General features: G+C 36.3%; 9 protein-coding genes and 1 long non-coding RNA gene across 17 annotated transcripts; 1 reads left to right on the top strand and 9 right to left on the bottom strand.

Moving 5' to 3' along the window:
• Positions 1-6,660: 6,660 nt before the first annotated feature.
• LOC128239956 (coadhesin-like) lies at positions 6,661-16,217 on the bottom strand. Its single transcript, XM_052956420.1, has 10 exons — positions 16,209-16,217; positions 15,910-15,960; positions 11,701-11,780; positions 11,431-11,499; positions 10,357-10,489; positions 9,868-9,990; positions 9,361-9,531; positions 9,012-9,182; positions 8,244-8,384; positions 6,661-7,943 (listed from the first exon to the last, which is right to left on the bottom strand). Exons 1-10 carry the CDS (start codon positions 16,213-16,215, stop codon positions 7,540-7,542), a joined length of 1,350 nt encoding a protein of 449 aa, XP_052812380.1. The 5' UTR covers positions 16,216-16,217; the 3' UTR covers positions 6,661-7,539.
• A 5,098-nt stretch (positions 16,218-21,315) lies between these two features.
• LOC128239955 (thrombospondin-2-like) lies at positions 21,316-34,888 on the bottom strand. The gene is made up of 10 exons (XM_052956419.1): positions 34,842-34,888; positions 34,536-34,586; positions 32,803-32,882; positions 32,536-32,604; positions 31,946-32,078; positions 31,413-31,535; positions 30,901-31,071; positions 30,558-30,728; positions 22,769-22,909; positions 21,316-22,253 (listed from the first exon to the last, which is right to left on the bottom strand). Exons 1-10 carry the CDS (start codon positions 34,846-34,848, stop codon positions 21,850-21,852), a joined length of 1,350 nt encoding a protein of 449 aa, XP_052812379.1. The 5' UTR covers positions 34,849-34,888; the 3' UTR covers positions 21,316-21,849.
• Positions 34,889-43,022: 8,134 nt separating this feature from the next.
• On the bottom strand, positions 43,023-44,796 carry LOC128239957 (heavy metal-binding protein HIP-like). Its single transcript, XM_052956421.1, has 2 exons — positions 44,674-44,796; positions 43,023-43,829 (listed from the first exon to the last, which is right to left on the bottom strand). Exons 1-2 carry the CDS (start codon positions 44,693-44,695, stop codon positions 43,426-43,428), a joined length of 426 nt encoding a protein of 141 aa, XP_052812381.1. The 5' UTR covers positions 44,696-44,796; the 3' UTR covers positions 43,023-43,425.
• LOC128241258 (ectin-like) lies at positions 44,704-47,640 on the bottom strand. The gene is made up of 5 exons (XM_052958202.1): positions 47,481-47,640; positions 46,969-47,091; positions 46,514-46,684; positions 45,761-45,931; positions 44,704-44,714 (listed from the first exon to the last, which is right to left on the bottom strand). The coding sequence occupies exons 1-5, from the start codon at positions 47,638-47,640 to the stop codon at positions 44,704-44,706; spliced, it is 636 nt and encodes a 211-aa protein (XP_052814162.1).
• A 402-nt stretch (positions 47,641-48,042) lies between these two features.
• On the bottom strand, positions 48,043-49,603 carry LOC128240404 (uncharacterized). Its single transcript, XR_008262168.1, has 3 exons — positions 49,578-49,603; positions 48,229-48,308; positions 48,043-48,111 (listed from the first exon to the last, which is right to left on the bottom strand). It is a non-coding gene; the product is annotated as an uncharacterized LOC128240404 (long non-coding RNA).
• Positions 49,604-55,842: 6,239 nt separating this feature from the next.
• On the bottom strand, positions 55,843-97,195 carry LOC128240797 (uncharacterized). 2 transcript variants are annotated; one of them, XM_052957672.1, is made up of 4 exons: positions 97,057-97,195; positions 67,026-70,161; positions 65,253-65,350; positions 55,843-63,564 (listed from the first exon to the last, which is right to left on the bottom strand). In XM_052957672.1, exons 1-4 carry the CDS (start codon positions 97,084-97,086, stop codon positions 60,439-60,441), a joined length of 6,390 nt encoding a protein of 2,129 aa, XP_052813632.1. In that variant the 5' UTR covers positions 97,087-97,195; the 3' UTR covers positions 55,843-60,438. The 2 variants fall into 2 exon arrangements, with proteins under 2 accessions (XP_052813632.1, XP_052813630.1); XM_052957670.1 differs by lacking the exon at positions 97,057-97,195 and adding an exon at positions 86,655-86,782.
• A 10,019-nt stretch (positions 97,196-107,214) lies between these two features.
• LOC128239974 (low-density lipoprotein receptor 1-like) lies at positions 107,215-144,179 on the top strand. The gene is made up of 10 exons (XM_052956450.1): positions 107,215-107,720; positions 109,236-109,370; positions 110,822-110,984; positions 116,895-117,010; positions 117,258-117,366; positions 136,199-136,403; positions 136,756-136,941; positions 138,048-138,195; positions 139,566-139,665; positions 142,981-144,179. Exons 1-10 carry the CDS (start codon positions 107,445-107,447, stop codon positions 143,220-143,222), a joined length of 1,680 nt encoding a protein of 559 aa, XP_052812410.1. The 5' UTR covers positions 107,215-107,444; the 3' UTR covers positions 143,223-144,179.
• Positions 144,180-144,926: 747 nt separating this feature from the next.
• Positions 144,927-172,708, bottom strand: LOC128240823 (mitogen-activated protein kinase kinase kinase 12-like). 5 transcript variants are annotated; one of them, XM_052957731.1, is made up of 15 exons: positions 172,449-172,708; positions 163,811-164,097; positions 162,990-163,140; positions 162,004-162,097; positions 160,902-161,085; positions 158,544-158,735; positions 157,127-157,285; positions 155,543-155,701; positions 154,988-155,096; positions 154,647-154,756; positions 153,925-154,041; positions 153,127-153,255; positions 151,506-152,382; positions 150,261-150,557; positions 144,927-149,481 (listed from the first exon to the last, which is right to left on the bottom strand). In XM_052957731.1, the coding sequence occupies exons 2-15, from the start codon at positions 164,062-164,064 to the stop codon at positions 149,380-149,382; spliced, it is 2,934 nt and encodes a 977-aa protein (XP_052813691.1). In that variant the 5' UTR covers positions 164,065-164,097; positions 172,449-172,708; the 3' UTR covers positions 144,927-149,379. The 5 variants fall into 5 exon arrangements, with proteins under 5 accessions (XP_052813691.1, XP_052813690.1, XP_052813689.1 ...); XM_052957730.1 differs by lacking the exon at positions 172,449-172,708 and adding an exon at positions 170,925-171,013; XM_052957729.1 differs by lacking the exon at positions 172,449-172,708 and adding an exon at positions 170,338-170,470.
• Positions 172,709-237,722: 65,014 nt separating this feature from the next.
• On the bottom strand, positions 237,723-241,420 carry LOC128240351 (uncharacterized). 2 transcript variants are annotated; one of them, XM_052956965.1, is made up of 4 exons: positions 241,323-241,420; positions 240,028-240,085; positions 239,434-239,619; positions 237,723-238,441 (listed from the first exon to the last, which is right to left on the bottom strand). In XM_052956965.1, the coding sequence occupies exons 1-4, from the start codon at positions 241,332-241,334 to the stop codon at positions 238,272-238,274; spliced, it is 426 nt and encodes a 141-aa protein (XP_052812925.1). In that variant the 5' UTR covers positions 241,335-241,420; the 3' UTR covers positions 237,723-238,271. The 2 variants fall into 2 exon arrangements, with proteins under 2 accessions (XP_052812925.1, XP_052812926.1); XM_052956966.1 differs by lacking the exon at positions 241,323-241,420 and adding an exon at positions 240,318-240,344.
• Positions 241,421-246,718: 5,298 nt separating this feature from the next.
• LOC128240353 (uncharacterized) lies at positions 246,719-249,336 on the bottom strand. Of its 2 annotated transcripts, XM_052956968.1 has the most exons (4): positions 249,283-249,336; positions 248,985-249,042; positions 248,164-248,349; positions 246,719-247,204 (listed from the first exon to the last, which is right to left on the bottom strand). In XM_052956968.1, exons 1-4 carry the CDS (start codon positions 249,292-249,294, stop codon positions 247,035-247,037), a joined length of 426 nt encoding a protein of 141 aa, XP_052812928.1. In that variant the 5' UTR covers positions 249,295-249,336; the 3' UTR covers positions 246,719-247,034. The 2 variants fall into 2 exon arrangements, with proteins under 2 accessions (XP_052812928.1, XP_052812930.1); XM_052956970.1 differs by lacking the exon at positions 249,283-249,336 and having other exon boundaries at positions 248,164-248,339; positions 248,985-249,001.
• Between the last annotated feature and the right edge of the window lie 5,725 nt (positions 249,337-255,061).

The following is a 255,061-nucleotide window of genomic DNA, read 5'->3' as shown; positions in this document are numbered from 1 at the left end:
AAGACAGGTAGCAATCGACAGCCATAACAAAGGACCGAATCCTGAAAACAGCATATGGTCATAAAGTGTAAACAAAATATAGCAAAAGTCCATTAGCCAAGGAGGAGCTACATGTATTTATCAGTTCACACATGCGCTATCATCAGAAAGCTATGTTAGAGTTACTTTTATCAATTAGGTGTGCAGAAAAAGTTGTTTTCTAAATTAGTAAAAAATGCTAACAGTTTTTGTTTTATTAATATCTATACGAACCGGTCATGACTGTAGAGGTCTGTGATCCTGGTCTCATTACATAATAAATCAAGTTCCTGCGTTGCTAATACGCATTAGTTCAGACCGAAATTACATACTGTTCAAAAAAGGTCCGGTTTCACATGAAAAGTTAATTCGCATTTTCGTTCCGCCACTTCGTGTAAGTTTGTCCTTTCTTCGTCCGGTAGCCATGCTAAAACAGATTACAGACAAATCAAAGCCCCATGTGGAGGGAGGAAATGCGTAATTGCGAGGAGTGGCGGTGCAAACATGCGTACACACATACGCCGCATTGTAGTTTTAACCCTGCCACTTTTGCCTTATCACCTTTCGATGGACTTGGCAAATCGGTTTCACGATAAGTGTCGGAGTGAAAACACGAACATACGCAAATTCTTGGTCGAAATATATTTTTGCACCGCCTTGAAACGACAGAAATTAAACACAGTGACCCTACTTCATCATGTTTTAACGCACTGTTCTTAAGCTTAACACCACCGATATTGCTCTTAGTTATCACAAAATTCTCCGACAATTTATTTCATTTCATTTAAACGCCATGTTTTAACGCACTGTTCTTATTCTTGACATAATAGAAACTGCTCTGAGTTATCACAATTTTCTCCGGCATTTCATTTCGTTTCTACGTGAATTGAATTGTCTCGACATGGTTACTTTAGGAAATACAGTTACGTTCTCAATAAATATATATTATTGATTTATTACTTAATATTGTTATGTCAGTGTGTACAAGGCAATGCTAAACAAACGTTACTAAGTAAATAAGGGATGGGTGGGATATGGACGTTTCATTACGGCGTGAACTAATTATGTTCACAATTGGTTATTATAGGCATATAATGATATATATAATATAAATATTCATTACTGTTAAGCTATTGGGGGCTTAACGCAAGGAATCGATATTGAACAGTGAATATCATCTGTCAAGTTAAAACCAAAATATCGTTTACCTTATTAAGAATAGTGGTTGTTTTTATTTAAAGTTATAACAAGTGTTAAAAATAGTGTTATTTATGAAGTGCTGTATTACATATACTTCAGAATAGGTTTTTAGCGACCCTGTTTAAAGTTAGGAAGTATACTTGAATGATTGCTCCAATGTTCTATTACTCTTATGGGAATTTGAAAATTTTATAACGTCTGTCTAGACAAGAGGTTGTGATACAAAAGGGCCACTAACGTCTTAGCGGTAAACAATCTGCAAGGTTTGAGTCTTCGACTCAATTTCTCTACTGACACAAACGTATTTCAATTATAAGGCAAATGGATGCAGCAGCTAATTGTATAAAACTATAATAAGTTGTCAACGGGTTAGCATTCGGTTAGCTTGCACTTTAAACCTTTTCATTCTATAGAAGTTTATTTTTCAATCTGTGAACGATCTTAAAGAGTGCCACTTTTATTAACTTATTATAAAGCCTTCCTTAATATGATAGTGCCATTGCAGTTAGTACAAAGTAAGGAGTAGATGTCGATTAGGCGTGACATGTGGTCTGGAACTATTGCCAAAAGGGTCTAAAACCTTCGGTACTTTAACGTTACTTGGTACCGTGTAGCATTAACCCCATGGATTATTATCTGTTATGTACATCGACGTACATTGAAACAAAACCTTGACAATGTGTGAAGAGTGCAATGTGTAAGTGCACTGGCACACGTTATCACACGTTATCAATAATATGGCTAACATTCAGACAATCTCTCAATGGGATTGTCGCCGTGATGGATAAATTTAGCTAACTTGGCCACAGAATATATTGCATCATTTGGCTAGTAGCTTTATGGAACCACGCAAAACAAAGTTTTCAAAAAAGAAAAGTATTTCAAAATACTTGCATTAAAGTGAAGTTACTAGAATTAAAATAAGTTAAATCCCTATTCATCAACCATGCAAACATAACCGACCTAAGTAACTTAAGAACATGTATATGTTTAGTTCTACATTTTTGGATAGCTTTTCCGAGCGCCTTCTATATACCAATTAAAAAATGTTAATGATCGAGCTTGAGTTTTTTTCCACAACGGTTTTTGTCTTCTTTTTGTGAAATTAGAAATTGAAGCTTTTGATATGTCATATATATGTATGTTCAAGACCTTTCAATAATGATACAACAAGGTTGAGGTTAAACTACGGCACAAAGTGGTACGTGAATGTCAAACTTCCGATGTCCGAAACCCTAAATGATCAATTAACATGTTTTCTTAATTAGTAATGTCTCTCGTTGTGTGTTTGATAGGTTTTAATCATGCTGACTTTAAGCAAGACCTCGGTGAAACTCGCGTTACATGTTAGGCTTATGCTCGTTCAGTCTGTATTTTCCATTGTTCGTACTCCAGCAGGCTTATGAATTACGGTTTGTTGGTATGGCAGGCTGTGCGGGCAGTCTATTGTAAAACGTTTATGGAGCGAACTACTTCCATGCTTTTCTAAAGATTGTTCTTAATCTTGGTACACATGATCACCACGAGCCATAGAAGTGTCTAACACATTTGCTCAAGAGTTATAACCCTAAAAGGAAGTCTTTCTGTATAGTTATATTGTTAGTTCTCGAGTGAACTAATTCCAAAATGTACTACAGATTTGTTTGAAACTGCCACCATTCATTTCCACAAATGTATTAATGCTTATTAATGTTATGAGAAAATTGGAGGAGTCAACACTGTTGCTCAGACATGTCATTGGCAATTTATATCTGTATCAAATCGTTTAGTTTCTAGGGTTAATTCATCATTTGATATGATGTTTTACTATGAAAACATCATTGCCTTCAGGTTAATGCGTGTGTCAAAGATTTGAATACGTTTTCATTTGCATATCTGGATAAATGTTTTGTGTGGTAATCCAAGTTTGAGCGTTCGTTTGAAATATGTCTGAATGGACATGTTTTGCGTTAGAGTTGCATTGTACTGTATCTGTGTGTAACACGGTGTTGATAGAAGTTGGAGCAAAAGTGATTTGAGCGATCACAAACTCATTAACAACCTTAGTGAGTTTTGAATAGGTTTTCATTGAACGTCTGTTGGCGGTTACCTCAACATACCAATGACAACAATATTTCAATACGTGTGTTATGTGTTTTGACTTGTAGTGTTGAGTGTCTTGTTTGGTCTTTGTCGTGCCTTAACCATTAAGGCTTTCATGTGGAGCATTTTATGGTCTAGGGTACTGGGAATGTCTCAGTGGCTTCCACCGCTTAGTTCAGTTTCGGCAATGTATTTAAATCGATGTGTGTCCTTAAGGCAGGCGGTCTGTTGCAAATTATTTGTCCAGGTAACTCCTTCAACAGTTGTAAACGGAATGTTCAGAAACTTTGTGCACATGATCAACATGGGCCTGACAAAGAAGTGTCAAGTTTTTTGGGGTGACTGTGACGTAGCGTTTTGACCTACTTTCTTGCTGGTATATGTTGTGAGCAGAGACAATTGAAACAATGGGTTCAACTAATATACTAATTTATTAAAATATGATCGAGATAGTAAACAAGACATGACATGGCGTATCATATATGAGGTATGTATGTTGAATACAGTACACTTACTTCTGAAGCTACAGGTGTGACGTAATACCGTAATACGTTAATTAAAGTTATATTTAATATATAATTAAGATTTAATTAAATGTATATGTGTATACATACTGTTTGTTTAGTAATGTAGGGCATATTTGATTGGCATTTGAATATGGAGGTGGTTGACAGCCGACCTGGTACAAATGTACAAAATGGTCATGTTAATTACAAACACGTGTATTCCTGGGGTTGTAAAGCTGTCATATTTATACAACAAATTAGTATAAGAGAGATGATTTTGGATGTAAAAACAGAGGGGTTAGGGAAGGCAGGAAAAGCGGCCTTGGGTCCTTAATGGACGGCAGTTAGGATGCGGGATTACCTTAAATGTCATACTGTATTTAGAACTTATTATTATACTTAGAAAGAACGTGGAACAATAAAGAACTGACATTCGAACGGTTGTTGTTTAATAACTTAAAGACTTCCAACAAGTTAAGTGAACAGTAGCATTACGTGACACATGATTAAGTATATTGAAGAATAAAACATATCTCTCCCTGGATTTTCTTCTGTCGTTTACATATTCAAGTTTTCGGACAAACCGTGTTTGTAATCCGGGAATTCTTAGCGCAATTGCTTTCATTAGATGTTTTCGTAATTCGTCATAAGAGAGTGGTGTGTAGGGAAACCCGGGACAATAGGCAACGTCCAGTCTACTAATAAAGCGAAAATGAACTCTTTTTTTAAAAAAAGAACAGGCCCCAGAATATTATCAATACCACAAAATTACTCAACTGACAAACCAACTTTATATATTGAATGTTGTCCCTATTAATCGAGATTGCGACAGGAATGACAACAGCCAAAATTACTGCATCCACGTAAGACCCACTCCGTTACTGTCTCTTGAATGTACCTAACGGGCGGGTCATTTGTGGATAACCAACGATGTGAACAATATTTAAATATTTTATGCGAAACGCTACAGAAACAAGCTCAGTAGCACAAAGTTTAAACATAAACCCGGTTTAATGGCACAGGGCAAACGCCAAAGACATAGAACATAAAATCACAAACAAGAAACATGGAACAAGAACAGCACAAAACTCCACAAACAGCACAGTGTTATATATGTTAAAAACACTATAAGTTAGAGTTCAATTTTGGCGATTTACAGAAAAAAAGCTTGTGTAGAGGCCAAGGAGGCCCCTTTCTTTCTGAAGGTCTTCAAAATTGGGCTTTAGCTTATTTGGTGTTTGTTTGTGCGATCGTCAGAATAGATCTACCTAAAAGTAATGGACACAAAATTTGAGAAAATCTCGATTGTCATCGGTCTACACAAGCATGCTTACACCAACTCACCGTTAAGGTTTAAACGCATGCTCGTTTATAGTTTATGTGTTTCCGAGCTGGTCGAGCTGCTTCTTGGGAAAACAGGGCACGAAAAGAGTGCAAGAAGGAACTCGATGCTAGGGTTTGATAAATCAGACAAAGGCACTTTTGGTGAGAGGCTATGTACTGACTTTGTTACATGTCGGGTGAACAAAAACGTATTCGGTTTAAATTGGTATTGTCGTGGTTGTTAAAATAGCGTTCATCTATAACTATAAAACGTAAGGCACCATAATTGACAATATGTGGCAATGACCATGAACTACTCATGAACTACTCATGAATTACTCATTCACTACTCATGAACTACTCATTAACTACTCATTAACTACTCATGAACTACTCATGAACTACTCATGAACTACTCATGAATTACTCATTCACTACTCATTCACTACTCATTCACTACTCATTCACTACTCATTAACTACTCATTCACTACTCATTCACTACTCATGAACTACTCATGAACTACCCATTAACTACTCATTCACTACTCATGAACTACTCATTCACTACTCATTAACTACTCATGAACTACTGTGAACTACTAATTAACTACTCATGAACTACTGTGAACTACTCATTAACTACTCATTTCAATAACATAATCCTGAAAACAAGAACGCCTGCAAACGATTATAAACAGTCCTTGACAGCTAACAATTCAGGGCCCATTTTCCATAGAAGTACTAAGGTCAGAAATGAGTTAAAGACAAGTTTTGACACAAGAGCTTTACTGAAGGAATCGTTTACCCCATGCTGGTACAGAAAATAGAATTCTAATACAGTGTACACTATTAATTCATGACGAAGTTAGCTCTCTTAAATGTACAGTATCAACTGTAATTGCAAAACCATAGGGAAAACACACTTCTTTGCTAACACGTTCTGTGTAATGTGCAAATAAACTGGTTTAAACCAATACTTCTGATTGTACCCTTGAAGTATCCCGATACCCCTCCCGTAGTTAACTCTTGTTACAGTGTACTCGTGTTTTACTGCTTGCTGTATGTTTAAATTTAGGGCTTCTCCCTGAAGTTTACATTGTATTGTTGATTTAAGTTCTCCTACATAACAAGTCGACTTTTTTATGCCTGCAGTCAGCAATTCAAAAACACACCAAACATGCAGGCAACATTTTTGTTGTTTTATTCTTCCAAAGGATTGTACCTCAAACATTTATAACAATGACATGTGAAACATTTTTGAGATAAATTAAAGTAGTTCCAATTCTAAACAAATACGAACAACTAAAGCACTCAAACATACAAACACCTTGAACAGTCATATAGACAGCAGGGTTATTCAGTCACATTATAAATATCTTGGTGGAGTCGTTAACAAATATAAATATCCACAACAATGTTTCTTGTACATGTGACAATTATCATGTTTTCGAATTAAATGTATCTTTATGTAATAACATTTAGCATATGATATATTTAAAAATAATATAAAAATAGTACTATCACTGTTATTAATATTCAGGGAAAAAAATTTGCAGAGCATGTACTGTACAATATAGAGTTAATGAAAGATTGAAATACAAATGTAGTGTTTATTGTTAGTGTTGGCTGTAAAACATATTGACACTTCAAATGACTATATTGAAATATGTGTGCACTTATTCAATAAAATATCGTATTTGTTTGATACTTGCAAGCATTATCTTTTGTTATCCCCCAGTTTGTTGATATCTTAATTAAGCTAAAGAATTATGTAACAAACATCAGTATCATAAAACAAGTTGACGTATAAAAATCTTGAATTTCTTCGTAGGCGTTAAAGCAACTGTGCACCAGATGATCAATTTGCAAGAAAAAAAGAAAATTGTCGAAAACTGACAAAAATTGATATTAATGTGTACAATGCATTGAAACTTACTAACTAAAGTACCACATAGTTTACAATTTGATTAAGTTTAGCAGTTATTTGGTATTTTTCCATTAGAAAAAAGATTACTGGGTATGTCTACCTAGTAGAATTCATTCCTTATGCATGATTGGCTAGTCGATGTTATAACGTGATATAACCAAGTTAAGTATATAGCTTAAATATACCACTCGTTTGGAGTTAGCCTTCTTAGCACAGTGGATACTACACTGGACTTCAATTTTGGCGACACGGGTTCGAACCCGGTAACCGACACATTTTTTCCCACATTTTGGTACTTTTTTTACAATTATGATATCAAAGCGTAACACATTCTATTAAATAATTCTCCTAAGATTCGTTACAGAAAAACACTATTTTTTGTGCCAATCTAATGTACAGTCCCTTTTAAGGAAAATTAAATAACAGATTATTAACGATACACCTATGTACTAGGCATCAATTTAGTTCCTTAGTTATATATCTATTGAATTAAAACCCCATTGAATGATGTCCAGAACGTTGTCGGATCGTCGAATAGCGGGATTTTGTCTGCCGCTGACGTGTAGACTCTGACTTGGTCGCCGGTACGCAAGAGCACGGGAGCAGAAGCAGTAGCACAGTCGTAGTCCCCAGATCCATGTGCTATGTTGCCAGCTATCGCTAGTTCAGACCCAGACAACGGAACATGGCGCAGTTGGACATCTACGGTTTGTCCATTGCTTGTACATATCTGAGCAGAAAAGAAAAACTGTCCTTCGACCGGCGCGACAAAGGAGCCGTTGTTGCTATGATAACCGTGGCCGACATTGTCAACAACAATAGGGCATGTCAAATAATTTGTCTGATACAGACTATGGCCATGGGCATTGAAGTACACCAAACCACCTGAAAGTAATCAAATAGTAGCTTATGGGTGTGTATGTGTGTGCGCGCGCACGTTAAAACATTAAACTACTTCATATCAAAAGCGGTCTGTTTATTGCCCATGCATTTCCATAACATAATCGTTGATTTATATCCCCGTGAAAAAGAATGAGAGATCGTATCTTCAAAACGCCCTTGTTCTGCGTATGCTTCAATGCAAGTCTCTTATACAACAATTAAAACATTTTCAAAACGTAAGCCAACTTTTATATTTTCTATAATGTTGGAAAAGTCAAACAGATAAAGGTATAAATAATATACCTGAACATGGTTTAGTTTGCATATCTGTTCCTGCACACTGCTTGCCGAACATGGATGGTTCTGGGTTGTTGCAGCTGCGGTTTCGCACAAGTTGTCTCCCCTCACATACACCCCAAGGCGACCATTGTGACCAGCCACCGTCTTAACAGACAAATATGGTTATATCTAACATAAATAAGATAGAGGTGAAGAAGACTCATTTGTAAAATAATAATTTTTCATACATTCCTAAATGATACTTTATCGACAAAACAACAACCTTGAACAAGATTTCAGATCACTGTCGTTAAAACTGTGAAGTATAGAACAACAGCTGACTTCATCAGGTTTAAAATTGTCGTACGACACTGTCAAGAGGGTCAGTCACAGGTTCATCATTGTCCTACACCACTGTAAAGAGGGTCAGGCTTACTTCAACAGTAGTTGATTTAGCGTTTCATAATGCACAACCTTTTTATCTCAGAAAGTAAATCAGAATAGTAACTTTTTCCGTTTCATTAACGGTAATTATCCGGTCAGATCAACGTTTTTTGTTTTTAGTCTGTTCCCTTTGATTTGCAATGACCCTAATGAGCCTATTTATGTGACTGGCCTACGCAGGCATTCACCAATTTCCAATGAATGAAATCGACCCTGAGCTATCTTATACGAAGTAGTAAGTACATAGGTTGTCTTTGTGTGTTGTATTATAACATATTGATTGGTATGACGTTCCGATAATGTTTGCTTAAAACCTGTTACGAAAGTACTAGTAGTTGTTGCCCATACCAGCACACGGTCTTTGCATGCATATCCTTGATTCAATTGTATCCCCGAAGCAGTGGTCACCACATCTATCCGGCTTAGGATTATTGCAATTCCTCTGACGGGTAGCAAGTCCTGCATCGCAAGACACAGAACAAGGACTCCAATGATTCCAAACGCTCCATCCGCCATGAACTGGTAAACATATCGTCATATACGTGTGAAGAGCAAAACCAATGAACATTTGTTAAAAGGTTCGACTTTCTATATTGTTAATGTTAATTGTCCACTTCTTTATATGTGCTACTAGAACTATGTATGTCCTGATATGAATGTGATGAGAAATACCAATACGTAAAAAATTCAAACTCACCAGGGCATAGTTCCCTGACGCAGACTGTTGTCTCATTCCCTGAACCTACACACTCCGCACCGCCATCTCTCGGTTCTGGATTAGTGCAGGTGCGTGTACGCAATTGTGTCCCATTTTCGCATGTGACGTCACATTGACCCCAGCTAGACCAGTCAGCCCAGTTTCCATCAACTTGTGATATAAACAGAGGTGTTCACCACATTATTCTTTTTGAAGCAAACAGCAACGTTTTAATTTCATCGCTCTGTTTCCCATAGCAAGGCATACTAGTTTTCAAGACACAGTATATTTGATGAGTTATACACGTTTTCACTAGCGTTAAAGCCCGCATGATTGCGGTTTTACTGGAATGCGAAGCCAGAAGGCATGAACAGAGGCATGATTTCAAGGTTCAGAATCGGCATGTGCAGAAATTTCCTATTCCGCGATTCAGAATACTATTTTTTGTGACGTCATTAAAATAAATAAATGAATAAAATTAACTTCTAACGTAATATTTAACAATACCAAGGTTGCAAAGTCCACAATACTTTGGACATATCGTCTTTGCGTGGTCCACGTCAGCACATACGCTCAACAGTGAATTTAGAAGTGCGCAGTCCACGGTCTCCGAATCAATGCAAGCGGTCGCTGAAAACAGGTACAGCATCATTCATATTAGGACAGCAGAGACTATATGGAACACGGACCTTTATGGAAGTTCACATGTATGTTGGATGTCAGTATAAGTACCCGCGTAAGTAGCGTTTTAAGATTAAAATAATTAAGTTTATGGCATAAACATTTCAATGAATTGCTAATATTCGTTTAAAAGGTAAAATTAAAAATGTTAAAAATGAAAATACAGGAGTATGTTTAGGTCTTCAGTTTTCTGTCGTTTATGGATCATATGGATATCATACTTAGAGGCGTGTCCTGAAATTCAAATTGCCAGAAAATAATGCCTTGACAATTGAATTCCTTCTGGGGTTTTCCTTTGAGTTTGATTGTAATTACGTTTTTCGTGATCACAAAGTCTTCCATTGCATTCGTCAGTCAAGCAGCATTCGTGGCAACCGGTCACTTGGCGAGTGTTTATAGCCCGTCCGACAATCTCTGCTCCTCCATGTAGATTGCTGCTTGTGCACAACTGTATTAAATCGTGTTTAATATTTCTGTGTTTAATGTATCATTTCAGAATAAGTCATTTACTAGTATTACGTTAAACACTGAATGTGTGGAAAAGCAATCCATAGGAAAGTATCAGAGTTATGTCATGGATAAATCAATGGGTTAATTTTGAGTATTCTAAAACTATTAAAGGGTCTGTACTCCGTATGATGAAAACGCGAAAAAAAATGTAAATTGTCGAAAACATACTTAAACTTGCTATCGATGCGTACAATGCATTTAAACTAACTGAAGTACCACATAGTTTACAACTAATATTTTTTTCACAGTTTTTGGTTTTTTCCCATTTAAGAAGATTACTAGATGATTTCTACCTAGTAGAAATCATTCCTTATGCGCGATTGGCTAGTCGATGTTATCACGTGATATTACCAAGTTAGAGATATAGCTTAAATATTCCAACCGTTCATGAAAAACTTTCGTAGCACAGTGGATACAATACTGGACTGCAATTTTGGCGACAATGGGTCGAACTCGGTCTCCGACTCGTTTTTTTTTTTACATTTTGGTATTTTTTTACAATTATGATATCAAAGAGTAAAACATTTTATTAAATGATTGTCCTGAGATTCATTACAGAAAAAAACTGGTTTACAGTCCCTTTAATGCTTGCTGAGACCATGACATACTTAATTGTTTAATCGAAAACACGACTTATTCCAGGGCAAGGTCTTAATTTATCTTAAAAATTAAACCCTTTGAATGATCTGGGTTTTTTTTACAATATACAGTATTGATAATATGGTAGAATGAATGCAACACAATGTTTAATTATATTTACAATGATTACACATCAGTTTTTTAGATAACGTGTTCTTTTTTCAATTTGTTCTAGTTGTAACTTTATGTCTAATCGTTGAAAAGTATGGAAGCGTTTTTCTAATGCTGGTACGCTAATACCTGATTGTTTTGGCAGCCCATTTGATATCGCGTGACAGGTGATGTCTGTCTCGTTTGTACATAACAAGACTAAAAGGAAAGAATCCGTTGCTTTCATCAATAATACTTTCATATAATCACAAATATAAAATTTCAATCGCGTACATGTATGTATACTGATTGAATGAAAAATCCAATGTATTAATATTAACTACTTTTTAACATAAAATAAACAGACACATAGATCTCAAGATATAAAAGTGTTTAAAGGTACTTCATACTAATACCTACCTCACCAGAAGCACATACTAAAGTGTCATTGCACAAATTCGGTTCAGCGACATCAATGCATTCTAAACATTCCAATGCGCCTGTAATGTATTTATGTCTAGTTAGCAATCTAGAAGCTTAGCACATACAGTTAGTGTCCGTGTGTTCTAACAGTGTGCCTGCCACTTGACAGGAGTTATGAGCGGCCTGGTAACCAGCACACACAATTAGTGTCCGTGTGTTCTAGCAATGTGTTTGCCACATAATAAGAGTTATATGAGCGGCCTGGTAACCAGCAGACACAATTAGTGTCCGTGTGTTCTAGCAATGAGCCTGCCACATGACAGGAGTTATGAGCGGCCTGGTAACCAGGACACACAATTAGTGTCCGTGTGTTCTAGCAATGTGCCTGCCACATGACAGGAGTTATGAGCGGCCTGGTAACCAGCACACACAATTAGTGTCCGTGTGTTCTAGCAATTTGCCTGCCACATGACAGGAGTTATGAGCGGCCTGGTAACCAGCAGACACAATTAGTGTCCGTGTGTTCTAGCAATGAGCCTGCCACATGACAGGAGTTATGAGCGGCCTGGTAACCAGGACACACAATTAGTGTCCGTGTGTTCTAGCAATGTGCCTGCCACATGACAGTAGTTATGAGCAGCCTGGTAACCAGCACACACAATTAGTGTCCGTGTGTTCTAGCAATATGCCTGCCACATGACAGGAGTTATGAGCGGCCTGGTAACCAGCACACACAATTAGTGTCCGTGTGTTCTAGCAATGTGCCTGCCACTTGACAGGAGTTATGAGCGGCCTGGTAACCAGCACACACAATTAGTGTCCGTGTGTTCTAGCAATGTGTTTGCCACATGATAAGAGTTATATGAGCGGCCTGGTAACCAGCACATACACTTATTGACCTTGTGTTCATGCAGTGTGCCTGGCCCTTGATCAGAGTAATGATGCAGTTAGTCCCCTTGTGTTCTAACAGTGTGCCTGCCATTTGAAGAGTAATATTAGTGGCCTGGTATCCAAGCACATACAGTAAGTATCATTGTATTCGATCAGTATGCCTGCCAGTAAGTGCCCTTGTGTCCTAGCAATGTGCCTGGCACTCGATCAGAGGTATAATACAGTAAGTGCCCTTGTGTCCTAGCAGTGTGCCTGACACTCGATCAGAGTTATAATACAATAAGTGCCCTTGTGTCCTGGCAGTGTGCCTGGCACTCGATCAGAGTTATAATACAGTAAGTGCCCTTGTGTCCTAGCAGTGTGCCTGACACTCGATCAGAGTTATAATACAGTAAGTGCCCTTGTGTCCTAGCAATGTGCCTGGCACTCGATCAGAGGTATAATACAGTAAGTGCCCTTGTGTCCTAGCAGTGTGCCTGACACTCGATCAGAGTTATAATACAGTAAGTGCCCTTGTGTCCTAGCAATGTGCCTGGCACTCGATCAGAGGTATAATACAGTAAGTGCCCTTGTGTTCTAGCAATGTGCCTGGCACTCGATCAGAGGTATAATACAGTAAGTGCCCTTGTGTCCTAGCAGTGTGCCTGGCACTCGATCAGAGTTATAATACAATAAGTGCCCTTGTGTCCTGGCAGTGTGCCTGGCACTCGATCAGAGTTATAATACAGTAAGTGCCCTTGTGTCTTAGCATTGTGCCTGGCACTCGATCAGAGGTATAATACAGTAAGTGCCCTTGTGTCCTAGCAGTGTGCCTGGCACTCGATCAGAGGTATAATACAGTAAGTGCCCTTGTGTCCTAGCAGTGTGCCAGGCAATCAATCAGAGTTATGATACAGTAAATGCCCTTGTGTCCTAGCAGTGTGCCTGGCACTCGATCAGAGTTATAATACAGTAAATGCCCTTGTGTTTTAAAAGTGTTCTTGCAACTTGATTACGGTTATGATACAGTAAGTGCCCTTGTGTTCTAACAGTGTTCTTGCGACTTGATCAGAGTTATGATACAGTAAGTGCCCTTGTGTTCAAACAGTGTTCTTGCCACTTGATCAGAGTTATGATACAGTAACTGCCCTTGTGTCCTGGCAGTGTGCCTGGCACTCGATCAGAGTTATAATACAGTAAGTGCCCATGTGTTCTAACAATGTTCCGGCCACTTGATCAGAGTTAAAATACAGTAAGTGCCCTTGTGTTTGAACAGTGTTCCAGCCACTTGATCAGAGTTAAAATACAATGAGGGCCCAGGTGTTCTAACAGTGTTCCAGCCACTTGATCAGAGTTATTATACAGTAAGTGACCTTGTGTTCAAACAGTGTGCCTGGCACTGAATCAGAGTTATGATGCAGTAAGTGCCCTTGTGTTCTAACAGCGTTCTTGCGACTTGATTAGAGTTATTATACAGTAAGTGACCTTGTGTTCTAACAATGTGCCTGGCAATCGATCAGAGTTAAAATACAGTGAGTGCCCTTGTGTTCTTCAGTGTTTTTCGGACTTGATCAGAGTTTGATACAGTAAACGCCCTTGTGTTCTAACAGTGTTCTTGCGACTTGATAATAGTTATGATACAATAAGTGCCCTTGTGTCCTAGCAGTGTGCCTGGCACTCGATCAGAGTTATGTACAGTAAAAGCCCTTGTAGAACACAAGGATTATATGCATTAACGAACTAACAATGTAGCTGGGAGGAGAAAGCGATACATGGCAAAGGCAAAGTAAAGCGGACAAGCGACGTGTAATTCAGCCCATATCGTGACTTCATGAAAGCAGAGACATGGCACCATATCGGCGACAGTTAAGCAGCATGTTGCATATGTACCATGTTGTAAGTGCCCTGGACCAAACCGGAGTTAGATAAGGCCGTTTTGCACATGTGGCATGAAGGAGGCGGCCTGGCATATGACGGCATGGATGTCTAGTCACGAACATTCAGCACAAGAAGTGTGATTAGCGGCCCAGCAGCCTGATGCCCTTGTGGCGTTACTGAAGCGCCTAGCACAGTAAAAGTTGGGATTGCTCGAAGTTGCAGTCTCGCAAGGTGTAGTTAGAATGCAAACGTTTACGCGTTGTCGTTAGAAGTTAGCAGTCTGGCAGATAAACGTCGCGCACGTAGTGGTCTGGTACCCCGATGCATAAAGACACCTGATGCCCTACAGCAAGAAGTCAGCGGGTTGAAGTAACTTGGCTTAGGACTAGTCTATGGTAATATCAGGGTAGACGTAGCTGTCGGAAACCCTAACGGTAAGGAATGAATAGCCTCGCAGGATTAAACAGCGAACATGCGGTGTGCAGATTGTGCGACACACAGCGAGGATTACTTTCGCGGACTGTCCACTTAGCGGAATGACCGTAGTGACAAGACACACAAGCAGAATAGGCGGTCTAATGACATATTGTCTACCGGTGGCTTCTCAGATTTAACAAAGCGGTCATGTTTTTCTTTTGACAGAGTTAAGTTGGCTTGCGGCTTTGCTGATATGTAGTGTTAAAAAGACAACCGATGTAACGTTAGCGTCCTATCTGATTGCAGCTTGTATTTAGCCCACTGACCCACAACCGGTGTAACGTTAGCGTCTTAGCCTATTGGAGCTAATGTTAAACCCACTGACCCATAACCGGTATCGTTAACGTCCTATCTGATTGGAGCTTGTATTTAACCCACCGACGCACAAACGGCGTAACGTTAGCGTCCTAGCTGAATGGGGCTTGTATTTAACCCACTGACTCACAACCGGCGTAACGTTAGTGTCCTTGCTGATTGGAGCTTTTATTGAGCCCACTGACGCACTCCCGTTGCAAATTTAGCGGCTTAGCTGATAAGTAGCCTTTGACCCACTACCGGCGTAACGTTAGCGGCCTAGGTGTATGCCATGTTATACTTATATTTAGGACACAGTTCTTTATTAACATTATGATATACGGTCTATCGTTTTCGATACTGGAATTTAACACACTTTAAGTATGTAATTGACAAGCCTCTCTATTAATGCATTTGTTTGACAATCTCATTTGCATTACTTTACCATTGTAGCGGCGAGCAGGTTACGACCAGCAAATGCATTGTTTTCCTATTAATGTTCTACACTGATACGTTGGTCGGTGGTGTTTTCTCTAATCGTCTAAATCCTTAATATTAATAACTTTTTCTTTGACCAACTGAACTTTTTTCTTCTACTATATTTTCACCTAACAAACCTAGGCGGTTAAAAATGTTGGTGATTAAAAATAACTTTAAAATCCTTGTCAAAATGATTGAAAAACATACCTGCTTGTTGAAGACAAGCGGCAATCGACAGCCATAACAATGGACCGAATCCTGAAAACAGCATTTTAGCAATTTGGTCATAAAGTGTTAAAGAATATAGCAAAATTCCATTAATGAAAAACGAGTTTTTATCGATTCGCACATGCGCAATCGCCAGAAAGGCTGTTTTATGCGCTTTTATGTTAGTATTTACTTTATATTACTAAAGATTAAGTCTGCCAACGGCCTTCGCCAAAATAGTAGCAATCCAAATTATTAACATCAGTAAACAGTTTCATTATATTATTATTATTACGAACCGGTCATAATTGTACAGATCCCTTATCCACGTCACTTACAGTAGAATATATCAAATCCCTGCTCTTTTAATAAACGTTATCTCAGATCCAAAATATACTGTTCAAAATACGTCCAGTTTAACATGAAAAGTTATAGTGAGGTGCCATTGTAAAAAAGATATAGAACTAAGAATAACTATGAATTTAGTTTCCCTCGCCTTTTATTTTTTATTAGCGTTAATCTCTACTTAGACTAGACTAGTTACAAAGCTTTAGTGTAGAATTAGGTCATAACCACAGTTTAACAGAGTATTCATATTAACTTCTTGTATACACGATGACTTATGTACAATGTGCAAATTTTCGACGACAACCAGACTTAACCTAGACTTCACGACTTCAAAGTGTTATGAAAAACAAACTTAAATTCAACGGCGAAGTCAAGTTTGATTTATGATAAAGATGATCAACCCGATGTTCAAAGATATCTCTGTCTATCGTCAACACGGCCAAAATGAGGTCATGATCTTACATGCGTGTGTGAAGCTATGGTCCTATTGGGACGGAATGGTCCTTCTGTGAAGCTATGGTCCTACTGTGTATTTTTTTTTCTTTGGAACTGCAATAACTCACAGTCCATTTATTTTTTTACAAAACATACACAATCGTCCAGATATACATATATAATTATCCATAAAATTGACATAGATATATATTGCTAAACAATGTTGTTAATAAACTCATTCAGAAAACAAACATTCATATTTTTTTTAAGAACGTCTGTATAGTGAGCAAATCATAAAATAAATATTTCAAAATAACAATGTGTTTTGCTCTCCTTTCACTGATGAAGTATGTTTTATAAATACAGTAGCAAATTTTGTACAAAACTGTGCAGTGTTTTTTCAAAAGGTAATGCTCATCTGTCTATAATTACAGATCTTCTGCGCATATGAGTTTGGTTAGTGGTCACCAAGCCGGACAAGTTGGTTTTCTCCGGGTACTCCAACACAACACAAGACCACACTCTCGCCGCGCAACATCGTGCCAGTATAAGCTATCATAGCTTTCTTCACAATCGTTGTAAAATATATAATATTTAAACTATAATTACCAAATTTTACAAGGAACGGTTACTTATGTTGCTATCTTTAACATCACTTACAACCTTTCCGTGTTCGTCCCTAGATAAGTGCATATTACGTTATGAACGCTTATTTAAAATAGATGTGAAATCAGCAATCGAATCGTATTTACAACTACATATTTCACATTTAAAATATAAATGCGCCAACATTCAAACAAATAAAAGACATATACGTTAGATCTTCTTCTTCTATTATTTTCTCGCTACGCTCGCTCCATTTCTGGTACATCGCCAAAATGAACTCTAACATTTACGTAAAACCCTTTTGTTTTTGTCGTTTTTGCCGCTTGATATGTACATACACGTATAAATACTAAAGGTTCAAATGAGTCCGGAGCGAGTTCATGTTTCGTTCTTTTAAAGTTATTTAGTTCAATATGTTAACTATCTTAAAGAAAGCCCCCATAATTAACTATTATGAACAATGCCTTATCTTAGTGTCACCTTGCATACAATTGGAACAAAGACAGGAATAGATGAGAGGCGATAGGGCATATGTGCTCGTATCAATGCCATAATGTACCAAAAGCTTCTATATTGTTTTGTCACTAGGTGATTCTGGCATCAGACTCATGAATAATATCATGTTATGTACTTTTGTGTACATTGAAACAAACTTAACAATCTGTGTGGTATATTAGAGCACCAGTAACTGTTATAAAGAGATGACTATAACGACGGCTAACAACCATACAAACGCTCATTGAGTCTGATGGAGAGTGGCTGATATTTCCGGTGTCATTACACATACATTGAGCTCCTCTGGGTGCCTAATTGCTAGTATCTTTTTTTTTCAACAGGATCTTGATGTCGGTTAGGCTACTGGGCTTGTCTCGGTTGTTTCAATCGCTTTTGTCAATTTCGGCAATGTATTTTAAGTTACTTGTCCTTAAAGCAGGCAGTCAGTTAATTTGGGTTTATCTGAAACTTGGTACACGTGATCAACATGACAAATATCAATATAAATTTGCAAACAAATATCAAGGTTTAAGGGTGACTTAACCTTTTGACCAACTTTCTTACTGTTATATTTTGTAAGCAGAAACAACTTACACAATGGTTTCAACTAATAGAATAATTTATTAACATATGACATAGAAAGTAATCAGAAGCTGTCAAGGGTTATCTTTCATATAAAGTATTAATGTTTCAGTACACTTCCTTTCGAAGCTACCGACTACAGTATATTTAAGAATGAAGCATCTATCTCCTTGGAGTTTTCACTTTTGTTTAAATATTCTGTCGGACACATCGTGGATGTTGTAATGGTAGTTTAGTAGAAGATTACGTTTGTGTATTTCCTATTCTACTTATCAGCAATAACATGACTACATCCCTGTCACTCTTTGCCTTATTTCTAAATGTTTAGAAACTAAGGTTCAACGAATATCGTGTCATATCGTTTTCGCAAATAAACGTATTTTGTTATAGAATAACAAACTAAAAGCGTATACATGTACATCTAGATAACGTCTACACTGCAATAATTTTCGATTCAGATGACTTTTTGAAAACATTTTGGCAAAGCTAAATGGAAAACAGATTCTAAACATTAGAAATATATTCTCGTGTTAAAAGGGCAGTTATTAAATCCAAATCGTTCAAAACCATTCTCAATAAAATCATGGAATTATGGCAAACTTCTGACAACGTCGTCACCGACACGCTCAGTCTGTAGAACATATCCGATCGCGGTCAATCAGGAAATTATAGCGCAATGGCTTCCATTAGATGTCATGTAATTCGTCATCAGAGGCCCCAATCTCATATCAATATCGGATTTTTTTTAAAAAAATCCGTGTTTACCTTTATTATCCCCGTACATACGGTATGCGTGGTTCGGGGCACACCACAGGAACATACCTTACAAACAGTTTTATATGATATTATCTAATGAGTAATGACTATAATAACTTAATACAACTTACTCCTGCATAGACTTTTTGTAAATATCTATACCGTTTTAACCAAAGGCCATCCCATATGTTTGTAGATATTTATAAAAAGAGCTAGTTAACTTACTTTGGTAAATGAGTCAAGTAATATTTAACATAAAAAGTAGAAGTTCCAAAAATATTATCCTCCAATTGCTTTCTGTTGTGGCGTTTTTATTTTTTTTTAATGGAGCTTTATAACAAGTAAGAGATAAAAAGGTAACACACAGCTAATATAGAAAAAAATAGAATTAAAAACATAGCATAATTATATACTGCAATTTGTATTTATAATACACATATTATATATGCAGTATATTAAGTCTGTTTTACTTCATGTGGTCTAAGTAAACATTCTTACAGCTGACCAGTTAATATTTTCATTTTCTTTAATACATGTGTTCTTATAATTATCAATACCGGAATTTAACTAAACTGACAATACTTTGTATATTTAATGTTATACCCATTGGCCAATATTGCGACAGTAATACATGTTTAATGATAATTATACTACCACCTCGGGGATGGAATGTTCTCCTCGGTTAATTATGTTTTTATGAGGGCCTTGTGTGTCAGGTGATGGTGATCAGCAATTCGTGTGACGTGTATAGTTTCATATTCTGTTATAAATTAAATTCGTTCATTATGAAGACAGAAATCCCCTGAAAAACAGTTATCTTTATTTTATTAACACTTGATTTTAAATGTAAGAACAGCAGCCAAATTATTGCTGCATTGCATCCTCGGATATCCACGTAATACCCGCTGTGTTGCCCTCTCGAAAATGGAGACTAGCGGATGGGTCATTTGTGGGCAACCGACGATGTGAACAATAGTTTCATGACACTAAAATTGTACCGGTTAAAACACGTGCTCGTTAATCTGTCTTATGTTTTAGAGCTTGTCATATTACATGTTTTGAAACCGGGCATGGTAAAGTGCAACAGGGTACTCGCTGCTAGTGTTGGATACATCAGCCAGGGAACTTGCTGCTAGGGTTTGATAAATCTAACAGGGTACTCGCTGCTGGGGTTTGATAAATCTAACAGGGTACTCGCTGCTGGGGTTTGATAAATCTAACAGGGTACTCGCTGCTGGGGTTTGATAAATCTAACAGGGTACTCGCTGCTGGGGTTTGATAAATCTAACAGGGTACTCGCTGCTGGGGTTTGATAAATCTAACAGGGTACTCGCTGCTGGGTTTTGATAAATCTAACAGGGTACTCGCTGCTGGGGTTTGATAAATCTAACAGGGTACTCGCTGCTGGGGTTTGATAAATCTAACAGGGTACTCGCTGCTGGGTTTTGATCAGCAGCGAAGGCGCTTTTGATGAGAGACTAAGTCCCTACTCTGTTACATGTAGGGTGAACAGTAAGGTTTGTGGCTTAAGTTGGCATTGTCATGATGTTTAGTTAGTGTTTATTTATTTATCTCAATTGCATGCAAGGCACCCTATTCGTAAAGACATAGCAACTACTAAGACAATCACTCATATCATTTACACACAGTTTTAAAAAGTTGCTCTGTAAACAAATGTAAACACTCATTGACAGCAAATAATTAAAATATCACGATCCATTTTTCATAAAAAAAATCCTGAGGTCAGCAATCAGGTCTGGCATGTTTCTTTAGCTTTTTGCATAAATACTGGATAAAGACGAGTTGACACAAGAGCTGGAAACTTAGAAGATGACCTTCTAATACACTATATATTTATGACGGAAGTTGCTCTTTTAATGGTACAGTATCAACACTATGTGCAAAATCTCATGCAAACATAAACACCTCCTGCCAAACTCGTTTTTAAATGACAGTTGCAAGGCGGTAACCCAATCATTTATTGATACAGCTATTTTGATGTATGTGTGGTCTGTTTATAGAGTTCGTACGTCGTGTGTCTCTCATTCAGTGTATTTTAGACCCGTACCGTGTGCCTCTATAAATTATTTGTACTTGAATGATTACATAGTGGGCTTGTCCCTGTAGAAATCTTTGTTTTATTGATATTAATTCGCCTAAAATATAATACAAAATAAGTCGATATACATTAAACTTTATCTTTATCTAACTTTATTTATTATACCTGAAGTGAACAACTACGATAACACCAAAACATGTAGGAAATGTTTTTTTTTGTTTCACCCTGTTTATCTTATGTAGGTGCTCACTTCTAAACTTTGTTCCATGGATGTTATATACATATATTTCGTCATAAAGCATCGAAAGCGTCGTTTAAAAAAAGTGAAATAAAGAACTAGTCAAAGTAAACAAGCGAAATGTCTTGAATACCAATCATATCAATGTTTCGAAGGCCAAAATCTGCATGGATAAACAGACAATGACTTATGATAATGTTCGAAAAATGTTATTGTTAGTTTTAACTGTTTAGTTTCGTGTACTAGCAAGCAATATTCATCTTTATCCTTGTGTTTGTATATATATAAATCAACCGGAAGAAGAATGTTAAGATATATCAATTTCATACAACAAGTTGGTATATAAAAAAAACTTGAATTCATTCGCGAGCGTTACAGATATATATGCGCTCGGCATCAATTCAGTTGCTTAGTTATATGTCTATTGAATTAAAACCCCACTGAATGAAGTCCAGAACGATGTCGGATCATCGAATAACGGGATTCTGTCTGCCGCTGACGTGAACACTCTGACTTGGTCGCCTGTACGCAAGAGCACTGGAGCAGAAGCAGTAGCACAATCGTAGTCCCCAGAGCCATGCGCTCTGTTGCCAGCTATTGCTAGTTCAGACCCAGACAACGGAACATGTCTCAGTTGGACATTAACGGTTTGTCCATTGCTTGTACAAATCTGAGCAGAAAAGAAGAACTGTCCTTCGACAGGCGCGACAAAGGAGCCGTTGTTGCTTTGATAACCGTGGCCGAGATTGTCAACAACAGAAGGGTAGGTCAAGTAATTTGTCTGGAACAGACTGTGGCCATGGGCATTAAAGTAAACCAAACCACCTGAAAGTAATCGAAAAGGAGCTGACGGATTGTTTATATACATTATAATATACGAGGATCAATGAACAAAAACGCGTACTCTGCATATCACCCAGTTTATCGACATATTATTAATGTTAATTATTTAGCCATATCAGATATAGTTCTTGCCATAACTGAACTGTGAAAAAAACAAGGTTATAACAAAATAATCGTTTCAAATTTTCACTTTTTGATCAATTATCTGAAAAGTAGCTTGTTGCAGTTGAAGGTTTATTTTTGGAAATAAAAAAAACAGCAGAACTACTCTGAGAAACATTAAACAAATAAAAGTCACATCAGCACATGCGTTCGATACAATTTTGTGCCAGAAAAACAACACAAATTCCTGCTCCATATTTTGTTTAATGGAAGTCTCTAATTCAACACTTTCACTTTCAACACTAATTTAGCATTTCCAAAACGTAGCCTTGCGTTTATTTTTTTCTGTAGTGTTGGAAAAGTAAAACTGATAATGGTCCTGTATTTTGAAATACCTGAGCATGGTTTAGTTTGCATATCTGATCCTGCACACTGCTTGCCGAACATGGATGGTTCAGGGTTGTTGCAGCTGCGGTTTCGCGCAAGTTGCCTTCCCTCACATACACCCCAAGGCGACCATTGTGACCAGCCACCGTCTTAACAGGCATATATGGTTGACTTACATAAATAAGATAGGGGTGAAGATTACTCATTTACAAATTAGTAAAAGGATCTTGATTTTAATGGTGAATAAGAAACATTCTTAATAGATATTTTATCGACAAAACAACAACTACCAACAAATCCAAGATTTCAGATCCCTGTCGTTTAAACTGTGAAATGTAGCAGAACAATTGACTTCAGGAGGTTCAAAATTGTCCTACAACACGGTAAAGATCGTCAGACTTAGGTTTATCATTGTTCTACAACACTGTAAAGAGGGTCAGACTTAGGTTCATCATTGTTCTACAACACTGTAAAGAGGGTCAGACTCAGGTTTATCATTGTCCTACAACACGGTAAAGAGGGTCAGACTCAGGTTTATCATTGGCCTACAACATTGTAAAGAGGGTCAGACTCAGGTTTATCATTGTCCTACTACACTTTCAAGAGGGTCAGACTAAGGTCAATCATTGTCCAACAACACTTTCAAGAGAGTCAGACTCAGGTTTATCATTGTCCTACGACTCTGTAAAGAGGGTCAGACTCAGGTTTATCATTGTCGTACAACACTGTAAAGAGGATCAGACTAAGGTCAATCATTGTCCAACAACACTTTCAAGAGGGTCAGACTCAAGTTTATCATTGTCCTACAACACTGTCTAGAGGGTCAGAATCAGGTTTATCATTGTCCTACTACACTGTCAAGAGGGTCAGACTCAGGTTTATCATTGTCCTACTACACTGTAAAGAGGGTCAGACTAAGGTCAATCATTGTCCAACAACACTTTCAAGAGGGTCAGACTCAAGTTTATCATTGTCCTACAACACTGTCAAGAGGGTCAGACTCAGGTTCATCATTGTCGTACAACACTGTAAAGAGGGTCAGACTCAGGTTTATCATTGTCCTACAACATTGTCAAGAGGGTCAGACTCAGGTTTATCATTGTCCTACAACACTGTAAAGAGTGTCAGTCTGAGGTTCATCATTGTCCTACAACACTGTCAAGAGGGTCAGACTCAGGTTCATCATTGTCGTACAACACTGTAAAGAGGGTCAGACTCAGGTTTATCATTGTCCTACGACTCTGTAAAGAGGGTCAGACTCAAGTTTATCATTGTCCTAAAACACTGTCATGAGGGTCAGACTCAGGTTCATCATTGTCGTACAACACTGTAAAGAGGGTCAGACTCAGGTTTATCATTGTCCTACAACACTGTCAAGATCGTCAGACTCAGGTTTATCATTGTCCTACAACACTGTCAAGATCGTCAGATTCAGGTTCATCATTGTCCTACAACACGGTAAAGAGGGTCAGATTCAGGTTTATCATTGTCCTACAACACTGTAAAGAGGGTCAGACTCAGGTTTATCATTGTCCTACAACACGGTAAGGAGGGTCAGACTCGGGTTTATCATTGTCCTAAAACTCTGTCAAGAGGGTCAGACTCAGGTTCATCATTGTCCTTCATCCCTGTAAAGAGGGTCAGACTCAGATTCATCATTGTCCTACATCACTGTCAAGAGGGTCAGACTCAGGTTAATCATTGTCCTAAATCACTGTCAAAAGGGTCTTACTGAGGTTCATCATTGTCCTACATCCCTGTCAAGAGGGTCAGACTCAGGTTCATCATTGTCCTACATCACTGTCAAGTGGGTCAGACTTAGATTAATCATTGTCCTACATCAATGTCAAGAGGGTCAGAATCAGGTTCATAATTGTCCTACATCACTGTCAAGAGGGTCATACTCAGGTTTATCATTGTCCTACAACAAAGTCAAGATCGTCAGACTCAGGTTTATCATTGTTCTACAACACTGCAAAGAGGGTCAGACTCAGGTTCATCATTGTCCTACATCCCTGTAAAGAGAGTCAGACTCAGGTTTATCATTGTCCTACGACTCTGTAAAGAGCGTGAGACTCAGGTTTATCATTGTCCTACAACACTGTAAAGAGGTTCAGACTAAGGTTCATCATTGTCTTACTACACTGTAAAGAGGGTCAGACTCAGGTTTATCATTGTCCTACTACACTGTAAAGAGGGTCAGACCCAGGTTCATCATTGCCCTACATCCCTGTAAAGAGCGTCAGACTCAGGTTTATCATTGTCTTACGACTCTGTAAAGAGCGTCAGACTCAGGTTTATCATTGTCCTACATCCCTGTAAAGAGCGTCAGACTCAGGTTTATCATTGTCTTACGACTCTGTAAAGAGCGTCAGACTCAGGTTTATCATTGTCCTACAACACGGTAAAGAGGGTCAGACTCAGGTTGATCATTGTTCTACGACTCTGTAAAGAGCGTCAAACTCCGGTTAATCATTGTCCTACAACACGGTAAAGAGGGCCAGACTCAGGTTTATCATTGTTCTACGACTCTGTAAAGAGCGTCAAACTCCGGTTAATCATTGTCCTACAACACGGTAAAGTGGGCCAGACTCAGGTTTATCATTGTTCTACAACACTGTAAAGAACGTCAGACTCAGGTTTATCATTGTCCTACAACACGGTAAAGAGGGTCAGACTCAGGTTTATCATTGTCCTACAACACTGTAAAGAGGATCAGACTCAGGTTTGTCATTGTCCTAAAACACGGTAAAGAGGGTCAGACTCAGGTTCATCATTGTCCTAAAACTCTGTCAAGAGGGCCAGACTCAGGTTCATCATTATCCTACATCACCGTCAAGAGGGTTAGACTCAGGTCCATCATTGTCGTACAACACTATCAAGAGGGTCAGACTCAGGTCCATCATTGTCCTAAATCCCTGTAAAGAGCGTCAGACTCAGGTTTATTATTGTCCTACGACTCCGTAATGAGCGTCAGACTCAGGTTTATCAGTGTCCTACAACACAGTAAAGAGGGTCAGACTCAGGTTTATCATTGTCCTACGACTCTGTAAAGAGCGGCAGACTCCGGTTCATCATTGTCCTACAACACGGTAAAGAGGGTCAGACTCAGGTTTATCATTGTCTTAAAACACGGTAAAGAGGGTCAGATTCAGGTTTATCATTGTCCTACGACTCTGTAAAGAGCGGCGGACTCCGGTTTATCATTGTCCTACAACACGGTAAAGAGGGTCAGACTCAGGTTTATCATTGTCCTACAACACGGTAAAGAGGGTCAGACTCAGGTTTATCATTGTCCTACAACACGGCAAAGAGGGTCAGACTCAGGTTTATCATTGTCCTACAACACGGCAAAGAGGGTCAGACTCAGGTTTATCATTGTCCTACAACACTGTAAAGAGGGTCAGACTCAGGTTTATCATTGTCCGAAAACTCTGTCAAGAGAGTCAGACTCAGGTTCATCATTGTCCTACATCACTGTCAAGAGGGTCAGACTCAGGTTAACCATTGTCCTACATCACTGTAAAGAGGGTCAGACTCAGGTTTATCATTGTCCTACAACACGGTAAAGAGGGTCATACTTAGGTTTATCATTGTCCTAAAACTCTGTCAAGAAGGTCAGTCTCAGGTTCATCATTGTCCTTCATCCCTGTCAAAATGGTCAGACTCAGGTTCATCATTGTCCTACATCACTGTCAAGAGGGTCAGACTCAGGTTCACCATTGTCCTACATCACTGTCAAGAGGGTCAGACTTAGATTAATCATTGTCCTACATCACTGTCAAGAGGGTCAGAATCAGGTTCATAATTGTCCTACATCACTGTCAAGACGGTCATACTCAGGTTCATCATTGTCCTACATCCCTGTACAGAGCGTCGGACTCAGGTTTATCATTGTTCTACGACTCTGTAAAGAGCGTCAGACTCAGGTTTATCATTGTCCTACAACACGGTATAGAGGGTCAGACTCAGGTTTATCATTGTCCTACGACTCTGTAAAGAGGATCAGACTCAGGTTTATCATTGTCCTACAACACGATAAAGAGGGTCAGACTCAGGTTTATCATTGTCCTACAACACGGTAAAGAGGGTCAGACTCAGATTTATCATTGTCCTACAACACTGTAAAGAGGGTCAGACTAAGGTTCATCATTGTCCTACTACACTGTAAAGAGGGTCTCACTCAGGTTTATCATTGTCCTACTACACTGTAAAGAGGGTCAAACTCAGGTTCATCATTGTCCTACATCCCTGTAAAGAGCGTCAGACTCAGGTTTATCATTGTCCTACAACACGGTAAAGAGGGTCAGACTCAAGTTTATCATTGTCCTACAACACGGTAAAGAGCGTCAGACTCAGGTTTATCATTGTCCTACAACACGGTCAAGAGGGTCAGACTCAGATTTATCATTGTCCTACAACACTGTAAAGAGGGTCAGACTAAGGTTCATCATTGTCCTACTACACTGTAAAGAGGGTCTCACTCAGGTTTATCATTGTCCTACTACACTGTAAAGAGGGTCAAACTCAGGTTCATCATTGTCCTACATCCCTGTAAAGAGCGTCAGACTCAGGTTTATCATTGTCCTACAACACGGTAAAGAGGGTCAGACTCAAGTTTATCATTGTCCTACAACACGGTAAAGAGCGTCAGACTCAGGTTTATCATTGTCCTTCAACACGGTCAAGAGGGTCAGACTCAGGTTCATCATTGTCCTACATCATTGTCAAGAGGGTCCGACTCAGGTTAACCATTGTCCTACAACACTGTAAAGAGGGTCAGACTCAGGTTAATAATTGTCCTACATCACTGTCAAGAGGGTCAGACTCAGGTTAATCATTGTCCTACATCCCTGTCAAGAGAGTCAGACTCAGATTAATCATTGTCCTACATCACTGTCAAGAGGGTCAGACTCAAATTCATCATTGTCCTACATCACTGTCAAGAGAGTCAGACTCAGGTTAATCATTGTCCTACATCCCTGTCAAGAGAGTCATACTGAGGTTCATCATTGTCCTACATCACTGTCAAGAGAGTCAGACTCAGGTTAATCATTGTCCAACATCACTGTCAAGAGAGTTAGACTCAGGTTAATCATTGTCCTACATCCCTGTCAAGAGAGTCATACTGAGGTTCATCATTGTCCTACATCACTGTCAAGAGAGTCAGACTCAGGTTAATCATTGTCCAACATCACTGTCAAGAGGGTCAGACTCAGGTTAATCATTGTCCTACATCACTGTCAAGAGGGTCATACTGAGGTTCATCATTGTCCTACATCACTGTCAAGAGGGTCAGACTCAGGTTAATCATTGTCCTACATCACTGTCAAGAGTGTCAGACTCAGGTTAATCATTGTCCTACATCACTGTAAAGATGGTCAGACTCAGGTTAATCATTGTCCTACATCACTGTCAAGAGGGTCAGACTCAGGTTAATCATTGTCCTACTTCCCTGTCAAGAGAGTCAGACTCAGATTCATCATGGTCCTACATCACTGTAAAGAGAGTCAGGCTCAGATTCATCATGGTCCTACATCACTGTCAAGAGAGTCAGACTGAGATTCATCATTGTCCTACATCACTGTCAAGAGAGTCAGACTCAGGTTAACCATTGTCCTACAACACTGTAAAGAGGGTCAGATTCAAATTCATTATTGTCCTACATCCCTGTCAAGAGAGTCAGACTCAGATTCATTATTGTCCTACATCACTGTCAAGAGGGTCAGACTCAGATTCATCATTGTCCTACATCACTGTCAAGAGGGTCAGACTCAGGTTCATCATTGTCCTACATCACTGTCCTGAGGATCAGGCATACTTCAACAGCAGTTTATTTAACGTTACTTAATACACATCATTTGCCTTTTTATTTCAGAAAGTTAACCAAAACAGTATTTTTTTCCGTTTAGGCCACAACAAATTGATCATTTGTTCGTCGGATTTGAAGAACCAAAAATTCGAAAAACGAAAAAAAAATAAAAAAAACTTTTTTTTTGCGCCCGCACTTACTATTTGGCCGCGCATATTATTTATTTTTTTTACTTCTGAATTTCCTCTATTTTCTGAAGTTTTTTTACTTAAAATTTGAACCTGCAACGTCGACTTCGCCTTTTATTGAAGGTATTTCCATGCTTTACATTCTCCGCGAGCAAACTTTCCTCGTTCAGAACAAAATCAGGTCCGGGTAACCGCAAAACAGCCGATATTTGTTGACAGTCTTTTTTGTCGGGAATATTTTGCAGGACGCACCGTTGTTATCTATTTCCGGTATTTATTTGCAGGATACTTTCAGTTTTCGTTAATGTTAAATACACATTTTTAATTGAAAATCAGTGTCATAGTCAATGGATTATAGTCTTCAGTAAACAACAACAGTTTCACAGCGTCGAAGGCAATAATTATTTATGTGTGTTTTAAGTAATTCATTGTTTTGTACTCAAAATTTATTGTTAAATAATAATTAAATCAGATTTTGAGTGCAAAACTTATATTAAAATACACGGACACTCGACTTACAACAAATGAACATGTTTTCGTGAGTTATTTTTTAAATTCTAAAATGCATTTCTCAGTTTTATACTCGTAATTGATAAAAATAGAAGGACTTGTAAATGCTTAAGAAACAGTCTGTATTTATGCACCATTCAATTGTAACCATGCCCCCCCCCCCCCACCAGGACCGGGGGTATAACGGAGATAGCCGGTGAAATGGGCCGTGTTTTCACCTTCCAGGTGGCCCCGCAGTGCCGTTGGTTTTACCCGGGGTTGGCTGGACCGAAAGTCAAAGTCCCCGCTATTCCCCGGACCTTGGGGGTCGTGGTTACAATTGACTAGTGCATTACACATACATACACAGTATAAAAATAACATCAGTAAAATCAGAAAATAAAACCTTTTATAAGTAAAATGACTGTTTTAATTTTCTCAATTCTTTGTTCTTATCCACTTGTTTTCTTTGATCGATTTGTAGTAAAGTGGCCTGTTATTAAAGTGGCCTGTTTCTTACGGGCATTGAAGCTATGGAGGGTGTCATGATTTTTTGTTTCAAGGCACGGACCTATAAACCATTGGTTCGTGGTAAAGGCGAGGTCTTGAAAGGGAAACATCTTTATTCCACCACCTGCTCTAATATAATGACCGGTGCCACATTTGCAGATTTGTTTAATACTGCTTCAATTGTGTTGTCCCGCAATTTAATCGGCAGTGTCTTAAGTAATAGTAAAGCACTGGATCTTGTTGCCATTTGTTATATATTGAGACAGATTTACATGTGATACAATCAAAACCTTTTCATTTATATATAAACTAAGAACCTATGTTTGCAATTAAAAAGCATTTCTTGACATATTGCATGATAAATTTAGTAAGAAATAAACTTTTTAATTTTTATTTTATTTTTCGCCTTGCACTCGCCTCTGAGTTGCCTTAAATTTAAAAAAAAGTATCTTAATTTTTTTTTCGCTCGCTCGCTCCTACTTTTTTGGGGCAAAATCCGTAGAACAAATGATCAATTTGTTGTGGCCTTAGTTAAAGGTAATTATCCGATCAGATTGGCGTAATTTTTGTGTTCAGCCTGTTCTCTTTGTTTTGCAATGATAACAATTAGCCTATTCTTGTTACTGGTCGAAGCAGGCATTCACCGATTTGCAATGAATGACATCGAACCTGAGCTCTTTTATATGATGTAGTAAGGACAAAGGTTGTCTTTGGCTGTTGTATTATAGCATTTTGATAGGTATGACGTTCCGATAATATTTATTTAAAACCTGTTACGAAAGTAGTTGTTGCCCATACCAGCACACGGTCTTTGCATGCATATCCTTGCTTCAAATGGATCTCCGAAGCAGTGGTCACCACATCTATCCGGCTTAGGGTTATTGCAATTCCTCTGACGGGTAGCAAGTCCTGCATCACAGGACACAGAACAAGCACTCCAACGATTCCAAACGCTCCATCCGCCATCAACTGGTTAACATATCATCTTATACTGGTGAATAGCAAAACCAATGAACATTTGTTAAAAAGTTCGACTTTCTAGACGGTAAATTTTCCACTACTTTACATGTGCTAGATCAACTGTGTATGTCCTGATATTTATGTGGTGAAAAAATCCAATGCATAAAATATTCAAGCTCACCGGGGCATAGTTCCCTGACGCAGACCTTTTTCTCATTCTCTGAACCTACACAATCCGTACCGCCGTTTTTCGGTTCTGGATTAGTGCAGGTGCGTGTACGCAATTGTGTCCCATTTTCGCATGTGACGTCACATTGACCCCAGCTAGACCAGTCAGCCCAGTTTCCATCAACTTGTGATATAAACAGAGGCATTCACCACATTATTCTCTTTATAGCAAATAGCTACGTTTTGATTTCATCGCTCTGCTTCCCATAGCACGGCAGACTAGTTTTCAAGACTCAGTATATTTGATAATTTATACACGATTTCGCTCACATTAAAGCACGCATGATTGCAGTTATACTGGAATGCGAAGCCAGAATGCATGAACAGCAGCATAATTTCAAGGTTCAGAATCGGCATGTGCAGAAATTTTCTATTCCCTTTAACGATTCAGAATACTATTTTTTGTGACGTCACTCATTGAAATAAATAAATAAAATTAACTTCTAAAGTAATATTTAACAGTACCAAGATTGCAAAGTCCACAATACTTTGGACATATCGTCTTTGCGTGATCCACATCCGAGCATAGATTCAGCAGTGAATTTAGAAGTGCGCAGTCCACGGTCACCGAGTCAATGCATGCGGTTGCTGGAAACAGGTACAGCATCATTCATTTTGTGGACAGCAGGTCTTTATGGAACACGTGTAGGGTTAAGGTTCGAAAAATGAGATCATTCGCAAATCAAACGTCAGAGGTTACATGAATGTATATCTTTCAGTAAAAGAACCTGCGTAAGTAGTGTTTTTAGATTAAAATGATTTAGTTTATGGCATTAACATTTCAATGAATTGCTAACATTCATTTAAAAAAATAAAATTTAAAACTTAAAACACAGGAGTATGCTTAGTTCTTCAGTTTGCCGTCGTTTATGGATCATATGGTTAGTGCGACATGACTTAAGGTTTGGAGGCGTGTCATGAAATTCAAGTTGCCGGAAAATAATGCCATGACAATTGAATTCCTTCTTGGTTTTTCCTTTGAGTTTGATTGTAATTACGTTTTTCGTGATCACAAAGTCTTCCATTGCATTCGTCAGTCAAGCAGCATTCGTGGCAGCCGGTCATTTGGCGAAGATTTAAGGCCCGTCCGACGACATCTGCTCCTCCATGCAGATTGCTGCTTGTGCACAACTGTTATAAAACGTACTATAACTCATTTATTACGGTACGCACTGAAGGTGTGGAAATGCAATCCATAACAAAGTATACGAGTTATGTTCTGTTTAAGGTCAATGTCATGTACCCATAACTGAGGTGATTTTTGAGTATTTTAAAACTATTAATGCTTGCTTAGACCATGACATACTTAAAAGTTAAATCGGAAACACGACTAATTCCTGGGCAAGGTATTTTCTTATCTTAAAAATTAAACCCTTTGAACGATCTAATATTTTTTTTACAAACACAGTATTGATGATATGGTAAAATGAATGCCACAAAAAATATTTAATTATTTCTATATAAATAATGATTACACATCAGTTATTTATATCACGTGTTCTTTTTCCAATTTGTTCGAATTCAGATAATGATCTGTCGTATCGTTGACCATTATGGTAGCGTGATTCTAATGCTGGTACGCTAATACCTCATTGTTTTGGCAGCCCATCTGGTATCGCGTGACAGGTGATGTCTGTGTCGCTTGTACATAACAAGACTAGAAGGAACGAATCCATTGTTTTCATCAATAATACTTTATAACCACACATATGAATTTTCAATCGCGTGCATGTATGTATATTGTTTGTATGAAAATTCCACTGTATTAATATTAACTTTAAAAATAACCAAACACGTAAAGTATATAAATATCAAGGTATGAAGGTGTTTAAACGTGCTTTATACTAATACTTACCTCATCAGAAGCGCATACTGTAGTGTCGTTGCACAAATTCGGTTCAGCGACAGCAGTGCAGTTTAAACATTCCAATGCGCCTGTAATGTATTTATGTCAAGTTAGCGATCTAGTAGCTTAGCAATTCAGTTATTGCCCTTGTGTTCTAGCAATGTGCCTGACACTCGATCAGTGTAATATGAGCGGCATGGTAACCAGTCTAGCACACACAGTTATTGCCCTTGTGTTCTATCAGTGCGCCTTTCACTTGATCAGAGTAATGTTAGCGGCCTGTTGTCCTAGAACATACTATTAGTGCCCTTTTGTTATATCAGTGTCCCGGCTGTTTAATCAGAGTAATATTAGCGGCCTGGTAGCCAAGCATATACAGTTAGTGTCCTTGTGTTCTATCAATATGCCTGCCACTTGATCAGAGTAATATATGCGGCATGGTATTCTAACATATATAGTTTGTGGCCTTATGTTCTATCAATGTGCATGCAACTTGATCAGAGTAATATTAGCGGCCTGGTATCCTAAGACATACAGTTAGTGACCTTGTGTTTTAGCAATGTGTCGGCCACTTGATCAGAGTAATGTAAGCGGCCTGGTTTCCTAGCACACACAGTTAGTGACCTTGTGTTCAGGCTTGGTGCTTGGCACTCGATCACGCCTTATGTTGGCGGTGTAAAATTATATGCATTAACGAACTGACGATGTAGCCAGGAGGAGAAAGGGGCATGTACCCATGACAATTGCAAAGTAAAGCGGACAAGCGGCGTGAAAAGCGGAGTGAAAATTTGGGCCCATATCATGACTTCTTAAATGCAGAGACCTGGCACCATATATGCGACAGTTTAGCAGCATGTTGCCTACGTACAATGTTGTAAGTGGCCTGGACCGAACCGGGGTTAAATTAAGCGGTGTAATTAGAAATAAGCAGCCTGGCAGATAAACGTCGCGCACGTTTTCGTCTTGTATCACGATGCATAAAGGCCGCCGGTGACCCATGACGTTCATGTCGTTAGCGACCTTGTAAAAAAGGCGACGTAAGATAAATAGCAAGACTGTATAACGACTTGATGTGAGCGGCTTGGTACAAAAGAAGTGACGTGTTGCTGATTAGTAGTGTTAGATTAGCCACCTTACACATTACCGACGTAACGTTAGCGTCTTAGCTGATTGGAGCTTGTATTTAACCCACTGGCCTAAAATCGGCGTAACGTTAGCGCCCTGGCTGATTGGAGCGTGTATTTAGCCCACTGACGCACTACCGTTGTAACTTTAGCTGTGTAGCTGATAAGTAGCTTGACTTTAGCTTGTGACCCACTACCGGCGTAACGTTAGCGGCCTAGGCGTATGCCATGTTATACTTATATTTAGGACACAGTTCCTGATTTACACTATTATATTCGGTCTATCGTTTCCGATAATGGAATTAAACAAATTTTCTGAATATAATTTCAAGCGTGTCCTTTAATTCAATTGTTTGACAAACTCAGTTTCATTATTTTCCATGTAGCAGTAAGCAGTTCACGGCAAGCAAATGCGAATTTTCCCTTTTGATGTTCTACATGATGCTATTTGTTGGCGTTTTCTCTAATCGTCTTAATCCTTAAAAATAATATTTTTTCTTGGCTGACTGATCTTTTTTCTTCTATTATTTGTTCACTTAACAATCCTAGACTATTACAACTGTTGGCGATAAAAAAATGAAACTTTAAAATCCTTGTCAAAACGAATGAAAAACATACTCGCTTCTTGAAGACAAGCGGCAATCGACAGCCATATCAATGGTCCGAATCCTGAAAACAGCATTTTTAGCAATTTGGTCATAAAATGTTAAAGAATATAGCAACATTCTTTTAATCAAGAGCGAGTTATTTATCAATTCGCCCATGCGCAATCGCCCGTACATGTAAAGCGGCTTTTTGCGTTTTTATGTTAGAATCTATTTTTATATGACGAAACATTAAGTCTGCCGACTGCATGCGCTGCAGAAAATCTTAAGTTAATTAGAAATACTACTAAACAGGTTTTGGCATAGTAATAATACGAACCGGTCATAATTGTACAGATCTCTTGTCCACGTCTTAACGCCGAATACATTCAAAATTCTGCATTTTCATAAACGTTATCTCAGATCCAAAATATACTGTTCAAAATACGTCCAGTTGCACATGAAAAGTTAAAGTGAGGTGCCATTGTGAAAAAAATATCATAAAAAGAATTAACCAAGAAATTGAAAAATATAGTTTGAGTTTCCCTTGATTTTTAAGTGTCAATAAAATATCATTAGGGTTTAGGCACTTGCATCGTCCAATTGAAGTGCCGGAAAAATTCACAATTAATATTTTAGAAAAGCGTTGACTACCAAAACACCATTAAGCAAATAAACAACCGCCAAATTTCCGTTAAGAAGCGAAAATAACCGCCGAATTTCTATTCAGTCATTAAATGTGTTTTTTTATTAAGTGAGCTATTTAGAAGTTTATGCATGCGCACTTGCTAATACAAAGGCTGTCGTGCGCCATTACGCACTGAACACTAAGCAAGTTGGATTCTGATTTGTGTCTTCTAAACGAATAGCTAACGCATGCGCACTGGCTAATACAAAGGATCTCGTGCGCCACTACGCACTGAAAACTACTATGCAAGTTGGATTCTGATTTGTGTCTTCTAAACGAATAGTTAACGCATGTACACTGGCTAATATAAAGGCAATCGCGCGCCATGATTAGTTTCAATAATCTAAGTCACCCTTTGGAAAGACTAAGTTACAATGCTACAGTCTGGATCTAGGTAATAATCATTGTGCCCGATCGGCACAGTTTAACAGATGATGGTCCCTCTGTCCCTGCTCCATATAGTGTAAAGTTCGAGATGTAATTACTCGTTGTAACTTAACAATCGTCCTTTGCGTTCAAATATTCTTTAAACATTTGCATACCCCATCCACCGGTTACGGTAAATTCCCCCTTTCAAAATTTTCATTGTCACCTCACTGCCAGGATACGCAGGGTGTAAATTTATACATCAATGTGCGCAGGACATACCTTTAACAATCTTATAAGATGTTAATGATACAGATGAACCTCTTATATACACGATGACTCATGTCAAATAAGCAAATCTTCGACACCAAAACCTTAACCTAGAGACTTCAAACTGCTATTTAACGACGTAGTCAGTATTTATGTGAAAAACCACAGAACCAAGCTCAGTAGGCAAAACATAAACCCTATTTAATGGCACAGGGTAAAAGCCAAAGACATAGAACACAAAAACAAAAAATCACAAACAAAAAACTCGGAACTACAGCACAAAACTCCACAAACAGCACAGTGCATATAAACTATATAAAAATAGGTATGTTTAACAAGGATTGTTAGGTATCGCCTTTGAGCGGTCAGTAAAGCAGTCAAGTTTTATTTCTGACGAAGAAGATCAAACCTATCTTCAAAAACAATATTATATCGTGACGCTGTCGTTATGGTCCTACTGTGTCGCTATGATCCTACTGTGTAACATACGTTCACAAGGTAAGGATCATATGTCTATAATTACCGATTTGTTCGTCCCTAGATAATTGCATATTTATAAAATACGTTATGAACACTAATTTATAATAGATGTGTAATCAGGTTAAAATGAGTCCGAAGCGTTTTTATGCTTCGTTCTTTTAAAGCTGCACTCTCACATATTGAACGTTTTGAGAACTCTTTTATTTTTTGTCTTGGAAAGAGCCAATTTTAGCAAAAATCCATGAAAAACAGTTAAATAAGACTGCTGACAAAACTTTAGATCGCAGATCTTTGTATTTAAGTTCAAAAATTGATTTTTTATGATTTTTTTCTTAAACCGTGAGTTACGGTTTAGGCCACAAACATTAATTTTCGCACGGAAATATGAAAATGTACGATCTGATTTTTGTCAGCATTCTTTTATTATTGGTTTGCAGATATTTACGCAAAAACTTGCTCTTTTCAAGACAAAAAATAAAAAAGTTGTAAAAAATGGTAAATCTGTGAGAGTGCAGCTTTAATGCTATTTAGTTCAATATGTTCCCTATACTTAAGTATTACGAACAATGCCTTATCTTGTCAATTTGCATATACATGTACTTAGAACAACGTCAGGAGTAGATGGGAGACGACAGGGCATCAACATGTGTGCTGGTATCAATGCCACAATGAACCAAAAGCTTCTATATTTCAATGTCGCTTGTTAATTCTGGCATTAGCCCCACGAGTTATATGATGTTATATACACCGACGTGCATTGAAACAAACTTGACAATATGTGTGATATGTTGGTGCACTAGCATACGTTATAAAGCGATGACTCTAAAGACGGCTAACAACCACACATGTCTGATGGATAGTGTTGTCACCGCATAATACACTACACATATATTTAGCTCATCTGGTTACCGAATCGCTTGCTTCATGTTTTGCCGGCAGGTTTGGGGTCTTTCAAACAACGCCAAAACAGCTATCAATTCAAAATTCCTACATTTTAAACAAGATAAAAGTTAAAACTATATATATATCAGCCGTCAAAGCACAGACAAATGAACTTTTAGGGTACTTTATCAAAGAAACCACAACCTGTTTGGGTTATTATTATTATCTAAGCGTGTCATTGTCGGGAGTCAGTTGAAGCTTTATCAGTAATTTGAGCGACGTGTATAGTTTCATATTTTGTAACGAATTCAATGCGTTCATCATAAAGACAGAAACCCCTGCAAACCAGTTATAGTCATGTAAGTAGCATTTGTATTTTTTTCATGAAAAAACAGCAGCCAAATTATTGCTGATATGCATCGTCCGATATCCACGTAAGACCCACTCCATTATTCTCTGGTGAATGGAGACAAACGGAATGAATCATTTGTGGGTAACCGATGATGTGAAGAATACGCTGCTATGGTTGGATATATCAGACAAGGTATTTGCTGCTAGGGTTGGATAAATCAGACAGGGTACTCGCTGTAAGGGTTGTATAAATCAGTTAGAGTAGTCGCTGCTATCGACTGTGTTACATGTTGGATGAACACTGAACAGTAACGTTTGTGGCTTAAGTTGGAATTGTCGTGATTTTAGTTGGTGTTAATCTATCAAATTACAGGCAAGGAACCCCAAGGCAGAATAACTACCATGACCGTTAATGACTCATATCATTTACACAGTTTTGAAAAGTAGCTCTGTAAACAAATGAAAACGGTCATTGACAGCAAACAATTAAAATATAACGATCCAGTTCCCATCCTTAGGTCAGCAAGGACCTCGTGGTCCGTGTGTGGTGTTTGAACGTCTTGTGCCTCTCGCCCAGTGTCTTTTGGACCCGAGCCTTGTGCCTGTCGTCCAGTGTCTTTTGGACCCGTACCTTGTGCCTTTCGCCCAGTGTCTTTTGGAGCCGTACCTTGTGCCTCTCGTCCAGTATCTTTTAGACCCGTACCTTGTGCCTCTCGCCCAGCGTCTTTTAAACCCGTACCTTGTGCCTCTCGTCCAGTGTATTTTGGAACCGTACCTTGTGCCTCTCGTCCAGTGTCTTTTGGACCCGTACCTTGTGCCTCTCATCCAGTGTCTTTTAGACCCGTACCTTGTGCCTCTCGTCCAGTGTATCTTGGAACCGTACCTTGTGCCTCTCGTCCAGTGTCTTTTGGACCAGTACCTTGTGCCTCTCGCCCAGTGTCTTTTGGAGCCGTACCTTGTGCCTCTCGTCCAGTATCTTTTAGACCCGTACCTTGTGCCTCTCGCCCAGTGTCTTTTAGACCCGTACCTTGTGCCTCTCGTCCAGTGTATTTTGGAACCGTACCTTGTGCCTCCCGTCCAGTATATTTTGGACCCGTACCTTGTGCCTCTCGTCCAGTGTCTTTTAGACCCGTACCTTGTGTCTCTCGTCCAGTGGTTTTTGGACCCGTACCTTGTGCCTCTCGTCCAGTGTCTTTTGGACCCGTACCTTGTGTCTCTCGTCCAGTGCCTTTTGGACCCGTACCTTGTGTCTCTCGTCCAGTGCCTTTTGGACATGTTCCTTGTGCCTCTCGTCCAGTGTCTTTTGGACCCGTACCTTGTGCCTCTCGTCCAGTGGTTTTTGGACACACACCTTGTGCCTCTCGTCCAGTATCTTTTAGACCCGTACCTTGGGCCTCTCGCCCAGTGTCTTTTGGACCCATACTTTGTGCCTCTCGTCCATTGTCTTTTGGATCCGTACCCTGTGCCTCTCGTCCAGTGTCTTTTGGACCCGTACCTTGGGCCTCTCGTCTAGTGTCTTTTGGACCCGTACCTTGGGCCTCTCGTCCAGTGTCGTTTGGATCCGTACCTTGTGCCTCTCGTCCAGTATCTTTTAGACCCGTACCTTGTGCCTCTCGTCCAGTGTATTTTAGACCCGTACCTTGTGCCTCTCGTCCAGTGTCTTTTGGACCCGTACGTTGTGCCTCTCGTCCAGTGTATTTTGGACCCGTACCTTGTGTCTCTCGTCCAGTGCCTTTTGGACCCGTACCTTGTGCCTCTCGTCCAGTATCTTTTAGACCCGTACCTTGTGCCTCTCGTCCAGTGTCTTTTAGACCCGTACCTTGTGCCTCTCGTCCAGTATCTTTTAGACCAGTACCTTGTGCCTCTCGTCCAGTGTCTTTTAGACCCGTACCTTGTGCCTCTCGCCCAGTGTCTTTTGGACCCGTACCTTGTGCCTCTCGTCCAGTATCTTTTAGACCCGTACCTTGTGCCTCTCGTCCAGTGTATTTTGGACCCGTACCTTGTGCCTCTCGCCCAGTGTCTTTTGGACCCGTACCTTGTGCCTCTCGTCCAGTGTCTTTTGGAGCCGTACCTTGTGCCCAGTGTTTTTGGACCCGTACTGTGTGCCCCTCGTCAAGTGTCTTTTAGACCCGTACCTTCTGCCTCTTATTCTTCTTCATTATTTTTAAGTTGGTGAGTGCTTCATTGTTTTCAAGTTCACGCTTAAGTTGTTATTAATAAATGAGGGTTATGTTATGGCTATGCTTACTAGTTTCATCCCTCAGTAGACTCCAGTTAAAGTTGGCTCTTGTTTCACTGATTGTTCCAAGGCGGTAATGCCATCATTTAAAGGTACAGCAATGTCGATGAGGTTATGGTTTGTTTGTGGTGTTTGTATTTGTGTACGTGGTGTAAGTTTGTGGTTGGTGTTTGTATTTGTGTATGTGGTGAAAGTTTGTGGTTGGTGTTTGTATTTGTGTATGTGGTGAAAGTTTGTGGTTGGTGTTTGTATTTGTGTATGTGGTGAAAGTTTGTGGTTGGTGTTTGTATTTTTGTATGTGGTGTAAATTTGTGATTGGTGTTTGTCTTTGTGTATGTGGTGTAAGTTTGTGATTGGTGTTTGTATTTGTGTACGTGGTGTAAGTTTGGGATTGGTGTTTGTATTTGTGTATGTGGTGTAAGTTTGTGGTTGCTGTTTGTATTTGTGTATGCGGTGTAAGTTTGTGGTTTGTGTTTGTATTCGTGTGAGTGGTGTAAGTTTGTGGTTTGTGTTTGTATTTGTGTATGCGGTGTAAGTTTGTGGTTTGTGTTTGTATTTGTGTATGCTGTGTAAGTTTATGGTTTGTGTTTGTATTCGTGTGTGTGGTGTAAGTTTGTGGTTTGTGTTTGTATTTGTGTATGCGGTGTAAGTTTGTGGCCGTGTTTGTATTTGTGTATGCGGTGTAAGTTTGTGGTTGGTGTTTGTATTTGTGTATGTGGTGTAAGTTTGTGGTTTATGTTTGTATTTGTGTATGTGGTGTAAGTTTTTGGTTGGTGTTTGTATTTGTGTATGTGGTGTAAGTTTTTGGTTTGTGTTTGTATTTGTGTATGTGGTGTAAGTTTATGGTTGGTGTTTGTATTCGTGTGTGTGGTGTAAGTTTGTGGTTGGTGTTTGTATTTGTGTATGCGGTGTAAGTTTGTGGTTTGTGTTTGTATTTGTATGTGGTGTAAGTTTGTGATTGGTGTTTGTATTTGTGTACGTGGTGTAAGTTTGGGATTGGTGTTTGTATTTGTGTACGTGGTGTAAGTTTGTGGTTGGTGTTTGTATTTGTGTACGCGGTGTAAGTTTGTGGTTTGTGTTTGTATTTGTGTATGTGGTGTAAGTTTGTGGTTGGTGTTTGTATTTGTGTACGTGGTGTAAGTTTGTGGTTGGTGTTTGTATTTGTGTATGTGGTGTAAGTTTTTGGTTTGTGTTTGTATTTGTGTATGTGGTGTAAGTTTATGGTTGGTGTTTGTATTCGTGTGTGTGGTGTAAGTTTGTGGTTGGTGTTTGTATTTGTGTATGCGGTGTAAGTTTGTGGTTTGTGTTTGTATTTGTATGTGGTGTAAGTTTGTGATTGGTGTTTGTATTTGTGTACGTGGTGTAAGTTTGGGATTGGTGTTTGTATTTGTGTATGTGGTGTAAGTTTGTGGTTGGTGTTTGTATTTGTGTACGCGGTGTAAGTTTGTGGTTTGTGTTTGTATTTGTGTATGTGGTGTAAGTTTGTGGTTGGTGTTTGTATTTGTGTACGTGGTGTAAGTTTGTGGTTGGTGTTTGTATTTGTGTATGCGGTGTAAGTTTGTGGTTTGTGTTTGTATTTGTGTATGCGGTGTAAGTTTGTGGTTGGTGTTTGTATTTGTGTATGTGGTGTAAGTTTGTGGTTTGTGTTTGTATTTGTGCATGCGGTGTAAGTTTGTGGTTTGTGTTTGTATTCGTGTGTGTGGTGTAAGTTTATTGTTTGTGTTTGTATTTGTGTATGCGGTGTAAGTTTGTGGTTTGTGTTTGTATTTGTGTATGCTGTGTAAGTTTGTGGTTTGTGTTTGTATTCGTGTGTGTGGTGTAAGTTTGTGGTTTGTGTTTTTATTTGTGTATGCGGTGTAAGTTTGTGGTTGTGTTTGTATCTGTGTATGCGGTGTAAGTTTTTGGTTGGTGTTTGTATTTGTGTATGTGGTGTAAGTTTGTGGTTTGTGTTTGTATTTGTGTATGTGGTGTAAGTTTTTGGTTGGTGTTTGTATTTGTGTATGTGGTGTAAGTTTTTGGTTTGTGTTTGTATTTGTGTATGTGGTGTAAGTTTATGGTTGGTGTTTGTATTCGTGTGTGTGGTGTAAGTTTGTGGTTGGTGTTTGTATTTGTGTATGCGGTGTAAGTTTGTGGTTTGTGTTTGTATTTGTGTATGTGGTGTAAGTTTTTGGTTGGTGTTTGTATTTGTGTATGTGGTGTAAGTTTTTGGTTGGTGTTTGTATTTGTGTATGTGGTGTTAGTATGTTTGTTTCTCATGTTCATTATGGTTTGGGTCCTTGCCTTTTGTCCATACACAGGGTTTATTTCTTGAATGTTCGACTAATGGGCTTGACCCTGTAATTTTCATTGTTGTATAATTATACTTGAATGTTTGTATACTGTGCTTGTCCGGTAGTAATCTTTGTTTTATTGATATGCATTTGCCTATAATTTAAAACATAACAAGTCTTTATTCGTAAAACTTTATATTTATCTATTTTTTTATTATTTCTGAAGTGAACAATTAGCATAACACCCAAAATGTATCAAATAATTGTTATTTCTCTCTTCGAAAGAAGCGTACCCCAAACTAAATAAAATGCCATTTGGATTTATTTTTTATCTTAGGCCTTTCTCACCAACTTTGATTCTGTCACAGGTTCTTTAATGAAAAAAACATTTATTGAATTTAAGGATTAATATAATGAATATATTCGAAAACATGATAATAATCACAGGTACATGACTTTTCAATGGGAAATACAAGTAGTTACTGCCTTAAATCAAACCAGACAACTAAAGCCATCAAACAAGTGTTATAGTTTTGGGAACTAAATGAGTTTGAGAAAGCGATCGGCAATTATATCAGTGTACGATTACCGAACGCGTGGGTTTTGATCAATTGATCGCGCTCCGCCATTGAAACCCTACATATTTAAGCTTGTCAACAAGCCGTCAGTACATTCACTCATAGTATGCATTAACAACTATGGATACATTGAAATGTCCATAACAATTTGTCTTATACATTTGACATTTATCATGTTCTTGAATGTATCCATTACGTTTCTCCTTATTTTCAATAAATCCTCTCTGTTTATCTTTTGTAGGTGCTTACATGCATGTTATATAAAATGTATCGTCATGTCTCTTCATAAAGAATTGATTATATATCATTAAATTAAAAAAGTAAAATAAATATTACTAGTTAAAGTAAACAAACGATATGTCTTAAATACCAATCATATCAATATTTCGAAGGCTAACATGTGCATGGATAAACATAAATGAAATTATGATACTGTTGTAATAGTTTAAGTGTAAGTCTTAGCTGTTCGGATTAGTTTGAAATTAGCAAACAATATTCATCTCAATCCTCGTGTTTTCTTTTATATTCTATTCAACCCAAAGAAAAATGTGTATGATAAATCGATTTCATACAACAATTCGGTACATTAAAAACTTGAATCCATTCGCGGGTTTGGATTAGTATGATACAAGCAAGCAATATTTATATCTATCCTCGTGTTTGTTTTAGGCAACCCGAAGAAGAATGTGTATAACATATCGATTTCATACAACAATTTGGTATATAAAATTATTGAATTCATTCGCGGGCGTTAGAGACATCTATGCGCTCGGCATCACTTCAGTTACTTAGTTAAATAACTATTCAACTAAAACCCCACTGAATGATGTCCAAAACGTTGTCGGATCGTCGAATAACGGGATTGTATCTGCCGCAGACGTGTACACTCTGGCTTGCTCGCCGGTACGCAAGAGCACGGGAGCAGAAGCAGTAGCACAATCATAGTCCCCGGATCCATGCGCTCTGTTGCCGGCTATTGCTCTTTCAGTTCCAGAAGACAAAACATGACGCAGTTGGACATCTGCAGTTTGTCCATTGCTTGTACAAATCTGAGCAGAAAAGAAGTAATTCCCTTCGAAAGGCGCGACAAAGGAGCCGTTGTTGCTGTGATAACCGTGGCCGACATTGTCGACAACAGTTGGGAAGGTCAAATAATGTTTCTGGTACACACTGTGGCCATGGGCATTGAAGTACACCAGACCACCTGCAGTTAATCGAAATAATGTTGATGGATTGCTGTTATATCCTATTACATACGAGAAGCAAAAAGTATATACGTTGACCCTAAATATGACACATTTAGTCATCATAGTATTATTTAATGTGTATGCATATCACGTTCACCAATATAGTTGCTGTCAGAACTGAACCGTTGCAAAAACCAAGTCTACAATTTCATAAATGTTATGTATCCTCAATCAATGTTTCACTTTTCGAACCAATATTTTAAAAGTTCTGTACACGTTATGAATTCGTCGGTGAATTTGTGGTTTGGGTTATTCATTTGATAACCCAAATAACATGCTTGTTAATGCAGTTGTCAGTGAATTTAAGTGTTAAAAGATGAACGCAGGTGAACAAGAATGTATAGAAGTGTTAGTAATGTAGTTCTGATGTGTTTAAAACCTCTTTTGATTATGATCCTTATTTAAGTTTTAACATTATATAAGTCACTCTCGTTGGCATGATGTTGCGCAAGAGTATGGTTATTTGTTGTGTAGTGGGGGAAACCGGAGTACCCGGACAAAATCCACTGTTCCGGCTTGCATCAAGTGTTGTTTGTGGAGTTTTGTGCTGTTGTTCCATGGTTTTTGTTTGTGATTTTTTTTGTCTTCTATGTCTTTGGCGTTTACCTCGTGTCATTAAACGGGGTTAATGTTTAAACTTTTTGCTATTGAGCTTGTTTCTGTAGTTTTTCACATAAATATTGCTTCCATGCAATTCTCTAACTTCCAGGCAAATTATGTTGTTGTTTTTTCTGTAATTTTTAAAAGGTCATACAGATTTTTGTCCTGTTTTTTGACATGAGAGGAATTACAATAATATACCTGAGCATGGTTTAGTTTGCATTACTGCTCCTAGACACTGTCTGCCAAACAAAGATGGTTCAGGGTTGTTGCAGCTACGGTTTCGCTCAACTTGTCCCCCCTCACATACACTCCAAGACGACCATGTTGACCAGCCACCGTCTTAACAGACAAATATCGTTAAATTTAATATAAATAAGATAGAGGTGAAGAATGATCATTTGGTAATACACGAATGGATCTTAACTGTAATGGTGAATGGAGACTTTAACTATTGTTTGATTAATAATTATACATATTAACAGAACTACAATCACCAGAAAGAGATCAGATCTCTGTGGTTAAAACGGACGGAGATTCATTGTCCTACTACGCTGTCTAGAGGGTCGTGCATACTTCAACAGTACTGGACGATTTGCCCATACCCATTGTACACCATTTGCCGTTTAATCTCAAAAAGTAAATCCAAAAGGTAAGTTAAAAGAATAAAGTTTATTATTATCCTGGACTCCTTAATTGTATGCCGGACTCCTTGATTTTGGAGTTAAGGAGTCCGGTGGACTTCTTCTCATAAAGTCTTAGTGTCAAACACTGGTAACTATATTCCGTTTTAAAACCAACCTCAGATATATGGACGGTTGACAATAACAAAATTGTCTACATTTTACTACGCTGCAGGTAGATCGAGTAGTAATTTTATTTATTATAAAGCGTTGAAGCATCATTACTCTTATGCGTCTTAATTATTTATTTAATACATTTCACTGTGAATCAGTTTGAACTTTGTACTAATAGTCACACTTTAAAACAACTAATTAACATAACTACATGTATTCTATTTTACGAACTTCTTTTAATATGCACCTGCATAGACCCAAGGGCGGTCGTATGGAAGAGATTGCCGAGGTGTTCCGATTGTTATTTGATCTGATTAAAGATTAATTGGAGTTCTGTTCTGAACTACATTAATACGGACTTATCCTTTGATGGTAAAATTCCACATGTCAAAGCTATAATCCATAGCATTCTTAACAGCTTGCGTGAGGGAATTACTTACTTTTTTATGTCAAAAACCTTCTGTTACAAAAAATGTGCTGCCTATACATACCGGCACAGGGTCTGTGCATGCATATCATTGATTCAAATGGATCCCCGAAGCAGTGGTCTCCAAATCTTTCAGGTTTCGGGTTACTACAATTCCTCCTACGGGTAGCAAGCCCTGCATCACAGGACACAGAACAAGAACCCCAGCTATCCCAAACGCTCCATCCGCCATGAACTGGTTGAATATTATGTGATAATGTTGAGAGCAACAATATGGTGGTATATTACTGCCGTAAGATAACTAACTAATATAAACATTCACGAATTGTCTCGTGTTAACCGCTTAATTTTTGCGATTATTACCTAGCTATTTAGTTTATATTTGCGACTCTTTCCGGTTAACATAATACTAAAAACAGGCCCAGAACTTCCACCTGTTACCTTTTCATGCTGTGCAACACTTACAGGTTATCTTTTTATTGTTTGAGAATTCCGCTTAATAAGTAATATTATAACATTTTAACTAGATATAATTCGTGTTACCGCTTGTCTATAAATACATTTCTGGCTTCTAACAGTAACTGGTTGTCTTATTAAGGTTTGCGAATAACTTGATAAGTAACGTAATAATTGGTTAACTGGATGAGATTCTCTTTAACGCTATATGGTTATTTTACGGCAGTAATGCGCCACCATAAAAAACAAATGAACATTTGCTAGAGATGTTGCTGATTACCCACTTCTAAATATGTGCAGGATTTACTAAGTATGTATTCATATGAAAGTCATGAGAAGTGTATAAAATAGTCATTCTTACCAGGGCATAGTTTTCTGACGCAGACTATTGTTTGATTGGCTGAACCTACACAATCCGCACCGCCATTTTTCGGTGCTGGGTTAGTACAGGTGCGTGTACGCAGTTGTGTCCCATGTTCGCACGTGACGTCACATTGAGTCCAGGAAGACCAGTCAGCCCAGTTGCCATCCACTAGTGACGTAAACTTAATAGTCATTGGTTGTATTTAATGAAAGGTTAGAAGTCCGAACGTTTTTGTGTCTTATTTTTTTCCTTAAACGTTATGTTTTCAAAAGCCCTGCAGACTAGTTCTCAAGGCATATGCAGAAATTAAAGAATAATAATGTATAATATAACATATAACAATATCAAACAAAATAAATAAATAAATAAATAAATAAATAAATAACTAAATAAATAAATAAATAAATAAAAAAATAAATAACTAACTAAATAAATAAATAAATAAATAATACCAAGATTGCAAAGTCCACAGTACTTTGGGCATATCGTCTTCGCATGATCCACATCCGAGCAAAGGTTCAACAGTGAATTCAGAAGTGCGCAGTCCACGGTCTCCGAGTCGATGCAAGCGCTAGCTGAAAACAGGTACAGCATCATTTATTGTTTTGACAGCAGGGACTTTGTGGAACATTGCTGACACGTGTTAAAGCTACAAGAAAGGCGTGAAAAATCGGAAAGACAGCAGCATTGTTTACATGTACGTGTATATGCCGTATACGTACACGCGTGAGTAGTGTTTTAATACCATAAAAAACTATAAATGAGCGATCGCGTAAACATATACAAATGAAAGAATGCAAAAACTACGTCATGCTTTGTTCTTTTGCCGTCCTTTATGGATCGAATGGTAATTGTGCCAAAACAGTAGACTTGATGGCCTGTATTAAAGGTCAAGTTGCCAGCATACAATGCTGAGACAAGTGGATCAATTCTTGGTGTGTCATTAGAGTTTGATTGTTATTACGTTTTTCGTGCCTACAAAGCCTTCCATTGCATTCGTCAGTCAAGCAGCATTCGTGACAGCCTGTCTCTTGGCGAGTGTTTAAAGCCCGTCCCACTATCTCTGCTCCTCCATGCAAATTGCTGTTTGTACACAACTGTAATGAATTAACAGTGTTTAACATTTCTTTATAAATATATAATTTGAGTGTAGCTTAAAAATTTCATACTTATACTCTGTTTCGCTAAACACTTAAATTGAATTACGTCGGCGTGGAAACGCAATCCATAACAATGTATCTCAGTAATGTTCTGCTTAAGTAGGCAAGGTCATTATCCATAATTATGGTGATTATGAGTATTCTAAAACTAAACAAAATAAGGAGCACGACTTATTCCCGGGAAAGGTATTAATCTTCGATATTAGCCCCAGGTTTCATATAGAACAAGGTATTGATGGTGTGGATGGATTAATGCAAAGACAGTGTTAAATTATATCTTATATAATGATAATACATCAGGTATTTATGTTACGTGTTATTGTTGTAAATAATTGTAGCGTGTTTCTAATGCTGATATGCTAATACCTGATTTATTTGGCAGCCCATCTGGTATCGCGTGACAGGTGATGTCTGTGTCGCTTGTACAAAGCAGGACTAAAAAGAAAGCATATGTTTTTATTAAAATACTCTTATATAGCCACAATTATATTAAAATAAATGCGTATGTATAGTTCTGCTTGTATGACAAAATCCATCTAAACTATTACGTACCTCATCAGAAGCACAGGATATAGTGTTATTGCACATTTTCGGATCAGCGACATCAATGCAGTCTAAACATTCCAATGCGCCTGCAATGTATGTGTGTACAGTTAGCAGTCTAGTAGCCTATCGCATACAGTAAGGGTCTTGTGTTTAGCAGTGTGCCTGGCGCTCGATCAGAGTAAAGTTAGCGGTCTGGTAGCCTTGAGCATACAGTTAGCGGCCTTGTGTTTAGCAGTGTGCCTGGCACTCGATCAGAGTAAAGTTAGCGGTCTGGTAGCCTTGAGCATATAGTTTAATAGCCGCCTTGTGTTTAGCAGTGTGACTGGCACTCGATCAGAGTAAAGTTAGCGGTCTGGTAGCCTAATGCATTTAGTTAGCGGCCTTGTGTTTAGCAGTGTGCCTGGCACGATATAAGATTACCCTAGCACATACAATAAATAGCCTGCGTTCTAGCAGTGTGCCTGACACTCGATCAGAGTAAATTTAGCGGTCTGGTAGCCTTGAGAATATAGATAGCCTAGAGCATCAAATTAGCCACATTGTGTTCAAACAGTACCGGCGTAAAGTTAGCGGCCTAGCTATTAAGTAGCTTGAATTTAGCCTCCTGAGACACTACTGTGGTACCGTAAGCGGTCTAGCTCATAAGTAGTCTAAATTTGGCCCCCTGACACATTTTCGGCGCTAGCTAAGCGGCCTTCTTTATTAGTAGTCTGAAGTTAAGCCCTTCTACCGGTGTTACGTAAGCGGCATAGCTGATAAGTAGCTTGAATTTAGCCCCCCGACCCTCTACCGGTGTAACGTAAGCGACCTAGCTAATAAGTAGCTTGAATATAGCCCCCTGATCCCAAACCAGCGTAACTGTAGCGGCCTACTTAATTACATTGAAATTAGCCCCCAATACACTACCGGTGTAACGGTAGCGGACTTGGCGTATTGCATGTTATCATCATATTTAGGACACAGTTCCTCATTAATCCTACAATATACGGTCAATTCATTTGACTACAAAATTAAACAGATGTTCTATACACAATTGACAAGCGTATCAAATCATATATTTTTTTGACAATCTCATTTTCATCGCTTTACTGTCGATGTATCGACGAACAGTTTACGGCCAGAAAGTGGGAGATTTTCCCTTTTTACTTTCTTCACTGATGCTAGTTGCTGGTGTTATCTCTTATCGTCTAAACTTTTAAAATTAATAACTTTCTTCTTGGCAGAGTGACCTTTTTTCTTCTATGTTGTGTACACTTAACAACCTTAGACGGCTACAAACATTGGCGATTAAAATAAAATGTGTAACACATCGGCATGGAACTTATAATCATTGTCAAAACAATTGAAAAACATACTCGCTTCTTTAAGACAAGCGGAAATCGACAGCCATAACAATGTTCCGAGTCCTGAAAATAGCATTTTTGCAATTTGGTCAATAAGGCCAATATAGCAAAATTATCAATTCATACATGCGGAATCGCTAGTTAAGCGGCTTTATGTTCTCTTATATTAATTTTGACGTTTGCTTTACTAAGGATTTTACTGACGTCTGCGCCAAAATAAAATCTTTAATACTTTAGAAACATTACAAACACTATTTAATATTGTAATAATACGAACCAGTCATAATTGTAAAAGTCTGTTGTCCACTTCTCTCAGCCGAATATATCAACTCCCTGCTCTTTTAATAAATGTTATCTGAGGCTAAAAATATACTGTTCAAAAAAACGTCCAGTTTCACATGAAGAGTTTATGTGAGGAGCTACAGTGAAAATATATCATAAAAAATATGTAACTAAGAAATTGAAAAGATGATTTCAGTTTCCCCAGCTTTTGAAGTGCCAGTAACACATCATCAATGTTCAGGATATTGCCTGTGCTGGCGCCAATAGGATCGCCAGCCAAATTCACATTTATTATTTAGAAGAGCTTTGTCAACCAAAGACTCATTAAGCAGATTATAAGTATATATCATGTGTTTCCGGTACGGATTGAAAAATCCGACCCGAGGGCACGTGCGTAAGCCGGTAACGAGGCTTGCCGAGTTACCGGCCACGCAGCGTGCCCGAGGGTAGGATTTATTTGATCCGGACCGGAAAAAAACATGATTGATATTTTTCTTGAATATCTAAATTTATCAATTTGTTGATAAAATGACGTTGAAAACTTTTGTACAATTACACCAAAAAGCGCATGCGACGTTGTTTACTGACGTCATAGAGCGCAGTAATTTTGAATAACTAAAAATAGCGTTTTTTACGATTATTTATTTTCAATTTTAATTAAAAGTCTTGCAAACATATATATTTGATTGGGCTTTATTGAAATGGCATAATATATTTTTAATAAACCATGCAATAAATGAAATAAGAAGTGGCGCGTTGTTGCGCGTGACTCATCTTACATGGGTATATAAGATGGGGTTTTCCAGCACTGGTCACATGACCGGAAACACACGTCCGGTATGCAAGAAAACACAAACGCTAAAATTCGAGTGAAAAATATCGAAAACAACCGCCAAATTTCAATTTTAAATTAGCCATTTCATGTCTTTTTTAATAAGCGAGCACTGGCACCGGATTTCCAAACTCAAATATTTTTTTAAACAATCAAAAAAAATCTTTATTATTTTATTATATTATTTTTTTTTAAATATGCACTTTGTACAGTATAATATAGTATATTATACAGTACAAAGTGCATATTTAAAAAAATGTATATATATATATTTTTACATATTCGGTATTATAATTTTTAGTGAGGAATTATAAGATTTTTTTTTATTTAAAAAAAAAAATGTTTGAGTTTGAAAATCCGGTGCCAGTGTAAGCGAGTTATGGCGAATCACATGCATGCGTACTGGCTAATACAAAAGTACTCACGCGCCATTATGCTCTCAGAAAACTGAGAAAGTAACCATATATTTTTGGTCTTCTTAAGTCAGCGCCGGGCTGCGTTCATTCTTGTTCATCAGAGGTTTGATACTGATATATATGATATATACGAGTCTGGGCTGCTTTAATAAAACCGAAAGCTTTCTCAAAATTGGATAGGAACATGTTCGGCACTTTCCGTACTGTCTGATGATTGTAGTCAGGAGAGAAAGTCACTTTCTTTCGCTTTAGTATTCAAGTTCATATTTGAAAAATACTATCAATGCTGTTTTCTGCCATTTTATGTTTCGCCTTTTCGCTACTATGCACAATCTACTATGTAGATACGGGATCGGTGTGTAACGAATGTTTCAGAACGGCGTGCTACATGTGCACCACTGGATATGGAAGAAATGGATATTCAAATTATTCGGTTGCAGGCAAACCGAAATTGGTATCGTCAGATATTCTTTTTGACATGGCATGTTAAAATAATTAATGCACCGGGTTACATAATGGGATGTATGGCGATTTAGAATAGTGCGAACCAAAATACCATTTCATTTAAATGCGCTCAAAAGATTGCAACGTCAATGTGAATTTGAAAGCGAGGTAAAGAATATAAGATAAATATTGGTGAGGAAACTAGGGGAAAAGTTAATTATAAATAATAACATAGAAAATGAAAACGTATAGGCTAAGAGACCCTTACTACAAATAGTCAAAACGACCTTAGCCAATATCGGGTTTCATTTTGTTAACTTTACACCAGCAAAACATCTGCGATATAAAAGCAAAGTTCATATATTCCTATTTTTTTTGGATTCGATTTGTATTGCCTGGGAACAGATTTGTCAAAAAAGTAAAATCATGTTTGTCGCGCCAACAGCCTTTCAGCGCTTTCAGCCCTTTTATTATAAGATACTGATAAGCCAATGAGGTATTTACTAATCTCATAATAACACTGAACAAATAAGTGCATGATGAGTCAATTATAATCCTCGAACCTTAAGAAAAATTCATATCTTAGTCGAGTCAATACAAAAAGTCGCATTCCTTATTGGAATTCAAGCGAAAGTTCTAATTTAAAGTAATTTTAAAATTTTATTTTATTTTTATTTTATTTTATTTTTTATATATCAAATTCTGTACTCTCAAATACTTTAAATTAGGTCTTTGGCGACCCTGAGTTAACGTTGAGAAGTATATTTAAATGAATGGCTCCTATGTCCTATTTATCTTGGGAATGTCCCTATTATCCAAGCGGTTTTGATACAAAGGGACCACTAACGTTCTAACGTAAAAAACGCATTGTTGTACTGCAACGTATTAGTGTTGGTTTCAATCTCACTTCATAATTCTGCAAATGACATGACTTTAATTCAATTTCAATGCAATTGGAGTGTTTTCGCTTTGTTACGATATACATTTGTGTACCTTTTTATTTCATAATGCATTCGATGCCAACCTGGGTGCTTTATGTAAACATGGTCTATACCAAAAATGACGTCTTCATCATGAAATAACGTAATTATATATGTTTGATACAGTCTTGTGTAATTTTGTATTCATATCGGCTCGTATGTCTGGATGTTTCTTTGAAAACACTGGCAAAAAATACGGTTTCACCGACTCGTCGCGGCGGACCCGGCATGCGTTCTTGCGGTTTCTTCAGCTTTAAGCACAGACGGGAGCCAGAACAATTAAAAAATTGGAACCGCGTTGTTAACTTCGTGACTTGTTCCCATCCGGGCATTAAACTGAAAAGCGCATGCCGGGTTCTGCCGCGACTAAAACAAATGTGTAATCAGCTATCGAATCGTATTGATAACTATTCATTTCACATTTAAAATACGTACTGTGTATGTGCCATTCAAACAAAAAAGACAGTTACGTTTGATCTTCTACTTTTTCGCTGCGCTCGCTCCATTTTCTGAAGAGCGTTAAAATGAACTTTAACATATACTTGAAACCTTTCCATATGTGTTGCTTGATATATACATAATAATATTACATGTTAAAATGGGTCCGGGGCGTAATCATGTTTCTTTCTTTTGAAGTCTTTTATTTGTCAATATGTAAACGATCTGGAAGAGTGTCCCTTTTATTAATTATTAGGTTAGTGCCTTATCTTGCTTAACATTAGAAGACAGGAGTAGATGGGACAACAACATGTGTTCCGGTATCGCTGCCGTAATAAACCAAAAGCCTCTGTATCTTTATGTCGCTTGGTGCTTCTGGCATTAACAGAATATAACAGAATCTAATATTATTTCGATATATGCAACAAAGCATCTCGTCAATCAAGTTTTAATACAAGTAAACACAATTTTCATGCATGTGATCATCGTTACAAGGTAGCCAGTATCAGTAAAGATTCAAAAATAGCTAGAGAAATATGGAGAATGTACATGTATAGTAATACTGTGAGTATTAATAGAAAAATAAAAAGCTGTATAAATAGTTAATAAGATATATCACGCCTCCAACATAAATGACGCAACGTCATTGGTCCAGGACTGGTCACACGATTGCCCCATAATTTTCCATATTGGGTCACCAAATGTATATCCTACCAAAATTGCGTCTATTTTCCGATTCCGATGAATATTTTGATGAATAAATGAAACATTTAAACATGTGAACAGGTTTTCGACGTGATATATACGTTACGGAGTTAGTAGGTGACCCGATATGGAATTGTTTAAAAGCTATGGCCAATTAACTGAAATGTTATTGTATAGCCATATAGGTGATCCTGGAGCAAATTTCTTCCAAACATTATAAGGGATTGGTCTGAATTTGCCACACATTCTTATCACATTAGTGTAAGTATTTATGGCTGCGATAAGAACATTGGAGGTGATAGCCCTGGTTTTCCGACTTGTTTAGTCATTGACAGGCTATGTATGTATATACATGTAGTCGAAGTAATTGAAGTTATATAATAAGTTTACATGTTTGTTCTGTTGTAGACATTATTTCCGTCAGGGTGATTCGTGTGCTTATGTTGCGCATAAGCCGTTTAGTAACGTTTTTCAAGACTTCACCAGTATATCAACATTTGTTACAGTTCCAGCCGTTAGTTTATGGACCGGTTGTACAACTTTGCCAACGTATTTCAATATAGTATTTGTTTATATTCAGCACAATCTCATTAAAATCAGATCCCCAATACACGCTTCACGACGTTACGCTATGTGGATCTGAGGACTTCGCGTAAGGGGACGCCATGATAATAAACGCGTGCCGAAACCTGATACGTTACGAACGTTATCATTGGTCATAATTTAGTGCACCTGCTTATGAATGTGCAAGTTATAAAGGTTAACTTGAGGTGACCTCTAACGTTATGTCCTCATATCGTACATAACGTAATGAAAAGAAGTGAACGTCACGATATGATTTTAATGAGATTGTATTCAGCATGACCTTTTGGCCTACTTTCTTCTTTTGAACTGGAGTTTCGACATGAAAACAATGTGATCTGCTTGCAAACAGATTTTACCTATAAATGACAAAAATGAATATTATAAGACACGGATATAAAATGTTATAATTCTTGAAATATTTTGATGTTTACAACATTATCGTATTGACAATGACCTGTATAAAAAGGGTCTCACGTATTAGGAATCAGCTACGATTTAAGTGTGGATTTTTAGCCCGAGCTGCAAGATGGCAGTGAAAAGAAAAGTATTTTGGAACCTGTTTTCGCCTTTTAAGTACTATAAATTATACATTTCCAAAGAATCATGAAGCGCATTCGGCTCTACAATATCCATGTTTCTATTCTTTTTTCAAGCTATTAGAGAACGGAATATATACGTTATTGAAAGAAACCCTTCGACAAATGCAATATTTTCATGTTTGGGGAGCGAAATTTAGATGCTTAAAAGGTCGTTTAAGCTCCCTAAAACATATTTAACCGCAATGGCTTCTCCTTTAACCTTATTCAAAGGTATTTTAATATTCTGTCGCTTTATTTGCTGTACAATAGCCTTCATAGTAAAAGAGTGGCAAATCATTAGGACTTAAAACTAAGATGCATGTACCAAAAGCTGGAACCTTTCAGCAAATGTTGATATTTGCTCAAAATAATATCGTCATTGAAGGCCACAATTTTCATTAGCATTATTGGTCACTTAATAACGGCTTTGTAGTTGCGTGATTTTTAGATTGACATTATCACGTGGTGTTATCAATTATCACGTGGTGTTATCAATTATCACGTGGTGTTATCAATGTATTGTTAAGAGGTCAAAATATCCACAATTAGTTAATTCTTGGTGGTCTTGTGGTTTAGGCGTTCGTTTCTAGTACGTTCTTCACTTTACCACATGGGTTCGCACCCCACTAAAACCAAAAATACTTTTTTATTAATTATAACTGTACTTTTTTGCAATTTCGAAATCACAGAGTAAAATATTGACAAAATAAGTGTTTTCAGGTGCATAACCGGTAAACATGAGCGAGTACCTTTAATTTGGCTATCACTAATATTCCATAAGATCCCTGTGTTTTGTTCTTCTGACTGGCCTCAAGTTGGCTGACTTGCGGCCATTTGGATTTGCCTTTATTTTTTATCTTTTTTTATTATTCCCTACAACACCAAACCAAACTCTTATTACAAACAATTCTGAGCACATTAATTAAATGAAAACAATATCTAGGGCATACGAAGTGAGAGAGATAAACTAAACAACACAGTGTTTCCATAAAACCTTTTCTTTATTGGCAGATTTAATATTCAATATAATGCATAATTAAAGATTACATATTGTTTAAACACTATGCTATTTTGCTACTGTATTATGTACAATCATTCTATATACAAAAAAAGATTATTTAAGACAATAATTAAAATACATACAACTAACAAAATCAGCTGATGGGCTTAGTACAAGGTACATTACTCATGTAGGCACAATAATTTCCATGATTATCATAATTACTTCCCTTACATGTCACAACCTGAAAATGAGGAAAAATCACAACCAAAATAGAAAAAAAGGTCAGAGGGATTACAAATATTGATATTCTGCACATATTCTTTGATATAAATTTTCATCGTTTTAACTTGCAATAAATGTAGTTTGAATGTGTTCAATTTTAATTATGCAGAATGTTTTGATTTTAAACATCTTTTTAACAAATTACAACAAATAAAAAAAGTTTAAACATAAGCCTAACATTTCTTAATAAATAACATTTTCAACAATTGAATGCATGTAAATGTAAACACTTTTGATTTTATCATCTGCAAGACCAATTGTTTAAAACTGAGTTTTGAGTTTGGTCCAAGTTATCCAAAATGCTTATTGATTGGTCAATATTTATCTAATAATAACTTTTAACCAATCAAATTGCTTAAATAGTAAAACTAGCCAAAAGAATTAACCTGTGGATAACTTATCCCTTTTTATTCAATTGGTTGCAATAATTTATAATAAATAAGATACAATAATAATAAGTTATTGCATAAAGTGCTAGTAAATGCTTTTTATCCCTTTTCCTCCATGCAAAACGTGTACTGAAGGTAACTTTCAAAAATTGAAACGATTATCTTTATATCATAATATGCAATACAGAAGACAATATCTTTCATAGGTTTCCAGCAAAACTTATAACACATTTGCTTTGTTTTCATCTATGCATTAACGCCAATATCTGAACGTGAACATGTAGGCGGAGCTAAACAGTGCTATAACTATCGTGCGGAAAAATTACACTGCTTATTCACTTCTATACAAATTATTGAATGTAATCTTATAACATCTCTGAACAAAACAGTTAGTTATGATTTGAATTATATATATGGGTGAAGTTACTATTAATTATGAGTATTTTTCTGAACACTGAAATATATAATAAACAAGATAAATATACAAGCAGTTTATGATGTATAATACAAGAAATAAAACTATATATATATATATATATAAATGATTAATATTATGAATTGGAGCTATATATTCATAATATTTAAATATCAGTTTAGTATACAATAAACAAACAATACAAAACAGTTCAAAATGTTATTGCACTGTTATTTATCAATTAAAATTCATGAAAAACAGCCAGGTATTTAACAACTGACTACTTCAACACAGTAAATCATATTGGCACAAAATGCTAGCAATATTTGGCACACACTCAAGGCACTATCTGTAGTTTCTGATGTTTTTCTGATACACCGAAAGCATCAGTATTAAAACAAATACTACGAAAACGTCCCTAACACAGACTTAATATAAGACCGATGACGCACGTTCAAGAAACATAACAATTAAATAAAACTATTAAAAGAAAAATCAATTTCATCTTCCTAATAAATACATCAGCACACCAATATTTATTAAATCTACATTGATACATGGCATGTAATATAACAGGTTACGAGGTACTAAAAACTTGATCCATCGTTTTTTTTTACAAAAATCAAAATGGTTAATTTTACAGTAAGTGCATGTTATTTGTATTTGCCACTCATAATAATACAAAAATAAATCAATTAAAACTTAATTGACATCAGTTTATTAATATGTGCAGTCTTTAAACACAAAATGAAGAACTTAACATGCACTTATTTCTAAAACTTATAGAACCCTTTTCTATTAAGGATATTAGAAACAACTTATAGATAATGTTTATGATTGCCATCACACGAACTATTCACAGAACAAGGATGATATACGAACATTGCAAGAAGTGATCGGAAGTGCATAATATTTGTGGAAATAACGACAAAGAAGACGAATTTTATTCTGTTCTTAGTTGTCAAACATATAGAAAATTACGTGAAAAATATATGCCTTTGTTTTATCGAAAGACTGAATGTGGTCAAATTTGTAAACATGCTCAATACTTAACGAAAAAACACTTTCTTCACAAAAAAGTAAATTATTTGATTAAAGTGACAAGTTATTCAAAGTCAATACATTATTTAACACATAATTTTACTTTCATAACAAACATGAATTTTGAGTGTCGATGATGATCCTTTACTTACTAATTAATGCATTTATGGAAAAAATAAGAATTGATAATAAGATTGTATTGGTGTATTTAATGGCTGAAATTGAAAAAATATTAAATGATTGGTGAGTGCTTAAAGATTTACTGTGATTAAGTATTGTCTCATAGGGTAGAAATACCAAGCTTTCTGCACCTATTTTTCAAATTATACTCGGTATCTTTCATAAGAACCATTGCTTTCGACATTAATTCATCCTTTTTGGTATATTAAAACAATTGTATTAATTGTGGTAAATCTTTTTTGGGAGTAAGAGTGCATCTTTAAAGCAACTAAAGTAAGAAACTCTGCAATCAACATAGCCGTGTGATAAAATACATTATGTATTATACACTCTCATGTCAAAATTCACTTAATTGGCATTCAATGTTTGTATTGTTATTTATTTTATTATATAATTATATAATACAATTTACATACATGAATGTATGCAAATATTGTGCAATTAATAATAAGCTATACATGCTTATGTCAGAATAAACTTTATGTTATGTTATGATAATTTCAATTTACGACTTAAATAGACTGCAATTTTTATTGAAACACCCCAAGGCGTTTTCTGCATAACTGGATCTACAATTTGATTCAGGTGTTTCTGTATACTTGGTTCATGTGAAAAATGTAGAAGATGTTCCTGATTTCATCGATAGCATCAGAGAGATAGGCTGTGATTAATCTGTTAGGAAGAAAGAGCATTTCAGCTCTCAGATAGCGCTATCGATATCAGTTTTGGATACAAGACTGTATTATCTTTCTGGCTTTGTAGATGTGCTTACTGCAGTATTGCAGGCAGTTCACAAAGTTATGTCTAGTACATAGAATCTGGCATTTAACTGTGAGAAATCATTTAAAACTTTAAATTTACAAGTTTAGTTTAGTACACGCTATAACAGTTAGATGACCTGAAGTTAATTCTTAATGAATAAGAATGGGTGGAGTGAGCGTAGCGAACAAGCCCTTCTTAATTGTTAAGAAATTAATTCAAGTCATCTAACCGACTTAGAATACAACCTTATTTGCTGACACATTGTCAACGTATAATCTGACGCAGGGAGTGTGTATCGGATGAGTGGCAGTAGGCGGACCTTAAGACACCCATGAAAGGTGAAATCCTTAATGATTAGGTCTGGTATTAATGATTGCCTATCTCAAATTTCATTCGCTGAAAATGAAGGTTGTATTCTAATTTCATTTAGCTAAATCTATGTAAGATGACAGCTTACAGAATCAAGCTCAATAATGATGACCATTTTGAGAGGCACACGGACGCTACCACGGGAACGAACCCACGACCTCAAGTTTTACACAAAATAAAGACTTAAAATGTTCAATGAGCTCACGTAAAATGTGTTGGAAATTATAGGTCTAATGAGTAATTGTATAAACCAACCTGTCACATTTATTTAGAAAATGAGAGATTAAAAGAATTCAGATTGAAATTAATTCTGAAGATGTTTTTATGAAAAATTACAAGAAAATACACTCTCCCAGTCTCACTCATCAAATGAAATAAGTTGTATAAGTTGATGGTGTTTGGTAAAATAGCATGTTATTTTTATGTCTGTTATTTTCTCCACAGTGAAATATCAGTTGGTATTTTCACTGCATTTAAAGATTTTTGGTTATGTTTTACAGAAGAAACATAGCTTTCACTATGCCAGGTTGATAATCCTTGAAAAAAGTCATCAAAAAGGCACTATGATGTTAATACACATGATTTTCCAATTTATGACAATTAAATTGACATTTTTGATAATTTTAGCATAAATGAAACAGAAAATTTGTTGAATTGCATTGTAATTTATTTCATTCGTGATCACAGAAAAATGATATTTTCTGAAATCACTATTTGAATCTATTTGTTTGTTTTTAAACTAATAATAAGTCAAACTAATAAAATATAGTCAAACTTAGTATTTGAAATGTGCGATGCATGGTCTTATTTGTAAAATTGAATCTTAAGCAATTTTAGATATAATAATCATGAAATTTTCAGTATTGCTTCCAAAAATGCCAATTAATTGACACATCTAATAGAAAACAAAGCAAATGTTTATCTGGAGACCCGAAATCGGTGAATGGGACTCAAACGAAAAAAAAGCATTAAATGCGAAGCTAAATATAGTTTTATCAGTTATAGATGAAAAAAATGCACAATAGTCATAGAACAACTAGATAAAATTAAAAACATAACAAATACATAATAACTACGGTAGTACATTGAACTCATACATTGGTACATCGATACTAAATAGAGCAGCACATTATACACTATTGCAAGAAAATTAAGTGTCGAAAGAATATAAACTAGGAGTATTTTGTCTTTAATTCAAGGGCCAGTTTAAGCCCCGATCCAGAGGAAGGTTTCTTTCCAGTGGAGTGACCGTCCAAGCTAATAAGGTCAGACTCAGAGTGGTAAATCTTCTGTAGAATCAAGTCCGTCATCATCGAGTCCTCGGATGCACACTTACGTAAACCACAGGTACGTAATTTCTCTAGTCTCTGAGGACTGTGTTCAAACAATAAGACAAGTTCATGGAAGCTTTTTGGCCTTTCTTGGTCAAAGTCCTGTACAGCCCCAACGGAGCATGTGCGACGGCGAGTAACTACTTCTGACATCTCAAAATTGACACCCCCAGTTGCTCCAAACCTTGTCTCTTGGCTTGTAGTTCTGTCTTCATTATCTGAAGCTGTGATGGTAAAGTCTCGATCCACAGTGAAAGGTTGGCGTTTAGTTTCAGTTTTTTTAGGGCTAGGTAAATCCCCCTGCCCGGGATACTGCCAGACAGGGTATACAGGGGGCTTCCTCAATGGAGTGTTTCCAAGTTTGTCTGCGTCACCTGTAGCTGCTTCTGCAGTTTCGCTTGTACTCCTTTCAAGTTTTGTTACTTCGGTCGATTGTTTTTCTCCTTGTTTCCGCTCCTTGTAATACTTTTCATTGAAACAGTCCAGTAAAGACACAATATCAGGGGCACTTAGAGAATGTCTGAATTTAGAGTCTTTTTTTCTTCGACCTGTATCATCTTCACTAGAGTCAGCCAAGTCTGACACCTTGGTTCCAGAAAGTTTACGTAACAAGCCTCTCCCTGCTCTAACATCAGGGGAACTGTCACTGTCAAAATCCTGCAATGAGCTTTTCCTTATCTGTTCAAACTTTTCTTTCATCTCTGTTACTGATGGGGCTGGTTCTGTCTGTGTTTCCACTGTTTGAGTTTCAACTGATCTTGTAATTGCAGGCATTGACTTTCTATGCTCAATGTTTCCCCTTTTTCTGAATCGACCCCCACGTCCTTGACCCTTGACCTTTGCATTATTCAATTCCAGCTGCAATGTAACAGTGTTTTTACTGACATCCTCTTGGTTATCACTACCAGAAGGAGTTTCCATTGCTACTGTGGATGTTACCTGAGGCTTGAATTCAGTTGCCAAGGAAACAAATGGTTTTGGCCCTGCTGGGGATCTCAAATTTGGTGTTGTGGACTTTGCTGTGGTCACTGCCCTAGACTGTATTTGAATATCCAGATTTCTGGAAGGTGAAGTAACAGTAGCATTTTTCATGTTTTGATTATAGGCTTGATTGTTAACTTTTTCTAGGTTCAAAAACAATCCACTTGTCTGCGCAGGTTTTCTTGCAGCTTGGTTTTCTCCAATACCAACATTTCCCATTGCAACATTTCCCATTGCAACATTTTCCAGCTCCCTGATTGCCTTATTATAGCTGTCCTGCATGTTGCGCTGTGAAGAGCTCTCAAACTTCAGCTGCTGTCGTGGAGGTTCCTGACGAATCTCATCTGGAGGTCTCTGGCCTGAGAATTGTGACAATCCTGCACCACTGGACATGCCAGAACCAAGGTACACTGATTGGTCAGTCTGCCTGACCCTTCCTGAACCTTTGGCCACTGACCGGCACTGCTTTGTGACCTCATCTAACAGAACTTGAAATGACTTTGTGATGTCCTCAAATTCATTCTGTGTCTGCCTTTCCACCTCCTCTATTTGTGACCTCCGCATAACATTTTTATCACCTTGATGATTAATTTGATTAACATGAGCGTTAGTAGCACTACTGATTGGTATTTCCTTCATTGATTGAACCTTAATTGCAGGTTCTTTTTCAGATCTTGGTTTAAATCTAGCAGTTTCCTCCCTGCGAGAAGCTCTGTCCATCAGAGACTTATCATCCAGATCTAAACTTTCATACATTCTTTCCAACTCACTTAAAGCATCCTCTAGTTTCCTTTTTCTCAGTTTCTCTGCCTCAGAGTCTGGTTTTGATTTTACACTGAAATACTTTTGCTCTGCCATTGGGGCAAACTTCCTCAACGCTAAAAGAATGCTGTCTAAACTGTTTTCATCTGCTGACACAATTCTAGTTTTAATTTGGCTTAGTTTATTTTCAACTTCTTGTGCTAAATTTCTTAATTCATCAACAGACTTATCAAGTTCATGTACAGCAGGTTTTGACTGGACACTTGTACTCCTTGTTGACATTACAGGTTCACAGTGAATTTGTTTTGAATACTGATTGGCTATTGCATCATTGTAAGCCTTACTCCTATTGGCTAAACTATGCTCATCTGAAGAATCATGAACCAATCCTGTGCCTTTTAACTTTTCAGACAACAGGTCTGGATCTAGGTGATAATTTCCATTTATAATATAAGGAAATTGGGTAAAGTCAGGGTCAATATAAGGCACATCCGCAGCATTTTGAGCCGACTGGGTGGGAACCTCAGGCTGTGTGGTGGGCTGCCAGGCTGGGTGAGTGTTATCATAACCAGGTGTGGTAGACGAGGGTGTTTTCTGTCTGGGGGGAGGTGCTGGGGGTGTGGCCTTCTGAGACTCCTTAGAGAACACAAATGCCTTAGATGATTTAGTCAATGGAGACTGTAAAGACGGGTTAGCTGAGGAGTTTGTTTCAGGAGTGTCAATGTTTTTCATCAATTTTGGACTCAAAGGTTTCTTCTCTAATGAGGCTCTTATATCTTCAAGCACTTCATCTAACGCACTTGTGCTGGACTTTTTCCCAGCAGCAGAGTTAAGCTTCAATGGCTGAATGGCAGGTGGTTTGAATGTGTACTTGTTTGTAGATGTTACTGGTGGGTATGATGAATCTGACAATTTTCTAGGTTTATCCAACACTGTGGGAACTTGTGACAATGTTGTATTATAACTTGTTGTCATCACATTGTTTGCATGTGACAGTCCATTATTTCCCCCAATCACATTATCCCCCTGTTTCCAAGTGTGACCTTGACCATCAGGCCTCGGTAATGACCTTGACCTTGCCCTCTCGGCTGCCGTTCCCGTGGCAATACGCAGGAGTTCATCAATCTCGTCAAAGTTGACCTCGCGTTGACCTTCCTCGGGACGCTCAAATGTCCCCAGGCCCTCAATCTCCTTCCACACTGGGTCCTCAGAGAAGGGGATTGTCTGAAAATACACATACAAACTGGTATAAAATTGTACAGTGATAAAGGTAACATTTAATAAAAGGTGAATAATAATAGCTGATCTTAAATAATTCTGAAAAATGTCTCTTATACCAAAGGTTATTTCTGAGTAACATCAAAATATATTTCATCCAGTTAGCACCAAACACTGAGCCAGTTTCCATTGTTCATGTATATAATGCACCAGTCAATTGTAACAACGCCCCCCCCCCCCGGTCCGGGGAATGGCGGGACTTTGACTTTCAGTCCAGCCAATCCCAGCTAAAATCCCCACCCTGCGGGAATGAACAGATGGTAAAATCCCTGCCAAATGCCCCCAAACCCCAGGGACCCTTGGTAAGGCCCATTCCCCACTATATTTAAAGCGAAGACAAAACCACCGCATTCATCCGGCACTGCGGGGCCACCTGAAAGGTAAAAACACGGCCCATTTCCTGGCGGGGGGGCCGTGGTTACAATTGACTGGTGTATAAATGATACTTGTTTGTTTCAGTGTAAGAATGCAATATACTTCACTGAGTGTGCACCATAAGCTAAACCTTAAACGGATGTAAAACAAAGTTTATTTGTAGCTTTTCAGCTAAGAATGCCAAATTCTATGCTGATATAATGTCAAATGATGTTTTTAAAATTAAGTCCCTGCCCTTTGAGAAATGACATTCAATTTGAAAGTGAGAGCAGGCAAATATTTCTCAACAGTGAAAAGTAGTGAACTGATTTTGTATGTAACAGTTAAATTCCATTTTTATTTCACGGATATTTTTCTATAAACCACTAGAAATCACATAATATTAATATGTAAATTTTGAAAACCTTGAAAGCAGTTTATTTGAAACTAATGAAACAAGTCCTTAAATCAGTCTTTGTGAACTTTATCTCCAAATGTTTAACCTTGACCTACTAAAGTAGCCTAAACATCTCCTTAGTATGTCATTTCACTTAAAGAGGATGAATGCCCACATTACAAGTGGGTTTTCTCCGGGTCTCCAATTTCCCCCACAGCACAAAACCACACTCTCGCGTAAAATCGTGCCAACCAGAGTGATTAATATAATGTTGTAATAACTTGTTTCACAATCGTTGTAAAATAAATATGTTTAAACTAATGCCCACATACACCCAATCGAGTCCCGAATACATTCTACCTGCTATTTTATTCAGGGAGTCTTAAATACTGTCTTATACACCCCAAGAGTCCTGAATACTGCCTTATTTCCCAAAGCTTTTTCAAAAGATGAATACACGATGAAATAAAGGTTTAATACTGTTGTAACATTGACAAACGAAATACAAGTAAAGTTTATGTATTATTAATGCTTGCATATATCTACAAAATGTCTTTAAAGGCACTGTTGAATTAGATACTTTATATGGTTTATGGAGCCTAGTGGCTTATCACACAAAAACCTTTATGTTTTTGTTATGGGAGGGTGCAGCTGGGTTTGTCCCCCTCCTAGGGCATGGGGTTTGGGTTCTCCCCTGATGAACCATTTGCAAAAATAGACACTATGAAGTGAGTTTTAACAGGCAGTGACTTAAGGATAGGTCAATCCCTTAAGATTTAGTACTGTTTTGGTATGGAGAAGAACATTCAATGAATGGAGTGAATTTTTGCACAAGGCTGGTGTCAAGAACACTAAAAATCGCCAAATAATGCCCCAGTCTTACCTGTAAAGTCCTGGCCTTGACCCGCTCAATGCTGACCAGCCCCTTTCGACTCTCCATGTTTGGTGACCACACGTCCGGAGCAGGCTTGGGGGCATCACCTGGGGAATAGTCAAACATGTGGTGAGAATGGACAGAAATGGAGCAATTATGGATACATTATGAAACATTATTTTTTAGGACATGACATTCCTTGATTAGAGTGTAATACAAACATTCAGTGTTTAGCTATATTACAATTAAACTTGACTTTGATGTCAGTTCTACTGTCAAATAAAGTGTTAAACTTTCTTCCTAAAAATGAATACAGATAACAGCTAATTATATTCATGTGATGGAAAGAGTCTTACACGAGTATTTTTTGTTTCCATACAAAATGTTATGAAATTCTTTGTTTCATTTTCTTCTATTTGACAAAACATTTTGGACAGGGATGTATCAAGTTTATTATGTTATATCCTGAATTATTTCCAATATACAGTCACTGTTTATGCATGATGACACCAACAGCGCCAAAAATGATGACACCAACAGTGCCGGTAATGATGACACCAACAGTGCCGGTAATGATGACACCAACAGTGCCGGTAATGATGACACCAACAGCGCCAAAAATGATGACACCAACAGTGCCGGTAATGATGACACCAACAGTGCCGGTAATGATGACACCAACAGTGCCGGCAATGATGACACCAACAGTGACAGCAATGATGACACCAACAACCAACAGTGCCGGTAATGATGACACCAACAGTGCCGGTAATGATGACACCAACAGTGCCAGCAATGATGACACCAACAGTGACAGCAATGATGACACCAACAGTGCCGGTAATGATGACACCAACAGTGCCGGTAATGATGACACCAACAGTGCCGGTAATGATGACACCAACAGTGCCGGTAATGATGACACCAACAGTGCCGGTAATGATGACACCAACAGTGCCGGTAATGATGACACCAACAGTGCCGGTAATGATGACACCAACAGTGCCGGTAATGATGACACCAACAGTGCCGGCAATGATGACACCAACAGTGCCGGTAATGATGACACCAACAACCAACAGTGCCGGTAATGATGACACCAACAGTGCCGGTAATGATGACACCAACAACCAACAGTGCCGGTAATGATGACACCAACAGTGCCGGTAATGATGACACCAACAGTGCCGGTAATGATGACACCACCAACCAACAGTGCCGGTAATGATGACACCAACAGTGCCGGTAATGATGACACCAACAGTGCCGGCAATGATGACACCAACAGTGACAGCAATGATGACACCAACAACCAACAGTGCCGGTAATGATGACACCAACAACCAACAGTGCCGGCAATGATGACACCAACAACCAACAGTGACAGCAATGATGACACCAACAACCAACAGTGACAGCAATGATGACACCAACAACCAACAGCGCCGGCAATGATGACACCAACAGTGCTGGCAATGATGACACCAACAGTGCCGGCAATGATGACACCAACAGCACCAGCATTACATTTAAGTTTTTGTTTTGAATGGAAGAAAATAGGTTTGTATATATTCTTATTATTTATCTACACTTTTTTTAAATAATGATGATTTAAAACCATATTGAAAATAAACAACTCATAATTTTGAATTTTGTTTTTGCCAAACAATTTCTGATTAAGGAATGATTACAATTTTTGTTAAGTACATGTATAATTGTATAAGAATCTTATTTTATTATCTGGCATGTATGATGATTTACAACCAACTATATCGATCATACCTGAGGTACTCATCTGAGGGGAGGTCACTGGTCGCTTGTTTCCCATGGTTACCGGTCTTGAGGTGACCTTAGACTTGGCTTCCACAGGGACACTTCGGTAGATAGGCAACTTTTTCTCTGACTTCAGGGTAATTGCGGTTGGGGCAACAGGGGCAGTTGACATGGCAACAGGAAAACTTGTTGCCATGGAGACAGGAGCACCCTGTGTCGCCATGATGCCAGGAGAGACAGGGGGAGGAGTGTAGTGGGGGGACTGGTCAGAGAGTTTCCGCCGGATGGTGATGGGGGAGCGGGAGGGAGGTGTGGCTGGTTTGATGTTCAAGGTCACAGTCGAGGTGCCAGGTTTCTGTGATGGTCTGCTCTGTGGTACTGGAGAAGTTTCCCTTCTTGTTCCTGGTTCACTAACATCTGAGTCAAACCTCTTACGGATGTCTCTAACATTATCCGACACCAGCTCTTTCAGTTCACTGATTTCATCCTCATACCTGGAAGTCCGCCAACTTTTCCTGATTCCAGAATCAGAGTCGACAACCATTGGGGGCCACGACTGTTGCATGCTGGTGCCCACCTCAGACTCACTCAATGTCATATTGGTCATGCTTTGTGCATGGCTGCTAGGAGCTTCATTGCTCTTCTTTTTACGATTCTCAACATTCACCTTACGCATTTCAGCAGATCGGACAGGTACCGGTTCTTGAACAACACGAAATATCCTGTGAAGGTTAGTCTCTGATGAAACAACCTTGGGTTCGAAGTAAGTCACTGGGCTTTCTCTAGCATCAGAAATAGAGGACGTTGACTTGGTTAGATTCACTGACAATCTGCCTACCCCGGAGTTGCTAGTAGGGCTCATAAGTTGACGAAGTTCGCGCCGTATTTCAACAGGAGTATCCGGCACACTGTCTTTTTGATTACTATCACTAAAGGACTCATATTCCTTTATAGTATTTAACACAGCTTTTCTCTCTTCAATTTCTCTGGGGGTCAACTTTTTCTCCCACTTTTTAATCCTCTCCGACACAACAATATCATATTCTACATCCGAAAACATTCCGCTAGCCATTTCTGCTGTCATATTACCAAGGTCACCATCACTAGCACTCATTTCCTGTCCACTGACTGGCCCCTGTACATAAGTCACATTCCCAGTATGTTGATTCATAACAGGGTAAGGGACATAACTCTTTTCCGCCGAGTACATGCCAGGCATATATTCCACATTTCGATTATTAAGCTGTGTATCCGATTTAGACATATCCTCTGTAACATCAACATGTTTTCTCTGCATATGTGGACTATATGTTGCTGACCCAGACAATGGTACATGTTTATATTCTCCATGTACCTGACCGCTGCTTGGCTTATATCCAGGTCTTCCGAATGAAGGCTGTGGCACATTGTACACACTATTCTTATTCTGTGTGGCCCTCGCCTTATTTTCTGTATATCCTCTCGGATCTTGTAACCTTGACCTAAAATTTGCAGCCACATTCTGACCAGACCGTGTATCATCATGTTTGACATATTGCACAGGAACTGGCTTATCCTTTTGAACATTTGCAAAGTTTCCAGATTGTCTCTTCAGCTTGCCGCTCTCTATTTCACTCTCTAAATACTGAATGTTAGACTCTATCAAGTCATCCAGGGAATCAGTAGAGCTATCAGGTGACCTTGGAATTATCTCAATTTTCTCCACAGCTTTTTTTAGGGGTGCTGGCTTATTGGATTTAACTTCATTAAAACTCCTTAATTTTGAACTGGGCGATTCACTTGGCATTTTGGCAAAAGTCTGTTGAACACTACCACTTTGCAACTGTGTCTGATTTCTCAGAAAATTTGTAGGCATTGATACATTTTGTCTCTGATTAGACCCAGTGAAAGATGTTTGATTAGATAAGTTTCCATGGTAACCAGTAACAGGTGCTTTATTAACAGGAAGTCGATTTTCAGGCAAGTACTCTGGAAGGATGTTGGGTAATTTATTGTGTCGTACGCCTTGTTGTTTGGCATAGTCCTGATAAAATCCCCCGTTCATGTTATCAATATTGTAGTTCTCATCGTACTTACTAAGTCTATTTTCATCATACTGGCTGACTCTTTCTTGTTTAAGGTTATCAGATTGATTAAATCCATTTTCATGGAAATTCTGAGAGGTTTTGTTCTTTTGATTTGGCACAATTTCAATGTTTTCTCTCAGTACAGGCTCTTGTTGCATGTTTGAGCCCAGCATGGCTCTTTGTCTGAGTCTCGAAATCCTCAACTGTGGTGAACACTCTTCGTCGCTTGTGACCGTCATTTCAATGCGCTTTTTTCTATTTTCTTCCATCCTCTGATATTTTGAGGTCTTCTGAGCAGGTTCTGCTTTGCCCGGGTAGATAAACAAGTCCTTACTGTGGGGATGTTGAAATATGTTGGGTGCCCGGTCAGTTTTGTTACCATTGTGTTCCACATTATGGACTGACCTTCGTTTGTCTGTTTTGGAACCCTTCTCACTTTTTCTACTTTTTCTCACCATTAGAGGATTTTTAGTCCACTGCTGCTGTTCTAAGTCTGAATCCTGGGAGTCACTGCCCGATTTAGCTCCCCTCACATCCTCATCGCCAGACAAATGACTGGTGAACATAGAATAACGTTCATTTGCAGGCTTCTTGTACTGTTGTTTATTAGGTGTAGAGGTTTCATGCATGGAGCTCCGTGCCTTTCTTCTACCATGTGGTCCCTCGCTGCGTGACCTCCGCTTAGCCCCATCAATGCTCCCACCAGAGCCCGTCTTGCCCTGCCGCTGTAGTCTGCGCTCTGCCATATTAGAGAGGCGGGGCCTGGGATGTAATGGTGGAGGAGTGTCCTCAGATACTTGGTCCTGACTGACTGATGATTTTAAATATGGCTCTATGTTGCCCTGTGATTGGCTGGTTTGATCACATGACAAGTTCTGAAGTGAGGCTGGTAGGGGAGGAACAGGGGGAGGTGAAACATCAGGAGCCTGGGTTCTTCCAGGGTTTATGGTCACTGTAGACGTTGATGGGGTCACGGAATATCCCTCAGTCCCATTGGCAAACCCATACGAAGTGCTGGCAGGGGGTTTGTAAGAGTGACTCCCCTTGTGGCTGAGACTTCTCAGCTTCTCATCAGCTGTCTAAAAATAGACAAACAGACATCAGATTGTGTGGTAAACACAGGTACAGTGCAGATTAATTGTGCAGGAAGAGCAGACAGGAGAGCATGCTCCCTCTGGTGATAAAATGTTATGTCTGTAACCCAAAACTTCAAGGTACATTTGCTGTTCAGACTGGAAGTTTGTGAGCATTTTTTATCTATAATGAACACATGCCAGGCTAACATCATGCACATAAATCAGAGGTAATCACTGCACATACAGCAAAAATACATTCATTCATTGTTCAACATGATTTATACAGTGAACCAGTTTCCATCCAGAAACACAGTAATATACAAATTATGCAGTTATTTTACGTCCATTAAAGGCACACAATAAAGGCTGGTTTATTCGAAAGCATTGACTTACTCCAGCCTTAACCCAAACAACCATATGATTAAGGAACAAATAAAAAATATTTACCTTTATAAAAAAAAAATATAATTAATAGCTACATGTATATAGTAACATCAATTCTCCAGTTAAAAAAGCCCCAAATTATCGCCAATATTTTTTATAAGGACCCATAGATTTTATGTTGGCATTTTTTTCAACTTGTAAAATGGCGTTATTTTACATATTTTTATATGATCACACACTAAAACAACAATTTACAAAAACTAATTTTGACAGAATTTAAAATAATAATCTTTTTTGGCCAAAAAGAAACATTTACTGTTACAATTTTAAACATTTTTTAACAATTGATTTCTGGTTTGAAATTTTGAATAATGTTGTATCATTTAAACATTAGAATATTCTTCACATTTCACATGAAATAATATTTTCAATGTTAGAGTCTGACCCTAAACTATCTAAACAACCCCTTTGACACACATTAAATTTAAACATGAATTACCTCATTAATTCAATCTACTGAAATTAATAAACTTTAAAAAAATCATAAAAAGAGGACATATAATTCATAAAGTATATGTGTATATTTCAGTTTTCATAAAAGAAACAAAATGACCTTACCAAATTTATAATTGTAAGTAAAGATTCTAAATCCTCAATTTGTCTTTCAATGCTTTGAGAATCCATGTTATGACTTAAAAAATATATGTTTTCCAATAATTCCAAAATGTGAATAAAACTTAGGCAAGTCAGATATTTAGGTGACCTGAAAATGGAGCATTTTGACATTAATTAACCATGGTCAGCATAATTCCTAAGGCTATTAAAAGGTCATTTAAAATATCATTGATATTAATAATATTTAATAAGGCTTTTCAAGTGCCTGGATTAAAATACTTTTATAATGTAATTTAGCATAACCATGTAAAAACAAATCCTATTTATATTAAAATATAATGCACTAAAATACTTTTCCACAAATTGACAAAGAAAAATCCTATTTTGATGTTCATTTAATTAAACATTTTAAGTCACTAATTTAACAGCATTAACAAAATAAATTCAAACAATGGCATTTACATATTTTCATTTTTAAAAAAATAATTTTGCTAAATGATTTAATGGCATCAGATCCTGTTTGGGTTTAATTTGATCCAATTTGAAAAATCAAGGGCCATAACTCTGTGCTGGAGTGGAAAATGAAATATACAAACAGACTTAATCGAACTTAGTTAACACCTCACAACATGATCCTAGTGTTTGTCTGTCTTGTGGTGCTATATGCAGGCCATATTAAAAAAGTCAAGGAAATTTGTAAAGGAATTCAAACACTTTTTGCATGTTTCTGAGTAAATAATATCTACCAAGTTATTATTCATTTGTTTAAAAAAATATGTAAAAAACACATTTTTGTACTGCATGCCACTTTGATAACTGATGTCATAACACATATCAATTATATATTAATGTTAATGTCAAATAGATTTTCTAAAAATCACTTTTTTGGCAATAATTCATTTTAATTTTTTTTTTAATTTAATGTTTTGTATATTTATGTAAAGTTTTATTGAAATGGCATAATGTTATTTTCATAAACCATACAGTAAAAGAATTAAGAAGTGATGTGATGTTGCGCTTGACTCATCTGGCATTTGAGCTGTGTCAGATGGATGTTTCCAGCACCACTAAATTTCACCGGAAATGCCTTACACGTGCAAGAAAGGGGTGTCAGACAGAATTTTGCAGCGCTGCCGGAAATGCTGATGCAAGTATGCAATTTCATCAAATGAAGTTGCAGAATCTAGGCGCCTTCAATAGTTTAAAGTATTTCGATTTATTTTGTTCAACTCTCAAATAATAATTTATGATATACAAATAAGTAAATTCAGCACCTATACTCAATAGAAAAATTACAAATTCATAAACTCTGGAACACCATTATTATGAATTGCAGAATGAAAACACATCAAAACAGATATTAAAATTATTAATCTGATGTTAGCTATATAAGTACTAAAAACAGATTTTATTTGCAGCTATTTTAGCTTCTAATCTTAAAGAATGAGGAATTACTGGCAAGAATGTTCTTCTGTATAACCTTTAAAGAGAGAAGAAATGAATAATCAAAATCTACATGTTCTTAAGACTTATAAATATATTAAACCTGAGGGGGTGTGGGACTCTATTCCTAATGAAATAGTTCCCTGCAAGTTTCTGAAATTTTCATGGTGACAGTTTCCAGAATATCATAAATAGTTGAAAGCCATAGACCTTTGAAATTCTGGAGAAGGCACATATCAACCTTGGGTCATGATTTAGAACAGTCTCAAGTCTGTCAGTTCAGTCTCGAGACTCAGAACTGCTGTTCTGAGTCTGAGTCTGAACTGGTGGCTGTTTGTAATCATTGCATATGAGTCTGAACTTGAGGCTGTTTGTTATTAATGCTTCTGAGTCTGAGCTTGAGGCTGTTTCCAATCATTGCTTCTGAGTCTGAACGTGTGGCTGTTTGTAATCATTGCTTCTGAGTCAGAACTTGAGCCTGTTTATATTCATTGTTTCTGAGTCTGAACTTGCAGCTGTTTGTATTCATTGCTTCTGAGTCTGAACTAGAGCCTGTTTGTAATAATTGCTTCTGAGTCTGAACTTGTGGCTGTTTGTAATAATTGCTTCTGAGTCTGAACTTACGGGTGTTTGTTATCATTGCTTCTGAGTCTGAACTTGTGGCTGTTTGTAATCATTGCTTCTGAGTCAGAACTTGAGCCTGTTTATATTCATTGTTTCTGAGTCTGAACTTGCAGCTGTTTGTATTCATTGCTTCTGAGTCTGAACTAGAGACTGTTTGTAATAATTGCTTCTGAGTCTGAACTTGTGGCTGTTTGTTATTAATGCTTCTGAGTCCGAACTTACGGATGTTTGTTATCATTGCTTCTGAGTCTGAACTTGAGGCTGTTTGTTATTATTGCTTCTGAGTCTGAACTTGAGGCTGTTTGTTATTATTGCTTCTGAGTCTGAACTTAAGGCTGTTTGTAATCATTGCTTCTGAGCCAGAACTTGAGCCTGTTTGTAATAATTGCTTCTGAGTCTGAACTTGTGGCTGTTTGTTATTAATGATTCTGAGTCTGAACTTGAGGCTGTTTGTAATCATTGCATCAGAGTCTGAACTTGAGGCTGCTTGTAATCATTGCATCAGAGTCTGAACTTGAGGCTGTTTGTAATCATTGCATCAGAGTCTGATCTTGAGGCTGTTTGTAATCGTTGATTCAGAGTCTGAACTTGAGGCTGCTTGTAATCATTGCATCAGAGTCTGATCTTGAGGCCGTTTGTAATTGTTGATTCAGAGTCTGAACTTAAGGCTGTTTGTTATCATTGCTTCTGAGCCTGCACATAAATTTCTGAAATGTGAGTCTAACAAATTATGTCTAATATATAAGCTGCTTCATGAAATCTAAAACATTATGTTTTCCAGGAGGGAGGCATTCTTTAGGTTAACCCTCTAGCAGAACATTAGCCCAGACATATTTATGTTTTCAGTGGTCAAGTGAACACCCCCATTTCTCTTTTAAATGCAATGTTCGCCAACTCACAGGTCAACACCTTCAAGCCAACAACACAGTATTTACCCTCACAGCTCATCATTAATGACAACCTAATGTACTTGCCAGCAATCACACATGCTGGTGTTACAACGACCATTGGCAACACTCCATCCCGACCATTGGCAAAACTCCATCAAGCTCTATCTTGGAATATGAAAATATCTGCATGATGGGAAGATAGTGGGTGAATCTTTCATACTGCAGGCAAAAATTCACATAACTGTACCCTATGGCCATAAATTGCATTTCCACTTATTTATATTCTCCGGTACCTCAGCACATGCTGATTGTGATGAATGCTTGATTAATCTCAAAATACTTTTCAATACCCTCACATCCCTGGCTCATGGTCAAATATGCACACATACTTCATATAAGACATAAATTATCTGCATACTTCAAATACTTGTATTGAGGAAGAAAAGCACAAGAAATGTGTTGGATGGTGTTTACTGCATACCATTGTGTAGGAAGGCAAATAAATTCCCTAACTTCTGTAATATTATTATGTGAAAAACTATGTAAATTGTGTATTATATCATCAAATGACAAGTTACTGACTCACACTGGTCAGAAAATCAGACTTAACAACTCAGCCATCACCAACAAGCTCCAAGATAAACCTCTTAAATAGCCTTCAAGAGATACCAGGCCACCAGCGATTAACTCAATTATCATAACGCTAAATAGACACATTTGATATTGTAAAAAAAAGTACTGAAATAAATGATTTTGATCCCTGTCTTCATTAGGCTATTGAGGAACTTGTAAATAAGTTTTCAGGACTGGTATTTAATGTCAATCCTTCTACTTCCTCTAAAAGCATCAACGTTTTCAATATGAGTCACCTGTTGGATAATGACCGAAGTCTTCCGATTGGTCAGAAAATATGAGAATATCAATAATCCATGCTGGTAAGCTCAGTTAATAGAGTAGAGTATCACTCTGGGCCTTTATGCACTAATGTTAGTGAATAAATGCCCCTGACTTGCAAAAAGGGAATTTCAGGTTCGATCTGGACTTGTCGCATACTTTTCACAGCCTTCTTCACAACTTATTTACATGGTGGGAAATCTCGTGATTTAAAGAGGTTCTTACACGGGTAACCATGGTTAACAACCGATATAAAGAAAGAAATAAGTGATGTTAATTTCGTCAACAAAGTTAAGAATAAGAAATTAATGTCAATTATTTCTTTGTTTACATCGGTTGTGATCTGTGGTTTACCTATGTTAGAACCCCTTCAAGTCACGCGATTCCTCACCCTGAATTAATGATCTACAGACAACTAGGACAAAAGCAGGGATGAGATTGATCTGGTAGGTGATGGGCTGAAACTATTTAAGCCACAGTGTCTGGGGGTGCTTTAGGTCCTAAATGGGTCCGAAGGCTGTGAAGCATCCCGCAACAGAAGCAAAACTGGCGTTTAAGAAGCCCATCTGAGGGCATTTCTGACTTCATATTTGAAGCAAACTGGAGTGGTTTTTGGGGTCTCTGGCGCCATTTGATCAGCAGAAATTCGCAAATCTGCTAGCAATTCATATCTATGCAAAACATGCAACTGTGTTCAAGTCTAACAGTGTCTCAGGGCAGTGAGGAAACCAAATTTTACAAAGAGATAAATAAAACCACATGGTAAATCATAGAGCAAAGACAAATTTTCGAAGGGGCAACCAACCGGCTTCAGCAAGGGACACTTGGGGATCCCTAGGAAATATAGAGCCAACCCCTGTGCAGCCCAAAATATCTCATATACGCTAAAACAAAAGAACTTGCATAGTTGAATGATGTGCATGTTTTACCCAGACATACACTTACTGATACAATGAATCTATATGTATAGATGAATAAAATAACAAAAGAAAATTACCGATAATCAGTCTGAGATAATCCTGTATTCCAACACACTATCAGCAACCAATGTTTTGAACCTGGGACTAATAACAAACTCCCAGTTTGAACATAGAATACCAAGGAAACAAATTTCAACGAAATTAATCCAACCTCCAGGTGTAATTAGCCACTCCAAGGCTGAACACAGACAATGTTGCCAGAAATATGCTTAGAATGATTTAGCAGCAACATTATTAACCAGCATGTGTAATTCCAACCTGGTAATACAATTTATCAATTTTGATGGGATGAAAACCAAGTAAAACATGCCAGGAGTTTTCGATCACCAGTTTTGTTTAAACATCATGTTGTTTCAATGACCCTATTTTTTATGTTTACTACATTTTGACAATTAGAGGCAATAATTCACAGGGGCAGGGCCCGTTATGCCAAACCCCTATAATAACAACCCCCCCCCCCAAAAAAAAATAAATAAAAAACAAATAAATAACATTAAAAAAATACAACAACCCCAATATCAATGACAGGAAATGGAAAAAATTACCAAGGGACTGTACTCATAATCAAAACCTCTAGGTTAAAGATTTCAACTTAGTGAAACATTGCCCTTTTATTCTATGTTGAATTCAAAGAAAGCTAACAATGTTTTTCATCAAAAATATGAAAAAGGTCAAACTAATAAATGCATGAGAATACATTTAAGGAAAAATAGAGAGTATTTAAAATATTCAGTGCTGCACATTCGAAAATATCACTACATTAAAGAAATTCACTAAGTTGCCTTATGAATATGGCCCCACCGTCTTTAACAATCATTGGGAAACTCTAATTAAGTACTAGTAACAGTTTTGCCAGGATTGTTTATCAACCTGGGTATTTTTTTTTCCTTTTTGTTATTGCTATTTGTTGGCATAATTTATCAACCATACCCCTGCCCCTTTGCATTTGACAGTTAATGTGATACTCTTAATCACAGGGCTGTTAGCTAAAGAACTTCAGCGAACACGTTATATATTACCTTTTTGGATGTGTTCTTAATGTGTTGTAAACATCAAAAAAATAAATATCAATATTAAAGTTATGGAAGCCAGAACTACAGCGCTGTGTGTGGGTTTTTTTTTACTTTTTTACCATGCAAATAAATATTATATATGATTTGTCAAGAGATGTTTTTTTCTAAGGGACACAACTTTATCATTTAACATTTTACAATATCCTAAACCCATATATGTTATAATGTGCATTGAAGTCATTAATTTGCATAATTATAACTTAATGATTTCTTGACAAAACCATGAATATGAATTTACAAATATGCCTTACCTTAACATTCTAAATATTACTCCAAAACATCAAAATCCATTTTATATACTTAAAATTGTTATTACAGTATTTTGAATGCAAACACTCCAATAATTTCCATTGTAATCCCACAGCCTATCAGCAGTCCATCAGTAAATGTCACTGATACTTGAACAGATAGACAAAACAAAAACAGATATGCCTGACATTTATACCATCGTGGGAACTTAAAGGGCCCTCTCACTGGGCCTTGTTTTGTTCACCAAAAAAAAATTGGCTCTATTTTTTTGGCAGCATTTTTTTTCAAACTTTGTTTAAATTATTATTTTCACATATTTTTAACTTTTAGATATTCAATTATACAGAATTTGTCATTTATAACTTTAAAACATTCAATTTTAAATATAACTTAGAAACGTTTTTCAGCAAAATTAAAGAGCATTTTATGTTGCATTTCTAAATAGCTGTTAACAAAATAGAGCTCTTATTTGAACATGTGATCATTTTTTATCATTGTTACAAACATGTTGTCCATATATATTACCTTCTTTTTGAAACGTCAGATCCTGTAAAAAGTGATTGAGTCCCTTTAAAGACTAAATCATAAACAATACAGCACACACATCATTCCGAACATTTCAACAATTCAGAACTCCGCCCAAATGCTGAAAATCATAAAGTCACAGGTTCATTTAATTTAAACAATTTTTAAATCCACACTTTCAAACTGAACTGTAAGTATTATATGAAAACAATATACTTAAAACGATGATTATTTGAAGACGTCAGTATTTTAATTCCTGGTGAAGAGAATTTGCTAAATGAGTTAGCATAGCTTGATGTTCAGGTAGGTACTTTCACCTGAGAAAGCCTAAATGCTTATCAGACAATTATCAGAGAAGATACCAGAGTCTGTGTCTTCCAGTTCTTTCCTCTTCCTTTGTCTTCATTTCTAGACATTGTATAATAGTATGTGATTTATATTTACTATAGATCTGAACAATGTTATACAAGTTATTAAGAGTAATGCTAATAATGTTAATATCATTGTGACAATACAATGCTTTTGTTTTTCGACAAATCGAGGGCCTAAATTCGACCCTACTTCCACTTATAGAGAAATATGGGGGCTTGGAATAGCTTTTGTGTGCAAGAGAAGGTGCATTCTTAAGAAAACAAACTTGATCACAATCTTTTAACTTTACCAGTCTATTTTTTTGGAAATCATACTTGTTTATTTCTAAGCAAAATTGGGACTTCTCAATGTTAGTCTAAATGACCTTTTTCCCGATCAGAGAGGCTCAAGCTCCATTCCAAAATTGGTGGGAAAAAAGGTCTGCAGTTAAGAAATGTTAAAGTAAACAAGGGAAGGCATTTCTAATTATTAAAGCATAAAAAGATTCTAAATGAGTGGACCTGGGTGGATTATCTCCACCTGTCTGATCATATTCTTTCCTTTGTCTATACATTTGTTTTTGTTCTTTTAGTGGAAAAATTTCTTATTTATTTACAAGATAGAGTGTTATGATTATTAGTCTAAATGGGGCCAAAAAAAAATATCTTTGTTTCAACTTCCATCTCGAAACAACTAGGGTAGGTAGGTGGTAAGGCATTACTTCTTTTCTTTTTTTTTAAAAACCTGAGGATTCTTTAACAAACCCTCCTATTTCAGGATATATCACTATGCTAGAATTTTTTTAATGGGTAATTTTTTTAAATGTTCATTCAAAAAATCAACATAATTCTGGAAATTGGGGAAAAAAATCCACACTTCAGCAAAAAATGCGTAGGGTTGGGAGGAAAAGATAGGTCGGGTAAGTGGATACAAAGTTTTTATAACGCCTGATGCACCTAGCAATGTTTTGATCTAAAAGGGAGAGCAGCGACTAATTCCCCACTGACTGGACTTGAACAAGCCTGCCGAGAAATAGACTTGACCTTTTTACCAAAAGATTTTTGATGCCTAGAACCTAGGGATTTTGACATATTCCCCTGCTCCATCTATGGGATTTTGACATATTCCCCTGCTCCATCTATGGGATTTTGACAATAGTGATTTGCAGTTAAATGTGTAAATCCCTCTTGGTTCCTATTACTCCCCCCTTGAGCAAAACATTGAAATATGCATTATATTTGCATCCTTAAAGTTAGCCCCCTCTAACATCAAATACTGGAGCTGCCCCTGAATTATGCTTAGAAATCATACCATTATGGACAGTGCACCTTAGCAGAAATATTTAAAAAATACAGCAGACAGTAAATCCATCTCGCCTTCCAGTATGTATATAATTTCATAGGCCGATTATTTAAAACATTGTTTAAGTTAGCAACGTTATTAACCAGATTATAATGTTAACTTTAAAATGTAAAACTGTTGATCATGTGCTCAAGCAAATATTTGAACAAAACAAGAACAGCTGAAACAGAAGAGAGACTTAGAATCACTCCTTATTTTGTATGTCTGTTACGATTTCTGTTGCTCAAATGCTTATTTACTTTGTTCAATATTTTCTGCAATAAATACTGGTTAAACAAACAGTTGAAACAGTCGATTCAAAACTTGTAAGAAAAACTTCAAATTACATGTGCATCCATTAATCTTCCAGAGCAGTAAAGATTTAAATGTTAACAACGATGAAGTTAACAACGATAAAGTTAACAACGTTGAAGTTAACAACGATGAAGTTAACAACGATGAAGTTAACAACGATGAAGTTAACAACGATGAAGTTAACAACGTTGAAGTTAACAACGATAAAGTTAACAACGTTGTTAACTTTAACAAAGTTCTGAACAATCAGCCCATTATGTTAAAGTCAAAGTATATAGCTGAATCTCACCTTCCAAAGATATTTCACTTCTCTCCAAATACAGATATTCACATTTTTTTCCTCAATAAGCAACAGCAACAACAACACCAACAACAACTGCATTTACTGCTAATGCACTATCCAAGCAATGACAAACCAATGCAGTCAGTTTTAAACATTCTTTACACTTAGTTTCATGGCACAATGCCCTTATAATCACTGAAAACTTTCAAACAATCCTAAGAAACAAAAAAACTCACTGTTTCTGTTTAATAGAAAATAAATATTATGGAAACACTTTCACAAATTCTTTGGAATTATAATATAAATATTATTATAACACATTTATTGTAGTTAAATCTCCAGTACTGCTAACAATGCAGAATCAGGATGTTAACTGTTACTTTCAAAGAAGGATGGAATAAGACTGGTGCCATGCAGAGCAAAATTCAAATTATCAAACATTGCTGAGAAAAAACCTGGAGACCTTTTTTCTAAACCACTTTTTCATCATTAAATTCATATTCTGTAAGTATTGTTATGGAATGACTGGCTGTTTTTAATTCTGATTGCTTGCATGCCTGACTGCCCAGCAGCCCGAGACTGCACACCCAAAAAAAACGGCATGGCTCCCACCTGGACGCTCATTTGTTAATCATTTGGTCTTTAATTTGTTTATTAATGTAATATTTCATCTTTCTATTCATTCATTCATACTTTCAGTCATAATTAGTCATTAAATCAATCATTTATCATTCATTCGTTCCATTTGTTATACGCTCATATGTTCTTTGTTCATTCTTTTTATTTACTCGCTAGCTCACTCACTTACTCACTCACTTGCTCACTCGCTCACTCGCTCGCTCACTCACTCACTCACTCACTCACTCACTCACTCACTCACTCACTCACTCACTCACTCCCTCACTCGCTCACCCACTCACTCACTGGCTCGCTATCATGCATGCAACAACACACGCTCAATCATTTCTTCATCTATTCATTATTTCATATTGAGTTCCTTTATAAGCAAAAAGTTGAGCAGTAAAATAGTAAATATTTTCATCTCCAAGTTCCTTTTTCCAAATTATTCCATCCTACATTTCCCCTCCTCAGCCAGTCTAAGGCTCATCAGCAATGAGAATTCCAGTCAGATGAGTGTACCATGTGTTCACTGGAGGAAACGTGTATTTCCAAGGTAACTTTCTCAATGAAACTAGTCTTGCAGAAGCTAACACACACCAACATATTACTATGTGCTTCTTTAGAAACCAAATGAATTATTTTTCAAATGAAACATCAAATTATGGTACAGTTGATACTATCAAAATATGACAATAGTGCTAGAAACAGTAAATGAAAGGAAAGTCATGTTCCTCAAAATACTATGACAGTCGTTACTTGGTTCTGTTACACCAGTTGCCATGACTACAAATATGACCTTGAACTTTGGGCAACATCAAGGCAGAGCTTTGTATACACCAGTTACCTTGACTACAAAAATGACTTTGACCTTTGGGCAATATCAAGGCAGAGATTTGTTTTCTTCTTGCATACTTTTCTGCAAAGCTATTCAATAGACAACAACCATCAAAAAATTATGAGTTTTTTATAAATGAAGCATGCGCATACAGTTTCAACTCTAACATGACCTTGACCTTTTGGTTAGGAGAACATTGCCCCAATGTGATTTATATTTTAATTCAGGAAGGCATGCAGGAAGGCATTACCGTGCAATAAAAGCTGAATATCAACTGGGTGTATCAATAAATCATTGCTATGGTTTAAAACACTGTAGATGACCTTGACTTTTAAAGGGACTGTACACCAGATTGGCACCAAAAAGAGTTTTTTTCTGTAACGAATCTCAGGACAATTATCTAATATAATGTGTTATGCTTTGATATCATAATTTTAAAAAAAAGTACCAAAATGTAAAAAATTGTGTCGGAGACTGGGTCCAAACCCTTGTCGCCAAAATTGCAGTCCAGCGTCGTATCCACTGAGCTACTACCGCTTACTCTAATTGGGTGCGATAATTAAGCTAAACACCTACCTCCGTAATATCACGTGATAACACTGACTAGCCAAACACGCATAAGGAATGAATTCTACCTGGTAGATATACCCAGTAATCTTTTTTAATGGAAAAATACGAAATAACTTCTAAACTTTAGTAAATTGTAAACTATGTGGTACTTAAGTAATTAGTAAGTTTCAATGCATTGTACACATTGATGCCAAGTTTATGTCAGTTTTCGACAATTTTCTTTTTTTTCGCTATTTTATCATATGGAGTACAGCCCCTTTAATCTAATCAAGAACGCTCAATCTTGTGAGCAGTCTTTGCATGTAAATTACTTTATTAAGTTGGATCCCTACTTGGTGCAATATCACTGGGACATGCTGCTTCATCCTCACACCCACAAGTTTAATACTGCCATAATTATGTTTTGATCTATTTTATAACTGATCAAGCCAAGACCAATAATATTGTTTGGTGGATTGACTCTTGCCAACAGCTGCATATTATGTTTTGAAGAGAAAACATTAAAGATGATTTTGGACTTTCATTGACTGGAAATTAATTCATGTATTAAATCACCTAGAGAATGTGCCAGTAAAATTGGAAAAAACAAACAAATGTTTAAAATATAATTTTATCATCAGGATATTACACAAAACTACATGTATAATGCTGTTTCAAAGCAAATTGCAAATATGGAACTTTTTATTTCCAGGAAAATTGTTTGTGTTGTAGATATTTCTATTGAAGATCACTTTCTTTCCTTAAGAAGTGCCAAACTTGTCTTTGCACATATAAATAACCTCCTGCAATAACTATTTGTCAAGTTTTAATGCCAAATGTTTTCAAGGACAAGATGGGAGTCAACTAGAATCTAATATGTCTATAAATTTTTAAGAGTTATCTCCCTTACTCTCATTACCCTGCTACTCAGTAAGTGCAGTGTGAAAATATGTTTCAGTTACAGAGGGTCATGGGTTCAATCCCATAGCTATTTTAAGACTTTAATATTATGGTAATCGTGGATTCATTGCCTTGTGCTTGGCATTAAAAGGGTAGTACTGGGAAAATGATTTACTTGTATCATGTATATCGATGCTATCAAGAATGTTTAAGAGCCAAGAGGCAGAATCACAAAGATCTAAGGTATCCGGCCTTCTTGAGTGTTACTTCATTTCTTAGACCCTTCTCAGAGTATTGCAGTCACTTCTATCCAATGGCACCTATGACACATTCTAAGTCATAATGGAATCACTGGGAGAGGGGGGAGGGGGTAAGCAATGATAAGCAATAATTCAGCCAATGGGCAGACCTTCATAAGCTCTGGATATAAATGTGCAGGTTTATAATCCAGCTACCTCTTCTCAGCTGCTTTTCTGAGAAACTTAAGCTCTAGCAGATAAAATAGAGACACGCCCAGCACTCCAAATCCCTAAATTTCTTAAAGCAAGCCTATTGGAATTTTATACAAAACAAATCAAAAATACACCTGAAACTCAAATATAATGGGTTATAAAAGAACTCTTTCATGTTTTCTCTAGCGGATCAATGGGGTTGGGCACCTGCCCCCCCCCCCCCCCCCCCATAACGTTAACTTTTTATATGAATATGGAGGATAAAAAACAATAAATGTACAGAATATGTACCATTTTGGACTAGAAATTTTGTTCAAATCGTCATTGGGGAGTACCGCCAAACCCCTCTGCCAACACTTTTAACCAAATAAATTTTGGTTCTGAGGAAGGGCACAAGTCAAAACTTTACCCCCACTTAGTTACGCCTCCATAACATCAAATCCTGGTTCAGCCCCTTATTTTATAGGGCCGGAGATTAAACAAATTAATATCATGTTAAATGTGATAAAAATGCTTGTTATAATATTGTAACATGCGACGTCAAAGACGCAACAGATCTCTTCAGAGAAAAGCATGCTCAACCCTGAAGGGCTCCACTGGTCTTTTTATATTTAGTAAATTCTCAATTCATACGGAGCCGGGGCTTTGCTAATTTGCATATTACCATTCAAGTAAACATACATACTGTGAGTTCACACTTCTGTCTATAATGGAATCTTATACGTCCAGCATTTGTCTTTATCCCAGCGCTGCCACCATTTGCAACCTCTTCAGAGAAAAGCATGCTCGTCCCTGAAGGGGTCCGCTGGTCTTTATATACAGTAAATTTTCAATCCACAGTCAGAGCCCAGGCTTTGCTAATTTGCACATTACAAACCAAGTAAACATACATACTAACCTCTCTGATACAGGCAAAATCACATATCTCATGCAAAAACATGTCAGACAGTTAGCAAAATATATTGTGAAGGCATACACCATAAGGAGAAATACGTTATATTCTTAACGCATGAATGACATTGTGTTTCTATTCAATATACATGTTTATGTTTATTTATTTTGCCTCCATATATTTGCACATGTACACGTTTGCTTTCGTTTTTTCATTTAATCTTTATCGAATGAAATTATTACCTCTTTGAACAATCTCCATATTTATAACTCATAGATGCTATATATGTATAAACTTGATTACCTATACCAGATTAACTGCACTGTAACATACAAATTTAAAAATGTATAACTATAAATATATGCTTTACATAACGTTAATATTTAGGTGACTTATAGGTCTGATGGGCCGGGTGTAAAATGTACTATATGTTTGTATTGAAAATGTAATTATGTTATATACACATGTCACTATAATAAACAATTTACTTACTTACTTACTTACTTACTATGAACGTATTTCCGTCTATAACAGAATGTTATACTATGAATGCACATCCCCCGCCTACAGCGAACAGTAACAATATAATCAAAAGCTCCAATTATAGCTCTTATATGATTGTTATAATTAATCATAAATGTGACATGGGGTGGACTTTACAGTGAGTATAGACAGAACAGTAATTCTGAATCAAGATAAGTGGAATTTTAACAGACCAAGTGAGAACCATTAGTGATTACAGGCGCGTAGCTGACTGTATGCAAATACCATCAAATTTTTTGTCATACAAAAAAAAACGAATTTGAAATATCCCTCCCACACCTACCCCAAATATGGGAAAGGCCAAAAAGGGGGAAGGCCAAACATGAGGATGGCCAAACATGGGGAAGGCCAAAAAGGGGGAAGGCCAAACATGAGGATGGCCAAACATGGGGAAGGCCAAAAAGGGGGAAGGCCAAACATGAGGATGGCCAAACATGGGGAAGGCCAAAAAGGGGGAAGGCCAAACATGAGGATGGCCAAACATGGGGAAGGCCAAAAAGGGGGAAGGCCAAAAAGGGGGAAGGCCAAAAGGAGGGAACTTGCCAATAGGGGGGAAGGCCAAAAATAGGGAAGGCCAAGAATGGGGAGGGCCAAAAATGGGGAAGGCCAAAACGGGGGAAGGCCAAAAAGGGGGAAGGCTGATCATTTAACTGTTTCTAAATAATATTGAAACAGAACAGATATATTTTATAAAAGATGAACAATTTTTATGTGTGTATACAGTCAGCCACAAGTGAGAGCCTAAATCCAGCATTTTATCTTTACCTGTTGGTAAAGATAAATGATATAAAGTGATTCTTAATTCACTGGAAATGCCTGTCCCAGAGTGCAAAAACATTTCATCTTCCATTGGTAAAATTACCCGATAACCATGCATGCAGGTCCAGATTATGAAACATATACTGAATGTTGTAATTTTATAAGGCTATACTGTTTTTATTTCTGTCAACCAATATTTCGCTATCATTTCAGACATTTCGAAAAGGAAAAAATCATAAAAACAAACCAAACATCCCTTTTCGACATTGCCAGAACTCTCATATTTTGAATAATAATGGGACCTTTGATAAGAATAGAATGCTTAAATCTTGCCCCAGTAGACAACTCTTTACTGCATTTGTATCACACTATTGGACCTTTACAAACTATAAATTGTGTTTGCCATGAGGAATGTTCCTCACAAAAACACATTACCCTGATGTTAAAAGTTGCCCTTTTACAGGTTTAATTATTGTAAAACCAAACACGAAAAAGAATTATCAGGAAATATTGATGTGATACCAACGGCACAGTGTTGAATGGCAAAAGGATTGCTCATGATCACTGGACTCTTACCTTTAATTTCATTTATTGCATTCATATCAAGTGTCTGTTTAATTACTGTATGGATCATTGTTGTGTTTCAGTTGGTATGCACAATTGCATGGCATGTCCCATGGCTTGTCCGTTCCATAATCAGATGGCATTTAGACAAAGTGTACAGGTTGTAAAACTATCTTGTGTATGTCTGATGTCCCTACTCACTTCCCCATTCTGTAATAAGGTGAAAACCTTAGCCCAATTGCAAAGTGACAAAATTAAATTGGCATTTATGGAGAGTCCCAAATTACCATGGTGATACTTAAGAAAAAGTGTAAGCCAAACTAGCATAACTATACAGATAGCCATCAATTACCATGGTGATAAAAAATGTAATGCTTTAAAGAGCTTTTTAGAAATTCAATCTTTTAAACTTACATCAACATTAATTGATTTTCTGAGGTCCACAGCAATAACCATTTCTCTTTCCACGTCAAGAAGTAACGAATCATGTAAGACATCTCTTGTTTCCATGGTTACTGTCTTCAAAGTGTCATCTACACTGCTGCCAGCCTGGGGTTCTGCAGGTGCAGTTTCCACGGTAACCACCAATCCACTGTCACCAACATCTCGAGAGCACCTGCTGTAGGGTCTGGTTTCCATGGCAACAGTTGTTTCTGATTTTCTATGGCAACCACAGACGCCAAATTTTACAGAACTGAATACATTCTGCATTCTCATTCGAAATGTGTGTCTTCTCATCTTTGGTTTTTAGTTGGGCCTTTTTTGTTATTCCTTAAATTTTAGACTTTTCAAATATCGAAATCCAACACTGTATTTTATTCCGTAGTTTACAAAAAGTCAACAATGCTCCATTTTATGATTTAAAAATAATCCTTGCAAAGATCTAAAAATGCACATTCAAGCACTTGGTTTAATCTAAATGTTACTCAACTTTTCAGGAAATGAGAATGAAAACACCTTATCGAATTAAATCTTAAATCCGAACAAATGTGAATTTTGCACCAATTTTCAAAAGGTGTAGACATCCTTCCAGTAAAACTCTGAAAATAGCATTTATCAATCTATAGCAGGAGTTTGAAAGATAAGGCCATCTTGTTAGAAGCCTGAATTGAAGAGAATTTCCTTGAAACTTGGCCCTAACACATGAGATATAACTTTGATGATGTCTATCTATCAGCCTGACTCACATTATACCCAAAACCAGATCCCCAGGCCAATTTGGGCCTTGTTAGCCTCCATAAAACCAATATATACTAAGCCGCTTTCCAGCATATGTAAATTAAGTGCATTATACATTATTAAATGGTCATGAAAGGCAATCTGGATTGCAGGGCGAAATCACCTCTCTAAAACAATATACTTCTCAGAGTATGATTTTTTTATGTACTGAAAAGATTTATTACAATTTGGTTTAAACACCAAAAAAATCTAAATTTTTATTTTAATTTGGTTAGAATACAACCTACATTTTCAGTCAATGATATTGCAGATAGGAATCCATTAAGTAGTAGACTTAATCAATAAGAATTCAACTTTCATACGTGTTTAAAGGTCCGCCTACTGCCAATCATCAAATACACACTCCCTGTGTCAGATTTTGCGTTGACAATGTGTCAGCAAATGGGGTTGAATTCTAAGTCAGTTAGATGACTTGAAGTGAATTCGATACGCTCACTCTGCCCATTCCTAATCATTAAGAATTCTCTTCTTGTCATCTAACGATTAGAATGTAACATTCTTAAAAAAAAACATTTAAAGACCTGTCTTCAAACTCATCTTCATGTCATCTATAAGAAAGTAATATTTTTTCAAAAAACATTTAAAGACCTGTCACCAAACTCATCTTCTTGCATCTATAAGAAAGTTAACATTAAAAAAACAAAAAAAACATTCAAAGATCTGTCATCTAAATCATCACATCAATTAATCTTGATATCTTCATGAAATTTATCACACCTCACTTAATGAACTAAGCTCTGAAACATTCTTGAAAGTGGGAAAAATGATAAATTCAATGAATTTCTGTTCATAGGGATAGATTATTCAATAACATTTCTTACAAAAAAACAAAAAAACAAACATTTTTCCTCAGACCAAAATGTGTTAAAAAAAGTTTGTTTGTTTTTATTTACATATTTTTTTAAACTTAAAACAATTATGCAATCAATGAACTAAACTTTTCTTTCAATAAAAGATTATTATTATATAAAGGCAATATTTATAGACGATTGATGATTAATAATTTTGTAGAAATACATTCCAGAATGTTGTTTCTTGAAACCATCAAAATACACTGGGAACAGTTTGTGACGGAAATTAGATTGAAGCTAATGTAAATTGGGTGTTTCTTCCGATATGTAACCAATTACATCATTCGAAACAAGTCAGAGAAAAACTCTGCCAAATAAAAATATCTCTACACAATGGTGTCATTATCAGGTAAGAATTTCTTGGTAGGTTTTGTTGGGTAATTCTTCAAAATTTATAATTGTTTAGTCATCAAACTAAGAGTTTGGGTTGAAGAAGTCCAAATTCTTACCCAAGTGCTTGGCTTCAAAATCTTCAACACTTCAGCTATAGTCTTGAGAGGTTAATTTTTGTGCTTAAATTCAGACCACTGATTCATTGTTAATAATTAAAAAAATTGGGTGCTTGCATTTTTGTGTTGGCCAAATGACCATTGAGGATTTTTCAATATTTTATGTTCATTAAATTTTATGTAGATTGATTTTGACCAGAGTCTAGTTTGATAGTTTCATAGAATACAATTTATTCAATCAGTCTATTTTTCCACCAAGGCTTACTTGTTTAACTTAGTAAAACTGAGTTAGTATAAATATACTTGGTGTTTTAATTTTTGTGTGGGCCAATGACAATCGAGGATTTTTCAAATTTTCTGTTCGTAATTTTACGTTGATATTCTACCAAATGCACAAACACATTCCAAATAGGGCATTCAGGGTGCTGACAAATTTCAATTTATTTTTTAAATGTTTAAATGGTCTCCATTACCGATGCTTGTCCTGATATAACATTTGAGAAAGAGGTTTTCCTCGCCTGAATTTAAGAATCGTAAATCTTTATAATTCTAAATCTAATAATAAAGCTTCTGAAAGCTTGCACCATGCCTGAAATGTCTATAATTATTGTTCAAAACAAGTCTAGTCTTTGATTGGAAGTTAATTCTTCTTTGAACTGTGTAAGTTACATGACTGTTACACATTGAGTTGACAAAGCATAATTTTAAACCATGCAAAATCTATAATGAAAACATATAAAATAACAAAATTACAAGTAGGTTATTAAAAAATGCAGTGCTACTTCTACTTAATATGTTTGATGAGACATACTTGTTTGTTTTTTTATCTCATTAAAATAACTTAAATATCTTTGAATGTCTTTCATATCTTGTTAAAACAACTTTAAGTATCGCATTAAGACATTTTTTACTTAGTATCTCATTAAAACGACTTACATATTTTGTCAAAATGACTTAGTATCTTATCAAAACGAGTTAGTATTTCAACAAAACGACTTGGTACATCACAGGTTTAATTTCATGTGAATACTTTTAATAGCACATCGTTTGAGTTATTGCCAATTTTCAAGTGTTATAGCATAACAGACAACATGGACCACGATGATGATAACCAAGGCTATAACAATTACCCTCAACTTTTAAAAATAAACATAAAGCTAGATTACAAAACAAAAACCGGATCAATTGAGCACTCCACCTGAACACCCCAGCATTAACAGCACTGCAGGCACATGTATATATCTCAACATAGCACAATAAATCACAATCAAATATCAGATAAATTTGAAGATCCAGCCATCAAAACACAAGATATATCTCCATAACTTCTAATTTCAAGTGGATATGAATGAGGAATGCTGTAAATGTTGGATATGGAAACAGATGGTGGAATTTTACTCACAAGATTTAACACTAGGTCAGGCGAAAATTTACTTGAATTGAAAAAAAAAATATGACATCATGAATATGCCAAAGATTATAATCTTTTATTTAAAAGATTCTACAAGCAAGATCATCATCACAGATGTTAATTATGCATGCACGTGGCATCGAAATACATGAATTGTAACTTTTTGAAAAAAATATTAGCTATTTATCTCAAAAGCATTTATATGGTAAATTGAATCAATTAAAAAAAAATATACCCCAGTCAATTGTTACCAATGGTCCGGGGGTATACCGGAGATAGCTGGGAAAATGGGCCGTATTTTTACGTTCCAGGGGGCCCTGCAGTGCCGGGTGACATCGAAGGTTTTTCTTCATGCCAAATATAGTGGGAAATTGGCCTTATCTGAGTCCCTGGGGTGTGGGGGCATTCGGTGGGGGTTTTACCAGCAGTTCATCCCCACAAGGCGAAGGTTTTGCCCGGGCTTAGCTGGACCGCTATTCCCCAGACCTGGGGGGGGGCGTGGTTACAATTGACTGGTGCATAGTTTTCTTACAATATGACTAGACTAAATTATTTAAAAAAATACAAAACAGGGCAAACAAATCGTAAAAGAAAACCACAATTGTCATTTTCATCACAAGTGCTATTTCCAGGTAAAACTTCAATCTAAGGGAAATAATTCACATTTTTACCAAACACACTCCTGGTAGCAACTACAGTTACCTCCCTGGAACCAGCAGCAATTTTTTTATATATACCCAGATGTTGGAGATCACAACTCCTATCAGCATATCAGATACAGTGGCCAGAAAGTGACTGCTGTAAATTACTGATGACAGACAGATTATCCTGTATGACTGGGAGCCAGCATTCCACAGTATAGGCTAATTGTGTAGAGCTTCCATTTACCCCACCCACCTTAATACACATCAGTTATCATGGAATAGAAATAATAATAAGTCATGATTGTTATGTTTACCCTGCAATTAGCAAATTACTCAAACGATAACAATATTACTTAGTCATGAGGTCTTAAGTCTTTCTTTGATAAACTGGTGCCATACTTTGGTAGTGAAAGAAGAAGATGGCTGCAAAACAGATAAATAATACCCATGTAGTTTAATCAATAATTCCATTTTACAAGAACATTTATCTTTTGTATATGGAATCATTCATCAGAATTGTGCACGTTCTTTAGCAAAATATTTAGGAGACTTTCAAGTGTTTTATCAGATAAACTGTGAATTCAAATAAAGAAAAATATATATTAAATTTTAAATTTCACAATGAAATTTTGATTTTTACTGGACCTACAATTACAGTTTTCCTAAATCTGTACAAAATTTAAGATAAAAATCTCACAGTTCTTGGGACCAAATCTTAAAATGAGAGGAAATCTTGGGGAGAATTAAGGATTTGGCATTGGCGCAACTACAGAGGCGCTTTTTTGGACATGCCAACCCTCACAAAGAGTTGCGGAATTTACAAGTGGTTAGTGGGGTTTTGGGGTTCATTCCCAAACATATTTTGCTATTTTAGTTTGAAATGATGTTTTCTGGTGATTTCTATTGACATTTTTTACCCAACGTTGACATAAAAGTGTTCACTTGGACAAATTAGGGTTGGAGGCGAGGTGGGGGGGGGAAGGGGGGAAACAGGGGTTGAGGTTGAGGAAAAGGGGGTGTATGACCCGGGTGCGCCAACACCTTATCCAGCTAGCTAGCAGTGGACTTTTCACATTCACAAAGAAAGAATAACTGAAAAAAGAATTGACCACTACCACTATTTTTGTACATGAAGCAGAATCTATCATCATCCTGGAGTCAGGATCATTCAAACCATACTAAAACACAAATGAGAACATTTACAAGTTGTAGAAATGGTTGAGATAAGAGTGAACATCAAACATTGAAACAGTATCTGTGTAGGCAGATAGCATCTCTGGTTGATAAGCCCTCTGGCTGGGGCAAGATCCCCCTTGAAGGCTGATTAGGTGGGGCAATTATTTATGGGTCTTTAGGTAAATGTACATGTATACACCTTTTGAGTTCATGAAATGTGTTTTAATGCATTCTTGTTATAAAAAGTATTAAATACTGTTAAACTTATTTTGCTTGCTTATAAGCCCTCTGGCTTGGGCTGATAAGGTTGGGCAATTATTTATTTATGGGGCTTAAATGTATACACCTTTTGTGTTAACTTTCTGCATTTGGTATTGTATACTGAAATCTTATTTGCTTGCTTATAAGCCCTCCATCTAGGGTAAAGACCCCTTGAAGTCTGATTAGTTAGTGGTACAATAATTTATTGGTCTTTAATCTTTTACTATGAAAAGATTAATATCTTATATTTTTGGCTTTCCCTAAATTTTAAGTTGGCTCCTGATAAAAAGTGTTCAGCACAAGGACTAATCCGCCAAGCCCTAGATATAATTTTGAACATGTTTCAGACCCTATCAATTAGTAATACAGTCAAAACATGTTGGCTTGATATCCCAGGGACCGGCAAAAATGATTCGAGCCTCGCGAATATCAAGCCAAGAATAAATGCTTACAAAGAGTAAAACAATATCGGTCCTTAATATACAGTGCGAGCCAACAAGGCAATTAAGATAAATAATTAAATAAAAATAGACAGCGATCAAACTTCTAAATGATATTTTAATTTGCGGGTAAAAAATTTTTTCAGCTTTTTAAGTAAATGCCTTTATAATGGTACCAAATATAAGGAATATAATTATAATGATATTTCAAGTAGAAAACCATTAAAAAAATTAAAAAAATGAAATTCAAAATTAAAGGCATTGGCTCATGATGTTGGACCTAAATTTCGTTTACCCAGTTACGAATCTGAAAACACTTATATATTTTAAATTGGAGTTGTAGTATAAGAAAGTATTTTGATTTTAGTGGAGTGGAACCCACAAACAGCACCTTAATGCACCAGACAATTGTAACCATGCCCCCCCCCCCCGCTAGGTCCCGGGAATAGCGGGGACTTTGACTTTTGGTCCAGCCAAGCCTGGACAAAATCCCCGCCCTGGAGGGACGAACTGCGGGTAAAATCCCCGTTAAATGCCCCCACACCCCAGGGACCCTAGGTTAGACCCATTCCCAGCTATTTTTGGCGTGAAGACAAAACTACCACATGCACCCAGCACTGCGGAGCCACCTTGAAGGTAAAAACATGGCCTATTACCCCAGCTATCCTTGGTATACCCCGGACTGGGGGGGGGGGCCTGGTTACAGTTGACTGGTGCATAACCACTAGGACTTCCCCAGTTTTCAAGTGATGGATATTTAGACATTTTAACAATACAATGATAACATTCAGTGATAATGTCAATCAACCACTCACACATGAACTAAGCTGTTAATCTGTTTATTAATGCTATTAAACAAAGACATATTTGAGCACCTATAAATATCTGCTGAAAGGTTTCAGCTTTTGGTATCTTAAAGGACTTCCATTAAATGAGTTAAACTTCCTTGGAAATACAAAAACTTCAAAAAGTGAATGCTTGGAAGTTAAAAATATCAAAACCTGTTTTCAATATTACTTTTATGGTCACAATTTAAATCAGTCTTGAAGTACATTGTTTTTTTGTATTGTAAATCTGTGAATTTGTTAAGTTATAGTTGCATATTATTTTATTTTTACCATACCAGTTTCGAATTCTTATTTGGGAACCCTTAACTTCATTGGAAGACTCCTAATTGTTTACATCACTTTATTTTGTCATACTAAAAAATAGTGCATTTTACAAAAAGATGAGCATGTCCCTTTAAATGGAAAATAAAGCATATAATTAAGCCTGAAGATAAATAAATACATAATAATTCCTCATTTGCTTACTTTTTTATGAAACATTAGGCCCAGTTAACAGTTAAAAATCCAACCTTGGCTTAGATAAGACTTCACCCGGGGAAATCAATCTGTAAAGATTAGCTAAACCAGGTTATTGGCAGAGATGTAATTTATGATAAAACACACAATTTTTACAGAAAACTTTTCTTATCTTTTCATGAAGTTTTTATTTTCATACACCTGTTTTACCCAGTTCGAGGGAATATAACCATTTCCTGTTAAGTAGGTAAAGTTAATTTTCCTGATCCTATGGCAAATATTCTTGGATTTTTAACATACAACATTTTCCAATATTTGCTGTGACCTTGACATTTGACCTATGATTGACATCAAGACAATAGAGGTATTCCATACAGGTAAGAAATAACTAACAATAAAATTCATGTGTAAAAAGATCAAGCTCAACCTATCAGTTTCATTGACCTAATTCTCAAATTATTGTACAGATAATGCTTTAATAACACCATTGACCATGACCTTGGCCATTGACCTTAACTGACCACAAAAGCAATAGAGATACTCTATTCGTCAAGGCAACCATAAATAGAATTAGATGGTCCTAGTTCAAACCATAATTGAGTTGTTATGTGGACAGTGTTTTCAAAACAATGTTGTTTGTGACAATGACCTTTGACTCATCAGGGGTCAGCTGCTGATTAAGCCAACAAATGAACATGCCTAGGAAGTTTCATGATCATAGCTTAAATACAACTTACAATTGTTCCCATTTTCTGAATTGTTCTAAACAAGGCTCCATTATAAAGACTTGGAATTGAATTTATAACTGACAATAAAAGTGTATTGGCTATTTAAGTATAAGAAGTCGGGGTTTTCTCATAAGAGCTCTAGTGTAAGCTGAGGGGCAAGTCCAGGATTTCACTTTAGAGGCGAGACAAATTGGGGTGCAATTTGAAATGTGCACACAACCCCACAGAAAGTATTACATCTAAGGTTTTAAACATGTTGTTGGTGGTTCAGACCTCGCCCAGGAGGTTTTGGCATTTAATTAACATACATAAAATTATATGTATTTAACTTCATGTGGACAGATTTTGGATGATGTTGTAGCTGGATATGCCCGCCTCTCCTTAACCTACTAATGGTTAGTGTTCAGGCAGTCAAAGAATAGAGCCTTACAATGGACGCACATTTCCTTTCAGGTTTAGTTTTTACTTATTTATTTTAAAAGGATTGTGAATTAAGTTATTACAACATTATATTCACCACTCTTGTTGGCACGATGTTACGTGAGAGTGTGGTCTTGTCTTGCTGGGGAAACCAGAGTTCCCAGAAGAAATGCAGTTGTCCTGCTTGGTGACAACAAACCAACCTCACAATTGTGCCCAGGCCGGGAATAAAACTTGGGTCATGTCTAGGTAAGAAAGGAGTGCACTAACTGCTACACTAACAGGACAACCTCCTTTCGGGTTTACTTATTTATAATATTAGTTTAAGAGATGTTTAATTTGATAATTAATATTTTCTTCTCCAGCGCTTTTCAGTAACCTTGAATTTACATCTTTTTTATCAAGAACAGAACAGAACAGCCTTTATTCTGGTAAACTCTTCAGTTTCTTATGAAATATAAATACATTTAAACAATTAAAACTACAAGATGTACATGTAAGGTAATAACACATACTTAGGATGGATCTTATAACGATCGAATATATAATCATTTACAAGGATCTAAAAACATGTTCTGTGATCACTTTACATATAATATGAGTGTATATATATATAGAGTGATTAGTAAAAATATGGTTGATAGTTACATATTAAAATAGTGTCATAAATAATAGACAAAACTATTTCAATGCAATTACTAATTGTAATCTTCATGCCTTTGTAGCTTCCTATAAGTATATACTTAACATAACTATTTCTTTTCTGATGACAGTTAAGCTGTACAAATTTAAATATGCTAGGTTTTTCTCTCTCTCTCTCTCTCTCTCTCTCTCTCTCTCTCTCTCTCTCTCTCTCTCTCTCTCTCTCTCTCTCTCTCTCTATATATATATATATATATTAAAGCTTTATGCATTTCTCTCTCATTTGTTGGTAAAAAGGACAAATAAAGATGAAATGATATTCATCTTCAACATCATCAGAGTGCAAATCTGACATACATGCAAGTGTCTTTCTATTAGTAAACTTTATATATTTTAAAAGATTTAACTTCACTTTTGACCTGAATAATATAACCATCTTTGTCCACACAGAGAAAATCTTTATATCATAAATATGAAACTGAAAAAATATCTCAGGGATGCAGGAAGGCTGGAAAGATAGTATTGCTGATAAGCCCAGCCTAATTTAATTTCTGCCCATCTTGCCCCTTATCTGTGAAGGCATCAATATAACAGGAGCAGAGTTGTGCAACACAGCTAATGTATGCCATACTGGTTGTTTGTTACCATTATTACTAAAATATTTGTCAAATATAGAAAGATTTTTTCAAGTGCCAGCCAATATACACTAATTATCTGTTTAGTCTTATGAACAGGTACAAATAATGCCCAGAACAGAACACAGAACACATACAAAGAAAACAAAACTCATAGGTCCATGGACCTTGGACCAATAACAAATTTAATCCTACTCCGAGGTTGGAAGTTGGATTTTTTGTCAAATAATCAACATAATGATGTGAATTCCAGGCATATTGTATATTGTTATAGCCGGGTTAAATGACAAAGGAATCTAAATTGACTCATTATCCCGTCCAGAAATAGTGCAGTAAATCACAAGAATATTGTCATTTTCCCAGCTATCAAAATAACCCTGCTTTTAGCGTCAATATTACTTTGTTATAGATTTTATTTTTACATCATGTTCCATTTAAAAAATACCTTTAAAAAAGCTCTAACGAAAGTAAATTACATACAGTTTTTTACTCAAAATAAACATTTTTATCACGATTCTAGTCGGCCCATTATTTCCAGAATGAAAGTGAAAGTACGAACGCTTCGTTTTGCACGTGCGTTCGCAACTTCATCAACAAATGCCACCAGTTCGCTTACCTTAAACAAACTCAACGCGAACTTCTTCATCGTGTAAACTGTCTAGTCCATCACAGCGAAAATTCCACGAAAAATCATACTTTTCCTTGAATCGTCATCACTTACACTACCTCGCTGGTCAAAGGCCAAGGAAATTGCCTAAGAACTAATGTTTATCTACCATCCCTTCTTGGTGTTATAAGACCTGCCCTGGGACGGTCCGATTAACGAAATGGGTAAAACAGCTTTAAAAGGGAGAGTATTCCTTATAGACATTTTCACTTGATAATTGAGTTATTCCCCTTACAACATAGAGCGATATTTTGAGTGTAATACATCTATAAAAAATATTTGTATATCTATGCAGGCCATCAGCTGGGGATAGATATACATTGTTCAGTGGGAAGCTTTGGGTTATCTTTTATTTATTAATTCGTGACAAATATGTAAGAGGGCTCTTTGTTATTAATAATATGTGAATTGTGCTCACAGAAAGTATATAAAATTATCAGAAGACTTCAAGATAAATCGACTATATTTGCATTCTCTTTTTATTTTGCTCATGATAGGAGACAGTGTTATTTAGATAATTAATAATAATATACTTTTTTGCTTCGAGAACATAAACGGTTTTAAAATAGTTATGTTTGCTACAAACGAGGGCCATTCAAATAATACATAGACTTTCTACATGGGTTTTTGACGTCGTCTCATAATATTTGGTGATTATATAAAATAAGATATTCTTTAAAAGATTATTCCAGAAAAAATATTCTTAATGTATTGACTTCTTTGTAAGCAAATGATTGTTTTCACAATAAAAGGCTACCAGAGAGTACACAGTATAAAATAAAGTTGTATGTATAAATGTTTTTGTGATTAAATATATATACAGATGTATAATGCCATCAAACTTTTTGAATATATGTCCTGATGTATTATTAGTAATGTATAAAATATCAGCTTACCTGAACCAAATTTTCTGAGAATAAAACTTCATAAATGAAGTGAGTAATATAAATTCATGACGTCAAAATGTACGGCGCAACATTTTTTTACTATTAATCATAAAATCTCCATCCAGTAAAATCCCCTGTTATTACCTGTTCTAAAATTAGATATAGGTGCAACAAGAACAGCAATATTTTCGCTTAATGTTACAACTACAAGTTGTTATATAAATTTCCTGAGTTTTTTCTCCCTTCAGTTAAGTTTTCTGTTATAAAATACCCTGAAACTACATATAGGCGCAACAAGAATAGCAATATTTCCGTTTAATGGTACAGTTAGAATTGTAATATAAGCTTTCTGATTTGTTACATCAACAAAATGTCAAAACAAAGTGCAAATTGCAAAACATAAAATACGATGTTATCTGAACCTGCTGTGCTTCATCTGCAAACATGTTTCTTTTTGGAAAAAAACAACAACTGCATGTTGAAACTGATGCAACTTAGAAGTGGTTATATTGTTCAGTCATGTTTAACTTTGTAGTCAAATCTTATTCAAATTTATAGAAAATAACTCCATATATTAATTTTGATTTCTACTTCTCCCATAAATGAAAACAACTTCATTTGACGTCATAGGGCCTGATCCGCTCTGCTATACCTCACCTATTTTAGAATATTACATCATCAAGCACAACCAATGTTCATGAATGAATTTTACACAGATAAGTAAAGGAAACAGATTCTGACGATTTCTGTGGTATGCATACTTCTAGTAAATGTTTTCTCTACACCATCTGTGACCCTCGTATTGTAATGCTATAAATCAGACAATGCTTTTGTGTCTGTAATATTACTAATGTTATTTTCGATATTTTGATAACGTTCATTTGCTCAGTACATTTGTGTAAAGCGCAGAAGACATATGGATAAAGAAGCGCATATTAAATTGGCGAATAAGGGCATTAGGTAACGCAGATACCTATACAATGCTATAAAAAAGCTCATATAAAATTAATGGAAATGTTTGAAATTAACATGAACGGTATTTCCATACTGATAGTATGGAAATATATTTTATTTCCGATTCGATGCTTGGACCATTGTGATTTGCCCATAACACTCGAGGCAAAAACGCGGAAGTACGAGAGTACGAAGGTATGGAGTGAAGTTTCCTTCGCCTTCGTTCCTTCGCCTTCGTCCCTTCGCCTTCGACCCTCCGCTCTTTCGCCTTCGACCCTCCGCCCTTTCGCCTTCGGCCTTTCGCTCTTTCACATTCGTACCTTCGCCTTCGTCCTTTCACCTTCGTCCCTCCGCTCTTTTGCCTTCGTCCCTCTGCCTCTTCGCCTTCGGCCCTTCGCTCTTACACATTCGTCCCTTCGCATTCGGCCCTTCGCTCGTTTGCCTTCGTCCCTCCGCTCCTTCGCCTTTGTCACTCCGCTCTTTCGCCTTCGGCCCTCCGCTCTTTCGCATTCACCTTCGTCCCTTCTCATCTTCGCCTTCGTCCCTTCGCTCTCTTTCGCATTCGTACCTTCGCCTACGACCCTTCCCTCTTTCGCCTTCGTCCCTCCGCTCCTTCGCCTTTGTCCCTCCGCTCGTTCGCCTCTGTACGTTCGTTTCTCCGTGTCTTCGATTTCTCGCCTTAGTCCATCAGCTCCTTCGCCGTCATACGTTCATACTTTCTTGTGTTCGCTCCTTCGCTTTTGTCCCTCCGCTCCTTCGCCGTCGTTCGTTTATACTTTCGTTTCTTCGCCGTCGTCCCTTCTCGTCCTCGCTCCTTCGCGTAAGGGCAATCCCACGATGGCCATAACAGAACACTGAAGATACTTGGTTATGGTTTGATTATCTTTAAAAAAACATTCATTTTCATCCATATATTTAAAGCTGCACTCTCAAACATTGAACTCTCAAATATTGAATGTTTGACAAGTTTTGTATTTTTTGTCTTGGAACGAGCCGATTTTTGCGAGAATCCATGACAACCAGTTATATAAGACTGCTGACAAAAAAAAAAAAAAAAAAAATGATGTTTTATGCCGTTACTGTTAAACCGTTAGTAACGGTTAAAGCCATACAACATTAATTTTCGAACGGAAATATGAAAATCTACGATCTGATTTTTTTGTCAGCAGTCTTATTTCTTTGGTTTGCAGATGTTTATGCAAAAAATACTCTTTCTAAGACAAAAAAAATAAAAACAGCTGTAAGAATGGTATATCTGTGAGATGGCAGCTTTAAAGCGACGTTACAACGTCCATTTACGTTGACGTCGGGTTTTATTATACGGATGGTTACATTTTCAAATACTTCTCTAGTTATTTCGATCTTACGAAGTGATTCGTTACCCGGAGACATATTCTGTCTTCAACTTGCAGTCAGGCGTTTAACCTAGCTGTTTATTTCTTACAGGGAAAAGTGTTGTTATCCATCAAGTTTAATACAGATTGTTTTTTGAATGTTTGGAGAGATGGCCTAATGGCGAGTCTCCAGAAATGCGCGGTGGTTGTATTTTGTCTGGCTGGCACAAATATGTAAAATATCTCGCACATTTCATTGAGCAATGAGTTCAAGATTTTATAAAAAATAGAATATTTTCTATAATACTTAAAATTCTATAAAGAACTTGGTATGAAATCGTTATCAAATATCTATTTAAAACAAAAATAGTGCGAAATCACCCACATTAAAATGCATTACAACTATATAATGTATTTCCCTATCACGATGACGTCAAAGATTAGAAAATCTTTATAATGTTTCTGGTGTAACATATCGGCAGAAAGAATGATGATTTTCTTCATTGATGAAATGTTGATGTTCACCTTAGAACATTGTTACACATAAATGTGTTTCTTCAAAGTATTGCGTACCATTAAATGTCATTTCTGTTACATATATGAAATTGTACAACAAATGCATTGTTCCAATAAAAATATTCAGTAAATAAAATACATAATACCATTTGGATAGCTTTATTAATTGTTTCTTATTTAATTGTTTTTGAAACCTGCCTTCGTATTTTATGTTCAGTGTTACGGCAAGGACAAACTAGCGTTACGGCAATGACAAACCAGCGTTACGGCAAGGACAAAAAATACGTTATGGCAAGGACAAAAAAACGTTATGGCAAGGACTAAACAACGTTACGGAAGGACAAACAAGCGTTACGACAAGGACAAAACATAGGTTACGGCAAGGACGAAACAACGGAAAAGTTAAAATAAAGAACATGATCAAATGAACTTATTTTCTAAGAAACGCTTTAAGTATTTAGAGTATAGAAACTACAATTACAAGGGCAATTAATCGAGGACACATCACAAGGCTTACGATACCCTTATTTTCCTTTTTAGCAACATTTTTTCAGCAATACTACATTCAATAAATATTTAAAGGAGAATATCCATAGATAAATAGATATATAGATTAATTTCGGCAAGGGATGCATAACGTCAACAATCACAACGTGTACAGTTAATATAAAATGGAGTACCAAATGTATCTTTAAAAAAGATACTTGGTCGTGGTAAACCAGCCGGATGAATAGTGTCCGAATGGTCTGAATGGTCGACCTATAACAGAGATTGTTTTTGGGTTAATTGTTGATGGGTATTCCTGAGTCAGTGTAGCTGTTTGAAAGGAATATCAAAACCATGCAAGACAAGATACAAGATATAGAGGATATTTGTTTATTTCAGTGTAAGATCGTATTTTATTTCACGAGTGTCATAGAAAAACATATTTTCACGAGTGGCGAAGCCACGAGTGAAAATGTAGTTTTTTTATGATCACGAGTGAAATTAAATACGATCTTACACTGAAATAAACAAATTTTCTGTTTCTTTTATGCTTATTTTCGGAGTTTTATTTGTTTTTTATTTATTTCTGAATTACCCCCTTTTTGAAAAGGGTGGGCTTTACGCCGCTACCCGTGGGGCGCCCCTCATGCATAATTATAGCTGTCAACTTTTCTACTTTCGGTTTGCTGAGAAATAGTTCTCTGCTATTCATTCTTATTGCTTAATATTCGCTCGTTTTTTATTGCAAAGCTTTATGAATAGTAAACATGAAGTATTATTAGTGCACTAATGTTCCAAAAAATAATGAAAACACTTTTTATTTTAACCAAATTACTACGCCGCTATTTATAGAATGAAAATTTGGAAGGTCAAATGTGTTAGCAAAACAAATGTGGATACTCATTGGATTTTAACCATTCTTCTTAGTTTAAGACTGCATATACGCATGTTTTTAAAGTAAGTTAATATTCAGTCATCTTACTGTCAGAGACCAGTCTGTTTCGCTTTAAAATGTTTGTTTTCCGGAAGAGTAAATGCCACGCTAGTTTGTTGACACATTTTGAGATGTGGGTGGGGTAAAAAATATCGGATCTATCTGTAAATTGTTGTGTGAATTCTCCAGGAAGCTCATTTTTACGTACTACAACGGTTAACAGTTCAAAATACATTTGAACGATGCTATAAAATTTTATTTATGTTCGAACAGTTGTTTTTGTCTGTAATTTGTTTGGAATGAAAGCAATTGTTCGAACATTCAGCTTCAAAGATCAGTAAAATGTTTGATAAACGGGATAACCGGTAATAAACGGTAAGTTGTTAATTTCCAATTATTTCTTTCATGCTTTACGATGAAATATGGGGGTTTAACAGTGAAATAACAACAGTGAAAATATCAATTTGATATTTTCACTGCAAAATAAGGAGTGAAAATATCAATTTTCAGAACTACTTTTAAAATCCTTTGTTGTTACATCTACTTGCCTTGGTCAAAACAGAACACTGGACTTCAGTAAATTATGTCAAAAAAGGTTAAAAAAAATAAAGAAATATTTTATAAATTTAAATAAATATATAATTGGAAATTAACAACTTACCGTTTATTACCGGTTATCCCGTTTATCAAACATTTTACTGATCTTTGAAGCTGAATGTTCGAACATTTGCTGTCATTCCAAACAAATTACAGACAAAAACAACTGTTCGAACATAAATAAAATTTTATAGCATCGATCAAATGTATTTTGAACTGTTAACCGTTGTAGTACGTAAAATGAGCTTCCTGGAGAATTCACACAACAATTTACAGATAGATCCGATATTTTTTACCCCACCCACATCTCAAAATGTGTCAACAAACTAGCGTGGCATTTACTCTTCTGGAAAACAAACATTTTAAAGCGAAACAGACTGGTCTCTGACAGTAAGATGACTGTATATTAACTTACTATAAAAACACGCGTATATGCAGTCTTAAAACTAAGAAGAATGGTTAAAATCCAATGAGTATCCACATTTGTTTTGCTAACACATTTGACCTTCCAAATTTTCATTCTATAAATAGCGGCGTAGTAATTTGGTTAAAATTAAGTGTTTTCATTATTTTTTGGAACATTTGTGCACTAATAATACTTCATTTTTTACTGCTCATAAAGCTTTGCAATAAAAAACGAGCGAATATTAAGCTATAAGAATGAATATCAGAGACCTATTTCTCAGCAAACCGAAAGTAAAAAAGTTGACAGCTATAACTATGCATGAGGGGCGCCCCACGGGTAGCGGCGTAAAGCCCACCCTTTTCCAAAAAGGGGGTAATTCAGAAATAAATAAAAAAAACAAATAAAACTCCGAAAATAAGCATAAAAGAAACAGAAAATTTGTTTATTTCAGTGTAAGATCGTATTTAATTTCACTCGTGATCATAAAAAAACTACATTTTCACTCGTGGCTTCGCCACTCGTGAAAATATGTTTTTCTATGACACTCGTGAAATAAAATACGATCTTACACTGAAATAAACAAATATCCTCTATATATTTATTTAAATTTATAAAATATTTCTTTATTTTTTTAAAACATTTTTTGACATAATTTACTGAAGTCCAGTGTTCTGTTTTGACCAAGCCAAGTACATGTAACAACAAAGGATTTTAAAAGTAGTTCTGAAAATTGATATTTTCACTCCTTATTTTGCAGTGAAAATATCAAATTGATATTTTCACTGTTGTTATTTCACTGTTAAAACCCCATATTTCATCGTAAAGCATGAAAGAAACAAGAAACTTTATTTACAATCGGGTAAATCTTAACAAAAATCATCTGCTCAATGAGCTTCTTGTATAATTACGATATACAGTATTACAGACAAATGTTTGACTGAACACGAGTCATTTTTCAATTCAGAAATGTTTTCACTCCTAAAACGGTAACGGTACGTCATGCGCTGTATTGATAGATATATTTAAGGAATGAATTGCGGGGTTGATGTCATTATCGGGGTATGAACGCAATTGGGCTGGTCTAAGTGTGTGGAGTCCGAAGGACTCCACGCGTACTTTGACCAGCCCAATTGCGTTCATATCCCCGATAATGACATCAACCCCGCAATTCATTCATTATATTTACACCAATAGTTCATTATTGTATTCAAGAAACGTTAAAAAATACTTAATTTCATTTCGGATTACCTTTCAGTAATCCTTTCTTACCCATTCTGTAAATAGGACGACCCGACTGTTACCGGAAACATTTTTTTTTCAAATGACGTCACAATAACGCGGGAAAAGATCAACCACTTTCAATCACTTTTAAACGTAAAATTGAAACACTTTTGGCAACAAAATGTTTAAAATATAATAACTTAGCACTTTCTAAAATGTTGATTTATATTTTACGGGACCTGCTGACACAATACAAACAATAACAAGATCAATAATTTTCATGTATATTATTATGCGATGAATCGCGATCCGAACATATCCGAAGATGTTGCGTTCATCGATTGATGAACGCAATTGCCGAAAGGCAGTTCATTTAAGGAATGGAAGTTGGGTGTAAATATTGTAGGTTGACAATATATGACCAACAGGAACCGAGTTCTTTTTTGAACATTTGTTGAGACTATAATCATCAACCTTGAAGTAGTAATCCAGTTTGCTTGTGGCTTGCAACTAAAAATAAAATAACTCTTCATACTACTTTCATTTTCCTAGTAAGATTTTTCGTCTGTATCTATATGGTCAGCAGTTTCCCTCTACTCGTATATCGTCAGCTAATTGGTCAACACTTTAGCATGACCCGAAAAGACATTTTCGTTAAGTAGGTCTCAATATAAGGAAGGAAAACAAAGCAGGACCGTATTCCACAATAAAAACAATCAAGTCCGGGTACAATGTGTAAGAGATAATAAGTTTTACTTTTCTGGAAATACCGTTCGCTAGGAAATTAAAAATATTTAACTTTTAAACAATCAGAGATCGAAAGAGCTCATTTTCGATACTCCTTTATTTTATTTGACAATTTTGCAATGACCAATGGGATTTAAACTAGGATATTATGACCAATGAAAATCTTAATTTTATTTAGTTCATTTCTGTGAATTTCACAGGAAGTCAGAGTGATTTCAATCAATATTTCAACTTGCAGTTTGTCAACTCGCCTTAACTACCCTTTTGGAATTCCTTGTACGATTAAACCACTTGAAACACCACCCTCTGTTCTGGCCAGTGTACGTGTTTATGCAAATATAGATGAATATGGCCCATTGAATTATTGGCAATACCTTACTACCTCACAAATTAAGCTGTCAACAAATATGATGTGTTTTAAAGTGAGTTCTAAACAACACCAAACAAACAAAAGAAGCCTGCCAACACTTTAAACCAATTAAATTTCAGTTCTGAGGGAGGGGCGAATGTCAAAAGGATGTGCCCCTTAAAAACACTCACTCGAACGTCAATTTCTGGTCCGCGCCTGATAGGCCTTCACATTCAATTGTTGTCAACTTTTTTATATTGTTGACAGATTACGCCATGATTTTAAATTGTGTTCATAAGAAGCATAACACACTTCTTATGTTTACAGTGGTGTATTGGATAAGAACTAGGGTCAATTCCTGCTGTCATCGGAGTCAAAAGATATAAAATATGTTTTATAAATTAATGTAATGTCTAAAATTATCATCTTGATAGTTGGCTACTCAAAACAGCCGCTAAATGGTTTCTAGGTGATTTAGAATATTTGTGTTTATTAAATACTATTAGCAATATTCATTTTCATGCTACATCTATTACAGTTGTTATATTTTCATGATACATCTATTACAGTTGTTATATTTTCCATGATACATCTATTACTGTTGTTATATTTTCCATGATACGTGTATCACAGTTGCTATATTTTCCATGATACTTATATCACAGTTGCTATATTTTCCATGATACATATATCACAGTTGCTATATTTTTCCATGATACGTATATCACAGTTGCTATATTTTCCATGATACGTGTATCACAGTTGCTATATTTTCCATGATACGTGCATCACAGTTGCTAGATTTTCCATGATACGTGCATCACAGTTGCTAGATTTTCCATGATACGTGTATCACAGTTGCTAGATTTTCCATGATACGTGTATCACAGTTGCTATATTTTCCATGATACGTGTATCACAGTTGCTATATTTTCCATGATACGTGTATCACAGTTGCTATATATAATTGCAAAAATAATTATTATGGATAAATGTACATGTTATTTATATTTTCCATTTTATGTACATCATAGTGTTTACATTTTCCATGATACATACATCACAGCTGTTCTGTTTTCCGTGATAAATGTATCACATTTGTTTTATTTTTCATGATACATATATTTCACATTTGTTATAATTCCCATGATACATATACCACAATTGCTATTTTTATTACACTATAGATACGAGCTGTTTGCCAAAACTTGCGTATCACTCTCATCTCGTGTACTGAAACTGTCATTAATCCTCGCATTATTCTTGTTCGTCTTTGGGGAAAAATGGCAAAAACGCATGGTATATTTCTCTTTATAATACACAAAAATGACATGACTATAGTCTAGCGTCTGGTGCATTTGTTACTTATTTTTATCTACATTCAGCTAAGTGGTTTGCAGGGCCGGCTCCAGGATCTGGCGCTAGAGGGGCAGAACTTGGAGGCCAAACTTTAGACATTAGCCATCTCCGGGGTTGGTGAAGGGTCCATTTCTCATCAACATTTCGATGCATTTTAGTATATATTTTTTTCTCGGATATTGACATTAAACGTTAACTTAAACAATACTTAAGATGGGGGCTGGGTGCACGGGTATGCCCCTCCCCCTCCCGCCCTTAATCCGCTAGAGGGGAAGACAATGAGTAACAGTTGCAAAATCAACTTGGTAGAGTGTGAATGTTCGTTGCCTGGTGTTCATTGATAACTGATCAAGCCGACATTCCTGGTGCACGCGGATTTTGATGGTTATTACAGTTGTTCGAAGTATCCGGAAATATTCCGAACATTTCATTATTTTCTTGCATCGGAATTCTCGATAGCAGCCTAGCGAAAATAATCTCACTACTCAATTCAGTGTTGATGATCGTGTCTTCGCCAACTCTTAGATAGGGACTCACAGAGTCAGTTATGCGGGAAAATACTTTCATCCAATGGAATACTGTGACTGTGTGTGGGATGGCCCTTGTGGCCCTGCTGCTGCCCAGCCTGACGAAACAGACGTCTTACTATGACGACTTCCGGTACAAATGTGTCCCCTTCCAGGAAGCGTTTATGTGCTCGGAGGCGCCATACAACTCGACCTTCCTGCCGAACGCCTTCGGACACCAAAACCTTGGCGATGTCCAGTCAGCACTTAACGATTTTATTCCGCTCATGGTTAAAAACTGCTCAGAGAGTTTAAAGGTATACTGTTCTGTCGTTTACGCTTTGATTTTTTTATTTACTTTCCAAAAAGAAATAGTTTTCATATCGATACGATCGAACGGGGAACACAGGGAATTGTATCATTGTCCGAAATTATGCTTGAAGATAACTATTTGCGACTAGAATTTTGGCCGTATTATTTTCTTTTTCAAAATTTGGTCCCAATTGCCTTTCAATCACCATTTCGGATCAAAGCAATGGGACAAAATCATGTGGTTTGAAGAATTATAATTTTGCCATGTAATTTCTCCATACGTAAATATTAAAACTGCACTCTCAGAGATGGACCGTTTTGACAACTTTTGTTTTGTTTTGTCTAGAAATAGCCAAATCTGCTTAAATATCTGGAAACCGGTAAAATAAGACTGCTGATAAATGAGCCGATTGCAGATTTTTCATATTTACGTTTGATAATTAATGTTTTATGCGAAAAAAAACTCATTTTTTAAAGCGTCAGGAGCGCTTTAAGCCATAAAACTTCAATTTTCGAACGTTAATATTAAAAACTGAGATCTGATATGTTGTCACATGTCTTATATATCACTGGTTTCAAGATATTGTTTTCAAAGATTGGTTCATTCCAAGACAAAAACTTAAAAAAGTTTTTGAAACGGTCCATCTGTGAGAGTACAGCTTTAAAGAGACTCGTTGGCATGTTTCAAACACCGACATCAATCAAAATAATTGTGTTCGAAATGTGACGAAAATGCTTATTTCAATGATAAAACATCATCAAAGTCTATATAAAAGCGCCTTAGTTCATAAGTATTCGAAATGTGACAAGATATGCTATATTTCGTCGTCAAGTGTTAGTAACAGTATTGGAAATGGAATTATTTACGGCGTAATAAATGGGTAAATATCGTTTTTGTGATTGTTCATAAAAGACAGTAAATAACTCCATTTTAACAAAGTTTAAAAAAAAATCGTTACCGGAATAACATGCATGAGTGGTTTTCTTTCTGTCTCCCAGAAAAACTTAAAGGGACTAGACACCAGATGGTCGCAAAATCGGCAAATACAGAATTTCCACAAAATAAGCATAGGATCGTGAAAACGAGCTAGTATGAGGCCGATACTACGCCATTTTATATCATAAAAAATAATGTTTTGTCGCTGTCTAAGTTGAGTCTACCCGGTTAAAAATAGCGCAAAATGGTTTCCAAATGTATAGTGTAAGCGACGAGATACACCAGAACGTAAGATCTAATGCGTTGTACACAACAAAATCAATTTTTATTGCAATAGTATACTCTGGTATCTAGTCCCTTTAAAGCCGGTCCTTTATTCAAAATATGAACGAATTTAAATATCATAATTTAATAGGAGCTTTTAAAAAGCATTTGTTTCGTACATTTGGCAATAAAACCACCTTTTAGGTATTCTAGCAATCAGAGCCGTCTGATATGTCTTCCCAAGATGCGGGAGATGGCCGAGTTGTTCAAATAGGTATTCCAGTATAATTTCCAAAGGCCATATTATCTCACTTTCAAGGAGTTTCTGTGTTTCGTGTTCGCGCCACCATGTACGGTCCTGGAGAAGCCTATACCGGTGTGCCGTTCGTTCTGTGAGGAGGCGGCGACCACAGCGTGCATGGACATACTCCGGGAATATAACCAGAAACCACAGGTGCCAGTATTACTTATATTCTTAATGTATTCGATGTACACGTATGGCTTGACACTTCATCTCTCATTTGGCAATAATTCTAAATTTAGATGCCCGGGCTGGTCTTCAATATTTTTCTTAACTGGATCTCAAAACGGTGTAGCTAATCGGATTACTTGTTATTAACAACTGACAAATAGAGTGAATGAAGTCAATTTACGATCTTAAGCCTAACGCTTTTTGTTGTTACGGGGCCCTGTTTACCCCATATATTTCTGGTACGATTTGGAAAAGTATTGCTTGCTGACTACAATTATGATAACTATAATGGGCAAATATACACTTCCGAAAATAATTTTGCTGTATTTCCATTTTTTCTTTGTTATTTTTTTTCAACTTGTATCGAACCTGAACTTTTGCAATCTTTCAATGCCAAAAAGCTTTCTTGTAACAATTGTTTCGATCTGTTTTTACATATTCCTGTTCAGCTCATTTAACCCTTTAAAACAATACCAAGATAAAATCGAGTAGTCTGGGCTGGTATTCAATAGTGGTCTTAATTAGATCTAAGAACGATGTAGCTAATCGGATTACTTGGTATCAACAAATGAACATTAGTGTAAATGGAGTCAATGATGTCAATGACTGAAGTTTATACTCGACTATCTACATTATTTCAATCGTGTGTATGGGTTAAGGAAACTAATTATGATTGTTTCAAGCTCCGACTGATGTTAGAATTTAATTTCTTTAGACAATTGATTGATGATTCAGTTATCTCAACATAATGATATACTGAGAAAATGCTTTAAAAAGAGTAAAACATGAACATTTTGAATAATTCACTGCGGTTATGTAGATAGAATTAAGATAATTGACTCAAACCCCTCATTTTTGTACGCATTCGGAACTACTCGGTTGTTTTCGATGGGAAATGACCGAGGAGTTCGGACAGTTTGGTACGCAGTATTCATTTTTTTCCTAAGGAGTATTCGGTACGCAAGAGGGTGGTTTGCGGTATGCAGAAGCCTAATAAAATGCACTTATCCATAAGCAGACTGTCAGATTCATTTTAGAATGCAACCTATATTTTCAGCCAATGAAATTGCAGATAGGCAGTCATTAAGTACTGGACTAAATCATTAAGAAATTCACCTTTAACGGATGTTCAAAGGTCCGCCTACTGCCTACTCATCCGATACACCTGCGTTATTTTTTAGTTTACAAAGTATCAGACAATGAGGTTGAATTGCAAGACAGTTAGATTACCTGAAGTAATATCTTAATGATTGAAAAGGACTCTTTCGCTACGCTCACTCCGCCCATTCTTATTAATTAAGAATTTACTTCATATCATCTAACTTTAACTTAAACTGATTCGAGTACCGTAATCATAAAATTTCTTCAGACGCAATGGGGAGGAGGTTACATCCAAATGACATTCAAAAATATGTTTGTTATACTGGTACCAGGTCCTCCAGTGTGCCAACTACCCGCGGTCCGGGCTGTGTATTGACCAGAATAACACCATCTCCCCCAATGGCGACTCAGAGGAAGGGGAGACAACCGTCAGAACGTATTATCCGGAAAAGGAGATCTATTTTACGGACAAAAATAACTTGGGATCTAGAGAAGGTAAGATTTCAGTAAGGCCATCCTTAAAACAGTGCTTGTTTGCAGTTACCCGTTAATCGTACCGTCTGCAATGTTGTTTTTCTACAGAGGGGCGAAAGTACCCAAAACGTGCATACTATAGGGAAAAATCCCTACCTACATACACACTCTAAAGATTATGGATAGGGTAACCACAAACAAACATATTTTTTTTTTAATTTTGGCCTAACGCAGGCAGAAAAGGTATATCACGAGGTTGCCGGAGATGGCCGAATATTTACGAGTATATCCCGAGCTTGTCGGAGATGGCCGAATCTAGTGTATCCCGAGGTTACCTGGTGATGGCCGAATAGTTATGAGTGTATGGGATGTTTTTAGAAAAGCCATTTTGAAAGGACTTACTCGCAGACTTTATGTTGCAACGACTTTTAAAACTTTGTTGAAACTGTTATTTTACTTCCTTTTTTTAACGGATACCAAAAAAACAACAACAGGAAATGATAATTATTTGAACATAATTTTGAAAATGCAGGCCTAAATTCAATAATAGTTGATAGACGTTATGCATAGCTACCAGCCCTTTTAATTGGATTTTCGGGGCTGACATAATCATGATTATGTCCCCATACCCCTTAAAGGTTACCCACTGAGGGCTCCTTTTGGCGCGTAGTATTATTTTATGAATTGGCTGCGGGTCTAGCACCCTCATTCCAACCAAAATTTGCTCTATAACAATCAGACTGTACTATTCGGTTGTAAGTGTGATTGGATCATTGGAAATCCCTCAATGCATGTACATGTATTAAGTAGAAAGTCGAATATTTCTGTCTTTTTATTCGTTCCAAATTGCTTGCTTTACTCGCAATATATTCTGTTTTAAAATCATAGAAAAGGGATATATATATATATCAAGTCGTCCTCATATAATCATAGTAAGGATGAGGCTATTTCGTCATATCTGGGTTAGAACATCCATGAAATGTCATTAAAAAGATGTATCTCTTTTCTTTACTGTAAAACAATTTTACATATCTGCACCAAGCCATTATTACATTTTTTTTAATTATGTGTCTGAAAGTTGCATTTTTTAATTATTTGTCTGAAAGTTGCGCACTTATTGAAGTCAAATATTTCATTATGAATTATATGGAAAGGCAGTGCGCCAAAAAGCCTTTTTAAACTACCACTAATGTGTTCTTGTCATACTTAATATCAAAATGCAGTTCTAAAAGAAATGCCAGTCTAAACAGCAATGAGGTTTATGACCGTAAACGACTGGAATTTTAATTTTCTTTATACAAACATGCAATAAAATGCAGCAAAAACACAAAATGCCCCGCCAGTGAGCCACTTGCTGATGAAATAGATTTTCAAGCGTTTCTTTGCAGTAATGGAGTTTTTTTGTGTGCAAAATGGTGGATAATTTCTGCTTATTGGGGTCACTGAAGTGTTCCGGTACGTACGGTAAAGTGTTTTGCAGTAATAAACGTCAGATGCTGACAGAATATAACATAGGAAATATACCTGTTCATTTGTATAGATTGCTTTAAGGTTTTTCGCCCATTCTGCAGATGCTTGGTAAATTCGTATTTAAAAGTTCACGTTTAGAAAAAATATATATCGTATACTACAGTCGAATCCCGTTGGCTCGAACTCGCTCGGTTCGAATTCCTCGTTGGCTCGAAGTGAATGCATATGACCGATTTTTATATTCTGAACGTAAGCATTCCCGCATGGCTCGAATTTTTCGAGGCTAAATCTATTTATGACGGTCCCTGAAAGTTCGAGCCAACGGGGGTCGACTGTACAACAACAATTGGAACATAAAACAGATATTATACAGTATGATTAGGCCTTGAAATATTGCTTAAATGAATATGCAAGTTAGCCTCGATTTCAATAAAATACGCAGTAAATAAAAACACTTCAAGCATTCTATATTGGTTAAAGATTTTTAGTAAAAACATGGTCGCATAGCCGTTATTTTGTTTAAGTACATACTAAACATATTTAAGTGATTTGGTGGTCTACATGATATGTTATTAACTACCCTTTAACTTGCCAAGCCACTGTTTATATCAACCGCTTCACCTGATTAAAATCAATAACGACTGACTGCTTAAATATTTACTGAATTAACGTATCGGAAAACTTGAGAACTATTGCCTTCTCATTTGAAAAAAATGTTGATCGCTTAAAAATCTTTCTTATGAATCCAACTCAAATCCAACTCAATTAGACTCGAAAATATATGGTGTGACCGTGAAATTATATATACCACTTAACATTACTAACTATAGACAAGCATGGCTCAATTAGTGATGAGGTACCTTAAGAAAGAATATGTGCAGTTGTGCAAGAAACGTCCTAGCTACATTACTCAGTCTCTCAGGAACACTCGCTTTATTGTCTGAAGCTGCTCATCGTAAGAAGCTGTGGGGAGCCGATCAAAATGGATTATAGCAATATCTGCATCATAATCAAATTAAATGTATTGAAGGATTGATCGCATTTTTTCTTGCGGTTTATGCTGTATGAACGCAGTAGTACTAGCTTCTTGGTTGTTTCTGCGTCCATATAGCATAAACGCAAGAAAAAAAACGCTAGAAAAAAGCGCAAGAAACATTGTGATCAATACTTATATTAACATTTTAAATATTTATTCATTACGATTAAAAATAAGCAGTATCTTCTGCAATTGAGTATTTGTTTTGAAAGAAATGTAACAGCCAACATAAGTACTTTGTATTTAAGAATAGTGATATTTGTAATGTCGTACATCATTGGATAAATGACGTCGCGCTTATCCAATGGGAGCGCAATATTGAAAGAAACAATTACCTCAAAACAAAACGTTTCAACAAAACATTTCTTCGTCTTACATTGACCATCACCGAGTGTAAACATCCGGTATGGTTCCCGTTAGTACTCGTTACACAAACACGGAAGGGGCGAAATTAATTTGGCTACCATGTATCCGTCGGCCATATTTATATCGTAGAAATGACGAAATGGTGGTGGTTCTCGTCTTTGTCGGGCAATTATGCCGTAATCGCTCTGACAAGCCGTGATACGCTCACGATTAAAAACGATAATCATATCAAGTTTCTATAGAAAACTCTTACTATATTAGTTGCATGTGTATTATTATATTATGCCATGAATAAAAGCAACGCGCGGACGGGATAGAGCGCATGTTATGACGTCACGTCATTTTATCCTTAACATTGCTACTCAAGGGAACGTAGTTCTGTATTATTTTTGATAGCGTTGATGCGCTACAATTGCAAAATGCGTACCGCGTCGCGTTGTCTACTATAATAGTATGTTGTCCCGCTGCTTGCAATAAAAACATGACGCCATGTTGTTAAGTTCATTCGTATCGAAACTCCAATGCATGTTTTATGAGACAATACACCACAGCATTTATTTTTCAAAAATACATTTCGATACATGAGATAACGAAATAACGTTATGTTTTGAACAAAAAAACACATTTGAAATTCACTTGACTCAGTGTTTAATAGCATGCATATGACGGCAAAGATGCTACAGCGCTTTATTGATAAGCCATCAATTCAAGTACCAGTGCATATATTGATATATTTCAAAGCATTTATTGCTTATTTGCCTCTTAACTTATATTATTGGATAACATGTCTGGGGAATTTCAATTTTGTGGTTAACGAAGGATAGAAAAGATCCAGTGCATGATCATATAAACTCTTGAGTTAAAAGATGTAAGAAATTAATTACGGTAAAATTAATTACGGGTTAACATTTTATATTAAATTAACAACATTCAAAATAATATGTATTCGTGCTGGCTCCGTCTCAGTAAATTATGTAATGGTTCAAGGTTATAAGTATGCATTTGCCAAAATAAATGGGCGAGTGTCGCAAATTTCAATTTCATATTTTGCACTTTTTAGCCCTCTCTTACTTCCAAATCAAACGTCTGCATGCAGAGGGCTGGGACTCAAATTTAGCGACAATGTTTACAAATCAACGTTTCGTCCGCATAAAATTTTGAGCTCTTCGGCGAAAATCTGCAATTAAACTGTATTTTGTATGATTTCAAGGCATTGCTTTTGGTGCTTAGTCGATGAAATATATTGCGATCTTAAAGGGGCTAGACACCAGATAATAAAATTGGAAGAAAAAAAAATATTTCGCCACATTTTCATCATTCGTACTGTTTGCGCATTTCCCCAAATTTACTAGGGTTGTCTGCCACGTAAATCCCAGTAAATTTAAAAATAGATTTACCACGTAAATCCCAGTAAATTTAAAAATAGATTTACCATGTAAATCCCAGTAAATTTAAAAATAGCGTCGGTATAGTTTTCTGTACTTATAAACAGATATGATTTAAACTAGAAAACCGTTATGCGCTATTTTAAACGGGGAAACGCAGATGGGACAGGTCAGCAACATGATAGTTTAACCGTGTAAAGTGATGTATTACCAGCCCCTTTCCATGTGACATTGACAATTCTATGCTTGTTGTGAGGAAATACGGTATTTGCCTATTCATAAACTGGTATGTAGCCGCTTTAAACTTAAACAAGTTATCTTTTATAAACATGTAATCCAGTGAGTTAGATTCCCGGTTCTGGTGGCTACTCTTGCATTGCGATTTTTCTCTCTATGTTTCTATATATTTCTTGTATGTTGTATGTTAAATATAAGCGGTTTCCTTTGAAAGTCACATTTTATGACAGAAATCTACTAAAAACACGCAGTACAAAAAGAAACCTTGTAATCATAAAGCAATGGCCAATTTATTACCGAATTATGCCACAATAATTATTATAAAGAACAATCAACATCCTATATTTTTCTGTTCTCATTTTGGCTGGCCCTTAGGATTTGAGAGAAGTTACTCTTGTTCAGCAATGAAATAGAAATGTGTGAAATTGGCCTCTTAAAATTCAATTAACGAAATTACCCTGACCTGTTTCCACGATCTGCAATTTGCACTCCTTTTTGTACGAACGCTGTAGTTTGTTTAATGACTATTTTCGTATACAGAAGAACCACTCAGACTCGCTTGGCTCGAATTCATCGTTGGCTCGAACTAGGTGTAGAGGACCGATTTCTTAACAATCCCAGACTTCAATTTAGGGTAAAATTCATCATGTTCAATCTCGATTAAGGCCAATACAATGTGTAAGCATCCTATCCCTCCTCTGAAGCACCCTGCCCTTTCTTAAAATTTGATTCAAACCCTCATTTTTTAATTTAATACTTTGCACCTTCTTCCTATCCTAGTTAAAGTGTGAACACAATGAGATTTCATTCATTAAGTACTTTGCCTCTGTAAATTGTTGAAGGGCCGAAGAAAACCTACATTAAGTTCCTATATTAATCACATCTAAGAACTGAAGTTGACCCTTTATTTCGACATAGATAATGCCACAAATTGTACGGCATTCATCGTAAATATTCGCGTTTTGTTTATGCGTGTTCTATTCTACCCTCTGCTGGAGTGACCCTATTTTGCTAGGCAGTGCGTTAAGCGTGTAGCTCCATTTATATCATGCAGTAGAACTTCGTTGGCTTAAACTCCAAGGGACCATCAAAAATACCTCGGAAAATTCAATGAAGCAGGATTGCTTACCTTCAGTATATAGAAATCGGTCCATTACATTCAGTTCGAGCCAACGAGAAATTCGAGCCAAGCAAGTTCGAGCCAACGAGAAATTCGAGCCAAGCAAGTTCGAGCCAACGAGAAATTCGAGCCAAGCAAGTTCGAGCCAACGGGATTTGACTAGACCTCAACATTAATCATATGACCTAACTCCTCCGAGTTGGGCAGCTGTCGGCGTCAAACTCCTTAGCCCCAATACTAGCTCACACATATAAATACTAGTATATTGTTCCGTAAAAAGTATTATTTCACCTTAAACTCCTCCTCTGCCCTTGCAGAATCGGTGGCGGTTGACCTGTTTCTGTTGGTTACCTCCCAGAACAAAATCCAGTTGCTGGACATCCGTTCCCCTAACTCCATGGACACCATCACCCTATATCGCGGACTCTCTGAGGTAAGGCGCCATCATCATCATCATCATCATCATCATCATCACCACCACCGCCGCCGCCGCCGCCGCCGCCGCCGCCGCCGCCGCCGTCGTCGTCGTCGTCGTCGTCGTCGTCGTCGCCACCACCACCACCACCACCACCACCACCACCATCATCATCATCATCATTATCATCATCATCAACATCACCACCATCATCGTATGCCATGTTCATTGCTACCTTTACCACCATGTGTTATGTCTGCTGTAGGTTATCGGGACGTCTGTGGACTACTACATCCGGTCGCAGGATGAGCGCTACATCTACTGGGCCTCCAACACAGACGGTGCCATCATGAGGGCCGAGCTACACTACGACTGTAAGTGGGATATATTTCATCATCACGCATCCAACATAAATGACGCAACGCCATTGGTCCAGGACTGGTCACGCGGTTACCCCATAGTTTTCATATTGGTTCACCAAATTTATATCGTACCGAAATGGCGTCTATTTTCCGATTCCGATGAATAAATGAAACACTTAAACATGTAAACAGGTTGTCGACGTGATATATACCTTACGGGGTTAATAGGTGACCCCGTAACTTATATAACAATTCACATACATGTTATATGGCAGTCCATCCATTAATTAGATATTTTTTCAGAAGGCCCATTGGGTGTAGTGTTATGTCTTGATGTAGGGCTTTCAAATGATACCAAATTCATATGAGTTTACTAGGCATCTTCATGATGGGTTGACTACCTTACATATCCCATGATGTTGTGATTGGTGTATTTCACAAGTCAACCCGTCGTGTTGCTATTGTATGCTGTCCAATTCCGTGGCTTCATAGACGCAACCTAATCATTCGTCCGTTCATATGTCCATTACATACTACTTGTCAAATGCGGACAACTTGATTACCGATTACTTGATCTTTTGGTTTCCTATTACCCTGAAAAGAGTGCACTTACAGCGTCGTTATTGTCTGAGATATTTCTCAGCAACGATAGGTTTTAATTGTTAAGATCGAAATGATCAGCGAAGCGTCAGCATGTAATGGTCATTTCATTTTTCACAGAGTTATGGCCCTTGCCAGGTGAGTTTTTTCTTATTGAGTCCATACAGAGTTATTCTTATCTGGATCATTCCTCAGCACTAGCTGGTGTAATTCCCGCTTCAGGAAGCATAATTGTAAGATATACACTCGTCGACATGGTCAGGTCACACGCAGAGTTATGGGCCTTGACATTCCAATATTTTGTTAAAGTACAATTGTTCTAGTCTTAAAGTCTCGATGGATAAGAAATATTATAACAAGTCCAATAGAACAGGTACATTTCTGGTAGCGAAAATGAAATAAAGGAATTCAAATGAAAATAACATTTATTTACAATAATACAATTTATTATGTTTTCTTTTTTCGCGTATAAACAAAACTAAAAATAACATGCATGCACATAAATTAATGTTTATATTTATGAACGTAAGTAATAAATAATTGAGACAAGAATTCACAAAATAAATATGTATATTTTCATTTTTTTCACAACACTTAAAGTCATATCAAAGTGCCTCATACTTCACTTCTGCGTCACCACTTTCGTCAGTACGTGTAACGGTCTGCGTCGGTTGAAAGCTTGGGTACTGGTTATTGTAGATGCTTGGAGCAGCGCTTGGCTGACCCGTCTGCATATGCGGCCCCGGATGTTGAAGGGAGAAGGGATAGTCCGATTGGCCGTAATACGGTACAGAGGCGTATCCCGGGTGAAAACCGTTGCTGATGTTCGCCCCGGGCATGTCGCTGGAGCGGGAGAGGCTGTTGCCATGGTACATGAAGGCGCTTGCCATAGGCGTCTGTGTATTCCAAGCTGGGTGGTACAGGTTGTTGTCTTGTGTACTACCGGAAACGCTGCTAGGTACCTGGAAGCCGGAAGTGACCGGAGACTCGGATCGCGGTGAAGGAGACCGGCTGCTGCATTTCTTTGACTTTGAGGACCTGCTGCTGCTATGGTTGTTGCTCTCCTCAGTTCCTTTCAGCTGGTTGCGGCACTTGGCCCGCCTGTTTTTGAACCAGACCTGCACACGTATCTCCGGAAGCTGGATTTCCATAGCCACCTCCTCCCTCATAAACGCATCCGGGTACCTAGTAGTATTGAACAGTCGTTCCAAGATGTCTAGCTGTTCTCTGGAGAATGTGGTTCGCTCACGTCGCTGCTTCCGGGCTTTCCCTGCCGCCTCGTAGGGAGCCTGTCGGTAGCTTTCGCCTCGCTGCGTGATGTCCACGTTTGGTGCTGCTCCCTTCATAGACGGTGGCTGGCTGGGCGGAAGTTGGGCGGCCTCCATTTGCGGGTAGCCGTACATCATGGCACCAGGGTGAAGTGGCGCGTATGGTCGCTGTTGTTCAGAGGATCCCGGAAACTGGAGACTCTGCTTAAGGTAGGCCTGGTCTGCGAAATGCGCAGGCTGAAATCCAAGACCGGTCTCCAAGCCTGACGTGTCTGTTGATTGCTGATGGTCGCTGGGTGAGTCGTGGCTGTCAGCTGAGTCTTCTGAGGCAGGAAATGATTGGTTGTACAGCGACAGGTACCCCGGCATGATGACGTCACTTCCGGAACGAGCTTTGGAGTCAAACATGTTTGCTTATTGGATAGATGTTTTCGAGATTGAGGTTAAACCAAGTTTGTACTGTAATCTCATATTTTGGGTGTATATATACATGAGTTCGCGGCCCTTTAGTTTGATCACGGAGGCGTTCTAGAGGTGTTGAAAACATTTCACGCAGTTTGAATAACGCCGCTTAATTTAGACGGCATTTTCACACAGTGTTTGCGTTCTTGTTTTGGTCAACGTGTGAAAATTGACCAAACACTGGCAAAAAGTGATCACTATCAAAGTGAACACGTCTAAGAAAAACTTTTAATTGATGTGGTCGAAAAACGATTCGTTTTGACTTTGTTCGATAGGTTGCTATCACTTTCGTTCCATTCTGCGAGAGATGGAACGTATCCTTAAAATATAGAAACTCGTTATTTTGTTTCTTGCTAAAATTTGACTTCAGTAAAAATATGGTAACAAACTAGTAAAATTAACGATAAATGTAAAGTAGCTCCAGAAACGTTTTAAATATTGACAAGGATCAAGTGCTTGTTATTCGTATTTTCAAAAAAAAAATGTACTTCAATTTATTTGAAATACGAAACTTATTACAAGAAAGTAGAATTGCAATAGTTATAATACATATATTTATGTGTTTTATTATAAAGAATAATTAAGCTCGTATTGCAAAACAATATTTTGTCATTGTGTAATAGTATTTAAATCTTTAATAATTGGCTATATTTAGCATTTCAGTAACAACTTGCTTAAATTCAACAAAATAAAGAATCTTCATTAGCATAATCATTTAACAGTCAAATGTGTCTTTGATAAATATGTCCCCTTCCACGATCGACCAGAAAAATTGACATGACCCAAATTATTTTAATTACTTCAAGTCTGATATATAGTTTAAATATTATCATTTTAATAATACAACTTTTAAAAGACGTTTTATTTCTGGAATCAACATTTAGCTTTAAGATCAATGGAGCGATCCGAGAACTTAATTATTTGTGGGTCGAATTCCTTATCAATAAAATTTCCGGAAAGTTTTCTGAGACTCGAACCTAAAGTTGCCGCGGAATACTGCAGCTCGGATAAGAATGATGCCATAATTGCACGAAATGCAGGCTAACGCCATACTTAAACCATTCTTTGTTTTCCCGCCCACGACCCTGAGGTAAATTTAGTGTGGGTCGGTCGGTAGTTATGTGGTAGAAGTAAAAAACGTACTTCTTTTTGTAAACAATCTTTAAAAATAAATAAATAAGATATTGACAAGTTGTTGAATATTGTTATAAATTGTACACAGTATGGTCTCAGGTCATTTTTGAAGAAAAAGTTTTCAAAATTATTTCAACTATTTAAGTTTGAAAAAAATCTCCGGACCCGTCAGTGTTTTCAGCGCTTTGATTATTTTGTTTGGTTAATGATTATGAGCACAACATGCATAGAAAGCATGGTTTATATATTTTTATTTCCAACTAGTATGTGCATGGCCAAGAAAGTAAAGTTATACAGATTTATATAATAATCATATAAGTGTTTAGTAAGAAAAGCGAGCCCTCTCCCGCAAAAAGGACCTCACATGTAAATCTAATTTTGATTTGTCGAGAGTTGTCACGTGAGGAGTAAGCAAAAAATGGGAGCGATGATACATGACTCCGAAAATTCTTTTTCAATATTTCTAATTATTTTTTGTCTAACAATGCAAGCAATGACAAATAAACAAATATAAAAGAAGGAAGTGTGTATATATTGCAGCGTTTTAAACACCACTTTGGGAAGGGGCCGAAGCCTCTCTGAATCGGAAAACTGCGTAATTTTGACTAGAATAGGGAATTCAATTTTTTTTAAGAAATTAACAAGAATGCCTAAAATGGAGAGAACAGGGTGATATGAAGTTTGTTTCTTTAAGAAACACCAACTCATCTAAACAACGATTTGTTTGGTGTGTTTTTTAGTTTCTTTCCTTTTTTAAAACATACAGCTTGGAATTTTATTTTGACGTTTGAGAAGAACGTATATGTCTTAACATTGGGAACCTGCCCCCAAAATTGGTCAGAAAAATAGCACTGTATAATTTCTTCACTCCTCGTTATGTAATTTAACTACATGCAGTGTTTACTATCTATGTACAATCAACGCGCATTGGCCGCTTTTTTAGAACTCAAATTTTGATCATTTCCTTTACATAAGCATTTTTATTCGACAAAAACGTGCCATTTCGTTCACATAGAATTGAAGATGTGGTTTGCACATGCACACCTGGGTACTGTGTGATGCGGAATCAGAAAACACAATTATTATTATTATTTACCAACCTTATATAGCGCCCTTTTCATATAGACGTTCAAAGGCGCTTTACAACGATATAATCTGGTAGTTAACTACAAGCAATATCATTAAAATACTAGACAGCTTTTGAACAATAAATGTACAACATACTAAAAAATATGAAACACAATAAAATGAAATGTGGTATTTAACTGGTCGTCTGAATTAAAAACAATAAATATCAATATCATACGATAAAAAATAGTCTAGCGAAACTTTGAAAAAAATTAAGAATGATATTAATATAATTTACGCCTGACATCTTAATTGCATTTATATATTGTATCAATAGTCTAAAACAGTTTACATAGGATATGTAACTGTACTTAAAGATCATGGTAGAAATAAAACAGGTTGTAAAATTATGTTTAAAATCACATAATGGTCACACAGTCTTCGTGAATCACTGTCACAGATGTCACAATGTGTAACCGAAATTCAGAGGGGTCGGCGAAAATACCTCGAGCCTCGGGAAAATCGAGCCAAGCGGTAATTTTTACCTAGAGTTTAAAGAAATCAGTTTTTTAAATTTAATTCGAGCCAAGGAGAAATTCGAGCCAAGGAGAAATTCGAGCCAAGGAGAGCCAAGGAGAAATTCGAGCCAAGGAGAAATTCGAGCCAAGGAGAAATTCGAGCCAAGGAGAAATTCGAGCCAGACGAGTTCGAGCAAGCGGGGTTCGACTGTAGTTGAACTCGCTGATTTCGTCAATATATTCAGTTTTCGATATTGCCCTGTCATGATCAATATTTTTGTCAATTTTATTGTTTTGGATGGGGATTCTGTACAGGTCAGGTCATTTTTAACACGTAGAGTTATGGCCCTTAATGTATGCATTTTTGCCAATTCTTTTTCAGAATCTAAATTGTTCCATGGTTTAGAAGGATTATAACACCCGTTCTATAGAAACAAATGCAATCGTACAATAGCATGATTTATTCGCAAAAATAAAGTAACAACCTTTCAGTGAAATAAAATGTATTTACAAATTTTGGTATACAAACAAAATGAACAGAAAATGAATAAATATAATTTAAAATAACAATATTAATCACAGCACCGCGACACGAGCACAAATAAATTTTCAATATTTGAATGTACATTTTTTTGAGTCACGAATTGACATAACAAAGACATTTAAAATTACACTAAATAGTGTTATGTTTTCACAGTGCCTCATATTTAATCTCCGCGCCGCCATTTTCGTCCATCCGTGTGACGATCTGTGTCGGCTGAAAGCTTGAGTACTGATTCTGGAAGGCGCTTACAGCAGCGTTTAGCTGACCCTGCTGCATTCCCGGAAGTTGGAGGGAGAATGGATAGTCCGACTGGCCGTAGTAAGGAACACTAGGGTATGCCTGGGGGAAACCGTTGCTCATGTTTCCTCCGGGTAGGTTGCTTGGTCGGGGGAGGCCATTACTCTGGTACATGTAAGAGCTTGCAGGAAGCGCCGGTGTATTCCATACTGTAGGGTATGTGCTGTTGTCATAGGTACCGGAAACACTGCTCGGTACCTGGAATACGATAGGGACTGGCGATTCAGAACGCGGTGACGGAGACCGGCTGCTGGATTCCTTTGACTTTGGCGATCCACTGCCACTTTTAGTGTTGCTGCTTTCCTTTTTTCCTTTCAGCTGGTTGCGACACTTGGCCCGTCGGTTCTTGAACCACACTTGTACACGTAATTCGGAAAGTTGGATCTTTATAGCGAGCTCCTCTCTCATGAACACATCCGGGTACCTGGTCTTATTGAACATGCCTTCCAGAATATCTAGCTGTTCCCTGGAAAATGTGGTGCGTTCGCGCCGCTGTTTTCGTGCATTCCCTGTTCCCTCGTAGGGTGAAGGCCGATAGGCGACGCCCCGCTGAGTTATGTCCACGTTTGGTGCTGCTCCCTTCATGGACAGCGACTGGCTGACAGGAAGTTTAGCAGCCTCCAAATGCGGATACCCGTACATCATGGCGCCAGGGTAAAGTGGCGCACCCTGTCGCTGTGGTTCAGCGGGTATCGGAAACTGGAGACTCTGCTTCAGGTAGTCCTGCTCTGAATACGGCGTCTCCGATCCGGTGGATTCTGTTCTCTGCAGATGGTCGCTAGATGTGTCGTGGTTGGCGGTGGAATGTTCAGAGAATGGAAACGTCTGATTATACAGCGATAGGTATCTTGGCATGATGACTTCACTTTCGGAACTGGATTTATGGTCAAGCATTTTTGTTTTCTGAATAGTTGTTAACGATTTCGAAGTATAACTCGTTTGTAAGGAAATCTGAAAATCAGACGTATATATTAGTTCGCGGCCCTATGGTTTGATCAGGAAAGCATTGTAGAGGTGTTGAAAACAGTTAACGCGGTTTGAATAACGCCGCTTTAATATGCCGGCGTTGTAAAACAGTGTTTGTGTGCGTGTTTTGGTCAGCGTGTGAAAACTGACCAAACAATGGTAAAATTGGTCACTACAAGATTGATGTGTTAAAGGAACGCTCATTTCTAGATTTCATAGAATGTTGCCGATCCTGGATTGTTAAGATTGGTTGTTTTACGGTTACCATAAAGTTTCAAATCACCGGCATGCTTAGATCTGAATGATTCAAGAATGCCGGGGAGTATCGCTCCTTATGTATACTCTAAGTACAAAATCAAAGGTTTATTAGCACATCAGTTAGAAGAATGCCAATACACAAAGAACATACGTACATTATTTACAGATGTACGGCACGGACCTTATATAATATAGGTCTGTGATATAAGTATCTTTATAAGTATTTATAATTGAATAACAGAGTTCCCTGTTAGCTCCATTAATATTTAATGCTGATGGATGGTGACCCCCATATAATTTAAGTATATTTTGAACGTATTTCCTCAATACTCACTTATATGTAAATTACAGGACAGAAAGTATATCATACATACAGTTAGAAGTTGGTATATTGGCTTTTAAACTGAAATCGAACGTAATTGGCATATTGCGCAATCTTTGAAGGCCAAAACACCTCTTTGATATATCAATTTCCGTACAAATTAAATACTTTCTTTTTACTACACCCAAAACCCTTTAACGTGATACATATGCAATTTTGATGGATTGTATCACTTAGAGTTGCTTGCCTAAAATCCATATCGCACGAAAACGAAGGTCGAGTGAGATGTACATGTATCTTAACTCAAGCAACGAGAAGTGATGCAACCCCACATATCAACCGACTAACATACCTTTTAAGTTTTTTGTTTTGTTTTTATTGATCAATGGACACGGCTGTCTGCCATTGACTGTCAAACCAGTTATTTCACAAAAACATTGTACCAGAGCCTCACGAAGTGGGCCTCAATCATGGTCTGTTTTTGTTTACAAGGTAAACTATATAAGCACTATTTCATTTTCTATAGAAAAAAAAAAAACAATCGCCATGACCACCAGGGGCGGCTCCACGATTAGAGCGGGGGCATAACTTATGGGCGTAGCCTTTTGACTCTCGCCCGTCCATCTGAACCAAAATTTATTTCTTTTAGGTTGTTTGCAATGGTGTGTGTTGGTACTCCGTCAAGAACATTTCATCAATTATTAGTCCGAAGCAGTGCATTTTGAGCGTATTCTATTTCTTTTTATCTCCTATATTGAAATGTGAAGTAAACTCGGACGGGTTTATGGGATTGGGCGCGCGCCGTGTGTGCGCGCGCCGGGTGTGCTCCCCTCTGGATCCGCTAGTTTAAACAAAGCAATGGTCCTTGGAGGGGTTTTGCCTATTAAACACCATGTAAATATAGTGTTATTCTTATCAGCAATAACTGGCTTGGATCACGTTATTTACTCAAAAATCTTTTTATTTCAACCCAGTTTACTGTTAAGCAAGTGAATATGGAAACTCGATACATATAGTTATACATAAGCCAATTCGTTAAATGTGGTGAATGTGCTTGGTATATTGTATATGCTAATGCTGTCCCTATGTTGGGACCTTGTGCTTTTGTAAAATAAAAGTTGAAAGTTGAAAAAGGGCCTTTGGCGAACATTTTAGGGTAGAAGGATTTTTGTTTTGTTTTTATAATAACAACATCATTGATATTCTGTTGGGAAATATGTCTAGTCAGTTATAATATGGGGGTCAAAAATGACATAACACATTTGATGAAGGAAAAAAGAGGTACGTGGAATGGAATCAGGTGGTCCAATCAAACTCAGCAGATACAATAATTTACTTGAAAATATTTTCTTTTTTCAATTTCGTTTTGCAGTATTTGCAGTATTTCTAAGACTATCTCTGTTCTTAACATTTAGAATGACTCTAAAATTCAACACGTTTGTTCTAGTACAAAAATTACTTGGTAAATATTTCATTCTTGGAAATTTGAAAAGTGGACAAATTAAACTAAGAGCGCATCTACCCAATTCTGAGAAGAGCATATAACGCGGGCTCCTTTTACCTAGTACATGTGTTATTCGGCGCAACAAGTTGCTCCATAAGCTCCAAGTTTTCAACCCTCCAGACGTCGCATCCGTATGTTAGAATAGGTACTTTAGTAGCATCGAAAAGTTTAATTTGGAGATATAGATGCAGTTTTAGATTATTGGTTTTTAAAAAAAAAGGACACGCGTGGCTTTGTTTGCCTGGCTAATCAAATATTTGCGACAACTCAGAAAGCTACAATTGGCCAAAAAATAAACTCATAGATATTAATATTTCTTGACGATCTATAATACTTGATTATCAATGTTAACCTTTCTAGCAGCAATTGCCAATATCTAAGGTTTTTTTTTTTAAATATTAATATTGAATTTCCATTGTATACAAAAATCATGGAATCATTTTAAACTTTGTTGGAAGTCACGCTCATTGTCTGCAAAGAGCACGGCGGTCAGACATTGGATCCTCTGCCTTCGGTGGTTCAGTCCAGAATGATCACAAAGCCCCGGCCTATTGCCACTTTTATAGTTTATTTGGCAAGTGTTTTTATTTTCAAAGAATGATCTTAATAGCCGATTCTGTAACCATATTTGCACTATAGTGTGTAATTTATTAAGAAAACTTGGATTTCCAAGTCGAGAATCGATGTCTCTTTTTTATGTCACTGTCCAAGTTGTTTAGATCATTGCGGCAGCGCATAGCGTCGCAAATCCACGAGGAAAAACTCACAATAATATTGACCCACTGAAATGGACAAAAATAGTGATGCCACCAAGTGCAAGCTCATTGTATTTAATGTACACCGACAACCTCTTTAGTAGTAGGATTTTAATAATATTGACATCTTATTAATACATACTTGCGCTCTCTGATTTCGTCAATGTATTTATTCAGTATACAATAGTGCCAACTCATGTTCAATATTATTGTCAATTGATCCTGGATGGGTTTCCGTATGGTCATGTAATTTTTCACGGAGTTATGGTCGTTGGTGAGATTTTCTTAATTAATTAATGTGTCCTTATCGCGTCTTTCATATCTGAACTATTTCTCAACAATAGCTGGCTTGAATCCCATTACAAGAAGCTTCATTGTCAGATGCGCACAGCGTCCCCATGTTTCTGTTAGGTCAGTTTTCATGCGCAGATTTTTGACCCTTGATGTCTGCATTTCATTTCAGGTCCATTTCATAATCTAAACTTCTTCATGGTAAAGAAAGATTATAGCCTTCGTTAAATAGACACGTATATGCTCTTACATTCGCATGATCTATTCGAAAAGAATAAAAAAAAGCTTATTTACAAAATTTAATGTATTTTTATATGCAAACAAATGAAAACAAATTCAATGATAATAAATTAAAATAACAATAATTATCACAGTGCTTAAGTACAAACACACATTAAATTCAATTTAACTTTGTAAAGCAAGCATTTAAAACTACACTTGATAGTGTTATTTTATCACAGCGCCTCATATTTAACCTCCGCGCCGCCATTTCCGTCCGTCCGTGTGACGATCTGTGTCGGCTGGAAGCTTGAGTACTGATTCTGGAAGGCGCTTACAGCATTGCCTGGCTGACCCTGCTGCATCCCCGGAAGTTGGAGGGAGAATGGATAGTCCGACTGGCCGTAGTATCCCTGGGGATAACCGTTGCCCATGTTTCCTCCGGGTAGGTTGCTGGAGCGGTTACTCTGGTACATGTATGAGCTTGCCGGATGTACCTGTGTATTCCAAGCAGGAGGGAATGTGCTGTTGTCCTGATTACCGGAAACACTGCTCGGTACCTGGAAACAGGTCGGGACCGAGGATTCGACCCGCGGTGACGGAGACCGGCTGCTGGATTCCTTTGACTTTGGCGATTTACTGCCACTGTCGGTGTTGTTGCTCTCCTCTTTTACCTTCAGCTGGTTGCGGCACTTGGCCCGTCGGTTCTTGAACCACACTTGAACACGTGACTCTGAAAGCTGGATCTTCATAGCGAGCTCCTCCCTCATAAACACATCCGGGTACCTGGTCTTATTGAACATGCCTTCAAGGATGGCTAGCTGTTCTCTGGAAAATGTGGTGCGTTCGCGCCGCTGTTTTCGTGCATTCCCTGTTCCTTCGTAGGGTGAAGGCCGATAGGCGACACCTCGCTGAGTTATGTCCACGTTTGGTGCTGCTCCCTTTAAGGACGGTGACTGGCTGACCGGAAGTTTGGCAGCCTCCAAATGCGGATATCCGTACATCATGGCGCCAGGGTAAAGTGGCGCGCCCTGTCGCTGTGGCTCAGCGGGTATCGGAAACTGGAGACTCTGCTTCAGATAGTCCTGTTCTGAATACGGCGTCTCCGAGCCGGTTGATTCCGTTCTTTGCAGATGGTCGCTAGACGTGTCTTGGTTGACAGTAGAATGCTCAGAGAATGGAAACGTCTGATTATACAGCGAGAAGTATCTTGGCATGATGACTTCACTTTCGGAACTGGATTTATGGTCAAGCATTTTTGTGTCCTCAATAGATAAATACGATTTCGAAGTGAGAACTCGTTTGTACGGAAATTTGAAAATCGGGGGAATATATTGACGGAGTTTGCGGAACTTCGGTTTGATCAGGAAAGCATTGTAGAGGTGTTGAAAACAGTTAACGCGGTTTGAATAACGCCGCTTAAATATGCCGGCGTTGTAAAGCAGTGTTTGTGTGCGTGTTTTGGTCAGCGTGTGAAAACTGACCAAACAATGGTAGAAGTGGTCACTTCAAGATTGGTTGGTTAAAGGAATACCTTGTTTCTAGATTTCATAGATGTTGTGGAAAGGTTAGATTGGTTGTTTGTGAGCTACCATAATGCTTCATATTATCAGCGTGCTTTGCCTTGAATTATTCGAGAAAGCCGCAAAAACTAGTGTTGTAACATATGTATACTAGAACGTACAAAGTCAAAATTATATTAGCATATAAATCCATAAGAACATTGCCAATACACAAAGAACATATGAGTCGCATCGCGCGATTTTTAGGCTTTCGGACATATTTGCTTTTATTATTATTAGGGGTATTTGAATTAAATAACATTTCAGGAAGAAATTCTGAAAAAGTATATGATGATATCAGATATATTGAGTAATAAACGTGTTTAAAGTGAGACTGTATCGCGCATTTTCAATACTAAATGTGACGTCATTCGCATTCTGTAACAGTACATCACTATGCGGTCATTACGAAAGTACATTATTCAAATGACGTGAACATTTAACGCATCAATATTAAACTACCTTACTAATTTATTTAATTTATTTCGCACCGAATCTTTATGGAACATGAATTAAAAAAAATGATGACTGTTTTTGTTTTTTTTAATTTTAACACGTCTGTTTAAACACATACTATGAATGCCGTCAAAATAAACCAGGACTAAATCCGTGGTTGCTATAGAAACCAATGGTCATAATCGTAGAAAATATTATTCCACTTGTGATCACAGAGTTATAGAAACTAATAGTCATAATCATAGAAAAAAATATTCCACTTGTGATCACAGAGTTATGGTCCTTGGCGATGCTTTGCCTCATGAACATTATGATTATATCGCGTCATTCTTGTCAGCAAAAACTGGCTTGGATCCCGTTTTAGGAAGCTACTCAGAAATCGTTTTGTTTAAACACATTATTTAAATTACAGTTAAGAAACTGCATATGGAAACCGGATACGTAGATACACATTGAAAAGTTAATTTACTGTGGTGAACTTGCTTTATAAACTGTATGTGCTAATGCTCTTCCTATGTAGGGACCTAATGCTTTTGTGGAATCAAAATTGAAAGTTGAAAAAGTGCCAGCCCAATGGCGAATATTGTTTGGTAAAGGGTTGTTGTTTTTTGCTTTCTTTTTTTAACAACATCATTGATATTTAGTGGGAATTTATGGCTAGTAAGTTTTATGACAGAACACATTTGTTCGATTAAAAGAGGTACTTGGAAGGGAATCAGGTGGTCCAACCAAACTCAGCAGATACAATAACATACTGGAAAATATTTTTCTTTTTTTCAATTTTGTTCAAAGAAATTAACTTGTAGTTTTAACACAAAAAGCAGTATTTCTAAGAATATCTGTGCTCTTAACATTTAGAATGTCTCTTAACGTCAATACTTAAAGTATAGAAATGATTTGTAAAATATTTCATTCGAGGAAATTTGAAAAATGGACAAATTAAAAGGTAATGCATTTCGTCACTTACATCGTTTAGAGGGCAATGGGTAAACTTTCTATTGGCATGAGGTACAGAATTTTGTTTCACAGCACCAACTTTAATTTTAAGGAATTTGTGATTACTTGTACGGAAATGTATTAGAGAATGCGTAAAAAATAGCTATATATTTAGGTACTCTTCATTTTTATATCAGATTTAAATGACGAAACTAGTTTATCCTTATATGAGCTATTAAACTGCTGGAAACAAGTTTGCTGAAAATAGTCTGCAAGAGTGGATGTTACAAGTGGACTTATCATTCCGCGTAGGGATTCTAGTTTCGTTATGCCAACATATGATCAAGTACATGTCGAGGGGTGAATGCGAAAAGGTTCTAAGTGACATTAAATAAAGAAGTAGATAGAACCTTTTCGCTTTCACCCCTCGATGTAGTGACTTAATATGTTTGGGCCAAGAAGAGTTTCGGCACTGTAAAAAAAATATAGAACATAAACTTATTTTCGATTCAATGGATGAAATGAGTTTACTCTAATAATTTATCATTCGAGTTAAACCTATTTAACTAAGAGCGCATCTTACCAATTTTGAGAAGAGCATATAACGTGGGCTCCTTTTTCTAGTACATATTTTATTCGGCGCAACAAGTTGTTCCATGACCTCCGAGTTTTTTACGCCCCAGACTTCGCTTCCGTAAGTAAAACTAGGTACACAAGTAGCATCGAAAAGTTGGGGACATGTTCTCACGTAAGACTGCGTAGGGTTTCCATGTCGAAAATCGATGTCGCTTTTTACGTCAAGTTGTTTAGATCACTACAGAAGCGCATAGCGTCGCAAATCCACGACGAAAAACTCACAATTATATTGACTCACTAAAATCGACAAAGGTATTGTAACCACCAAGTGCACGATCATTTTAAGTCATGTACACCGACAACCTCTACAGTAGTAGGATACTACATGTAATATTATTAACATCTAATCAATTCGTATTTGCGCTATCTGATTTCATTTCGTCATAACGTGTATATTTATCAAGTCTTCGATATTACTCACTCATGTTCAATATTATTGTTAATTTTATTCACCCTGAATGGGTTACCGTATGGTCATGTCACCTTTCACGGAGTTACGGTCCTTGGTGAGATTTGCTTAATTAATTAATGTGTCCTTATCGCGTCTTTCATATCTGAACTATTTCTCAGCAATAGCTGGCTTGAATCCCATTACAAGAAGCTTCATTGTCAGATGGCATTTATTTGCAAAAAAAGCAAGTAAAATTGGTTTACAAAATTTAATGTTTTTTTTTATGCACAAACAAAATACATACAAATTCAATGATAATAAATTAAAATAACAATAATTATCACAGTACTGAAGTACAAGCACACATTACTATTTAACTGTATTATGTAATAAATGCATTTAAAACTACATTTTATAGTGTTATTTGATCACAGCGCCTCATATTTAACCTCCGCGCCGCCATTTCCGTCCGTCCGTGTGACGATCTGTGTCGGCTGAAAGCTTGAGTACTGATTCTGGAAGGCGCTTACAGCAGCGTTTGGCTGACCCTGCTGCATTCCCGGAAGTTGGAGGGAAAATGGATAGTCCGATTGGCCGTAGTATCCCTGGGGAAACCCGTTGCCGATGTTTCCTCCGGGTAGGTTGCTGGGGCGGAGGAGGCCGTTGCTCTGGTACATGTAAGAGCTTGCCGGATGCGCCTGTGTATTCCAAGAAAGAGGGTATGAGCTGCTGTCATGAGTACCGGAAACACTGCTCGGGACCTGGAAGCCGGTTGGGGATTCTCCCCGCGGTGACGGAGACCGGCTCCTACATTTCTTTGACTTTGGCGATTTACTACCACTGTCGCTGTTGTTGCTTTCCTCTTTTACCTTCAGCTGGTTGCGGCACTTGGCCCGTCGGTTCTTGAACCACACTTGCACACGTGACTCTGAAAGCTGGATCTTCATAGCGAGTTCCTCCCTCATAAACACATCCGGATACCTAGTCTTATTGAACATGCCTTCCAGGATGTCTAGCTGTTCTCTGGAGAACGTGGTCCGCTCGCGCCGCTGCTTTCGTGCATTCCCTGTTCCCTCGTAGGGTGAAGGCCGGTAGGCGACGCCCCGCTGAGTTATATCCACGTTCGGTGCGGCTCCCTTCGTGGACGACGACTGGCTGACCGGAAGTTTGGTAGCATCAAAGTGGGGATATCCGTACATCATACCACCAGGGTAAATATGAGCATGGTGTCGATATGGCTCTGCAGATCCCGCAAACTGGATACTCTGTCTCAGGAAGTCCTGTTCTGAATAGGGCGCCGGGCGAAACCCAAGCCCCGTCTCAACGCCGGTGGATTCCGTTTTCTGAAGTCGGTCGCTAGATATGTCGTTGTTGACTGTAGAATGTTCAGAGACCGGAAACGGCTGATCGTACAGCGAGAGGTACCCCGGCATGATGACTTCATTTCCGCAATGAGATTTGGAGTCAAACATTTTCGTTTTCTGAATAGGTGTTTACGATTTCGAGGTAAAAACTAGTTTGTTAGGAATCTGAAATTATTTGTCTGTATATATACACGGAGCACGCGGCCCCTCGGTTTGATCAGGAAAGCATTGTAGAGGTGTGGAAAACAGTTAACGCGGTTTGAATAATGCCGTTTAAATATGCCGGCGTTGTAAAACAGTGTTTGTGTGCGTGTTTTGGTCAGCGTGTGAAAACTGACCAAACAGTGATAGAAGTGGTCACTTTGAAATTAAATGGGTCTCGAAAATTGATTGATTAGATAGGTTGTTTTGGGCAATCGTAAAATTTCAAATCAAGTTTTTTTATATTGAATGATTCACGAAAGCCGTGTAAATAAGTATTGATACAAATGTATACACTTTGACAAATGTAGGTGTTTTTCTATTGAATTTCTTTTTCATAGTAAAAAAGATTAATGTTACGCTTTATTGAGCTAATAAAAAATGATTTTGAAATTTTCACTCAAGCATGCCTTAAATAATGGCCAGGGGGCTTACTAATGTCACTTTCTTAAACTCTTTGGTCATATGATTTTTTTTTAAAAATACAAAATACATTATTTCCTTTGACCTTTTCGAAATAAAACATTCTTTAATGTTAAAAATTCTTTTACTATTATTCCTCCGACCACAATTCGGAGAAGTCCTAACAAGTATATAAGTGTACACGTATTCAATAGGAGGGGCCACACATCGGAGAAGTCCTAACTATTATATAAGTTAACACAAGTTTTAAATAAAGAGGGACCACAGATTGGAGAAGTCCTAATTATAATATAAGTTTACACATATTCAATAAGAGAGGCCACACATCGGAGAAATCCTAACTATACTTTAAGTTTACACATATTCGATGAGAGAGGCCACAAATCGGAGAAATCGTAATTATAATATAAGTTTACACGTATTAAGTAAAGAGGGACCACAAATCGGAGAATTCCTAACTATACTTTAAATTTACACTTATTCTATAATAGAAGAAATGCAGTATCAGGAAATCTAATTTTAAGTGCAGTAACTTATTCAATAACAGAGACCACATATCAGGGAAATCCTAACTATTATGTAAGTGTAAACGTATTCAATAAGAGAGAACATGAATCAGGAAATCTAATCTGAAGTGCAGTAATTCCGTCTTCAACTGACTGATTTACATCAATTTAAACGTCTTTTCTCGTCTCGATTTCTGTTTTATTACAATGCTGTCACGCACTGCCTCATCCCGCTACCTGCAGCACTGATACACAGTCAACATGAACAAGGATGGTAAATTCTTAGATGAAACATGAATATGATCAGTATTGTATGAATGAATGACTGAATGAATGACTGAATGAATGAATGAATGATTTTTTATTGTTTATGGAAGGAAGGGAAAAAGAGATCAAAGAAGGAAGGGATGAATGAATGAATGAATGAATGAATGAATGAATGAATGAATGAATGAATGAATGAATGAATGAATGAATGAATGAATGAATGAATGAATGAATGAATGAATGAATGAATGAATGAATGCATGAACGAATGCATGAACGAATGCATGAATGAATGAACGAATGCATGAATGAATGCATGAATGAATGAATGACGGAATGCATGAATGAATGAATGACGGAATGAATGAATGAATGACGGAATGAATGACGGAATGAATGAAAGAATGGCGGAAGGAAGGAAGGAAGGAAGGAAGGAAGGAAGGAAGGAAGGAAGGAAGGAAGGAAGGAAGGAAGGAAGGAAGGAAGGAAGGAAGGAAGGAAGGAAGGAAGGAAGGAAGGAAGGAAGGAAGGAAGGAAGGAAGGAAGGAAGGAAGGAAGGAAGGAATTTTGTATTGTGTTTATATTTTACATAACACCGGACGCAGTTACTTTGGTCTGTGACGACCATGAAACGCCATTTTCTACATACCTAGTAGAACTATGTTCAGATACTGCTTCGGACTTTAATATGCTTACCCTTCCAAATATTAAATTGAGATCAAACGTAAGGAAATTCTGAATACGTATTTTCGCGTATTGAGAAAGTGCCAGTGAGGGTATTTCTATTGTTACATTTCGCGCAGGAAATGTCTTAATGCTTTCATCGTATTATCTGTATGAAACATAATTGCAGGGTGCTATATGAAATATACAGACTGATATAGAAAACATCTGTATACATGAAGCTCCGAGAGAAACCTTCAACAGTGGATTTTCTAATTTACTGACACCGCATGTTATCAAACGTTATTGAAAATTATACAAGGTCAGGCTGTGTTAAAAATGATAGAACAATATACAAATCATATAATGTAAATGTTAAATCATTCTCGTACACCATAGTAATGATGTCATGCGACTCATCTATCTTTATCAAATCTCTGATGAATGAAAATGATGCTAATAAATAGATGGGTTGGATTTAAATACATTTACCGGATTCGGCGAATATCATGATTGAATTTCATAAATCGTTTAATTTGTATCGTTTTGAAATCACCATGAAAGCTGCATAATTTGTACTCCTAATGTTATCTATTATTAAGAGTGATTTCATATTTGGCCCAGTTATTTGCCCGAGCCTGAAAGGCTGAAGACAAGTAAAGCTGACCGAAGACAAATAACTCGGCTTTCAAAGGTCTTCAATTGTCTGTTATTGGTACCGCGATTGTCCCCGTATCTCGGCAAACAGTCAATGCACCAGTCAATTGTAACAACGCCCCCCCCCCCCCAGGTCCGGGAGTATACCGGGGATAGCCGGGGAAATGGGCCGTGTTTTTACCTTTCAGGTGGCCCCGCAGTGCCGGGTGAATGCGGTGGTTTTGTCTTTGCGCAAAATATAGCGGGGAATTTGCCTTATTATGCTCCCTGGGGTGCGGGGGCATTTCGCGGGGATTTGAACACAAGTTCGTCCCCGCAGGGCGGAGATTTTACCCGGGGTTGGCTGGACCGAAAGTCAAAGTCCCCTATTCCCCGGACCTGGGTGGGGCGTGGTTACAATTGACTGGTGCATAATAATAACAGGTATTACTAATCTGTACACTTAATGTTGACTAAACTAGTGATTTACTACGCTAGGGATCATTACAAGCCTTTCGGAACTCCGCTATTCTTCATAAATCCATATAATCTTTCGGTTTTGAAAACAACAGACATCATAAATGAATATATTTTCAGCGTTGCGGAACATCCGGTCGATCTTAGACCTGAAGTCGGCGACCGTGGACTCTGTGGCGGTTGATTGGCGGCTGGGAGTCCTCTTCTGGCTGGAGAGCTTCCCCCTGGCGCAACTACGGACCGCAAGTCTCAGCGGCCGCGGCGCCACCACCCTGCTCCAAAATATGCAGCACCCACTCAGCTTGACCATGGACCCCATTGAAGGGTAAGGTGGCGACGGGGTGGGGGAGGGGGCTATAAGTCTCGGGCTCGAACAAAACTATTTTACAACAACACCATACTCAATGACTTATTGACAATATCCACCAAAACGACGAAGAGGTCTAAGTTTAAAGACATTTGTAATAGCAAGTAGTATTATGAAGCATAATATGACAAACTTACTATCCGCGAAGGCATAGAACGACCATATAGTAAGCTGGCGCTACAGCAACATTAACTTATTTGTATTTATTTGCTTATTTAATTTTGTAATAATGTCTATTATTTTGTTGACTCATAAGACTCAAACTTGCATGGATAAAACATTTATGTATTATTTAAATTTGCTGTCTCAGGCGGCTGTTTTGGATTGAGCGGCGCGGTTCCATCCTGTCCCAGACATCTACTCTAGAGTCATACAGCTTGCAGAGCGACCGGAAGTTCCACGTGTATAACATGACGGCGACGCTGCCTGCAGGTGGCCGGCCACGAGCGCTCGTGGCGGATGTGGAGGAGAAAAAACTGTACTGGGCGGACGCCAGGTAAGGGATTGGTGGGGCGATTGAGTGATTTAAAAGTCAGGGATGTGGAGGGGGCGAAAAAGATACCTATCAAATAAAGGGACATTACGATGTTTGTTCGGGAAAGGCGTCCGCTCGATTATCTCAATCGGTAGAGCGTTGGACTGTAAATCGGACAACCCGGGTTCGATTCCCGGGCGGACCAGGTCACTGCTGTTGTGATTGGTTATGAAATCCTTTCTACGACCATTCGCACTGTACCACTGCCCCTGTTATGTACAGAAGTTGTCAGTTCCTTGCAGAGGTGAAGGCACCTAGTACTGGTTAACCGCCTGACAGTCTGCCCAGGATAGGTGCGCGGTGGATGAACTGTCACTCTGGGATCCTCCAATGTGCTCACGCCGGGACATGGAGTATAAACTACTAACACCACCATGGTGGGGAAAGGGTAAGGAAGATAGTAAAATGCCCACGAGGACAGGAAGGGTCAAGCGAGGGAGAGGGGCTGTGGATTGGAAGAGGAAATGAAGAGAGTTATAAGAGGGTTCTCTGTTGTTAAACTACTTAATACATGCAATCATGTTTTGCATCGCATACGTTCATACTTAATCTGCACATGTACACCGGGTGACAACATAGGAACGCCTTAAATCTCTGCATTAACAATTTTAAATAATGACATTAAAGCTGCACTCTCACAGATTAACCGTTTTGACATCTTTGTTTATTTATTGTCTTGGATTCAACCAATCTTTGAGTAAATATCTGGAAACGATTGATGTAAGACTGGTCAGAAAATATCAGATGGCAGTTTTAAATATTAACGTTCGCAAATTGTGGCTAAATGCGTTACTAACGCTTTAAGGAAAATGATTTTTCGGAATATAATATAATTTTTCGAACTTAAATATGAAAAAACTGCGATCAGATTCTTTGTCAGTAGTCTTAAATCACTGATTTCCAGACATATACTAAAAATCATTCTAAGACCAAACATAAAAAATGTCAAAACGGTCCATCTGTGATAGAGCAGTTTAACAGCCCTATCAGCCAGATGTAGTTTCTGTACCATACATTATGCTATACTACTTTTAATATATAAAAACTTGAAAATATTCTCCATGTAGGTCGCAGTCGCTGCACGTGATCAACTACGACGGCACGGGCCACGTGCAATTGCTTAGTGACCACGAGCACCTTGGCGACCCGGGAAGCCTCGCAGTGCATGGGGACCACGTGCTGTGGACGGATGTCAATTCAAACTCTATCGTATGGGTGAGTGAAAATGAGATTATAAGTATCTTTCATGGCCGCTCGTAAGATTATAAGTATCTTCCATGGCCGAAAGTGTAAGATAGGTTCATTCCGACCCGAGCGTAGGGTGTTTTGCGGAAATGAGGTTTAGCGAGTTTCCGCAAAACATCATGCGCGAGGGTCGGGATGAACCCCGCAAAACACCATGCGCAAGGGTCGGGATGAACCCCGCAAAACACCATGCGCGAGAGTCGGGATGAACCTATCTTACACGAGCGACTGTTTACCAAGACTGATTAATTGGGTGTGATATATCTGGACAAAAATATAATTGTACAGTATCAAATGCTACAAATAGCTAATAAAAAAACCTTTGGCCACGCAAAAAAGAAAGAATATCATAATAAACATAGTATATAGTAAGGAACTCTTTATGATTTTATATTATTTCACCTCCATGATGTTTCCACAAAAATGCTGCACACAAACTTCGTGGTGCATAAAACGCTACAGAAAAATGCGATGGGCTTGATAAAGAAGGCCATAAAATTATGCAACCACAGAGAGTATTCTTAGAATGCACGAAATGCATTAGCTGTGTCTATCCTTCATGATTTTTTATGAAGATCTTAGCGGTTATTTACATACAATTTTTGGTCGTGACATTAATTGCCTTTTTGATAAAGATTTTATGTTGTGAAAATTGCTTAATAATTGAAATGATTCCAATAAATGTCCTGGTTAAGATGTTGTGTTCTTGTAATGGATGAGATTTTGTCCACAGGTTAGCAATATTGACAGCAAACATACGAATAATTAGTCTTCAGATATGTTTTTAATTTGCAATGTACCATGATATAAAATATACAGATTGGTTTTTAATTTGATATGGATTGCTATCACATGTAGAGAGATTCTCGTCCAGAAATATGTTTTAATAATCATGAACCTCTCACTAAAGATATTCAGTCCCGGCGCTAAAGGCGACACACTGTGGATGATTGTTCGCTATGGTGCAAAGTCGTTATTTTTTATGCGTTTTCATAAATTTGTTGGAAAAAAATGCCCGCATTTTCGAGCCTGCGCATCATGCATCCCATAAAAACCCCAAGAACTCTGTCAATGGTATTTCCAGGTAGTGCACTTTATGAATGCATAGAGTGCACCACATTCCCTGCCGGCCTCATAAAAGTAAAACCCAAATGCAATGCAAGAACTTTTGCTCTTTTTTATAATGAATGTTATTTCCCAAAATTATGTCTAAAAATCGTTTGGACGGGACTTCATTAGCACCTAACTCAAACTGTAATAATTAGACTTTCCAAAGAGTGTACTTCAACATGTTTTATTTATATTTTTTCTGACCGTTGTCATGACAACATATTTTGCAGGTGAACAAGGTGAGCGGACGTGACGAACTCGTGGTGAAGACATTTGACGTCAGTCCGCCTCAGAACGTCAAGGTATACGGCGCCAGGGACAAACACACAAGTAAGTATATACACACGCTCATTCAAGTAGGTTTGATGTCAGCCTGCTACAGAACGTCATGGTATATGGCGCCAGGGAAAAACACACAAGTAAGTATATACACACGCTCATTCAAGTAGGTTTGACGTCAGCCTGCTACAAAACGTCATGGTGTATGGCGCCAGGGAAAAACACACAAGTAAGTATATACACACGCTCATTCTAATAGGTTTGACGTCAGCCTGCTACAAAACGTCATGGTGTATGGCGCCAGGGAAAACACACACAAGTAAGTATATACACACGCTCATTCAAGTAGGTTTGACGTCAGCCTGCTATAAAACGTCATAGTGTACGGCGCCAGGAACAAACAAACAAGTAAGCACACACCAAGCACACAAACGCACACTCATTTTCGTATGTTTTACGTCAGTCCGCGTCAAGACGTCATGGTGTACGGCGCCAGGACAAAAATGCACGTACCTACACACAGTTACTCTCATATGTTTAACGTCAGCTCGCTACAAACGTCATGCTGTACAACGACAGGAAAGAACAAACAATGATGTTTACACGTTAATTCTCGCACGTTAAACATCAGTAAGAGATAATACGTCAACGCGTACGCTGCCATGGACAAATATAAACTTACGTTTATTCAGATAATTTTTCTTTTTGTGCCGGAGCATGTTGAAACATGTACCTGACCTTTAAGACATTTGACGTGAGTCCGTCACAGAACGTACAGGTGTCAGGCGCCAGGGATTAATATACAAATACATTTACACCGCAGATAATATTCATGTGATTCTTACTATACACTAACGTTGTTAAGACGTTTGACGTCAGCCCACCGCAAGGTCGCCAATGACAGTCACAGATACAAGTATGTATAACCTATATAGCGAGCCCCTTAAATGCTAATAGACGCTTAATTCTCAATGACACATGGCTCAATTAGCCATTCAAGCCGGATACGTCTTTTTCTAACAATACTTTTTTTAATAAAGCTGCACTCTCACAGATATACCATTTTTACAACTTTTTTTTATTTTTTTGTCCTGGAAAGAGCAAATTTTTGCGTAAATATCTGCAAACCAATAATAAGAGATTGCAGACAAAAGATCAGATCGCAGATTTTCATATTTCCGTTCGAAAAATAATGTTTTATGGCTTAAACCGTTACTAACGGTTTAAGGAAAATGCATAAAAAATCAATTTTGAACTTACATATAAAATCTGCGATCTGAATTTTTCTTCAGCAATCTTATATAACTGGTTACCATGTATTTTCGTAAAAATTGGCTCGTTTCAAGACAAATTAAAAAGTTGTCAAAATGTTCAATCTGTGAGAGTGCAGCTTTAAAGACGTTTTTCGTCAGCCCGCCACGGCCTCGCCAGGGACAAAATCAGCACTCAAGTACGTATACACCGCTAATGCGTTACATATGCACGATCGTTTATATCAGTCGGGTCTGGTAAGTGGTTTTCTTAGAGACCTACTTGTACCATGTGAAACCTTAAGTTTCAATACTTTTAATTATTCGTTTACATACTGAAAGACGTGTGACGTCAGTCCTAATCAAAATGTCAATGTAGATGGTGCTAGGCGTAAACAAATTCACGTTATGGTGTTCATTGTAAGTGTTTATTTATATACGGGCGTATTTTTTCTGGTCAAAGATAGGCTTTAATTCGTATGGTGTTTCAACTACTACACGGAAACTCCTACAAAGCAGCTATTTCAGTTATAGGTGCGGCTGTCGGTGATGCTACAACAACATCACCATAATCAAAACCACCACCACCACCACATCAACCACCACCACACCCACAACCACCACATCCACAACCGCCGCTACCACCACCACCACCACTACTACCACCACCACCACTTACATCATCACTACCACCACCACCACCAACAACAACAACAACTTACTACAAGCTGCTCAGTTTTTGTGGCTCCAAACCCATGTTACCATCATGTATGCTACACACAGGTTGTTTATTGGTACCAGTATAATTTATGATTTATTTCGATACTTCTACAACAGCTGTAGAATTACATTAAATACTTAACTAGACACTTGAGGCGTCTCTGAGTTTATGGACCATTTCACAAGCCCGGATTGTTCGGTTGTGGGTGTGTTATGAAGATTCTGGCTGGTGTCCTAGAATATTTTTCACTAGCGGATCCGCGGGGGGGGGGGTGCAAGCGGTGCCCCCTCCCCCTAAAATCGTCCCAAATTACTTTTTATTTCAATATAGGAGAACATATAAATAAAACGTCCAAATTTACTATAAATTTATTTCAATATAGGAGAAAATAGTACTAAAATACGCCCCCAAAACGCACCATTTCGGAAAAAGAAAGTGTACAAATTTTCAAGGTGGAGTACCCCCCCCCCCCTACCAACACTTTAACCCAAATAAATTTCGCTCCTGAGGGAGGGGCGCAAGTCAAAAGGTTACGCCCCCTCTAACGTCCAATCCTTGAGCCGCCCCTGCTTTGATATATTCCGATAGACCTACATACCTGTGTATTGTTGATGGAATATTGATATTTTATGTGTGTATAATAAATCAGATTTCACCCGATTGTACTACAAGATGTTAGACTCGAAACGTCCCAGTGCACCTTTAAAATGAAAACTCGCTTTAAGCTTTGAATATGAGGATGGAGAATGGAGCCGTAGCATTCTCGAAAATAATAGAGCTGTTCCGTTTGAATTCGAGAAATAAAATGTTAATTATAAATGATATTCTTTAATTATCTTAAGAAATATGCATTGCATGGAATGCGTATTGTTAAAACGTTAAAATTGGTTTCCGTCCTTGTTGATGCGAATTGTGTCGTTGAATTAGCTGTGAATGGCGTCGTTATGACAAAGGTTTGAAAGTCGAAACAGTTTCTTGAATGTGGGTTCGTGAATTGCTTTCGATTAAAACACCTGACCTAACGACGCCATTCCCAGTAACAAAATAGGTTCCGACAGAAAGGTTTAATTAACGCACTTTCCGTGCACATAATTGCTTTTAGGAAAAAGATGGTATTTTTTGATAGGCTCTTTTTTGCTGGAAATTGAGCGCACCTGCTATATTGTATTCGGGAATACTACTACCTTCATTCTCCATGGCGAACAGTCGAACCCCGTTGGCTCGAACTCCCATGGACCGACGAAATAACCTCGAGCCTCGGAAAATGCGAGCCAAGCGGGAATGTTCACATTCAGTACAAAAGAATAGGTCCTTAACATCTAGTTCGAGCCAACGATGAATTCGAGCCATCGAGGTTCGACTGCATAAACAATTAACACACTTTTGTTTTCTCAGAAACCTCCTACGATATTTCCAAACTTGACAAGAAATGGAAGGACCTGACTTCCAAGGAGAGTCGAGAGCTGTATGAATACGATGATACATACTACGACGATGACGACGAGGACTACTTTACCAACCGACGACGGAAAAAGAAGCCTCAACCCAAGTCGTCGGCGGCGAGTTTAAAGTGTGGACATTTGTGTATAGTGACATTGTTAATGTTCTTCCTCATTGTAGATATAGTTCCACTTTAGTTATTTGCGTAGAAAATTAGGATATTATACAGTCGAATCCCCTTGGCTCGAACTCCTAGGGACCGGTGAATATACCTCGAGCCTGGGAAACATTGACCCAAGCGGGAATGCTCACATTTAAAGATTTAAAGATATCTGTCGTTCACATCCAGTTCGAGTCAAAAAGGAATTCGAGCCAAGCGAGTTCGAGCCAACGGGGTCCAACTGTATAGAATTTGTATATATACTCTCATGATTGTGGAAGAAAATGCGCAGTTAAATCTTCGTTCAATTCAATGTGTTAATTATTACTATTCTGCTTTCAATTTCAGGTAGTAAATTTATCATGTTTGGTTTCTAAATTCAGAATAATTTATCACAAATTCCGATCTGATTTTTTCTCTTTGATTGGTTGGCATCTTGCTGAAACGTTCACAAGAATAACGATCATGGAATTAGCAAAAACAAAATTATGCACTCTTATTTCCATACACACTGGCGGATCCAGGAAGGGGGGTGCACCCGGCGCTCGTCCCCCTGAAATCGTCCAAGTTTACTTTTTATTTCAATAAGGAGAGAAATTAATAAAATACGCCCCAAATGCTCCTTTTCGGACTTGAAATCGGTAAAATTTCTTGGAGGAGTACCCCTTAACACAACTACCAACACTTTAAACCAAATTAATTTCGGTTCTGAGGGAGGGGCGCAATTAAAAAATGTACGCCCGTAAGTTACGCACCCCTCTTTATGTGCAATCATGGAGCCGCCCCTGATACAGGAGTATAATTGAAGACAGCAGATGTTCATGTAAGGTTCAAGAGAATAAGAGTGGTGTTAACGTATATAATGAATTAATTTAAATTTGCTATAAGCAAGTTATATTACTTCTTTATGGAAGAGAAATGTATTGAAGTTTAAAATGGCATGCATGATTGTTGTTCTAATGATTATTGAATAAACGTTTTTTATATTAACGAGTGTATATGGATTCATATCTGTTCCAGCTATGTTCGTAAAAGCACTTGTTGGGTTTTCAATCAACAAATCAAAGGACTTTTTCTTAATACTTTTCTTTGAAGATTTTATTGTTCCAAGCCCTAACAAAACGCCGCATTTTCCGAAGCCTTTTATTGAATCTAACAGCCGAAACAAGATTCATAGATAAATTTAAAACATATACTTGTAACAAGAGGGTCATGGTGGCCATCAAGCGCTCCCCTGAATTCCTTAACACTACAGGACATCTGTCAGACCAGTTCTATAAACAGTTAATGATCTTCATCATCACCATTATTATAATCATCATCCTTCTCCTCCTCCTCTTCATCATTCAACATCATCAACATCATCATCATCATCAGCATCATCATCGTCATCTCCACCACCACCATCACAGCCATCAAAATTATCATCATCATCATCATCATCATCATCATCATCATCATCATCATCATCATCATCAATCATCATCATCATCATCATCATCATCATCATCATCATTACCACCATCATACATCATCATCATCATCATCATCAGTAGCAGCACCAGCAGCATCGTTCAACAGGGTAAAGCACTGTCACACGGGACTTTTGAGTACTATTAAGTGGAGGGGAATCGAACTTGCGACCCCTCAAGTGTGTTACCACTAGACCACGGATCCGCCACCCAAGGTCTCAAAGTTCTTTCTACCTAAATATATATATATATAAATAAAAGACGTCACATATATTTCACTGGCTTTATTATTTCAATATATGCATTAACGTTGACACAAAGTGTAAAACGTTTGAACGTAAGAACCGATGCCTGCATCACGTATAGGGTTCGGAGATAAAATATTACAAAAAATGGTTTTGATAAAAATTGGTCAAATGCCGTTATCAACATGTACATATAAAACCCTTGATTTTATAAGAAATGACAACCAATGAATTGAAATGACTAGTCTACATGTAAAACATGTATATACATGTACAAAGGTACACATGTATTGGAACTGTATGTTAATATACATGCACAAAACAGCAATTATAACATAAAGTTAAATTATGTAAATTTATACCTAATACATAATTTTAATCCCTGCTTATTTATTTGGTCCAAAACTGAATTTTTCATATCAGATAATCGACAAATGAGAAAAAATTCATTGAAAGTTTAGATTTAGCACATGAATTACTTTGTTTATATAAGCAGTAGAGGTTCTTACAGATAATAATTGTCAACCCTGAAAAATGTGGGGGGGGGATGCTTGTGTGTGAGGGATTCATGCCTCAAGCAGGGTAAAGGGGCTTAGACCCCTTTTGAAAAAAATCCAGTCATGTATATTCATTTCAAGATACTTCATACTGTTTTCAATCCATTTAAATTTTTGAGAGAAAAACATTTTTTACAATTTCAAAAAGTCTGAAGTTAAAACTCTGAATCCTGTAATCAGAAAAATCCTGAACTTTAGAACCGATAATGGGCCAGGACACACAATTTTGGGTCTTCAGACAAACATTTATATATATATATATATATATATAATTTTAGTTATAACATATCTAAATCCCAATAATTTAGTCAAAACTTGAGTTTTTTATATCAGGTAACATAAGGAAAAGTGTTTTGATCATTTGGAAGTTACACACTGCAAGTTACAGAATACCTAGCACTTGAAATAACCACACATTTTCATTTGAAAACATCAAATTGGTGTATTTGACCTTTCTTTGCAACCACCAATTAATAAATTGTAAAATCTCCAACAAAAATCTTTCAACATTCACAATTATGACAGCAAACAGTGTGTGTATATCACGTGATAAATTACGTCATATATGCTACGTCGGAAGGCAACATTTTGCTTAAAATGAAGACTTAAAAACGAAGATAACTTTTCTTTTACTACTCCATTTAAATGAAACAAATGGCAGTCTATGCCGCTTAATGAGACTTGTTTCCAAAATAATGTTTTGACAGTGCTCTGTCAGACTGCCGTATTGTAAAAAAGGTTCCTCGAAGTGTTTTAAGAAACTAGACTCTCAATCAAACTCTGGTAAAAGACCAGAGGCGGGGCTCCGTAAGCGGCATAGACTGCGCTGTTTCATTTAAAATGGTGAAGAAATAGGGAAGTTATCTTTGTTTAAAGTCTTCATTTGAAGCAAAATGTTGCCCTCCAACGTAGCGTTTATCACGTAGTAAACACACACTGGCATATATGCTAACAGAAATAGGTGTGACAAAGAGGTTCAATAATAGAATATTCACATTATAAAAAAAAATCAACAAGATACCTCTTTCAAAACATAATAACAGTGTAACATAGATAGGATTTACACAATCATATAGTTTATTGCATATATTCAAATAATTAATCTAGATAATCAGAGATAATAATAGTAGAAATATTTTCCTTCAAAGCTTGAAAATTTAAGCTTAAACTAATATATTATTTGATAACTTCTCTCTGTTCAAATTCACAATAGGTTAAAGCTAAACTCTCACAGATTGATTCTTTTGACAACTTTCTTATTTTTTGTCTTGGAAGGAGCCAATTTTTGCGTAAGGTCTGGGAACCAGTTATAGGAGACTGGTGGCAAAATATCAGATTGCAGTTTTAAATATTATATTCAAAAATTGACGTTTTGTGGCTAAAAGAGTTACTAAGGCTTTAAGATAAAAAGAGTTTTTCTGCGTAAAACATGAATTTTTTAATGTAAATGTGAAAAAATCTGCGATCTGATCCTTTGGCAGTAGTTTTATATAACTGGTTCTCAGACATTTGTCAAAAATTGGCTCATAAGAATGTCTTAGAAGACAAAAAGTAAAAAAGTTTTCAAAATGGTCCATCATTCTGTAAGAGTGCAGCTTTAAGGTATCAAAACCACCATTATGTGCAATATTTGATACTGGGTGACCCCATATAATGGTAATTTTGGTATCATATGAAAGTTTATTGCTTGCAAACTATAAGAAAATATAGAAAATTCACATTCAGTTTGTAGAACTTACCATATTTACTTCAAATTAAATAGATATGTAATGACCTATTTTGCAAAATTAACAGATATGTTTGTTACATTATTTCCAGTATAATGATTACATAATATTCTTTTTTCTGAACATTTCTTTTCTTCATAATGACACCAACTTAACAAAGGGTAGCCAGGCATCAAAAATCAACATAACTCATGATTTCATGATCTGATACCATTTTAATGCATACTACAGGATTGCTAATTAAAATCGTGCCAGGGGTGGTATTCAATATTGTTCTTAATTTGTCTAAGAATGATGTAGCTCATCGGATTACTTGTTTTTAATAACTGACCAATTGAGTGAATGAAGTCAGTGATGTATGACCACAAGATTGACTTAAGTTGAATATTGAATACCACCCGAGAGTCTTTAAGAGATTTTTTGAAAATCTTTCAACCAGGGCAGATATTTATAAAACATCTTAAAACATTTGCTTACTTTAGTAATTTCTCCAAAGTTAAGCATGAAAACTTCTGAAAATTATACTTAATTAACATAACTGAAAATACATACATTTTAAGTAAAAAAAACAACCCTTAAAATTTTCTTTTAAATTGACTATGACTGTTTAAGGAGAACAACTCAAGTTAAGAAATAACTTAAGATGTTTTAAGAATACTGCTGCCCAGTTAACATAAGCTTAGCACACATGGTTGATACACTCATTAAATATCATATCTTTGTACAGAAATTCTTAGATATTCAAGACCACTAAACATATTTTTTCCAGTATCACCTTATTTCAAACTATTACAATTTTTCACAAAACGTTTTGACGTTTTTTTCTGACCATTTCACCAAAGTTTGTTTGCGTCACAATTTATTTTCACTGCATATATTTAACACCTAAATTTTAAAGTTATGTAGAATCACAATGTATTCACTAATAATAGCACACTTTAACATCCCACACGAGCACTGGAATGTAGCATTTCAAGTTTTTATACAATCAATATAAAGCAGCCTTTGAGATTAATAATAAATTAATAATCCAAGAAATCTGTGGCTCACTTTTGATTTTATTAACACGTTCACTCTTTGAACTTGAAAGTAAACACTGATTTAGTTGTTCATTATACAAAGGTCATATATCAATGTCACTTATAGGTCAATTTAATTCACTTGACAAACATATTCAGGAACTTTAAGAGAAATTCGGAACCTCCTGTTCCAGGTTTTTGTTTGCAACTCTGTCCTCTATGTTTTTTTATCTGTATGCAGGACACATATATAATGGAACTGGCTTCTTCTGTTACAATATCCATCCTTGCCCTAAACCTGATTATAGCCAGCAAATGACAGTAAACAGCTGACAGAGTCGTCAACAATTGCGCAATCTACTCTGTTACACATGACACAAGACAGCTGATTGTGTGGTCACATGTTGCAGCTAGCTCAGTTTTGTAAATCTTCCATAATGCCAGATCAGTCTTCAAGGAGCAGCTCATTCTTTACATGTTCACAAATTTACATGTCAGCATTGTATGTAATCAAACAAATCCAATGTGATAATGCAAGTTGAATTATTCACAGTTGCCATGATTATTTGCACTTGTCTTGACAAAGGCCGTTGTGAAAAGAATAGGTGAATGAATCCATAAACATGTATTAAGGTATTGGCCCTATAGAGCTTACACTGATAATGTTTTGGTTTTGGTTAATGTTATGGTTCATCAAGTGGCCGGAGCAAGGTGGCCATTCCTCCGGCCATCATTGTCATCATTGTCAGTTATGTAGCGGACATAATTCCCTTCCACGGTTGGCTACAGATCTACAGAACTACAGAACTTGAACTGTTTGGCTGATGTCCAACATTCAAGCCTGACATTGCTTTGATGTGATCCTAATGTTCACATATGCCATATGCTTCATAACTGGCGTGGTCTGAAATTTTCCATTTAGGATATTTCTATGTTCACCGTTTACAGTTTTCCACAGTGGCCCAGCAACATTCCTTGTGCAACTCTAGTAATTCTACCAGTATTTCTGGTTCTATGGATGGTAATGTTTCATCATTTACCATTTATGGTTGAAAACAGAGGTTTGCACTGTGGATGTGACTATTTGTTAAGATGAAGATATTTCTGTCTTCACCATTCTGTGCCCAGCCTTAATGGCGTTAATATAATTGTCTATATGACAACGTTTCCCCGTTCACCACTCTGGTTTGTCGACGGGGCGTTTTCTGTGAATGGCCGTGTGTACGGTAATGTCAGAACACTGATCAGAGTCGGAGCTTGTGTAGCCATGGTGGACCTGAAGAAGAATGATATTTCTTTTTAAAATTTGGAGACAGACATCTTAATATTACTGAAACAATGTGAGATCAATTGTAAATTGGTATGTATAAATATCAGTGACTTTTTTTGGAATTATTTTTACCGCCTGTGCCTTGCAAAGTGGGAAAAAAGTTGATTTTGGGAAAAATGCAAAATCATGCCAAAATACCTAATATAATGGCAAATATAAATGCATTATGCTGTGAAAGAGGTAGTCTTGTCAAGATTTTCTTTGTATTTCAAGAAATTCATTGCTTTTTTTTCATTAACGTAATTTGCATTTATCAAATTGGGAAAAAATTATAAAATTTTGGGAAAATGGACAGTTTTTTGCAAGGGGAAACAGTCTTTAGAAGGCGGTAAATTGCACCAAAAAAAAATCACTGATATAATATATATGAGCATTGTAAATAGCATTGCTTTTTACGTATCAATTCAGGTTTGAAACAACTTTTGGTTTGGGTTACCCGTTTTAATATACCGTTGGTTTAAAAAACATGATTTAAAAAAACTACCAATTATATTTATAGTGTGTGCTTAATATGTAGTTAAAAAACCATTAAAGCTTTTAATATTACTTCAGCCCTATTCCCCATTGATGACAATGTTCTTATATAAAGCCTAATAAAAATCATAAAAAGAAAAGGCTTTCTATCCGACCTGCTTTGAAAAGGTTGTAACCCTAACAAAACCAATTTTTTAACAAACAATTTTGGAGGGGGACCTTATAATGAGATTTAAATAATTACAACATACCTCAAAGGACCTCTGTGGTGATGCGCGCTGTTTTAACTGCTGGAATCTTGCCTCCGTATCGCTGTTTCCTGGATCTTGTACGCACCGGGACAGTTCCAGCTCAAGGTTCTCCGATGAGTTTGTGGACAGTAGCCCGTCAGGTGCCGTCGTCATTGACACCTCACTAGTGTTTTCCTCCTCGGACAGATTCCCGTCAGAGCTTCCGGACAGGCAGTAGGACCGCCTACTGGTGGTACCATGCCGACGACCGTCGTCAGAGCTGACCTCTCCTTCTTCGGACCAAGAGTCTTCGGAATGCTAAAGTAAGAAAATATTGATTTGATTTCAAAAATAAGATATATCGCCTCTTGGGAGCCTGTATCATTGTTGAACCATATTTAGATATAACTTTTTTTATATATTATATAAAAATATATTTCAAAGTACATATGCACACAATGAATCTGTAGTAGAATATACACCATACAGATGTAACAATGGAAAAAAGGTGATGACTAGAAAGGGTTGTTCTGTACTATATGGTTAACAAAGGCTTTTACAAACAGGATTCTCTTGATGGCTTGGAAAACAACAACGCATGTATGCCTGTAATCTAAATCATCATCCTACTTAAAAAAACTTTTCAACATTGGTTGAGCCATACATCTTACTTTTTAATGTGACGTTGTAGTTTATATATATATATAGTTTTTGTTTTCTATTATTAAGGCCAGGGCTTTTCTGATTGGGAAAATGTGTTATTTTGACTAAAATTGGAATCTCCAATTTTGCCTTGAAAAAAAACACCTGAAAAAAGACCAGAAAAGGGAATGAGATAAAGTTTGCTCTTTAAGAGGGTTCAAATGTTTTATAAAAAGTATATAAATAAATAATATGTACCCGGTATTCAATTTTTAAAACATAAAATTGAAAATTTTGTTTTCATATTTGGAAAAAAAGTATACCATGCTTTTTAGCATTGGTAATTGCAAATTTATCAGAACAAGTATGAGGTCCCTCGGTCAAAGCGTTCTCAAGTTATTGATCGGAAACCATTTGGTATTCCGACCGACCGACAGACAGACAGACAGACCGACCGACATGTGCAAAACAATATACCCCACTTTTTTCAAAAGGGGGCATAAAAAAAACACTGAAACAAATAACTGTCCTAAGATTAAATAAAAAGCTATAATTAACATAACTAAAGAAATCATAAATAACAAGTTTAAACATTTAGGCATACTAGTAGTGTAAGATACTCACTTTAGTACTTCTCCTAAACCTTCCCGGAGCTCGGGGCTGCCCAATGAAGTTGTCTTCTTCCATGGAGTCATCCAAGCCCAGGGGGGACGGTGGGTTAGAGGGAGACAACTCCACATCAGAAATACTCCTCTTCATTGTCAAGTCTACATTTACATTGTCTCCCTTGGTTATTTCAATAATGGGAGCATCGCTGAGACTGTCACTAGTGGTCATACACGAGGATTTCAAATTCTCGTTAGAGTCCATTTCTCCTAAAGAATTTGACTGTGTTTCAGAGTTAGTTGTGGCGTTTACTTTTGATTTTGTGTCATTTCTGTTATTCTTAAACTCCACTAGGTTCACAAGGTTATCTCTTGGACTGATCGGGCTTGGGGTGGTGTCATAGTGCGAGGACTCACACGTATTACTGTCAACTTCTGTCGCACTCTCTCTGGACGGAGTCGTCTCCTTGCTAGAACAAGTAACGTCCGAGCAATGACCCTCACATCCAAAACAAACATCATTCAAGTTTTTATCACAGTCGACATTACTAGCACTGAAATCCAAGTCTCTATGTGATTGACATTCTGTTGGGCTCCCTAGCTCCCTTAGGGCAGTAGCGGGGCCCAGAAAATTAAAGGTCGAGGAAGACACTTTGGTCCTGTCTACTGGGCGCAGACAGACCATATTTGCCTGCAGTTCGTCATGAAGAGCGTCCTTGGTGGGGCTCTTTGTGGGACTCGTGATGGAGGTAGAAATGTTGCCCTTGCTGTTGCTACGGCGATGACGGGTTTTGCGCATCCTCATCTTGCTGGGGGACGGGTGTAGACCCCCGGGGCTTGTCACTACAGGGGGTGGGGCAGCCTGGAACTTCGCTGAGTCTCCACTCTTTTCAGGGCTGGAGGTATAAACAGTGTTTTTCGTTTAAACATGTGTAACTTATAATGACGAGTGGTCATTTACTTCAGCAGATGGGAACTTATATTGTATAGGTTGTTGCCAATTTTTTATTTAAATGCGCTTATACTATGTTTGACTCATTTGACTTCATTCAGGACTCAAAACAAAACAAAAACTATTATGTTTTGTGATCAGATAAAAAAATATAAGCTAAATTTTAGTGCTTTTTAAACAAGGTATTTTGTGTCCATGAAGCTATTTACTGAATTCTATTTGGTTAATAAAGATTAATCTCTATACAAATTATGTATTTTTGTTTTGGTCATTTAGATCAAATAATTAAACATAATCATGCTTAAAAGCTGCATGACCATAATATAGTGCCTCTTTAAACATCAAAATTCAAATTTTTACTGACTGCTACATGTAATAATGATTAAAAGAAAGTACATGCAGCTTTACTTAAGTACAAATATTTATCATTGTTTCAGCTCTGTTATTTATCAAGTCTCAAATTAAGTGTAATTTACTTTGGTTTAAACATATATTATTTTTTGAAGTATGGTATGCAAATTATATACAACTTTAATATCAGAATGGTATAGTATTGAGCTTAAAGAAAGTCAAAAACCTACGAAAGCCCTTTCAAACTTAGCTTATTATAAATGTTAAGCAACAAAAAAATGTTTTCTTCTCACTCCTATAGTTCAATAATTAATTTGAATCTTTTATATTTTCCCACCTGGCGGGCTCTGACCCTGACTTGTACGCCCGTTTCTTTGTGAGCCTGTCTAGGCGTACTTCCTGTCTGATCACCGGGCGTAGGATGCTCTTACGTTTCTTGGCATACATTGCTAGCTGTTGTTCACGTCTGAAAAAAGATTTCAAATTATTTAGTCAAGATAAATGAAAAAAGATTTCAAAATACCTGATAAAAAAAACAGAAAATGGCTGACATTTTACAGCAGATAACATTCAAAGAATTAAGACAATGCGAGTCATTAGCAAGCTTCTACCCTACCATGAACTTAGTGAAGTGATATAACTGATAACTGTCCTCGTTGCAATCATTTATCCTATCATTCCTTAATAACATATATATATTTAAATTAAAGTCATTGTCAATACTGAACCTCACAGGAATAGTCATGACAAATATAGGGTGACGCGACAATTTAAAGCAATTTGCATTACAGGGGCCGTATTCATAAAACACCATTTCTTAACTCACATTAATTTCCTCAAATATTTATAGTCAAATGTAAAGAAAAGTATATTAAAGTGTTTTTATCAAAAAATGTATGGGTTTTTATGAAATCATTGGAAATAAATATATCAGATATTATTAACTTATCATATCACATGAGGAGAGAGATACTTAAATTAGGAAATTGAATTAAGATATTTTATTAATACTGGCCCTGTAATGCATTTGAAGACTAAGCCCGACACAAATGCAACTCCTTCTCTTTACATATGTCATTATGCTATTATTGCACTGAGGCCTAAAACACAAATAGCCAACGAAGATGCTGCATACTTGATGAGTTCTCGTTCTCGTTTTTCGAGCTGCAGCATACAGGCGGTGAGCTCCATGTACAGGTTGTTGGCTCGCTCTAGCTTCCTCTCGTAGTGTTCCCGTACATCCTGGGCATGCCTGCAGGTGGGAAATACAATAACATGACACAACTGTATACAATAATTTAAATACCAGGTACACAGCTTTTTCTTCATTGATAAAAGCTCAAATCTGAAACACCAAAAATATCAATCTCTCATCTCAAATATTTTTCATGCATATGGATCAGATCTACATATAGCCATTACCATTAATGTATCAATTACAATGTTGTGAGGTCCTTTCCAATTTCAAAATACCCTACTTACTACAAAAGGCCCTTACAGAACGCATGAAGCCCTTTCTAATCCACCTTCTTAAATCTAAATGATGTCTCCATCATCTACACAAAACCCTGTTAACTTTATGAGGTCCCTCTCAGCTGAAACCACACCTGAACACTGGAAGGCCTCGATTGATATCATGAGGCCCCAATCAACTGTGTGAGGCCCTACTTGAATTCCTTTAGGTGATGTTTAACAAGCTCCTCTTCTGTGCAAGATGATACCTTAAACTGTGACCCAAACCCCTATCCACCCTAACCCATCAAACATTTCACCTACCTGTGTACACCCCATCCCATCCGAAGTGTCCCCTACACCTGTTTACCCCCACCCCCCTCCAAAAAGGTATTGAGGCCCTACCTGAGTTCCTGTAAGCGACGTTTCACCAACTCCTCCTCATTATGTGCCAGGTGGTTGCCCTCACTGTGGATCTTCACCAGGGACTCCGCAATCTCCACACGCCACTTTATCTGCACGGAACACATATCATTGAATTAACCAGCGAAACAAGAGCTAAGAAAACACATTTCTAGCAAAATCAGAGAAAAAAGACAAAGAATGTATGTACAGTATTGCTTAAAAAAATCTACCTGCCAAACTTTGCCCTTATAATGCCAATGAATGGCCTTTTAAACACATATACTTTTTCGATAAAATCAATTGAAATGTTAAGCATTATTTTCCTCTTCTGGTTATTATACCTGTGATTTGATGAAGTCGTCCTGCTGGAAGTTGAGCAATTCAGGGGAGGCTATCTCCAGGTGCATCAAGATCTGTCGGAATGACGGTCGGTTACGGGACTTGGCACTCCTGAACAAAGGGAGACAATTGGGATCATAGCTTTTGTAGTTTTAATGTGAAGCCACAATTGTTAATGACAGTCTAGCAGTTCTTTGGCTATATACAGTCTGACGACATAGTAAAATATAATGGCCTTTTAGTTATACATTATTGTCACAGTTAACAAGATCCCAATGTAATGTTCTGACTGAAAACAAATCAAGATTTGATCAATATGTGCATACAAAATATGGTCCTATTTTAAGTCTGAAAGGAATTTACTGATTGGTCAATAGGGAATTTTCCTGGAAAACCTTTGCTTTGTTTAAGGAAAACAGCTCTAAGATTCCTTTTTATTTACCAGCACTGCCTCATGAGCAGCTTGGTCTACTGGTATGGTCACAATGATGTTGGGTATATGAAGAGATGAGAGTTACACCCCATCCCCCAAGATAATGTGTTAAAGGTCTACTTACCAGCACTGCCTCATGAGCAGCTTGAAGCCCTCTGGTATGGTGGTAGGTATGGGGAGATGGAGGGAGTTACGCCCCACCCCCCAGATAATCGCTGATGAGTCCACCTCTTTGTAAGGTACCTCTCCCGTCAACAGCTCCCAAAGCACAATACCGTATGACCTTAAATATGGAAATATAAATCATATATTGTTAAAGAACAATGTGAGATGCAATCTGCATCCATGTTAATATTTGTAAGAAATTAGCTTTTTGTTAAATGTTAATATATATCTGCAGGAATGGGGACAGGCCTTTTTCATTGGGAAAAATGCCTTATTTTGACTAAAATTAATAATTCCAATTTTGCCTTGAAGCCAACAAGTATGCTTTCATAATTTGACAGAAAAGGAACAAAAAATAGATTAAGTTTTAGCATCAGGAAAGGGAGCAAATTGAAGCCCCAAATAATTCAAATTTCTCAGTCAATGAAGGCCCATAAATCAACAAATAATTAACCCAGAGTTATCTACCTTGCTACACATATGCAACTTTTCACAGGAAACATGCGTAACTAGTTTCAGGAGAATATCATTAACAGATTTTGAATTCTTCTTTGAAGTTATGTATGCAGCCGCTAGCAACCCAGAAAAATGGCTTTAATGCTTTGAAAATTCCTCGATTTCTTTTTTATGAAAAAAAGATGATGTTAAAAGGACACTGGACACTTATTGTCAAATTTATAAGCATAAATCAGCTGTTTGTGCAATCAATAAAAATCAGTCCTATGCTAATATGAACATACCCTAAATGACTGGGTATTAGACGCACTTTTTTCCCTCAGATTTCGATGCAAAAAAATGCCTGCGTATAATACCAAGTAACAATTTTTTGAACTTTTTTTCTGAGGTCAATTTCAAGCCGAGAGTTTATTTAGATTTATGTAAAATGGGATGTTACTTGCGTCATATTGATCGAGTATATACAGGTTAAAACGGCAGTTAAAGATCGGGATACGGTATATCGTAAGACGTTTATAATTTCAACAAAAATATTTTTCGATTAAAGTTATTCAATATTATTTTGAATAATAAATTGAATTGAACAATAATCAAACTTGCATATAAAAAAGCAAAGATGGGCACTGTCAAAATATTTTTTGTCAGTTGTACGATAAGGTGTGAAAAACTCGACTGCCTTTAACCTGTTTAACATACCAATACTACAAACTGTTGCGATAATGGTCTTGTTTTTTCGCACTTTGTCACGTTCTTTATTCTTTTCTGTAGGTTGACATTTTGAGAAGGAACCCGTACAATATATGGTTTTTGCATAACTTTTAAACTTTTAATTCTCGACAGTATGGTTGTATGGTTTTAAAGATAACCATCGCCATTTTCACGAAAAAAAAAGATTTGTCACTGTCAAACATGGTGGCCGAAAATGCCGGACAATTTTGACATTTTTTCTATGCGTCTTTTAACCAAAAACATAGATTAAAAGTTATTTCTTGGACTTTTCACATATTTTTCCCTGCGTCTAATACCCCCATCGTCTAATACCCAGTCATTTACGGTAACTTCAAATCCACAAATCTCAAACTCTCACCATATATCAACTTTCTCGGAGCACAGTTCGTTCCGTATGACCTCAGGGGCCATCCACGCCACCGTGCCAGCAAACGACATCTTGGTAGACTTCTCGTTCCACGTCTTGCTGGTTCCAAAGTCTGATATCTTCACAACATCGTTCTTCCCAATTAAAACACTGGAATAGAGTGAAAGATGACATTCACCAAAGGGCAGAAAATGGTTAGTGATTCTATAATACATTTTTTATTCATTGTCTCTTGTTATTAGAAAATGTCATACATTTAATTGTTTGACATTAGTTTGATGCATATGTATGCAGGGTTAGCATTTATAGCTATATTATGCACCGACATATTTTTCCGAGTGGTTTAAGGGCTTACTCGCAAAATGACTAAACACACTCATTAAATCTATGTGATATATGAGGATGACTCTCTCACAGATTGACTGTTATGACAACTCTTTAATTTTTTGTCTTGGAATGAGCAAAATTTTGCATAAATTTCTATGAACAAGTGTGATAAGACTGTTGATAAAAGATCAGATCGCAGTTTTTAATATCTTTAATACGTTCGAAAATTAATGTTTTATGACTAAAAGCTAACAGAAAAATAAGTTTTTTGATAGTTTTCCAAACAATTGAGATTTGTTCGATTGTATGTTATCCTATATGACTGATTTGAAATTACTTATGCTAAGATCAGCTGATTCTGAGACAAAAAGTGAAAAAGTTGTAAAATGGGTCAATCTGTGAGAGTGCAGCTTTAAGTGTGAATATCATTCCTAAATTTAACTTCTGAAATCTAGAGTATTCGTGGGAAAACCCAAAACAGAAATTATCTCGAGACTGAAGAAGCTCTCCAATCAGACGAACACAAAACAGAACCATCACAACATGTCCATTACCCTTGCACACGCAACTATTACAATGTTTTCAGTTATCTAATAGCATAGTTTAGCAATCGAGTGCTCTACTTTCTGTCTGAGAATATCCACTTGCAGAATATTGTGACCTAAGGCAAGTCAATAGCAATATTCAAATTGCACTCGCATCTTGCCAGTATGCGTGTCCAAATTTGATGTTTCAGTGTTATGACCAAATAATGGCGATAAAAATTTTTTAAACTATAATTAACAAACATCATGAGATTCATTTTTTTTTTTATATATGTTTGAGTCAGAAAATACAAGTTATGGAAAGCATCATCTTTCCTCGTAAAAAGAGCCAGAAGCAGAAGTGATTTAATTAGTTTTACAATGAGTAAGAAATGAGTTATTACAACACTATCAATCACTCTCGTTGGCCCAATATATGGCAAAAGTGTGGTCATGTATTGTTGGGGAAAACTGGAGTACCAGGAGGTAACCCAATTGTCCGGCTTCTTAATTAAATATAGAAAATATAATGTTTCGAGCTTAGAAATCTGACTTACTTGGGCGACTTGAGGTCCCTATGTATGATCTTGTGATTGTGTAGATAGTTCATGCCGCTGGCGATCTGCTTGGCCCAGTCGAGCACGAGAGTCACGGGCAGCTCCTTCCCATCACGGAGTATCTCGTACAGCTGACCGTACGGACAGAACTCCATGATGATGCAGTAGCACGGGGCCTGGGTGCATACACCTCTGAGGAGAAATAAATTATTTATTATTAGATTTTCATGTATACACTGGCAGGGGAAAAAATAGAAGTGTTTGCCTTCCTTCACCTCTGGGGGAAAAAAAAATCATTTATTAAAAGGTTTTGCATGCACCTCTGAGAAGAAATTATTTATTTATTATAAGAATTTGCATATAGTGGTGGGGAAAATTATATTAATTAGAAGCAGTGTGCCTTCCTTCACCTCTGGGGAGAAATAATTCATTTATTTAAAGGTTTTGCATACACCTCTGAGGAGAAATCATTAATTATTAGAAATATTTGTTTTCATACACCTCATGAGAGAAATAATTCATGTATTTATAGAAGTGCTAAAAGCCAGTCAACATGACCCACAGGTTCTTACAGATAATAATTTTCAATCCAGAAAAATAGCTGTAGGGGATGTCTGTCTGTGTATGAGGGAGTCCTACCTAAAGCCGGGTCAAGGGACTTAGACCCCAGTCATTGAAATTATAACTCTGGATGAACAAACCTACATTCTTATACCATTGCCTGGCATTAAATTTTTGAACAAGCTCTGCTATATAAAATTCAGAATTTGGGGAAGCCCGGAAGACATTTTACCAGTGCAGGGCTTGCAGGCTTGTGTTAATTTCGACCACTGCTATGAACCCATTTGAAATTGTTTCCAACTATATTGTTTCATTTATACCATTGCCTGGCATCAAATTTTTGAACAGCTCTGCTATATAAAATTCAGAATTTGGGGAAGCCCGGAAGACATTTTACCAGTGCAGGGCTTGCAGGCTTGTGTTAATTTCGACCACTGCAGACCCCATTTGAAATTGTTTCCAACTATATTGTTTCATTTATACCATTGCCTGGCATCAAATTTTTGAACAGCTCTGCTATATAAAATTCAAAATTTGGGGAAGCCCGGAAGACATTTTACCAGTGCAAGGCTTGCAGGCTTGTGTTAATTTCGACCACTGCAGACCCCATTTTAAATTGTTTCAAATTATATCTTATTCATTTATTTTCATCTCAAGGTACTTTCTACTGTTTAAGATGCTGCATGCTAATGACCAATATTTTTCTTTACAGCTGTACATTTTTTTCAAGTTAAAATTTCTCAGTTCTGATTTCAGGATTAGTCTGGAGCTTTAGAACCCCTGGCCCCAATTTCTCGAAACTTCTTAAACTAAACAGGCATAAGTAGCTTATTTCAATTAGCCAGAATACATCATACTTAAATTGAATTTTGATAATTAAAAAATGGTTTATTGTGATTTGATAACCAAAACTCTTTAAGAAGTAAATATTACGCAAATTATTGAAAAAAAATAGTGAGCTTAGCTTAATCCTGTTATAGGAGACTTGCACAGTTTTGAGAAATTTGGGCCTGAGGATCGTAAGACTCGATGACTTCGCCTTCATATGGGCGTTATTCAACAACATTACTCCTACTTATCCTGCATGACAATCATTTTATACAGTTATCATTTGTGCACTTGTAACTCTCTACCTTGTACAAGATGAAAACATGCTGAATATTTAATTAACAACAATAAAACTTGAACACCTGTACAGTAATTAGATTAATTGTATGTTCAAGCGTATCACTTTTTTTTCCAACGTCTGTCACACAAGAGACTCATGATTCAGTAAAATATGACGCACCATTTCGCTCAAAAGTCTGAAGAAAAAGTCAGAGATAAACCATTAAATATAGACATTGAGCTATAATTATAACCTAGAGTTGCATTTCCATATGCCCACCTCTGGGATAATCATACATCAAACCTATATAGTAAGCCAGTGAGCCACCAGGCAAGGTGGTGTTTTGAACCATTTCAATTAGAATATTTATTTAACCTTTTCCCAGAGAATGTTATGACTTTTTTTTCTTCAAAAAATGTATAAAAATGGATCTGTTATTCATGTGTATTATATAGAAAATAATTGTTTGTTTCAGTGTAAAATCATCATATATTTAACCGAGTGAGCAACAAGGAAAAAATTCATGAGTGACATAGCCACGAGTGAAACATTCACTTTGGTGTTCATGAGGCGAAATATGTATGTTTTGTTATCCTTGTCTGTTGAAAATGTTTTCTGCTTAATATTTGCAGGACTAAACAATTGCATTCATGTGAAATGAATTTTAGAAATTTCGGGATTTGACTCACTTGAATGGAATGACGTTTTCATGGTTGAGCTTGCGGAGGTTTTTGATGTCTGTTTCTTTGACGTCCCGCACCTTCTTCACCGCGACCTCTTCACCGTGGAGTTTTCCGAGGAATACTGGGCCCTGGGCTCCACTACCGAGCCACTGAAGGTCTGTGATGTTCTCAAACGGGATCTCCCAGTCATCTATGAAATAGCAAATGAATCCTCTTGAATATAATAGTATGTACAAGGAAAGCCGCAATGCAATGAAACAGGGTTTGCAATGATTGACAGAAGGACTTTAACCTTCCTTGTGAGATTCAGCTTCAACTGATTTTCTATTTTTATTACCAGTAACTTTGACCATGACCCTAGGTGCCCAAAATGCAATCCCTTGAAAGGCTTCCTTAATCTCCAATATACAAAGTTTGGTCAAGATATGTCAACCCTTACTAAAGTTTTTTAGTTTCATAGGTGAGTTTGATGACGCCTACCCACTTGAATAACAATTACCGTAATATCATTCTAATAACCAAGTTTAACTATGAAAACCTGGTTAAAAATGTGTCAAGCAGAAATTATTTTTGGTTCCTCTTGTTTTGAATGTACATTACAAGAAAAGAATCTCACAATGACATGGCCCCAGTTTCTCAAAATAGTTGCAGTATTTACTCAAGTATTTACTTAATAACTTGCTCAACTCATTTAAGCATATAACAGCATAGCAATGATTGAAAATATGAACTGCTTTGACCCTGTTAAAAGTGATTTTTTCCCAAAACTATATATACAAAATTATGTTGATAATTATAGAGTTGGACAATATTTTGAAGAAAATCCTTCAATAGTTGTACTAATTTCTTTATGCATTAATGATGATCTGGGGTTTTTTTGTTCTTAATTCATAATTAAGGCAACAAGAAAAATGAAATTTAAGATTGACAAAAATTATTTCCTTTCCTTTTACAATACACACAGGATATAAACAGTGTCCTCAGATGTAAAAGTACTTGAGAATTTCGAATAACTCAGGGCATGGTTTTAAATGCCATCAGCTCTTTGAGGTTTAATTCTATCGTATTAATCATGAAACTCATATTCTTATATTAAGACAAACCATACCTGAGCTGTCTTTCTTCATCTCGGCCACAGCAGCCTTGCCGATCATTGTCCATACCGGCCGCAGACAGCCCAGTAGACCCTCAAAGAAACCACCCTGAAAATGTACATAAAAAATAAGGTTAGAAGAAAATGTCTGTTTTGATAAAACAGCTTTGTAATATTGAGGCATGACTCTCAACATTACGTGCATACTGGACAAGGGTTTACAGCCATGTAAACAGTGTTCCCCTCACCCCTAGTCATTGAAATTAGACTTTGGGTGAACAAGTCTGAAGTCAGACACTAGTGCTTGGCATCAACATTCTTACAAGTCCTGTTATCAGGCCTTCCAGCAGCCACTAATAAAAAAGTAGGAAAAAAGTAGGAGGTTTTCTGACAGAAAAGAAGGAGATAGTAGGAATATTTTTTACAAAAAAGTAGGAAAAGTAGGAATAATTTTGGTTAAATATGTAATTATTAATAGCTATAAACTTACCTAGAGGTGATGTTTTTAATGCAAAATCATACCATGCTATATGCCACATTGAATATTTTAGTGAATGATGCTTGGTCGGTTTCTGTTGCTGAACTGTGTGGGAGAAAAGATGATGCAAGTCAAAGTGGAACATGTTGCCACACCTTTCAACAACAGAAACCAGCCAGTTTGACATCTTTTGTTCATTTTCTGCAAATAAAACTAGCACAAAGATCAAACTTTAATATTTTTTCAGACTTTATTTTCAAAAAAGTAGGAATAGTAGGAGTTTTTTAGAAAAAAGTAGGAAAAAGTAGAAAGCTGTTTAAAAAGTAGTAAAAAGTAGGAAAAAGTAGGAAAAGTAGGAAAAAGTAGGAACGCTGGAAGGCCTGTGTTATATAAACTTCAGAGTTTGATCAAACCCTGAAAGCATTTTACCAGAGCATGGGTTACGGGCTATTAAATATTTGAAAATCATTTAGATTACAAAATTGCATTGTTCTTACAAACTATTTGACATCAAGTTCATTACCTGTGTGCCTGTGTAATCTACACTGCTTAAGTGTGAACGGTGACACGGGGTGACGGGGGCAGAATGGGCGGTGGGGGACACATCACTGCTGGACGACTGGGACTGCTCTGTCAGGCTCAACTGGTCAACATCATGGTCCAGCTGTAGCATACTGAAGTGGAAAATGGAGGGTAAATAAAATGGAAAAAAAATTGTAATAACTTGTCATTTAATATCGCAACTTCATTACACGTTTCTTGAAATACAAGCATGATGTTACGGCCAGCAGGTACAGATCCAGGAATTGACCTCAGGGGGGCATAACCTTTTGACTTGCAACCCTCCCCCAGAACTAAAACCTATTTCAAGCCCAGAAAGCATTTTACCAGTTTCTAGCTTGTGCGCTTGTGCAAAATTTGACCACTGTTATTTGGTTCAAAATGTTTGTAAGGGGGTCGGGGGTACTCCCCATAGGAACGTTACAATTTTTAGACCAAAATGGTGCATTTTTGGCATATTGTATTACTATTTCCTTCTTTATTAAAATAAAAGTATATCTTGGACAATTTAAGCTGGGACTTGTGCCTGGTGCACCACCCCTATATCTGCTAGTGGCCAGTGTCTTTCCACGAGGGTCTGACTACATTCATCGTATAATTATTTATCTTGCTTATTGTTTAGGAGAGCCATTTGATTAAATATTGTTACATAATTTATACAAATTTGGCAGACACAAGATATATTTAGTTAAACAGATATGGTAGATCTTACTAAATGAATTTCTTTCTTTACAAATGACATTATGTAAACAACTGCTTTGAATCAAACAAAAACACTCTTACCTATTTGCAAATTCAAAGTCCGAGCTGCTGGTCATAAGGATATGGACATTACTGGGGCTATTCCTGCTGTTGATTGGTTCATCTTTGGGCCCGTGGCGGTGTCCATGGTCCAGTCCCCGTGGAGCATGATCTAGTCCCCGTGGGGAATGATCTAGCCCCCCTGGGGCATGGTCAAGGGTACCCGGGGGTCGACAGGTGGCCATTCTCCGGGTCGCAACCTCAGAGGGAGGCTGGAGGTTCCTCTCCAGTGTCATTGTGGGGTTGGGCGTCAGGGATCAACGAGGAGCCTGAAACATAGTAAGATTAATAAACATGATGGCACAATTCAGACATTATCACAAAATTACATGTTCATGGTCATGTATTATATGGCATTCATTGAATTTAGACTTATGGATGAGGAAGCCCAAGTTCTTATACATGCATCAAATTTTTAAACAAGCCCTGCTATATGAAATACAGAATTTTAGCCCGGGGGACATTTTAACAAAGCAGGGCTTGTGGGCTTGTGTTAATTTTGACCAACAATGCTATGTAGTATGACATGTAAAATGTTTCTTTGTAATCCTCATGCCTCATATTGAAATGTTAACCCATCAATCATCCAATGTTGGAACCTGAGGCCTAAAGATCCCATAAAAATGCGAAGACAAGTGTATGTTTAAGTACTTAAGGAATGGGGCCATTTTTTTACCCAAACGGATCAGAAAAACATACACTATAAGTCCCGGTGCCCAGTGTTAAATAATGGAGCTTTACTGTAACTTCCAAACACTTAAATCTGTAGGAATATCGCACTGTCTAGAAGTAAAAAAAGATCAACGTATATACAGGTCAGGCTTAAGTTCAGTTTCAAGTATACATCATAATACTGAAAATATATAACCCTAAGATAACTTCAATTTTTAAACTAAAATCTTTAATGAAAGTTTGAAACTGGCCCATGACATGCCACACAAAAGTGTCTATATCTTTAGTTTAAGGCATATTAAACACCCCTTAAATGATTGAAGGCCGCTTGTCCACTCTCACTGGTGTCAAAATCTTCTGAAATCAAATATCAGGACCAAATATTTCAATATCTTATGTCAAATTGTCAATACATAATTGTGATAGTAACTGAAAAACTTAACTGAAATTGAAAACCACAAAATTCCCCTTTAGATACCTGTGAATCAATATAATCCAGATCATACGATCATACGAAATAAAACTGTAATCCAGGTGCCAAGTGCTCATTAAACAAACTCCGGAAAGATAACATAATAATCCAGATCCATTGTTGATTACAATTTAAATAATTAAATCCAAAGGCCAAGTAATTGCGACATAAACTTGAAAGATAATGCAACCAAATCTGTCGTAGTTACTATATAAGTCAAGTGTCAATTTAGCAATCAGATAAAATTCAATTTGTTACTGACAGTTTAAACAATTACCTAATCCAATTAGCAACCCTTAAGTAAGCTGTCAACAATGGACCACGGCCAATAATAATGATTTGTCATTATTCGAATATTATTTCAGTTCGTAAGAAAACAGTGGGAAGTTGATATATCAAGCGTTGTACTCGATTACATGTTTAAGAAATTGATATTTGTATGGACTTAATATAGTGCCTCATGAAAAAGCAATTTTCACACACATATTTGTTACACTTTTACCAAAAATAAACTAGAAAAACAACTGATATAACCGCAAATTGCTGTGCGTTTAATAATAACAGAGTCCAGGAGTAACGTTATACAGTTTGATATTGAATTGAAGTTTAAAAATAAACAGTACAAAGAGAGTCCTATTATGATCCGGATGTACGACTGGTCTGGATCTGAAATCATTTTTTTTCAGTATTTCCGGTGAGGGTTAGGGTTAGTCCGGTCTCAGAAGAATTGGGAAAAATGATGTGGGCGCGAGTCGGAAATTATCAAAATTTTATAAAAAAAACAACATGTCATAATTATAACAGTTTTCTTTAAAATTAACTTAAAGTTGCACTCTCACAGATTTACCGTTTTAACAATTTTTTTATTTTTTGTCTTGGAAAAAGCAAACTTTTGCGTATATATCTGCAAACCAATGACATAAGAGTGCTGACAAAAGTTCAGATCGCAGATTATAATATTTTTTTTCGAAAATTAATGTTTTATGGCATAAACCCTTACTCACGGTTTAAGAAAAAATGCATAAAACATTAATTTTTTAACTTAAATATAAAAATCTGCGATCTAACTTTTTGTCAGGTGTCTTTTATCACTAGTTTCCATGGATTTTTGCAAAAAATCGCTCGTTCCAAGACAAAAAAGTTTTCAAAACGTTCAATCTGTGAGAGTGCAGCTTTAAAGCACATAATTTCAGTTAAAATAACTGTATTTATGATATTACATATCTAATTATTTTAACCAAATAAAAATCTCTTTCATCACTCATTTGAATAACAGACTTTAGGTAATCAAGCCTAATTTCTTAAACTCGTACTTGGCCTCATAAGTCCTGCTATATAAAATTTAGGATTTGAGCAAGTCCTGAATTTATCATTTTACAAGGGCAAACTTTTGCAGCCATGGTTAAATTGAGGAAAATTACAATTTTTGGCCATTCACCAGGGAACTGGTCTAGACACATCTTGAGAGGGCAGAGACATTGTTTCAGACTGCCTTTCCCTTATGTATTAGACCTTTAAAATAATAATTGATAGTGATAGAAGAGTCTGTTATGCCAAAGGTTTAAAAATGACAGTATTATATGATTGTTGAATATTGAAATCATTTTAAATCATTTGTAACAATATGTGACAAAGTTATCATCGGTAAGAAATATTTTATAATTGTTCATCTCTTTGTTTAGCAAGAAATCATAAATGCCTACTATATATATACTATATATATATCTAAATTAAAAAGTTCCATAGTCTCTTAGTCTATATTTGTCCATAATTTCCTTTCTTCTAATCATTATAAATTATAACTTCCTGAAAATAACTGACAACTTTAAAACAAATCAATATTGCATCATCATCCTTCTGCCAGTCTTACAAACCAATCCTTGAAGTTGAGTTTGATCTGGGCCCAATAACAAATCCTACTCTAGGTTTTATACTGAAAACAGATCATGCTGCCGAGCATTAAAGGCAGGGAGAGAAGTGAAACTCTACATTATTAATTAATTAAAGTCAGATTGCACTCTGTAACACCGTGACAATGAATGAATTTACAGGGCCAAGTCATCAACATCGCCCATACATAACATTACCATGCCCTGTGGAGGAAAGTGAGTAAATGTCGAGCAAAAACCAGCATCCTCAGTGTAAGGTATTGATCTGTTGATTCTGAAATCAATATCCCATCACTGATCAAAGACTTTGGTAGCAAACTCCAGAATCAGAGTTGACATTGGTCTGATGGAGCGTCATTTCCATATTTATTAAGCTTGATTGCTCGTCGAAAAAGCATAAATGTATTAACTACCCTAATTCATTTTACTGGATAGACCCTTGTTGAACTAACTGTAATCTTTGAAATAGATACGATTATAGGGGTATCAAACTTCTCAAACAGCTCTTGAAAGAATCCAATCAGTTAAAATGCCCGGGTCAGGGGTTTTCATGCACTTCAAAGGGCATTACAGAAGTGCAAATGGGATTAAGACAATTTCTGCAATTACTAACTTGTCAATAATGATTACTAAACCTGACATTACAAGAAGCCAATATATATGCAGATATGATATATTTGAGAAATAAGCATGCAAAATTCCCATGGTACCATGAATATACCATTGGTTCAAACTTGGAAATGATCAGATGGTTACAAGTAATAAAACAATGATTAGGAATTAGAATGGCCTGATAATTTTCTGATAATTGATTTTGGTTTAAGACCGATTTCCAATACATATCAGCATCTGTTTATATATCTTTTGAATAATAAATGACACTCAGCTTATATTTGTTGAACATTATGCATTTTTCTTTCATGTCCATCCTAAATAATTCATGTCAGTTACAATGACCAGCCTGGGCTGGCATTTTTCACAAAGGCCAGAAATACAATCCTGCAACCATCACAAGTCTAGTTCCTTCTTGTACATTTACAATATAATATTAATGATAATCTTTATTTATATAAGCTTTTCAGTGACAGTTTGAAAATAAAAATATTCTTTATTACCACACACTGAATATAAATCAATTAATCAATATAAATCAATTAATCAATAAAACAAATTCTTAATAGCCAGGCCTGTTCAAAATTTGTGAATATTACTTAGCCCGCTAATTTAAAATTTGCTTATTTTATAACCATGCTTGTTCACAGTTTGAATTCTTTATGAATGCTTGTTCAAATTTGTGAATTTTTCATTGCCAGCTTGTTTAAAATTTACTTTTTTTATAACAAGTCTTGTTCAAAATTTGAATTTTATAAAGCCAGACTTGTTGCCATTTCTGAAGCCGAGCTTGTTTCAATTCCTAGCCAAGAAGTCAATACCAGCTTGTTGATTTCAAAGTTTAATTTTAATGACTACAGTTCAAGGAAATATAGCTGGCAGATGCCTAAAACAGCTACAGTAGGGATAGAAATCAGGACTACCCTTGTGCAGTGAAATGAATGTCCCCCATGCATGTTAAACCCCCATAACATTGTATCCTGGAGGCCTGTGGACATTTTGTCTGTGTACTAATTACATCAAATGGCTCATTAGAACACTCTCAATCCATTACAGAGGGCATTTAATCTTGCAGAGGTGATGTCTCCACAGATAACTTCGCATAGAAAATTTACTTTTTCACATAATTCCATCAGTAGCAATTTACATAGCTACGGGTTGTTGTTTTATACATCGGAAGACATAGTAACATTAGGTGTAGGCATGTGAATGTTTAAATCATTCAAGATGTACTCGTATTCTCAAATAAGCAGTACCACCATTAATACAATTGATTTATTATTTACCGAAAACGATGAATAAATATCGAAAACAATGGTTCTTATGACTTATATTGTGTTTAATTTGAAAAAAAGGTGCAGTAAACATGGTATTTCTACCTTATGAGATGATAGTAACTGTTGATCACTGTAAATCTTTTAGGACCCACCAGCCATTTAATATTTGTCCGTTTTCAGCTATTAAAAACATAATAACAATCTTGTTATCAGCTATTGATATTTTCCAGAAATACATTATTTAGTTCATAGTTAAAGGTTTATCACTCAAAATTTATGTTTGTTAATTTGATTATGAATACGAGTATCACTTAAAAGGCGTGATAGGACATTACTTTTTTTCAGTGACATACCCATATATATAGAAGGCCTAAAAAAAAAATACATTTGGTTCGGTTTTCGTTTTTTTTTTAATTGCTTTTCAATATGAAGTTTAAACCTTAAATGCTTATACAGAAGATTGCTTTAACACCATTCTCCAATGATGAAAATGATATTCTCATATAAAGCCTAATAAAAAAAAAAAAAAAAAAAAAGCCTACCTACCCTACCTATTTTTGAAAAGGATGTAACCCTAACCAAACAATTTTTTTTTTTAGGCCTAATAATAAACCGTCTATGATATGACTCTAGTCCCTGTCACCAAATGGACAATAATTCAGCAAAAATATCATTTAAAGGTATTATACCAAATTTTAAGGCATCATTCATTATTGTGTGCGTTGCTAAAGGGACTTTAAATTGAGAAATACACAACCAAATCCTACGCTTTAAAGTATAATAGTTTAGAAGACCCTGTATGACACCTTGTCTAGGATTTTGCTGCCTCACGAATAACGCTATATCGATTCCAGTCGTTACATTGTAAACCTGCATGTTAAAAATCGTGAGAACTTCCTGTGGGTGGGGGGATTTCCAGCTCCTTTTTTATTGGTTATTTTTTTTTCTATATTATACTAGGGAGTTCTTTCATGATTAAAGTTGTTGCTTAAGTAATTAATTAAGGGCTCTAATGTTGAACAGTGACACATAGTGTTCGGGGCTTTAGAAACTTGCCCCTGGTTGATGGCAGGTTTCCCCTTGTAAAAGAGGGTGAAAAAGTGAACTAACCTTATACTTTTTATTGCATGTTTTAAGTTGTTTTTATACATTTTAATCATTCATTTTATCAGCTAATGATTTGTAACTAGCAAAAAGAAGGGGTGGACAAATAAGGGCATGTATATTGAGATGGTCAAGTCAATGGAACTTAAAAGCCTGTACTCGACTTAAGACACTTTGGTCTCAGCTTTTTACTTCATACTGTGCCTGTCAGTCACCAGGGACTTTAAATGAAATATGCTGACAGCAATAAAACTAGAGATACCTGTAAACACAAATAACTTCCACTCAGATAAAACACGATAAATTAACAACAAAGAATAAGATATGAAAGCTTTCTTGTCAACAACTTATGACCTAAATAAATGATCAGTAAGAAATCATACCATACCATAAGTGTAGCCATATTAGGCGTGTCCATAATAAAAACAAAACCAATAAGAAGTGAAACTACCTGTATAAACACTGTCATTCCATCAAACTCACCAATAAATAACAAGTAATCCTTTATTAAGAATATAGCTCCATTTATATGACAAACAATAGGGTATATTACTTAAAACTGGCTAATAATCCATTTAAATCAGCATTCAGTATTTTGCCACAGATGGTATTTAGGACAATGTACACGCACTATATCATACATCAGTTGTTTCCCCTTGTAGTATAAGATCAATATACTTGCTTTAGTTCATTATCTATGGCTGGAGGCTCTTAAACCTATCTTAACAGTACGAGCATTTATCCTATCTTAACAGTACGAGTATTTATCCTCATATTGAATCTTCATTTAAAGTACAGAAATGACTTAAGTGATATATGTGTATAATATAAATACCATGAAAAAACACAAAAACCTCAAGAAAAATTATTTTTAAAATTTAAATTTTAAAGTACAAAATATGAGGGGAAATTTGACGACATGGCCAGGCAGTCTAACAGTATAGCAATAAATGTATTATAAGCTAAAGTCATCATTTTCAATAATATTTAAGTCATAGCTGATATAATTAATCATTGAATTAGAATCAAAGTTAATTTGAAATACAACATTTAAACTCAAGTTCATTTACCTTAAAATCACAATATGTTCAAATTGACACGGTGTATTAGCTGACAGAAACCATCTTGCAAACAAAATAGGCGGGAAACTTGTCAACGTTATAGGCTGACTTCATATCTAAAAATATCGCTATAATCTGCTTTATATCGTAAGAGATATAACCTTGAAGTTTATCCAATTTCAATGTGGCTCTTTCAAGCTGTTTTGTGGCCACTACATTATTGAGAAATCTAGAACCCCATAACATTGCAGTAATAATCAGTGAATATCAAAAGATTACCTCATTTAGTATTAAATGAAGAATAGAATATTCTTTAGTTTAGCTGTATAATTGTATAAATGATGAAACATGTGTCCAAAATGAAATACACAATAGTGTTCAACCCTTTTTTACTGCAGTATAGATATGGTATATAGTTACTAAAGAAAACATGTAATTTTGCATGTACGGTTAACAGGGTGAGAAATTACGTGACTTAAAGCTGCACTCTCACAGACTGACCGTTTTGCCAACTTTTTATTTTTTTGTCATGGAATGAGCCAAACTTTGCGTAAATGTCTGAAAACCTGTGGTATAAGACTGCTGATCAAAGAACAGTTTGCAGTTTTAAAATTAGAAAATTTATGTTTTATGGCTTGTGAAAGCATTACGAATGCTTTGAGAAAAATGAAAATATCGGCAGTTTTCCAAACAATTGTGATCTGTTCTTTATTATAATTGCCAGTTATCTTATATATGACTGAATTGAAAGTACAGTTTCCAAAATCAGCTAATTCAAGACAAAAAAAAAAGTTGTAAAACAGTCAATCTGTGAGAGTGCAGCTTTAAAGGGGTTCTCACCTGGGTCAACACTGGTCACAACTGATGTAAACTAACAAGAAAATGATGTTTATGTCTGAATAACTTTTTCGACAGAAAATATTTCTTAGCCTATAAAAGATTATGCTATTTTCTTCTTCAACATGTGTGAAATATTTTAGATTTGCTTATATTTTAATGATGCAATCCTTGGCTGAAACACAACCTGAAGGAATTTTGTTTACAGCGGTTGTGACCTGTGGTGACCCATGTGAGAACCCCTTTAAAGATGCACTATTACCCAAAAATAAGATTTAACATATTTGATACAATTGTTTTAATATACGCAAAAGGATGAATAAATGTCGAAAACAATAGATCTTATGGATGATACCGAGTTTATTTTGGAAGAAATGTGCAGAAAACACGATATTGCTACCTTATAAGATCACAGTAGATCGCAGTAAATCTTTTAGCATTTACCAATCATTTAATAATTTTGCGTTTTCAGCTATTAATTAAATACACGGTTATAATATTGTTATTATTAATTAATATTTTCCATAAGTGCATTATTTAGTAAGTATTTGAGGGTGTACCACTCAAAATTAATGTTTGTTTTACATGTGTATGTATCGATTTTGAATAAGAGTGTCACTTTAAGTCACATGATTCCTCACCCTGGTTTATAAGTCAATGTCATGTATTAAAAGAATTAGACTTTATCATACTCACTTCATACCATCCATTCAGTCATGAAAAAACAACACAACTTGTATTCAGTTAAAAGTCCTTTAATTTTTCATAAAATCCATATTAATATCAAAGGGGTCAAACACGTCCATTTGCAAAAATGAAACAAAGTTCTAAGAATGTAGACAATTCAGCACTGATTTTATTTTTCATCACCATCATTCCATCAGTTCAAAAATAGACACTTCCAATTATATAACAGTACATCAGTATGAGTTTTCTTGACATATATTTCAAGTTTTTGCACATTCAACACATAATCAGCACACTAAACAAGCTATAATTCCATCCTTACTATACAGCCATCAGCATTCTACTACTGTAACCTATTTTCCCAGAACAGCCAATGGGAAGCGATGTTTACACATACAGCAGCGATATTGCAAAATCTCAATGATACACTCATACCAGGGCTGAGAAATCAACCTTGATTCAACCTACGCTCCTCTGGCGCTGACATACATTAATCAATTATCTACTAATGCGTTAAGATAATTATCTTCCTCTAACTCTCAATTTCGCAAATTGTATTGTATTTCTCTGTCTTGGAACTAAAGTCTATAATTATACGTACTTTGCCATTTATAGACTCTGAATCATTGGATATGAGTTTAAACCATGAAATATTTATTTATGTCTTTACACTGAAGTTCTAACGTCATTAATTAACTGAAGCTATTACACAGCGTTTCTCCATCATTTTGGGAAGAGGTCGAGGTCGTTCTGACTGGGAAAAAATGGGGTTCATTTGACTAAATTTTTGAAGAAATTAATAACATGCTATAAGAAATAGGAAGAGAAAAATAAAGACTGAAGTGATGTTGTTTTGCTGTAACAATACAGCAGTTATTATTTTTTAGGGTGTCCAAATTGTTGCTTAATTAAAATTTTGACTCAGTTTCTTTCCTAATGAAGAAAAATTTGGAAATCTTACTTTTTTATTTTTTTTATCTTATATTTTTGACCTTGGAAAGGGCGGCAAAATTGGAAAGAAAATACACTGTTAAACATAAAATGTACAATATATATTTAATAAATTCTCCTAGCTATATAATTATTTGTAAATCTAACATAAACACATACAGGCATACATATACTTGTAAAAAGGATGGAATATATTGAAGCTGAAGGAATCATTTTCAAAAGCAAGCAAAAAGTTTTGGTGGTATGAATTTGTGTCCATTTATATGAATTCATACAGGTTTATTCTCAAGGGACAAAAAGGACCCAGAAGATCAATATAAGCAGCCACAATCAATACCCTCTCAGGCCAGGACTTTACTCTTGCCTTCTGATTTAATCTTGTATTCAGTCAGAATCTGTCTGGCCTTGTTTACAAGAGAATTTCAGCTAAATCAGCAAACTTTCAAACTCTGGGACCTATCATAATCTAGATGTAGCTGACACTAAAGCAACATTTATAACTTATTTGTATTGCCAATATAGACTTTCTCTTTGCGTCTGGTTTCTTTCTTTTTTTAATTATACAAAACTAAAACAAGATCTATCATTTAGATTTATGCACTTATTCCATATATTATTTTGAAAAAAAAACAACCCCTTTAAGCTAGCCAATTGTACCCTTAGAATCAATGACAGCAGTAAATCTTGTGCTTGTATTCCTGTTGTGAGGGGTTTGGGCAGCCAAACTGGTAAGTCACAATACCAGGGTTCATGGAAACTTAGTATCATTTGAATATATTTATGTTTCCCTTTAAATCGACAATTCTCAACAGTAAATCCCATTCCAATAAATAAGCTTAAATTCCAGTTTCATCAGTGATAAATGTTTTTTTCAAATAACCATCGACACACGCGCGCACACACACTACACCACTCTGCTCATGAACCTTTCAGGCTGAATCAGACTCTCTCGCCTTTTTACTTCTGACATCCGTAAAGTTAACCTGGGAGGAAAAGTGCATCCACTGTGGGGCTAAAACATACTTCCACCGGATGAATAGCATGGCGGCTGGTTTTTACCCATACACACAATACAGCACTAACCAGGCTCAAAGTAACCAGGTTTAGCATTCTAAAGGTAGAGCATGTAGTGGGAAGTATTAATTTCCATGCAAGTGTTCCTGCGGTTGTGGGTTTGAGCACACGGGCTCAGGTTTACTTTAATGGTGGCAGTAGTCGGCAGGAGTGCCTCCGTCGGCCTAACAGGTTAATAGGTGAGACTGTGGGAGTCTAGTGTGTGGGTACCAACCAGCCATCAGGTTAAATGCATTCAAATGCAGGATTTACCTTTCCAATAAAACAAAACTTTACTGATACAGATAACAATTATGCCAAGCGTAATTATGTCAACCATCTCCGGCAAGCTTTGAGATAGACTTTGTAAGTACAATTGTAACAACTCGGCCATGGCCAAAGTGCTTCGGTTATTGTAAAACTTTGAACCCCGGCCTCGCAAGTGCCCTTCATGTATATATATCGTTATGTTTTGAGAGTATAAAATGAAGAAAAACAAATCAAACTTATAATAATTTGTTGGGTATTTATTTGTGTGTGTATGGAACTAATATAAAATAACATTAACTGGTAATATTTCTTGTTTTTATATTTTATAGGTGCAATATGCTTCAACCTAGAATCCTGATCGGAATAATACCCACTTTTGGTACAAAACAATTTATATGTGAAGGATATGCCATATAAAAAAAAACTAAAAAAGTCCATTAACATACAATTGTTTGGACTAGCCGTCATGGGTTCAAAGCCCCACACTGGCCAAACTTTTCCTCCAAAATTTATGTTTTAATTTCAATATATGCAATTTCATCATCGAACTAAATATTTTAAAATCTATCACTGTCACTGTCTAGTCTAAAATAATAGACGTGTTATACGGGATTCTTCCAATCCCTAACGTCTAAACGGGAATGTGCAAAAAACGGGGGTGTTTTAAAAATATTGAAATTGTTTTAAGTGAAGTATTTTTATGGTTGAAATTGATCATAAAGAGTTATATTCATATTTTACCATGTAAGTGAAATGTTATTTTGCACTAAACAAGCATTTAGTGCATTAAAACAAGTTGTTTACCTTTCCAATAAAACGAAAGTTGACTGACACAGACAACAATTATGCGAAGGGGAACAACTCGATACAATCGTAATAGCTCGGCCTCCTCCGACAAAGCTTCGAGATAGACCTCGTTATACAATCGTAACAACTCGGCCATGGCCGAAATGTTCCGAGCGATTTAAAACTGTGCCCTAAAGCCTTGCAGGTGCCCTTCATGTATATATCGTTATGTTTTGACAGAATGAAATGAAAAAAAGCCGTCAAACTCATAATTATAAGTTGGATATTTATTTTTTTGTGTACGAAACTAATATATCATTATCTGGTAAAATTTCTTGGTTTTATGATATTTTATAGACGCTATATGCTTTAACCCGGAATCCTGATCGGAACAACTACCCACTTTTGATACTAAACAATTTGTACGTGAAGGATTTGCCATATCAAAAATCTAAAAAAAAATCCGTCAACGTACAATTATTTGGACTATGTCACTGTCACACAGACACGACATTGAGTTATTGACACTTTAACACCTAACAAATTATCATCAGTGCATAAATAACGACTGGAAACAAACGAAAAACCACCTGCTTATGGTCGAATATCATTAATCGGTAATAAGTAAACATATGTTAAACTAAGTCAATGATTTTTCTTCTTCCTTTTTCAGACGACTTTTTCGGCCATTTTAACCTTATGGACTACGTAACAACTTCAACCATTGGCTGAAAGATTTTTGCGCAACCTATTGCAAACCTCGTTATTTTTTACGGCAAGGTTATAAACCACTAAACATTTAATAGTCGACAATCATTTTTCGAAGTTTAATTAATAATAGTACAGGCGCGTAGGTAGGAAGTTGACAAGGGGTGTCCCCTCCCTTCCAGATTTTTTCAATTTTAAGCATTGAAAGACTCGATTTCCAGTGAGTTCAGGTATTATTTTCATGTTTTTTATCTAAACCTTTATTGGTTAAAATAGTTGATAGATATAAAACTATTATCGTTTAGTAACATTCATTCACTATTGCATTTAGACACTGACACATGGGCAAGATCGTGACCTTCAGAAGCTTATATGTCTTTGTTAGAGCCTTGCTTAGGTTGTCATTGTGCTTAAACGGTTCATACCCAAGTGTCACACAATAGATAAAGTCAAATGAGGCCATCTGACTCTTAACACCAACACACCAACAATGCGCGCTTTGGTCTCAGTGTCTTTTGTGGTCTCATAGGTGGTATCCCACAATTTCTGGAGAACTGAATAATTGTCTAAGACACTTTTCAAACACTCCGCTCTAACAGTCCATCTAGTCGGGCACAGCACTCTAAATCCAGGAGTGTCGGGACTCATTTCCTTTCTCAGTTCTTCAACTACAGTTTTTGAAACATCAAAAACGATACAAATAATTATTGTCTTATTGCCTCATCTTCCACTTACCCGTCTTCAATAATCTACCGACTGTTTTCACGCCATTCACACGCCAATAAGCTAGATGGTCACAGGTTTAATTATGACATGGTGACCTGTTTATTCAATATCGTGTAAGACTGCTACTGATCTATATGCGCGTAGCTTTATTTAAAATACGATTATTAGGAAATTTGGTATCAAATATTCGCGGCCCAATTGCCGTTACTAGCCAGTATATTGGGGCCGCGGTCGCGGCCCCTGCTACCCCAGCTCCTACGCGCCTGTAGTAATTATTATAAATTATTGGATCTTTAAATTTCATGAATGAAGTTTAAGCCATCAGTCATCTAATAGAGTTGTTTTGGATGTTGTTTATATTTATTTACCTAGAACATGTAAACCATTGGTTTATATGTCCGTGTTGAAACACGTATTTATACATGTAAACTTACAATGTACATTTCATTAATAATTAAACACCAATTTTGAAAAATAAATATGTACCTCATGTAATAACACAAACAAATTTATCTCCTGTGATAATGATTACTATTTTTCAGTAGATCTGTAGTTAGTTCAACTCCATGTACAGTAACACTGATAAAAGGGCCGCCTTTGTCCATGACTCAGTCCCTAAATAAGGGCGACAGGAAAGGCTCTGGTGACTCAATCATTTCTCACAGGTTGATTTGTTATTTCAGGTTTAATTCACATTGTTGAATACATAACCTTCGAAGTATAACTCAAGTTCAGTATGCAGTATTGCTAAGTACATGTATAAAATATTATGAATGCTCATAATTTTTACTTTTTTAACACTAATTAGAATGTTTTACATGCAGAAAGTACAGGGGCGTACCTATAGACGTTTAATATGTACTCGCAACCAGTTTATAGGGGGTCCGGGAATTTTGTTGACGGTGCAATTTGGCGTATATTTCAAGCCATTTTTGTGCTTTAAAAACGCAAATATTTTACGTAAATCACATGTAAAATTTAAACAAAGATGAAACATTTCGGCCTTCTTTCAACCATTAATTCTTACAATGTACTGAACTGTAACATGTCGCAATTAAAACGTTTGTTATTTTTTCAGTTGTACGCGCAGAGAAAGATTATAAGTATCTTCCATGGCCGAGAGTGTAAGATAGGTTCATTCCGACCCGAGCGTATGGTGTTTTGCGGAAATGAGGTTTACCGAGTTTCCGCAAAACACTCTGCGCGAGGGTCGGGATGAACCTATCTTACACGAGCGGCTATGGTAGATGCTTTTTCTCCGACCTCAGTTTAACAAAATTAAGTAAAAATGTATTTTTTTTGCTGGAACTCTTGCGCGTAGTAAAAATAATGCGTATGGATATTTGATAATTCGTGGTTGTCATGGATATGCGCGCATTGATTCAGATTATGTTAATAGTCAAATCGGTCTTAAAATAGTCCTGATCGGAGTGGAGCATTATTTCTTGAAAGGAGCGTGAAAACTTGTTTATGGCGACATTTGAAGCGAGAAATAGTTAATTAGCATTCTAAATATTGCCCCAAGACAAGGTTTCTATGATGCTACAGACGTCAGTCTTCAACAAGGGAGGTAATTACAATGTGGTGACCATTAAAAAGGAGTTCCATACGGGCATTTTATCTTCGCCCGTGGGCAAGATAAGAATTTCTAACATGGTTAAATTATTGGATCTACTTATCTGAGGTGGGAGAAAGTATTTGCGTAACGCTAGGTACGCCGCTGAAGTACACATTGTATTGTTGTTTCCTTGAACAGAATAGTACATAATAAAACAGAACAGAACATTTGTATATCGCTTATAATAAGCAGTTCATCATGACGTTGTACAAAATACAAACAATACAAGAATGAAAAGACAGGATCGCTTGAATATTGTTTTATGGTTCATGATTAATTCAAATCATTTTCCATCGATAGAAATGCTTAAATGTATTGTTATTTGGCTTTCATTCTTTTTTAATTCCGTTGCAAAAATATGTAGGCCGTGTATCTTTTTGTCCATGATATAGCTAATGTGAGTTTAAAATGAGTTTTTTTATTGAAAAAACAACGTTCTATTTATACTTTTAAGATACAACAATTTTTAATTACATAAATGAACGTATTTTGGTATGAAACTTTACAGAAATTTAAAGGCAATGTCATAAACACGTGTCTTTTTTTAACTGAACGGGTTTCCTTCAGTTGTTGCAGAAACAGATTGAAAATAATGGAAATAAATTTGAAATATACATATATAAACAAACATTTGAAGCACATTTGTTTGGTGATCTGGACTATTATATTTTATTAACAACAAGACATTACCTAAACAGAGGCGACACGTTTCCATTATGGTACTCTCTCACAGAGTTCATATGAAAGATATATTTAATAAATTTTCGTACAAATTCAATCATTTTAAACTTCATTTCAATGAACAAGAAAGTTGTTAACATAAAATTAAGCACTAGTTGCTAGCATTTATAGCTGAGTGCTGCGGTGACTCAAGCTATGTGACCGCAGGACAGAATTACTTAAAGCGGAAATGATTCATAAGCCTGAAAGATCTACCAATACATTGGAGGTGACGCCGTTTTCAGTAGATAAACAAACATCCCTGCCCTTAATTCCAGATTTTCTCGCTTGCCCGACGGTTCTCTGTAGAGAGGACGAGTCAACAGTGACAAATCGATATTGGCTTGACTTGTAGCGTCATCAATTTATTTTCCCTCTGAGAAAAAGCCATTTTACTCACTCACAATTTTTCTCTTTCTCAATTTCTACAATTTTAAAAGATCAATTAAGAGAAGGTTTTATTTAAATATGTTACTGGCTGTAATTGGTGTGTTCTTTGTGGCATGGGATTTAAGATAATAAACATCAAAAGGCATTAAATATATTTGACAGGATGACGACGACGATATTACGATGTCACCATTAATCATTTGACATCAAACCTTTTTGACGCTCTGCCTGCTGAACGATCGTCAATAAAGCAACCATAAAATAGAACTGCATGGACAACCACGACAGCCTAACATAACTATGCTCTTGTTTTAATATTTAAATTAATGGCCATATATATATATGCCCTTGTTACAAGACGCAATGATCATAAACATGCAACACGAAACACACAGGACAACAAACTCATGGTTTAACAAAACAAACGATATCAAATTCTTCATTGTCTAAACATGTTTTGAGCTCTGTAAAATATTTCCATGACAACGACCTTTATTAATTAATCGTTTGCCATAACAAGTCATTGAACGCCGAGATGTTACAACGCGGTCAATGGGGCTTCAGGGATCCACTTGATATTGCGCCCGGAACACTTCTTCGGATGCACAGCTCAAAATGGTTGTCGTAGCGTTCAAGCTGTGTCTCATAAGGTACGAGCCCATACACCAGACAATGAGAGAAAGCAGCGTAAGGGATATGTTTGAGGTCCATATGATTGATGGTTAAGAGAGTACAAATGTAAACATTCATGTTGATGAACATAAATAATACGATAATCAGGGGCGTAGCTTGGCCTATTAAAAAGTATAGGCCCATGTGGTAGGGGGGTTTGGGGGACCTCCCCAGGGATTTTTTACTCTAGATCGAATACGGTGCGTTTTAGCATATATCTGGAGCCTTTTTGGCATCAAAATTAGCTTTATATTGCACTTCACTAAACTTTATTGTTGTCTTGCTCATGATGTACAATAACAGAACAGAAATACAAAACTTATTAGAAAAAAATATGCTTAGTTAACCTGTAGTGTTTACTTGAATGTTAAACGAAGTGTAGGCCCGGGCCTACCGTGCCTATTGGAGCTACGCCGATCGGATTTACGTATCTGTACAAATCGCTTACATATACCACCCTTTTCTCACCATAGTTTGTTCGACCGTCTTGTATCATCTATCTTAACCCATTGCGACACTAAGCAATGTACACGTACGTAAAGGTGTTTTGATAATGGACTGGTCGTTGTAGTCTTATTTTAATTATTACATGAAGTAACAGTCATAATTTGATTATTTTTTTAAACAGTCGAACCACGTTGGTTCCAACTCGCTTGGCTCGAATTATTCGTTGGCTCGAACTAGATGTAGAGGAACGATTGCTTTAAACTGAAGGTAACCCGGTTGGCTCGATTTTTCAGAGGCTCGAGGCATTTTTGCCGGTCCCTGGGAGTTCGAGCCGACGGAGTTTGACTGTATTTTAAAATTGACCAATATAAACATAGCAGACGATATATAAAGAAATATGAAATGCAACAAAAAGGTATTTTGTGTTCTTTCTTAATAATCAATGCTATCTGTATGGAAGACATTGACTTTTATCAGAGGGGCTAAATGATTGAGACATTCTCAAAGGGCACAATTTGTGTACATGTAAAAGATTGAAGCGATATTTTGGTGCTTTTTTAATCAGGGGAATTTGTGACCACGTAGCTATTAACTGAAAAAAAAACACATTTATATTAAAATGCTAATATTTTTATATGTTCACAGATCATATGCTTGTTTTTGTTTAGGTCATTGAAATAAATAATAATAAAATGATACATTATTATGCATTAAAAATGCATCAACCCATTGTGATCTTGTTAGTTCGAAAGGGGTGTTTAGGTTATTTCGCCTTCTGATTGAATGGAAAATGGCCGAGGTGTTCAGCTGTGTAAATACACAAGGATCGAGGACTAATTATGACCTCCTTTACTGCCAGCAGGTCGGATCAAGCGTCAAATAACTAGGACAACATACCTAGTTACATCAAAACAAACACATAAATGAACATCAATATGTTTTTTTTTATTGAGACTGCCAGCAAAGAGGACAATCATCACGTTACAATGAGGTAGGCTACGTTTTACACAATTCCGATACTTCTCCGGTTATAATCATATTGGATTATATATATATATATAAATAAATGACACTCATTCACAGAATTTATTATTTGATAACATGATTTCAAGCACGCCGCGAGTGTGCCATACACAAATGTTCACAATGATGAAGCTTTGTAAAACCGCAAATAATGCAATAAAAACTAAATATCTGCCGTAGACCAGAAATCCGAGCCAAAATCGATGCCCCTAACCGACACCTCAATTTACTCTCCGTCAACAAGCGCTGTTTGCATTGCAAGCCCGATGTGGTTTAGTTTGGTGAGGTGGTGTAGACTTTCCGTGTGATTAGTATTGGGCCGTTGGGCTTGCCTTAGATCTTATGGAACTTAACATATGTATCGTGTTCATGCATAAATATTGCAAAGAAGTGGGCTTGCCTTAGATCTTATGGAACTTGACACATGTATCGTGTTCATGCATAAATGTTGCAAAAAAGGTCTGAATACTTAATGCATTTTTTATATGATGCCCTTAGGCTGCAGCAATGGTACCAGTTTACACGGCAAAATAACGTGATGTTAAAATGAAATACATTTGCCTCGAGTTGAAGATGACATGGACGACAACGATGACAACGACGACGACGACAACGATGATGATGATAATGATGATGATGATGGTGGTGGTGGTGGTGGAGGAGGTGGTGATGCTGATGGTGTTGGTTTTGGTGGTAGTGGTAGTGGTGTTATTGGTGCTTGTGTTGATGTTGTTGGTGGTGGTGGTGGTGGTTGTGGTCATGGTGTTGATGGTGATGATGGTAATAAAATAACTTTATAGTACGAAAATAACACATTAAGATCGTCCGTATCTTGTTTACAATTGATCTTCAACTAGGACAAACTCTTAATAATACAATTCACATGAATTTAACAATTATTAAACAATTAATTATTAATTTACCCATACATGCAATTATTATGAAAAACACTTACCAAAACTCCCCATATGGAAGCAGATATTCATCTACTGAATGATTATAATGAAGTAATTGGCAATTTTCGAGAAATTTTCAAAGTTGATTTATAATTTGTTTTCCTTCCTAATATTATGTACCACTCCTACAATTATTGCATGATTTTGAGTTCTGAAAATGATCTTTCAACAGGGTTTTTTTGTGACTAAAGCGAGGTGATTTTCAATTTGACTACACGGACGGAACATAAGGACACAAGGACGGAACATCTACCAGGGAATGACTAATAAGCCAGTAAAGGACATGTAACCTTATTCCAGAGTTTCTCGCTTGTAGAGATGACAAGTCCAACACGACACGTAACAACTCGATATTAAATTGCATTCCTACATCATCAATTTATTATTCATCTGAGAAAAAATGCTTTGACCAATTATTTTATACAATTTGTCAATTTCTACAATTATAAACGATAACGGGAAGAGTCTTAGTCATTTCTTATAATAGGAGATAATTGCATAGGATTAAGTTCATACAACTCAATCGAGACGGTGGCTACAAGGGAATTATAGTGTCACTGAGATGATCTATTTTGCACCAAACCTATTTGGAATAACCTACTCTTTAGTCCCATTCAATTGTATTAAGAGTAGTTTCAATGGTCCTCAAAAAACAACAACAACACAACAATACAATTTGAAACTATATAGATCAGCACATCATCCCAAATGGATCTGAAGTCTTAGTTGTTTTCAAGCATAGAGATTAAAGCCCAACACATTCTCAACTAGAGAAAACAAGACAGCACACACTCAACTAGAGACAAAACAACAGTACACACTCAACTGGAGAAAACAAGACAGCACACACTCAACTAGAGACAACAAGACACCACACACTAAACTAGAGACAACAAGACAGCACACACTCAACTAGAGACAACACGACAACAAACACTCAACTAGAGACAACAAGACAGTACACACTCAACTAAAGACAAAAAGACAGCACACACTCAACTAGAGACAACAAGACAATACACACTCAACTAGAGACAAAAAGACAGCACACACTAAACTAGAGACAACACGACACCACACACTAAACTAGAGCCAACAAGACAGCACACACTCAACTAGAGACAACAAGACAGCACACACTCAACTAGAGACAACAAGACACCACACACTCAACTAAAGACAAAAAGACACCACACACTCAACTAGAGCCAACAAGACAGCACACACTCAACTAGAGACAACAAGACAGCACACACTCAACTAGAGACAAAAAGACACCACAAACTCAACTAAAGACAAAAAGACACCACACACTCAACTAGAGCCAACAAGACAGCACACACTCAACTAGAGACAACAAGACAGCACACACTCAACTAGAGACAACAAGACAGCACACACTCAACTAGAGACAACAAGACACCACACACTCAACTAAAGACAAAAAGACACCACACACTCAACTAGAGCCAACAAGACAGCACACACTCAACTAGAGACAACAAGACAGCACACGCTCAACTAGAGACAACAAGACAATATACACTCAACTAGAGACAACAAGACACCACACACTCAACTAAAGACAAAAAGACACCACACACTCAACTAGAGCCAACAAGACAGCACACACTCAACTAGAGACAACAAGACAGCACACACTCAACAAGGGACAACAAGACAATATACACTCAACTAGAGACAACAAGACAATACACACTCAACTGGAGACAACAAGACATCACACACTCAACTAGAGTCAACACGACAACTCACACTCAACTAGAGACAACAAGACAACACACACTCAACTAGAGCCAACAAGACACCACACACTTAACTAGAGACAACAAGGCAACACACACTCAACTAGAGCCAACAAGACATCACACACTTAACTAGAGCCAACACGACAGCACACACTCAACTAGAGACAACACGACAACAAACACTCAACTAGAGACAACAAGACAATACACACTCAACTAGAGACAACAAGGCAACACACACTCAACTAGAGACAACAAGACACCACACACTTAACTAGAGCCAACAAGACAGCACACACTCAACTAGAGACAACAAGACATCACACACTCAACTAGAGACAACACGACAACTCACACTCAACTAGAGACAACAAGGCAACACACACTCAATAGAGACAACAAGGCAACACACACTCAACTAGAGACAACAAGACAACACACACACACACAACTAGAGACAACAAGACATCACACACTCAACTAGAGACAACAAGACAATACACACTCAACTAGAGACAACAAGACAATACACACTCAACTAGAGACAACAAGACAGCACACACTCAACTAGAGACAACAAGACAATACACACTCAACTACAGACAACAAGACAATACACACTCAACTAGAGACAACACGACAACTCACACTCAACTAGAGACAACAAGGCAACACACACTCAACTAGAGACAACACGACAACTCACACTCAACTAGAGACAACACGACAACTCACACTCAACTAGAGACAACAAGGCAACACACACTCAACTAGAGACAATACAACAGTCTGTTGTGAATTTTCAGCTGTGGATGGGGTTTGGCGCCAACTTTTCAGCACAACGGCATTTAAGTGAATCACTTCGCAATAACATGTCCGGTGAAGCATTGCAGTTGATAACAATGAAGGCTGAGATATAACCAATAGTCCTTCATTGGAATGATATGCCAGGGTTACAGCGATGGTGCAAGTCAATACAAATGGATGCGATAATGAAATTAAAGAAATTTGACCCCAGTTCAAAACGCACTGTATGATGCAAGTGTAAACAGTTTCAAGTTACTGCATGTCTGTGCGGTGTTTCCGTCCGCTATTACGTCGTATTCTATTGTTTAAGTCGCCTTTGTCGCCTATGGTAGTGCTTGGAAAAGTGGTGTACTCAGTACTGGTTTAACCCAGGAAAATTGTACCCCGTGTATCGGTGCTATATACCGAGCATGTAAAAGCGCTAGCTAGGGTATCGCACCCGGACTTTCTTGTATCCTACCACTGTCTTTTCAGCAAAACCAAAGGACCCCGTTGGAAATAGGTACTTGCACTTTCACGGATTATCCTTGACCACAAGGTCTAAAAAATACATACAAACATTACCCAAGTGAGAAACCCTTTGAAGTCACGCGATTCCTTACCCTGTTGTTTGGGAGATTGGAAGCAATTCATGACTCAAGCTGACCACAACAATTACAGCACCTCTACTCGGGAATGATTCATAAGCCTCCACAAGCCCTACCAATGTTTTTCACTAACGATGCCCCTCTGGTATTAATTCCATATATATTTTCACTAGAGAATAAGTCGAGTAAGAAGTGACAAATCGATATTGCTCTGACGTGTGGCGTCGTCAGTTAATCTTCCCGTAGAGACAAATTGTCTTTATACTCTCACAAGTTCAATAATTTTACCTATTTCTATCATATTGAAATATCACAAGTGAAGTTTAAGTCATATTTTATGAGTTTGATTGACGTTGCTTCCTATGGGACTGGATTAAAGTACACAATTAAAGTACACAATTCCAATATTATTATACGGTCGAGATGATAAGGACAACGACTTTAAAAAAGTTCCAAGGTTATGGAACGATTTTGCATCGCTTCGAATATGTTTGTACCAAAGCAACTCTTTAGCACAGAGACTTGTATTATGTAATTGCTTTGCTCTAACATCATGTTCGATGAAGCCATAAACTGGATGACAATGATAGCTGAGATATTATCAACATGGTCAATAATCCTTCAGTGAACAGCTTGTGACTAGTTCCGTAACACTTCATTTTCGGTTACACGACTCCATTCGGAACAACTCGGCCACGTTCCATCGAAAATCACAAATTGCGCACTTAAATTAAATTGCTGAAAATAGTTTTACAATTCTGCTTCCGGTTTCCGGTACAAATCATTAAATTGATAAGATTGTTTTTGTTTTTATTTCGCTTTGCAACACAGTTGAAATAATCGATGACTTTATTCGTACTAGATTTAGACCTAATACCTGTTTAATAAAGTAAATAAGTATCTTCCATGGCCGAGAGTGTAAGATAGGTTTATCCCGACCCGAGCTTAGGGTGTTTTGCGGAAACGAGGTTTACCGAGTTTCCGCAAAACACCCTGCGCGAGGGTCGGGATGAACCTATCTTACACGAGCGGCTATGGTAGATGCTTTTTCTCCCACCTCAGTTAAACAAAATTAAGTAAAAATGTATTTTTTGCTGGAACTCTTTTGTGCGTAGTAAAAATAATGCGTATGGATATTTGATAATTCGTGGTTGTCATGGATATGCGCGCATTGATTCAGATTATGTTAATAGTCAAATCGGTCTTAAAATAGTCCTGATCGGAGTGGAGCATTATTTCTTGAAAGGAGCGTGAAAACATTTTTATGGCGACATTTGAAGCGAGAAATAGTTAATTAGCATTAGCAAAAGACAAGGTTTCTATGATGCTACAGACGACAGTCTTCAACAAGGGCGGTAATTACAATGTGGTGACCATTAAAAAGGAGTTCCATACGGGCATTTTATCTTCGCCCGTGAGCAAATTACTAGCATGGTTAAATTATTGGATCTACTCATCAGAGGTGGGAGAAAAAGGCTGTCCGGTTACGGTAAAGTTATTGTCCACTCGCTTTTCACCAAGACGTCCCGGACGGGATTGACTCCCGGCCTTACATGGGTACATACGAGTGTGGTTGGAGGTCATCAAATTTCTTGTTTTTTTACTTAATTTATTTTAAATTTTATTTATTTTACAACTTTTGCCAATTTATTTTAACTTGTGCTTATTAAATTACTCTCATTTGCAAGTAAAGTGGAAGAACGTTTATTCTTTCATACCATAATATTTGGCAAATGGGGTATATAAAATGAACATAAATGACATGGCGGCAGATACATGTTTAAATTTGGAATATGATACCCAACATGGGTATCGGAGAGTCATGAATTTGAACACCGTAAACATACACACATTACATATATTTTTGAATGTGTATTACTGCAATTTCTAACTTAAAGTCACTCGTGAAATAAAGTACTATATTTTCTTTTCCTATATGCATTCATTTGTATCGTATCACATACACGTAAAACTTTGATTAAATCACGATACAAATAAGCTGTACATTTAGTATATGCTAAGGTGTACAATACAGTTGCGTAGCTACATATAGGCCTTGTAGGCCCAGGCCTTCAACTTTTTTGGAAAATTTGAAAAACTCAAAAACACCTTGAACAGCTCAAAAGTCTGCTTTATTTTAACGAAACCAATTTTGGTGCTCTTATATTTAAACTACGTGCAGGGTGTTTTTCTTGGTTTTATTGTAATCATTGCAGTTGTAATGTATAATTGAGTGTGTGTAATATGCATATAAAAGTCCACAAACTCACATAGAATCATCGGACCTACAAGCTTTATAGACCCTAGCTACGCCCCAGCAATAATCTGCACGATAATGTGCGAGAGTGTAATCGTGTGATGTATGTGTGTGTCGGGTGTGGGGGTGGGGGTTGTGGGGTGCGGAGTGCCCAGAAAAACCCCCGCTTGGCAGGCATAAAACAAACATAATATTAAAAACCGTAATAAACAATAATACAGATGATGCAATATAACACTATTAATAGAAACACAAACTTAGCATGTTTAAGATGTGTAATTTAGGATTAAGATTTAATGACAGAACGGATTCAGTTATTTGATCACACTGCTACAACACACAGACTGACAAAAACCTTTGCAATCGCAGTGATGGACGCAAATAACAAAAAAAAAGTTCTACCGGATTTCGTCGTGAAATCTGAGCCAAAATCAATTTCTCTCACTAACGCCTCATTTTGCTCCCTGTTTACATTGGAAGCCCGGTATTGTATTGGAAGGGGTTGCTTGGGTGGTGTAGGGTTTCAATCAGGTGGAAATATGCATTCGGAAGTCCTCAGCCATTTTTATCGAAAGCAACCTCAGATGTGTATCATTTTTTTTTAAACATGTTTTACTGTTCATGTTGTTTATTGCACTGTTTTGTCAGATGCTCAAAATGAGCCTTGACTAATAAAACTTTCATCAAATAAAAAAAAATGAATAAAAACATAAGGATGTTTACAATGTCAGAAATCGGTACACTCTCAGTCCGCTGCAAGTAGATCGCGTAGTAATTTAATTTAGCAGTTAAACTGACTTAACTCTTGGAAATCTTAATTATGTTTGCAATAATACACCTCACTGGCAATCAATTTAAACTTAGATATAATAAATACAAGCTGAAACACTACATTGTATAGATGCTATTATTCGCAATTTCAATTTAACCCTTAAGCTGCTGATGGCGATTTTAAAGGCTTTGCAAACAGCTTGGAACCAGACCAGACGCCGAGTAACTCGGCGCCTGGTCAGGTTCCAAGCTGTTTGCCACTCAGTCAATATATCCCCAAAGTTTTAAGTAAATTGAAAGAAATTTAGAATAAACCAGACGACATTTTTGAGCAGACGACAATTTACCCAGCATGCAAAGGGTTAACTACTTCTACCGATGTACCTACATTCATCTGAGGTTGTTTTCGATAAAAATGGCCGAGGAGTTCCGAATGCGGTGGTGGTTTGTTGGGTGGTGTAGGGTTTCCATCAGGTTGAAATATGTTTATCTAAAGGGTGGAACGTGATACATGTATTGATACGTGAATATGCATGGCTATAATAATACCATTTGAATACTGAATGCATTTGTTTATGTTAAAGAGCGGTTTATTGAAGTTGAGGTGACATGAATCTATTGACAACTTGCTTAGTTCATAAAAAATCATGGTTTGAAATTCTTGATCGTGTTTGTTCTCTCATATAACTGACAATGTGTCCGTTGCATCGTTAAAATGGAAATGCTGAAATAGTGGTGTTAAGTATACTGGAGAAGAAATATTATAAGTGTATTTCATGGTTGATCGTGTAAGATATGTTTATGCCAGCCATAGCGTAGGGTGTTTTGCGGAAATGAGGTTCCACAGAAAACCCTTCGCGAGGGCAGGGATGAACCTATTTTACAAAAGCGGCAATGGTAGGTGCATTTTCTTCCACATCAGTTATTTCTTTTCGCTTACAGATACATTTTTGTTATCTTTTCCCGTGGGCAAGATGATAAGGATTTGCAGCATGGCCAAATGTTTGGATCTGCTTGTCTGGAGTGGGAGTGATGTGTACTTTCTTTGCAAACGTTCTGCAATGAAAGTCTATAACTACTGCGAGGTGTTGTTTGGTGAAAATAATCTTTCTATTTCGTCAGCGATAAAATGATGAAAGCGATGGGCTTCTTTTAACTGATTTCACGTGACTTAAATGGCCCTTGGTGACCCATGTGAGAACCCCTTAAAGTCACGTGATTCCCCACCCTGTATTTCTTAATGTTTGTATTATTTTTGGGCGACACATAAAGTTGGTTTTGTCTTTGGTGACCAGCAATAAGTTATCCAAACTTCTTGGCTGCAGTTTGACCGCAGCACGGACTGAATCTTTAGCGGAAATGATTCATAAGTCCATAAAGATCATCCAATACATTAGACGCGAAGCCGTTCACCAAGATATACACAATCTGACATGGACTATAGATTTTCTTATCTGTCAAGAGGACAAATCGAACAATAACACATCCATATTACATTGGATTGTGGCGGCATCTATTTGTCTTCATTACGAGACAGCACTACTTTGCTAATGTAGCTTTAGTCACACAAAAATTGCCAATTTCTGCAATATTGAAAGGTTGAGAGAAGAGTTTTAGAAATTTTATTTTAGAGCATGGAATTAAGGTGATACAAATCACCACTTCACCTCCGAAACGACGCAGCGACGCTATTATAAAATATCGTCAACATGAACTGTTTTGCATCAGACCACTTGGGACTTTGGGATCACATGCATATAAGGAAATACAATGAACTGTTTATTAAGAACTACAGTCGAACCCCGCTTGGCTCGAACTCTCTTTGCTCGAATTCCTCGTTGACTCGAACTGGATTTAAAGGACCGATTGCTTTAAGCTGAAGGAAAGCATTCCCGCTTGGCTCGACTTGTTCGAGGCTCGAAGTATTTTCGCTGGTCCCTCGGAGCTCGAGCCAACTACGTTCGATTGTAGTTTAATGATAAACTGTACTTCACTCGATACAAAGGAACCGGGACAGCCAAAGGTGAAATGTCTTATTGTTACTTTTTAAACAATATCGAAGGACTGAAGGGTCATATGTATCTGCCCAAGCTATGTGACGATCACCTTTGCGGACAGCAGTCTATTAAAGAGTAATTGCCTTAGTCATATTGGACCACCTCGGTCATTATCCAACAGACATGGGTCAAACCCGCAGTCTGCTGGAGATGGCCGAGTTGTAACGTTGCCAAGGGCACAATAACGGTACTGCGGTTCATCGGTGTATACATTCGGAACCCCTCGGCCATTTTATATCAAGAACTACAACAACCGCGTATGTATGTGGACGATTTACAATGTCAGAAATATTTACACTTTAACTACGCCCCAAGTAGATCGCGTAGAAATAACAATTTAGCAGTTAAACTTTATGACTTAACTCTTGGGAATCACAATTATGTTTGCAAAAATACACTTCACTTTCAATCAATTTAAAGATGCACTCTTACTCCCAAATAAGATTTACCACAATTAATAATATTGTTTTAACAGTCCTTAAGGATGAATAAATGTCGAAAACAATGGTTCTTATGAAGGATACCGAATTTAATTTGAAAGCAATGGGAATAAAACACGGTATTTCTACCTTAAAAATGTATAGTAGATCACAGTAAATCTTTTAGCATTCACCAATCATTTTTTTACGCTTTCTGCTGTTAAATACACGGTTACAATCTTGTTTTCAGTAATTAATATTTTCCATAATTGCATTATTTAGTAAGTAGTTGAAGGTCTATCATTCAAAATGTATGTTTGCTATACATGTGTATGTATTGATTTTGAATAAGAATGTCACTTTAAACTTCAATATGCAAATACACGTTTGAACACTAGATTTAGAACATAATATTATTTAAATATTACGAACTTCTTCTCCTTTAGTACGGGTTTACATCCGAGGTTGTTTTCGGTAGAAAATGGCAGAGGAGTTCAGAATGCGGTGTATGTAAACATTAGATCAATGTACGGGTTAAGTGAAGTCCGAATGAGTGATTGAGACGATTGTTCGTGCACTGACCAAATGTGTTCATGCACCGATGAGTCGCAATACTCATATATTCAATGCTAATAGTATCTCCTCTTTATTTACAAATGTCTTTGCGATGATCCAATAACAACGCTGTTATTAACACTTTTAAGGCAATTTAAAGTAGCAGAAGTTTGGCTGTTTAAGCAGGGTGAATGCCGGCAATTGTTTCTTTGATTAACACTTCATTAATTAACCGCGATTAAACGCCATTCGACAAATCATAAGCACTTTTTGTAATACCTGAGGTATTCCGGTGATATTGCCTACACCGGAATATGAATGCAAATGGAATATTTATATGAACAACTACAAAAAGAAGTACAGTAGTCGAGGGTTTAAACATAAACCCCGTTTGATGGCACAGGGCCAATGCCAAACACAAACACAAACAATCACAAACCAGAAACATGGATCAGCAGAACAAAACTCCACAAACAACACACTACAGTCAAACCTGGTTGAACGGTCACCTGCTTTAAAGGGTCACCTACCTTATCGGGCCACTTTAAATCCCCCCGTACATGTTTACTATAAATAGTACGTGCATTAAGCGGCCAACTGTCTTATGCGGCCACGGCCACTAATTGTTTACCCCATGAAGCCATATAAACACTAATAAGCGGCCACTGATCCCTTGTCACTGACTCTTTCGTTGTACGTTTATAAGGGCTATGCGTTCATCTAAGGAAACGAAATAGAAGTGTTAAACATAATGGATGTAACCTTATGTTTAAAGGCAAAACGGTCAAAGCCTTATAGACACTCAACTATAGACACAGACATGCATTATTCATAAACAATCTAACTATCTAAAACACCATTTTGCCGGGCAACATAACTGTTCATAACATTCATCTAAGGAAACGAAATAGGGGTGTTAATATAATGGAACTTTATGTTTATAGGCACAGCGGTCAATGCCTGACAGCCACTCAACTACAGACACAGACGCCATGCATTATTCATAAACAATCTAACTGTCTAAAACACCATTTTTCGGGGCAACATAACTTTTCATAAAAGTTCATCTAAGGAAACGAAATAGGGGTGTTAATATAATGGAACTTTATGTTTATAGGCACAGCGGTCAATGCCTGACAGCCACTCAACTACAGACACAGACGCCATGCATTATTCATAAACAATCTAACTGTCTAAAACGCTATTTTGGCTGGGCAACATAACTGTTCAGCACAACGACCTTTATTAACTAATCGCTTTGCCATAACAAGTCCGGTGAAGCCATGTACTGGATCACAAAAAACGAGGAGATATTGCCAATAGCCCTCCAGAGAACAGCTTGGGATAATTTCCGAAACACAACTTATTTGGATGCACAGCTTAAAACGATTTTTATTATTCCGTCCAACAAGAAAAAAAAAACAATATCCAGTGTATGCAGGGATACAACGAGTATTCAAGAGCTTTTACAAATGTTTTAATTAATAGCTACGTAGCCATAAATTCCCCAATTAAACAATCGCATAAACAACGGTAATATTCCCTTTATCTGTGTCTTAACCATATGTATTTTTTTGTTTTTGTTTTTATCATTAAAGTCAAATGAGTTAAAAACGATAATGCATTAAAGATTTCTTTTCTTTTTTTTGCATTAGGCCAAAAAAATAAAATTGTTTGTTTAGGGGAACCTTCCCAAAATTTCAAGGTAGGGTAGGTAGGCATTTTTTTTTCAAAATCTGTCGTAAGTTCAGAGTGTTTTCTTGCACATGGCAGTCTTTCCTACATTACTGTCATTGCCTGACTTTGTTTTATCATATAAACAATAATTCTGATTAAAATCTGCATTTATCCGCCCTTCGTAACTCTCTATTAGCTAACGAATTTTTTTTTGCTCAGAAACGGATAAAAAATAGTTAGGGTCGGCGCATTTTTATAGGTAGGGTCGGGTTACCCGAAACAGATATTTTTTTTAGGCCTTAGCATATGTTGTTGTGCGCCTAAAATCAACATATGCTAATAGTCAAGAGCCAATTCTTAAATAACATGGTGTCCTTACGACCGATGACTATGAAGAAGAAAGCTAGTATTTGTATTACAAAATTTGCATGATGTCTGTGAAAATAAACCTCTTTCGTAACATGTCTTAGTTTGGCATTTTACAAGCGATTTATAAGCTGGGCGTTTAAATTCTAGAATGAAGCAAACTTGAAACATTATTGATTACCAGAATGGATATGCAAACTAGATACAGATACAATGCTATAAATCCATCTGCGGGTATTGACAAACATTATTTAAATAATCGCTCGCATTTGGTGAATGTGTCTGTTTTACTGCAGATGTCAAATATTATTATGGGGAAAAAGCAAGGCTACAGGGGAAATTCAAATATTTTCATGGGATAAAGCAATCCAAGGCTACAGGGGAAAGTCAAATATTTTCATGGGATAAAGCAATCCAAGGCTACAGGCGAAAGTCAAATATTTTCATGGGATAAAGCAATCCAAACCTACAGGGGAAAGTCAAATATTATTATGGGATAAAGCAATCGAAGGCTTCAGGGAAAAGTCAAATATCATCATGGGATAAAGTATTCGAAGGCTTCAGGGGAAAGTAAAATATTATCTTGGGATAAAGCAATCTAAGGCTACAGGGTAAACCCAAGTCCAATATTCCAATTCGGAACTCCTCGGCCATTTTTAGCGAAAACAACCTCGGATGTATATGGATGAAAAACAATATCAGAAATCGGTTCACTTTAATTACGCTGCAAATAGATCGCGTAGTTATTTCAACGGTTCAATTTAATTACGCTGCAAATAAATCGCGTAGTTATTTCAATTTCGTAGTTAAACTTAATGAATTAACTCTTGGGAATCTGAATTATGTATGCAAAAGTACACTACACTGGTTATCAATTTAAACTAAGATCTACAAATACAAGTCAAAACATTTAATTTAGTTCATTTTTTACGAATTACTTTTACAGATGTACCGGCATACATCCGAGGTTGTTTTCGATAAAAATGGCCGAGGAGTTCCGAATGCAATCTTCCCAGACTCCTCCCGCAGGGAGTGTTTAACAAATCCATAGCGAAGGTCAACAACGTCCTGTCTGACATTTAGACACGCTTATACTCGAAAATGTCATAACGTATTACTTCCATAAACTTGTATTGCGTTCGATCAATATACTTCATCTTCTATAACGATAAGTTTTTGTCACTTTTAAAAGCAGTATAAATCTCACAGATTCCAAAAGTTTCAACACTACATTAGCATCAACCATCATGTATTCGTATTTTTACCTATTCGGTTCCCCTCGGTCTTTTTACATCGAAAACAAAGAAAACAAACTCGGATGTATATGGACGGTTTACAATGTAAGAAATCTTAACATTTAACTACACTACAAATAGATCGGGTGATCGGGTAGTAAGTTCAAGTTAGCATTTAAACCTAATTACTTCTTCTTCTGACGTACCGGCATACATCCGAAGTTAATTTCAATTTAAAATGGCGAATGCGTTCCGAATGAATTTTTAACCATGCAGCCTTTTCAAGGGCAGTAACCTATGACGTATTATTGCTTAACAATCAATGACATAATCGGGCAGTACTCGAGTCATTGAAACCAAGCTTAGGAAACCTATACTTAAATAGCCGACAGTCCAATTTGCTTTTGTTGATTGTCACCGGGTAGAACCAATGTCAACACGAGAAAGACAACTTACAATTACTTACATCAAAAACTAGGGTTGTCCGGTAAGCGCATTGGTTAGCGCACTCGCTTCTCACCAAGGCGACCCGGGTTCGATTTCCGGCCTTGCCCAGCATGTGAGTTTGGTTAGTGGTCACCAAGCCGGACAAGTGGGTTTTCTTCGGGCACTCCGGTTTTCGCCACAACACAAGACCACACTCTCGCGCAACATCGTGCCAACGTGAGTGATTAATATAAGTTGTAATAGCTTGTTTCACAATCGTTGTAAAATTAAATAAAGTTTAAACTAAATACATGTGCAAATCTAGCACCAGTATATTTTGTTGGCATAGACTTACCCTACGGGCTTGAGATCCCCCCTTACACTATCGTTATCGGTACTGTACGGAATATCTGTAAGCTGTGTTCAACAGGCCATACTTTCTCGAATCTTCCTATGCTAAACACCCTTAAGTATCTTACATCAATAGGCCATATTACATAGTCATATCTAATTTTGATAAATGAAAAATGGTTTATTCACTGGGGGTTATTGTAACGAGACTCAATGGCAAAACCAACTTAGTTTAAACTCATCTGTTTTACAACAATTGTGAAACAAGTTATTACAACATTATTTTCATCACTTTCGATGACACGATTTTACGCGAGAGCGTGGTCTTGTGTTGTGGGAAAAACCGGAGTACCCGGAGAAAACCCACTTGTCCGGCTTGGTGACCACTAACTAAACTCACATGCGCTCTAGCCGGGAATCGAACCCGATCGGGTCGCTTTGGTGAGAAGCGAGTGCGCTAACCACTGGGCTAACCGAACAACCTCAGGGGGTTATGGTAACGAGACTCTTTGGCATAACTAACTTACGGAGGACGGAGATGACACAATAGGAAACAAACCACACGATTAACATACAAGCAATTTTTGGACATTTATAGTTTAAGATCTAATTTCTACATGCAGACATGTATTCATAGGTAGATTTAATTATTTGATAAAATGATTTTAAGGTCGCAGCGTATCATGTTAAAGGTTGCGTTAGCTTTGTTAAAACCGCAAAGGACGCAATAAAAACCGAAGTCTGCCGAAGCAACCGGATATCTGAGCCAAAATCAATGCTCTTCAGTGACACCTCAATTAGCTTCCTGTCAATCGGCGCCGTTTGCAAAGCAAGCCCCGTATATGGATCTGTTATGTTTAGAGTTGGTGGGACGGGGTCAGGTTTCTGTTTGATTGATGGTGGAGCATCTCGAGGGTCGGATCGAGGGTTGGATCGTGATACATGTATTGATACATGTGCATGCATTAATATTACAATACCCTTTGGAATACTAAATGCACGTGTATAATTTCACTATGGCTGCAGCGGTGGCGTCGGTTTATACAATCGGAAGTGGTAGGACAATAATAGGAAATTTTACTCAAGTTCATTACGAATTGCATGCACTAATAAACTCTTTCAAGTACCCGCTTTTAAGAACTACCACGGATATTAGTATTGTTAATGTAGCAGGCGTCATCGCCATTCTGCAAACATCATATGCTGGGCATATCTGGAGAGAGCCCATTGTTTCATTGACCAATCCAAGGCGGAAACCCCAAATTTGCTAATAAATGTGTTTGTACAAATGTGTGATGCTTCTGTGTTGTTCGTTTGTTGTTTGTTTGTGTTGTTTCGGTAGAACACCATGGAGCGCCGTTCGTGGACTGGCGACGATAGGACACCATTGAGCGCCTCTCGTGGACTGACGACGATTGGACACCATGGAGCGCCTCTCGTGGACCGGCGACGATGGGACACCATGGAGCGCCTCTCGTGGACCGACGACGATTGGATACCATAGAGCGCCTCTCGTGGACTGTCGACGATTGGACACCATGACGCGCCTCTCGTGGACTGTCGACGATTGGACACCATGACGCGCCTCTCGTGGACTGACGTTCGTGGACCGGTGTCGATACGACACCATGGAGCGCCTTTCGTAGACCGGCGACGATAGAACACCATGGAGAACCTCTCGTGGACTGACGACGATAGAACACCATGGAGAACCTCTCGTGGACTGACGACGATAGAACACCATGGAGAACCTCTCGTGGACTGACGACGATGGGACACCATGGAGCGCCTCTCGTGGACCGACGACGATTGGATACCATGACGCGCCTCTCGTGGACTTGTTACAATATGTCACCATTCAACGAGCCTTTCAGACACGTGACAAGAAAACACCATAGATAACATAGGCATCTGATTGTCTTATTGATCAATTCAATTCAGCAAAAGTACACAACATGTGAATTTAATTACAAATTTATTAACCAGGATTGGAATGGAAGATATAAAACAAGATCCTTTTTTTGCATCTATATTAAGCTTGACATTAAAGGCAGACAATATGCCACACTAATGAATGGGAGAAAACAAAACGCAATAACTATTTTGAAAACTCTATTTTCAGCCATACCAAATCGTTTCTATGTTAAAATTCCGCGGACGGATAGGCTTTGGGCTTCCAGATCGAAAACAAAAGACACTTGATATAATAAACGATCTTGCCGAATATTTTCTTTTACTAAACCGTCGAATACAGAACGCAAGTGTCAATATCATGCATCACACGCTATACTAGTATCAATGGCATTTGATAATGATCATTAAGTGTGACTCTCATGATCAAACGTACACTTCAAGTTGTATTTAAACTGATGTTATTGCTGTGGAAATCTATATAACAACTAAGAATGGTCCAGAATGGAATAAGGCAGCTCTGGTGTCTATATATTCTTTATAGAATGTCATGAATTTAGTACTCGTTTTGTTGTTGTTGTTGTTTTTTGGAGGGGGGGTCGTTTGTTTTTCAGCATAACTAGATATGTTTTCGTACTAAGGGTTGACGCTAAACATAGGAACAATTTGGTATGGCCTGATACAATATTGAAAATGATTCAAGTACAATCCTATAAAAGAAAGAACATAGAGGCGCGTTATAATTACACAGTTTGTATAGCTAGAATCAAACAAAACTATGTAGGATCTCCGACAACTAAACAACTTCCTTCACCTTTATTTATTGTACCAGAACCATTCAGTGCATCTTTTGTTTGTACATATTCATTAACGCAATCCCATTCATTCATCTTGACTTTAACGACTTTGTTTATATGTATATATATATTCGTACGTACTGGCACAATTTAGACTAGTGCGAAACAATAATTGCATACACTAGCGTATCCCGAGTAGGGGAGAGGGTACAGGGATTAGGGGGCGCACCCGGCAAGCGCTCATCCTAAAAATTGTCCATTTAACATTTCATGTCAATATGATCAATAAATTATGCAAAAATAGCACCAAATGCACTATTTTATACTGAAAATATCCATTTGTTTTCTAACCAACGATTCCCCCCTGCCATGTTTAGAGCCTGGGAAATTACTAGGGAAAGGGAGGCATGCCCCCAAGGTACGCCCCTGCAATACGCTTCATCTTACGTCAAATCGCGGGGCCGCCCATGATATAAGCCAATAAATGTTCCGCTCGATCTTGTTATTCAAGGGCAAAACATGCAAGATCTACATGAAACGTCAATACAATCGTCCTAGCAGGAACCATAAACACGAGAAACAAACAGTCGAGCGGACAGATCCCACAGCAACGCAACAAAACACGTCTATTGGTATACCAGGTAAATCAATTGACCGTAGTTGCTTAGATATTATCATTGAAATAAAGTTATCTCGTGTGTTAAAGCGACTACAATCGCAAGTTGATAACACATATCTGAATTAGGTAGGCGTTTTGTTACGTATACCAACAGACTAAATATCATACATCAATTACGATTTAAACCAAATGACATCAGCTGTGTTTTCCTTCCCATCATGAGCATAAAGTCAACATTTGGCACTGGACTTTTTCATGCAGTGTTATCCAATACCTATTTAAGGTATTCGTTAAACAAATAAGTGATTAAAAGCGTTCGCCATAAGCGATCATGAGCGATCGTAAGCGATCATAAGCGATCATAAGTAAACATAAGCGATCATGAGCGATCGTAAGCGATCATAAGCGATCATGAGCGATCATATATGCGATCATCGTAAGCGATCATAAGTGATTATAAGTGGTCATCGTAAGCGATCATAAGCGATCTTAAATGATCATAAGCGATAATAAGCGATCATCGTAAACGATCCTAAGCGATCATCGTAAGCGATCATAAGCGATCATAAGTGATCATAAGTGATCATAAGCGATCATCATATATGAAAACAACAACAACAACAACAACAACAACACCACCACCACCACCACCAACAACAACAACAGCATCAGCAACACCGTTTAATGTGTGTACATTTTTCTACTGAAATCGGCATTAGTATATGTACGATACCTTAACATGAATCGAAGAACACATTTTTCTCTTTCAATGCAGGAACGAACCACAAAACAATACAAACAAATAAACCCCAAGATAAATTAAAGGAACAAGCTGAGACTCAATGGTTTAAATGTCTCTCAAAAGAACAAGTACAAATAAGTCTGTCTTGAAACCTGAGCTGTGCTCCATTGAAGAAGTCATATTTCAGTATATACCACTTGTTATATTATACTGCCATTAAATGTCATCTGTTCCAATCTTTGTCAGCAACCTGAGTAAGAAACCATTACGTCTAGTTATTACACGATGCAGAATGGAGCCGTAGTATACGCAAATATAATGGAGCAGATGAGTTCAAATTCGAGAAGATATATACGAATATAATGGAGCAGGTGCGTTTAAATTCGAGAATAAAATGCGCGAACAAAATGGAGCAGGTGCGTTCAAATTCGAGAAGAAATATGTATTTTAAAATATAATCTTTAATTCTATTAACATATATGTTGTTCACGGAATGCGCTATATTAAACTTTATTTTTTTATCCTTTTTTAGCTTGCCCAGGGGCAAACAGAAAAAGTGACCGTTAGACAAAAATAAAATTTAATTACATTTTTACTATATTTCGTTAAACTTAGGTGGCAAAAAAGGCAACCACTGCACGTGTAAGAAAGGTTCATCGCAACCCTCGCGCAGGGTGTTCTTCGGAAACTCGGTAAATTTCTTTCCACAAAACAATACTACGCTCGAGTAGATTTATATATAAACCTTTCTCCCACCTCAGACAAGTAGATCCAAAAAATTGAACTAAGCTAGAAATTCTTATCTTGCCCACGGGCAATGATAAAACAAGTACCCGTATGGAAATCCTTTTTAATGGTCATCACATTGTAATTACCTCCCTTGTTGAAGACTGTCGTCTGTAGCATTATAAAAACCTTGTCTTGTGGGAATATTTAGAATGCTAATCAATTATTTCTCGCTTCAAATGTCACCATAAAAAAGTTTTCACGCACCTTTCTAGAAATAATGCTTCACTCTCCTCAGAAATATTTAAAGACCGATTTGACTATTAACATAATCTGAATCACTGCCCCCATATCCATGACAACCACGAATTATCACATAACCATACGCATTTATTTTGACTACGCCCAAAAGAGTTCTAGCAAAAAAAAACAATATGTTTACTTAATTTTGTTTAACTGAGGTGGGAGAAAAAGCATCGGTAAACCTCGTTTCCGCAAAACACCCTACGCTCGGGTCGGGATGAACCTATAATCTTACACTTTCGGCCTTGAAAGATATTTATACGCATACGTTAAAGATGCACTCTTACTCCCAAACAAGATTTATCACAATTAAAAATAATGTTTTAATAGTCTAAAAAAGATTAATAAATATCGAAAACAATGATTCAATGATGAAGGATACCGAGTTTAATTTGTAAGAAATGAGCATAAAACACGGTATTTCTACCTTATGACACCACATAGTGGACCACAGTAAATATTTTAGCTATCACTAATCATTTATTTTTTTGAGCTTTCTGCTTTTAGAACTCGGTTAAAATCTTGTGATCTGTACTTTATATTTTCCAAAAATACATTATTTAGTATGTACTAGAGTTTATTTGTCAAAATTGATGTCTGTTGTACATGTGTATGTATTGATTTTGAATAAGAGTGTCTCTTTAAAATAATTTTCTTCGCAATCGTTGTAAAATAACTAACATTTACTATTTAAACTTCATCAGAGAGTGGGGCTTTAATATTTATTATCATTCCAAGTTTAGCTGACGGTGAGACTGCAAATAGCGCATACATTCCCATCATGTCGTTTAGACGCTCGGCTTGACAATTCCTGAGGGAAATATTTACCAAAATCATTTCGTTCCATCATTAAAGCCTTTGGCAGGAAATTCGTACAACTATTGATCCCGTGTTTTGGATCGCTATCAGTATTTGGGAAGAACTTGGAACGAGGCACGTATACGTCTAGTTCTATACGTCTTTTGTAACTGATTTTGATTTATTCCGCCCACACAATCACGGAAATAAGAATCTGGTGGCTCAAGTGCCTTGTTCATTTCGTGTTTCAGCACTTGAACATCATTTAATTGCAAACCATCAATCGAATAATCCAGTCTAGGGTAATATTCAATACTGCTCTTAAATTGATCTTAGAACGATGTAGCTAATCGGATTAAAATTGCTTATCATTTGAGATGAGTTTTATCGGATCATTGGTGCAACAATTGATACTTTCATCTATTACCATTTATAGAATGGCACTAGCTCTGCATGTAAAACAGCTATTATTGCCACGATCGTCGTGTCTATTGAACTATTGTTTAAAGTAATAGAATATTGATGGAATAATTTGACACTGCATTCGTAGTCTGTTCATTTAAGTTAAATCAAATAAAGCTACGGGGACATGCTTATTGACAACATACCTCCCAGTATCTAGTTCCATTGCACCCCGACTAGTTTGCGGTAGACCAATCGTTAGGTTATTCATAAACGTTGGGCTCTAGTTTTTGTTGATCAGTTAGCGCGTTCGCTTCTCACCAAGGCGGGTGGCCTAGCTTCGATTTCTTGCATTGGACGCATGGAGATTGATTGGTGGTTAAAAAGCTGGACATATTATACGTCTTGTATTTTGAACATTATTTAATATATGTTACAACGGAATGGAAATTGAATATGCTAAGACAATAAATATTTAAAAGCAATAACATTTCTAAATATGCATGTTGTATATTGACGTTTGTAAAGATAAGTATACATGTCATTGACAATATGTTGTTAACTAATCTCTTCTGATCTACATTCAAAATGCATATACATGGAACCTGTGTATTTTGGGCCGGTGGCCTTTGATTGCAAATACACCCGTAATGTATTGTATTGTATTGTATTATATTGTATTGTATTGTATTGTATTGTATTGCATCGCATCGCATCGCATCGCATCGCATCGCATCGCATCGCATCGCATCGCATCGCATCTATTGTATTGTATTGTATTGTATTGTATTGTATTGTATTGTATTGTATTGTATTGTATTGTATTGTATTGTATTGTATTGTATTGTATTGTATTGTACATAGTATTCATAATCGTTGTAAAATAAACAAACTTTAAACCTACCAAGTGCTGGCAGTTAAAAAAACACTTTTTACCTCATCTTCGCTCAATCTATCAATTAAGTGCAACTGAAATAGTATGCAGTATGCATATTGAGCCATCGTTCATCTGTTATAGATTGTCAAATCAATGTTGGCGTGCTTGGAAAATATGGTTTCAGTCTTAAATACTCCAGTTATAACAACTTTTGTATCGAAAATGCGTGCGCAAAATATCCATAAAAGCAATAGAAAACGGGTGCACTAAAGCTGCATCGATGTAATCAGCAAATACAAGATTCTTCGATGGCCAGTCCGTTTATGGTAACGATTGGTTGTAAATTGTTTAACAAGCGTTATTTTGTTGCCGGGTCGACGGCACCCATGGGACGGAGTTGCCGACCATTTTCTCTCCTTCATTTTGTCCTGTGACAGAAGATGTACGTACAGGTATTGATTCCTCCAACTTGGTCCGCTTTATTGAGACTATTTCCCCGAAAAATAAAGCTCCTTCATTGATATTTGTCAATAACTTACGCGGGGAAGCTGTATTGTATGATCTGGCTGGGATTTATTCGTCCTGCCCATTTGAGGAAACGTAGTCAAACATCAGATAGCTCAAAGTATTGTTGTTGGAGGAAATATTAATGTGAATGATATCGAAGACGAAAGCGAGCTTAGCAATCATCTTTTTAATATGATCAGCACAAGACGGTCATTACTTTTAAGGCGGGGTATAGGACAAGACCATTTTAACACCTTTGCAATATTGTTATATCATTTTGCATATGTCTTTGTAATCAAATACGTATCAAATAAATACATAAATAGGTATCAAATTGTTACGACAATTTTAAACGTTTCTTAATGTTAAAGCGAGAGTTATTTTGTCCTTTTTTCACAGTCAATATTTGTCACATTGAAGACGTTTAATAATAAATTATGATTTATAGTATCCCGTTACTCCTGTTACTCAAACTTTGTTGGCAATGTACTCATTGTGTATATGTATATCATGAATAAAAGCTCTGCCAATATCTATCGTTATATACACTCTGATAATATATATCATTACTTACACTCTGCCATTACCTATCCTTATATAGTATATACCCTCTGCCATTACCTATCCTTACATACGCTCTGCCATTACCCATCCTTATATAGTATATATACCCTCTGCCATTACCTATCCTTACATACGCTCTGCCATTACCTATCCTTATATAGTATATACCCTCTGCCATTACCTATCCTTACATACGCTCTGCCATTACCTATCCTTATATAGTATATACCCTCTGCCATAACCTATCCTTATATACGCTCTGCCATTACCTATACTTACATACGCTCTGCCATTACCTATCCTTACATACGCTCTGCCATTACCTATCCTTACATACGCTCTGCCATTACCTATCCTTATATAGTATATACCCTCTGCCATTACCTATCCTTATATAGTATATACCCTCTGCCATTACCTATCCTTACATACGCTCTGCCATTACCTATCCTTATATAGTATATACCCTCTGCCATTACCTATCCTTATATAGTATATACCCTCTGCCATTACCTATCCTTACATACGCTCTGCCATTACCTATCCTTATATAGTATATACCCTCTGCCATTACCTATCCTTATATACGCTCTGCCATTACCTATCCTTACATACGCTCTGCCATTACCTATCCTTACATACGCTCTGCCATTACCTATCCTTACATACGCTCTGCCATTACCTATCCTTATATAGTATATACCCTCTGCCATTACCTATCCTTACATACGCTCTGCCATTACCTATCCTTATATAGTATATACCCTCTGCCATTACCTATCCTTACATACGCTCTGCCATTACCTATCCTTATATAGTATACACCCTCTGCCATTACCTATCCTTACATACGCTCTGTCATTACCTATCCTTATATAGTATATACCCTATGCCATTACCTATCCTTACATACGCTCTGCCATTACCTATCCTTATATACCCTCTGCCATTACATATCCTTACATACGCTCTGCCATTACCTATCCTTATATAGTATACACCCTCTGCCATTACCTATCCTTACATACGCTCTGCCATTACCTATCCTTACATACGCTCTGCCATTACCTATCCTTATATAGTATATACCCTCTGCCATTACCTATCCTTACATACGCTCTGCCATTACCTATCCTTATATAGTATATACCCTCTGCCATTACCTATCCTTACATACGCTCTGCCATGACCTATCCTTACGTACGCTCTGCCATTACCTATCCTTATATAGTATATACCCTCTGCCATTACATATCCTTATATACGCTCTGCTATTACCTATCCTTATATACGCTCTGCCATTACCTATCCTTATATAGTATATACCCTCTGCCATTACATATCCTTATATACGCTCTGCTATTACCTATCCTTATATACGCTCTGCCATTACCTATCCTTACATACGCTCTGCCATTACCTATCCTTATAAAGTATATACCCTCTGCCATTACCTATCCTTACATACGCTCTGCCATTACCTATCCTTATATAGTATATACCCTCTGCCATTACCTATCCTTACATACGTTCTGCCATTACCTATCCTTATATACGCTCTGCCATTACCTATCCTTATACACGCTCTGCCATTACCTATCCTTATATACGCTCTGTCATTACCTGTCCTTATACACGCTCTGCCATTACCTATCCTTATATACGCTCTGCCATTACCTATCCTTATATACGCTCTGCCATTACCTATCCTTATATACGCTCTGCCATTACCTATCCTTATATACGCTATGCCATTACCTATCCTTATATACCCTCCGCCATTACCTATCCTTACACACCCTCTGCCATTACATATCCTTATATACGCTCTGCTATTACCTATCCTTACATACGCTCTGCCATTACCTATCCTTACATACGCTCTGCCATTACCTATCCTTATATAGTATATACCCTCTGCCATTACCTATCCTTACATACGCTCTGCCATTACCTATCCTTATATAGTATATACCCTCTGCCATTACATATCCTTATATACGCTCTGCTATTACCTATCCTTATATACGCTCTACCATTACCTATCCTTATATACGCTCTGTCATTACCTATCCTTATATACTCTCTGCCATTACCTATCCTTATATACGCTCTCTCGTTACCTATCCTTACATATGCTCTGGCATCACCTATCCTCATATACGCTCTGCTATTACCTATCCTTATATACGCTCTGCTATTACCCATCCTTATATACGCTCTGTCATTACCTATCCTACACGCTCTGCCATAACCTATCCTTATATACGCTCTGTCATTACCTATCCTTACAAACGCTCTGCCATTACCTATCCTTATATACGCTCTGTCATTACCTATCCTTATACACGCTCTGCCATTACCTATCATTATATACGTTCTGTCATTACTTATCCTTATACACGCTCTGCCATTACCTATCCTTATACACGCTCTCCCATTACCTATCCGTATATACGCTCTGCCATAACATTTGGTTATATACGCTCTGTCATTACCTATCCTTATATACGCTCGGTCATAACATATCCTTATAGAAGCTCTGCCATTACATATCCTTATACACGCTCTGCCATTACCTATCCGTATATATGCTCTGCCATTACATATCCTTATATACGATCGGTCATTACCTATCCTTATATACGCTCTGTCATAACATATCCTTATATAAGCTCTGCCATTACATATCCTTATATACGCTCTGCCATTACCTATCCTTATATACGCTCTGTCATTACATATCCTTATATACGCTCTGCCATTACCTATCCTTATATACGCTCTGCCAATACATATCCTTATATACGCTCTGCCATTACATATCCTTATATACGATCTGCCATTACATATCCTTATATACGCTCTGGCATTACCTATCCTTATATACGCTCTGCCATTACCTATCCTTGTATACGCTCTGCCATTACATATCCTTATATACGCTCTGTCATTACATATCCTTATATTCGCTCTGCCATTACCTATCCTTAAATACGCTCTGTCATTACCTATCGTTATATACGCTCTGTCATTTCATATCCGCATATACGCTCGGTCACTACCTATCCTTGTATACGATCTGTCATTACCTGTCCTTATATACGCTCTGTGATTACATATCCTTATATATGCTCTACCATTACCTATCCTTATATACGCTCTGTCACTACATATCCTTATTTACGCTCTGTCATTACATATCCTTATATACGCTCTGTCATTACCTATCCTTATATACGCTCTGTCATTCCATTACCTATCCTTATATACGCTCTGTCATTACTTATCCTTATATACTTTCTGCCGTAACATATCCTTAAATATACGCTCTGCCATTACCTATCCTTTAAACGCTCTGCCATTACACTTCCTTATATACGATCTGCCATTACATATCCTTATATACGCTAAGCCATTACCTATCCTTATATACGCTCTGTCATTACCTATCATTATATACGCCCTGTCATAACATATCCTTATATAAGCTCTGTCATTACCTATCATTATATACGCTCTGTCATTACCTATCCTTATACACGCTCTGTCATAACATATCCTTGTATACGCACTGTCATTACATATCCTTATATACGCTCTGCCATTACCTATCCTTATATACGCTCTGTCATTACATATCCTTATATACGCTCTGCCATTACCTATCCTTATATACGCTCTGCCAATACATATCCTTATATACGCTCTGCCATTACATATCCTTATATACGATCTGCCATTACATATCCTTATATACGCTCTGGCATTACCTATCCTTATATACGCTCTGCCATTACCTATCCTTGTATACGCTCTGCCATTACATATCCTTATATACGCTCTGCCATTACCTATCCTTATATACGCTCTGTCATTACATATCCTTATATACGCTCTGCCATAACATATCCTTATATACGCTCTGAAATTACATATCCTTATATACGCTAAGCCATTACCTATCCTTATATACGCTCTGTCGTTACCTATCCTTATATACGCTCTGCCATTACCTATCCTTATATACGCTCTGCCATTACATATCCATATATACGCTCTGCCATTACCTATCCTTATACACGCTCTGTCATTACCTACCCGAATATACGCTCTGCCATTACATATCCTTATATACGCTCTGTCATTACCTATCATTATATACGCTTTGTCATTACATATCCTTATATAAGCTCTGTCATTACCTATCATTATATACGCTCTGTCATAACATATGCTTATATAAGCTCTGCCATTACATATCCTTATATACGCTCTGCCATTACCTATCCTTATATAGGCTCTGTCATAACCTATCCTTATGTACGCTCTGCCATTGCTTATCCTTATATACGCTCTGTCATTACATATCCTTATATACGCTTTGCCATTACCTATCCTTAAATACGCTCTGTCATTACCTATCCTTATATACGCTCTGTCATTTCATATCCTCATATACGATCGGTCACTTCCTATCCTTATATACGATCTGTCATTTCCTATCCTTATATACGCTCTGTCATTACATATCCTTATATACGCTCTACCATTACCTATCCTTATATACGCTCTGTCATTACATATCCTTATATACGCTCTGTCATTACATATCCTTATATACGCCCTGCCATTACCTATCCTTATATACGCTCTGCCATTACATATCCTTATATACGCTCTGTCATTACCTATCCTTATATACGCTCTGTCATTCCATTACCTATCCTTATATACGCTCTGTCACTACATATCCTTATATACGCTCAGCCATAACATATCCTTAAATATACGCTCTGCCATAACATATCCTTATATACGCTCTGCCATCACATATCCTAATATATACGTTCTGTCATAGCATATCCTTATATACGCACTGTCATTACATATCCTTATATACGCTCAACCATAACCTATCCTTATATACGCTCTGTCATTACATATCCTTATATACACTCTGCCATAACATATCCTTATATACGCTCTGCCATTACATATCCTCATATTCGATCTGCCATTACATATCCTTATATACGCTAAGCCATTACCTATCCTTATATACGTTCTGTCATTACCTATCCTTATATACGCTCTGTCATTTCCTATCCTTATATACGCTCTGCCATTACATATCCTTATATACGCTCTGTCATTACATATCCTTATATACGCACTGTCATTACCTATCCTTATATACGTTCTGTCATTCCATAACCTATCCTTATATACGCTCTACCATTACCTATCCTTATATACGCTCAGCCATTACTTATCCTTATATACGCTCTGCCATTACCTATCTTTATATACAATCTGCCATTACATATCCTTATATACGCTCTGTCATTACCTATCCTTATATACGCTCTGTCATAACATATCCTTATATACGCTCTGCCATTACATATCCTTATATACGCTCTGCCATCACCTATCCTTATACACGCTCTGCCATTACCTATCCTTATATACGCTCTGCCATTACCTATCCTTTTATACGCTCTGCCATTACCTATTCTTATATACGCTCTGTCATTACCTATCCTTATTTACACTCTGCCATTACATATCCTTATATACGCTCTGCCATTACATATCCTTATATACGCTCTGCGATTACATATCCTTATATACGCTCTGCCATTACATATCCTTATATATGCTCTGCCAGTTCAATCATGCACTTCAGTATTTTGCTATTTTAAAGCCTTAATTATGTCTGTCATTGCATATGCCTATGAACGCTTTGCTATTACCGTAAGCAAGTAAAATCGTGCACTTCAGTCATTTGGTACCACATGGTAAAATATTATTGCAGATTCATGATTCATGACGGTTCAATTTTCTCTCCGGCATATGTTCCACTAACAGTAATTAGTTTTGGGGACTGGGCGTATCGTTGTCTCTTTATGTATGATTGATGTAATGAACTTGTGTGTGTACTCTTATAAAGTAATGAGGATAGTTTTTTTACCGTGTATGTTACACAGCGGGCTCCGACACTAATATTTTTACCAATCAGAAAGTTAGCGTCTACATTCTACATCATACATTGCTATATTATAATATATTACTGTCTTCGATTTCCCCTGACTATTTAAATAAACAAATACATCCAAAAACATATGATTGGTGCTCTTATAATCTGAAATCATTTCTATTTTAAGTTGAAAGCAGCGGATATTGCAACGTTTTCCTTCATATTTAATGATTTTATTATGATATATACAATTTCAACTTATTCCTTGATGTTTGTTAGCGGATGACATTGGACGATGGTTTTAAGGACAAAAGCTATCTTCTAAGGCTGCACTGCTCTAGAAAAACGGAAGACCACCAGGGCACTTTATAGGTTTGCGTTGCCCCTCAAATCTTGACAACCTTTAAGAGGCCCACTTGTGATAGTCTTTAATGGACCGTGGTCAGAGTGGCGCTTCAAGTGGATTTGATAACGTCCATCATTGTGAAGGCTGTCTTTGCTGTTCTTTCAGATTTAAAGCTGAACTCTCACAGATTCACCGTTTTGACAACTGTTTTATTTTGTTGTCTTGGATTGAGCCAATTTTGCGTAAATATCTGCAAACCAGTGATAAAAGACTGCTGACATAAGATCAAATCGCAGATATTCATGTTTCCGTTCGAAAATTAATGTTGTATGGCTAAAAGCGTTACTAACGGTTTAAGAAAAATGCACTAAACATTAAATTTTGAGCTTATATATGAAAATCTGCGATCTAATGTTTTGTCAGCAGTCTTATATCAATCGTTTGCAGATATTTACGCAAAAATTGGCTCATTCCAAGACAAGAAATAAAAAAGTCGTAAAAACGTTCAATCTGTGAGAGTGCAGCTTTAAACTATAAACGAATGAATATGCAGCTTTGACGGAAAAACTAATAAATATAAAACGAAATGAAAAGGAATGAAAACAAGATAAAGCTGGGGACATTTGCTTTATTCAATCAGCTGATAGTGGCTCACTATCCTTACATATTAAATATTTTGCTAAACTGCTATTTTATATTACATTTTTATTCTTAAATTGTCTTGGGAGAAAAAGCGAAATGTGATCAGAGTAAAACCAATTATGTTTAGAAAATGACGTTCCTTCACAAATAAAACACTGTTTGACAAACCTTTGATGTTTGCATTTAAGAGAACTCGTGTGCGATATTGAAATATTTGTTCTAAAACTCGTTAAAGTTATTATTCACGTCAGAAAGGTATTCATCGCTTTCACATCAATATTTGCTATTTGTTGATGAAAATCAAAACCAGTCATTGAGGCAATCAGCAGTGAATAGAATGCACTGATTTGATTGGCTAATTAAATAACCGCATGGCACCAGAGTCTTATCGCACCTGTATAAGGAAATTATTGATCTGAAAGATCAGCATCTTCTTATCCCAGACATCTCGGCCCTGAATCGGAAGGCAGTATACATAATTCACCGGAAAAATCACTTTAATCGCTTCTGTTCGAATCCCTACAAGACAAACTTAGATGTTCTTAGACATGATAATCAATGACAGAAGTAGAACTGTCACGAAATAGGCACTATCGAATCAATAAGTTTACTATTAAAGATTTAGAGATACACTTTTATTCTTAAAGTACATGCTGAGTTCAGAAAAAACAAAGGCTACAGATTTTCCTGTAAATGTCTAAAGTAATAGTTCTTATGAAAGATACCGAGTTTTATTTGAAAGAAATGAGCATAAAACACTTCATTTCTACCTTATGAGACTACAGTAGACCACAGTAAATCTTAAGCATTCACCAAATCATTTAATATTTTTGTGCTTTCTGCTATTAAATAAACAGTTCCAATCTTGTTATCAGTAGTTAATATTTTCAATAGATGCATTATTTAGTAAGTAATTTAAGGTATATCAGTCAAATCAGATGCTAGTTATACACGTGTATGTATTGATTATGAATAAGAGTGTCACTTTAAAGGCATCACATCAACAAAGAAATGCCGTCTAAAGCGTTACAGATCCATTCATATTTTCTTTCCCTATATATGCATGCTAAGTAATGGTAATGCATCTCCCAAACACTGGCGTAGCTCAACTGCACTATAAAAGGCATCTCCCAAACACTGGCGTAGCTCAACTGCACTATAAAAGGCATCTCCCAAACACTGGCGTAGCTCAACTGCACTATAAAAGGCATCTCCCAAACACTGGCGTAGCTCAACTGCACTATAAAAGGCATCTCCCAAACACTGGCGTAGCTCAACTGCACTATACAAGGCATGGGTCTAAACATGAATGTCAAAAATGATATTTTAAAAAAGTAAAAAAAAATGCATTTAAAACTGAAGGCGTAGGGAATATATGCTTCATGTAAAAATATTAGCCATTCTTTTTTAGCGTTCTTTTATTTTGTACGTTTGTGTGTGTATTGTTATTTCAAAATATAGTGGAGGACGCACCAAGGCGCATCCTGCATTGAAATAAACACATTCGCGGGGGGCGGGGCGCCTGCCCAGAACCCCCCTAGTAAAACGGGCCTGCCTTGCCCCTGTCATCAGCGTGACGACGTACGGTTAAAATAAATAAAATGCAGGCTTTTTTAAACATGATAGTTGTTAAGACACATAGCGGGCCTCAATTAAACAATAAATCTCCTCTTATTTTTTTTTTAAATACGCTTACATGAAGTTTTCAGAATACAGGCTTATTGCGGCCTACTTTTAAACGAAGTACGATTAAAATATTTAAAATGCAAGATCAGTTATCGTACAAGTCAATCACCTTCAATGGCGTTGTACTGAAATTAAGCCTGAAATATAAATAGAGGTACCCGTTCTGTGCTCAATAACGGCAGAAACATAATACCCATTTCTTCTTTAGTTTGAATTGTTTTTCCACAATAAATAAACCAGAAACCCCAAAGGAGCAATTACCGACGGTCGAATCGACTTTGTGCGAATTGGCACCGGAATTAAAAATTGATATCACGATATTGATCTACTGTTCAGCACAAATAGCAAATCCTAATTTGATTGAAATTACTTTTGTAACGCAACAAAGCACGCTTTATAATAAACTGAGGTTTCAGGTTTGGCACTGAACAACAATTAAGGGGGAGAGTTTGATTTAAGGGACTCGTCCGTGTTTAATAGAGCCAGACATGGAACATATTAATTTGGTTTGAATTGAGAACGACATGCTTTTATACAATTATTAAACATCATCAAAAGTTCAACTAGGAGATCCATTGTCAACAAAGTTTTGAAATACAAAAGATACAAGAATCTTTATTTAAAGTCGAGTATATAATAACAAAAAACATTAGCTTAATGAGCTATTTTCCGACATGAATAACAAACATACATTATTTAACAAAACATAACAATGCGCTGGTGACCTGGAAATACGCTCATTAAAAAAACATGACAGAATATGCTCTATTTCAATTTCCAGCGTCAGTTATGCTATTTCAAATCTAATGACTTTAGGCCTGGATGAACACAAATAGTTTATATGGAGTATCAGCTAGTTGCCTTTTTGTTTGTTATTCAACGAAAGTAAAATAACTAATTTTGACCGCAAAGTTTGAAAAGCGCTGTAACGAAAGCAACGTCTGTGAAAGTTTCGCTTTAAAGAGCATAGCAACACGATCAATTCTTCCACTTCCCCCTTATTCAAAGTCTGGTTGTTGCATTGCCGTTATTGGTGATGTTAAGGAAATAGACGAATGCTCAAAAATAGGTTATCATATATGGGCGTATTGCATGTTCATCCTTTTATTCCAAGCTATACTATAATAAGACGTTAAAGAAATAGTTCACCCTTTAAATGTATTGTTATTGTTAATATCGACATAGTCCATGGCTCTTAACCGAAAATATTGCCCAAGCACCAAATAATAAGATTGTTATTATGTTGGTAGAACAAATGACTATCCAGAACCTTATTTCTGCTGGATTTTGATCATGATAATCACGAGAATGCAATGGGAATTACAGGGACAAGCTTAGCAGTCAAAAGCATATATAAACCATGTTTAGATGGACAAGGAAGCAGAGATACAGACGTACAGACAACACATGCACACGGACAAACACCACTAACAACCCGCACATGCATTAGATTTACAACTAAATGAAAGGGTCACCGCCTTGGAAAGGTCAGTGAAACTCGAGTTCACTGGGACACTAATGTATTGGTGGCTAATTAAACAAGTTTATATGGCATGACCTCACACTTCTCCCAACAGTTATCAATAAATACGAACGCGAAAAAAGGCATGTACCCCCCCACACCCACACCCACCCCTAGCCCCTATGGGTTGGGGTTGGGCTGAACGCGATTCGTGTGTATCGGAATATACTTCTGTCAGGATATAAACACAGTTCTATGTTGCGATAACATAAACCTGAGCACACATGATTGTTTCAAGACATCTTAGAGTATCCCACATAATATAAAAATCGAAAAATCGTACAAGGATGTGGAACTATTTTGTAATTTTAAGAGGTTTTAAGAAGTTTGGATGCAATGTACTGTTTGACAAGTACATGATACACGTGTAAATATACACACATGTACGATTTAGAACTCGACACTGATTCCACAATATGAAACACAATATTCAAGAACTTACCGGATGACATTTTGCTGTTGCTATGCGACCATGAAGGTTAAGGTTAGGATGACAAAGGTTATTCCTTTTGTTAGTAGCTTGTTATAGATTTGTAGATGTTGATATCATGAACCTTTTTATTACAAATTCATTTCAGCATGGATGATAACCAATGACGTTAGCAGCATGCACATGTATGGTGTTTAACATTCCAAGAGACACGAATTTATTCTTTCCAATATGCTTCTAAGACACACACATCTCTTCACATGAATCCATGTCGATATGGGCTTTGAACAATTACCATCGCAAGAAACAATTCCGCTGTCGCAAACTGATTTTCTGAAACAATTAATATGCTCTAAAACACTGCACGTATTTTCTCAGAAATAAAATGCCCTTATACACGCGATGAGAATAACAATTAAAACTGTTGAACTTCACTGTTGATAATCCCATAAACTCTCCAGGCAAAAACAACAGGAGCGCAGCGAATAATTCCAGAAAAACCGTGAAAGCTTCTTATACACTGGTAATCGTATAATAAACCATTAAATCGACATAGAACCTAATTTGGACAAAACCTTAAGACGCTGTTTATATTCTTGGTCGTAACTTCACGCATGGTAAGGATATTCTACAGAAAAAAACAAACTCACTGTAGACAAAAATCGATAGGCAGCCCCTGGAAGTTAACCAAACCGATCGCTCCTCATTCAAATAGCAAGTTCCAGGCTGATGCTCCAGTATTGGGGAATCAAGCAGGCCTCTGTGAATCGACTATCTAATGGAATGTCGGCATGCAGAATCGAGCACATCTCTCTCCATAGAGGGGACAATTAGTTTGTAAATTACGGTTCCGTGCTTCTGTTGGTATTGATCCCAGTGCGGACCACTTGTTACAGAGGTTGGGAGGAAAGATACAGAATGGCGCTTGTAGGATTGTTGATTCTCTCAGACATCTTAGAAAATTATTTTATTGATCGGGCCATAATTTTGATGCAAATGTGCCAGCCCGCGACGACGTTCAATATTTCCCGACATTGGTTGTATATTTGATGTGTCTTATGATGTCTATTATTGGCGCACGTACCATCCTCAGTTTTCCATTCTTTTGAATGTCAAGGTGGAGGTGCAATGTTTGGCAGTTGTGTGGAATGTGTTGGCGTAAAGTACTTAGCGTATACTGTATTATGCATGTTTATTTTAATATTGCCACAAATACATAAATAAACGTAATTATATATTTTTTGGAGTAGTAGTAAGCGAAAATGCAGGAATATGCTAAGTAGTAACGCAACTACGTTGACGGCATTGGGTCTAGAAACTAACAATACTATTTGGGAACTTATAAACATAATTGCAATTTTCTTAAGCGTAAACTTTCGATGATATGGTTACAAGTTCATACACCACACGTGCACATCGCATGCGCGTCTGTATTTAAATGTTTTTCGAAAATATGTAGAAATGCCAAAAATACCACCAGACACGTATCCAACTGGTTGATTAAACCAACAGATCAATTTCAATCTTGTTCAATTTATCACAAGATCAGAGTTTTTCCTATTCAATACACCACAAGACTAGTTTCAATCTTTTCCAATATACCACAACATCAATTATTCCCCTATTTAATACACAACAATATCATTTTCTTCCTTATTCAATAAACCACAAAATCAGTATCTATCTTTTTCAATATAACACAAGATCAGTTCCATTCCTATCAATACACCACAAGATCAGTTAATTCCTATCAATACACCACACGATCAGTATCTATCTTGTTCAAACCAACACAAGATCATTTTCTATCTTGCTCAATAACACACAAGATCAGTTTCTTTCTATTTGATACACAACAAAACCACTTTCTATCTTGTTCAATACACCATAAGATCAGTTTCTATCTTGTTCACTAAACCACAAGATCAGTTTCTATCTTATTCAATACACCACAAAATCAGTTTCTATCTTGTTTAATACACCACACGAACTGTTTCTATCTTGTTCAATACACCATAAGAGCAGTTTATATGTAGTTCAATACACCACAAGATCAGTTTCTATCTTGTTCAATACACCACAAGATCAGTTTCTATCTTGTTCAATATACCACAAGATAAGTTTCTATCGTGTCCAATACACCACAAGATCAGTTTCAATCTTGTTCAATATACCACAAGATAAGTTTCTATCGTGTCCAATACACCACAAGATCAGATTCAATCCTGTTCAATATACCACAAGATAAGTTTCTATCGTGTCCAATACACCACAAGATCAGTTTCAATCTTGTTCAATACACCACAAGATCAGTTTCAATCTTGTTAAATACAACACGAGATCAGTTTCTATCTTGTTCAATACACCACAAGATCAGTTTCTATCTTGTTTAATACACCGCACGCTCAGTTTCTATCTTGTTCAATACACCACAAGAACAGTTTCTATCTTGTTCAATACACCATTAGAGCAGTTTATATATAGTTCAATACACCACAAGATCAGTTTCTATCTTGTTCAATACACCACAAGATCAGTTTCTATCTTGTTAAATACAACACGAGATCAGGTTCTATTTTGATCAATACACCAAAAGATCAGTTTCTATCTTGTTCAATACACCACAAGACCAGTTTCTATGTTGTTTAATACACCACAAATCAGTTTCTATGTTGTTTAATACACCACAAATCAGATTCTATCTTTTACCCCACACTATTTAACTCTATTTTATTAAAAACAACATAATTATATATGTTTATAAATTGACAGTAAAATTAACAGCACCTAGCCGTTTGTTTTCGAAATAGTTTTCAGTAAGGTTAAAGTAGTTCGCGAAGTGTTTTGTTTCCGCAAGAAGTATGCATAACCAGCATAATATTCAATTAATGATAAACATAGCAACTTTTGTATTCATTCCAAAAGCGTTAACTTTTTATATTACTTCAGGCGCAAAACATACTCGATAGCGCCACCACTACTCGACAGCGCCACCACTAGGACAACAGCGCCACCACTTTTATAAATATGTGCATTTTTCCTTTTTAAGAAGTGCTTATCAGGTTTGTTGTGTTCCGGCATAGGTACTATACATAACAGTTATGTTTGCATGCGTGGGAATGTTTCTACGGGGTGTGTATGCACCGAAATGTACTTGCCATGCAATCAGATCTCAAAATATGCACAAGTCCGATTCGGGAGAAAAGCTCCTGGCACCACAGTTTGCACAATATTGAAACGAAATAGTAACCAGCCTACAGTAGAAGTGTTCTTACACGGTACCACCTTCTCCGATTTTCGAAATATGTCCGTTAAATGAAATTATCAAATAAAATATAAATCATACTCACGTTTGTTCAGTTAACATAGGGCACAGCTCCACCACGGAAGTGTCGACAGCTCTTTTTCTTTGCACCACCGTGAAGTGGTGGAGCTGGCGTTTAGAGGCCGTGATATTGCTAGATTCGAAACAAGACCAGTTTCTATTTGGTTTAATGATAAAAACAATCAGTTTAGATGTTGTTCTTTTTCTACAAATACTTCAAATATGCTGGATTTCGAAGTCAGAAAGTATCCAGCAAGGTTATAATTAAATTGATGTTTAACTTTCTCGCCCATTTATTGAATCCTATTGTTTCCCCAGTTTATTAGCAAAACACAAACCAATACTGCTGTTCAAGCAATGTTATACAAGCAAACTGTCTGTGATATTTGCATATTATATCGGATATCTGGTACTCCCAAGATACAGGCTCCATTTCCATTCAACTAATGAAATAAATAACAAGAGAAAGTTAGTTTAAACGTTATATATTTTACAACGATTGTGAAGAAAGTAAGGATGACTTATATTAATCACTCTCGTTGGCACGATGCTGCGCGAGAGTGGTCTTGTGTTGTGGGGGAAATCGGAGTACCCGCAGAAAACCCACTTGTCCGGCTTGATGACCACTAACCAATCTCACATCCGCCCAAGCTGGTAAACGAACCCGGGTCGCCTTCGTGAGAGGCGAGTGCGCTAACCACTGCGCTAACCGGACAACTTAATAAAGAGAAAAGTTGATACCTGGCATCAATGTCGCCGGAAAAGCTGTACATGTGTATCAATTTAAAGATCTTTGAATTAATAAGAATAACAATATTTTAAAGAGCTGACTTGAGACCAATAGACGGTATATTTCATCTGCGTTTTGTGTACATTTCTTATGTTTCCAAATGCCCTTTTTGCCAATCTATTCGACGTTCCTATATCTATATTTCTCCTGCGTTTTATATCAAGGGAGAAGTACTTGATTATTATTTACTATTCAAAAGACACCAAGGCATTGTCTGATATACAGCATTAAAGTATTACAATGTATATAATTATATTAATACGCTTTTCGAAGACAAATACAATAGTTTCTATTCTTCTATTCTCGCATCGTCGGATATCCAAGATACACGCTTTGCTTCGTTGTGTACTGTGGGGATTTGGCTAGGCAAATCTCGTTATCATGAATAATTAATGAGGCAGTTTCATTGGTTCCGCAAAGTACCAGATGCTTTCCGGTTGAAAAATAATCTGGCGATTACCGGAATTGAGCCTTCTCTGTACAATAATAATTGACTGTACGCAAGACCACCCGGCCATGGAGGTTACTGACTCTGTAAAGTTATTGAACAATATTTGAGTGTAATATGCGAGTTCATTGGAAGAAATTATTTAGCGAGTTGTCTCTCCTGTCTCATGCATATTCATTAAAACGAGATTTTGTCAGTCAATTGTCCCACGGTATGTATGAAGTGTAAAGGAAAAAAGTACCGTGGCTGCCGACGATGGTATTCTCGAGACAATTAAATTAAATTATTGAAATTATCTGAATAACAACGTCTCCTTCCATGGGCAAAAATGAATAAAAATAGAGCCGCAGCCTTTAAAATTTTGCATTTCATAGCATAATTGGTTGAAACAGAAAGACGCCATAACATCTAAAGAACAGACATAATTTATTTTTATTGCAACATGAATGTCACTTAAAATAAATATCACTTCCTCCTGGTACGTCCTTGGAAATACAAATACAATAATGTAATTAAAGAATACCTTGAATTCTCGTCTTGCCATTGGCTAACATAACAAAATCAAGAACCTAACAGGATTATAAATAATTCCGCTCTTTCATACATAATTACTATTGCATTCCGGGAGTTTGTATTCGAGTCGAGTGGATTTTTGCAGCTTCGGATTTCACAAGACAAAATTCTAGAGGGTCGTGCGATAGTCGGGATCAAAAAGCAGTTCTAACAACCGATTATTAAATAGGTTACTTAAAAGACATATGTTTACATATAAAATGTCATTTAAATGACGCACTATTTTGCTTTATTACGTCATGGTAGATCGCGTTATGATCCGTTTATGTTGTGACGTCAGCAGAGTCGAATACGGCCTTATTGCACTGGAGTAGAATACGGGCTACCGTAGTTTGTGAAATGTATTTCGTGTTGATTTATGATTGATACTTAATATATAAACTTCTGCCAATATTTATGCAAAAAGCTACAGAAACAAGCTCAGTAGCAAAAAGTTTAAACATAGACATAGAACATAAAATCACAAACAAGAAACATAGAAGAACAGCACAAAACTCCACAAACAGCACAGTGCATACATACTATATATAAAAAAATAGGTATGTTTATCAAGAATTGTTAGGTACCGCCTTGGAACGGTCAGTAAAATGTAAATTTACTGGGGGTTTAAACCAGTTTGTGTGCACAATCTCACTGTTATCCCAACAATCCTGAATACAAAAATAAAGTAAATTGTTGAGCGTCAAATTTCCAGGTGTTTTTTAACATTTGTTTTCCGTCTTTTGCCAAAATCTCGTTTAAATAGGACTTCTTAATATTTTCTATTCACATATATAAACATAACATGTGTGTTTATCAAGAATTGTTAGGTACCGCCTTGGAACGGTCAGTAAAATGAAAATTTACTGGGGGTTTAAACCAGTTTATGTGCACAAACCTCACTCTTATCCCAACAATCCTTAATAAAGATAAAACGCAAAAGGTAAATCTTATCAAAGTATGCACTAACTTGAGGAAACTTATCAATAAAACAAATAATAATAAACGTATAGGTAAACCCCAAGTACTTCTATGATTAGAGATCACAACTCTATCTGCAGACAGAGGGATACAATTCAGAGCACCTAATGCAAAATTCACTGTTAACCATTGGCCAGTTACGCAGAAAAAACTTCAGCCAAATAGCAAACTAAGCAAGGGCGTTTCGACATCATGATTAGGTTTCTTTTATTATTGTCCAATCGGATTAAAGGATTTTTGGCGGATAAATATTTGTGTCTTAGGACGTTTCGTGCTCCATCAAATTGTTCATTACGACAATGGGTTGTATAAGTTATAAAGCTATGAATGTGAGTAGATTTAATGCCGAATAAACATGGTGTTATGTTATGTTAATATTTCTCAGTAACATTTCGACTTTTTGGTATTATGGGCGTTTGAAGCAAGAAAACCCCCACTTCGGAACTACAAGTTGCAATGGAATTAATGAAAAAACATTTCTTTGGGAGACGAGCGACTTTGACTGCAAAACATATATAACATTGAGATATTAGTGTTTAATGTGTAAACAATATAAATTGTCCACAATCTTGTGTTTTATTATGTATTTTAACTACGCCTGTGAATGGTTTCTTCTTTCACAAAACTCTTCTTTTACAATACCAACTCTCTCTTCTTCATCTTCTATTTCTTTTTATATCTCGATCTTTTCTTTTCTCTTCATCCGATATTTTTTAAACCATGCTTAGTGGCCGTATTAAATAGCCAACATAAGTGTTAGAGTAGAATCCAAGTGTTTTGATTGTCAATATAACTGGCCAATATACTGAATGGAAACTCTGAGGTATAGGGAAAGGAATAAACGTTAATATCTACCCCTCAAATTAAACTTCCATTCCTTAAATGAACTGCCTTTCGGTAATTGCGGTTATCATCCGATGAACGTAACATCTTCGGATATGTTCGGATTGCGAATCATCCCATAATAATATACATGGAAATTGTGTATCTTTTTATTGTTAGCAGTGTGTCAGCAGGTCCCATAAACAATAAATCAACATTTAAGAAAGTGCTAATTTATGACAATTTTAATGTATTGTTGCCATTAGTGTTTCCATCTAAAGTTTTAAAGCGATTTCAAGTTGTTGATCTTTTCCCGCGTTATTGTGACGTCATTTGATAAAATGTTTCCGGTTACGGTCGGGTTGTTCTATTTACAGAATGGGTGAGAAAAGATTACTGAAAGGTTTTCATCAAGGAAATGAAGTATTTTTTTTTAAAAAAGTATTGAATGAAATAATGAACTATTGGTGTACATATAAGGTATGGATTGCGGGATTTATGTCATTATCGAGGATATAAACGCATTTGGGCTGGTCAAGGTATGTGTAGAGTTCTTCGTAATCCATACACTTTAACCAGCCAAATTGCGTTCATACCCCGATAATGACATAAATCCATCTAATTCATTCCTTAAATGTTGATAACTACCCCTTAAGTGGTCATGAATGGCTGAACTATTTTAAAAATCTAGTTCAACCTGAAACTGTAATGGTTAATGGTACGCCTACTGTGAACAACTCTAAGAATGCTGCTGATATTATAGCTAACAAAATATTGAAATCCTAAATTGAATCTTATGAAATAATAAAGGCAGTAAATGATTTTAAGTTAAAAAAGCTTCAAGCCGGAGAGCTATCACCGTGGCATGACACAAATATGGATTAAACTATTTGTTACCTTATATGTTACATACATATTATCGTATATGCATGTCCTGGCAATTTCCAAGGAGCTGAATCCTGTCTATCATTATACTAGTACATAAGGAAGTAAGTTATAATAAACCCATTAATTATCGAGAAATAGCCATTGTAAATGTGTTCAACAACATATGATTTAGTATTTTGAATATAATACTTATATTTGATACACACGGTAAAAACTTTATATAAGAGACTAAACCAGGATTCAGATGTGGTTACAGCACAATTGATAAAGCTTTTGCTTTATTTTCTGTTGTAAGGAAATACTTATGTATAAAGGGTAAAACATATATGTTGCGTTTGTAGATTTTAAGAAAGCGTTTGATTTTGTAGATATATATTAGTTATATTCATGTTTATTTAGACAAACCATTACAGGAATGTTATTAGACATTATTATAGGAATTTATACTGATGCACACATGTGATTAAGATGTAAGGAAGGTGTAACTAAGACGTTGATATGTCCCGTTGCTTTGAGACAAGGTTGTTATTTAAGCCCTATTTTGTTTTCACTTTTTATAAGTTATTTGCATGATCATATCGAACAATGTGGATCACATGGTGTTGAGCTGTCCCTGTCCGATTAAAACATGTACCTTTGTATGTTTGCAGATGGTGTTGCGCTATTGTCGGATACTGTTATCGGTCTGCAAAGTCATCCTTGATTAAAACATATCACCGATTAAGTTATTTGATGCTAAACTTTGGCACATGACTCCAATGAAAATTATTAAAATAATTCACGTGTTTGCTAGCAAAAGGTATTTGAATTTATCATTTAAAGATTGCAATGGTGCAGTTTAAGTTGATCTAGATCGTTTTCCTCTACACATATATGGTAGTTTGGGTCTTCTGCCAAACATCAACTCAAATGGAGCTATCTTAGTGGACTCGTGGGGCGTGCAATTATATGCATAGACTAGTGGCGCGATGTATCTCTTCCAGTCTCTCTTTTGCCAATCTCTAGTGTTCCGAGCATATCTAGAAGCGTCCTATTCATTCTCTCGGTTAACCCATTTCCCATGGGATGATAAGGGGTTGTTCTGCTTTTCGTTATGTTCGTAAGTTTACAAAGTTCTGCAATTATTTCAGATTCAAAATTAGCGCCTTGATCAGAGTGAAGGATGGTAGGAATTCCGTAGTGAACAAAGAAATTGTTGTAAATAGCTTAAGCTGTGGTTTTAGCAGTTTGGTTTTTAGTCGGTATGGCTTGAGCATATTTAGTGAAGTGGTCTGTTACTACCAGTACATTTGCTATTCCACCTTTGGATGGTTCAAGGGTTAAAAAATCTATGCAAACCATTTCTAATGGATATGTTGTTGAAATGTTCACTAATGGGGCTCTGGTGTTCGTCTGTGACTTTCTTCTCAAACAGCGGTCACACTTGCTGATCCATCTGTCTACATCAGCTGTCATTCCTGGCCAATAAAAGTATTCCCTTACCAAGCTTACAGTTCTTTCACGTCCGGGGTGTCCTACATCGCTGTGTAATCCACGAATTACTTCAGCTCTATACTTTCTGGGTAATACTAGTTGATCTTTTGTGCCACCTTCTTCGTGTAGTGTCTTGTAAAGTATGCCCCTTTTTATCTTCATGTTCTTGAAGTGTCGCTTCATGGTCACATCATCTCTTCCCTGGTTGGTTTTAAGTAGTATTTGGTCTATGACTGCTCGTCGCCATATCTCAAACAATTCATCTTCTCTTTGGGCTTTCCTGATTTCTCTGACCTCTTTCTGAGCCATGACTTGTCCAGGTGCTTCTAACGTTTCTACCATGTTGATTGTCATTGCCGGTATTGTTGTAATGTATGGTAGGCTTATGACTCCGAAAATCGCTTTCACTGTCTTATCGTCTACTGTTACTTCTTTTCCACCTTCTGTCTGTACTTCTGTGTGAGGATATCTACTCATTCCATCAGCATCTTGGTTGTGTAATCCTGCTCGATATTGTAGTTCAAAATCATACTGTGCTAATTCCGATGACCATCTCTGGCCTGTCGCATCAAGCTTCGCTGAAGTCAAAATGTATGTCAAGGGATTGTTGTCTGTTAATACTTTAAAATGTTTCATCTTCAAGAAGTCTGAGAATTTGTCTGTTATTGCCCATTTTAAAGCCAAAAAATTCAAGTTTATGAGCTGGGTAATTTTTCTCTGATTTTGTCAATGATCTGCTGGCATATGCTATAACCCTTTTCAAATTGTCCTGTGATTGATATAATACTGCACCAAGTCCTTTGAATGAAGCGTCTGTATGTAATTCAAAAGAGATGTTTAAGTTTGGATATGCTAGTATCGGTGGGTTTGTCAATATAACCTTCAGCTCTTCAAATACTTTCTGCTCCTCTTCGGTCCACTTCCAAACTTTCTCTGTCTTCTTTGTTTTCCCGTATCTGTTCTTCTTAGTGGGTGTCCCTGGTAGTAAGTCAGACAATGGGCGGGTGATCTTACTAAAATCCTTCACAAAGCGTCTATAATATCCCGCGAAGGCAAGAAATGATCGCAAGTCATCTGCATTCTTCGGGGTAGGCCAGTCACGTACTTTCTGAATTTTCGCTGGATATATCTCAATTCCTGACTCGCTCAAAACATGTCCAAGGAAGTTGACTTTATCTTGAATAAAATAACATTTTTCAGGTGATAATTTTAGGCTGCATTCTTTCAGTCGTGTCAAAACTTGATCTATTCGGTCTAGGTGTTCTTGTTAGGTGTTGGAAAATATTATCAGATCATCTAAGTAAATTACACATATTTTCATGTTAAGATCTCCCAGGCATTCTTCCATTAATCTCTGGTAGGTTGCTGGACTTGAGGAAAGGCCAAACGGCATTTTTAGATATTCATAGAAGCCTAAAGATCCAACAGTAAAAGCTATACGTTCCTTGTGTTCATCTTCAAGTTCTACCTGGTGATATCCAGCTTTCATGTCGATCGTGGTGAAATAACGACTTCCATGTAGCACGTCGAACACCTCTTCTATGCGTGGTAATGCGTATGCGTCCCTAACTGACCTGTTATTTAGTTGTCTGTAGTCCACACACATCCTCAACTTCCCATTCTTCTTCCTCACGAGAACAACATTTGAGGCCCATGGTGACTTGCTTTTCCTAATAATTCCTGCTGCTAAAAGTTGTTCTAGGTGTTGCCTTACTTCATCTATCATTTTGGGGGTATTCTTCGGTGTATTTGCTTGAAAGGTGTCAGGTATTCTGGAAGGAGGCCGATTCTATGTCTAATCAGGTCACATTTGCCAATATCAGTGTCACCTTTGGAGAATATGTCACGATGTTTTTCAAGAAGTTCATCAATTTGTTGTCCCTTGTTGGGCGCCATTATAACCTTTGGTGTCCCACCACACTTATATGTATTGTTTCTTATAAGGGGAAAAGTCACACAAGGTGTCGAGGGTTCACATATCTTTAATGTCCAATCAATACGTGCATGGTATAACAGTAATCAAACACTCGAATAGTCAAATACTCAAATAGTCGTAGTCGAATATGTCAACACACTGAAAATAGACAATATACAATAATAAATAAATGAGAACTATAATACTTTACATATCTTACTGTTGTTATTTGATAACAGTTATTACACATCCTTATATTCAATAGTCTCATAATACTGTATTTATGTGTCTAGTGGCCAGTTAACATGAATATGGATAAAACAATGATTCAGAAAATAATTCATATCACACAATACAATACACATTGGCTACTTACAGGTTTATGGAATCAATTGCCATCAACAACAACTCAGCACAGCAACATCTCTAGCTCTCATTGTCATACATCTCTCACAGTGCTGTTATGGTCTGCAAGTTAATCATTGCATTAACAAATCATGCATAAACTGGGTGTCAAAGTAACTGCCATTTCAACCATCTCAAGAAAATATGTAATTTACTTGAAATTGTCCAAAACACAAATGCAGAATAAATGCAACACAATTGCTATCATTTATGATAATATCAAATCATAAGTGAATACATACCAAATATAGAATGATCCAAGATCCTTATTTAAAACTTCTTAAAACAACATGTCTGCCACAATGACCTGTTCTGGACAAAGGCTCTCATCAAACTGGTTTTCTAAAAATAGCTTTGCCCAACCAAAACTGGTTTTGGAGTAAGTGGTCAATTTACAAAAAGGGAGATAATTGGTCAATGGTAAGTGATAGGTTGTAAACCACTAAAATCTCACTGGGCTACATATATGCTTCTGAACGACGTCCTAAATAATGGTTTAAAATGTTAAACTTCTTTATGATAGATAAATTAAGTTGTGCTACAACTTGTTGAAATTGTTAAACGGCGGTCCCGTGTAACTTCGCAATACAATTGTGCAATTTAATGAAAGAGAGTAGCTCTAACCAAGGATACATTCTGACTGTGCACTTTGCTCCAAAATCCTATTATAACTAACAACCTTATCGGAGCATTTCCTGAATGGTTCTTGCACAAGTGTTTAGTGTTTTAGTAACTTGAAGCATCGTTTTCATTTACAAGAATGAAGACATGGCATATCTAGAGTCAAAATATCTTCAGGTAGTGTATAGGAATCAAATACTTTCATGACCTACTTCATGTGTTCACTGCAGTTCAAAGCATATTTCTTATCCTAATCTAATCTAATCTGCACAGACACGACAAGGATCAAGCAAGTACAATATAATGTTGGTGGAATTAGAAATAATGAAAATTCATGGGTATAAATACAAACATAGTGAATATAAACTACAACAACGACACACAACTTAGATGTTCAAATGTTTAATTATTTTTAAAGGTACATCTTTACTTGAAGATATGCAGTACCACAATTAATGCATTTTTTTAATTTACTGAAAAGGATGAAAAATTATAATTAATTTGAAAGAAAGGTACATAAAACACGGTATCTCTTTGTCCTTTAATATCTGTGCGTTTTCAGCTATTAAAAACACCGTTTATTGTAGTTATCAGTAATGAATATTTTCTATAAATGCATTTTTTAGTAAGTAGATAAAGGTTTATCACTCAAAATTTATGTTTGTTAAACATGTGTATGTATTGATTTGAAATACGATTATGACGTTTTTAAAACATTTTCATATGAAAGTGCTGCCACATTCAAAGATACACCCACTTACAGAATTTACTAAATTCAATGGTATAAAGGCATATGTCTCGAATAATTGGATCGTCGTCTTTTCGAAAATAAGACTGCCAAAGTTCTTGCTTAGTTTTAATTGGTTTTATTAAGTGGGTTATTAAGCGCTTCGCGCATGTTCGCATGTAAAGAACCATATGCACCAACACCAAGGTAGTTATATATTTTTTTTGCTTGAATTATTTATTAAAACGGCAGGCGGGCTTCCCACGTAAGTGAATGTTTTTAATTTCACCTACTTAAAACTTAAAATAGTTATTCAAGTGTTGGCTGGAAACGTATTTCTATACCTACTCCTACGCACAGGGTACATAGGTAGAAAACAAGCTCTCTTTATGCTTATCAAATATTGCTCTCCATTTTCTGAGCACTGTGCACAAGAGTGTACCAGCTAGACCGCACATGCGAACCACTGAGAACGATATAAAACATGGAGTTTGGGCTGTTCTTGGTAAGAAGTTTTTTCAATCGCTTATCGTAGAGTCGAAATTCGTTGGCTCGAACTCCCAGGGACCGTCGAAAATACTTCGAGCTTCGAAAAATTCTAGCCAAGAGGAATTGCTTAAATTCAGTTTAAAGAAATCGGTCCTTTAAATCCAGATCGAGCCAACGAGGAGTTCGAGCCAAGCGAGTTCGAGCCAACGAGGTTCGACTGTATATCGAAATATGTCCGGCGATTCAATTGGTTGAGACATCAGCGTTAACACTCAATTATATTAGTATATACAAACGTACATTGTAGGTATTATAGGGTATTTAGATTCTAAAAGACCAGCATTACCCACTCTTCTTATTACAAATATCACACTTTCTCCGTATGCCTCAAATTCTTTACCACCCTAATTATTTATTATTGATTCGTGCAATAAATAGCGGTTTATTCATGTTCCCCAGCATTATCTCATTCAAAACGAATAGTCAAGCCATATTGTGTCAAAATTTCATCAAACTGTGCACTTTGGGTTAATATTATAAAACTTTGCCAAATGATACATATTTATGTTCAGGTTGAAAAAAGCTCAGGACCCATCTCAATTTCGTCCAAGATGGCTGCAAAAATCTAAGATGGCCGCCATGACCCTTAATATTGTAAAATGAATTGTTTTAGTAAATAAATTGTGACATTGTGAGTATCAAAATAAATGTCAAGTGCAAGAAAGTAACAAATTAGTTTTGATACTTTGATAAGATTTACATTTGACGTTTTTTTTCTTTATTCTTGATTGTTGGGATACGAGTGAGCAGTGTGTGTATACCACGTGATAAATTACGTCATATATGCTACGTCGGAATGCAAGGTATTGCTTAAAATGAAGACTTAAATCAAAGATAACTTTTCTTATACTACACCATTTTCAATACAACAAAGGGCAGTCTATGCCACTAAAAGAGCACCGCCTTTGTTTTATTACCGAAGTTTGATAAGGTGGTTAGATTCATCAAACACTTCGACAAACCTGTTTCCAAAATAATGTTTTGACAGTGCTCCGCCAGACGGCTGTATTTTGAAAAGGTTTGTCGAAGTGTTTGAAGAAACTAAACTCTCAATCAAACTCTGGTAAAAGACCGAAGGCGGGGCTCCGTAAGTGGCGTGGACTGCGCTATGTTTCATCTAAAATGGTGAAGAAATAGTGAAACTATCTTTGTTTTAAGTCTTCATTCGAAGCAAAATATTGCCTTCCGACGTAGCATTTATGACGTAATTTATCACGTGGTATACACACACTGGTGAGGTTTGTGCATGTATACTGGTTTAAACCTCCAGTAAATTTACCTTTTTAGTAAAGTTTTTACAGACCGTATCCAAGGCGGTACCTAACAATCCTTGATAAACATACCTAGTTAATTTATTCACATGTAGTATATATATATATATATATATATATATATATATATATATGCACTGTGCTGTTTGTGGAGTTTTGTGCTGGTCTTTCATGTTTCTTGTTTGTGTTTTTTTTTGTTTTTGTGTTCTATGTCTTTGGCGTTTACCCAGTGCCATTAAACCGGGTTTATGTTTAAACTTTTGGCTACTGAACTTGATCCTATAGTTTTTCACATATTGTTGAAGAAGAACACTGGGACTTGTCACCCCTGTGGTGATGTTTCGTGCAAGGGAGGCTACTGCATTGGAAAGCCATAGAAATATTCGTAGGTTTTATTGGTCTTTGATTTAAAAATAGCCTAATAACTATCAACTAATATATAATAACTTATATTTTGTTGAGTCGCATAAAAGGTCATAGTCAGGATTTAACGATTAAAGGCGAGCATTTTGGGTACGCCCAATATCAAAATTGCTTTTCATCCCACAAAATAAAAAGACGCTTAATGTGATATGTTTTCGTGAGCGCACGTGTGTGTGTGTGTGTCGATTTCACTAATGTTGACCGACCATTTTCAGAGGAAGCATGCGCAGTATGCGCCCCACAGAGCTAGCAAAACAACAACCCACATAAAGCCAAACGTTCGCAAGCGGAATGAAACAAGCGGTATGACCTAAAACGGAAAGCATGATAATTATTATCACGAATCAAATGCGGTTATCAGTTTGGCTTTAGTAAACTATGAAATGAATTTCACTCATATCAAGGGAAATCGCAACACATTCATTTTTGAAAACATAAATAACAGGATGATCAAATAGAGTTTCCCAAATTAGCAAATGGAATTCAGCTATAAAGATAAACATTTCCACCTACGAAGAATGATGAATTTCTAAAATGCGTTTAAAAATGACAAAAATAAATGTAAAAACAAAGAAGTAAACGATAAGGCACGTATTCTGACATATAGAATATGAAAAAAATAGTCTTCGCACAAAGAAATGTCCAACAACAGTATTGACACAATCAATAAGCGAATGGGAATTATAAATCGTCTGCCTTTCAATAAAATGCAGAAGTTGAGTAGCTCTCAAACAATTGGAAACTGATAGGTGTTGTGTTGGCACAACATAATAACATGTTATTATTGAATGTCCTTGGATGTGTGCTGAAAGTGTATTTCAAAATTATGGTGGTATGTTTGATATTGAGAAACTCACGTTTCGATATGCTTAATGAAACCCCTATTTGATCAGATTGTTTGAAAAAAAAATAACCTGTGAAATATATAACTAATGTTTAATATCATAAACAAATGGGTTAGTGAAACACAATAATTCAATTATTTAATTTTCTTAAATATGCCATATATACAAGAATGAAGTTTTAATGTACATGTCCATTACGTAAATACGTAAGTATGTAAATTTTATATGTACATACATTGATTGGCATCATATATATGTTGCACAAATGTCCATTTTCACTGATATCAACAGACAACAGTCATACATAAAATTATTTGTTTTTCAACATTATGTTTGACGTTCTTGTTGGGTGCACGTTGAATCATGTGTCTGAGATATGTGGTCATTTAAAATCGAAAGTAATCGAGCGTATTCACCTTAAACTTTGTAAATAGATATTTGGTGTTCAAACAAGTTTAAGCAACATGACCGTTTACGGTGAAATAGGTAGATACCATCTATACGTCAATATATATACTAGGGATAATAATTGTTCAGCGTTAAACTATTTCTACCGACAACATTGTCACAAACGAAATGCATGTCGATATGTTAGGAAATCTTGATTAGCGTTAAGACCGGGCCAGTAAGATATACTCTCTGTTAGATATGTATGGTTTCTCACATGTGTGGTTAAATCCAAACTCTGTTAAAAAAACTTTCATATTATGTTTAAGAAAAGAGTCCTGGCAAGAAATCATGGTATGAAGGGATAAGCAAAAGTCATACATTATAAATAATAATATAGATACTTTACGGATCATTTTGAAATTGAACTTTATGTAGATGTTTTACCAAAGAAACTAAGAACTTATTTGTCTCAGCTTAGATTGCCATCACATAAACTTCATACAGAAACAGGTCAATACGGCCGAAAAAGAATAGATGAAGTTGAACGTTAATGTGTTATTGTACTGTTTGTAACACTAATGATTTAGAAGACGAATACCATTTTATCATAATATGCCCTACATATAACAAACCCCGAAAAGAATTAATTAGACCATATTATTATATAAAAACCCCAATTATGTACACGTTTATCGAATTAATGAAATTATAAAAAAAACGTGAGCATACTAAGTAGTATAGGTTAATTTATAACACAAGCATTTGTTTAAAAAAATCTTATATAAATATTATGGCCAAGATATTTTAAGTAATATTATATTTGTAAATAGTCTCTCATAATATTTCATGAGTCTATTAATTATATGTTTATCCAACAGTTTGATTTCGATATGTGTCTTTTTGATACCTTCTTGTATGTTTATTTAATTTAATCGTCCGTCCGTCTGTCCATCAGTCCGTCCGTCCGTACGCGTCTTCTAAAATCTCTTTTATGATCACCATAAACATTGGATGAAATTTGTACTAGAAATTTAATAACATAAAAAGTGTCTTACAAGAAAAATAACATTAGATGAACGAAACAACTTTGCATTCGAAAAAATGTATAATTTGATCGCAGGAGTTTAAAGAAAGTGGCGAAAATGTAAATATTAAAAAGTACATACAGTAAATCCAGCCCAGGATATTTAAATATTGACTTATAATTATAATAGTTTTGTTCATCCTCACCTGATTTGCATATATATTTATTTATTTTTTGGAATGTATTTATGATTCTATTCCATATTATGTATAACCTATGTCATACCATGTGTTTGTTTATTTATTATTCATATGCGGTTAAGAAGATGATGTACTTTGTACAAGTCTTAATAAAATATCTGTTCTGTTCTGTTCTGATATTCAGCAAGTTTTTGAAATCAACAACCAGTCAGCTTCAAAACATACAAAGATGGATGGTATTCAAAAGTCTGAAATGGTATTACCAAGCTTCGATTTACTGTCAAGTTTTATTAAGAAGAAGGAAAAAAAAAAACACATGCCGACACCCCTTTCTAGACGGTAGCCACACCATTTATCAAAATTATGAATAATGAAGTAGCCATTTTGATGCATGTGTGGTTTGTCTGTGTTATGTCTACGTTTATGTTTAGTTATTGCGCTTGTCCCAGTAGCTTTCGTTGTGTTATAAATTGGCTTGTTCGTATGAAGTATACATATGTGCTTCGTTCAATTGTTTATAAATATTTGGCAATCATTAACTCATTAACGGTTTGGATGATAGTAAGCAGCAATTGTTAACAAGAAATACTGTGATACAAAGTATCACAGCGGGCCCACAAAAAGATCTACCATGTAAATATTTTGAAGTTGGTGATGGCTGATGTCGAGTCAAGGCTATGAAGGAATTAAAAGAGACCTATTTTGGTAAAACATTAGTCTGTGCACAACTACAGTTTATATTAAACACTTCGTCCAGGTTTCAGTACAACTATAAGTTTTACAGGGGACAAACAGACAGCACTAAATCAATATGTCTCTTGCTTACTCGGAAAAATACATTAATAAGGCAAACCAAAGTTACAGTTCTTGCACAAGCACAGCTGTAACAATACTTTTTTTTTATTTTGGTACCCATTTTTTATATTCAGTAACAATTCTCGGGACATTTAGTTACTTATATTGAAAATAAGTTTCAATAACATATTAGTTAAATCACTATGTAAATTGACACTTACTTTACAATGTATCAGAGTCAAGTTTTCATATATGTTACATTGGTCAGCTGAGGAATTGGTCAGTAACTTATCAATACGGCAGTATCGAGTTTCCCTAAAGCATACATTGGTCAGCTAAGAAATTTGTCATTAAAATCTGAATGAGGCAGTAATTGGTCATCTATATGCACTGGACCATGAAATGTAATGACCATACAACAATTCAACACCCCGAGGAGCTTTGTGCGAAATGTGACAACACGACTTTGAGGCTTAATGGACTATACAAGTTAATTAACACATAATAAATAAAAATGAAAAGATTACACTTATTTCGCCATTAATGATTCATGCTTTATATTTTTTAAAACATATGAACATTTCATTAGCAACAGTTTGCCTTGTTTTCCACAAAACAACTTAGAAAATACAACAGATTAAAGAGAAATCTATTTTATTTAAAATGATCAATAATGGATTGGCAAACAACATTCTTTTGATCGTTCTTTGATATAGTGCAGATAGTTTTCCACAAGTTGTGAGTCTAACATTTAAAGCTACATTTACAATTAAAATAATTGGTTCAAACAATTGTAAATGAAACACTTAAAAAAGTAATTTAATCCGTGATATCTTCTCATCTTTTCACCAAACTAGCAAAAAAAAAAAAAAAGAATACTCAATTCATTTCAATGAACTGCCATTTTCAATACACAAACATCCGTCTTGACGTACACTTTAAGGAGTATATAAAATAAATTAAACAAAATAAGTCTTAAAAAATCTTTAATTTCAAAACTTTTTTTCCTTCTTTGTCTATATGGACAGCAATTGGTCAGCAACTCTACTCTATTTCTATATCGTCAGCTAACTCGTCAGCACTTTAGTACGTGCCCAGAAACGTTCCGAAAACAAACGTACGAAAGACAACTCTGTTAAAAAAATCGACTGTGTCTACATTATTAATGTCAAAAGTAACACCGTTTATTTAATGACGAGACAATCATTATGGTAAGAACGACAACTCATGTATTCAAGGGAAAAATTGACTGTGTCTACATTTTTAGATCAAAAGTACTTGAATTTTTTTAGGAAAAAGAGAAGCATATTTTTAACCAAGTTCTTAAGTCTCCATTAACCTTTTACTCACCACGTATTAAATAATCAACTGCAACTTTCACCACATTGATAAGTAAAGCCACTGTTTATATTGGAGCAACACATACATGACGGGAAATCGATTTATGGCAATTTCTGATTTCGGCTATTCCTCAATGTTTGACCTTGCAGCAATTGAGGATTCTGAACGATGCTATTTCTATCGTTATCCATAAATTTCCTTAAAATTCAGTTCAAATCGAAATGATAAAAGCAGTTAAAAAAACATGTTTCTCCTTAGAATATTGTTTAATTATGTGAAAAACTACAGAAACCAGCTAAGTAGCCAACAGTTTGAACATAACCCCCTTAAATGTTTTGCTCCTTTGCCTTTATATTGTTTCTGCGCTTCTGTCAGAGGTAGAACTTTATACATGTTGCAAATGTTATATTAATCAACTTGTGATATGTTATAATTCATATATGCAATGTTAACTAAACTTCTGTGATAGTTGCCAACCTGGTGCAATACAACTTAACGATATATCATTCTACCAAGTGGGTACTTTGCTTTTTTAGTCCGAATCATTTTTGTAATATTTGTCAGTAAATTGTTAAACTATATGCAGTATGTTAAAACATAGTCGGTTAAAAACACGAGCTTATGTTGTACTTATTACTTTGCCGACTTAAATAAATCTAATCTTATCTTATGCACTCCTTTTGAAGTTAATTGTCCATGTAATCTATTTACATTAGGTCGGAAGTTGCTAGTTGCTGAAAATCTACTCCAGAAGAATACATACTAACATTTCCGTTCTGCAGGTATTTGTCTAAATTCAAAATAAAACAAGTACCAAAAGTTTGCATAACTCAGACTGTAACAAAATATTGTGCTAAAGCAGCATTTTCAATCTTAAATAAAGAGAGTACATCCTGGACCACAGCCGGGCACTTGGCATTTAGTTATAACGTACCTGCTCTGAATGGAATCCTTAACATTTTATTGTTTTATCTTATATTATTTTCTTATATTAATGATGTTGATGGTAGTTTTAGAAATGAAAGCTTTATGTTAACTAATATTTCATTTAAATAAAAAAACTTGTTGAATGGTAAAGTAAATCTATATGGTCGGTAAGTCAGTTCATGTGCACCAACCTTATATAGAATCTATGCCTTTCTCTCTCTGAGAGTGCATGCCTTTCGCGAGATGACTTTCCACCTGTATATTTGTGTTTTCTTGACAGTCGTCAAGTTTTTGACCGTGTATGACACGAAGAATATTTTTTACACTTATCTCGAAGGAGATAACAATACACTAGCCGTGATGAATATGTATATTGACGCCAAGAGTAAAATTAGATGCGCTTTCAAATAATTCGGTCAACGAAATTTCTGGTTTTACAGGGCACCCGCCAGTGAGATTTCTCCAATAATGTTCTTTCCTCTATATTGATGGCCTCATTTAAGGAATGACGTCACCATTACGTCATATGTACTTTCGTTGTGTGGAAAATTCTCGATAAAAAAAAATGTTCTTATGATTGATAGACATGTTTTCACATGCTCAATACACTTTAAATCAAAACTATCATTATTCCTGAAACTTTTATACCTTAAGTATCTATTCTTGCTCGATTTATCATTTAGAGTAGAGATTGAAGCATAAACCGCTGCCCTATAGTTGAAAGGTCATTTTGGAAGATCTATCATGGCGGACGGTGCAAATTTTAGAGTTTGTTTTTCAAGTGGAGTGATTTTTCTTAGGAATAACTTGACCCCCCTTTTTTATTGGCTTAAAATATCATTTAAAGCTTGTACTTTAAGAATATATGTGGTTATCATAGCCTGCATTCGCTCGAAATGCCTTTAAATGTTGTCTGAAAATTATAATTTTACATTGAATTATATAGGGAATAACAATGGTGGTGTGTAACCTTAAGAGTCAGAGGGTATTTTGCATTTGGTTACATGGTATGTACGGTAAAGCGGATCAGAAGGATCGGTACGTAAGTGTATGTGCACCAATCAGATATATCATTTAACCGCATGCATTTCGTTATCTGAAATTTACTTTACATTTACATTATCAAAATGTCAACAACACCTGTGTCACATCTTCACACGAGTTTAGTAAGAAACATATCGCGTGTCAGTCGTGGCTAATGGCTCCAGTAACTTATACACTTTGTTGGCAAATCCCATGGAAAATCGATTCTTATGTCTATTTTATATTTCTCTGTATTAATAATCTGAAAACCCTCAGTAATGCATTGAAGAGTCATTTCTCCTACTTTGTATTTAGAACAAACTATAACGTTCCGTAAGAGGTAGTAGAATATACTTGTTTGTCAATACAACAACTTCTAAACATGGTTAATGTCATATGAAAAGTAGTTTCAAGAAACTAAAACAAAGTGCAAAAAATGTAAGAATACTTAAACAATTTCTAACACGAACTACCGATGATTAATAACATGCAGATGCACATGGTACACAACATCAAGAAGCATGACACATTTATCATTGATTGTTTTTGCCTTTACAGTCATGATAAACATTGCACATCGTATGATGAAATATTTCATCTAATTATTACAGAGTCGGAGTCGAAACTGATTTAGGCTTCAGTTTTATGTTTGTTTTTCATATTGGATGGGAGTATTATTATTCTGCCATATTCTAATATTGGTAGATCAGCAGTCAGGTGTTGATAACTATAATCAGGTGAATCGGTAGATTAAAAAGAGGCTTTGCCAGTAAATAAAATAAAACTTTTAAGCACTAAGCAAATAAATGTTTGTGAACATACATCAGAATTCACCACGTTTGAATTGGAAACAAATGTATATAGCCTTCATCAACCTGTACATTAATCTTATGAATCATCTTAAACGCAACGTTATATTTTTGCAAAATCATAAACTTCAGTCCAACTGTCTTTCATTATCTATACAAGTTTGGGAGTTTTGGGGTTTAACGTTTTTCGACAAAACCTATTTGAAATTTCTTGCCTGCAAATGCTAAATATTCAGATCATATCATGTTAGCGATAATGGTTTAAAAAGAACAAATACACATTTTATGCATAAAATCGTTTAATCACGGAATTGCTACAAAATGTTACAAAGATAATGCTTGAACATCGAGTAATAGAACATTTAACAACATGTTATCGCATATACAATTTTTATCAATAAATACCTATATAATGGGTAATTGTATCAATAAAGGGTCACCCAAAACCAACGGTATTCTTACAATACTTGTATATTATATTGCAAACAAGTTTCATGTTTGTTAAAGTCAAAGTGTGGATGGTTCTGAATAATAAGGATGCTGGATTTCAGATGTTTACAAGATGGTAACTCTCAAAAAAGCAACGCGAAGGTGCTGTATGTGTGCTTCATAAAAACATTCAACTATTACATGAGCGCTCATTCTATCCTGATTTTATTACACGATTTTTAAACAAAATACTTTGAAAATGAATAAATTTCGTATTGAATGACCACATTTTTATATAATTAGTATTATTTTGTTGAATTACAGAGCTAAATACATAAAACGTTCATGGACTCATCTAAAAGGTGGCTTCCCAGTTAATTCTCAAAGTTTGATGGATTTCCTGATCTCTAAGGCCCGTTGTGAAGGCAGTTACACAGATTGCTTCCTAGCATGAGTCCTGAAGCCTCACAATTGGCACAGCACACGGGTATACTGTTGATGTTTCCGCCATAGGCAGCGTTGGCCCCGGCCAGGCATGTGTCACATTGAGCCCCCTTCCAGCAGTCACCCCTGATGTCTGAAAAAGGGGAAGTCAGGTTGGTAAATTTACATTTTACTGACCGATCCTGAATACACATTCCTAGTTTTTTATATAGTATAAATGCACTATGTTGTTGGTAGAGTGTTTTGCTGTTGTTCCATGTTTCTTGTTTGTGTTTTTGTCTTTGTCTTTATGTTCTATACCTTTGGCGTTTACCCTGTGCCATTAAACGGGGTTTATGTTTAAACTTTTGACTACTGTGATTGTTTCTGTAGATATTCACATACGTATTGTTATTAAAGGGAGAATCATGTTTGTTTATGTGTTAACAACTTTGCAAAAGAAGCTAACGAGCATTGTTAATATTCATTCATATTTTTCCCGCCTTCCTACCACTTAAAGTGACACTTTTATTCAAAATCAATACATCTGCATGTATAACAAACATACCTTTTGAGTGATAAACTACTTACTTAATAATGCATTTATGGAAATATTATTATAAATTACTGATAACAAGATTGTAACCGTGTATTTAATAGCTTAAAACTCAAAACTATTAAATGATATTGAATGATTGGTTATTGCTAAAGGTTTTACTGTTATCTACTACCGTCTTCTTAGAAAGACTGTGTGTTCGTCACTGTTCTTTCAAATAAACTCGGTATCCTTCATATGAACCATTGTTTTCGACATTTAATAATCGTTTTGGGTATATTCAAACAACATTAATTACATGCATTGTGGTTCATTGTTTTTGAGGGTAGGAGTGCATCTTTAATCATGCGGAAGTGATTGTGTGAGCTATAAATGCTGAGCAATAAACGAGAACGAAGGTATCAAAGTACGTGTCAGCGGCGCTACGTAGGATCAGGTACCTTTACCCCTTTCACTATTTCATTGACTATAAACGAAGATAAATGTTGTCATAATACATACACAACACACATGAAGTATTTGCAAACAAGGGACCAACAATGATTGCCATAGAAATGGACATAAGACAGATAAAATATCTTTGTTATTACCGGCAGGATCGTAACATTGACACCAAGGCCTCCCGTCGCTAGCCCGGTTCCCGGCTCGGCAGTACTTGCTACATGTAGGTGAACACACCTTCAGGTCACGTTGCTGACCAAGCGCGTCATTGACATTAACGGTCCAGTATTGACCTTCGGAACAAGCGTTACAGGCGCTTCCCGCTCTGCAGTTGGCTGGAATTAATAGTTCACATATGATTCATTTTTAAAATTGTGTTGATAGTTGAAGAGACATTGCAGAATATTTATATCCGTATTATTTATAAAATATATTATGAATTTTACTTTTTTCTGGTAGAAGTGAAAATGAAGTTTTGAAAGTCCCCTTTCAGTTAAATGACTCGGTTATTTCGCAGTTATGTAATTGAATTTAGAACATATCTGCTCCTTGATTTTTTTACAGTCATAACAGTACAATTCGTGTACGAAAGAATGGTGGAATTTTTAACAATAGGAAATTGGTAAAAACGAATAAAATTTGATACTTTCAATATCTTTAAATTAAAACTGTGGCTAAATTCTAGCCATAGGTTTCCTGGGTTTCGCTACCGATTCGATAAAGACGAAGGAGCTTGGACTTACATGGCACTCCTTCGGCACTGGTCCAGAGGTAAAACACGCACACTAAGCTGCAGTAGATCTACAACACATTATAACAAGACATTGTTGTACAAATTCTTTTTGTCAATTAGAATGTTTATATTTATCTGAAAACTACACTCGAAGAAAATGAGATGAACGCGTGTTACAAATGTTACAACTTCACTCTGTATCAAAAGCTTTTAGTTACCTTATTTCACATGTCAAATCGCTTGCGCATATAATATAATTGTATGTGCTAAATTACATTGTACACAAAACGTGCAACTTACTGCGATGTTCATTTAAAAAAGATTATCCTTATAAAGATGATAGAATCGAAAGTTAACAATTTAATTGCTACTGGTAATTCTTAAGGGAAAGCGAACGTATTTATACTTTATTTTACAGGATAGGGAATGTTTTTTCTTGGTAATAGGAAAGTCCCCATTTATACAGCAGATGACTTTTGCAATAAACAAACACAGTTGTATTTCAAAATCCTTCCTCGATTATCAAAACCTAACTATTAAGGATCTTTTAAGTTGGGTGATTTATCCCAAAAGTATTTCAAAACAAGGTGATTTTCAACGTTAACGTTTTAATAACTTAAGGTCCCAGTATGTAGAAGTAATGTAAACTTATCGAAATGTATGTATATCAAAATGACTTATGTGAACCTTTTCGACATTTATCCTCCATTAAAATGAAAAGAGAAAAGAAAAATCATTTATCGCAATAACAAACATGCATGCCAAAATTATTATAATTATTATTATAATTATTATTATAATTATTATTATAATTATTATTATAATTATTATTACTATTAGTAGTATTATTATTATACCTCATTAATATAGTACTCTTTTCATAAAGCAATATACGTTCAAACGTGCTTTACAATCCATATACACAAACACACAAAAATCAAACTAGTAAACTACAAATCAAGCGTGGCTACACTCAACTTTGTATAATTATTTAAAAAAAACTTAATTTGGACAATAATGCATTAATATAAAAACACAATATGAACTTAAATTAAAAGGTAAATGAATAGATAATCGTTCTAAAAATGAATCTTAATGATATTGTGAAATAATAATAAATTACATAACAATTATATTAGCAAAATAACATAAAAAATGCTACGCTATACATGTTCAAAAATATAAATGATCTACACTCAATAAATGAGCATGTTTCATACCAAGTTATTATCATTTTACGTATGTACATAATAATATTATATGTGTTAAATTACATAATACAGTATAACATGATGTGCAACTTACAGCGATATTCATTTTTCCAAGTTTATTCTTAAGGAGATGATAGAACCGAATGTTGATAATTTAATTGCTAAATTACAAATGATAATTCTTAGAGGGAAACAATCATATTTATACGTTATCTAACAGGATAAGGAATTGTTTTTCCACTAAGTAAAAGTCAAGTCCCCATTGACACACCAGATGTCTTTTGCGATAAACAAAAACAAATGTATTTCAAATTCCTTCCTAGAGTTAAGTACTTAAAGTACCAGTATGTTTAAGAAATGTAAACTTATCCAAATGCCTTCTGTTAACCTTTTTGACATTTTTTAACCCCCATGATGATAAAAAATTATACTTACAATGTTATTTTCATAAAATAAAATAAAATTGAAAAGCTTAATTAAATTAATTCAAAGAAAAAGAAGTTAATAAGACAATTAGCATTGACATATATGATAGGCTATTTTGCACTAAACAACATTGATATTTATTTCTTTCGAAAATTATGGCATTTATCTTAGAAACCGGAGCTTAATTTTCGTCATGTGAAATGTCATTTCAAACTGTTCTGTATGTCTCCAGATCTTTGTGAAAAAGCACGGAGGCTTTAGGACGAAACATGAACTGCCATGTACTTTTTACAAAGTGTTATGCTCCACCCATGTTATCTTATTAGCATATAGTGAGTAAGTGGTAAATTTAGTGTTTCCTTTGGACATTCCCATACATTTCTTTATAATAAAGCATCCTGTGATCCTCGGGATGTTATCAGACATAATCTAATGTAAATCATAGCTATTTCAGCACTACTATATTTTTTCTCTAAATTATTTGGCTCTAAGACGTACTGGGTCTTTAACGTCCGATTTATTAGACTACGTGCAGGCTTGAACAATAGTGCCCCAAAGTATCAAAAACAATCTTGTTGATCTATTAATAAGGGAACATAACATAGATATACACTAAAGTCACGTACTTTTTTTAATGCACTAATATGTTTGAATCATTTGATTTTAAAGGGACTGTACTCCGTATGATGAAACAGCGAAGAAAAAAAAAGAAAATTGTCGAAAACTGACATTCACTTGGTATCGATGTGTACAATGCATTGAAACTTAATAACTGAAGTACCACATAGTTTACAAATAATTTATTTTCGCAGTTATTTCGTATTTTTCCATTAAAAAAGATTACTAGGTATGTCTACCTAGTAGAATTCATTCCATATGCGTGATTGGCTAAACTTATCGAAACGAAATAACTGCTAAACTTTAATAAATTATAAACTGTGTGGTACTTCAGTTAGTAAGTTTCAATGCATTGTACACATCGATGCCAAGTTTATGTCAGTTTTCGACAATTTTCTTTTTCTCTCTCTATTTTATCATACGCGAGACAGCCCCTTTAACAGATAAAAGAAAGACTCGTTAAAGTTTGTCAACACATCAACATAGTTTAAGTGCGTTTTTTTTGTACGTATAATTTGAAAATCAACCGCAGCGGTGGTCTACTTTAAAGACAAACAGAACGTCAAACCGCAGAGCTTAAACAGAGCTGTAATGTTTATCATGACAAGAGTGTACTTGACTATAGTTCAACCTTATTACACTATAAGTATAGACATGAAATACATTTGATATTTTTTAATGAAATGTTTACTTCCCTCCTGTTAACGATATAAGGGTTATTTTGTTTATGTTTCTTTATACAATATTCACTGAGTTGTTTATTGGTACGTCATCGAATATCAACATTCTTTTTGAAGGTATACTTGTTGTTGTTAACATCGCGTATGGTATGATCATCTTTTATTATAAGCGGACAACATAATTAATTACTGTATCGAATGAAAAGAGGCAGAATATTTCAGTATTCCTATACATTTATTTCAGCCGCCATTGATTTCATACGGTGAAGTTGTAGTTATAAACTGTGAATGACCAAGTAAGTGGGTGCTTACAAACTATTATGTTGACCGATTTGCGTCACAATAAACCATTTATTTTATTTAAGTACAAACAATAAAAATAATAGCGCTGAAAGCGCTGAAAGGCTGTAGGCGCGACAAGCATGGTTATACTTTTTAACAATTCTGTTCATAGGCAATAACAATGGAATCCAATAAATCTTTGAGAAGCCCATTACTGTAAACGATGTGTGCCTGTCATAACCTAAGATAGATAATGTGAATTGATGAATTGTGATGCATTTAGCTAGTTTCAAAACATGTAGGTGAAAACTATATTACATTCAGTAACGGTCTAAGGTGAGTGTAGTAAGATGAGTGTAGTTTATGTATATTCTTAAAATGGGATCAATGAGTCAATAGTATTGTAACTCTATATCTCCTCGTAAATTTTGACGATAACTTTGGTTTATATTTATTTTACAACGATTGTGAAACAAGCTTTTGCAACTTATATTAATCACTCTAGTTGACATGATGTTGCGCGAGATTGTGGTCTTGTGTTGTGGGGGAAACCGGAGTACCCGGAGGAAACCCACTTGTCCGACTTGGTGACCACAAACCAAACTCATATGCGCCCAGGCCGGGAATCGAACCCGGGTCGCCTAGGTGAGAAGCGAGTACACTAACTATTGCGCTAACCGGACGATAACTTTGGTAAACTGGTAAAAAAGGGCAAGTAAATCTTAATCATCGTAATGTACAAAAATGCTGTAAATTTGTGAACAACAAATTGCAAAATGCACACAGTTTTTCATCACAAATGTTCTCAATTATTTTATTTTAAACTTTGTCGAAAGGGAAGTAAATTGATAAGTCATTCTTAATCGTCATACAATTTGTCTACCTTTGTATATATCATTATTACTTTATATAAAACTTTAAAACTCAATTCGGTTTTTGTTACTTTGTGTTACACAATGGACCAAACTATAACATGGTGACGTAAACATATCTCGTCGTTTCTTCTGGTGATAGCTGATTATTAAGGAAACCTTGAAGCGTGGGCATATATACTTTATCAGGTTAGTGGATGCAATTATTTGTGGAAGAATAATAATCGTGTTTTCCGCCAAAATCGTCAGCAATGTATTCTAAGCCGATAATGTAATCATCGACAGTGACGTTTGATTTAAACAATATTTATTTAGATAAACAATACAAGATAAATAGCTTTCAAACATTTAGCATTATCTCTGCGAAAAGGTGTTTTAGTTGGGATCTCTAATCATAGAAGAATTTTGGGTTTACCTATAGATTTATTTTTATTTGTTTTATTGTTAAGTTTCCTCAAGTTAATGCATACTTTGATAAGATTTACCTTTTTAACCGTTTTATCTTTATTTAGGATTGTTGGGATAAGAGTGAGGTTTGTGCACATAAACTGGTTTAAAACCCCAGTAAACTTACATTTCACTGACCGTTCCAAGGCGGTACATAACAATCCTTAATAGACATACCTAGTTTTTTATATATAGTATGTATGCACTGTGCTACTTGTGGAGTTTTGGTGCTGTTCTTCCATGTTTCTTGTTGTGATTTTATGTTCTATGTCTTTGGCGTTTACCCAGTGCCATTAAACCGGGTTTATGTTTAAACTATATGCTACTGAGCTTGTTTCTGTAGCTTTTCGAATAAATATTGTTTGTCTGATATTGGATAATCTATTATGTCGGAAATAGCTATCAGCTAGTGTTATTTATATTTATCATAACCGACTCTAAATAAAGATTATCTTATCTTGAATGAAATCCTAAACAAAATAATTGTTTTTATCTTATATTATTTTCTTATATTAATGATGTTGATGGTAGTTTTAGAAATGAAAGCTTTATGTTAACTAATATTTCATTAAAATAAAGAAACTTGTTGAATAGTTAAGTAAATCTATAGGAGTCGGTGAGTCGGTGCATGTGCGTTACTCTATCTCCGAGAGTGCATTTCGTGCGAGAGTAATCTTCACCTGTACATTTGTGTTTTCTTGACCGTCATCAAGTTTCGGACCGTATATGACACGAATGCATGTTCTACACACTTATTAATGTCGAGGGAGATAACTATACACTAGCTGTGATAATATGTATATTGACGCCAAGAGCTAGATGCGATTTCAAATTATTAGGTCAACGAAATTTCTGGTTTTACAGGGCACCCGCCAAGGAGATTTCTTCAATAAAGTTCTTTTCTCTATGTTGATGGCCTCATTTTAGAGCCAGAGGGTGTTTTGCATTTGCCTACAAGGTATGTATGGTAAAGCTAATCAACCGGATTGGTAAGTTATTTCATGTGCTTCAACCAGATATACCATTTAAGCGCATGCATTTCGTTATCTGAATTCAACTTAATTCACCAATACATTATCAAAATGTCAACAACACCTTCACACGAGTTTAGTAAGAAACATTTTGTGTATCGATCGTGGCTAATAGGGGACAGGAGGTGCTCCAGTAACTGATACATTTTGGTGCCAACTACCATGGTAGATAGATTATTATGTCTTTTTTATATTTCTCTGTACTAATTGGAGATCTGAATTACCTCAGTAATGCATTCGAGAGCCATTTCTCAAACATTGATATTCAGAACAAACTAGTATAACGTTTCCGTAAGAGGTGATAGAAAATACTTGTTTGTCAATACAACAACTTCTAAACATGGTTGATGTCATGTAAAATGTAGTTTTAAGAAGACGAACATAACGTGCAAAAACTGTAAGAATAAATAATCTGTTCATACCACGTACTACCGATGAGTAATGGCATGCAGATGCGCATAATACATAACATCAAGAGGCACGACACATTTATCATTGATTGTTTTTGCGTTTACAGTCATGTTGGACATTGCACATCGTATGATGAAATATTTCATCTAATTAATACAGAGTCGGAGTCGAAACTGATTTAGTGTTCAGTATTATATTTGTTTTTCATATTAGATGAGAGAATTATTATTCTGCCATATTCTAATATTGGTAGACCAGCAGTCAGGTGTTAATAACTTAAATCAGGTGAATCGGTAGATTAAAAAGGGGCTTTCCCTGTAGATAAAAACTATTGAGCACTAAGCAAATAAATGTTTGTAAACATACATCAGAATTTACCACGTTTGAATTGAAAACAAATGTATATAGCCTTCATCAACCTGTACATTAATCTTATGAATCATCTTCAACGCAACGTTATGTTTTTGCAAGATCTTAAACTTCAGTCCAATTGGCTTTATTATCTGTATATATTTGAAAGTTTGGGGTATAACGTTTTTCGACAAAGCCTATTTCAAATATGTTTTTTTTCTGAATACGCTAAATATTTAGATCATATCATGTAAGCGATAAAGGTGAAAAAAGAATAAATACACAGGTTTTGCATCAAATCGTTTCATCACGGAATTTCTTAAATGCTACAAAGATAACCAGACAGCAATGCTTAAACATCGAGAAAAAGAAAACATTTTAACAAAATGTTATTGCATATACAATTTTCATCAATAAATACCTGTATAATAGAAAATGGTATCAATGAAGGGTCACTCAAAACCAGCGACATTCTAACAATACTTGTATATTATATCGCAAACAAGGTTCATGTTTGTTATAGTCAAAGTGTGGATGGTTCTGCATCGTATTGAATGACCACAAATTTCTTTTTTTATCATAAATACAATTTTGTTTATTTTCAGAGCTATATACATAAAAGGTGCATATAATCATTTAAAAGGTGGCTTCCCAGTTTATTTGCAAAGTTTGATGGATTTCCTGATCTCTAAGGCCCGTTGTGGAGGCAGTTACATAGAGTGCTTCCTAGCATGAGTCCTGAAGCCTCACAATTGGCACAGCACACGGGGATACTGTTGATATTTCCGGCATAGGAAGCGTTGGCCCCGGCCAGGCATGTGTCACATTGGGCGCCCTTCCAGCAGTCGCCCTTGATATCTGAAGAAGTTTACAGGGAGAACTATTTTTGTCCATGTGTTAACAACTTAGCAAATAGAAGCTAACGAACATTGTTAATATTCATTCATATTTTCCCTGCATTCCTACCACTTAAAGTGACACTTGTATTCAAAATGAATATATCTGTATGTATAACAAGCATATATTTTAAGTGAAATACCTTTAACTAATTACTAAATAATGCATTAATAGAAAATACTAATTACTGATAACAAGATTGTAACCGTGTAGTTAATAGCTAAAAACAAAAAAAATATTAAATGATATTATAAAATGATTGGTAATTGCCATAAGTTTTACTGTTATCTACTACCGTCTTATTAGAAAGACTATAAGTATCTTCCATGGCCGAGAGTGTAAGATAGGTTAATTCCGACCCGAGCGTAGGGTGTTTTGCGGAAACGAGGTTTACCGAGTTTCCGCAAAACACCCTGCGCGAGGGTCAGGATGAACCTATCTTACACGAGAGGCTATGGTAGATGCTTTTTCTCTCACCTCAGTTCAACAAAATTAAGTAAAAATGTTTTGTTTTTTTGCCGGAACTCTTTTGTCCTTAGTGAAAATAATTGCGTAGGGATATGCAATAATTCGTGGTTGTCATGGATATTCGCGCAGTGATTCAGAGTATGTAAATGGTCTGATCGGTCTTTAAATAGTTCTAAGAAAAGTGAAGCATTATTTCTTGAAAGGTGCGTGAAAACTGTTTTCTGGTGACATTTGAAGCGAGAAATAATTAACTCGCGTTCTAAATATTGCCACCAGACAAGGTTTCCAAGATGCGCTACAGACGACAGTCTTCAACAAGGGAAATAATTACAATGTGGTGACCATTAAAAGAAGTTCCATACGGGCATTTTATCTTCGCCCGTGGGACCAAACGGGACCAAAAATGATTGCCATAGAAATGGACATTAGACAGATAAAAACTTTGTCCTCACCTATAGGATTGTAACATTGACACCAAGGCCTCCCGTCGCTAGCCCGGTTCCCGGCTAGGCAGTACTTGCTGCACGTGGGTGAACACACCTTCAGGTCACGTGACCGACCAAGTGCGTCATTGACCTTCACGGTCCAGAATTGACCTTCAGGACAAGCATTACAGGCGCTTCCCGCCCTGCAGTTGGCCGTAATTAATATTTCACATATAATTATTTTTTAAGAATTGTGTTGATAGTTGAAGAGACATTTCATAATAATTATATCCGTAGTACTTACTTAACTTATTATTACTTTTTTGACATATATGAATAAAAAGTGTTGATAAAAATCCCCTTTCAATAACTTACATAACTGATTATGTTATTATCCTTTTTGTAATTTATTTATAAACGCAGTGACAAAGGTAATCTGCCCCTTGAAACGCTACAGACAGTATAGTACATTTTGTGTTCGAAAACAAAAAGGTGGATTTTGATTGCTGTCAACCGTTATCAAAACTCATCATTAAGGTATTGGTGAAAACAATATCTGTTTTAGAATTTGATATTTCCATTATCTTAAAATAACAACCGTGATTTAAAGGTAGACACGATGTTTCTGGGTTTCTCTATAGATTCGTTTACAGGGGCGGTCCCAGGATTCAACGTTAGAGGGGTCATTACTGAGGGGCGTAGCCTTTTCACTTGCGCCCCTCCCACAAAACCGAAATTTATTTGGTTTAAAGTGTTTGCAGGGGGTTGAGGACGCCCCCTGGATCCGCTAGTGGTTTAAGACCCTCGGAGAGCATGAATGAGAAAGAGTATAAGTAGCTTGGACTTACATGGCGCTCCGTCAGCACTGGTCCAGAGGTAAAACACGCACACTAAGCTGCAGTAGATCTACAAAACATTATAACAAGACATTGTTGTATAAATACTATTATCAATTAGAATGTTCATATCTATTTGAAAACTACACTCGAAGCAAATGAGATGAACGCATGTTACAAATGTTACAACTTCACTCTGTATCAAAACCTTTTAGTTACCTTATTTGACATGTCAAATTGCTTGCGCATATAGTATAATAGTATGTGCTAAATTACATTAATTACATTATACACATAAAGTTCAACTTACTGCGATGTTCATTTTGTTTAAATTATATCCTTAAGGAGATGATAGAATCGAAGATTAACAATTTAACTGCTAATGATAATTCTTAAGGGAAAGCGAACGTATTTATACTTTATTTTACAGGATAGGGGATGTTATTTCTAAGTAATAGGAAAATCCCCATTTATATAGCAGATGACTTTGGCGATAAACAAACACAGTTGTATTTCAAAATCCTTCCTAGATTATCAAAACCTCACTCGTATGATTTTTCAAGTTAGGTGATTCATCCCAAAAGTGTTTCAAAACAAGGTGATTTTAAACTTTAACGTTTTAATAACTTAAACTCCCAGTATGTATTAGTAATGTAAACTTATCCAAATTCATGTATACCCAAATGACTTATGTGAACCTTCTCGACATTTTTAACCCCCATTGCGATGAAAATTTATTTTTTATCGCCAAAACAAACATGCACATGACCGAAAGTACATTCTAAATTTAGCTCAAACAACATCACTTCGAATTAAGCATATCACGTGACTTTCTTAATGCCAAAATACTATATTTGCTTTTTACTGCTACTTTTCATATTTCAACTAAGAAGTAGTTGATTTAAATAAATATTTAAACCAAAATATCATACTTACAATGTTATTTTTATAAATTATTTTAATTTGAAGCTAAACTTTATTAATTTGAAGAAAAGTAAGGTAATAAGACAATAAGTATTAACATTATTAATAGGCGATTTCGTACTAAACAATATAGATAATTTTTCAGTCTAAAATGATTGCATAATATTTATTTCAGAAACATGAGCTCATTTTTTTTCATGTGAAGTTTTATTTGAAAATGTTCAGTATTTATCCAGTTCTTTGTGAAAAAGCACGTAGGCTTCTTTTTAGGATGAAACAGGCAACTGCCTTGTACTTTTACAAAGAGATAAGCTCCACCCCCGTTTCAACCTTAAGTCATTAGCATATAGTGAGTCAGTGGTCAAGTTAGTGTTACCGTTAGACATTCCTATGCATTTCATAATAATGAAGCATACCGTGAACCTCGGGATTTTATCAGAAATTATCGTAACTACAAGATATCATAGCTATTTAAGCACTTTTACTTTCGTTCTCTGAATAATCTGATTCTAAGACGTCCTGAGATTTTAACGTTCAATATATTAGATTACGAGCATGCGTTGAACAAAACAATACATTTATGTTAGATTGTGTGTACTGCTTCAAAGTACCTTTTAAACAACAATCTTGTTGACCAATAATTATGCGAAAAGCAACAGTAACAAGCTCAGTAGCAAAATGTTTAAACATAAACCCGGTTTAATGGTACTGGGTAAACGCCAAAGACATAAAACATAAAATCAAAAAATCACAAACAAGAAACATGCAAGAACAGAACAAAATTCCACAAGCAGCACAGTTCATACATACTATATATATAAAAACAAGGTATTTTTATCAAGGATTGTTAGATACCCTATTGCAACGGTCAGTAAAATGTGAATTTACTGGGGGTTTAAAACTCAAACCTCACTCCTATCACAACAATCCTAAATAAAGATAAAACGCAAAAGGTAAATCTTATCAAAGTATGCATTAACTTGAGGAAACTTAAAAATAAAACAAATAATAATAAACTTATAGGTAAACCCCAAATAATTCTATGATTAAAGATCCAAACTCTATCTGCAGACGGAGGAATACAAATCAGAGCACCTAATGCAAAAACTTTTCTAAGATACGATGCAGCCATTGTTTGAAACTTTGAACACCACACACATCATTGTACTAAAACTGGGAACAATTGAAGAAAACATTATTAAAAATAAAAGCGACATGTAGTTGCTAATACTTAAAAGTACAAAACATAGACAGATGCACAAAGGTAAGTTTCTTTTTTATGCATTATTATGTTTGACTCATTTGATTTCAATGATCAAAACATTTAAAACCGTTTAGTAACATGTTTGTGTATGTTGAATGATATTTTGGTGTTTTTTAACTGTAGAATTTGAGACCACTTACATTTTAATTGAAAATTATAAAAGCTAATATTTCTTATCTGTGTACAAATTATACGTTGTTTTTTATCATTGAAGTCAAATAAGCTAAACATGATTATGTATTAAGTTATAACGTTTCTTTTGTACTTATAACTATATTTTGAAACTTTTACATATATTAGAAAGACTCATCAAAGTTTGTTAATACATCAACATAATTTATCAGCTATGAAATTAGTGCATGACCAAAAAGTGCGGGGATTATTTTGTCTGCGTCTAATTTCAAAATCAACCGCAGCGGTGGTTGCTTTTTAGACAAACAGTACGTCAAACCGCAGCGATTAAAACACACGAGTAATGTTTATCATGGGAAACAATAGTGCATTTGATAATAACATACTTCAACCTTATTACATTAAGTATAGACATGAAATAAATTCTTTGAAATGTTTACTTCCCTTACGTTAACGATATAAAGGTTATTATTTTTTTTTACAGTATTCACTGAGTTATTTATTGATATGTCATCGAATATCAGCATACTTTTTGAATGTATACTTGTAGTCGTTCCCATCGCTTATGGTATGACCTTCTTTTATAATGAACGGTCAATATAATTTCTGTATCGAATGAGAAGAGGCAGAATGTTTCAATATTCGAAAACATTTATTTCAGTTAATAAGCAGCCAGTCGCCGTTGATTAAATACGGTGAAGTGGTATATATTAACAGTGAATGACCCAGTTAGAGGGTAGTTTACACACTATCATGTAGACCACTTATGCGTCGCAAATGACCATTAATCTACAAACAATAAAAATAAAAGCGCTGAAAGCGTTGAACGGGTGTAGACGCGACAAGCATAGTTTTACTTCTTTTACAATTCTGTTCATAGGCAATTACAATGGAATCCATAAATCTTTGAGAGGCCAATTACTGTAAACGATAAGTGCCTGTCATAACCTAAGATAGATAATGTGAATTGATGAATTGTGATACAATTAGCTAGTTTCAAAACATGGAAGTAAAAACTATATTACATTCAGTTACGGTCTAAGGTAACTGAGTGCAAGTTACTCAAATAGGCAAAGTGTATATTCTTTTAATGGGACCAATGAGTCAACTGTAACACTATATCTCCTCGTAAATTTTGACTTTAGTTTAAACTTATTCATTTTACAACGGTCGTGAAACATGCTTTTGCAACTTATATTAATCACTCTCGTTGGCACGATTTTGCGCGAGAGTGTGGTCTTGTGATGTGGGGGAAACCGGAGTACCCGGAGGAAACCCACTTGTCCGACTTGGTGACCACAAACCCAAACACACATGCGCCCAGTCTGGGATTCAAACCCGGGTCGCCTAGGTGAGAAGCGAGTACACTAACTACTGCGCTAACCGGGCGATAACTTTGGTAAATTGGTTAGAAAAAGGGCAAGTCATTCTTAATCATCATAATGTACGAAAATGCTGTAAATTTGTGTACAACAATTTGAAAAATGCACACAGTTTTTCATCACAAATGTTCTCAATTATTTTATTTTAAACATTAGAAAGGGAAGTAAATTGATAAGTCATTCTTTATCGTCATAACATTTGTCTACTTTTGTATATATCATTATTATTTTTTATAAAACTTTAAAACTAAATTCGGTGTTTGTTACTTTGTGTTACACAATGGACCAAACTATAACATGGTGACGTAAACATATCTCGTCGTTACGCCTGGTGATAGCTGATTATTTAGGAAAACCTTGAAGCGTGGGCGTATATACTTTATCAGGTTAGTGGATGCAATTATTTGTGGGAGAATAATAATCGTGTTTTCCGCCAAAATCGTCAGCAATGTGTTCTAAGCCGATAATGTTATCATCGACAGTGACGTTTGATTTAAACAATACTTTTAGATAAACAATACAAGATAAATTGCTTGCAAACATTTAGCATTATCTCTGCGAAAAGGTGTTTTTTGTCTGATAATTGATAATCTATTATGTCGGAAAATATCTATCAGCTAGTGTTATTTATATTTATCATAACCGACTCTAAATAAAGATTATCTTATCTTGAATGAAGTCCTAAACAATTAATTGTTTTATCTTTTACTTTTTTCTGATATCAATGATATTGATGGTAGTTTTAGAAATGAAAGCTTTATTTTAACTAATATTTCATTTAAATAAAGAAACTTATTGAATGGTAAAGTAAATCTATAGGAGTGGATGAGTCGGTTCATGTGCAACAACAAGATATTGAATCTACGTTAATCTACGTTATTCTATCTCCGAGAGTGCATTTCGTGTGAGAGTACTCTTCACCTGTACATTTAAGTATTTAGACATAAATACGATAATTATTAAGCGCTCTCTGACGTCACGCTTTTCCCAGAAATCTCATGTGATAGGTGGCGCTGTTTTTAGCGCCAATTTCATAATTTAGCGGGCCGCCAGCCGAGCGGTTATTGTTTATAGTTTAAATTTAATGTTTTCTTGACTAGTTTTTGACCGTGTATGCCGAGACAAGGGGACAAGATGTCACAATAAGGTTCCCTTCTCTATATTGATTGCCTGATTTTAGAGCCAGAGGGTATTTTGCATTTGCTTACATGGTATGTAGGCCCGATGATTCCATGTGAGTTTGGGGACTTTTATGTGGACATAACACATTCAAGTATATTTGCAATGATTTCATGTACAATAAAATCAAGCAAGTTTAAATCGACAACACTAAACTTACTTTGTTTAGATAAAACAAACTTTTGTGTTGTTCAAAGTGTTTGTTCAAGTTAGTTTTTATTGATCTTTCGGTTATTTAAATTTTGCCATTTTTCAGAAAAGTTGTAAGCCCATGCCTACAAGGCGTATATGTAATTACGCCACTGATGCCTCAATACATGTACTTTATCAAAATATCAGCAACACCTGTGTCCAACTTCACCCAAGTTTAGTAAGAAACATATGGCGTATCGGTCATGGCTAATGGCGGACACGTGATGCACCAGTAACTTAAACACTTTGGTGGCAAATACCATGGCAAATCGATTATTATGTCTTTTTCATATTTCTCTGTATTAATTAGAGATCTGAATAACCTCAGTAATGCATTGGAGAACCATTTCTCCTACATTGAAATTCAGAACAAACTATAATGTTTCCGTAAGAGGTAGTAGAATATACTTGTTGGTCAATACAACAACTTCAAAACATGGTTGATGTCATGTAAAATGTAACTTCAAGAAACTTAAACAAAGTGCAAAAATGTAGGAATACTTAAACAATTTCTAACACGAACTACCAATGATTTATAGCATGCAAATGCACATGGTACACAATATCAAGAAGCATGACACGTTTATCATTGATTGTTTTTGCGTTTACAGTCATGATGGACATTGCACATCGTGTGATGAAATATTTCATCTAATTAATACAGAGTCGGACTCGAAACTGATTTAGGCTTCAGTATTATAGTTGTATTTCATATTGGATGGGAGTATTATTATTATTCTGTCATATTCTTATATTGGTAGATCAGCAGTCAGGTGTTGATAACTATAATCAGGTGAATCGGTAGATTAAAAAGAGGCTTTGCCTGTAGATAAAATAAAACTTTTGAGCACTAAGCAAATAAATGTTTGTAAAGATACATCAGAATTTACCACGTTTGAATTGAAACAAATGTATACAGCCTTCATCAACCTGTACATTAATCTTATGAATCATCGTTAACGCAACGTTATATGTTTGCAAGATCATAAACTTTAGTCCAACTGGCTTTCATTGTC

This window comes from Mya arenaria, chromosome 7 (genome assembly GCF_026914265.1).
Source record: "Mya arenaria isolate MELC-2E11 chromosome 7, ASM2691426v1".
Lineage (NCBI taxonomy): Eukaryota > Metazoa > Mollusca > Bivalvia > Myida > Myidae > Mya > Mya arenaria.
The sequence above is the reverse complement of the archived record's forward strand: the minus strand, read 5'-3'. Positions and strand labels throughout refer to the sequence as shown.

Excerpts from the sequence above, each read along its gene's own strand:
- LOC128239956 (XM_052956420.1), bottom strand. Across the intron at positions 11,500-11,700 it reads TAGTATGTGCTTCTGGTGAG|TCTTGTTATGTACAAACGAG; the intron begins GTAGGTATTAGT and ends CTTTCCTTTTAG. Across the intron at positions 10,490-11,430 it reads TGGGCTGCCAAAACAATCAG|TTGTGCACAAGCAGCAATCT; the intron begins GTATTAGCGTAC and ends GATTTAATACAG.
- LOC128239955 (XM_052956419.1), bottom strand. Across the intron at positions 31,536-31,945 it reads ACTTTGTGATCACGAAAAAC|CAACCGCATGCATTGACTCG; the intron begins GTAATTACAATC and ends ACCTGTTTCCAG. Across the intron at positions 22,910-30,557 it reads CATGCAAAGACCGTGTGCTG|ACGGTGGCTGGTCACAATGG; the intron begins GTATGGGCAACA and ends ATGCCTGTTAAG.
- LOC128239957 (XM_052956421.1), bottom strand. The coding sequence starts at position 44,695 with ATGCAAACTAAACCATGCTCAG. Across the intron at positions 43,830-44,673 it reads GCAAACTAAACCATGCTCAG|GTGGTCTGGTGTACTTCAAT; the intron begins GTATATTATTGT and ends GATTAACTGCAG.
- LOC128241258 (XM_052958202.1), bottom strand. The coding sequence starts at position 47,640 with ATGTTAAACACTGTTAATTCATTACAGTTGTGTACAAACAGCAATTTG. Across the intron at positions 46,685-46,968 it reads CTGTGGACTTTGCAATCTTG|TGGATGGCAACTGGGCTGAC; the intron begins GTATTATTTATT and ends TTACGTCACTAG. Across the intron at positions 45,932-46,513 it reads CGTCAGAAAACTATGCCCTG|TTCATGGCGGATGGAGCGTT; the intron begins GTAAGAATGACT and ends ATATTCAACCAG.
- LOC128240797 (XM_052957670.1), bottom strand. The coding sequence starts at position 86,750 with ATGGAAACAAGAGATGTCTTACATGATTCGTTACTTCTTGACGTGGAA. Across the intron at positions 70,162-86,654 it reads GAAAATCAATTAATGTTGAT|ACAGCTGATGAGAAGCTGAG; the intron begins GTAAGTTTAAAA and ends GTCTATTTTTAG. Across the intron at positions 63,565-65,252 it reads TCAAGGCCAGGACTTTACAG|ACAATCCCCTTCTCTGAGGA; the intron begins GTAAGACTGGGG and ends GTGTATTTTCAG.
- LOC128239974 (XM_052956450.1), top strand. The coding sequence starts at position 107,445 with ATGCGGGAAAATACTTTCATCCAATGGAATACTGTGACTGTGTGTGGG. Across the intron at positions 107,721-109,235 it reads ACTGCTCAGAGAGTTTAAAG|GAGTTTCTGTGTTTCGTGTT; the intron begins GTATACTGTTCT and ends CTCACTTTCAAG. Across the intron at positions 117,011-117,257 it reads TATATCGCGGACTCTCTGAG|GTTATCGGGACGTCTGTGGA; the intron begins GTAAGGCGCCAT and ends TGTCTGCTGTAG.
- LOC128240823 (XM_052957731.1), bottom strand. The coding sequence starts at position 164,064 with ATGACACTGGAGAGGAACCTCCAGCCTCCCTCTGAGGTTGCGACCCGG. Across the intron at positions 154,042-154,646 it reads CGTCGCTTACAGGAACTCAG|GCATGCCCAGGATGTACGGG; the intron begins GTAGGGCCTCAA and ends TCCCACCTGCAG. Across the intron at positions 150,558-151,505 it reads GGTTTAGGAGAAGTACTAAA|CATTCCGAAGACTCTTGGTC; the intron begins GTGAGTATCTTA and ends TTCTTACTTTAG.
- LOC128240351 (XM_052956965.1), bottom strand. Across the intron at positions 239,620-240,027 it reads CAGTGCCGAAGGAGTGCCAT|CCAACTGCAGAGCGGGAAGC; the intron begins GTAAGTCCAAGC and ends TATTAATTCCAG. Across the intron at positions 238,442-239,433 it reads TCAATGTTACGATCCTGCCG|ACATCAGGGGTGACTGCTGG; the intron begins GTAATAACAAAG and ends CCCCTTTTTCAG.
- LOC128240353 (XM_052956968.1), bottom strand. Across the intron at positions 248,350-248,984 it reads CAGTGCTGACGGAGCGCCAT|CCAACTGCAGGGCGGGAAGC; the intron begins GTAAGTCCAAGC and ends TATTAATTACGG. Across the intron at positions 247,205-248,163 it reads TCAATGTTACAATCCTATAG|ATATCAAGGGCGACTGCTGG; the intron begins GTGAGGACAAAG and ends AAACTTCTTCAG.